Here is a 288,358-nt window from a genome sequence, read left to right on the forward strand (position 1 = left end):
TACAGTTTACATTTATTATTATTATTATTATTATTATTATTATTATTATTATTTTCAGGCAAACAGCATAGTATTTAAATAATCATGTATTTTACAAAGCATTCTCCCCAATACTTCTAGTACCCACTTGGCACTGTACTTATTTACTGCAATATTACTGACTGTATTCCTTATGCTACACTCTACATTCCCATGACTAATTTGTGCTTCTTAATTCCTGCACCTTTCCCCCACACATAGATATGGAAAGAAATAGCTTCGGGAATTGGTTCATACCATTTTAAGGGCTGGCAAGTCCAAAATCTGCAGGAGAGGCCAGCAGGCTGGATACTCAAGCAAGAGTTCTACTTTACAGTCTTAAGAGAGAATTCCTTCACCTCAGGAAAACCTGTTTTTCCTTTTGAGGCCATTAACTGATTGGATGAGGCCCACTAACTTTATGGAGGATAATCTACTTTATTTAGAGTCTACTCATTGTAAATGTTAAGCACATTTACAAAATATTTTCACAGGACCATCTAGACTAGTGATTGACTAGACACCTGAGCACAGAGTCTAGCCAAGTAGACACATAAAAATTGAACCTTACACCAAGGTTTCAACTTAAATCCCCCATTTTGTAAAGTAAGATGTTGTCATTCCTCTACTTAAAATTGTCTGGGTTTGCTATAGCTCTCAGCTTCAATTCCTAGTTCTCTACCATGATTGAAAAGCCTAGCCTGATACTTCCCTGTTCTTATCTCCTGCCGCCTTGTTGGTCAGTATTCTACATTCCGTTTTTCTTTCAATACCTGAGTCACACAAACTCCTCTCCTACCTCAAAGCCCTTGCATGTGTTCTTCCCTTACCGTGGAGTGTCTTCACTCTAAATCTTTCTTTTGCTAACTCATTCTGGAATTCAGGTCTCAGTCTACAAGTTCTCTCCTCAGAAAAGCCCTCATTGATCATTCTTCATAAAATGACTCCCTTTAACTTTCAGTCACATCATGGGCTTGTCTCCTTCATCACTCTATCACTGTGTGTGATCTCCCTACTAACTTGTTTGTAACTAAGTCAGTGATTCTCCATTAATGGAAAGTTTGCCCCGCAAGGGGACATATGGCAATGTCTGGAAATATTTTTTTTACAGACACAATATTTATTTTTAATGGATTGTTTCTAGAGCAGTTTTCAGTCCACAACAGAACTGAGCAGAAAGCTCAGAGATTACCCACATACCTGGTGCTGCCCCACGTGCATGGCCTGTCCCAGTATCAACATCTGCCGCCAGAGCAATATGGTTTTTACAAATGATGAACCTACATTGACACATCCTCATCACCCAAAGTCCATAGTTTATATTAGGGTTCATTATTGGTATTGTACATTCTGTGGGTTTAGACAAATGTGTAATGACGTGTATCCACCATTATAGTATCATACAAAACAGTTTCACTGCCCTAAAAAGCCCTTGTGGCCCACATAGTCATCACTCCCTATAACCTTGGCAACCACTGAACATTTCACTGTTTCCAAGACTTTTTCCTCTTTTAGAATGTCATACAGTTGTAATCATAAAGTATGTAGTCTTTTTAGGTTGGCTTCTTTCACTTGGTAATAAGCATTTAGGATTCTCCCACATCTTTTAATGACCTGACAGCTCATTTTTTTAGCATTAAATAACATTCCATTGTCTGGATGAACCATAATTTATCCATTTACCTACTGAAATACACCTTGGTTACTTTTAAGTTTTGGCAATTATAAATAAAGCTGCTATAAATAACCATGTGCAGGGTATTGGGTGGACATAAGTTCTCAACCCCCTTAGGTAAATACCAAGGGACATGAATACTGGATCATATGGTAAGAGTATATTTAGTTTTGTAAGAAACTGCCAAACTGTCTTTCAAAGTGACTGCACCATTTTGCCTTCCCACCAGCAATGAATGACAGTTCCTGTTGCTTCACATCCTTGCCAGTATTTGGTGTTGTCATAGTTTTGGACTTTGGTCATTCTGATAGAGCCAAAAATATTTTCTGAACATACAGATGTGAACAGTGAAAGAAGAAATGAAATCTATTATCAACTAATATGGGAAAGACTGAGGCGAAGTGGGTTTTGTGGCAAAGATCAGGAGTTCAATCTCGGACATGTTGATTTAAAAGTCTTTATTAGACATCCAAGTAGTGATGTCAAGTAGGCATTTGCCATAACAAATATCTGGGACTATGCTCGTGGGAGCCCTCAGCATGTAAAGAGTGAAGATATGAGACCAGATAAGATCAACAAGGGTGTGAGTATGAATAGAGAACACAGCCAAGGGCTGAGCCCTAGGGCACCCCAACAAGAAGAGGTTGGAAGAAGAGCAGGAGTCAACAAAGGAAAAGAAGAGGAAACAATCAGGAGGGTAGAAGTTAGAAACAAGAGAGTGTGGAGTCCTATAAAGGAAGAATATGGGAATGGAATGATCCATAATATCGAATGCTGCTCAGACATCAGGTCAAAAGACGTCCAAGAATTGACTATTACATTTAGAAATGTGGAGACCCCTGGTGACATTGACAGAGGAGTTTCGGTGGGTTTGCAGGTTGGATGAGTTAGAGAAGGACCTGGAGGAGAGAAGTAGAACCCTACAAGTAATAATAACTGAAAAAGTTTTGCTGCAAAGGGGAGGGAACAAATGGAGGCATATATAGGAGAGAAGGTAAAGAGAAGGCTTTTATTAGGCAAGAGGGATTACAGAATAACCCGGTAGATGGGGGAACCCAGTAGATGATGAGAGACTTGCCAGAGTAGATCACAGCAGATGAAATATAGTATGGAAGAAAGGTTGTCTTTACAAAGGAGTTTGGCCAGTTTAGCTCTGGTGAAGGGCAGTAACAGCATGCAGAATGTGCTGTCGGTAACCCTAGAAATGCTCCCTGTGACACTGTGGAAGGTCTGGCTGCCTTTGCAGGGCCAGAGCAGGCAGAGAAGTAAATGTTGTGGAACTTGTCCTTCGGTAACTTCAAATGCTTCTTTGTTAATGTGTTCACTGATCTTTTCTGTAAGTGGCCTTTTTCTTCATGAGAAGACAAAGGACACAGAGGTTTCCACCTTGACTCCGCATATACCTCAGTGGCATTTGAAGCATAGGATCCTGTCTGTGTTTAGCTTCTAAACTCTTTCTATTCTATTTCCATGTCCCCAAGTGCCTGCCCTTTGTCTTTATCTCAGATTTTGGTCCTTTTCCGGACACTACTGAATCCATGACAATTATACCAATTCTATCCCATGAAAATTTCTTGAGTACCCACTATATGCTGAGCACAACATATAGTGCTAGGAATCTGGCTTTCTTTGCTCTGTCATCCATGGCTTAATGATTACTCAGAGAGTAGGACTAATAGGAAACATGGATTTTTGTGAGCCCCATGAATACAGTAGAAGCAATTATAATCCATCAGGCATACTGAATGCCTCCTATGCGTTCAGGCACTATGGTCAATGCCAGAAATGCCATAGGCAGCAAAACAGTCCCTTTATTTTGTGACTGTGCCAATTTCCTTGCTGTTCTTATTCTAAGGAAAAGTCTTTGCAAACTTCAGAATGGTCTTAAATGGTCTGAAAATCTTCAAGGGAAGATTAGGAAGGACTTGTTTCCCTCTAAAAATGAAAATAGACTAATTGGCCTGGATGGGATTAGCAGAAATAAGCCAAGAGATTCCAGTAAATATATGACTGAAGAGTTTGTGTAAGCTCCAAACCCAAAAGTCTCTTTCAGAATTATCTAAAGAAGTCAGGGAAAGAATATGATTTTAACTATGAAAGCTGGAGCCCTATCAATTAACCCTGTTTGGGCAAAAGTGGTAACAGGGGAGATGGTCTGGATATAATAATATAGATTAGAAATTTGTTAGTGTTAATCTAATACTGTCAACTGAAGCAGAGATTGAAAGTCACTTAGAGAGGTATAAGCCACTGGGAGACAAAGATGATTTCTTTTCCTGATTCATATGAGGTTTTCTTAAAACTATCTCACTTCATGTACATAAGAAATCTTCTGATTGATATTTTGATTTTGCTATCAGAAATTGGGATCTGGATTCCAGACAAGTTCTTAAATTGGAAGTCTTATTTATATATCTATCATTTGTAAATATGATTAATGTAAGTCAGTTCAAATAAGCTGAATGATCAGCCCTAACTGGTGTAGCTCAGTGGGATGATCATCCTTCCACAAACCAAAAGGTCACTGGTTAGATTCCCAGTTGGGGCACAGGCCTGCATTGCAGGACACATTGCAGGTTGGGGGTATGTACATGGTGACCAATTGATGTTTCTCTTGCACATTGATGTTTCTTTCCTTCTCTTTCTCCATACCTTTCCCTCTCTCTAAAAATAAATTTTAAAAAATGTTTTTGAAAAGCTGAGTGATCAATGTAGGAAAGATCCTAGAAGATGGTAATATCTAGACATTGTCATTTTCCAGAGTCTGGTCCTTAGATTTAAAAGAACTGGTGTGGAGGACCTCTGGTCAAGATGGCAGCATAGGTAGATGTGGCTTGCCTCTTTGCACAACCACATCAAAATTACAGCTAAAATGTAGACACCTATCACTCAGAACTGTCAGAAAGCGAGCTGAATGGAAGCCTGACAACTACGGAATTAAAGAAACCACATCCATCCAGACTGGTAGGAGGGGCACAGATGTGGAATAGGCTGGTCCCATACCCAGGTGTGGTGGATAAAAATTTGGGAGGGATATCTTGGGAGTGAGAAGTCCAAGACCCACACCAGGTTCCCCAGCCCAGGATTCCAGTGCCAGGAAAATAAGTCTCCACAAATTCTGGCTGCAAAAAGCAGTGGGGATTGAGTCAGTGGAAGAAACTTCTGGAGCCCTAAGCAGTTCCTCTTAAAGAACTCACACATGGACTCACCTTCCTCTGAGTTCCAGTGCTGGGGTAGCAACATGAAAGGCACTAGGGGTACCCAGGGAGAAACTGAAGTCCTGCATCATGGCAAGCAGAGACCATTGTCCCTTTGTTAAACCCTCCCTACACAGAGATGGTAGGCTGGTGCCATATCTAAGACTCCATCAACCTGGCTAACAGTGTTTGACCTGCATTGGAGATCCCCAGAGACTCTGTCCCACCCAACTTATGTGCCCACCCACACTACTTTTCCATATGAATGGCTGGTCTTGGTGCACGCTTCACTACATCCTATATCCTATCAAACAAGCAACAGCTGGCTTCAGTGAGACCCAAGCCAGGCACTAGCAGAAGCCAGATTAGAATCACAGCTTCACTTTACATGAAAATAAGCCCCAGCACAAGAAGCAACCATCTCAGATTACTTTATAGCTTAAGCAGGGTGCCCTGGGCAAAATGCAGGTAGGGACAGAACTTGGACTGCACCACCTTGGAAATCTTCAAGGTCAGAGCACCCAGTGGACAGCTATGACCACAGCAGAACACCACCACTCTGCCCCCACACATCTGGAAGGTGGAGGTTGATGGTCAGTGGCCACAGCCAATCCTTGCAACTGACTAGCCAGGGTAAATCCCTCCCATTGGCCTGCCAACAGCAATCAAGGCTCAACTAAAAGAGGAAGGTGTACTCAGCCCACACAAAGAACATACCCTGGGTAATCATTTTGGGTGGTAGTGGAGGCTGTGACACTGGACCCTACAGGACACTCCTTACATTAGGCAACACTACCAAGACACAGAGCCAAAGCATCTCTACCTAACACAAAGAAACAAACAAAACGAGGAGACTAAGAAACATGGCCCAAATGAAAGAAGAGATCAAAAGTCCAGAAAAAGAACTGAACAAAATGGAGATGCAATCTCCAAAGCAATCTATCAGATGCAGAGTTCAAAACACTGGTTATAAGGATACTCAATGCACTAATTGAAATAAAAAACAATTTACAGGGAAGCAACAGCAGAGTGGATGAAGCCGAGAATCAAATCAATGATTTGGAACATAAGGAAGCAAAAACAACTATACAAAACTGGAAGAAGAAGAAAAAAGAATCCAAAATAATGATAGTATAGGCAGCCTCTGGGACAATTTCAAGAGGTCCAACATTCACATCATAGGAGTGCCAGAAGAAGAAGAAGAAATAGAGCAAGAAATTGGAACTATATTTGGAAAAATAATGAAAGAAAACTTCCCTAATTTGGTAAAGAAAATAGACGCTCAAGTCCAGGAAGCACAGAGAATCCCAGACAAGATGAATGCAAAAAGGCCCAGTCTAAGACATATCATAATCAAAATGCCAAATGTTAGATATAAGGAGAGAATCTTAAAAGCAGCAAGAGAAAAGAAGTTAGTTACCAGGTGATTGACAGATGGGAGGGGAGTGGGGGAGAAAGAATGAAGAGGTGAGGTGATTAAGAAGTACAAATAGGTAGTAACATGATAGCCATAGGGATATAAAATACAGTGTAGGACATAGAGTAGCCAAAGAATTTATACACATAACTGCTGGACATGAACAATGGCAGAGGAATTGCCTGAGGGAGTGCAGGGTCCTGAGTGACAGGGGCAAAGGAGGAAAAGACAGGACAACTGTAATAGCATAATCAATAAAATTTAATTAAAAAATATAAAAGAGCTGAAGTGGTTTAAAAAAACAACTAGATTTTGAAGCTAAAGACCAGAACCTGGGAAAGAGAGACAGTGCCTACTATTACTACCCCAGGGACACTTTTGAGAAATTGTTTGGCTCCATTTCTATGATATTTCTGTGTCTTGGCTAATTGCAAGAAGCCCTAAAACAAATTATTTGAAAGTGTTTACTAGTAAGGATAGGCCATGACTGAAATTTACTTCCTTTTTAGCCTCTTAAATATTGTAGAGTACCATAAAGCTTCTCACCCTAGAACCTACATGTAGAGTGCAACTCCTGGATTTTATGCTAGTTGATTTTTGTGACATCTTTTTTGCAATCACCTTTCTCCTTAAAGGATTGGCTTTTCATATCTTTAAATTTGCAATCAGAAAACTGAATCTACTTCTATAGAGCTCAAGTCAGAGTTATCTGTGTTGATTTGGAAAAGTTCTGAACTATGTTTTTCTTGCATCCTCCTGACCCTACTGGAAATCTGTTATGTAAAGGCACTGTTTGTATTAGAAACAACTACTTCGATATCTCTGACTTAGAATGAAGCTCTTTAATGGGTTATAGTCCTCCCTTGGGTGCCAAAAATGAATTATTTAAGGGTCATTTTGGGGGACACTGACTCCAAATAGAAGGGTTATCCGAAATGTCTTCCACATTTCAATGGTGAAGTAAATTGACTACAACATAAGAGCAAGGTCACAGCAGACTGTGGATTCTATATTTCACAGATGTGATGTCTAAGCAATGACTGATGGAGTTTACCAACAATGAGCTTTTAAAAAATGTTCTGGTTTTTACTCATGGTAAAAAAGAACACTTAACAAAGTTTATCATCTCATCCATTTTTAAGTCTACAGTTTAGTAGTGTTAAGTTTATTCACATTTTTGTGCAAGTGATCTCCAGAGCTTTTTCATCTTGCAAATTTCACATTTTCGTGCAAGTGGTGTCCAGAGCTTTTTCATCTTGCAAATTTGAAACTGTGTTTCCATTGAAGAACACCTCATTTCCCCTTCCCATAGCCCCCAGCAGCCTCTGTTCTACTTTATACCTCTATGAAATAAATTGATTACTTTAGATACCCTAATGAGAAAAATCATACAACCTTTGTCCGTTGTGACTGGCTAGCAATATGTTTTTTAATGATAACACCAATTCCAAGCACAAGTTTCTCAACTGGGTATTCCTTCAATTGAGAAGGAGCAGAGGACTTTATTTTATCATCATAGTGACAGATAATATGTACTTCAGTGTGCCGGTCAATGTACTAAGAGCTTCATAATTGGGATCTCAGTTGGTTCTCACAACAGTTCCTAGAGGGAGATGCTATGACTAGCTCTGTGTTTCAGATGAGGAAACAGAATTAGAGAGATTAGGTAACTAGACCAATATTGCACATTGTCAAGGAATGCACAGCCTTGACCATGGGACGTCGGACAAATATGACCCTGGGCTAATCCCACCAGAGCATGGAAGTGCTGAAATTCGAAAGAAACTGACCAACTTTGTGGAACAGTGCCTGGTAAACAGAACAGACACTGTGTCATTTTAAAAAACCAACAGCATAAATTAAATTGGAACTGAAGTTTGTGTCACAGTTGGTTCTTTACAAAACAAATGAAATACAAGCTGAGAAAATGTAAAAACCTAACAATTTACTCTCTTTCTGAACAGGCCACCTGTGGGTCTCAGTTCACTGATACTTAGAGCACCACAAGTGGTTACACAATGGGTCTCCATGTGTGTTGCTACCGAGCTAACTCAGGCATTCATGGGAAAATAAAACATAAATACATGTTATAAATTCTATTAAAAATATGTAACTTCATCAAAAGAGAAATGACCACATTGAACTCATTAGAAATGATGAAAACATCATTTTTTTCATATTCCTAAGCAGTTGGTTCTTGTCTAAATGATTAACTGGATGTTAATTCATCATGAACAAATAATCCGTCGAGCTTACCTTTCATAAGTAGTCACATGCAGTTTCCCCTACAAAAACACAGCATCAAACCTTTACATGGGATGAGACTCCTTTCATGTTTCAGGACTCCTGCATATGAACTATGCCATGTATATGAAGTTTGGCTTAAGAAAGTTCAAGTGAATATTCAATGACTCAAACTAAACACAATAAAGTGACTCCAGAATGAAATATAGTTCTTTTGTCATCACAAAATAAGCTGGTTTCAAGGGGGAAATGTGAACAATGAAAGAAAGACAAGAAAATTAAAATAATTTAAAAACCAAAAAGAAAATTGTAAGTCTCTCAGTTTATATATGAAAGAAAATTATTAGAGGTTTCCCATATTTGATAACAATACTAAAAATTTACATGACACTATTCATACTAGTTTTAAAGATGTAGGAAACTTTTTAATCTATCAATTTAAAAAAAAAGTGCTTTGATCAATCGGGATAGGAAAGATTGGATTATCTTTTTTTCTTTAGAAAACAATATTTAAAGAATCGTGGGCAACCCTGGCTGGCGTAGCTCAGTGGATTGAGTGTGGGCCTGCAAACCAGAGTATCGCGGTTCGATTCCCAGTCAGGGCACATGCCTGGGTTGCAGGCCAGTTCCCAGCAGGGGACTCACGAGAGGCAACCACACATTGATGTTTCCCACTCTTTCTCCTTCCCTTCCCCTCTCTCTAAAAATAAATAAATAAAATATTTTTATAAAAAAAGAATCGTGGGCATATTAAAAGCTAATACAATCCCCAAAAAGTAGGAGAAAAGTGTTACAGTGTGTGCCAAACAGTTAATAAAAATCTTATACTTTCCTTCCATTTTATGATTTTTCTAATATTTATCAGCTTTATCTCATTCTAAACAAACTTCTCATTTATTTTGCACTCACACTTTACACTCATATTTTACATTACTAAGTTAATGAAAGTTCTGATTTAGTTCAGGTTGACCCCACAAAACTTGAATACAACCTCTGTATTATGCTTAGAGAATTCTTGTTGACTATAAACATGATTTCTTTTCTTCTTTTTATAGACAAAGATACTAGTAGTTTATTTTTTACAAAGGAGATGCTATTAACAACATGGCTCAATAAAAAATGAGTGTGTGCCACCTTTAGAGAGTTAAATACAATTTATTTTTTATATTCAAAATCTTTAATTGGACTGGAATTTATTTTCAGTTATGGTATGGATTGGAAAATTTCCCTTTTTTCTTCAGAATGGTTAGTCAATTATTTCAATGACATTTAAAAATAACATCTATATTTCCTATTGCTAACAAAGGTCACTTTAGCACATATTAAATCCTTGAGTATGCTTGAAATCCTAGAATTTTTATTCTGTTCACTGTTTATGTATTTCAGCTTCACTGTTTTAATGATCAATTTTTGATAATATATTTCAAAGACTATGAGAGAAAATCTCACTTTTTTCTTCGTTTTCAGAACTTTCTTATTTATTGTAGTTTTTCTACTTGAACTTAGAAATCACTCAATCATGTATTATAAAAAGAAGTCCACTAAAATTCTGACAAATTTGAAATTAATTACGCAAAAACTGATATCTTTATAATATTGAGTCTTTTTATCAGACAGCTTCCTTCTTATGTAGAATTTTCCTTGTGGATCTTGTCTGTTTCTAATTAAGTATATGTCTGGGTCATATATTCTTGTTGTTGCTGTTGCAAAGGGCTCTATGCTTGGTAACGGTCAGAAAACTGTTGTAAAAATAATATGACTTTGTGTTTTGTAAATGGCCATTTTACTGAATTTTGTTTAAGAATTTTTCAGCTGCAAGCATTGATATCATTGATACTCTATTTCATCTGAATTATAATTTATTTAGCATTGCTCATTATATTGGCTTAGAGTTCATCACAAAATAGTTGTTAGTGGTTAATATCAGTGATCTATGACTCCTGAAGGCATGCCTCTGAAAGAGGCAGAAGAGCACATCCAGGCATTGTGTACCTATCTGTGTATCTATTTGCATATGTGTGAATAAATATATATGAATATATGTAATGTTGAAGAAGCATTCTTTCTAGTTTCCTTAAATAACTTGTCAAAGATGGATGCTGAGCTAAACTAGGTACATTTGGAAGACCACTACTGATATGATCATTTTACTTTTTATCATTCATATCTTTTACATTATTACATTTCTTGCTAAATCATCTTGATTCCAAGAATAAAACCTACTATAGTTATAATTTGTTGTTCTTTTGAGACATTTGGATTTGGGCTGTTTCACTTATTTTCTTTTTTATTGCATTTATTTGAGTGACCCCACACCTGGCGGTTAGCAACAGGGGAGTGGGAGGAGAAGGGGGGAGAAGGTACAGAAAATAAGTAGCATGGATGGTAGGTAGAAAATAGATGGGGGGAGGGCAAGAATAGTATGGGAAATATAGAATCCAAAGAACTCGAGACACATGGTCATAAACTAAAGGGGGGGAATGGTAGAGGTGGGGGGTGTAGGTGGAGGGGAATGAAGGGGGGAATAGAGCAACCATAATGGTATAATCAATAAAATAAAAATTAAAAAAAAGAATTTAGCCCTGGGTGGTGTAGCTCAGTGGATTGAGTGCGAGCCTGAGAACCAGAGTATCGCGGTTCGATTCCCAGTCAGGGCATATGCCTGGGCTGCAGGCCAGTTCCCAGCAGGGGACACATGAGAGGCAACCATACATTGATGTTTCTCTCCCTCTCTCCTTCCCTTCTCCTCGAAAGATAAATAAATTTAAAAAAAAAAGAATGTATTTGAGTGACATTGGTTAATAAAATTATGTAGGTTTCAGAGATAAAATTCTATAATGCATCATCTGTATATTGTATTTTATGTTCACCACCAAGTATCTTTCCATCATTTATCCCCCTATATCCTCTTTTACCTCTCCCAGGGCCCCTTTCCCTTTGGCAATCACCATACTGTTGTCTGTGTGTACAACTTTGTTCTTTCTGTTTGTTTGTTTGTTTGTTTGTTTGTTTTAATACTTTCACACAGCCTTGCAACCCTTCCCCCCTCTGACAGCTGTCAGTCTCTTTATCTGTGAGTCTGTTTCTATTCTGTTAGTTTATTTTGTTCATTAGATTCCACATATTAATGAAATCTTATGGTATTTATCTGTCTGTGACTGGCTTACTTCACTTAGCATAATGCTCTCCAGGTCTATCCATGCTGTCACAAATGATTAGATTTCCTTCTTTTTTACAGTTGAGTAGTATTCCATTGCATAAATGTATCACAGCTCTTTTGTCCACTCATATACTGATAGACACTTAGGCTACTTACAAATCTTGGCTATTGTAAAGAATGTTGCAACAAATGTAGAAGTACATATATTCTTTCAAATTAGCATTTTGGGTGTCTTCAGATATATTCCTAGAAGTGAAAATACTGGGTCATAAGGCAGTTCCATTTTTAATTTATTTAAGGTAACTCCATACTGCTGTCTTCAGTGAATGCACTAATTTGCATTTCCACCAACAGTGCATTAGGATTCTCTTTTCTCCACATCCTCACCAGCATATGTTGTTTGTTGATTTATTGATGATGGCCATTCTGGCAGGTGTGCATCAATATCTCGTTGTGGTTTTATTTTGCATTTCTCTGATGATTGGTGGCATTGAGCATCTTTTCATATGTCTATTGGCCATCTGTATATCCCTTTTGGATAAGTGTCTATTCAGGTCCTTTGTTTATTTTTTAATTGGATTGTTTGGGGGTTTTTTGGTATTTAGTTTTATTTTTTATAACTTTTGCTATTAACCCCCTATCAAATGTATCACTGTCAAATATGTTTTCCCATCCAGTGAGTTGTTCATTCATTTTGTTGATGGTTTTCTTTGCTGTGAATAACCTTTTTAGGTTGATATAATCCCATTTGTTTAATTTTTTCTTTTGTTTACCTTGCCTGATAAGATATATCAGAAATAAATATTGCCATGAGAAATGTCCAAGATTTTACTGCCTATGTTTTCTTCTAGTCTTTTTATGGTTTTGAGTCTAACACATAAGTCTTTAATTCATTTTGAGTTTATTCTTGAGGTGTAAGGTTGTCTAGTTTCATATGTTGCATGTATCGATTCAATTTTCCCAACACCACTTATTGAAGGGACTGTTTTTACTTCATCATATGTTGTCACTTTCTTTGTCAAATATTAAGTAACCATAAAGGTGTGGATTTATTTCTGGGCTCTCTATTCTGTTCACTGACCTATGTGTCTGTTTTTATGCCAATACCATGCTGCTTTGATCACTGTAGCCTTGTAACACAGTTCGATATCAGGTAGCATGATTTCTTTAACTTTGTTCTTTTTTTTTCTCAAGACCACTGTGGCCATTGGGGGCCTCGTGTGGTTCCATATACATTTTTGGAATTTTTTTCTAGCTCTGTTAAATACGCCATTGATGTTTTGATAGAAATTGCACTGAATCTACAGAATACTTTAGGTAGCATAAATATTTTAATGATGTTAACTCTTCCTATCCAGGAACATGGTATATGCTTCCACTTATTTGTTCCTTCAATTTCTTTCTTCAATGTCTTATAATTTTCAAGTACATGTCTTTTACATCCTTGCTTAAATTTATGTCTAGGTATTTTTTAAGCAATTATGAATATAATTGTTTTCTTCGTTTCCCTTTCTCTTAGTTCATTACTGGTATACAAAAGTGCAACTTATTTCTGGTTATATATTTTGTATCCTGCTACTGTACTGAATTTATTTATCAGTTCTAGCAGTTTTTTGGTGGAATCTCTAGGATTCTCTATATACAGGAGTATATCATCTGCCAATTACAGTTTTACTTCTTTGTTTCCCATTTGTTGCCTTTTATTTCTTCTCCTTCTCTAACAGCTGAGACTAGTACTTCTAGTACTATGTTGAATAAGAGTGGTGAAAGTAAATATCACTCACTTGTTCCTTATCTTAAGAGAAATTCTTATATTTTTTGTCCATGGTGTATACATGATGTTGGCTGTATATTTTCATATGATCTTTATTATGTAAGGTATGGTCCCTCTATTCTTACTTTGTTGAAAGTTTTTATCATAAATGTGTGCTGGATTTTATCAAGTGCTTTTTCTACATCTATTGATACAATCATTTGGTTTTTATCTTTCATTTTGTTCATATGGTATATCACACCACATTTCTGACTGGTTCTTTTTCATGGTTTCTATGTCATTTTTCATGCTTTTGAGAATTTCTATAACCATTACTTTGAACTCTGTCTCTGGTAAATTGCTTCCCTTCATTTTATTCAACTTTTTTTCCTGGGGTTTCCCCTGTTCTCTCATTTGGAGAATCTTTTTTCTCTCTCCATTTTGGTCTTCTCCTCATGTTTGTTTCTGTGTGTTGCATAGATCTGATATGACTCAGTTTTCATGGGGTGTCCTTATGTGGTAGGTGTCCTGTGGGTCCAGTGGTGCAGTCCTTGTGATCGCCTGAGCTGGGTTCTCGAGGAACGTTCCATGTGTGTGTTATGTGGGCCCTCCTGTTGTAACCGAGTATTGGTTGCTTTTAGGCTGTTTGTGCATGAGAGCAACCCTCAGGCTGGCTAACTGTGAGGCTCAACCACGGCATGTGAGCTGCTGTGCAGGTGCTGATTCCATGAGGCTGAATTCACCTCTGCAAAATTTGGTGCCTGCCAAGATCTCTCTTTGGATATGTTACTTGTGAAGATTTTTTGGATCCTGTTCTGATGTTGTCTGAGGCTGGCCACTGAGTGTGTTAGTTCTGGGTTTATTTGGAGGAACTCTGGTGCACACCAATGTCAGATGCTGCCTGTAACTGGCTCTGGACTATGTGCTTATAGCTACAAATGATCCACAATTTGTGGCTGCCTCTGCTAGATATGCGTGCACATGGGAAGGACCAAGCTGAACACCAAGCCCATTTTTTATTAGCACCAGGTCCTGTCCCAGGTCAGCAAAAGTCCCAAGGCAATCCTGAGAATCACCTCTGCCTGCCACCACCTGTCAGCTGCATGTTAAGCTCAGTCACTGAAAGAACATCTGGAAGTACTCAACTTATATGCAGTAGGTTCACAGTGAGTCAGTCACCAGGTAGGGTAGAGCGATGCAGGTTCAGACTCGGTTCCAGTGTTGAATATGAGGCCACTCAGTAAACATGTCCCCGTATACCAACTCTAGCTGCCCTTCGCTGGGTAGTCCCATACCTTTGTGTTTTGGTGGTGTCTCAGGGATTCATCATGGTGAAACTAGAAGGCCGGAACAGACCAAGATTTGGCTGTGTGAAGTGAGAGCTCTGTTCCACTCAGGCATGCAAAGGAAAAGTAGCTCCTACCTTAGAACCACACAGTGCTGTGTTCCCAGATTTTGCCCAAAGGAACTGAAACTCAGCAGGGCCAGGTTACTGGGAGTCTGGAGGATGGGACTAGTGTATCTCCTGGGAAAGGGAGGTGCCAGTCACGTTTCAAGGAAGGTAGCAGGGTGTGGATCCCACCCCAGATCCATACTACTCAGTCTGTCACAGATTCGCCCCTATCTCTGCACGGTAGAACCACTAGGAGTTGGATGCATAGGTCTTCCAGAAATTGAAGGGTGGGTGTGCTGAAAGCAAGGAGGTTTTACTGGGTCTCCACTGAGGGGAGAGCACCAGTCAAGTTTATGGAAAATTAGGGGGAATGACCCCTGCCCCAAAGCCACACAACTCAGTCATTAACACACCCTGTGTCTGCCCAGACCTCTACACCTGGGCCTAAGCAGCTGACTTTTCAGAAATGATGTAAGTTTCACAGGATGGGGCAAAAAGGGGGATCCAAGTTTGGGGCTATTTTATTCCCCCAAGCTGATACTGTAAGAAAGGGAGTGCTCCATCCAAGAAAGATGGCATCTGCAACATGAAAGAATGACTCAGCTCAGGGATTGTGGTGGTTGTCCCTTCAGCTCTATCCTCAGTACCATAAACCCAATTTTCATCACATAACTCTAGTCTGCTTGCCCACCCTCCACCAGAGCCCAGGGTGAGTGGTGGGGGAAGAAATTTTGTGTGTTGGCCCTTTAAGGGGCCACCTGTGTCTCTAGCAAACTCCTGTCTCTCCCTGACAAACAGAAACCACATTGCTTTTCAAAGCCATATATTATGTGGCTGCCTCTTTGCAGCTGTGGTGCTCTGTGCTGGGCAGCTGGTTTGGGGTTCAAGCCCCATGCTTCTTAGAGGAAACCTCCTGTAGTTAACATATCCTTCCAGAACTTCAGACACCACCCCTGGGAGGGAGGCCAGCCCTTTTCACAACTCTGACCACCTTATCAGTTTTGATGTGCCTTCCGTAAATCCTTGGTTATATGACTTCTCTTCAGCTCGTCTTCAGTCAATCATTCAGGTTGATTGTTCTATAATTTAGTGGTAATTCTACTTTGGACCTAGGAGTTGGTGAGTGTAGCTTCCACTTACTCTGCCGCCATCTTGGTTTTATCCTGAGATGGTATTTTATTTAGGAGATTTCTTTCTCCTCTATAATTATAAGAAAAATTTAGCTGTAGTATTATTTCATTGTGATAATTTTATGAGGTTTTGGTATAAGATTAAAATGAACTGGGAAGATTTCCATCTTTCTTTATTCTTTGGTGTGTTTTAAATTGCAAAAGAACTCTATAATTTCAGAGACTAAAATAACATCCATAAAATCATCTGAGTTTTGGCAAATGTGTGGGGATAATTATCATCTTTTTCAATTTTATTCTTGGTGGACCTTCTGTGTATTGAGCCAATTTTTGTTATTTACATATTCATTCCATGCTGACAATTTATTTCATCATGATATTCTAACTCAGTTGAATAAAGGTTTGTAGAGAAGTGGCTTCTAATTTTTTTCTTGCATTCTATGAATTAAAAATATTTGAGTAGGCACTCCAATTTACTTATTTAATAATTGTATACATTTATTACTATGCTTGTGAATTACATTTATTATAAACTAAACTTGGCAATAGAAAAATATGAAGGATAAGGTAAAAATGAAATAATCTATTTAAAAATATTTTTGGTTTTGTTTTTCTAGCTCCATAATGAAATAAGAAATCATTTTGCTCTTCTAAAATTTTCTCATTCTTACACAGCTTTATTGATATATAATTGGCAAAAAACATGTGTAAGTGTGAGGCATATAACATGTTGATTTGACACACATATATGCAAAATGATTAGCTAACACCTCCATCACTCTAATCACCATTTCTTTTTTGTGGTGAGAACTTTTCTCACTGCATGCACTAACATTTCCCCATTTCCCTACTTCACTTCCAAACCACTAGTATAAACAGTCAATATTTTAGTGAGCACCATGTGATTAAATAGGCTTTATTCTTTTTAAAAATCTTGGTTTAATACTTTGTGATACAGTGATATGAGGTGTTTTTATTTAAATTTTTTTATATTTCTTTAACATGCAACCCTAACTATAAAGATACCTCATAAATACACAAAACTATATTGGAAAAAAGAAATATAACATTGATAGGTTTCCTAATTCATTATACTTATTTGTTTTGTCCCATTCATTAATTATATACCACATCAGCGTAATATACCACATTAACAAAACCAAGAATAAAAATTATACAACCATCTCAATGCATGGAGAAAAAGCATTTGACAATATTCGATATTATTTTGCTATAAAAACTCTCAACAAAGTGAGTATAGAAGGGATACATCTCAATATAATAAAGACTACATATGGCAAACTGACAGCTACCATAATATTCAATGGTGAAAAGCAGAAAGTTTTTCTTTTAAGATCAGATATGAGACAAGGGTGTCCACTCTCACCACTTTTACTCAAAATAATATTGGATGTCCTAACCAATAGGACAGGGAGGGGTGCAGGTCTTTGTCTTGCCAGAGCAGATCCCCGGGGGAAAAATCTGGCATCACAAAGAATTCCTCAAAATCCTGTGAAACATGCTCTGCTAAGTGTTTTCATTCATATGTTAAGGGTTCGAGCAGGAAACCCTAAAAGTGTCTGCAAAACCCCCTTCCTGATAGACTCTGACTCAGACTAAGCCCTCTGATTTCTTTGAAATGTTATCTACTATTTGATCCTTGCCACCCTGTATTCCTGTGTATTACAACCCAATACAAGCCCCTGGAGGAAGGGGCTCGAGGTCCTTCCCCTTTGAGGGATCGGCCACCTCTCCTCCCCAAGTTGATCATGTCTTGTTTACTTTCATCCATGGTGGATGGGGGGGGCTTGCGGGAAAAGTCACCCCCACAATCTTTATCTTTAACTTTTGGCATTTTATTTATGTTGTGTCTTGGAGTAGTCATCTTTGCATCCATCTTATTTGGGACTCTCTGTGTTTTCTAGATTTAATGTCTGTTTCTTTCACCAAATTAGGAAAGTTTTCTTTCATTATTTTTTCAAATATATTTCCAATTTCTTACTCTTTCTTTTCTCCTTCTGATACCCTGATGAGGCTACAGTTGAAATGCTTAAAGTTGTCCCAGAGGCGACTTAACACTATCCTCATTTTGGGGGGTTCTTTTTTTCTTCTTGTTATTCAGATTGGTTGTTTTTTGCTTGCTTATGTTCCAAATCATTAGTTTGATTTTCAGCTTCATCCACTCTACTGTTGTTTCCCTGTAAATTGTTCTTTATTTCAATTAGTGTGTCTTTCATCTCTGACTGGATGTTTTTTATGCTGTTGAGGTCCTCACTAAGTTCCCTGAGCATCCTTATAACCATTTAAATATGTTTTGAACTCTACATCTGATAGATTCCTTATCTCCATTTTATTTAGTTATTTTTCTGGAGTTTTGATGTGTTCTTTCATTAGAGCCATGTTTCTTTATCTCTTAATTTTGTTTGTTTCTATGTATTAGATAAAGCTGCTATGACTCCCCATCTTGGTAGCATGGTCTAATGTAGTAGGTATCCTGTAAGGTGCAATGGTACCTCTTTTCTTATCACCAAAGCTGGGTACTTCAGGTGCACTTTCCATGTGGGCTGAGTACATTCTCCTCTTGTATTTGAGCCTTGATTGCTTTTGGCAGGTCAATGGGACTGATTTACCCAAGTCAGTCAGCTGCAAAGACTGGCTATGACCATTGTCCACCAACCTCCACATTCCTTGTATGACCAGCTGTGCAGGGGTAGGGTGGTGGTGCTCTGACATGCTCTGTAGTTGTCCACTGAGTGTGCTGGCTCTGGGATTTCCCAGGTGGTGCAGGCCAAGGTCAGCCCCCACCTGTATTCTGGCTGGGGCTATCCTGCATAAGCTACAAAAACAACCTGAGATGACTACTAGATGACTTGTGCTGGACTTGGAAATTCCCAGATGAAGCCAAATGGTGAATCTAGGCTAGCTGCTGCTAGTGCTGGGCTGAGGGCCTCTTAGCAAGGGGCACAGGGGCTAGGGGCTCACTGAAGCCATCTATTGCTTGTTTGTTAGGACTTACAAAGTTGTGAATCATGAGCTTAAACCAGCCATTCATATGGAAAAGTCACGGTTAACAGTTTGGGTGGGCACATATGTTCAGTGGGATGGAGTCTCTGGGAATCTCCAGGATGAGGCACACAGGTTGATGAAGTCTCAGATATGGCACCAGCCTGTCAGTAATGTGGCTCTGTGAGGCAGGGCTCAGAAAGGGACAATGGCCTCTGCTGACCTTGATGACAGACGCTTCAGATCCTCCCTCTGCGCCACTGGTTGCTTTCAAGCTGCTACCCCAAGTGCTGCAGATTGGAGAGAGTGAATCTGAGTAAGTCCGTATGTGGGTTCTACAACAACTGCTCGGGACTCCAGGAGTTCCTTTCACTGACTCAATCCCCATTGGTTTTTTTTTTTTCTGCCAGAAGTTATGGGAATTTATCTTTATGGCCTTGGAAACCTGGGCTGGGGAGCTTCATGTGGGACTTGGGCTCCTCATTCCTGGGATATCTCCCCTAAATTTTTATCCACCACACATGAATGTAGCACCAGCCCATTCCATGTATGTGCCCCTGCTACCAGTCTTGATGGATGTAGTTTCTTTAATTCCTAGTTGTCAGACTTCCATTCAACTCAATTTCTGATGGTTCTGAGTTATGGTTATTCTATATTTTTGTTGTAATTTTGATGTGGTTGTTCAAGGAGGCAAGCCATGTTTACCTATGCTGCCATCATAACTGGAAATCCAAAGTGAACTTTCATGTTATACTGTTCAACAACATAAATGTCCATCTCTATGAACAAGGTTTATTCCAGTGAACCTTGACTGGAGGCTTCCCAGCAAGTGCTGCCAATGTCTGCAGAAAATTCACAGAGCATGGGTGAGAGGAAATCTGCTTCTCTGCTGTGGTGTCTGCAAGGCCACTTAATGCCCTATGGGAAGGGATGAAGCCTTTTTCCCCTCTTCCCCTTACCGTCAAAATGTATCTCCACCAAGGTAGTCTAAAATGCTTCAGTACTTGTAGAAGACAGCTGTTCTTTTCTTCTGTAGCTCTAGCTGAGCTCAGCTGTTGATCGAGCAGTTTGGCATAAACTTCAGAGGGTGAAGCATTTCCCCTATTGTATGTCTTGTACCTCAGTATCTAATGCTTCTGTATGTAAGTTAAGGGCTTAGATATGGTTTAAATTGTTTGTCCTTATAAGGAACAAAAAATGATAATAATAAAATAAAAATAAAATTAAAAAATAGAAATGTAAACAAATAAAAATAAAGTAAAACTTAAATCACACTTTATTCAATGGTATCCTAATCTCATAATTATTTGTTACCTACCACTATCTATTTTTTAAAATGTATGAGTCATAGCTTACTTAAAAATGGAAAATCATACTCGATCCTTGTTTTTCTTTGGATTTATAGTTCTATTCTGCTTTAATACCCCTCCCCCAGAACATTTTTTAAATATATGTTTATTTTTTGAAACTCTATGTTAATCACCATTGTTTACTGCAATAAAAATATGCATATAATTGAAGGTTTAATTTTGTAATTACCTGTGCATATAAGACTCTAAATGTTAATTGCCTCTTGGATAGAGCTATCATTACAATTGTTAGTAGTACATAATTGGTCAAACAATGTAACTGTATTACACATTTCTATAAATAATCATACATTTTTAATCACTTGGAAAAAGCTTTTAATGATATTTAATGAGATCAGGCTATTTTTATACATCCGTGGATAAATACTGCTTGTGGTTTGAATGAGACAGACTTACATCAATGTACTCACCTATTTCATGATTCCAGATGTAAGCCCTGAGAAGCCTTGTTCATATTAACAGGCAAGAATTGCTATAGGCAATGCTGTTCAGTTTGTTTAACACATCTGTATCATATGCCAAAAAGTTACCCACTGATGAAATTACTTTTAATAATCTATCTTTTGATAATTCTAATTCATTCTTCAATTTTGTTGAAAGCAGAGAATGAATATTTTACCTAGTCATTTGAGTTTACTCACTTAGGCTTTATTGAGACCTACTTAATGATTATTATGTGATTCAGCCTTTGCTGCACAACCAAGATCTCAGTGGTATATAACAAAAAGCAGTTATTTCTCTCGTTGGCAAGTATATAGGCCAACTGAGGCAACCCTGATTCAGGTTGCAGACCAATTGTGGTATGTTCCACGTATTTCCTTCTGATGCACAGAACGAGGCTCAGTGGGCATGTTTTCCTTAGGTCAGTGATCAGAAGTACACATCTCTTCCTGAAGTCTAGGCTCAGAGTTGGCACACTACCCCTCTGCTCACGTTCCATTGGCCAAATAACGTCAGATGACCCAAGTCCGATTTGGGTGAGGTGGGATAAATATTCTTATGGATATATGGGGTGGAAAAGGAAACGTTTGCTGACAAATAATTTAATCTGCCACACCTACTGGCAGTTCTTTTCTTGTTGTTTGTTTTTATTTGGGGTTTAATTTTTCCTTAGTGGTAACTTGTTCAAAACAATATATTAAAAAGTTTTGGTAGATTAAGTAAAGGATGAAGGAGGCTTCTGAGATGCCATTACTATTCTATTTTTACCCAGGTGGTGAATACACAGGTGAGTTTGCTGGGTGATAATTCATTGAAATATATGTTCATGATCTATGCACTTTTGTGTGTGCATGGTATACTTCAAATAAAAGCTGTTTTTAAATAAGGAGTTAAAAAATAAATTCTTTTTTTATTTCAAAATCTTATTCTAGTGTCACATTTTTGTAAGAGTCCTTTTTAAAACTTATTGCAAGCTTTAAATATATATTTATTAATGTTGTTAGAGTTATAGATTTAGAGCATTTAATTTTTTGGACGGTGTCTGCTATGAAACCTTATTAGCAAAGCCATTCCTTATTTTCAAATCTATCAAATAAATCAGATTAACTTTGTGTCAAAAAAATTCCTTTTTTCATTTCAAAAAAATGCTAAAATCTATTTCAAGGAATGTCATTTTTAAAAAGACTACAAAATAAGCCCTGGCTGGTGTAGCTCAGTGGATTGAGCGCGGGCCTGTGAACCAGACAATTGCGGTTCGATTCCCAGTCAGGGCACATGCCTGGGTTGCAGGCCGGTTCCCTGCAGGCCAGTTCCCAGTAGGGGACATACAAAAGGCAACTGTACATTGATGTTTCTCTCCCTCTCTCCTTCCCTTCCCCTCTAAAGATAAATAAATTTTTTAAAAAAGACTACAAAATAAATTATAGGATGCAGTTTGTAAATAAGTTGACTAAAAGTTATTAGGTTAAAATTGTGCAGACTCAATATAATGAATTTATTTGTTTTATTTTTAAAAGCAAGAATAAATCTATATACTGTTTTTATCTTAATTTCTAACAATGCAATCTGATATATAGCTAAAATGATGTTATTATGAAGAGAGGACTATAATAAAAACTTTCTATTTATTAAATATTGTGTACATACATGTATTGGACTTTGACACTTAGTTTTGTGGAATAATTAACTGAAAATCAAAAATCAAAAATAGCTTTATTAATTTTTTTCACAGGAGCCAACCTTTTATAAATTTCGTGAAAGGTTTTATATACTACTAAAAATTTAATTATTCCAACAACTATCCTAACAATGTAAAATTTTAATGAGGCAAAAAAAAGTAGTTTAAAAGATGTATAACTATTTTTAATACATGATTTGATAAAACAAGTTTTAACCAACAGTTAAACAATGTACACTAAATCTAAAAAGAAAAGATTTCATATAACTTGAAAAATTTGGACCCCGGTTACTTTTAAAGCAAATAGTACCACTATTGTGTACTTATTCTTTAAATATGCTTTTCCTTCCACTCAATGACTTACCCTAGGGATGAGTGTTGAGAGTAGCTGAAGGAAATTGCTTACATTTATTTATTTATTTAAAATATTTATTTATTTTTAGAGAGAGGGAAAGGGAAGGAGAGAGGGAGAGAAACATGAATGTGTGGTTGCCTCTCATGTGTCCCCTACTGGGGATTTGGCCTGCAACCCAGGCATGTGCCCTGACTGGGAATCGAACCAGTGACCCTTTGCTTCACAGGCACGTGCTCAATCCACTGAGCTACACCAACCAGGGTGGAAATTGCTTACATTTAAATAAATGAAAGAAAAAGTAAAAGTCATTTTTAGCATGAATATGTCTTACCAACGTCCCTTTGCTTTGCCCACGTTAAACACTCCCTAAGAGAGCAAGGCACTTTGACAATCCTCTTGAGAAGTAAGAGGGGAGGTGTTCAAGAAAATGTCATCACTCCCCTCCCCCTGAGAAGTCAGATTTCAGAGCCATCTACCAGAAGCAAAAGACTACTGGTTCTAACACACTGACTGTACCTTTAAAAATAAATATGCATGAAAGAGGGAAAGACTAGAAGCCCTGTAGGCTTTCATTGACCCAGGAGCTAATCATAAAAGGAAGCTTCCCAGAAAAATAGTAATTTCAGAAATACACTGGTTTGGTGACCTGGAAACTCCTTTCATTTGGGGGCCATAGAGCACTATGGTAAAATTCAGGAGGGGTGAAGGTACATCTCTCATGATAGCCTTAATGGCGTTCACTGAAACTGTCAAGGCTCTCTATTTTCTGTGCTCCTGGTAAGCTCACCTAAATCAACCAACTGGTTCTGGCCACTGTGTTGTAAAGGGGGGTAATGTGTGTCCTTTCTAGGCTGGAGCATTAAGTTCTTTATTCCTTCTGACACCTTCTAGCCAGTGACTACCTGCATGGCAGAGTAAGAACATGATCCAAAGACCCAAACCTTCCCTGGTTGAATGGGCAGTATAAATGAGATATAAACATCTGTGTTTTAAACCCCTGAAATTCTAGGTGGCTTTCCCCCCAAAGTATCCTGACCAATTCAATTTCTTTTGTAAAGCGGGACAAGGCTATTTTGAACAGAGAAATTAAATAAAAGAGAGAGAGACCACATTATGCTAGAAAAGCATAGAATATCACACTTTTGTTCTGCATATTGAGTCTTTTAAAGTAGTCACATTTTTAAAAAACTCTATTTAGCCCAGTAGGAAAGTTTCAAAAAATAATTATTTTAAATACTTTGCCAAAAACTAACTGGGGAATATCTGTGAAAAACAAAAGATATTTGTAACCATTCCTCATCTCATTGTAGAAAATTATATTCAGTTATTTTAAATAATCTAGTCTGAATGTCATTTATCTAAGTATTTATTAATAAATACATTTCAATAAACTGAAAGTGAAGAACCAAAAGCAACAATGCCAACATTCACATCATGAAATTCTCAACTCCCCCCACCTGCCAAGGAGACATGGGCCTGATATACGGATTGAGTAAGGGTCCACTGTAAAATATTAGCTTCAGTATTAGGAAAGTCTATTTTCAATTTTTTTACATAAAAACACAAAAATAGATTTTCCAATATATATTTTTCGACCACTGTGGAGCACTCCTCAGGATGCATCCATATCACTTGTAGAAAACTGAGAGCAAGTGTTCACTCCTACATTTTAATTAAATCTCTTTTTAACTTGTGATTAAATGTTCTTTATCATTACTAATTTTAAGTATTTTAGGTTTGTTATTGTTTTTCTTAATTTATCCTGTTGATATGTATCAATTTTATTGGGCTATTTAAGATATTGTCTCATATTGATCAATTTTCTATTATCCTGATTTATTATTATATTTTATATTTAAAATTATTTCCTATTTCTTTCAAAGTATATTTTATTAATTATGTTATTTCAGTCATCCAAATTTTTCTGGCTTTGCCCCCTTTCACCTAGTACCTCCCATTCCCTTCAGCAATCCCCTCTCAGTTCATTCCCATGGGTCATGCATATAAATTCTTTACTTTATCCATTTCCTATACTCTTCTTAACATCCCCCGCCTATTCTGTACCTACCAATTTGTATATCTTAATCCCTGCACCTTTTTTCACATTCTCCTCCTTCCCCCTTCCAGCTGATAACCCTTCAAGTGATCTCCATATCTATGATTCTGTTCCTGTTCTGATTGCTTGCTTCATTTGTTTTTTCAATTGAATTAGATTCATGTTAATAGTTGCTGTCCTTTTACTGTTCGTAGTTTTTGATCTTCTATTTCTTACATAAGTTCCTTTAATATTTCACATAATAATGGCTTGGTGATGGTGAACTCCTTTAGTTTTACCTTGTCTGGGGAGCACTTTATCTGCCCTTCCATTCTAAATGAGAGCTTTGCTGGACAGAGTAATCTAGGTTTAGGTCCTTGCTTTTTATCACTTTGAATAGTTCTTGCCAGTCCCTTCTAGCTTTCACAGTTTCTTTTGAGAAATCAGCTAACAGTCATATAGAAATCCCTTTGTAGGTAAATCTCTGCTTTTCTCTTGCTGCTTTTAAGAGTCTCTCTTTATCTTTAACCTTTGGCATTTTAGTTATGATGTGTCTTGGTGTGGTCCTCTTTAGATCCACCTTTTTGGGGGACGTTTTGTGCTCTCTGGACTTTGTTCCTTCACCAAATTAGGGAAGTTTTCTTTCATTATTTTTTCAAGTAAGATTTAATTTCTTGCTCTTCCTTCTCATCTTCTGTCATCCCTATGATTCGGAAACTGGTATGTTTGGAGATGTCCCAGAGGCTCCTTATACTGTCCTTGTTTTTTGTTAATTCTTTTTTTTTTTTTTGCTGTTCTAGTTAAATGCATATTTCTTCCTTATGTTCCAAATTGTTGAATTGAAACTCAGCATCATTTCTTCCATTGCTGGTGCCCTGTAGATTTTTCTTTATTTCCCTTAATGTAACCTTCAGTTTTGTCCAGGTTTTGTTTTGTTTTTAATGCTGTTGCCATGCTCAATAAGTTCTTTGAGCATCCTCATAACCAGTGTTTTACCTCCACATCTTTTAGATTAGTTATCTCCATTTAATATCTTTTTCTGTTTTTTTTTTCTGTCCTTGCATTTGGGCCATACTTATTTTTCTCCCCAATTTGGTAGCCTCCCTGTGTTTGTTTTTGTGTATTAGGTGGAGCTGCTTTGACTCCCTTTCTTAGTACCATGGCCTATTATAGAAAAGTCACTAGTAAATTGTGTGGGGCAGAGTATTAGGTAATTGCCAAGGCAGGACAGCCCACTTCACTGCTTGGTAGCTCTGTATGTGTGTGGGTGAGGGGTTGACTCAGGGAGGGGATAATGCTGCCACCACTTTCTTGAGTTTTTCCCAGCACTCACCCTGTTTCTAATCACTTCACTTACTCCTTCTACATAATTGGTACCCTTCCAGTAGCTTCCCTGGTGCTGAATCTCAAAGGGGGTGGTTCTGTGTAAGCTTTAAGTCTGTGCATGCCTTTTAAGAGGAGTCTTCTAGAAATCCAGCAGTTTCTTCCACCACCCCAACACCCACTGGTTTTTATAGCCAGAAGTTATGGGGATTTATCTCCCTGGAGCCCTGGAGTAGCCCTGGAGACCTGGGCTACTGTGTGGTCTAGCCTGGGTATGGGATCCTTCACTCCTGAGGTATCTCTCCCAATATTTATCCACCACACATGAATGTGGGACTACCTGTTCTGCTGCCTCTCCAAACTACACTGCATCTCCATGCCTCTCTGCTGGTCTCCTCATCTCTACTCTTCCTTCCCATCTAGATGAATGTAGCTTCTTCAAATCCTTGGCTGTTGGACTTCTGTACAACTCACTTTTCTGATGTTTTGGGTGTTGTTTTAATGCCTGGTTGTAATTTTTTCTGTAGCTGTGTGAGGAGGTAAAGTGTGTTTACCTATGTCTCCATCTTGACTGGAAGTCAAATATTTCTAATAATCTCTGTATGTACCTGTTATGCAAGAATATTTAGCATATAAAAGTTTGTGACTTTTAAAAAGTTTTATTATATCAGTATAAAATAATCTGTTTGCATCCAACCTTATGCTTATTATCTTAAGTTAATATTTATAAAATAGTTTTATTGAGAAATAATTATACAATATAAAATTAATCCATTTTAAGTGTACGAAAATTACTTTTAGTACATTTAAAGAGTGGTATAATCACCACCAAATTCTAACTTTTAAATACTTAAATCATTCTAAAAATAAAGCTCATGCCATCATCCCTCATCCCCATCAGCAGATTTAAGCAACAGTGAATGTAGTTTTGTCTCTAATAACTTGCCCTTTTTTGGACATTTTGTATAAATGGGACCATACAATATGTATGCTTCTTTCACTGAATAAAATATATTTGAAGTTTACTCATATTGTAGCATTTATCAGTACTTCATGCCTTTTTTAAAATTTCCAAATAGTATTCCTTCAATTGGTCTTTACCTGGCATATATTTACCCGTTTTCTTATTTTTACCCTCAATGAATTATTATGTTTTAGGGTCATGTAAAGAGTAAAATATTAAATTTTGTCTTTCATCTAATTTGAGAATGGGATTTTTTTTAGATTGTAGTTTAATCCATTTACCTTTTTATTTTAATGCTTATAAGTTTCCACTTGTTTCTGTCATCTTGCTTTCTTTTTTAACTTAATCTTTTTTGTATTTTTTACATTACCTTTTAGTCCCCATATACTCCCCTACCACCAGCAACCACCACATTATTGTCCATGTCCATAAGTCCTTTTTCTTTTTTGCTCAATACCTCTACCCCTTAAGCTCCCCACTCACTAGCTGCCATCTTGTTTTCTGCTTTCTGCTTTCTATCTGATATTTACTTTTTAAATTTTTCCAGAGTTGTCCTGTCAAACAACTTTATTTTCTTACTATATATTTGTAAAGCATGTGATCTACTTCAAGTCAATCAGTAGTTTCTTTAAAGATGAATTTATATTTTATTATGTGTATAAGTAAGATTGGCCTGTAAATTAATTTTCTTTCTTTCTTTCTCTCTCTCTCTCTCTTTCTTTCCTTCTTTCTTTCATTATTTGAATCAAGGTTGTTTTGGCCTCCTAAAATGAGGAAAAATTTTTTTCTATTCTTTTTAAGTGGTAAAAACTTGAGTTATTTTTTTCTTAAAAGATTGGGTATTTTCTTTATGGGAAGGTTTGTAACTATGGAGTAAATTTCTTTAATAGAAAAAAGACTTCACAGATGTTCTTTATCTTCTTGCGTCTTTCAAGTTTTCTGAAGAAATTTATCTATTTCATCTGCATTTTCAAAAGTATTAGGACAATATTTTTCTTAATGTTCTCATGATCATTGTCATTTTTCAGGATTAAATTATTATTTTCTTCTCTTTACCTCTGATGTTGTTTATTCCACTTTCTCTCTTTTGTTATTTTTTTAAATGTTTTAATTTTATTTTTTAGTACTATTTATCTCCTAACACACCCCTTCTCCCTGCAATCATCACTGTTCTCTGTGTTCATGAGTCCTTGTTCCTTTTTGCTCTGATCCTTCCACTCCCTAACTCCACCCCATATAGCTGTCTATCTGCTCTCCATCTATGAGTCTGTCTCTATTTTGCTTGTTAGTTCAGTTAGTTCATTAAATTCCACATATGAGTGAAATTGTATGGTATTTGTCTTTCTCTGACTGGCTTATTTCAATTAGCATAATGTTCTCTAGGTCCATCCATACTGTCACAAAGGGTAAAATTTTCTTATTTTTTATGACCAAGTAGTATTATTTCTTTTATTCTTAATAAAAAAAAAAACTTTTAGCTTTGCTGGTTTTCTTTATAGTGTTTGTTCTATAATTTGTATCTGTTCTTTCATTTATTTTACTCCCTTTAATTATTTTTAGCAAAAAATATTGATTCAATATTAAAAGCATCTAAAAATAAAGGCCCACAGACATTGGAGAATAAACAATACATTTTTTAAAAGTGATTACCCTGGAAACTCTAGGGATAGGGTCAAGGGATGGGGTGAAAGAGTTGCACTGAGAAGATAAGGATAGGGAGGGACAGAAACACTTCTGTGGAAACTCCACGGGGCCTATGGAGTCCTGGGATCATGGGGTGAACTGCTTGCTGTGCACTCCCCACTTCCACCTCCTGGCTCTCCCTAAATCAGGCCAGCTCGGTGTGAGTTCATCTCTTGCAGTGCATCCCCATTTAGGAGGCTCAGAGGAGGGCAGGCCTTTATCCAGCAATTTGAAACTTTGGGTTTCTACAGTGACTTGTGGGATTTAGGCCATTAGTGAATAGTAATGAAATCCTGAAAGTGAGAGATAACAATTGGTCTGGTATCACATTGAATATACTGGGATACAAAGGCTTTTATTTACCTTTGGGACAAGATTCAACCTCAATCTGGTTTTGGAAGAAAGATTTATGTTCCCTCATTATTTGTTTGCAATTAAATATCCTGGTACATGTTGACAGACTGAGGGATATCAATAATTTGGGGTAGCCTGGCCATATGGACCTACATCAACAAGAACAGATTCTTATTTTTCTACCAAAAGCTAAACAAGAGCTTGCTTAAGGAGAGTTTCTTTAAATGACAGATTTTCCAACCCTAGAATCAAGACAGTCAACAGAACCAACAAAAAGTCGACAGAGTGTTGTCTTCACTGGAGAAAGGAAAGATTAGGAATCTGGCCCATCATTGTGTTTGCAGTTACAAAAAATGTTCTCCAAGGCCACTGTGACTTTATGATTGCCCTAATTCATCCCCTTTTCTTATTTTTTCAGTTTAGCTTAATGTTCCTTTTTCTAACATCTTTTGGTAGATATTTAGTTCACTAATTTCAGCCTTTCCTCACTTCTAGTTAATGTATTTAAAGCCATAAACATCTTTCTAGCATATAGCATTAACTGTGTCCCACTAGTTTAACACATTGTATTTTTTGCTTATAAAAATTTTTATTTTTCAATTACAGTTGATGTATAATATTATATTACTTTCAGAACACAACCCAGTGATTAGACATTTATGTAACCTATGAAGTGATCACCCTGATAAATCTAGTACCCATCTGATACCACACACAATTTTTAGAATATTATTGACTATATTCCCTATGTTGTACTTTCCATCCCCATGACTATTCTGTAACAAGCATTTTATACTTCTTAATTCCTTCACTTTTTCACTCATCTCCCAATACCCCTCCCATCTGGCAACTGTCAAAATGTTCTCTGTATCTCTTGTTCGTTTATTTTTGTTTTTCAGATTCCCCATATAATTGAAATCATATGGTATTGTCTTTCTCTCCCTTATTTCACTCAGTACAATACTTTCTAGGTCCATCCATGGTGTTGCAGATGGCAAGATTTTATTCTTTTTCCTTTTTTTGAGTTTTCAATATTTGCCTTTATTTTTTTGAATTTTTTAATATATTTTATTACTTATGCCATTACAGTTGTTCTATTTCCCCCCTTCATTCCTCACCACCCTGCACACCTCCTCCCCCACCGTTCCCCCCCTTTAGTTTATGACCATGTGTCTCAAGTTCTTTAGATTCTATATTTCCATACTATTCTTGCCCTCCCCCCTGTCTATTTTCTACCTACCATCTATGTTACTTATTTTCTGTACCTTCTCCCCCCTTCTCCTTCTCCCACTCCCTTGTTGCTAACCCTACATATGATCTTCATTTCTATGGTTCACTCCTGATCTAGCTGTCCTCTTAATTTGCTTTTGTTTTAGGTGTGGTTGTTACTAACTGTGAGTTTGCTGTCCTTTCACTGTTCATCTTTTTTATCTTCTTTTTCTTAGGTAAGTCCCTTTAAAATTTCATATAATAAGGGCTTGGTGATGATGAACTCCTTGAATTTGATCTTATCTGAGAAGCACTTTATCTGCCCTTCCATTCTAAATGAAAGCTTTGCTGGATAGAGCAATCTTGGATGTAGGTCCTCCTTGCCTTTCATGACTTGGAATACTTCTTTCCAGCCCCTTCTTGCCTGTAAGGTCTCTTTTGAGAAATCCAATGACAGTCTGATGGGAACTCCTGTGTAGGTGACTGTCCCCTTATCTCTTGCTGCTTCTAGGATTCTCTCCTTCATTTGAATCTTGGCTAATGTAATGATGATGTGCCTTGGTGTGTTCCTTCTTGGGTCCAACTTCTTCGGGACTCTCTGAGCTTCCTGGATTTCCTGAAAGTCTATTTCCTTTGCCAGAATGGGGAAATTCTCCTTTATTATTTGTTCAAATAAGCTTTCCACTGGTGGCTGTTTCTCTTCCCCTTCTGGTACCCCTATAATTCAGATGTTGGAATGTTTAAAGATGACCTGAAGGTTCCTAAGCCTCTCCTCCTTTTTTTTGAATTCTTGTTTCTTCATCCTTTTCTGTTTGGTCATTTTCTTCCTTCTTCTGGTCCACTCCTTTGATTTGAGTTCCAGTTTTCTTTCCATTACTATTGGTTTCCTGTGCATTTCCATTCATTTCAATTAGTTTAGCCTTCATATGTTCCTCTAATTTGTAACTAAAATCAACCAGTTCTGTGAGCATCCTGATCACCAGTGTTTTGAACTATGCATCTGAAAGTTTGGCTGTTTCTTCATCGCTTAGATTTATCAGCTCTGGGGCTCTGAGTTGTTCTTGAGCCATGTTTTGATCTGTTCGTGCCTGTTATGTATGAGCAGGTGAGCCTTAGTTATTCACCAGGGCGGGGCTACCCAGGATGCTGGTTTGTGACGCTGTATATGGGGGCAGGGTCAGAGAGGGACAATGGCAGTTCCCTCTGCCACTTCCTGCCGCTGGGGTCTGCATAGTCTTTCTCACTGCTAGCTCCTTCGCTGGTTTATCTGCACGCAAATGTGTGACCTCAGTCAGCCCTCATTGGATCCAACACCTTGCGCCCTCAGTGGGCCCGCCCCCTTCCCACACCTGGGATCCACTTACGGCTGCTGGCGCACCTGGGTCACGCTCCCGGGTTGGTCCAGTGGATCTTTCCTGCTGGACCCCGCTCTGCTGCTGGCTTTGCCCCTCTTACGGGTTTGGCTGAAGGGTTCGTTGTTGTCAGAATTCCGTGTGGTTCAATTTTCTGTGGTTTGGCTGCTAAAACTTTGCTAAAACTTTGTTGTTTTTAAACTTGGTTGTGTGAGAAGGTAGTGCTTCCACCTACGCCTCCATCTTGGAGGAAGTTCTTTTTTTTAATGGCTGAGTAATATTCCATGTTACTCACCATTTCTTTTTTACCATTCATCCATTGATGGACACTTAGGTTGCTTCTATATCTTGGCCTTTGTAAATATTGCTGCAATGAACATATGGGTGCATATGTCTTTTCTGATCTGAAGTGAGTCTCTTGTAGACAACATATGTATGGGTCTTGTTTTGTTAATTATTAAGTCACTGTATGTCTTTTGATTGAAGTATGTAACCATTTGCATTTAAAGTAATTGCTGATAGATGTGTATTATTGACATTTTATTATTCATATTTTTATGTTTTTTCCCCTTCTTCTTAAAGAAGACTCTTTAACATTTTTTTGTAATACTGGTTTGATTGAGATAAACTTTTTTAGCTTTTTCTTGTCTGGGAAGCACTTTACATATCCTTCAAATCCAAATGATAGCTTTGTTGGGTAGATTAATTTTGGTTATAGGTCCTTGCTTTTCACCACTCTAAATATTTTGTGCCATCTTTTTCTGTTCTGCAAAGTTTCTGTTGAGAAAAAGCTGACAGTCTTGTGAGAACTCCCTTGTAGGTAACTAACTGCTTTTCTCTTGATACTTTTAAAATTTTCTCTTTTTCTTTAATCTTTGGTATTTTAATTATGATGTGTTTTGGTGTGGGCCTCTTTGGGTTCATCTTGTTTGGGATTCTCTGTGCTTCTTGGACTTACATGTCTGTTTCCTTCACCAGGTTAGGAAATTTTTCTGTAATTTTTTTCAAATAAGTTTTTAATTTCTTGCTCTTTCTTTTCCCCTTCCAGCATCCTCATGATGCAAATGTTAATATTTTTGAAGTTGTCCATGGGGTGCCTTACACTATTCTCATTTTTTCAGGTTTTTTTTTTTAGCTTTTCTGATGGGGATGTTTTCTGATTTCTTATCTTCCAAATTGCTGTTTTAACTCTCTGATTCATCTACCCTACTGTTGACATCCTGTAATGTATTCAGCATTTTAGTTATTGTGTTCTTCATTTCTGACTGGTCCTCTTTATGTTTTTTATTTCCATTTTTATCTTTTTGTTGAAGTTCTCACTAAGTTCATCTACCAGCCCCCTAAGTTCATTGAGCATGCTTATAACCAGTGTTTTGACTCTGCATCTATTAGATTGCTTGTCTTGACTTTATTTAGTTCTTTATATGGAACTTCCTTCTGTTCCTTCATTTGTAATATACTCCTTTGTCCCCTCATTTTCCCCATCTCTCTGTGTTTGTTTCTTTATATTAGGTAAATCTACTATGTGTCTCAGTCTTGGTGGAGTAGCCATACGTAGTAGGTACCCTGTAGGGTCTAGTGGTACAGCCTCCCCAGTCACCTGAGCTGGGTTCTCCAGGGTCATCCCACCCTTTTGAGGGCTATGTGCACCCTCCTGTTGTAGTTGAGACTCAATTGCTATTGGTATATCAATGGGAGTGGCTTACCCCAGGCTGATAGGCTGTCAGGACTGACCACCACTACAGCTGAGAGCTGCTATGCAGAGGCTGACCCCACAGAGAATAACTCACTTTAGAGGGGTTCTGGTGCCTGATGAGTTTGCTCCTTGAATGTGTTGCTTGTGGAGGTGATTAGGCTGGGCTCTGTCATGTTCTGAGCCTGACCACCAGGTGCATTGACTCTGAAGCCTCCAGAGAGGCACAGGTCAGGATTAGCTAACACCTGTGCCTTTCCTGGTGCCAATCGGCAGGAGCTACAGAACAATCAGCAGTTGGCTACTACTCGTGCTTGGAGGTGCTCAGGAGAGGCCATGCTGTGAATCAGAACCAGCTACCCAGTACCAAGTCTGTGGCTACTGAGCAAGAGGTATGGGACATGTGGAGGTCAAATGCTGCTTGGTTGGAGTTTGTGAACCTTTGAGAGATTTTGAGAAAGATCAGAGCATGAACCAAGACAAACTGAAAAAGCCAGTAGAAACAGCCTGGCTAGGTCTGAAAATTACGTGGAGCAGGGCCTCCGGAAATAACCAGGGATGGACGAACAGTGTGAGCTAGGTTGATGGAGACTCAGATATGGTTTCCACCTGCTTGCTCTGTGGGAGAAGAGCTGAGCAAAGGAACAATGGCCTCTGGCAGCACTTCTTCCTAGGAGAAAACTGCTCCTTCAACTCTCACTCCAAAGCCAGACAATTCAGTTCTTCTTATATATCCCTGGCATGCTTTTCTAGCTACTGCCCCAGCATGAGATCTCAGATCAAATGAGTCTGAATGTCTGTGCAGGCCCTTCAATAGGAATGCCTGGGACTCCAAAAGCCCTCTGTCTCACTCAGCTATAATTCCCACTGGTTTACACAGCCAGACTTCTCCTCCTGACACTGGAACCCTAGGCTAGTGGCCTGGTAGGAGATTGGACTCTGCTCCTCAGGGGGACTTCTGCAACTGAGATATTCTCCAGATGTTTATACAAAATATGTGGATGTGGGACCAGCCCATTTAGTATTTCTGCCCCTTCTACCAGTCTCAATGTGTCTTCTCTCTTATATTCTTCATTTTAGGACCTCTGTTCAGCTGTATTTCAGGCAGTTCTGAATGATGCTTGTATTATAGTTTAGTTGTAATTTTGATGTGGTTGTGAGAGGATGCGTGTACTCAATTTACCTATATCTCTATCTTGACCCTCCATGTCTGAAAGGATGTATTCTATTAACTTTCTAATTTTCATTGTGATATCTTCTTTGATCCATGTAGATTTGTATTTCTTAATTTCTTAGTTTCCAAACACAGGTTTTTTTCTATTTATCTTATTGGGTTGTGGTACCATTTAATTGCACTGAGTCAGAAAAAAATCACTTATTTCATTATGATTTCAAACTACTATATTTTCTAGTTTTGCTAATGTTCTACATGCATTTGAAATGAATGTGTGTCCTATAATCCTTTGATTCAGTGTTTCATATGTGTTCACCAGAGCAAATTTTTTAATTATATACTACAAATTTTCTATATTCATGCTCGTTTTGTCAGATATTGAGAAACATGCTAAAATTTTTTAGTATGATGGAAAATTAAGATTTGCCTTTTTCTTATAGTTTTGCTAATTATGTTTTACTGATTTCAGAGCAATATTTACAGATATGTTTAAATTTTTTGTGTTTTCTTTGTTAATTAAAATTTTATCATTATAGTGTACCATTTTATCTCTGGTAAAGAGATTAGATTTTATCTTAAAGTCTCATTTGACTGATATAAATCTAGGGACACTAGCTTTTGGGTTTGGCAGTTTCTGTGGTAACCCTTTTTCTATTATCTTATCTTCAACCATTATATGCCCTTAAGATTTTTAATTGTTTTATTTAAGCAGCTGAGTGTTACATTTTATTCAGTCTAACATCTTTATCTTTTAATTGGATCACAGTCCATCTCCATTTGATGTAATTATTAATACATTCTTTTAAATCTACCATGCTTATTACTTTTTCTTTTCTATTTACTTGATGCTTTTACCCTCTACCTTTTAACTTTCTTTTGGATTGATTATTTTTATTCTTTGATTTATTCTCTATTAGTTTGGAAGCAATACCCTCATTGATTAGTCTTTTAGTGATAAGCCTAGAAATTAGAGCAGGCATTCCTGACATTTCCAAGTCTAGTGCCAATTTGTGATTTTTGTTTTCTTTCAGGAAAATATAAAAACATTAGAACACTTTAATTCTATTTTTCCCTTTTTATTACTATCTGCTCTTATTTTAATAGATGTGATGAACTCTCACACTATTTTAAAAATACAGATCAAAAAGTTTTAAATAGCTTTTTATTTCATGTAGTAAACAAAGAAGTTAGTAAAGAGGAGACATTTAACGTATTGTTTCAAGGTCACCCCAATTTCTTTTTAAGACAAATTCCCCTTTTTAAGACAAATTCCCCTTTTTAAGACAAAAGGACAATTTTTAAAAAAGGAGAATCTTTCAAACCATTATCCATTGTACTGTAGGCACCTTAATGCTGACTTATTCCTACAATGCAATCCAGCAGAAAAGTTTGTGAACAGTTCGAAGGCACTTGTTTAGTAAGTTTTACTGAATGCCCTGATATTTGTAAGTAGTTTTAGGACATGTAAAACTAATCATAATAAATTCCATATAGAGGCTTTCTTCAAGGAAAAAGCAGACTAGTAATGAATGAGGCAAGTATTTTAGTGATATTAATACATCCTCAAAAGTGATGGGTACCATCTGAAAGTGTGAATTCCCAGCGAATTCAGTGGAAAGTAGGATCAGTCAATGTTTCATCAAATTTGTTTAAGAATGGACTCTGATAAGGGGTGGAAGAAGATGGAAGCTATTTCAGCACCGGGACATCAGCCCAGAAACAAAAAAGAGAACTTTTAGTAAGGGTCAATAGATCTTGCATTTGGAAGACAACATGAAGATGGATAGAACACCAAGTAGGAAGTGGATGACTAGCTGTGTGACCCAAGAAAGTCACGAAGTCTTGGTCTCCATTTCCTCACATTTGAAATCCAGCTGCTACAGTTGATGATCTTTAAGTTCCCTGCCAGTTCTAAAGTACTGCAGGGCTGGGAACAACATACTGTAGTATTTTAAATCATTAAAGTGAGTTGTAGTTATAATTTCATTTTTAGAGTCTATTGATAGTCATATCCTTGATTTATTTTAACATCAAGTCCTTGTTTGAAAAATTCAATAGCTAATTATAACACTAAAACTATGAGAAAATATGATTTGCTTTACAATAATATATTTTGACAGGAGCTCTAGGAAGGCCTGTGGTAAACAAACTGAAACATTGTGCATTAGTAATGTGTACAGTAGAAATTTGGAAAATATGATAGAGGAAACAATTTTGTTATATATTATATATAATGTATACATATATAATATATATACATATATATGACATAAGGAAGCTGTACTTTTAAATAGAAAAATTAAGGACTTCTTTAAAAACCAAAATACCTTAAGTATAAAAATAAAAGAGATTACAAAAAGAGGAATGAAAAAATACAATTTTATTGAAATTTGATCATGCTAAAAAAGGAAGCTTCAGAGCTTGTTAATCATCTTTAGCCTTACCTGAATAAGAATAAAATCAGAAAGAAGTGAAACTTTAAAATTAGACTGAGTATGAACTGAGGCCCATTTGCATGCATAATGATTTAATAGTCTACTTTGACTGCAGTGGTCTATAAAATCATAAAAATATATTAGTCCCTATTTTTAGTACACATAATCTTTAAAAATTATTTTCATGTAAGTAACACTGCAATGAACATACGGATGCATATATTCATCTGATTAGTGTTTTGAGAGTCTTAGGATATATTTCCAAAAGTGAGATCCCTGAGTCAAAAGCAGTTCCTTTTTTAATTTTTGAGGAACCTCCATACTGTTTTCCATAGTGGCTGCACCAGTCTGCATTCCCACCAATAGCACACTAGGGTCCCCTTTTCTTTACATCCACACCAGCACATGCTTGTTGATTTATTGATGGTAGCCATTCTGACAGGCATGAGGGAATATCTCTTTGTGGTTTTAATTTGTATCTTTCTGATGATTAATGACATAACAGTGTTATTTACAATAGCCAAGGTCTGGAAACATCCCAAGTGCCCATCAGTAGATGAATGGATTAAAAAAAGCTGGTACATTTACACAATGGAATACTATGTGGCCATAAAAAGAAGGAACTTTTACCTTTTGCAACAGCATAGATAGACCTGGAGATTATTATGCTAAGTAAAATAAACCAGTCACAGAAAGGCAAATACCATATGATCTCGCTTATATGTGGAATCCATAATAATTAAGAAAATAAAATGACAAACAAAATAGAAACAGAGACATGAAAACATGGAACGCTCTGAGAGCTGCCTGAGGGGAGAGGGGACTGAAAGAGAGAAGGGGAAGGGATTAGCATAACCCAAGCTTACAGACAACCAGTGTGGAGATGGCCAGAGGGAAGAGGGGGGCGGGGAGGAGAGAGGCAAAGGGAGGGAAAATGGGCACATCTGTAATAGTGTGAATAATAAAAATAAATAAAAAGTATTTTGATGATAATTTTGATACCTCTAAAGGCCCAATTTAGATCTGAATTTAAATTTAAGTGCAAAATTTTTATGGTTTATTTAAAGTAATGGTCATCACCAAGATTTTCTCTAGAGACTGTCTCTAGGTGTATAAAATATTACTAAATTCAAATGTAAAGTGGAATAGGTAATAAATTTTACCTCTTCTCTAACTTCCTTCTGAGCCTTCTTTCAATAGACTGGGAACTCTGTTTTTAAAAAATCTCAAGTCAAAGTGTTGTCATTTTACATAAAAATGTTTGCTGTTGATTTTTTCTTACCCATAACTTGTAAGAGAACAAAAGATCTCTGACAGCAGACAAAGGGTAAAAGTAATAAAAAATCTCTAATATTCAAAAATTCTGTGCTGGAAAAAAATGAGTTGATCAACATGTATTAGGTTAGAGAATAAATTCCTAGGCTAGATAACCTAGCATTTTATTCAGACACAAGTAAAATATTACACAAAGGAGCTGGACTCATTTTTTTTAAAGTTAGACATGCAGTTTTCCTATCCTAAAGCATATTTGTGTCTGCTGGCAGACAAGTACAGGTAATTGCCTCCAGGTGTTTGCCTGCAGGAAGTCATTGAAATTCAGTGCTAGTAACGGCAGTTTCCTCAGCAGCAAAAACTAACCTGCAGGAACCTCGCAGGCACAGGTATATATTTTAGAATAGTAATACCAGCCAGCTGAAAAGCCATAGACCCAGAAGGCCCAGCTTAACAAAAAACACATTAAGTAAAACAAGAACCAGGACATATTTTAAACTATTAACACAAATTTAAGATTAAAAAATTATTCGATTTTTTAAAAAGTTTTAAAAGTTGTTTCCTTTTCTTGAATTCTTACTTGTTTATGGTAGCTACCTAGCAGATTTCTTCCCTCTTCTCTCTTATGGAAGCTCATATTAAAAATATTTATTATTAAAAATATTTGAATTTTTTCTACTGTAAATAGATACCCTGGGATATTTTATTAAAGATGGCAGCAAATTACCTCATTAGCATTTAGCCAATTTTCTTCACTCAAATGATAATAATTTTTTTGAAAGTTACAAACCTATGAAGACAAAATAATCAAGAGTGGAGACAACAGTAACAAAAATATGGAATCTGAGAACAGATCTGAGAAAGCTAAATTTTAAGCCAGCTATGAGAAAAGCTGAGAAATAGCCTGGCATTTGGGGAAATTTTTCAAATAAAGATCCATGAATGGACATCATCAGATATGTCTGGAAGTTCTGCTATAAGTATGGTTGTTTAGAAGGAGCTGCACCTGCAAATTTCCTCCCCTCTTCCACGTCATGGGTCAGCTGTGCACCACATCAAATGACTGGAGAGAATCATTTACTGGAGACAGACACACCAAGGAGACAGTACTGAAAACCGGGATTGAGCTCACATACTGAGTGCTAGGATTCCCAGTATCTCTTGCTCTTTCGAGGTCTGGAAAGCCGTTGGGGACACACACACACATCTAGGCAGGCGATGGGGTGTCTTCTCTTACGCTGGGAAGTTTGACTAGCCTAAGAAGAAAGATTTGGAAAGACGGAGACTAAGGGCTCCACAAAGAAAAGCAAAACCAGGTCTCCTCCATACAGTGGTGTCCCAGGCTAATAAAAACTAGCCACGCACTCATCTAATCCGTTTTCAGTGTGCATTCCTAGTGAGAGTAGCCAGACAAAGGGTCACCAGGATCTGATTCTAATAGAAGAGAGACTGAAACAAATAATCAAGGGAAAGGCAGTGAGAGTAAACAAAGACTCTGAAGGAGAATAAAACTTTAAAAATCTATTATTAATATAATATGAAATTACATATACAAGACAAGACTACTATTTTTTAAAGGAATGTTTTGGGTAAAAGAGTCCTTAGAAATTAAAAATAGAATTATGGTAATGAAAAATTCAGTGGAAGAGTTGGCAGATAAATTAGAAGGAATCTTCCAAAAGTGGAGTAAAAATGGAAACTAGAGTATGAAAGATAAGAAGAACAGGGGGCATGTCAAAGTGGTCCAACTTCTGTATGGTACGAGTTCCACAAAGAGAGAGCTGAGAAAATGGAGAAGAGAAAATCACCAACAAAACAATTCAGTACTTCCCCCATAAAGGAGCACAAGTTTTTAGATTAAAAAAAAAAAAATCAGCACCAGAGATAATAATAAACCTGCTCCAAGAGACATCATTGTAAAATGTTAGAACTCTGAGGATAAAGAGAATAGAAAGATATAAAATATAGTATTTCTAAGCAAGAATCAACATTCAGAATGGCATGAAATTTCTCATGCTGGAGAAATTAGTAATGCTGGAAGCTAGAAGACAATGAATTAATGCCTTAAAAATTCTGAGGAAATGTTATTTTTATCCCAGAATTTTTATCCAAACAAACTATAAATTAGTGTAAAGACAAATTAAAGATATTTTTAGATGTTCTAAGTCTAAACATTTTTTGTTTTCCCTGAACTCTTTCTTAGGTAAGCCCTGGAAAATGGGCACCACCCAAATAAGGAAGTAAACTAAAACGAAGGCAGAAGATCCAAGAAATGGTGTACCACTTGAGGGATAGGAGAGGCAATCCCAGTGGTGATGATATGAAGGATCCACAGAAACAGTGATATGGCAGGTCTAGAGGGTGACTCTTTAAACTATAAGTCAAAAAGCTCTAGGAGAGAGCTATTCAATAAGACCAAATTAATATTATACTGAGTGAGTTTGAATGGATTAAGATGGTGTTTACCCATCTCACATTTCATTAGTAAGTACATGGAAAGCCAAGCGAATATATTAATTAGGCAATTATTTTCACCATGGAAATGAAGGTAAGGAAAACACATTGTAACATATGGTTTATCTGTGAAAGGGGATTATAATAATACAGGTGGCCAAATACATGGACACCCAAGGGGTGGGCACTGTAACTGCACTGCGGCAAAGAGGGTGTGGTGAAGAAAGAAAGGGAAAGCCTCACATTTCAGAGTAAAAAGTCAGTAGACAATATCTACATTGAAGAGTAAAGATTTACAACATGCTCATGTTATTTTTAGTTACAACTGTAAATATTAAAGAATTGCCTAAAGGAATTAAGAATATTTGTGTCTAAGGAGTGGGGAAAAATAATAATGGTGACAATAGAAAGTACCTTTTTTTTCATAACATGTGTAATGAGTTTCTGACTCTTTAAACTTAAATTCAAAATTGTACATTAATTTTAAAAAGAGAGAAAGTTCAGGATAAAAAGTGTACTTCTAAAATCCTTCAGCAAATCATTTCAAGAAATGTGGCTAAGGTGAATCACTTATCTAACAAAAATCATAGATCTTTCTGTACTTCATTTATTCATATTATCATATGTTAAGTGAATATTTGTTAAATGACTATTTTTGGCAAGGTGCCATGCAAGATACCATGGAAAATGTAAACAGAAAGAAATACAATATGATTTTCTTCCTAACGTTGCTTGCAAACAAATAGGAAAGATATGCAAAACGTGTTTTTACATGTTTATGTGAATCAATGATTAATGTGGAGGTGAAGGAACTAACTACACATGACAACATGAAAGAAACAGGATCAGGACTTCCTATGTGTGGCAATCTGGGCATCAAAGGAAGAAGTACACCAGCTAGTACTAATATGAGCAAAACCATAAAAAAAGCAAATGTTTCAGCAAGTCTGATGGTCACAAATCCCTCAATATAATGGAGGACAAAGAATGACAATGTTAACTTGAAGAGAACAGAGATTTTGCATGCTTTATTTATCACTGAATTCTAAACACCTAGAGCACTGCCTGACACATAGTAGGTAGTAAACACTTGCTTAACGGATGGCTTAGTAAGACTGGAAAAATAAATCAGGAGTTGGTAACAGAAGGCCTTGATATCATGTTAAGAAATTTAGAGTTTAGATTATACGTAATAAAACATTGGAGGAGAAGATTGTCATGGTTCTACTTTTCATGGTTAGATTCAAGATAAACTGGAAATAAGAGATGTTAGGTTAGGTAGGAAAAATGAAGAATAAGGTCTGAATCATATCTATTAGCCACTAAAGTAGAAAGAAAGAAAAAAAGAACAGTTAGACCAGTAATTATAGAAGCTAGCCCTGATATTCTGGAAACGAACTAAGTTTGAGGTCAGAATATCTGAGATTAAATCCTGTTTCTTAATGAACTTTAGTTTCCTCATTAGTAAAATTGGGAATTTTTAAAAATCCATCATTTGTTGTCTAAAAAGTATCAGGTAAATTTCAGGTATATATAAATACCTTAAGGGCGTATGAATAAATTGATATAATGACAAAAGAAGAAAACACGAGTGGAGACATAAAATACAGCTATGAATGAAGCTAAAAGTCCACTGTGATACACAAAATTATGTGAAAGCATGTTTTGAATTGCAAAGAGCTATATAATAGGTATAGTTAACTTGCACCATTTCTGATTTAGTGAAAGCTTGAAAGATATTACCAGAGAATGAGAAGAAAGGGCACTATGTGGATACAGAGGCAAAGAGCATAGACTAAACATTTAAGACGTTAGGAGCTCAAGAGAAAACGAGAAACAGGATAGTCACAGTGTTGAGAAAATGAGTCTAAGGAAAGCTTTTTTTTGAATCTAGGAGGTACCAGAACAGATTTGTAGCAGTGGAAGAGTCTGTGGAGTCAGAGAGATACATAACAATGAGAGGGGACACCAATGAGCTTAGACCCCGAAGAGGTCAAAGGAAGCACAGTCCTGGGAAGCAAATTTGCCTGAGGTGCATAGATCCCACTTCCTCTGGAGGAGGAGGAAGGTAGAAGAACAGAGGAAGGTAGAGTACCAACAGAACTGAGGAGTATTGGGGTTAATGGACTACTCATTCTCCACAAGCTAGTAAAGGGCTTCTGCTCAAAGCTGGGTAAGTGAGTGGGTGAGGGGAGGACCTAGGAGTCTCAGAGGAGCTGACAATTCCCAGTCATTAGAGGGCAGAGATATGGACCCAACTGGGAGAAGGACCAACACCTGTAAATGTAACCGAGCTTGTTGAGACCAAAGAAACATACTGCTGTTACAGTTTATATAACATGTTATGCTTTTTGGACAGTTTTTTAAAGAATTTATCTCACTAGTCTTTGTAAGCTATCATTATATAACAGCATAAAAAAATTGAAGCTGAGAAAGAAATAACTTACCCAAGATGACAGGGCAAGTAAATTCTTATCTCACATTATAAAAGTTTTAATCATGTGTGGTCGTAGTGGGAAGAAAGCATTCTGTTTACATTATGAAATAGGTATTTTTTTTCTTGGATAGTTCCATGATCAGCAAGAAAAGTTGAAAACTTCGCAAGGCTGAGAGAAAGTCAAGACTGCCCTAAATATTATTTTGGTCAGTATCATACAAAGTGTTTATAGTGAATGAACAGAATTGTCTAATAATAGTGTAGAAAAATTTTTTTGAAACAGACTATACTAATACCTATCAGGTTGGATTTCATGTTTGCACAGAAATCTTATTGTCATCTTTTCTATTTTGGAATGTTTTCATGGTTAATCATATCTTGAGGACAGAACATGTTGAAAGCAGGGGTGTTGAATGTTAACTTACTCATAATTAAAACATCACAATTTAAATTGGAGTAAAGGAAAGTTGTTTAGAGTAAAATGCTTAAGTTTAGAAATATTTGTGAACAAAATAAGGAATATTTCTCTTAGCGGACAAGAGGCCTTTCAGGATCACAGATGAGAGTAAAACGTGACAGACTGGATAAAGTAACAAGATAGAGAAAAGTAACGTGCTCCATTTTTAAAGACATTACAGGATAAACTATACCGAGAAGGCAACAATTTTATAAAGGATATATAAATGAATTAATTAGAACCCATAGCTTATTAAAAAATCAAGATTTTATTTTTTAAAACAGTTTTAGGTTTACCAGAGAACTCTTTCTCCTTCCACTGTCATTTCTGTTTATTAGCATCTTGTATTAGTGTGGTATATTTGATACAACACTATTGATAAATTAGTATTAATTAAAGTCTCTTGTTTACTTTGGAGTTTACCCCTTGAGTTGTACAGTTCTATGGAACCCATAGCTTTTTAAAATAAATCTTCACCCACGGATATGTTTTTATTAATTTTAGAGAGAGAGGAAGGGCAGGGGAGAGAGAGGGAGAGAGAGACCAATGTGAGAGAGAAACATTGGTCAGTTGCCTCCTGTGCATGCCCTGACCATGGATCAAACTTGAAATCTAGTTCTGAGCACCGACCAGGATTGAACCTGTAACCTTTCTGGTGCACAAAACACTGTTCCAACCAATTGAGCTACATGACCAGGACTGAAACCCATAGCTTTTTAATCTATCATTTTCAGTCGTACCACCTAGGAAATAGTTTTGATTTATTAATATCTAAATTGAGAAAAACTTTCAAAGGATTAAATTAACATTTAATTTTGAATTTGTACTACTGTTTCTAGATAGGTGATTTTTAGCCAAGATTTCGAAGTGATCATAAAAAGATTATTTTTTGCATTTTTATACTGCCTTTTGAAAAATTTACAACCAGTATTCTCTAATCACATCTCAATAGTACCTAAGAGAAGTAACATATTTTAAAATTTAAATTTTTACTGAAATTTAGTAATTTAAACCAAATGCATGAAGATTTGGGAAAATTATCATATAATTTTTGTAGGTATAACAAAATAATATAGTACAGAAGAAAGGGGCAAAATGCATAGATTAACTTTGTTTTCAAATCAACATTTTACAGTGAATGCAATTATGTCTAGCATATTATCTCAGATTGAAAAGATTCTAAAATGTATAATCTAAGTACTATAACTAAAGGTTGTTAAAAGTTTATTTATATCAAAATAATATATGATTTTTACAATGCCATCTAAAACAGATCATTATGAAAAAGGAAAGAATGAAGGAGTTCATAGTAAGAGAATGGATTAAAGAAAGTCTAAAAAAGATGAATTCTGTGATTAAAGTTTATATTGTCACAAAGTACCTGCTTAGAAATTCACAATCTTTGAAGTAGTACTAACACAATTACCCCAAAATAGACTTTAGTGAGCTAGTTCAACACAGTGACATCACAGGTAGAAATTAAAACTCAGTGAAGTGTCAATGTTACTGATAAAAGATACCACTTACCTACGTTTCTCACACATACACCAACAATACTGGATACATCTAGTCTATGGATCTCATTTCCCTGAAAGGATGGTTCATGGCTAACATCCAAAGTTGGTTATCAATTACTTAATTACAAAGATTATGGGAGGGCTATGTAGAATGATAAAATAGAGTTATCTGTTCTATAAATCATTTAGAACAGAAGATAGAAACCTAGAAAAAGTAAAACAAACCAATAGGACTTAAAAGCTGGTGGCATGATTAACTACCTAACTGAGAGTATTTTATATGAGCCTGTTGAACCATTTCATGGGTGGTCACAGAAAAGGGACAATTCAGTGAGATCTAAGAGAATAGGTAGGGTATGAATGAGCAGAGAGGAGAAAGGCAGGCAACCCACCCAAGACAGCAATTGGAAATATGGAGGAAGGAAGCACCCAGCTTACTGCAGAAACAGTTAGTGGAACCATTTAGTTGAAATGAAAACTTTACTCAGGGAAGCAGCTGACAATACATAATGCTGGCAATGTGCACTTGGATCACATTGTGGTTGGAAAGCAGCTAGGGAATATGGACTTCATCTTGTACTTAGAGGGAAGCTGCTTGGTCTCTGCAGTAAGGGAGCTACATGATCAAAGAGTTATTTTTAGGAGATAATTAGGATGGTGTGCCTGATTAAGAGAAGCTAGGAATGTTTGGACTCTAGCCCTATTTTTTTTTTAAGTCGATGCCTTGGTGGACAACTGCTTTCTTTCCCCAGACACCCTGTAATGTTAATATTGGCAACACTGGAGCAACACTGGATTAAACTGTTGAGCAGCTTTTTATTAAATGTGATATAGGGTGTATTTGTTTTTCATCTGTAGCAAACTTTGAACAGAATGAAGAAAAAAATTTTAAATGGATCGTATCAGGCCTGTACATCTGAGGGTAGTAACAGTGAAATTGGAAATCTTCTAAATGTGGGGAAGGAATCAGGGAGTCAGTGTTGTCGAAACAGACGTGGAGGTGTTGGTTAAGAGAAAATCGAGGAATTAGAAAAATGTGCTTGAGAGTGATGTCAAAATCCTGGGCTATGGGTGGGATGTAAAGAGCTAATTCTGATTTTAATTAGAGAACATATAATCAAGAGGCCAGATGTCAGGGCAGTATAAACTAGAAGAAAAAGAGAGATTGTATAGTATTTTCCACCCAAAGAATTCAATGCACTTGTATATATTAACAGAAGAAGTAATTGAATTGAATTTAAGAGGACAGAGATCCAATTCATAGACATCATAGAATCTAAAAGTAATATAGTCCCGAGTTTAAGAATACCTATTCACTTCAAATTCAGATGCAAAGAAGAGAAAGAAAATAGAGCCGAGAATGTCAAGTACTTACAAGTAGGGAAAGAAATGCTTCCTTAGAAAGGTATCCAATTACTATGTGAAGAAAGAAGGGAGGAGATAATGAAGAGCCCTGGAAGAATAAAATAGAGAAGACATTCTACATAGTGGAAGGATAAAGATAATGAGCTGTTTAGTTAGGTACTTGTTGGAAGTAGATACATTCAAATTACTTAATAAGCACTCACTGCTCTTCTGTAAAGCATCCCAGGAAGCAGATTAAAATTATCACTCCATTTTATAGACCAGGATACTGTAAAGTGTCCCTTAGTACTTTAATTTTAGGTTGCTAATCAACAATGTATCTGAAATATAAGTTGGTCATGATAAGAAACATGACTATCTTTTTTCCAGGATCTGTAGTTTAACCTAGAAGGATGATTCCTTGACTTACCTGCTACACAACTGGCCAATATTTGATGATGCCATCTCAATATTACCATGTATCTTAGGTTAGCAGAAAAATCAAGCAAGCCTCAGGGAAATCTTAGTAGCACAAAATCCATGCTATTCAGTCAGCTGCTAATAGTTCTGCAGCACCCAGAATCACTTATATAATTATTGGCCACATGGTCTTTTCTGGCTTTTTTTTTTTTTAATTTGTGAGAACAGACACAAATGAAATATTTTCTTGTGATATTGCAGAATGACAACTTGGCCTTCTAAAACTATGAATCACAGACCATTGACCTAAAGTAACCGATGTTTGGAAAACTTTTAAAAATAATAACTTGTCTGAGACAAGACTTTTTTCTAAGTAAAAAAGATTTCTTAAGAAATCTCACTAGAAATTTGAGTGAAAAAAATTGTGTGAATTTGTCTTAATGGTATCAAAATGGATACAAGTTCATCTGTTGCTCAAAATACTTACCAGGAATCTTTATTCAGATGTAAAAAAAAAAAATCATAGAAAATCCAGAAGCTAACCACCTACTTTGCCAAAATTAGACTTCAGAATAATAGGAAAGTATGCTTTTAGAATAAGACAAATAGCAGAAGAGCTACTATTAGAGAAATGTCTGATTTACCTTTCTGGAAATCTTTTTATGTTGTTCTAAAGGGGTGAACTATGGAACTTTCTGGAAGAACATGGTTATGAAACTGTTTTGTGATCAGAGCACAGGAGGGAGGGACTGTTTTGACTCTCTTGTTACTATGTGAGGGATGGAATTTTGCAACCAGAAGGTTCCACAACAGTTGGGAATGACAGTTGTATGAGTAGCAAGCAGAAGACAAATGTGTGTGTCCTGTTACTCCTGCTCTAAGCACTACATACCACGACTGTGCCAAGATTCCTGCTTGCATCAGTATTTCTTGTAATTAACAAACCTCTTATGCATTATCCACTAACAGCAAAAAAAAATTCTTACAATATTATCTACACTGTCTTTAGGTTAGACAGCCATCTGGCTAGCTGATATTCACTGCATACACATGGCCTTATTTAGGTGCCTTATTATAACACTTGCTCCATTTCCAATCACCTACTATAAATCAAGTCCCCCATCTTGTAGAAATTAAAATAGCTAAAACTTAAAAAAAAGTTTACCAGGAGCTATTATCGTCCTATTTTTTTTAGTGGCTTACTTTTGTCTTTTATTCCCTTGCTTACTCTTGTGTATTAACATCACCTTTGTTTTCCTTAGCCTCTATAAAGTCCATTCTATCTGTTGCTCTTTCTCCAACTTGGCTCTCTTGAATTTTGATTCCACATTCTTATCCTCCTTTATATTAACACCCATACACATTTTGGCATAATAAGAACTACCATGAAAAGAAGATACTGTTGTAGACGATCGGCGGGTAAATACAGACTCTCGGAGTCCGGAACCGAATTGATAAAAATTTTAATGGCCAAAGATTTTCCTGCACAGGAGCGAACTTCCCCAACTGTGACCGGAGTCACGTAGCTACTCAGAGCTACAAAATGGAAGTCGCGCCTGGCTTACAGACTACTGGGTATTTATATTTTCTAGCAAGCAAGCAAGCAAAGGCACATAGAAGCAGAGGTGGCGGTTAGCTATTGACTTATTTAAAAACGGCGAGGGTCCCTGATTGGTGGGTGGTGCTGCTGGCAGGCACTTTCTGGCGGACCGGGTTAGTTACCTTATTTGGCTAGAATTTTAAACCCAATTGTTCCCGGATGTTTGTTCATTACCCTGTTCCAGGAACTGCAGATTTAGGGTTGGGTAATGCCCTAACTGTAACTTTCCTAGCTGGGTATAACAATACCAATAAACTCAAAATCATAAATTAAACCATGAGCTTTTAGAAATAGAACATTAAACCAAAATAGTATAGAATACTACTGCATTGAATTTAGGGAAGAACAAATGATGGGTTTATGAACTGTTTACCAGAAGCAATTAAGCTGCAAAATTTCATTCACTAAGCAGGCATCTAGAGAAAACTTTTTAGAGCTCAACTACATATTTAAAAAGCCAGGAGCTGGTGAGTTTGGGACCTGGTAAGGTTGGTGGTAATGGCAACATTAGTGTAGGAGGTAGACCTTGGGAGTCAAGATGCATTTGGAGACAGAAGGCACTTGTGAAGCTGGTGGGTGGAGTTGTGGGATCAGCAGTTTATTGAAAGGAAGGAAGTGCTGTTTCTCACCAATGCTTTAGAAGGGAAACTCGAAGTGCTTTAATGTTTTGTAGACTCACGCCTGTCCTGTAACATGATCTACACACCTAGTGTATACCTGTGACGATGCTAAAATTTCATAATTTATAGACGTACCCCCCATTAAAACGAAAACATGCCAGGGATTTTATATGTAATATTTTAACCTGATATCAGGTTCTGCGGGATAGGTTGTCAGGTGGAAATTAAATCTCAAAATCTCAAAGAGGAGAAAGAAACTTGAAGAAAACCACTGTGTGCTTCATAGCAGTATTTAAGCCCCACCCACTCACCTAGATCCTAGACTGCTACCAACCAATGAGAGCATGAAGGAAATCTTGGACTCGCAGGTAGGCAGAGTGGTCTAGAGGCCCAGGACCTGGTGTTGAGGGGCCGGGTGAGGCCTTGTATGGTTGTCCCTTGGATACATTACTTAATCTCTCTAAGTCTCACTTGTTTTTCAGTAATGTAGATAGTAACAGTATCATAGCAGCAGGTTAAGGTGTTTGTTCAAAGAAACTTTATTTTAAGATATTTCATATTTACAGAAAGTTTGCAAAGATTGGAGAGAGTGCTCACCCAGTTTTTCCCTTTGTTAACATCTTACATTAGCATGATACATTTGTCCAAAATAAGAAACTGCCATTGGTACATTACTATTCAGTAAACTCCAGACTTTATTTGGATGTCAGCAAGTGTTTCCACTAACATCCCCTCTGTTCCAGGATCCCATCCAGGGCACCATGTTATATTTAGTTAGCAGGTTTCCTCAGCCTCCAGAGACTTACACATATTTCAAAATTGAAAAGGTAATAAATGTGAAAGCATACTTAGTAGAGTGTGGAAATGCAATAAGGAATTGGCAAACACACATACACATACATATTTATAGCTATGTGACAGGCACTGTTCTAAGTGCTTTAGAAATACCTTTACATCTAATCGCCATAATAATTCTATGCAGATTCCAATTACACCCACTTTCCAGGTGAGTAAACTGAGGCACAGGAAGGTCAAATAAATTGCCTACTATTATGCTTTTGACAGAGCTGGGCTTCAATCCAGGGTTTCTGGCTGCTAAGTACATATTGTTTTCGCTGCCATCTTTTCCCTTAATTTTGTACACATACACACCTACCTTCCCTTCTCTTTCAACATAAAATGCTTAAGCCACAAAACCTCAATTAAAACTATAGCAGAGAAGAATTTTTTTTTTTTAATTTAGGAATGCAGATTAAGAGCAAACAAAGAGCAAACAATGGAGTTGCTGCTGGTTGAGAGTCAAGGGAGGAGTTAGAAGGAACAGGATTTGGGAGCAGGAAGAAGGTGGAGGGGATTGACTGGGAGTTCTCCAGTACGGCTCTGCCAGGAGCCAGCTCGGTGGCATTGTGCATACCCATGACCACTTCATATTTTAGTTTCCTAGTCCATAAAATAAGCAGTTCCCTTTTAACTATATGATATAACATTAAGTCCAGAAATTAAACATTCCAAGTTGTTTAAATGAAAATGCAAAAGTAAGAAAACACTGAAGTTGGCACGAAAGCCCTAGTGACTAAGCTGAAGGACAAGCAGGACTCAGTCTACAACAAAACTATTAGTTTAGGGCCATTTTGAGAGCATGGGTCCTGGGCATGAAAATGCAGAATCTGAAGGTAACTAGTAGGACTGCACTCAGTCTTAAGGAAGTTATGGAGGGTTCACTAGGGAACAGATCCAGCTCCCTTTACTCACAACTTTGGTATTTTACTGGAAGACTGAGAGATAATAGACAAGCAAGATGAAAAGGTAATCTCAGAATGTTCCATGTTATAAAGGAAAGTACTAGAGTGATGAGACAGAGAGCGTGGGGTGATACGCACACTTTTGAAAGCACAGTTAATTTACATGTGTTCAGATTGTGACTCTACTGGGGAGAACAAAACCCTTAAACCCTCTGGCAATCAATAAAATGGTTTATTTATAATGAAGTAAAGGCGCAGAAACCAAAACAGCTTTCCACAGTAGGTTTGATAACTGTTTTGCAAGAAATGTTCAAAGGTAGAATACACGATGGTGTTTTAAGAGTTATTTAGGAGTAATTCTCCCTGGAAGTAAGAGAGACTAGAATGGGGTCTTTTTGGCCCTCTGGAGCAATGATAAAATCAAATTAAGCCTGCCCCAGCAGTGTTTCGCTTGGATAGAGGAGATTGTACTCTACTGTAGAGCTTTCCAATTTTTTATTATGTGGTAGCATTATTAAAATATTAATGATAGCTATAATAGTAGCTCACATTCATTGAGCAGTCAGTCAATTCCAGGCATTTTCAACTCGTATGTCACTCAGTCCTCTCTTCTCCCCTACGAGGAATGGACTGAGGTATAAAGAGGCGGGGGCAACCTTTCCCACAGCCACCTCTGCACTCTCTGACTGAAACCCAGGTATGTCTGAGCTCAAAGCCCATGTTCACTTACTTCACCTTTAAGCGCCCGACAAGCCTCTCTTGTAGGCTGGTATTAGTTCACTCTGCATTTTCCTGTGAAAATACTCTTGTCTGCGATGGACTAAATTGTGTCCCACGCTGCCTTCCATGTTCATTTGTTGAAGCCTACCCTCCATGTGACTGCATTTTGGAAATGGGGTCTTTAGGAGGTAATTAAGGTCAATGAAATCATAAGGGTGGGGCCCTCATTCCATAGGATTAGTGTCTAAGAAGAGAAACCCAGAGAACTCACTTGCTGTCCGTGTGGGCACACTAAAGGAAAGACCATGTGAAGACATAGTGAGGAAGTGGCTGGCCAGCTGCAAGCCAGAAAGAGTGTTCTCACCAGAAACCGAATCAGTGAACTTTGATCTTGGATTTCCAGCTTCCAGATCTGTGAGGAAATACTACTCTACTGTTTAGTCACCTAGTCTGTGGCACTTTGTCATGATAGCCTGAGCCGAATAATATGGTGCATTACATTGTTGGACTAACACTGTGTCTTTGATTGTTGGACTAACGCACTGTCTCAGATTGCTACACTTGTTTGTTTTTCTACAGTGTTAGATCATGGATAAGGTTGGATTGTTTTAGTTGAACACTGTTGCCTCTTTCTAATGTTCCCCAGTATGCTGCTTGTGGGCATTGCTTATGTAATGGGAGCTGCAAGTATTGTTTCTATCAGTCTTTCAGCTCTTTAAGAGGAAGTTCACCAAATAATACTTATTAAACAATATTATTAGTTGGCATTGAACTAGTGCCTTTAAATGAAGTTAGGAAAAAAAACAACAACCAGTTTCCTTAGATGGTGTATGCTGTAAGGTTAGTAATATCAACATTGGCATAAATGTGAATTAAACTATCTTTCTTCAACCTCAAGTATCACACCATCCCAACTTTCCTATTTTTATCACACAATCTACCAACTTCTCAAACTTGAAACTATGGACTTTTTTTTTCAATCCTTTTTCTTCTTTGTTCCACAGATATGGAACATTAGAGAGTTATTGCAATATTTTCATAAAATATAATCTTTAAGTTTTGAGCATCTCTGTATTTTTTTTTTTTTTGGATTCCAATTATGGATCTACTGTTTACTGCAGCCCTGTAGCTGCAGGCAGACTATTTAGCATTTCTAAGCTTCTCTTTCATCTATAGTATGGGTTTATTGTTGGGATTATGTGTTTGTATACGAAAGGCTGGCAAGTCATAAAATTTCAATAGCCATCAATTACTACCACTACCACTACTGCTATTATTATTACATCTGGTGAAACCAGTGCTACTAATGCTACAAGGATGGGTCCTAAATCCATCAGTGACAATAATTTTCCTTTAAAAGCCCATTCTAAATCAACAGGTCTCCAAATGACTGCTAACGATAGGCATATCTTAGGGACATTGCAGGTGTGGTTCCAGACCACCTCAGTAAAGTGAATATTGCAATAAAACAAGTCACACCAATTGTTTGGTTTCCAGTGCATATAAGAGTTATATTTATACTATATTGTAGTCTACTAAGTGTGCAATAGCATTATGTCTAAAACAAGGTACATATCTTAATTAAAAAATACGTTGCCACTAAAAAATGCTAACCACAGTCTGAGCCTTCACAAGGCTTGTGATCTTTTTGCTCGTAGAGAGTCTTGCCTCAGTGCTGATGCAAATGCAAAATCTGCAGAGTGTGATACGGAAAAGTATGCTTATATTTGCAGTACCACATTTTAATTCCTTCCTTAATTCCATGTTAATTTCTTGCTTTTCCTTGGTTGCCTGTTGCCTGCCCATTCTGTCTTCCGGGCTAGAGAATCTACCCTTCCTGTTTCCTAGGACAGTACAGGTGTATGTCTCTCATCTGAAAATAGTTAGTAATAGTTTCCCTTTTTCTTTCAAAAGTGTCTAGCTTGGATGCTACATTTACATGGTTACCCTACTTTTTTCACATTTGTTCTGACTTTCCACTCTAGCCAGAGGAACCATCAAACACAGTTTATTTGTTCTCACAGTCAAGCTATTTCCCTTGTCTGGAATGATGTGCTCATAGTTTGCCAAATCATGAACTTTCCTTCAAAATCCTGCTCAGAACTCGACCTCAGGATAAAACTTTCTCTCTTAATCCTGCCCTCCACCCAATCCAGAGAAATTTCAGCAATCATGTAAATAACTCTGTATAACTTTGTCTCTGTTTATAAGCTTCTTGTGTCTTTTTTTCCCCCTCTAGGTACTTTTCCATGTGCTTATACTGTCTCCACTAACTTGTAAACTCCCAGAGGGCAAGGTCTGACTGAGCACAGGCTGGTGTTGGCCAGAAGTGGATGAACAGTTCAGGCTGAATGGTAGACTGTGCCATCGTCTTGATTACTGATCTGCTTAAAAAAAAAAAATCCTTTGTTAGTGCTTTGTTTGTAATGGTCCTGAGAGCTGCTAATCTAATGTTAAAAAATGTATCTGGTTTCTGCTAATGTCTAGTTAGCTAAGACAAAATCAACAGTTACAAGCTTTCCATAATGAGAGGGGGAGGGTGCTGGATAGTCTGACCTATAGGAATGAAAGGCGTGTTATGCAGTTTATCTCCTTCCGAGGTATATTCTTGTCTAGTCAAGGCCACAGGTATACGGAGGGAAATAACATTTACTTTCAAAACTGAGATCTAAAAACCAAACAAAGCCTCAGAAAACATACAGTACTACCTGTTCTAAGTTCGTGCTGACAGTGGAGGGAAGTGACTCTCCAGCATTACTGCTAGATACGTGGCTTGTTCATTTCAGTTCAGGTAACAAAGGGAAGGCAAGGCCAAATGCTCCTTTAGCCCAGCGGGGCTAAGAAGTGGGGATCCTTTACCATGACCACCTGCTTCCTTCTCTTCGAACCAGCATAAAAAGTGTCAAATATATGTACATCGTACTCGGCTCAGAGCCCACGGTCTAAACCCACGGAGGCGGTGCAGTAGATAACATCAAAGCCCGAGGCAGGGGCCAGAAAAGGAGGGGGGGGAGGGGGGCAAAAGGCGCCGCGGGAACCAAGCACCTCCCCCTAGCATTTCCTCTCACGCCCACTTCCAACCTAGGAGGCTTTTGGTTTCTGCTTTTGTTGTTTTTAAAATTAAAAGTTAAACCCAGGAAGCTTTGGATGAGACTTTTGCGTTGCAGTTCGGGTAAGTTTTCTCTGGGTTCTTTTGTTCGGCGCCTGGCTTGGGGAGAGCCCGGGCGTCCGGTGGAGCTGGCAGGGTGCGCGGGGACTGTTCTGTCGCAGGGTCGCCTGGAGGAGGAGGAGGAGGGGACTCGGCCGGTGGACAGGAAAGCCCAACGGCAGAGGGCGGAGGGCGGAGGGGAGGGACGGGCAGCGGCGTGACTCGGCGACCGCCGGGAGGAACCTCCGGGATCTCCGCGTGGCGGTGGCGCTGCCGGGCCGCGCAGAGGGCGGAGGGCCGAGGCCGCGGGGCCGCGCCAGGGGGGAGCCCGATCTGGCCGCCGGGCGGTCGCGTGGGAGCCTGTGCTGGGGAAGTGCGGGCAGCGCGGGTGGCGCGGAGCCTGGTGGACGTGACAGCAAAGCGGAGTCCCGCGACAAAGCCTGGGGGTGCAGTTCAGTCCTCTCAAAGTTGCTCCGCAAGGACAATGTGGTAGAACCCTAGTGACACTGCCCTCACTTGCACCCCAATCCCGGAGGGGGCTCCAAAGGAGTTCACTTGCCCGGTAGGAATGCAGCGAGAGAGAAGTGGGTCCCTAGGCGCCCCTACCCCCCCCACCCCCGCTTTAATTTTGCAGAGTACGATTACCTCCCCCATTTGTTCCAGAATTTTTGACAGTTTTAACTACTGTTTACCACTTATATTTATCTTCAGTTTTTTTTGGCATATTCTGTTTATAAGATACAGTTTGAGAAAGTACTTAAATATGCCACATAACAAGCCGAAACTACTCTGTAGTTTAGCTGGCTTTCCTTACATATTCTGAAAACTAGGAAGTTAGAATCGTAGGCAGAATTAGGAAAAATAATTGCATTTAGAAAATCAGTTCAAAAATAGAAAATAGGTAATTGTTCGGCATTGTATACATTTCAAAGAGCATTTTAATATTGATTTATTGCCCAATAAAGTTAAAATGTGAGTAGTCTAAAAAAACCTCTTTAACAAACTGAAATAACAAAATTGCATGTTTATTAGGAAGTTCACAGCAATGCCAAATTCCTTGTAAACACTGAGTTTACAATGTGTATTTGTTATGTTTAACAATTACTGGGTTAAAATTGTATTCATTCAGTTAGCATTTTTGACTTAACAAGTGACACAAAGTAGAATGAATAATTATGGAGCTATCTTCATCTTTATCCTCTGGCAGATTAGGTACACTTTCACTTGTAAATGAATGTTTATTTTTTTTTTAATTTAAATACCTGGTTAGGAAGTTACATTACATGCTGTTTGTGACAGCAATCCATTAGATGCATTTTCATTTTATAAGATATGATTATATCACATGGAAAATAAAAAATTTCATTATTGCAAGGTTGGACCCATATTATGCTAACCATCATTTAATATTTAGGCAGTTGTTGGATGATCTTTGCTCTTAGGACCAAAGTTAGTTTTTAAGAGGCATGTTCCCACGTTTACATGACATTATATATTTTGTGGTACAAGCTCCATTATCGTGTACACCATTTTTAATCCTATTGTGTTGAACTTTTCTTAGCTTAAAAAAGCTAGAGATAGTATTTCCTCAGATAATTTTTACTTTACTTATTATTTTCTTCAGCCTAAGAAAAATCTTATAAAAGTTTATTCGAGCCAAACTGACAGTTGCGGGAAACAAAATCTCAACAGACTGAGAACATGCTCTTTAGGATGCCAGTTTTGCAGCTGATTCTATCCATTACAACCAAAGGAAGAGACGTAGGGACGGCTACAAGGAACTCATTGGTGTTGGATTAGGGAGGAGGGAGAAAACAAAATGGGGAAATCTCTGGAATTGGATAAAAAGGCAAATTGAGAGGCACACACTTCTTTGACATTGCTGGGTATGGGATAGTTAATAATTAATATTTACAGCTTACAGAGATATTTCTCGGGGGAGTGTCAGGGGCGGACCCCAGCAGGAAAAACCTGGACGTCTTTATAGAAGCCCCAGGGAACAAAACGATTCAAGTTTGCACAGATGGCCAGTGTGGTGGGTGTACGATCTTTGGCATTTTTATTCCTTAAAAGGGGAAAACAGTTTGGTTTAATCTGAGAAATCTTTCTGCATCAGAATTTTTGTTTTACTTTATTACTCTTACGTTCAGCGTGGCTCCTAAAACAGTTCCTTTTGCGTGCTTCTTTAGGTGCATATGTGGAATTTCTGAGCCCCAAACTTCTAACGTTCTTTAGGTCTATCTCCAAAAACCTTCGCTCGATTCCAAGGTCCAGCCTCTCTGGATTTTTTTCCCCCGTAGATTTCCACAACTTGCTTCCTCTATTGCTTTCTAGCAGCTGGGCTCCAACTCTGGTTTCTGGCACTTACTCCGTCTTCCCTCTTTTTCTTTCCCCATGCGTCCCTGGAGCAGCTCGACTGTCCAGCCCAGCACTCTGCTTTCTGGACTCAAACACCCCTCTCCTTCCTGTCCCAGGCTGTCAGGTGGACAGGCAAGGGTTAAGTGCGCTCGCCGCCTGGGCTCTGGGAACCACCAGAAGGGTTTGGAGCGGCCTCTGGAATAACCTGGGCTTTCCTCACTCTTTTAATAGAACATCCGCCACCAAAAAAAGTGGTTTCAGTTCAGGGTTAATAATAAGTCCCCTTCCACCCTCCAAACCAACAACCCGTCCCCCCCAACCCGTTGTTTTTTAAAGTTGTTTTTCAAAGTTAATGAGTTTCGAGTTTCACAATGACTTTCCCCTTCCCTCAACGCGTTGCTGAGGAAACCCCCTTGGGGTGCCCCCCTCCCCTGTCCTCACCCCCATTCGCCGGGCGGGGGGCGGGGCTGGGAGACCCCATGACGTCACCGGCCCGGCCCACATCCTGCTTTAGAAAGTGAAGGGAAGGTAAAGGGAAACTACTGCCCCGCCCGTCCCCGCCCCTCCGTTAGAACCAACCGGCCCCAACTGCGAGACCGGCTAGGCCTTCCCGGACCGCGTGACCGGCCAGACCCGCCCCTCCGCTCCTGCGCCCCTGCCCGGCGCCAGCCCCGAAGCCCCCGCGACCCCGGACTCCCGCCCCTTGTGTCGCCAGCCCGGCCCCTCCCCCCTCGGCGAGCAGCAGCCTCTGCCCGCCCCCCCTTCTTGTCCCCGTGGCGCCCGGTGGGGCGGAGCCGCGGGCCGGCGGCGACCGGGTGAGACGCGTTCTCGGCCCGCCCCGCCGGGGAGACCCGGGGTTCCGGGCTCGCGGTGGAGCCCGGAGCAGGGCGGCCACCCTACCCCTCTCCCACGGCTGGGCTGGCGGCCGTGCCCGTCCCGCCGGCCCCGCGCCCGGGGTGACCTCCGCCCTTACCCCCGCGGAGCCACCGCCTCAGTCCGCAGGAGGGGACGCCCCCTCCTCCGACAGCCTGTCGCAGCCCGAGGCCTCCCCGCTCCCGCCCCCGGGGATCCCCTGCTGCCCCGCCCACCCGCGGGAAAGCCTCGGACCTTCGCCCTCCCTCCCCCGCGCCGCCCGGCCGCGCTCCTCCCGTCGCCCCTAAAGACGCTAAATGTGCCCTACTCTGTCCCGGGGAGAGGTAAAACCCGCACCCGCCTTCCTCGCCCCCGTCCCACGGTCCCGGGGGGCCGCCCGCCCCGTCTCGCCGCGGTGCGCGCTCCGGCCTCGCCGCCCGGCCCCCCCTGCCCGACGCTTCTCCCGGGCGGTGGTCCTGGCGCGGCCGGGGCGTCAGCGGGGCCGCAGTCTCACCGCCCAGCGCCTGCGGCCCCCGCCCGCGCTCTCCGAGCTCCCCCCCCCAACCCCGGCCGGCTCCCCTGTTTAATATTTCAGTGCTGGGTGTTGTGAGTGCCAGTCGCCGGCCTTTAGTGTGGCTGCTGCTGGGGCGGCGGTGGCGGCGGGGAGGGGGGGGAACGGAGTCCGGGGCCAGGAGCAGCCGCAGGAGGAGGTTATGTTTGTGTTTGGGGTTGTCAAGTGAAGGAAGGCTCCCTGGCGCCGCCGCCCGCGCGGGGGTCGTGGAGATTCCGAGCTGCGGCGCCGCCATCAACAGCGCAGCTCCTGGGCCGGCTGCAGACGCAGCCGCTCCGCCGGGCGTCCTGGCAGCAGGGCGTCCTGGCAGCAGGTTCGGCGCGGGCTCCGCGGCAGAGGCGCTGCAGCGGGGAGGGCGGCGGGTGCAGTGGGGTGGGCAGGAGCACATCCCCCTCCGCGGGCGGGGGGCGTGCGGGAGCGCGTGTGTGTATGCGTGTGTGTGCAACCGCCGACCTTGCAGAGGGGGATGGCTGCGTGCTGGAGACGCTTGCCACTTCTGGGCGCCCTCGCTGCTCGCGAGCGGCCCGAGCTGAGGTCCAGCGAGCTGAGCAGGTACGGAGGGACCCAGCCGTTCCAGCCGCAGACGCATTTTGCAAGAGGGTGGGGGGTGAGGGAGACCAGGCCTCGGCTTCCCAACCTCACGGCTTTGTGGCTTGCTTTTCCTTTCGTTCTTTGCTCTAAGTGCCTGTTTACTCCCAACCACCTGGGTAGTTTCTTTCCGGGTTGGGAGTACGCGCCTGCAGCAGTTGAGAAGAGGGCGGTGGGTTTAGGCGCCGCCGGTCGGATTAGGCTCCCTTTGGGGTCAGACTGGGAAAGGAGTTGCTGCTGGAGGGGAGGGGGCGCTGGTGGAGCTGGCAGCGAGGAGGAGTCTCAGGGTGGCCGTGCTGGCCTCCTCTCATCGTCCTCCTGCTCTCTCCATCCACTCCAGGCGCCTTCCAGAGCTGCCACTTCCATCCCCCTACCCCTCCTCCTGGCGTTGGAAGTGCTTTGTTCAGTGCAGCGTTGCAGAGGGGTTTTCCCAGGCTCCGCCCTCCACATTCATTCATGGTTTTTCTCCTTGCAACTGCCTTTACGCTTTTTGATCGAGTCATGTTTTTGCTCCATGTGCTATTTATTTCTTTCCTATAGAGGAATGATTTATCACTGGTCCTGGTCGCTACAGTGCTGCAGAGTCTTTGAAAATATCCACTCCGCCCTTCACCAGGATTTAAACATGAGATGGACAGCTAGGGACAGTGGGTAGGCAGTGAATGGGGTAGCAGAAAGCGGTTACTGATTGGGAATTTGCATATTTTATATTTTATGCTCCTGATCTTATGGGAATCACGTGACTGTTACAGTCGGAGTTCATGCTTTAAAAACTTCCAAATGTCGTGACCATTTAAAAGCTTTAAGTTTAACAAGGAACGTATTTAAACGTGCAATTTATTTGGTCGTTATGTTTCTAAATTTTCTGTCCAATCAGAAGCGTCATGAATTGTATGGTGGATGTCATTACTGCAGGGAGTTGAGGAACCATATCTTTTATAGATCATTTAGCACAGTGCTAGGTGAAATAGATACATAGTATTGAAGCATCATATTTCATATTCTCCATGCCTGAAGAAACTGCAAATATTTTTTGTCAGTACTCACATGTAGCCCTATCAGAGATAAGTTACTGAAGTTAATTGTAGCCTTCTATTATGTTATAGTGAAACCATAAATTTCTAAAACCATATCCTGGGATATTAAATGTAGTCTTTCTCATATAGGCTTTCTTAATGAAAATTAATATTTGAATATTTTTGTGTGTCAGGCAGGGCATAATGTTTAGTCTTTACACCCTATGGAGTGAATACTATTTCCTAGTTTTACAGCTGGGAAGTCTTATCTTTGGGGAGGTTAAGTACCTTGAAAAAAACACAGTAAAGGGTAAATCCTGGCTTTGAACCTAGTCTGGTTTGACACCAAAATATATAGTCATGAGTTGTGCTACACAGCCTTTTTAATAAAACCCCAACAATAGATGTTATTTTCACTGTGGGGAAATAAGCACTGAGAGCAACCAAGTCACCTGGTGCCGCCTTCCTTAGTTGCTGATCATGGATGCGTTAGTTCACCTTTCACTGGCTTAATTTTCTTATCTATGAAAAGGATAAATGATAGCTACCTTACCAGTTAAGTAATGTGCAGAAAGCATGTCGGCACACAGTAGGTGTTCAGTCAGTATTATCTTATTCCTCTTACAGTACCAGATACAACAGAAGTTTTAAGCAAAGCATTCCTACTCCATTTTTTTGGTGTTTTATTTTAGTGATTAAACATTTTGTGTTTAACATCACAATACTCAGCTTTGCTTATTAGCCACACTGCAGGAAGTTAAAACTAAAATTTTTAGGACCATGCAAGAGGAGGCTAAGGTAGCTGATTTGGGGAGAGAGGTGATTGTTTTTAGATTATTTCTCTCTTGTATATTGTCATGTTTTTGCTCCATGTGGTATTTATTTCTTTCCTGTAAAGGAAAGATTATTTTTAAAATGTCTAAGTCAGAACAGGCTAGCTTATGCTGTCATAACAAATAACCCCAAACTTCAGTGATTTGAAACAACAAAGATCTCTCTCTTGTTTATGCCACCTGATCATGTTGGGTTAGTGGGAGTCAGCTCTGTGATGTCAGATGCACTGTCTAGAAGAGGTGACTGTTCCATGGCAGAGGGAAAGGAGCTCTGGAGGACGTTGCTTCTACAACTGAGTGCTTCAGTCTGGAAGCGACACGTGTCTCTTCCATTCACAAGTCATTAGCCAGAACAGGTCACACATTTTAGCTAAACACAGGGTGGCAGGAAGTATAGTCCTACCATGAGCCTAGAAGGGAGAACTGGAATAATGGGGAGCATTCACTACAGCAACTACATGTTAACTGCATTAACTCAGTGAAATAAGATGAATGAGACATGATCCCTGTCTCCAAAGACTTTATAAATGGGCAGACATGTTCCACATACAGTATGTTCCTTTTATAGCCTGATGCTGTTCTTCAGTTGTATCTGGTAATGTTACTGTAAAACACAATTCAATGATTTTTTCACTCTTTTGATAAATGTAAAGTGTTTTTTCTTTTTTTGTAATCTTTTATTTTATTGATTATGCCATTACAGTTGTTCTATTCCCCCCCCTTCATTTCCCTCCACCCTGCACCCCCTCCCCCACATTCCTCCACTGTAGTTTATGACCATGTGTCTCAAGTTTTTTAGATTCTATATTTCCCATACTATTCTTGCCCCCCTATCTATTTTCTACCTACCGTCTATGCTACTTATTTTCTGTACCTTCTCCCCCCTTCTCCTCCTCCCACTCCCCTGTTGCTAACCCTCCACATGATATTCATTTCTATGTTTCCACTCCTGATCTAGCTGTCCTTTTAGTTTGCTTTCGTTTTAGGTGTGGTTCTTAATAACTGTGAGTTTGCTCTCTTTTCGCTGTTCATATTTTTTATCTTCTTTTTCTTAGGTAAGTCCCTTTAACATTTCATATAATAAGGGCTTGGTGATGAACTCCTTGAACTTGACCTTATCTGAGAAGCACTTTATCTGTCCTTCCATTCTAAATGAAAGCTTTGCTGGATAGAGCAATCTTGGTTGTAGGTCTTTGGATTTCATGACTTGGAATACCTCTTTCCAGCCCCTTCTTGCCTGTAAGGTTTCTTTTGAGAAATCCAGTGACAGTCTGATGGGCACTCCTTTGTAGGTGACTGTCCCCTTAGCTCTTGCTGCTTCTAGGATTCTCTCCTTCATTTGAATCTTGGCTAATGTAATGATGATGTGCCTTGGTATGTTCCTTCTTGGGTCCAACTTCTTTGGGACTCTCTGAGCTTCCTGATTTCCTGGAAGTCTTTGCCAGATTGGGGAAATTCTCCTTTATTTTTTGTTCAAATAAGTTTTCCACTGGTGGCTGTTCTTTCCTCCTTCTGGTACCCCTATAATTTGGATGTTGGAGCGTTTAAAGATGTCCTGGAGGTTCCTAAGTCTCTCCTCATTTTTTTTGAATTCTTGTTTCTTCATATTTTTCTGTTTGGTCATTTTTTTCTTCCTTCTGGTCCACTCCCTTGATTTGAGTCCCAATTTCCTTTTCATCACTATTGGTTTCCTGTGCAATTCCCTTCATTTCATTTAGTTTAGCCTTCAAGCATTCCTCTAATTTGTGACTAAAATCAACCAGTTCTGTGAGCATCCTGATGACCAGTGTTTTGAACTGTGCATCTGAAAGTTTTGTTATTTCTTCATCACTTAGAGTTATGGACTCTGGGGCTTTGAGATCTTCTTGAGCCATTTTTGCTCTGTTTGCACCCGTTAAGTATGAGGAGTGGAGCCTTAGGTGTTCACCAGGGCGGGGCCACCCAGGTCGCTGTGTTGTGACACTGTATGTGGGGGCGGGGTCAGAGCAGGGAAATAGCAGCCCCCTCTGCTGCCTGTCGCCGCTGGTGCCTGCTCTGTCCCGTCTTACCGCCCACTCCCTCGATGGTCTATCTGCGCAGGAATGCGCCACCACAGTCAACCCGCCACCCTGCGCCCTCGCTGGGTCTGCTGGTCGCTCACTGGGTCGCTCACTGGGTCACTCACTGGGTCTGCCCATTGCAACCCCACGCCTGGGATCTGTGCGCCGGAGTCCGTCTGACCAAGGTTTCTTGTGCAACCCAGTTCTGCCAGCTGCTGGCTTCGCCCCTCTTGCCAGTCAGGCTGAAGAATTCGTTGTTATCAGACTTCTGAAAAGTTCAATTTTCTGTGTTCTGGCTGTGTTTTCTGTTGCTAATATTTTGTTGTCTCTAAGCTTCGTTGTGTGAGAAAGCGTGGTGTGTCCACCTATGCCTCCATCTTGGCGGAAGTCTGGTTTTTTTTTTTTTTTTTTCTGCTTTCTTAATGAGAAAGCCCAGATTTTGGTAAAATTACATGTCCTGTGTTTAGTTAAAAGTTAGTAAATAATCTTTTGCAGCAGTCTCCAGCATGGTTACCTCCCTTGTGGAGTTTAGATCAGTGTTGGATTAAGCCATTACCTTGAAGTGTCTTTTTTCTTTGATGGTAGTCAAATGTGATTTTTATTTATTTTTCTTTTTCAGCACATGGATTAATTGATGGACTTTAAGTTTATGGAGCTGCCTTTTTGTGACCTGCTCTTCCTACAGTTTCTAAGAAGAAAAAGGGGCCCCTGAATCAAAGAAGATGCCTCGAACCAAACAGATTCATCCCAGAAATCTAAGAGGTGAGACTGTGTTAAAGAAAAGTCAGGTTGATGGTAAATCTTATAATAAGGTATCTGTTTGGTGACAGGAGTGGCAGCTTATTAGATGCTGACCTTGTTCCAAGGTGTGCTCCAGGGATGCTGGTTCCATTTTCCTTGTTTACTTCCACTTGCCCTGCACAATTCTTGTCTCTTAGGAGATGCTTAATAAATACTTGTTGAATGAATTAATTGAATTTAACAAAATTTCAGTGCCTTCTTAACCATTAGATCTTGGTATTAAAGTCTTGGATTTACTCCGTCTTAACAGGAACCAAATTTGGATTAAGGAATTTGAAATGAATGGTTGGATATTCTTTGCCAACTGGATCACTGTGGATTTTTTACCCCTCCCGCATACCACTTTCGAGATTTGTTTTTGTACTGCTCTATACATTAGAGTAACAAGAAGTGAAGACAGTCGTAGTTGACACTAACTCAGACCACTATTCGCAGAACTTGGAATTAAACTGACCTATTTTTTATGGGGAAGCAATTGGTCAAAAATATGTATATAGTATACATTTTATACAAAGACACAAAAATGAGTGCTTCTCCTTACCTGTGAAGAAATATTTTAATATTAGAAAAGTAAGAGTATTTTAGCTTGTTTTTAAAGAAGATTTATATTCAAATATGTTTTATCAGCTGGGAATAGCAATTATCTATTATATTTAATTTCAATGGGTAAGAGTGTAGCAGCATTAAGCAATGAACTCTTAAAGTAAATAATTCCAAATTGAGTGAAGTGTCTTATGAAATATTTACTATTATAGAAAGAAAATTCTCAAGCACATGCAAGGTACAAAAAAAATGATAAAATCAGACAGATTAATTGAAAATGTTCCTTGATGAAATAAATTAGGCCAGTCACCATAAAGTGATCATTGAAAATGTGGTCAGTTCTGTGGTCTGCTTGAATCTGGGAATAGTGTCCTAGCTGAAAGAGTACCAGAGCTCTCTGGGCTGCCTCGGCCTAAGTTCAAATTGATGGATTATAGTACCAGTGTTTAATGAGGTAAGGATTTATACAGAGAACATTAAGAGTTGTGTGTTGAAGTCTGATTTTTCATTCATATGAAATTGTCCAGGTTTTTGCCTATTTCCCTTAGTAGAATCTGAGCTCCAGAAAGTAGGGAATTTTCCTCATTCATGACTGTAGGCAGACCCTCCACACCCACAGATGCCAGCTGAAGGGTTCATTTGGAGACCTGGGGCCAACTTTTTAATTTACCTGCCCAGAGACAGTGCCCTGTTCCAGTATATGCAAAGGTACCCTGGGGGCCAGTGAGTGCTCTGGCCCAGCACAGCTCCTGGCAGCTAATGGGAGCCTAGATATTTGTTGAAGAAATTTGAAGGAATGAGTACATGATTGATTGGGTGTATTACTTTTTAGGTTGTAGGTATCACTGTATTTTTCAGACCATAAGATGCACCTAGGTTTTAGATGAGGAAAATAGGAAAAAAATTTTTGAAGCAAAAAATGTGGTAAAATATTTAATAACATAAATAACATAGTGTTTCACCGATGTAAAATGTAAACAGAACTCAACAACAGCATTAACAACCATTATTCCTCCCAAATGGTGGGGGGTGTATCTTATAGTCCGAAAATATGGGTAAATTTTTTTTATATTTAACATACATATAGTTGACCCTGAACAACTTCAATTTGAGTAGTGCAGGTCCACTTATTTGCAGAGGATTTTTTTCAATAAATACAGTAAATTTTCTCAGGATTTTCTTAACATTTCTTTTCTGTAGCTTGCATTATTATAAGAATACAGTATGTAGTACATGTAACATACAAAATATGTTCATCGACTGTTCATGTTATCAGTAAGGCTTCTGTCAACAGTAGGCTATCATTGGTTAAGTTTTTGTGGAGTCAAAAATTATTCGTGGAGTTTGTACTTAGGGGTGGTGGTACCCTTAACCTCTGCTTTATTCTGTGGTCAACTGTACTTTATAATTTAAATTACATGACTGTCCTGAGAAATGCATATTTTTAGACTGTAGACTCTTTTGTGTATCAAATAAGTGTGCAACTCAACATATTTGTGGAACACCTTCATGTACCACTGTTTTAGGTGGGAGGGGTACAATGGTAATCAGACACGGACTCTGAAGGGCCTGTGGAAGGAATCTAGAGGGGATGGGTAGCCATGTCACTGTGCTGCTGCAGGGAGTGAACACAGGTGTGGCCCAAAGATGGGGGATCCCATTTTGTCCTGACTGTGGGTGGCCAGTGTGGAGTGGGGCAGGATGGTGATTTAGGGAAGGAAGAGTATCATCTGAACTGGGTTCTTAAGGCTGAAAATTATCCATGAAGCTGACAAGGCCGGTTGAGTGCATTTCATCCTAGGGTAGAAGCCATGACATAATTTGGGAAATCCAAGCTACTCTAAGTTATTCTCCATTACGACTAGTGCATAAAAAGTTTTATTCAGGGGAGAAAGGAAGGAGGAAGAGAGGTAGGAGGTTGGTGTGGAAGAATTAGAAGTCAGGTTGTGAAGGTCCATCCAATTGGAGCCTAAGTTTAGTATGTGCAGTTAAGAGTTTTAAGAGTAAAATAAACTTGCTTGTTTTCTGAAATTATAATGTTTTTAAAGTTTTCTGAGAGAACTTGAAATGAATTGGATCCCAGCCCTTTATCAAGAGTTTAGAAAGTTGCTCGGCTAAGGCCATTATGAATTCTCAGCCCACTGGATGTTGGGGGAAGGGATGAAGACTGGAGAAGAGAAGAGCAGAGGGGGAAAAACTCAGAGAAGTTAAAGCTTCTTTGGCAGAAGCAACGCCCACACAGAGTCAGGAAACAGTGGACATGGAACTGGGGGAAGGAGAGACTTTCCAGAATGAAGATATTCAAAGAAGAGATCAAAGTAGATTAGCACAAGACAATCTACTAAAACCATGTTGGAGGGACCTGCAGCCTCTCCAGGCTCAGGGCCAGGGTCACCCTGACTTGCGGGTGGAAGGACTTCATGGAAGAGGTGGTATCTGAGCCAGGTAGTTAGCTTACTCAGCAGAGAAGAATGATGGAAAACTGTTTCAGTTAGAAAAACAGAAAACAAAGGCAAGAAATGCAAAGGTGTGATACTAAAAATTTCTGCTCCCTTCTAAAGATGGGTTTCAGGACTTTCTCCCTACATAGTTCAGTGGTTAAAGCAAGGGGAACATTAGCTACTAAATTGAATTTTTCAGCATTTATTTTCTATCTCACTGTGACAGTTGGAATACCATGTTTGTTTTGCTTTACTTGTGACCCACTGCTGTGGCTTGCAGAAGACCTAGCTCATAAAGTTAGCTACGAAACAGGGAGAGGGAAACCAGAGCATCAGAAAGGGAGTCAGTCACAGCCCAGCTTGCTGTGCTGAGTGCATTGCTCACACTGCTTGTGCTGTCGCTCCGGGAGTTCACTTAGCACATGGCCTCTTTTTTAGGCTTCCTTGGAAAATAGTCTGTGACGTATTTGTCTTGTGTTTGTTAATTAGGTCAATAATAGAAGATTTATACTTAAAAAAAAAAACTCAGGTTATATGTTTATTGTGCTTCAGTGGTAGTTTCAGTTCTTAAAATATATTTTTTCTTTGACTTATTCTTAGCTGGGTTTGATAAAGTCCTGTAGACATGCAAAGGCACGGATAAACAATGTAACTTTCTGGAATATGAATTGTACTTCAGGAAGAATATGTATATGTGCGTATTCACATATGAAAGCATTATGCAAGTAAAAGGTATAGTATAGGCATCTATCATGGAGGAGCATAGAGAGTGTGCATGGATTTAAAATTCCACGTGCCCAGACTATGCTCCCATAGGGAGATGGAGTTTGTACTTCTGATGTTAGAGGTTCTTCAGTGGAAAAGTATGAGAAGAACTGCTATGTTAAGGGCGAGCATGAATTTGGGACATAAATGAAACAGAGTTAAACTCGATGGGTAATCTGTTCAGTTTGTAGGAGTGTGGTTTGTGAATTTTAGTGTCTTTACCCTTGGCCGTATATAAACCAGACAGAACCTTTGTCTTCGGTGATGCAGGTGGGTAGAGTTTAACACTTACATATCCTTTGTGAGGGTGAATAAGAATTTCAGAAGAGCATGAGACAAGCACTTGGTGTTCAGAAGAAAGACTTTGTGTGTTGTCCTAGGTCTCCCGGGCACTCTGTGGCAAACTCCAGGGGTGGAGAAAGCCAGTGTGTGGTTGTGATGAATTGTTCCAGCAGGGTCAGCGCTGCCCTCCCTAGCAGTCATTCCTTACTGATTATCTCTCCACTGCTTTCCAGGTCTTTGTGTGTACTCTTTAACAGAATGGAAGAGCTGGGCACTTGCAGGGGCTCCATGTCAGCCCCCTGAAGATGTAGGGCTGTGTCTGTGCTGTGCCAGTTATCACTGCAAATGCGTTTCAAAGCTTTGGGGGGAAAGAAAGAAAATAGATGTTAACCCGTATTAGTTGAACTTGGGCCTAGGGTTTCAAAGACTTACTGACTTTAAGGTTGGAAATCGGTATAGAAAGTACTAAGTATTAACCTTTTGAAAAACATATTTTGAGAATTTAATATAGTTGTTTTTCATTTTTATTGGGTGAGTGCATTCAGCTCTGAACACACTGCAAAAAATTTTAAAAAGACCTTATTTCCTCCCCCTGAGAGACAGTTTTGTTACAATGCGTGAACTTAGAAGGGTGATCAAGAGCATAGCCCGGATCCACACAAGGGGTTTCTGGGAACCCATTGCCTTACAAGATAAAGTCTGAGGTCCTGATTCTGGCTAAGACATACTTTCCACAGTTTGGCCTTCATGTTCTCCAGTCTGATGAAAAGTCATTGCCATTTCAGGAGCTCAGCATGCAAATCCAGCATTTCTGTGCTTTCTCGTCTTTCTGGAAAGTCTCTTTTCCATCTTTCCATTTCCACTCCATTTTCTTACTCTGTGTGGGAGTTGTCTTTGCCAAAGGTTTTGCCTCTTCTCTGAGTTTTTCCCCCTTTTGCTATTCTCTTTTCCTTTCATTCCCTCCCCCAGTGCAGAGTGGGCCTCCATTGCTTGTGTCTGTGGGTGCCTCTCACTCTTCTTTTGATATTGATTGTATCATAATTATTCTCCTACAGGTCTGTCATCTTATCTGGATATAAATTATATGTCTAAAGAGCCTGTTTTAGTCATCTGTGCTCAACAAAACAATATTTATGTTAGCTCTGTAGCAAACTGGAGGGGTAAAGATGCTTGATCTTCATGAAATTTGCTTACATTTGGAAACTTGAGCAAATGCTTCTTCCAATAATTGGTGGCCTCTGATTGATAAACCTGTTATAATGCAAAATTTTAACCGAACAGATAAACTAAGTACAGTAAGTCCTCACTTGATACCCTCAGAAGGTTGTGCACCTTTAAGCAAGACTGCACATAATGAAACTGATTGTACCATGGGCTAATTGGTATAAACAAGAGTTAGGTTCCTGTAGCATCTGAAGAAAGTCGTAATGAAACAACTTTGAACCAAATAAGGCTATTTGAGGATATGCTGTAGTTATTATTAACTTTGTTTTATGTGAGATTTTGCTATCAGATTCCTAGAGTTTACCTTTTCAGTACGTTAATATAGTAATCGTCAGATGTTTGGCTTCTGGCTGCTAGAGACTAGCTGTGTGGCCTTACACAAGCCGGATTGCTGATTTCCTTGTCTGTAAACTAAAGATAATACTTGAAGATTAGAAAACAGGGCAAGTATAAGCATTTGGTGCAAAGCCTGACTCTCAAGTAAACATTCAATACAGAGCTGTCACTTTCTATAAAAAACTGGCTTACGTCAAATTCTGGGGTTTGCATATGCTTTGCAAACAGGACACAGGGGATACCTATATATCGATAAAATATTTACCTGCATTTTCATCCTGCATAAAGTGCTCATGCATTGATTACTGCTGTGTCTTTTCTTTTCCTGATTACTCAAGGATTGGGATTTGGAAGAGCAGTCAGTGCAGAAAATTATTTGGGAAGGAAAACTGACCCACTGTTCCCTTCTTGATTTGTCCACCTGAACTCATTCATTCAAACCTTGCTTCATTTTTTGACAACATTAAATGAAGTTAAACATAATATTCTGTCTATATCTACTTCTGGAAAGTGATTGAGAGGTCTTTTTTATTATCATTGAACTGTTTTTAAAAATCTCTATGTCCCAGTCATGTGGTGTTGAAACGAAGTGCTCTAGTCATCACTGTTCTTTTTTTCCTAAGTATATTTTATTGACTGTGCTGTTTCAGTTGTCCTATTTTTTCCTCCTGTTTATCCCCTCTGTCCTGTACCTCCATTGCCTCCAGCATCCCTCCCCCCACTTAGTTCATGTCCATGGGTCATACGTATAAGTTCTTTGGCTTCTCCATTTCCTATACTATTCTTAACCTCCCCCTATTTTGTACCTACCAGTTGTGTTTCTTATTTCCTGTACCTTTTCCCCCATTCTCCCCCTTCCTCCTCCCCACTGAGAGGAATGTTGTTCTTTAGGTTCTGAGATGGTACCTTCTGTCAATTCCCAACTGCCCTCCTCTGTGAAGACCAGAGAAACCCAACTGGGTTTTCAAAATTAATCTGATTAATAAAAATATCTTTACTTGCTATCAATGTAGGGCCCACTCCAGTGATTATTTTATAAAACTATCTGTAATTAATGAAATTTTTTGTTTTTTTTTGTTATGTGGGATTTTCTTACTGCGTTTGTGAGTAAAGAAGGTTTAATTTTGATGATTTTCAGATAGAATTCCAGCTGTTTATGCATTATTTTTTACATTTGAATGTTAGGTCTGCAGTTTTAAGCTCACAGCCTTGACGTTTGAGAAATCAGAAGTGTAGAGAGAAGAACCTTATGACTTATTAAAAAAATTGTACACAACTGTAGGTAGAAAGGAAATAAGTGATGACTTAAAAATGGTTTTGATGACGTAGGTAAAAAAGTAGTTTGAAGTTATTAGGAGCTATCACGTAAGTAGCTGATATTATTCAGTTTGACTAGGGTAAAAATAGAAAAAATTGAATATAGCAGACCTCCTGGGTTTGTTTTTTTTCACATAATTATTTTTCAGCTTATGTCGAGAGCTTATTTGATACTTTTTGAATGCTTATTAACCAAACTTCTTGGTCAAGAATGCTTTTTTCTTTCTAATAGCAAATATAAAATGTAATAATACAATTAATTAGAGCACTGATTTTATTTTAGAACATCGTGTTCTGATGAGGTATAATTTTATCTCATCGTGGAGTAGAAAAAAAGCATAATGTGCATAAAACCTCTCATCATATACATGTAATTTTTAAGCCCTGAATTTAGAACATAATGTAATTTGAACAGGGTTAAAGTTGATTCTTATGTTATTTGTAAAAACATTTTATGAATAAAGTAAGTGCCATAGTTTTTTCATTCACATATTTAATCTGTTAAAACATTTTAACAGTATTCTTTTGCATATCAATAATCTGCCGATTACAGATGATGCTCAGATGTTCTTATAAAGCACTTGGTGTTTGTAATACTGTTAGCCATTATTCTGTATTCACTATAGCACAGAAACTGTTAATCAAATCGGCTCCTTTCTTTTAATATCCAAGTTGGTCATTCAGAAGGAAGGTCTTGACCATTAGGTTTAAGCTTATACATAGTGCAGCATTGCATTAATGTTGACTTTTTCTTCAATTTTAAAACGAAAAGTTTTCAGAAGGTTCTTAGAAATTTTCCATGATGAATTTTATTTTAGAAAATATTCTAAGGCTGTGCAGCCATGCAGATATATTTTAAAAAGATAAAATAATAACAACGTAGTTGGCTACAATGTAATTAGAATAGCAGTCACTAAGTGTGAAACTGCTTTCTTGTTGGAAAGCTTGATTTTTATGGCACTTATGTGTCTACATACATAAAATACTCCTGGGTGCCTATATGATTAGAGTATGAATTTACTGAAATATACTTATTTTGCATTTTGAAGTGTGCTTATATGTGCTTATCTTCCAGCTCTTTCAGATTGGCCCTTGAAAAAGATGAGACCATCATACACATGCTCAATAGTTACAGTATTCAAACAAACATAGATTAAACATAAAATGGCAGCAGGGTTTGATATTTTAAATAAAAATGAACTGAACTGATACACAGGTAGTTAAACAACACCAGTGTACCAGAGAGCTTTCTCTTATTGTAGTGCCTCTCCCGGAGAATCAACCAGATTTTAAAGCTTGGAGGACAGACCTTAGAGGTCATTGAGTTCATTTTACAGATGAGAAAGTTAGCCAGAGATGTTTAGGTGAATCGACTTTGGGCAACTTATTTGTATCTTGTTTGAGATGGTGTTTATGGAGTAGTCTTTAAAATTTTATTTTTAATCATACTGCTTTTCATAGTATGGTTTCTTGTGGGCTGATTGCAAGAGGAAGGTTGTGTTGCATTATTTTTATGGTGATGAAAAGAGCTAAACTGTTCACAGGTGTGTGTTGTAGGTAATATGCAAAGTGAGGTGTTTTTGTTTTTGCATGCTTGCTCATTTAATCCTAAAAACCATGTGAGGTAGGAACTGTTACTGACCCGATTTTTTTAGACATGGGCGTGAGGGACCAGGAGGTTCCTGTCTGTCTGGAGTTCCACAGCTGGGCATCTCGAGTATCTTTGCATTTAACTCTCAGGCTTATACTTGTTGACATCACTAGTAGAAAGAACCACTCTGATTCCTAAGTGCCTGGAAATGCTTTCCATCCCAGTTGTAAAATAAAGCTTGTCAAGCATAGCGCATACAACCTGAGATTACTCAGGAGGTCAGAATTTGAAGGACTACCACCCCCCCCCTCTGCCCCCCGGCCCTGCCATGTTCTTAACTGTTGGAAATCCATTTCAGATGTGTATGTATGCATTACTCTAGGATTTGTGATTGCAGACCATTGACGGAATTTCCAAGCTTTTTAAAAGAGAAAAGTTAGTTGTTCCACCGTGTTTGCTTACACGGTTTACATAGTACTATGTAGTTTAAAGTAGAGAAGTTTTGTATAAAGTGGAAAATGGCAGTATTTAAATGGGAACCTCAGCATAACCATTGAAACTTTGAACATAAGGATTTCAGAACTATTTTTGGGAAAACTGATATAAAAACATTAAAATTCTAAATAAAAGCGAGGATGGGTGGGGTACAGGGCTGTGGTGGGGTGAAAATGGAGACAGCTGTACTTGAACAACAATAAAATTTTTTTAAAGTTCTAAATAAAATATAGAAGGAAATATTTTATAATTTTCCTCATACAGTAAGTACAGAAGAATATAGAAAAAGTACTATTTTAGATATATGTGGACTCTTGCAGATTTCAGATGTAGAAAAAGGACAAATGTACCACTTTTAAGGGATCAGGGTTAGGATATTTTATGTCTCCCATTTTAATTCTGTGAACAATGAACGTGCTAGTGTATATACTGAAAAATAAAACCTCATACCTGCCTCCTAAGAGTTTTTATGTCTCCAAACTCATGAAAAAGATACATGTGCAATATTAAGCAACAAATACATACTTTCATATTAATATAGTTAATGCAGTATGGATTTCTCAAAGGGAAAATGAGCAAAACAAATCTGGGTAGTATAAAAGCAGTCAGAAAGTACATAGAGTTATTAATGTTTTCTCAGTGAAAACCTGTATGAGACACAGTTTTGAGATGGATTTTTAAGGAAAGGATAGATTGGCAGAGAAGATAAGTTGTTCTGAGACTTTGGCAGAAGAAAGAATGGGGGATGGGGATGATGTAGAAGTGGTTATTGGTCTGCTTTGCTTGATTAGAGTGGATTTCTCAATGACCTTGAGACTGAGGAAGAAGAGGAAAGAAAACTTAATGTTTTATATGTAGATGTTTTATTTATGACAGTTATTAAATTACCAAGTCGAATTCTTTTATACTGAGCTGAGTATATCCAGAAGATATGGTAGGGGCTAGGGACTATGTTATAATAATTTGAAATTAAAAACCAACCTTCTCAGGGAGGACTTTCAGAGCAGTGGAACTACTCTGATACTCTAGTGGGGGGTAGGTGCCATCATCCATTTGTCCAAACCCATAGAACGTACATAACCAGGAGTGAACCATACTGGAAACTGTGGACTTTGGGTGATAATAACATTTCGATGTATGTTCATCACTTGTTACCAGGGTACCACTCTGGTGGGAGATGTTGATAGTGCGGGAGGCCATTCATATGTGGGGGGAGGAGAGGTGTGAGAAATCTCTGTACATTCCTCTCAGTTGTGCTGTGAACCTAAAACCAATCCCCAAAGGTAAGTATAATAAAAAAACAGTAATACCTCTATGTTGAGTTGGTATGTTTTGTTGACATCTAAGAAATATGATGGTAGGTTGAAAGAATGAGGCAGTCTCTGTTCTCTTTTTTTTTTAAGTTCAGAAAATCATCTATGCATATGAATAAAGCAGCGCAGTAGGACCATATAACCTTGAGCACATAACTGGAATTAAGTTTCTTGTTGAGAACAAGGCGTGGGAGTGGCCAGGGGTTGGGGCAGGGTTATGTTGATCTGTGATTTCCTTTTCAACTTTCATAGCTATTATTCTGGGCAAGGTCAGGAAACTACAGTGTACTGGTTGAATCCAGTCTTCCTCATCTTTGTAAAAACCAATGTATTGGAATGCAGCCATGCCCATCATTTACACGTTGTCTCTGCCTGCTTCTATGCCACGTGCTGTAAAGGCGGAGCTGAGTAGGCGCCAGTGGCTCGCAAAGCCTAGAATACTAACTTTCTCACTCTTTACTGAAAGTTTGCTGGCCTCTGTCTAGGCATGGAGGAAAACGAACTGGGATATTTATTTAGAAACGCCTCTATGTTTGTGAATAAGGAAGAGCGTTACATCTTTTCTGTAGAGAATAGAATACTGTAGGAATGAATTATAAGGGAACCTAGAGCTACTGCTTTTGTATTCGGGGGTCTCCTGCCCACCATGCATGACAAGGGAATTCACATTTGTTTGGGAAGCCCACTCTTTGCTTGTGGTTCTCAGGTGAAGCGAGAGACTTAGAGGATGAGTTGGTTTCTCCAGAAAAATGCACTTGTTCTTGATGTTCTGATTCCAGGGTTGTGGGTCCCCACCCGAAGGCCTACGTTGTCAGGCAGCTTGCTGTTTAAGATAGAATACTGTCCTTTTTCTAATTGTGTTGTCTCCTTTAGTCACCTCTACATTGAACTCCAGTGGGAGAAAAATAGTATAAGCAATGATTGACAGTGCTGTACACAAAACATCTTGTGAAGGATTGTTCTGCAGAAAAATGGAGCTGTCTTTGAGAGGAGTGCCTTCCGGAAAATGCTCCCTGAGAGGCAGCCCTGCTACTGTGAGTGGGCTGCTGAGAACGGGCCCAAGAAGGGGGTAGGTCCCCTGAGTGATAACTGCCATTAACACATTCGGCATTATCGTTTGTACTTAGGTGTATGAGAATGTGATTAAATCTCTGGTATGTCTGAATTCTCAGTACTCCCCACAATACTTTGTTTAATCTCCAAGTAATTCTTTATTGCTTGTGGTTTTGGGGTAGTGTGATGAAAGGAGGAAGAAGTGATATTTTCATGTCCTAGTTTTGTTTTACTTTGTTTTTCCTTAAGTTTAAATACTCCGATGTTAAGAATAGGCTTGATTGAGTTTATGGTAACTGAGTATTTCGACAAATACTTTTGAGAGTAATGTTAGTTCTCTACAGACACAGCGAAACATTAGTCTCCTTATTTTCATATGTGCCAGGGTTAGCATGGCTCAAAAGTGGCATGAAAATCTGTAACCGTTAACATCTGTCATTTGTCAGTGAAAGGAAGAGCCTGTAGTGGTCATGAGGTGAGGTGAAAACGAAGGGCCACTTCGGCTGCATCTCTCAGACGCCTCTGTTTGGACCTCCGTGCGCCCTACTGTGATGCGTTGGACACGTGGAGTTAACAGCTCTGCCCCTGTCTTCTAGGAAATTTATAGTTGAAGACATAAAAATCATAATGGCTTACACATGGAAGTCCAGGCAGCTGTGCTAACATTTGATGAGTGAACATAGAAGTACGGTAATCGTCCGTAGTTAACATATTTAAAGGTGTGTGTGTGTGTGTGTGTGTGTGTGACTGCATGGGAAAAGGGTTAAGTGTATTACTTGACCTTCTCTATGTTGAAATGTTATTTTTTTGATGAATGAATGCCGTGTAAATGATGTATTAATATGCTTGCAGCATTCATACGAGCATCTTAGATGACATAGAGTTTGCATTAAGTTTGTATTTGATGCTAAGCTCTTTCCTGAAGGAGTGGAATGCTTTTTTAAGTCTTCAGACAGTAGTTTATTATCTCAGTCAAACCACTGCATAATACTTTTTTTCTTACAGCTTTGTTAAAGGTATAATTTACATGCAGTAAAATTCATCCATTACAAGTGGACAGTTCAATGATACTTGTTAAAGTTACAGTGTTGTGCATTCTTTAACACAGTCCAGTTTCAGAATATGCCCATTATCCCCAGAGTTTTCCTGAGCTTGTTAGTGGTCAATCATTAGCTCTCACCGCTGGCCCGAGGCAACTGCTGGTCTGCTTGCTGGCTCTTTACATTTGCCTCTTTTGGACACTTGATGTAATGGGATCTGTAGTCTTTTATGTCTGCTGCTTTCATTCAGTTAGCATAGTGTTTGAGATTCATCTCTACTGTAGCATGTATCAGGATTTTTGTTATCTTTTATTGCTAAGTAATATTCTCTTGTATGACTGTATCACATCTGGTTTATCTATTCACCAATTGATGGATATCTGGATGGTTTTTGTGTTTGGGTTATTATGAATAATGTTGTAGATCACCATGTCCAAGGCTGCAGTGAACTGGAGAGTTCCTAAATGTCATTAGGTCAGACTGGTTGTTCACGTCCATTTTGCCTGATATGAGATTCCAGCTGTCTCAGGGTTGCTGTTTGCATGGCGTATCTTTCCCGACCCTTCTACTTGAAAGCTACGGTTTGCCTCCTATGGACAGCATGTTGTTGAAATAGGTCTTTTATCCAGTCTGACAGTTTGTCTTTTCAGTAGGGTGTTTATTCCTTTCACATTAATGTAATTATTGTTATTGTTGGATCTGTGTCTGCCATTTTGTTATTTTCATTTTAAATTAAAAAAATGGATTTTTATTACACATATTGGGGTGACATCGGTTAATAAGATCCTATAGGTTTCAAGTGTACATTTCTCTGACGCATGTTCTGCATATTGTGTTGTGAGCCCATCACCTAAAGGCAAGTCATCATTCATCACCATCCATTCGTCCCCCTTGATCTGTTACTGTCTCCCTGCCGTCTTCATGTGGCTGTGAGTTTCAGTTTTATTTTCCACCTGTGAGCGAAATCATGATTTTTAGCTATTTTGACTGACTTCACTTAGCATAATATTCTCAAGGCCCATCCGTGCTGTCACAAATGGCAGCATTTCTTCTTTTCTTATGGCTGAGGACTATTCCGTGGTCCATGGGTACCACATCTTCTGTATCCAGTCCTTCACTGAAGGACTCTCTGGTTGTCTCCATGTCTTGGCCACCGTGAATAACATTGCGTTGAACATAGGGGTGCATTATTTTTTGTGAATGAATGTTTTTAAACTATCCAGTAGATACCTAGAAGAGGGATTACTGAGTCATATGGTAACTTTATTCTTAATCTTTTGAGGAACTGCCATACTGTTTTTCATAGTGGCTGTACTGGTTACACTCTGTCACCTCTCCAGCACTTACTACCTGTCTTGTTGGTAGTAGCCTATCTCACAGGTAGGAGGCGGGATCTCATTGTAGCTTTGATAATGCATTTCCCTGTTAGCTAGTGAAGTCAACCATCTTTTTCATACATCTGTTGGCTGTTTGTCTTTGAGCAGTTTGAATACTATGTATTTGGGGGTGAATTTTTTGTATTACCTTTTTTGGGTTTTGTCGAACTTCCCAGATATGGAGATTAGTCGTTTTGCTTTTTGTCAAGTTTGGGAAATTGTAGGCCCTTATTTTGGAAACGTTTTTGCCACTTCATTCTTTTCTCCCATTACGAATACGTTGCTGTGCTTGAGGTTGTTTCACAGCTCTCTGAGGCTCTGTTCATTTTTCGTGGATCTTTTTCTCCCCTCTGTTCCTGAGATTGCTTAAATTCTGTTGAGCTGTCATCAACTATACTGATTTCTTTCTTGTGCTAGCTCACATTTGCTGTTGAATCCCTCTAGTAATTTTAAGTTTGCTTTCTTGTACTTCTCAACTCCAGAATTTCCATTTGGTTCTCTTTTTTTATAATTTGTATCTCTTTATCGAGATGCTTTATGTGTTGAGTTATCATTGTCATACTTTCTTTTAATGCTTTAAACGTGGTTTCTTTCAGTTCTTTAAATTTACATATTCACATGATAGCTACTTTGAAGTCTTAACCTGTTAAATCTAACATTTGCAGACACTCCAGACAGTTTCTGTTGACTGCCTTGTCCCCTTATTTTGGGTCACATTTTCTTGTTTCTGTTCATGACTCCCAAGTTTTTGTTGATATTTTACATTAAAATAATTCTGGATTCTTATTCTTGTTGCTTCTGAGTTGTTATTTTTGTTTTTATTTTGTTTAACAATTTGCCTGGAATAAACCCGTGAAGGCTGTCTCTCCCATATTGCATGGCTGCTGATATCTGTAATAAAATTAGGTATTTGTTTGTATGTTTTCTTTCTGCTTTTAAGCTTTGCTTCTTAGGGGTTACCCTTGAGGAAGCATAGTTTTGTGTTCCAGCAAAGTTAATCAGAGGTTGACCTCAAAAATCACTTAATCTTCCACTTTCTGCTGATACAGCTGTGTGGGTCTGGGGGTCACCTTCAAATTTCAGGCATTGTTCATGTCTGCTGTGGCTTTGACCTTCAGCTGGACACCCTTGCATCTTTGTGTGTGTGTGAGGTGTGATTTTTGTTAGCAAGGCATGTGTAGCTGGTATGATCCCACTCTGGTGTCTGTGATGCATGTGCACAATCTCTGGCCAACCTGGGATGTCTGTAGAAAGTTTATCAGGGGCACTGTGGTTGCCTCACCTCCCACATATAAGAACTCCCTGTTAAAACTTGGCTAGTTACCTGGTTTCTTGCTTGACCCTAACAAGACTTCAGGTCAGGTTAGCAGAGCCTGAACCCTTGGTGTTTTCTTGCTGATGGAATTGCCATGTTAAGCGACAGGCTCCATTTCTAGTGAGCCTGGCCAGGCAGTGGCCCTGAAGCCATTGGCTTTCTTAGCTCACCTGTCTCAGTTGAACTATTGCTCTGATGGAGTTGGTGTCAAGGGGTTGGAAACAGTCTCAAGCAGAAATGCCTTAGGTTTGTGTTGTGCTGATCTTGAAGTTCAGTGCTTTTCATGGAGAAACACATCTCAGTTTGTATATGGCTTTGGTTGATTTCCAGAGTGCTGAATTGCTGTTTTTTTTTTTGTCTAGCTTTTTAAGTTGTGTTTTAGGGAGATTTGTCAACCTCTTCTTGTTGTCATTGCTACATTTTCTCCAAAGGTGTTCTGGGCATCCTTGGGTGGCAGGTACTGTCTTGAGCCCTGAGAACATCAAGTCGCACCATATATTTCGACAAGCTTCTTACTTAGAACTGCTCATAGAAACCCATTATTTTGGCTGAAAATCTGGTTAGTTACTGTTTAAAAGATACAAAGTGAAATACATGATTGTGCTTTTTTAGGATATACTGCAGCCATTATTGATATTTTAAATCCATACTACTCATACAACTGTTAGTCCACCGATAACTTTTACATGTAAGCTTCTATCACCGAGAGTATAGTATAGTTGGGTGGTAGTGGGGGTGTGGAAAGGAGGGCTTTGGAGTTTGGTGTTGTGGAATTGTGATTGACTCTTGATTCTCCAACTGCCCAGAGCTTTCATTTTCAGAAGGTTATTTAATCCTGTGAGTCTTGTTTTCCTCACCTTAAATTGTGGATGATATCTACTTGATGACTTCCTGTGAAGAGTAAATACAACATAGTTACAATATCTGGCATGTAGCAGGCATTCAGTGAATGCTAGAGTACCCACTTAACAGGTTGTGGTTGGGAATATAATTTGGTAATTTTTTCTTTATCAGATTCTCTACTTCTTTATTTACCTAGCTCTACTTTTAAGTTTTCTCTTGCTTTAATAGAATAATATTGTTATTTTTTATAGTAATTGACACATATACTGTGTTTTTGTCAGTACCATTTGGTTCAATGTTCTTTCTAGATAAATGATCCCAATATTTCCTAGTGATTTCTTTTCTAAAGTCTAAATTTTATGTGCTTATAAGTGACAATGAAACTTTTTATGGCCATTTTATGGTGAATGAGCTCATATTTACAGCAGGTTCTAGAATAAAGTCATTTTGTTACAACATTGATAAGATGCTGTAGGGACTTAATTCCTGTTTATATCAATTAGCCTATGGTAACATTGGTTTTGTTGTTTATTTGAACCCATTGAAAACTTTAAGTAAGAATTTACTGTGTCTAAGACTGTCTTATGGGAAGGCCTGTGAAGTGAAAGAAGGTAGCTCATTGTATGGACAATTCACCTCATAATTGGGAAGGGTCAAAACAAGGTCTCTAGTGGAGATAGATACTTAAAAAAACACTGTTTAAATCTGTATAAAGGCTTGTCTCTGAGGAGAGAGCACTGGAGTAGGTTAGATTTTGTGGCTACAGCAAGCTCAAATTGTGTCAGATAGTTTTGATCATCTGCCACAGTGTTGCTTGCAAAAGAGATAAAGACTTTTATAGCACATTTTTTTGATCTTGCTGGACCAGAGCTCACTCTTTTCAACCTTTCAGAAGCTCTGTCTCATGATATTTATTGATTGGCCTCATCTAAGGATGTTTCCATTGGTATTTTTTTTTAGAGAGAGACAGAAGGGACAGGGGAGGAGGGAGGGAAACATCGATGTGAGAGAGAAACGTGGATTGATGTCCTCCTGTACGTGCCCCAACCAGGGATTGAACCCACAACCCAGATATGTGCCCAGACTGACAGTCCAGTGCACGGAACAGTGCTCCAGCTGAGCCATGTGGCCAGGGCTGTCTCCTGATGTTTAAGTTAATGTGGAGGAACCGTTAACTTTGGTTCCACTTCAGGTTTTAATGCCATTTTTGGTTTTAGAGAGGATAGGATTGGACTGTGGCACATCCAGATCCTCTTGATAACCATACTTTTATGTGAGTTTTAGAACTGAGAAGTTAACAATCGCTCTTACCATTTTACCTTTAGCAGGTACCTTATGCCAGAATATTTTATAACGCTTTTTATTTAATTTTTAAAAGTTAAATTTCTAGACACTGCCTCTGCTTTCGGGAAGCCTTTAATGTTTTCTCAAGAATGTGTTTGTTGTAGATACTGTGTTTATGAAGAGTAATTCTTGAAAATAAAGTACTTGATAGCTGTAAATGTCACAGGATGGACATTGCAGAATGTAGGCGTGCGGGGAGACCAGGGTGCAGAGTCCCTGCGCTGTGAGGGGCGGTCAGGAAGCCGCGGGTTGCGTGGGCGACGAGGCTGCGCAGGCGTTTTGTCCTCACCTGGCACTTGGAGTCGCGGCCCTGTGCTGTCTGGGACGGTGTCTGATCTAACAGCTCATACGTACCCTGACAGACATGGTACAGCCACTGTTCCATGGCGAAACAATGGATTTTATAAACATTAAATGGCCTTTTAGCACCTGTATTTGTTGCAATAATGAGGTGTGGGGTTATAATATGAATGTTATTTCTATGAAAACAAGAGATACAAGTGTGTCTCTTGAGATGGGTCTATGGCAGGTTTATAAAAAGGATTACTTCCCCCCCTCCTTAGGCTTTCAAAACCATATTTTTGGCAGTGGTACCTATGATACATTTTTAAGAAGAGTTTTATTAAATAAAGTCAGGGTTTAGACTTTTTGTTTGGGGTAGATTGGGTATTTTTTCTTGTATGCTCAGGAAAACCATGCAAGGCCTGGTTTGACTTCTGTGGAGGATGCCAGAGGGACTCTGGCAGAAACGCCAGCCCCCAAGGCCCTGCTGTTCACTAGGAGAGGTGAGACAGGCTCCTGACAACGACACGTGCACAGGCAGAAGTGCCATGGGGCGGCTGGAGCTGCCGGGGAGACGGGGCAGTAGTGCTTTCTGGTTCACGGGGAAGCTACCCCAACCCCCAGGCATTCTGTCTGCTTTTTCCGAGTCCCCATTTTAGTGCCTAAAACCTACACACACACACACACGCACGCACGCACAATTTCTGATTTCCTTTCATTATGGGAGCCTGAAAGAGATGAATTCAGTGGTGAGAGACTTGGCTAAGGAGAGTAGTTTGGACATTTTGTGTGATTTCTCTGCTTGAGGATTGAGCCGGGCTCCATGTGGCATCTGACCTGACCTGTCACTGGAAAAGCCCTGTAAGTGCAGGATTTCAGCAAAAATATCCTGAAAAAACTCATTAGTTAGCTCAGGGGCTGGATATACTAGATTTGGGAAAAATACCGTTTGTGTGAACCAAGACCTTGCTACCAAATGTGTGAAGAACTACTGACACCTCATGGATGTTGGTGTTATTATTTTTAGCTGTGTGAGATGTGGAAGCCTGCGCGCCAGCGTTCGTCTGTGTGTGAGTACATTCGGTTCTGTGGTCTTGGCACAGGCTGGCCTGTGTGTTGGACCATGACAGTGAAAGCCGTTCTTCACATTTCCACGTTATTTGAAGGATAAAGTTGGAGTGTATACCGTTGAATAGCTAGATTTTTCCAATACTCTTCACATTTGTTGTATAGAATGCTGCCAGTAGGACTCACTGAAGGTGAAGACAAGATAGCATTTAAATAATTCATTATCCTTTTCAAATTTATATACATCATTGTTTTAGGAAAAATTATCATGCTTTTCTATTCTTGTTTAATGAAATAATAATAACAGTTCAGAGAGGTGGAGTGTCAGGACCCACTGACAGGTAAATCTAAATAAGTCTAATTGTAGTGAAAAATTGCATATAGTTGATTTTACTTTTCATGTAGACTTTGTTTTATGGTCTTGTTTGAATATCAGCAGAGTCGGTTGTTTCCAGAATCTATTTCTAATGTGAATCTTATTTTTTAACATTTATAATTTTGTAATTATTCTTATACATACTTAAAACATACACACATAGATAGGGAAGGAACATTTAAAAACAGTGTTGGGTCCTGGCTGATGTAGCTCAGTTGCTTGGATGCTGTTCCATGAAATAGAAGGTTGAGAGTTCGATTCCTAGCCAGGGCACATGCCTAGGTTGCGGTTTGGTTCCTGGTCAAGGCACATACAAAAGGCATCTGATCGGTGTTCCTCTGTCACGTCCAGGTTTCTTTCTCTCTGTCTTTTTTCCCTTCTGTTCCCCTCTCTCTCTCAAAAAAAAAAAAAAAAAAAAAGAATTGAAAATAATGTTGGGATTAACTGAGCAGGTGTTTGGGGGGTAAAGCACTGAAATTTTACCCTACAAATCAAACTAAATTTTAAAGAGTAGTAGGTATATAGAAAAATCAAAATATAGGAAAAAAGTAGAAAATATACAAGAACATTCAGACCCCTGGAGAGATTATACTCTCAGGTTTAGAGAATTAGAATGCAGATGTAAAAAGGTGTCTCAGAGCTGATAGACAAAGTTAATATTTAAAAAGTAGCTTATTCTGCCCCGGCTGGTGTAGCTCAGTGGATTGAGCGCGGGTCTGCGAGCTAAGGGATCGCAGTTCAATTCCCAGTCAGGGCACATGCCTGGGTTGCAGGCCAGTTTCCAGTGGGGGACACACGAGAGGCAACCATACATTGATATTTCTCTCCCTCTCTCCTTCCATTCTCCTCTAAAGATAAATGAACAAAATCTTTTTTAAAAAGTAGCTTATTGTAATATGTAAGAAGAAATAAAAGAAATTCTAAATGATCAAATAATATGTTGAAATACTGCTGTCAGTAATAAAATGGGAACAGTGTGGAGATAATTTTTATTTACCAAATGCATTTGAGACTTATTTAATACCCAGTTCTCCTGAGGTTGTGTGGAACAGACGTAGTCATTTGTTGTTGATGACGTGGTGGAGCTTTACACCTGAGTATTAAACCATTTAAATAAACCTCTTTATTTTATTTCTTGAAGCTTATCCCAAAGAAATTATCAGAAGCAAAATAATATTTTCTCAGAGATATTTTAGTGTTATCTTTAATAGTAAAATAGTGGAAGTGACTTGAATGCTCTTTAAATTAGAATAGTAAATTGATCCTCTGTACCAACAAACTTTTAAAATGGTAGTTTTTGAGATCCTGTAGAAACATGAAAAATGATTGCTGAATGTAAATACGGAGTAGTGTACAATATACTCTTATATGGTCTTTGTAGAAATGCTTTTGTTAGGGGGGCAGCGATATGGGAATTTTATTTCAGACATTGACTGAGTGTTGTTAAGTGACTCTTTAGTTTAACTCGTCAGTCTGTGTTCTGGACGCTGCTCGGAGCCTGGGGTGCAGAGCTTCTTAGGTGGCTCTGTGTGATGGTGCCATTGGACACTTCAGTGGCTAACACCATGTTAGAAGAGTGGCTCTCCAGAGAAGGGGGTGTGTGAGCCGGATCCTGGAGAATGATGAGGAGTTGGCTGGATCATCTGGGAAGATCATCTGAGCAGGGTCGCCAGCGTGCATAAAGGCGTGATGTGTGAGTTGTGGGGGGATGTGTGTTGTTTTCAAGCACCTTCTCTTTTCCAGGGCTAATTGAACAGTGAGGAGTGGTGTAGGGCACACAGTGGGTTCGGTGGGTGTGCGTGTCATTGGAAGGATGGAAAAAGACTGCCTCATTTTCATCTCACTCAGCTTTTCTTCTTCCAGAGTAATCTAAATACTATTTGTCTGGTTAGTTGTGCTCCATTCTCATAGTTGTTGAACATTTCTGGGTGTTCAACAAGTATGAAGTGCACAGAATCAAAACATACTTGTCTGTGTAAATTTCTTTGTGTATATGCTATTGTGGTCATTCATATATTAATTAGTGATGATATTCTTGAGACTGTATGTGAATCATTGGCAGAAATTAAATTTTCTGACTCCTGACACATGAAACTATAGTCCTTTCTGCATTTTATTGTTGAGCTGTAGGTTGTGGCTGAATATAAACATGCAGGGTAGGATGAAAATAGGTTTATAGTAGTGAGTATGTGAAACACAGAGTTTATACTTATATTATTATTTGTTAGTTATTGTATTATTTTCCATACAAACAACTATAAACCTACTTTTACCCCACCCTGTATGTTTAGATAATATAGTTTTATGTGGTTGGAAAACAAATTTTATTGGGTATTAATGGAAAGTATTCTGTGTATGTAATAGGTTGTAGTAGTGAGTGTTATGTTTTCTTTTAATTCTTCAACATTATAAAATGTAAATGATAAATTCTACCATTTACTGCTTTGGTTTAAAGCATTCTGTACAGGAACAATTAAGGAGCATGGAATATCTCTTAGGACATTAATGCATGCAGAGTCATTATGGTTTAATGTTTCTATCTATCGATGATTTAAGGCAAATAGCAGTAGGTCATACATGCTATATTAGATGCTGTTTAATGCTTTCATAAAGAAGCACAGATACCACAATTTCTCCAAAGTATTTTTAATGTTTGAGAACTGTATGTTGGTGTAATTCGTTTTTTTATCCTATGTGTTTTAGACATTTAAAAGCACTCTTTGAAGAGGTCCGTAGGTTATACTAGATTGCAGAGGCATGTGTAGCATATACAACAAGTTAAGAGCCCCATCCCCCAAACCACAAAGCCAGGAAAGGAACAGCCCAGGATGAACTTTAGAAATGGACAGAGTTTTGAAGTTTACTCTACTTATGGATGAGGGATTTAACTTCTGAGCTTCGTTGTCTGTCTTATAAAATGAGTGCGATACATCCATCACTGGTTTGCAAAAGGATTAAAACAGTTGCTATGTTTAATGTACTTAGCAGGGTAATTGGCATATAGAATAAATGTTGTTACCCTTGGGTCATAACTCTCACCAGAAACCAGCTGTGTGTCCTTGGGCAAATTATTTATCATTTTTTGCTCTTTCTCATGTTTTTATCTGAGTAAAAGGATCTAGACTTGGTTATTTCTATTTCAATTAAAAAATTCTGAGATTATTTTAAAAATAATCTCAGGGTTGTGCCCTGGCCAGGTGGCCCAGTTGGTTGAAGTGTCGCCCGTGTACCAACAGGTCGTAGATTTGATTCCTCGTCCGGGGTTGTACCTCATTGTCTCAGTTGTGTGTTTGATCCCAGGTTGGGGTGTGTATGGGAGGCAACCGATTGATGTTTGTCTCTTTCATCGATACGTCTGTCTCTCCCTCTTCCCCACCTTCAGAGCAATGCAGATACCCTTGGGGAAGGATTAAGAAAAAGCAAAAAGAAAATTAAGGTTTTCTTTTTCAAATTGCAATGCTCAGTCAGGTGTGCTGAGGGAACACTGAGGTACTTGTCTTCATGTGGCCACTGCCACAGGGAAGGAGGCCCAGACCTCTATTTTGTTGGTTAGAGACACGCATCTATCGACAGGCATTGTCCTTTGTTTCTATGACATCTAGTTGTTCCTACCACTTTTCTTTCATGAAATGTTTGCCGGTCACCTTTGTTAGAAACTATACCCGTTGCCTCAAACACCAGCTAGAGCCATATGGAAGCCACCCCGGGAAACGAGCCTCTTTGGGTTGGCTTGTAGGAATCCTGCTTCAATTCTAATAACAATGTTCTTGAATTTGCCTGCCTCTTATCTTCACTTCAGTATCTCTTTAAATCTCATTTGATCCATTGGCTCGAGGTTGCTAAGAAGGCCGCAGGATTGGTTGATTGAGGATGGGAGGCTCATAAAGTGGAAATTCGTGATTGCAGAGAACAGAATTATACTGTAACTCAGAGAAGTAATTCATTGGAAGGATACCGGATGGCTCACATTATGGCCAACACAGGTGTACATCTGTTTTTGAGACAGGTAGGGAGCTGTGTGTGCAGCCAGAACCCGCAGGAGGTCATGGTAGGGAACACTCCTGGCTCTCAGGCAGCGTATGGTGGGAGCACCAACCCTTCAAATGCCCTGCTGCAGTACAGTGTGCATGAGTGTGCATGAGTGCGCAGTGTTTGCCTGACCACACCCTGTGGCCAGATGTCAGGGAGGGCCAGCATCTGGCTTTGTGGCCCCAGGGAGAGGAAGGAGGGCCTGGCTGTCCACCAGTACTCACCCAGTGGTGGGTGTTCCAGCTGTGGAGTAAGGATTCAGATTCTGGGCAGCCAAGAGGAAGTACAAACAAAAGGAAAGATGACTGTTTTCTATTGCTGGTTCTAGGAGTTGCTTGAAGTACTCACTCTTTTCTTGCTTGAGTGTGCACCTGCTGTTGAGTGTGCGTTCACGAGCCTGCTTCTGGAGAGGAGGGGCCCAGGCCCTTCCTCAGCATCCTCAAAGGGTTTTTGGTCCAAGAGGACCTGTGAAAATGCTCTGTAGTAAAGAGGTTTAACTGTGTTTGAATCTTTGCTTTTCCACCAGGTGGTGCAAATCTTTTATAATGTTCACAGAAGATAATCCTCTTAAAAGATAAGAAACATTTAAAATGAAATCACTTTTTCTTTTAAGAATTTAGTTCTACCACACAGCAAAGGATCATTGATCTTATTCTTGCCTCATTTGTCTTTCATAAAGAAATATTTGGATTTATATAACTTGTTAAATGTTGACTGTTGATTTAAATTATCTGTGAATTTTTGAGATTATACCACAGTATTTTGTTTTGTTCTTTCTAGAAGGAAGCTATGGCAACTGGGAAAAAAGTAGTATTAATATGCTTAGCATACTGATCATTTCATGTTCTCTATGAAGCAAGAAGTGTTGAATTTTTTTAAAAAGATTTTATTTATTTATCTATAGAGGGGAAGGGAAGGAGAGAAGGAGAGAAATCAATGTATGGTTGCCTCTTGTGTGTCCCCTGCTGGGAACTGGCCTGAAACCCAGGCATGTGCCCTGACTGGGAATTGAACCACGATCCCCTTAGCTCGCAGGCCCTCGCTCATTCCACTGAGCTACACTACCCAGGGCGCGTTGAATTTTTATAACCTTTTTCCGGGTACAGAAAACTTGTGTGAACTGAATTTTTGAGGATAAAAGTGAATCATAGCAGATGTGTGAGACGTTTTATAACTGCCTCCTAATGCGGCCCAAGTGAGAAGTGGGATTGTAGTCAGAGAAGATTGCTGAGTGGAACAGAGGCCCCCTTGACTAGATTTTCCTGGGTGTGAGGTAGTAAAACATAGCTTTGGGGCCTTGTAAGCTAAGTATAAATATTTCATTGCCAGCATAAAGGTAAAAAAGGGTGAAATTTGAGTTTGAATAAGTTTAGAATTATCTTAGAAACTTGGAAGTTTTAAAATTTGGACGTGTTTTGAATATTTTGGGGAAAAGTACTTGAATACATTTGCTAAATTTAAACATGATATGCACACACTACTAGCAGTGTTACTCAAAATATATATTGTTAGATTCGTTTTTAACGATTTAGAGGTAGTTTAACATTTGAATTTGATTATTTAATAGTTTGAGTGTTTATACCAGTGGTTAGCTAGTAACAGTTTAAATTTATACTAACAACAGTTAAACTATTCCAAGCCAGATAGATAGCCTCAGGGCCCATGCTGTGTGTCTAGAGTTTAGTTAAGAACTTATTAAATTAGATCTTTTTTATACTACTTGTAACTCTTTAGGTATGAACTAAATTAATATATTGAAAACTTTTTTCATTATCATCTCATTCAGAAGAAAAATTGAATTTACCATTAATTAATTTAAAATTGAATTTCTACCTGATGAGAAGAATGAAATACTAAGGGATAAGATTTAATTGAGTAGGGCTAAGATTTCAGAGGCCACATGGTAATAACTGTTAAGGTATTTTTTGTTCCCTCAAGAACCAGTTTTCTCCTCCTTCCAGGCAGTATTGCTGGGTAGAAAAAGCATGATCTAAGCTATATTGAACTTACCACCATTTCTTCATTTGTGGCATGTCCGTAATTAAAGTCGTTGTGTGTGCTTTGCTTCCAGGGGCATTGCAAGTGAGTCATCTATACGATGCGTTTGTCTTAAGGACTAGAAAGTAAATGTGCTTTTCAACTCCACCTTACTGATTGACTTTGAACCCAGAGGATGGGATTGAGGATATTAGATTTCCTGCCTCACAACTAAAGCTGCCCCTAAACAGTTTAATTGTTGGAGAAATTTTCTCAGTTTAGATAGAAATGAATGAATTCTGTTATTCTCATAACATTTCCCTTGTACCTTCTTTGAACTTGTGTTTAGAAAGAGAAGGAAAGCAGAATTGTGTTTCTGTTTATTTTGTGATAAAGTATATGTTTTACTGGAGAATAAATCATGTAAACAATTAAAAGGTTATACTTGCAGTTGTACGAAAAAAAGTAGAATATTGAAATGAATTATATAGTTCAGTTTTCTTAGTTTGTATATAACAAACACAACTCTAGCCAAAGACTTAGAAAACATACAACAGCTAAATAAGAGCAGACAAGTGTCTCAGATCTGGATGTTTTGACCTGGAAAGGGTGGTAGAGTGGGCCAACCTTCTTCAGAGGCAGAAAAGGGAATCTGATTTTATTTATTCCCAGAACAGGTCTGATTGACTAGGCAGCGAGCGGGTCTGTAGATCGATCTGCCTATCTGGTTTCCCGCCTTTGAGCTGTTACCAGTTTACTGGATCTCCTGCATCTTTCCATTTTTAGAAATAATTGCACAGAGATAGAGGTTTGCTAATTTTTTACCAGAATGATGGCATATTATATACATTACACTCTAGCTTGCTTTTTTCTATTCAATAGATTGATGTGGATGTCCTTCAGTTCAGCACATATAGATATTAATTCACAGTTTAATTGTATAATCTAAAATGTGAATTTATCTAATTCTATTTTTTGATAGAACAAATACCTTGATTTTGTTTTTATTTTTGCCATTACAAACTACTGCAGATTCCCCAAATTGTAATTACTAAGCCAGAGCACATCCACGGCTTTAGATTTTAGTAGAAACTACTAGATTTCTGGATGAAAAGTTTGTAGCAGCACCTCCTTTATCTTTTTCTCTTTATCCTCACTATCATTGCATTTCGTGTATAGCTGACGATAAGGGTAAAAAACTGTGACTTGTCAACATGTTTATTAGTTGTTTCCCTTTCATCTTTTGTGTTACCTCTTTGTATCCTTTACTTGATTTCTCTTAGATTGGTCCTTTTTTAACTAGTAGTTAAAAAACTTTCAGTGGCATATCAAATAATGTTTGTGTTATGGTTGATGCCTCGAATTCAGTATAATGCCATGTTTCTTGTATTTAGACCTTTAACCTATTTATACTTTTTTTTGTATATATTGTGAGGTAATGAATCTCCTTTTCCCCCTATGAATAAAGTCAGTCTGCCAGGATTGTTTATTAAATGAAGAATCTTTTTCTCACAGAATTGTCATATAGTGACTTCCCCCATATTTTGGACCCCTCACCTGGTCTACTAATTTATTTATTCCTGTGGCAATCCCATACTGTTTTTGCGACAGTAGCTTTTTCATGAGTTTAAAGTTCCAAAAGGGTAAATTAGGCTTCATTATCATTTTTTAAAACAAATAACACTTCTTAATATTTGCTTTAAAGATCCTAAATTTTGATTCTAAATTCTATTTTTACCTATTTTCTTTCCTTAAGAACTTGTTAATTAACTAGGCCTCTCCTGTGCTATCTGTAGGCCTGTGAGTGTTCAGGCAACAGCAGGAGTGTGTCTGGGAGAAGTTTGCTTCAGGATTACGCGCAGAAGAGATTCCTGTTGAATCAAACACTAGTATTTTCTTGCTGGATTATTACGGGACTTCTAGAATTATTAGTTAGAGACTGTCCCAGGCTTTGTGGGATTTCTAACAAATCCGATGTCTTTCCTGTAAATGTCAGTGGCACTTCAGTCAATATGACAAACAAAAACTCCCCGGTCTTGCTTCAGAGTTATCTAGGGGGGTGGATTTGGGGGGGGCCGTGGAGGAGTATGGAAAGTTGCTGAAGATGGGTGAGAACAAAAATACACTTACACCTTTTCCTCAATGTTTATATTTGGAATTTTGCATGATAGAAAGATTATGTGTGTGAGTTTCATGCCCCACACATCAAAATGATACATTGTCGGGTAGGCCTGTCCCTGCCGAGACCACTAATTTAGCACCCTAAATGGTAGCCAGGGAAAATGGGTTTCTGACTTCCTGAATAAGAATTCTAAATGAACTTGCCTTCCACAAAGAACATTGTTATAATGAATAATTGGACTCTGTATTAATATTTTGTTAGTTGGAGGGCAAATTTATGGACTTTTTAAATGACTCAGTTAACACACTAACCAACCTGTATACTTTTTCTAACAGAAAATATATTCTTGTTTCTAAACCAAAAAAATTCAGTTGAACTTTAGAACTGTAGCTTTTTAATTAGGGATTAAGGGCAGGCACCAGAACCTACCTCTGGAAGCTTTAGGGCCCATTCCACCCCACCCCTGCCTCTTCACCTCATTAGCTCCCCCTAACCACATGTCTCTGATCACATCTCTGATTACAGCCCTGTGCTTGCCATGCAGGTGTAGTTTGTAGTTAAGTGTCTCAGCAGCCTCCCCCTTCCTTCCCAAGCAGACTGGCCCTACATACTTCCTAGACAGTCATTCTGGAGTCTCCACTGTGTTGCGTACCTGTAATCGTCTGTAGAGCTAAGTCGAATTTGCTTTGTGAGAGAGTTCATGTTTACTCTCTGGCTGCAAGGCTTCTGTTACTATTTAACTGAGTTGTTGAGAACGCTAGACTAATGAAATCACCAGGATGATGAAACATTGTGTGGCTCTTCGCTTTCTTTCATTACATTCCTCTGTCTTCCTAACCCTGGTCATCTGCTGGGCACTTTTATATATGCTATTGCTCAGAAGTCAGATTGGGTGAACATGTATGTGGATGCAAATAAATCCATCATCTACTTCAAGGAGGCAGCTCAGCCCCTGGTCCATGGAGGGTCCCAATAATTGTTTGGTAGATAGAGGACAGCTTTGCTCTACAGTAGAAGTGGCTCCTGATATGTTAGAATAATCTGAAAGAAAGGTGTGTCTGTTTGGCATGTTAAGGGAGATTTATTTGGTTTGTATACTTCCTTTAACATGTCATGAGTTAGGCACATTTTTCAAGGTGCGGTCACGTTGGAAAGGTGGCCCAGGGCCTCTGTGCTACCAACTCCAGCAGAATGTGTGAATGGGTCACTTGGGATTGTGCAGTAGGTACAGCCTTGTTGTATCTATTAGTAAATTCATGGTGAGTTGCTGCTTGCTAATCAAGCCTACCCATGTATGTGAAGAGACCAGTGTTAGTTGTGAATTGACCTACCTTGTCTTGGAGAGTGTTAGCAGTGGTATTCATAGTGTGTAAACACCCTTTTTATAACAGATCTCAAACTCAACAGTTAAAATGCATTATAATTTTAACAATGTATGCCTTTTTATAACATCTATAGTGGTACATAAATGCCTAATGAGAACTTGTTTGTAACATGTACAAATATCAGAAAGCCATGCTTTACAATGGTTTTTCTAAATTCTGCCAATTTGAAACCCACCAGTTAATTTATTTTTAATACTTGAAGCTTCTTTTTATAAATGAATGTAATTTTCAAAAGAATGTTAAGTGTCTTTTGTGAACATTGACCAAAGAGATGAAACACATATAATTTAAATTACCCAGATTTCACCAGGAGGATTTAATGATTTAAGTCATATAGAAACTAGAAAAATTTTACCTTGTCTGTTCTGAATCTCTGAACTACCTTTGTAGATTTTTATGGGCTTTCAGAATGGGTTCAACAATTTTTAAAATATGTTTGCAAGCACTTTGATATTCTAAGCTTAAATGGTAGTTTCAAAATTAGCCATATGGTAATAGTATCTTGTATATGTTATTAAGGATAATGGCCAGCGTTTATTGAGTTCTTACTATATGTTTGTGAACCTGTCCTAACTCACTACTGCATTTAATCTTCAAAACCCAAACAAAACAAAGCAGAAAACCAAAAACCTGTGCTGTGTTGCTACTTGCATTGTTCCCATTTCAGGGAAGAGGGAAACCAAGGCATATGTGAGCAAGGAACCAGAAGCCCCACAGGCACTGGGGGCAGAGCGGACACTGGCCATAGCATTCCGGTGTGTCTTAGCCAGAGTCTTATATCTCATCTTACTGCTGCCCTGCCATTAAGTTCATACTATGCTATTCAAATACTTCTCACAGTAGTGTATAAATGACATAAAATGACATAATTTATAAATAATGTAATTCTGAATGCCTATGAGATATGTATGTTAAATTTGTTAAGTTTGGAGACATGCTCTTGTAAAATATAACTCACGTACAGTGATGTACCAGGACACAAAGAAACTGCTGTTTTAAATGACTAGAGGCACTTTGCCAAGATCACTGTCAAAGGAATCAGGAAGTTGAACAGTTGGCCACCTGGTGAGGCAGTGTTTTTTGAGGGAATCCTTGGGAAAGTGAAGGGGGAGGATTGTATTGAGTGCTTACTTTGTATCTGGTACTGTGCTAGGTGCTGTCCCATGTGTTGCCACATCTTAATGCTCACAGTACATCTTTTTTTTGCTATCTCGTACTAGATTGCTATTGCAGCATCTGGCCTTTCTCTCACTCTGCTTTTGAGGTGGCACTGTCTGAAGATGGTGTTTACTTACTTTTGTTTTCATCCTTAAGTTTATGAAACTTTAGGTCATTCCATGCTGGCCACCTTACTCCAATTGATATACCAAGTAGGAAGCATTTTTTAAATTCCTGTTCTTTTTATTGTAAGAAGTGTGACCTTCAGTCATGGAAAACCTCTGAATTTCCTCAGTAAGCCATCCAGGAAAGACTTTCAGACCCCTGTTATGGGTGCATTGCACTTTTTAATTCAGAATAGTGCTTCCTTGTTTTTTTTTAATCTTAGTACTTGAGCAGTTTGGCATGGTTTGGGGATGTGGCTAGAGAGCCTCTTGAGTTTATAAGTGAACTCCATGCTCGACTCCTCATGTTTCCCTCAAGGGAACATGATATATCTGGAACCTCTTTTTCTTACCACCTTTTTTGCCCATGAATTTTAAAGGCTTTTTCAAGGTTTTTAATTTATTTGTTCCCCTGAAAAAGTCACAGATGCTAGCTAGGTACATTGGGGTCCACTGGTGAGAGCAGGCGGGCTCTGCAGAGCACGTGCCCAGCTGTGAAAAGGCACCTCCGTGCTGCCTGAAAACAGCATAGTACGGAGGATCAGAGTCTCAATTTGTCTACTCCTTCGAATAAGGGAGTGAAACTTTGCTTTAATAAAGCATTATGATAACAATTTTCTGCACTCTGTCACCCAGAAGTGAAATGATCATTTAGTATTTAGAAGAGATGGCTTTGATTTTTAATGCTCCCATCTCTTTATAAACATCCTTGCCCTTCCATCTGAATATGCTCCCTATCCTTCCCCAAATTTGTACCATTTAATTGTATTTTATGTTTTTATCGAATTTATTGGGATCACCTGGGTTAATAAAACCATAGAGGTTTCAAGTGTACAACTCAGTAGAGCATCTGCGCACTGCATCTCCAAGCAGAGCCTCTTTCCGGCCCCACCCACACCCCTTCTTTTCCTCTGGCTGTCGCCATACTGGTGTGTAGGTGTATGTGTCTGTCATATATGTATTTGCTTAGTCCCTTCAACTTTTTCACCCAGCCCCCCAAACTCCCTCCTGCCGGACTTCCGCGAGTCTGCTATGTGTATCTGTATTTCTGCTTCTATTCTGCTCGTTAAAATCTTTTGTTATTATATCCCATGTATGTGAGGCCATACGGTATTTTTCTGACTGGCATATGTCATTTAAATAACTTACAGGTCCATACATGCTGTAGTAAAAGGTGAAATTTCTTTTTTGTAGCTGAGTAGTATTCCCTTGTATAGCTGTATCACAGCTTTTTTATCTACTCATCTACTGACAGCACTTGGGCTGTTTTCAGATATTGGCTGTTGTAAATAATGCGGTGAACATAGGGGTGCATACATTCTTTTAGATTAGTGTTTTAGATTTCTTTTGATCTATTCCCAGAAGTGGGATTGCTGGGTCAAAAGGCAGTTTTATTTTTAATTTTTTGAGGAAACTCCATACTGTTTTCCACAGTGGCTACACCAGTCTGCAGTCCCACCCAACAGTGCACTATAGTTCCCTTTTCTCCACATCCTCGCCAATGTTTGTTGTTTGTTGATTTGCTGATGAGAGCCAGTCTGACTGACATGAGATGGTATTTATTAAAACCTATATGCTTTTAATTTGCATTTTTCATGATTAGTGATGTTGAACATGTTTTTTTAAACATTTAAAAAAATTTTAATTGTTGTTCAAGTACAGTTTTCTGCCTTTTATTCCCATCCCAGCCCACTGAACATTTTTTCATGTCTGTTGGCCATCACTATGTCCCTTTGGAGAAGTGTCTATTCAGGGTCTTTGCTTATTTTTTAATTGGGTTGTTTGTCTTCTTTTTGTTGAGTTGTATACGTTCTTTATATATTTTTGAAATTAACCCCTTATCAGATGTATCATTGCCAAATATGTTCTCTCAAGTCAGTGCATTGCCTTTTTCATTTTGTTGATGGTTTCCTTTGCTGCACAAAAGTTTTTTATTTTGATGTAGTCTCATTTGTTTATTCTTTATTTTGTTTCCCTTGCTCCAAGGAGATGTATCATCAAAAATATTGCTACAAGAGATGTCTGAGATTTTACTGCCTCTCTTTTTTTTTCAGGATTTTTATGGCTTCTGATTTGCACTTAAGTCTTTTATTCATCTTGAGTTTATTCTTGTGTATGGTGTAAGTTAGTGGTCTAGTTTCTTTCTTTCTTTCTCCTTTTTTTTTTTTGCATGTACCTGTTCAGTTTTTCCAATACCATTTATTGAAGAGGCTGTCTTTACTTGTACATTGTATGTTTTTCATATCCTTTGTCAAATATTGACTATAAATGCATGGGTTTATTTATGGGCTCACTATTCTGTTCCATTGATCTATATGCCTATTTTTTAACAGTAGTGACAGGCTGATTTTATCACAATGCTTTGTAGTATAGTTTGATATCAGGTAGTATGATTCCTTCAAATTTTCTTAAGATTGCTGAGGCTATTTGAGGTCTCTTATGGTTCTATGTAAATTTGTGGAATATTTGTTCTCGGTCTTTGAAATACACCATTGGTGTTTTAATAGGGATTGTGTTGAATGTATAGATTGCTTTGGGTAGTGTGGACATTTTAATGATGTTAATTCTTCCTCTCCATGAATACAATATATGTGTTCACTTATTTATATCTTCCTCAATTTCTTTCTTAAGTATCCTATAATTTTCTAAGTACAGCTCTTTTACTTCTTCAGTTAAATTTATTCCCAGGTACATTATTGTTATTTTTTCTGTACTAGTAAATGGGATTGTTTTCTTAATTTCTCTTTCTGATGGTGACATTTCCACAGATTTCTGAATATTAATATTTTTCCCTGATAATTTTGGCAAATTCATTTATCAGCTCTAGTAGTTTTTTTGGTGGAGTCTTCAGGGTTTTCTATATACATTATCATGTCATCTGCAAAAAATGACAGTTTTACTTGCACTTTTCCAACTTGGTTGCCTTTTATGTCTTCTTCTTGCCTGATTGATGTGACTAGAACTTTACTGTGTTGAATAAGAGTACTGAAAGTGGACATTCCTGTATTGTTTCTGATCTTTTGCCTGTTGAATATGATGCTGGCTGTGGGTTTGTCATCTATGGCCTTTATTATGTTGAGGTATGATCCCTGTATTCCCACTTTGGTGAGATCTTTCACCAAAAGTGAGTGTTGGATTTTATCGAATGCTTTTTTTTTGCATTTATTGACATGATCATGTGGCTCTTATCATTCATTTTGTTTATGTGATATATTTGTTGATTTGCAAATATTGTACCGGCCTTGCATCCCTGGAGTAAATCCTGCTCGATCACAGTGTATGATTTTTTTAATGTATTGCTAGATTCAGTTTGCTAATATTTCATTGAGGATTTTTAAGTCTATATTCATGAGGAATAGTGGTCTGTAATTGTTTTTCTTTGTTATTGTCTTTATCTGACTTTGGAATTAAGATAATTATGGCCTTATAAAATGAGTTTGGAAGTGTTCCCTCCCCTGGAATTTTGGAAAAAGTTTAAGAAGGATAGGTGTTAGTTTTTCATGTAATGTTTGGTATTATTTGACTATGAAGCCATCCAGTCCAGGACTTCTGTTTGCTGGTAGTTTTTTGATTACTGCATCAATTTTGTTAGTCATTGTAATTGATCTATTCAGATTTTCCGATCCTTCATGATTCAGTTTTGGAAGAGTATATGTTTCTAGGAATTTGTCAATTTTACCCAGGTTTTGTAATTGGTTGGCATATTTGCTGATAATATTTTATTACAATCCTCTGTATTTCTGTGGTGTCAGTTGTTAGTACTCCTCCTTCATTTCTGATTTTGTTTATTTGGGTCCTCTCTCTTTTTCCTGGAAGAGTTTAGTTAAAGGTTTGTCGATCTTGTTTATGTTTTTAAAGAATAAGCTCTTGGTTTCATTGATCTTTTGTATTGTATTTTTAGTCTCTATGTCATTTATTTTCTCTCTAATCTTATTATTCCCTTCCTTCTATTTACTCTGGACTTTGTTTTTGTTTTTTTGTTTTTTGTTTTTTAGTTCTTCAGGTATAGGGTTAGATTGTTCAACAGAAGTTTGTTTCTTTTTGAGATAGGCCTGTGATGCTGTGCATTTCCCTCTTAGGACTTTTTTGCTGTGTCCCATAGATTCAAGGTTGTTGTGCGTTCATTTTAATTTGTCTCCAGATAGCTTTTGATTTCTTCCTTGATCTCATTGTGAACCCACTCATTATTTAATAACATGTTATTTAGCCTCCACATGTTTGTGTGCTTTTTAGTTTCTTCTTGTGATTGATTTCTAGTTTTATCTGTCATGGTCACAGAAGATGCTTGATATGATTTCAGTCTTCTTAAATTTACTGAGACTTGTTTTGGATCCTAACATGTGGTCTATCCTAGAAAATGCTCCATGTGCTCTTGAAAAGAATGTATATTCTGCTGCTTTGGGGGAAAATGTTCCAAATGTATCAGTTAAATTAATCTGTTCTAGTGTGTCATTGAAAGCTCTGCTCCCTTGTTGACTTTTTTTTCTGGAAGACCTGTCCTTTTTTGTCAGTGTGGTGTTAAAATCCCTTACTATGACTATTACTGTCAGTCTCTTTATGTCCACTTGGATTTGTTTTATATGTTTAGGTGCTCCTATGTTGGGTGTATAAATGTTTACAAGGATTATATTCTCTTGTTGGATTGCTCCCTTTATCATTATGTAGTATCCTTTTTCTTTTTTATAGCCTTTGTTTTAAAGTCTATTTTGTGTGATATAAGTATTGCCAGCCCAGCCTTTTGTTTGTTTGTTTGTTTGTTTTCATTTGCAAGGGATATTTTTTCCATCCCTTCACTTTCAGGTATATTTTGTGCCAGGTGGATCTCTTGTAGGCAGCATATGTATGGGTAATGTTTTCTTTTCCATTCAGTTACCATATGTCTTTGGATTGGAGCATTTAGTCCATTTACATTTGAGGTTAGTATCGGTAGGTACTTATTCCTTGCCATTTTTTCTTTATACCTATGTTCCTCTCTCTCTTCCTTTCTTCCTTTGAAGCAGGCCTTTTAACATTTCATGCAATACTATTTTGGTGGTAATGAGCTCCTTTATTTAGTTATTTATTTACTTGTCTGGGAAGCTCTTTATTTCACCTTTAATTTTAAATGATAGCCTTGCTGGATAGGGTAGTCTTGGTTGTACGTCTTTGCTTTTCATCACTTTGAATATTTCATGACAGTCCCTTTTGGCTGAAGTGTTTCTGTTGAGAAATCAGCAGATAGCCTAATGAGCACTCCCTTGTAGGTAGCTCTCTTTTTCTTGCTGCTTTAAGATTTCCTCTTTGTCTTTAGCCTCTGTCATTTTAATTATAATATGGCTTGGTGTGGCATTCTTTGGGATTGGGACTCTGAGTTTTCTAAACTTGTGTGACTTTTTCCTTCAACAGCTTAGGGAAGTTGAGCCATTATTTCTCCAAACAGGTTCTCTATCCCTTGCTCCTTTCTTCTTTTTTTCTGGTATTCCTATGATGCAGGTGTTGTTACTCTTGGTGTCCCACAGGTCCCTTAGACTAATTTTTTAACTCTCTTGTTATTTTTGGGTGCTTGCATTTATCTTGTCCTCTAAATAGCTTATTTGATTCTCTGCTTTATCTAACCTGCCGTTGATTCCTTCCAGTGTATTCTTCATTTCAGATAGTTTGTTCTTCATTTCTGACTAGTTCTTTTTTATGGTTTCTATGGTTTTTTAATGCTTATTATCTCATTGTTAAGTTTTTACTGAGGGCATCTATTCCTCCCCTAAGGTCCTTGAGCATCCTTATAACCATTGTTTTAAACTCTGTATCTGGTATCTTGGCTGTTTTGTTCTTTCATTTGGGACATTTTTTTTTTTGTCTCCCCATTTTTCTGCCTTTTTCGGGTTTGTCTCTGTGTATTAGGTAGATTTGCTCTGACTCACAAGGTTGTTATGAGGCCTTTCTGATGTAGGTGCTTTGTGGGTCTTAGTGGTGCAGTCTCCTAGATCACCTTAGATAGATGCTCTAGAAATGAGTCTTATGTGGGTTATTTGCCCCCTCCTGTTGTAGTTGAGTCTTGAATGCTGCTGGCCCATTTGTGGGTAGAGTTAACCCTCAGACTGACTGGCTATAATATAAAATAGACCTCATTCACCGTGTATGAGTCACTGTGCAAGGGCTGCCCTCTGATTCAGAGTTATTTGCAGCAGTGTGTGATGCTTGCCGCAGTACCCCTTTGGCTGTGTCCTTTGTGTGGCTAGTTGGGTCAAGCTCTGGTGTGGTTTGAAGCCTGCTACTAGTTGTGTTGGCTCTGGGCCCACTTGGCTGATGTTTGGTGCAAGTTGATGTCAGACGTTTTGTATAACCAGCCTTGGGCTATCTGTCTGGAGCTACCACGCTAGTCACTGTTTGTGGCTGTTTTATGGGCCTCGGTGTGTGGGGGAGGGGGCCAGACTGTTGTCAGGAATTAGTGCCTTGCAGCTCTGAGCTGAGGGAGACCAATGAAAAAGGTTCATGGCCCCCTGAGGTCGGCTACTCTGCCACCTTTTGAGGTTGCCTGGACTTTTTTCAGAGTCTTATGAAGAAAAACTATATTACGGGCCCAAGCTGGTCATGCCCCACCGGCCTTTTCACATGACACAAGCTTGATAGGCAGAATGACCAGATTGGGTGGATGGAACTTGTGATTTTCTACTTGGGAGCAGGGTAATCAGGCACTACATGAGGATAATGAGGCCCCTACTCCAGAGCCATGCCACTCAGTCTCTGCCAGAGTCTCCAACTCCAGGTTCCCCAAGGAGGAGTGCACCAACAGGTTCATGTTCTGTGCAGCCAGCTGTCCCCACTGCAGGAGCAAGCTCATCATGGTAGGGCTACCCAGGTTCGGGCAAACAGATTGAGAAAGTCTTCTGTTGGGGGTGGCACTGGCTGGGCGGTGGGAGGTGGGGAAAGCTGCACTTTGCCCCTTAGCCCTGTAGCACTGCTGGCACAAGCCCTGGACTGGTGCCTCTGAGGGAGATTCACTCCCAGTGTCACAACCCTGAGCAGCATTCCCTTCCCCCTGTGGAAATTAACTCAGCAGGATGGGACCAGTGAGACTTGAATAACAAATCAAAGCAGCCTTTCTTTGGGGATGGCACTGGCTCACGGAAGGGGAACAAGCCTTTGTGCCTCCGCTTAGCTCCTCAGTTGCATTTGTAGAGGAGTAGCACTTTGAAGGTCCCACATCTGAGAAGCATTGTGTCCCCCAGAACTGATCTCAGCAGGATGGGGCCACCAGGAGTTGGAAAAAGTCTTCCATGAGGAGTGGTGCTGCTGAGCCGTGGGAGGGAGGAAGGATTGGCCTCTGTTCCAAAGCCACACATTGCAATGACTCTCTTGAGTGTCTGCCTATAGTTTTTCCAGAAAAAGAGCACACCACATGGCCCTGTTGGGTGCAGCCAGCAGTCCTTTCTGCTGGATGTGAGCTGGGCAGGGCGGTATTGCCAGTATTTGCAGGACCGGGTTAGTTCACGCCCCAAGCTGGTGCTGTAATAGGAGTGCCCAGCCCTGGGAGATGGCACCTGTGGCCAGTGTGGGATATTAATTCAGGACCAGGATCTCCAGGCTCTTTCTCCAGAGCCACACCAACCAGATCTTCTCTTTATCACTCTCATATGCCCTGAGTTGCTTTCCCTCTCTACCAGAGCCCTGGGTGAGTGGATGCCTGAGATCAAGTTGGTGTGCCTTGGCCCTTTAGGAGAGCACCTGGGATCCTAGCAGACTCTCTCCTCTTCTCAGTGGACAGAACCCCTGCTAATTTTCATTGCCAGATGTAATGCAGGCTGCTCTTCCTGGACCTGGTGCTCTGTGTCGGGGGTCCTGTTGTGGAGTTGAGACCCCATGATCCTCGGGGGATTTGCAGCAGAGATACCCATATCCCTCCAGCTTTTTAGCCTCTGCCCATGGATGCCAGCACTAGCTCCTCCACCTCTGCATCTTCATCCTTTTCACCAGAGTCTGTAGTTTCTTCCACACATCTTTGGACATAATAGTCCTGTTCAGGTGCCCTTCATTTACTCATTCCGGTTGATTGCTTTATAATTTACCTGTAAATTGCTAAATTTACAGGAGGAGGTGTGTGTAGCTTTCCCCTACTCTGTAGCAATCTTGGATTCCCAAATTGTTACCTTTTTAAAAAAGTAATCAAGATGTTACTTTGGATTGGCAGGATCCTTTAAAACATGCATTGTGAGTATTGTTAATAGTACCAGTATACCACTCTGTATTTAAAAATTCAATATAAAGGTCCAAAATAGAATGTTTATTTTTCAAAATATCTTTCTAGATGAGTTGAAGAACTCCAGAGGTCAAAACCAGATTTTTTTTTTCTTTTTTAATATTATTTAAGTGGAAATGCTCTCAGTGTTTGCGAAAATGGCACACAAGCTTGTTTCTCAGGTCCTGGCCTTTGAGCAAAGTAGTGAAGCTGTTCTTCTTGCTTGGAAACATTTTTGTTATTTTCTCGTCACTCGTCTGCTCAATTCAAACCAAAATCAATCTTTGGTGTTGTTTATGTGACGGATCCACTGAGCACACTAGCTGTTCACAGCATTTTAGTAAGAATGTCAGCAAGAGAAAATAGTAGAATAGCTATTCACGGAGTATCCAAAATTTTGTATTCTAACAGATAGCCATTTCCTGGTTATCCAAAGCAGAAGTGGGAATATTAAAAACAGTGTGTTGCCAGGGGGAGTGGGTGGCAGGGTGATTCTCCCAAACCATTTATGGTGTTTTTATCATGGGGTTTAGGTGATCAGGTAATGAGAGTAACATGCTAGCTCTTTGAAACATGATAACATGTAGGAATATTGGCGTATGGAAGTTTGGGGTGGATGGTATTTCTTGTGGCATTACTCATCCATGTCGAAGGTGAGGTGGTTTGGGCACACGTTCCTCATCACCAGCAGCCCCCCATCAGAGATATTCTCTTCGTGCCTTTCTCTGTTTCTCGGTCGCTAAGAGTCACCTGATGGGTGAGGCATCACTCTGGGAAAGAAGAGCCCATGGCGTTTGACCTTGGCAGTTAGCTCGTAGGGCGACGGAGCTCCATTCCTGTGTTCAGTGGAGTGTGTAAGGCTCTGCACAGACCTTCATGCTAGTTGCTTTCCCTGAAACAGTTGCTTCTCTTTAAATGACTATATAATATCAAAAAATCTAACAAGTGCTTTTTGACATACAGGGTGGGGCAAAGATACAGTTGTTTGTATGAGAGTAAACTCTGTTTCCTGTACTCACAACTGTAAACCTACTTTTGCCCCACCTTTATGCACTTGACTCAGTTCTCTGTTCACAAATTAACAAAAGTGGTGAAAGAAGATTTTTTTCCTGCTTCCTCAGATAATAAATACCACTTATGTGTATTATGATTTTCAGGTGATTTGAGATTTTTTAAAATTGCATTCATGGATATCCAACTAATAATATATATTTTCCTGGTAAGTTTAAGTAGTTTTACTGAATAAGGTTCCTTTGTTTTTAGCGTGCCTTATTTGGGACTTCAACAAATTTTATTATGTAATGAAGGAACATTTCTTCTGTGAAATTTTGCTTTTTTTTTTTTAGATGTAACTGTTAATGATGAGAGAACATCTGGAATTTGATAAGCTAGTCTGTAGCATTAAGATGAGGATGAACAGTCAGGTATTCCTGGGAGGTATTTTTGACTGGGGTGAGGGTTGGTGGGGGTCATGGGCCCTCATGAATGGTCCAGGTCAGTAGGTCAGTACACATTCAGTGTCTCTGTCCCTGTTGCTCCTGAGAAAATCGTAGTTTCCTGCCAATCAACTTGGCCTGTGTTTCTCACTTGTAACCCGTCCTTGCACTGACAACTGCTCTCTGCCTTAAGCACAGGGGCTCCTACTCCACCAGCCCCAGGGGGAGCAGCCCTGCCTTTAGGGGAGCCACTGTCAGGTTTATCGTCTTATTTTTCCCACTTACTGTGGCCGGGTGGAGCCACGTACTTCATCTGAACAGACCTCGTGTTTCTTGAACAGACCTGGGTTTCTTCATTTTTTTTTCTACTCTTAATGCTTTTCTTCAGTGAGCTGTGCTCTCGCTCTTGGTTGCCACCAGTCGAAACGCTCCTTTGATGGAGCCCAGATGTACCGGAGGTACAGAAGTCTCTGGGAACCACAGTCTTTGCTGCTGGGTTGGCCATTGTGTTAAGGCCTACCAGTAATCTGTGTGCATGGACTCACATACACTAACACGTGTATATTTAGGACAAAAATTAGGACGACAGGTTTTTCACTAAACCTCTTTGATCTCGTATCTCCTTTCACAATGAGAAACCTTATTCCCAGCGATTGCCGCCATGATAGGGTCACTTATTTGCTGTATCCCACGATAGACAGCAGTTTCAGAATAATCACATCAGCACTACCATCAACGTTTGTGTATTTTCTTTTGTTCTTAGAGTATTTACCACTAGGGATATGCAGTTCAGGTATCATGATCAATGTCACTCATTCCTCTCTGTATGGTTATTGCTACCATTCAGTACATATTGAAGTTCATTTGTCACGTTTTATTTTTTACTTTTAGGGATGGTTTTAAATTTTTATTTTGTAATTACAGAAAATATTTACATGGTTCCAAAGTATAATCTAGAAAACAAGGTATTGTGATAGAATTCCAGCTTCTGTGTCTGTCACCCCCCCTTCAGTAAGTAACCTTTTAAAATTGCCATGGATTTTTTCTTGTTTTGTCTTTACTGTGGGTGTACATGTGCGTATGTGTGTAAACATACATGTTACATAATTTATGGCTGAATATAAAAATACAAGTATATGTAGATTTATACGGACTTATACTGTATATTTCTAAAGGAAAGGAAACTAGTTAATTATACTTTACATATTAACATGCAGACTGTAATTATTTTTCTTCTCTCTGCTGTGGGGGAGGGAGGTTGTGGGGAGGACTGTGCATGAGTGGGTATTCTAAATTTGCCCTGTTTGAAGGATTGAAGTTTTTGTTTGTTATTGTTATTTTTCATCCTTCACGACTCTTGCTCAGTGTGCTCCTTCTTTGCTTTTGGTTAGCTTCTCTGTCCGTAATTACATTTGCTCATGATTATGCTTCAGCAGTCTTGGGAGAGAACCTCTGTGGCTTTCTGAAAAATTGTTCTTTTATATGAACTTGCCCAGATGAGTTATAGGAGGAACTGTCCTCTCTGGTTTCAAAATGAGTTTGAACACCATGTAGGGGGACTTTCCAAATGAGTAAAGCATGCTATGGCGTGTGGTTAGCCAGTAAAAATCTGAGAGACTGCAACAGCTGTTGCTAACGTGTGAACCATGCCTTGAGTTAGAAGCGGTACGGTGTTTGGAAACTTCCAGTTGTACACAGCTCTAAATAAAGACATAAATGTCTTCTGATGGTAAGAAAACCATGGTATATCCATTCAGATTATGAATATATTAATTCTTTACCTTTAGATTATGTCTTATCTAACAAGGGAGCACATGTAACTAATGAAATATAGCTTACCAGAAACACCCAAAGTAGGCAAAATGTATATTTAAAGGGCTGCCTATTGATAATATCAGTTGTTTCCATGATTTAAAAGTGGACGCCAAAATGGTTAGGAAAAGTTACCTTTTGAGAACTTGTAACAGATGTTTAGTCCGTAATATCTTAGAGCTGAGGGGTAGGGATCTCATCAGCATAGTTTTTAAATAGTTTGATTTTCATAACTGTAAAAGCTATATAGTTCCTGTAATTGGACTAAGTGCCTATTACACCTTGTGGCTATAATTTCCCCCTGCATCAGAAGCCTTTCCGTGCAGGTGTATAGGTGCTGTAATTCACATAATCATTTTAGAGGAACTCTAAAAGGGTATATGTCCAGACTGTGTGGTGTTGTAGAATACAACTTTGCGGGAAATATGATATACAATTATTATAAATGTTTCCTATGTGCTAGTTCTTTCATATGTTGGGATACTCTTTGGCATGTCCAGCCAAATTTTACTTTCTTGTCTTTAGACGTTGAGATGCCCTGATGGCAATTTATGGTTTCTTTAAAGGGAGAGTGGTGTTTTCTTCTGGTCAGGTTAGAAGATAAAGTTTAATAAGAATAAAAAAAATGAGAGAAACAATGTAGAAATGTGCCATAAGCTCTGAAAAAAATGAGTATCATAGGAAAACATTCTTTATGCTAACTTAACTCAAATGTTTGCGTATAACAGAAAACATAAATAGATACCTGCAAGTCTTAGGAGCAAGACCAACAGAAAAATCCCAAGGCCCTGGGGAGAGTTCTCAGACTGAGTAGCCCAGTTGGCTCCCATGTCTCGACTGAAACCAAAGTGGTGGTGGTAGGGGATGCTGTGTGTAGGCTTACGTACTGCCTTAGCTGGGGCATATTTGGAGGGAAAAGGAAATGCCAGTTTTCCTTTCCCAACCTTATCAAATGCAAACAAAACAGGGCAACATAAAAACATATGAACCCATTAAACATTTAGAACCCAAGCAATGAATAATTTGAATAATTTTTAATTTGAATGTCTCATTATGTGACCTAAAACCTGTATACTCTAACCACAGGCCTCAGGACCCTGGATGCTTTTCATAGTCCTGAATCCTTCAGGATCTTGCCTCTGCCTGTTTTATGAGGGGGGATCCCCAAAAGCCAGGAATTTGCTTATTAAAAATTTGTGTATTTATTCTTACATGTTTAAACTTCAGTCACCTTCAAAGTTCTCTCCATTTGACGCAGTACACCTACTGAGACTTTTTCTCCACTGCTCAGAATAGTTTTTGAATGCGTCAGTTTTAATGTGTTTTAAGTGCTTCTGCCATTTCTTTGTTTTGCCTCTTTTACATGGGCTAAATGTTTCCCTTTGAGGACTTTTTTTAATTCAGGGAAAGAAAAAAAGTCACTGGAGTGAGATCAGATGAATAGGGAGGGTCAGGTATGAGGGTCATGCCAGTTTTGGTCAAAAACTGCTGAACACTCAGTGCTGTGCAGGCAGGTGTACTCGTAAATCACCCATCATGAAATGGGCAGACCTGTTGAAAGAGTCTTCAAAAAAAAATTCACTGAAGCCAAATGCAGCCTCTCACACAGTGCCAGCTGGTGAACTGATACAGATGGGTTCTCAGAGTATCCTTCTAACCGGGGAAGCATGTACTACAAGGACCCAAACTCCTGAAGATAATTCAGTTTTCTCTTTGGGGTAGAGTCCCCCTTCTACTCTTAGACTTAATAAAGGTTGAATAACCTGGCCTCATTTACTGAGCTGTTTCCAGCCTTTATGCGTTAACTGGAATTTCTTAACTCTGCTGTGGACCCTCACCTCCTCCTGAGCTTTACCTCTGGGAATGTTCCCTACCCTGGGCGGGACTGGTTGAGGGACAGCTTCCACCACCCCCAAGTGGTCCTCCATGAAAATGCCTCTTGTCTGTCGCTAAACCTTAGGATGCCTGCCATATTGGTGGTTATTTGGTAAATGTTTGCTGAATAATTAAATGAAAGTTTAACCTGCCCTTTTCATGGGACAATGAAATGTGTCCACATGACTGGGAGTATTTAAATTTTTTTACTGACCATTCTGTTCTATTGTTTTCTATGTAAGCACAACTGTTTTGGATTTTAATAGATTTTTCCTTGAGAATACATCTTTTGAAGCATGTTAAAGCCAGCACATTCATATTGGTCATCAACCAATGGTGGAAGCTTGCTCCATGCTGTTTCAGTTGGGCTTCTTAGTATTGATGACAATATACAGAATTTGATTTTTTGGTGCAGCTCATGGAGTACAACATACATTTTTAAATAAGACACTAAAATTTATCAGTTGTTACTAGTCACTTTCCTATGGATGGGGATTACTTCTCTTCAATCTCTCTAGCCATAAGAAGTATAAAGTAGCTATTGTATTTATTTAAAAAACACATTTAGGTAATGAAACTGTTCAAATAATTATAACAAAAACTAAGTCTAATGACACTTGAAGATTAATCTGTTCAAATTTTCCCTCCTGTAGGACTATTAATAGATTAATAGATAATTGACTATTTGGTTTAAAAAGTAAAAAAAAAAAACCCTTGCCTTTTCTCAGTAAATATGAACTTGCTAAGAAACAATGCATATGGAGTCCTGAGTGTGTTTTGTAATCATAACAGATGGCCTCTCTTTGTCTCTAAGAAAGCTGAATTACAGAACAGTTAATATCTCAGAGGGTTCTTAGCTCAGATACTAGGATGCTGAAATACAAAGGAGACTTCCTGAGATACTGGGTTGGTAATGCAACTCAGCAAATCATTTTGGGATTCTCAGTCACATTATGTAAATGGTCATACAGATGGATTTTTAACTCTAATTTTCCTAAGTTCCTTACCCATCCATTAAATGGTGGAAGGTATTCAAAAATGCAAAATGAGAAGAATGCACTACTGTTACTTTAAGAAGGAAATTAAGTGGGGGGGGGAGGGGGATGTTGTGACTGCTGACATTTGTGGCCTCTTTTCATTTGCGTAAGAGGTGGACTGCTTTTCTGTAGCTGCGGTTGCCATGGAGAGGTAGTGGGGGAGGACTCCTAGGACCGCAGCCTGTGAGAGCAATTCTGTCTTAGAGCTGTTCCAGAATATGACGGGAAGGGGCAGGGAGCTCAGGTGTGCCACGTCGGCACAGAGTATGGGGGCTGGCTGACCTGTCATGGCTGGTAACGTGACTTGTGCAGATACCCCTGGGTGTGACAGACATGTTTGTGGAAGTGCCTGTGGATTCTCTATGTGAAGTGAAAGGATTGTAATGTTGTATGTATTTCCACCCTTCATATGATTTCTTGATTCAAAGAGTCTGAACATATTAAACCAAATGTACACCCTTGTTAGCATAAGAAACTAACTTCAGTCAGCATGTTTGCATATTGATAAATGACATAAATAGCAAATCAAATAAATTATGGGAATAAAACACTCAGAAAAGCTAATATGGTAGATTAAACTGTAACCAAACATGAATGTGTTACTAACCTGGCATCATTAATATACGTATGTTATAGAGCGGTGTAGCTAGCTAATACAGGAAAAATGAAATAATGGAAGTTGTAAGAATTTTTCTACATAATAGGTAGAAGAAAATCAGTTGTGTGTTTTGTTGATAAATATGCTTGTATCTTAAGAGCTGAATTTTAGGAATTTTGTCATTGCTGTTAATATTTTTATAAGGAATGGTTTTATATCAAATATAAAATGGTTAATGAGTTTGTACTATGATCATTTTATGGCTTTTTTGTTTTCTTAACGTACATGGTAAATTGAATGATTATACTAGTCTTGTTTTCTCATGGATATCTTTGTGGACAATGCCTTTGTTTAAAAACAAATGTGATGATTAATTTTAACCTACACTCTAACCTACTGTTTAAAGTATTTCCAAGTAAATGGAAATTATGTTTCTCTTGAGGAAATCCTATAATGTGTACAGTTTACCAAATATAAAGAAACTTATTTGACCTCTCAGTTTTCTGGTAATATCTGAGTGAGAGCTTTTTCTTTATATCATTGTTTAGAATATTGTTTCATAGTATTAGAGTCAGAAGTGGTTTACATAGAGAATACATTGTAAGATTGGTACAGTCATTGATTACTTAATGCATATTACAGTCTTTTAAAGAATGATAACTAGTGGCCTAATTTAATCCATGAAAGAAACACCAAACCAAGTATTTCTCTAAATGCAGGTGGTGTTATGCCAAACCTAGACCTGGGGTCCTTCGTGGTGGTGTGTATAGCACCACTAATAACAGTATATAGCACTGCTGAAAAGCTTTGTAAAGTGTGCAGATTATTTCAAGTTAAACTAATTCAGAAATTACTCAGTATTTATTGCAGATTCTATGTAAAACTACTCTTTAGATGATAACCTTAGTGTACTAAAAACTTTTAGTTCTTTTTTGTTTGGAAGATTGTATATTAAGATGAACTTTCTTTACTTTTAAATATATGTAAAGGTATAAAATTTATAAATTATTAGGTGTAGATATTGATGAAATTGATATTTCATATTTTTTTCTGTTTTTAATTAATTGTAAGAAACCAAAATTAGTTTTCTGCACTGTTCATGCACATCAAAGGGCATGAGGTATAAATTATTTGTGTATTTTTTAGATAATAGGTAATTTTTACTGAGTGTCAATTACAAGATAACTACTTTTCTAAACATCTTCGCTTGCTGCCTTTTCTGAATCTCACATAACTTTGTGCATGAGGGTTGTTTTTTTACCCATGTTACAGATGAAGAAACTGAGAGCTTACCTTAGAAGGTAGCTTGTCCAATTTCATAAGAGATAAGAAGGGTTGGACCAGGACTTGAAGCTGTGGAGGTTTTAACCACTACACTTCACTATTTCTTGCATGTAAAAACTGTAATCTAGCATAGTGGGAAAAGCTTTCCTTTCAGGCACCCTGGGATGGAATCCCAGCCTTCCATGTCTTAGCTGAGGGACACAGCAGCAGTTGCGCCTTTCCATGCCTTAGTTTTTTCATAGGTAATTCATAGTAGTAGTTATTGCTAACGTGTACTGTTATTCATAATGTTAAACTATAAGATAGTAATCCAATCATATATTATTGCTCTGTTTGGAAATGATTAATAGAATTAAAAAAGAAGTAAAAGACATGATTTAAAGTATTAGTGAACTTCTTTTTAGATACCCACTCAAATATTTATTAATATACAGAAGGGTTTTTCAGTCTCAGTAGTAATGAGATTTTGACTGGATAATTTCTTGTTGTGGAAGCTGCCTTGTTGATATAGCGGCATCCCTGGCCTCTACCCACTAGATGCCAGCTGCAGCCTCTGCCCCTTGATTGTGACAACAAAACATGTCTTCAGACATTGCCAGATGCCCTTCAAAGGGCAAAATCACCTCTGACTAAAAATCACTACCACGTATATATATGGAGAGAGAGAGAAATGAAGTGAGTAAGCCTAATATAATTATAGAGTGTATTGAGGATGCTGTTGGAAGAGACCAAGATGCTCTAAGTGAGAATAATGCAAGGCAGCGGCAGGCTGGCTTTGGTGGCTGGTGTGGCTGCATGTGGAGTGTGGGTTAGACTGAAGGGAGTGGCATGAAAAGACGTGGAGGCCAGTGCAGAGGCTGTACTAGAAGTCTCAGTGAGATGTGAGGGCTCAGACCAGGTGGTGGCGGTGGACAGTTTGATGAGGTTTTTGGAGAGAGAATCAGAGGGCTCAGAGGTTACTAGAGTATTGGGCTCCAGACAACAAAGAATAAAGAACAGTGAAGGTTTGTGAAGTGTGTACTGGGCAGTCTGTTGGGCTGACTCACCAAATGAACCCTCTGTGTGCCAGCTTGGCCATGCGCAGGATTCACATGTGTTACTCCTCAGAGTTAGACATTACCAAATGTCTTAGCCCTTTGCGAGTATTGGAAATCGCAAGTCTTAAGTCTGAGACTGCCAAGTGACTACATGCTTATTGTGAAACTTGAATGACTTGCCTTGCTTTAGAGACTAGGTATGACCCTGGGAGATGAGAGATCTCTCATTTTGACAAGTGGCATTCCTTGGCACATACCATTGCTGCTTCCTGGGTGCCTGTCCTTACCTGTCCCTACCTGTGTTTCTGTCCTTGGCCCAGAGCTTTCTCCTCCATTGCCTTCACTGGCAAAGTAAATAATTCTTTGGACATCAAATAATTATCATGGTTTTTGAGTTAGAATTTTGAAGTTTACAGATTTCTTAAAGCAGTTCCTCCTTGTATTGGGTAGGGTATAAGACATACATTTAATAGGTTCAGGGTAAGGCCTGAACATTCCAAACTCTTGCTGGGGAACCAGATCGAGTTTTGTTCTGCAGCAAATAACCTCAACATTCGGTTTTCTGGGGCTACTTCAGTCATTTATCACAGGTATTACTTAATGATTTTTTGTTAATAATGGTGGGTAAAGTCTCTGAGAGCTGTAATCGAAATTTAAATGCTGGTATTGTAGATTGCAATGCCATTTACCTCAGCAATAATGATAAAAACGTTTTTCCCCTCAAAATTATGTTGTTGGAATTGTGTGTATCGTAGTATGTGTCCGTCAGCAATTTTTATCATAGTAAAATAGAAATTAATTTCTGAGCTGAACCGAGGCTGTGGATACCTAGGTCCAGCCTACATAGGGAGACAAAAAGAGAGAGATAGGAGGTAGGAGAGAGGGTGGGGGGAAGAGATAGCGGAGGGAGGGGAGAGAGAGAGGCATACCACCTTTCCTGAAAGCGTCATGGAGTTTTCCTTCAGTGTCGTCTCTCGCCTCCATGTCTTACTCCAGTTCTATTGATCAGTTATTGGTTGCTTTATTTTCCTCTAAGAAAAGGACCCTTTCAACTCAATTTTTCATTGTGAGCCATCTTCCCTGTGGGCCTTATTGAAGCAGGGGAGATGTTTTTAGTTTTCTTTATTCACTTTGACACATGTGAATTCAACCACATTTGAACACAGACTGTGCTGTGCTCTGGGGATTGGTTTCCTACCTTCAGGTAGCCCAAGCATATCAGAGATAGAAAGAGAGTTACACATGAAATACGTGAGACCACAAATAATAATGGGCAAATGGGATACAGTAAAATATCATTAAATAGGGCAAATGGGATACAGTAAAATACCATTAAATAGTATGGAATAGATATATTTCTGTGGGGTGTATAGGAAGGTGAGAAAAACTACTGCTTTTCTGGATTTATTAGAAGTTTCTGAGAGTTGGGGTTTAAGCTTAGTCATGAAAAATGGTGAGATACAGATGAATACTAAGTACCAGGGTAATCGAGCAACTATGATAGAGCTTGATCATCGAATTTATGATTATAGCAGGTAATCCTGCTATATATATATAAAGAGCATAAAATGAGCAACCCGACACACATGTACGTACACGCACACATACTTAATGCAAGAGAAACTGTTGATGCACACAATTGTAACCCTGTTTGAGGATCTGGAAGGAGCTTCGAGAGCATGTGATTTTCAAGCTCAAACATGAAAGATGAGGAATTGCTAGTTCACACAGGACCTTCTTTTGATGTATATAAATAACACAGAGAAGTAATGTAACATAGTAGTACAAAGCTCACATTTTGGAGATCTCCCTGGGTTCAAACCTGGCACTTCTTACTAGCTACAATTTTCTCCTTTGTACAATGGAGTTTGGGGGTGGGGTGGTCTCTTCCTCCTGTGTAGGTTGTTTTTTGTGAGGATCAGTGGACTTAGTATATATAAAGTCCTTAAAACAGGGCCAGGATGTAGTAATTATATTTTAGCTATTATGGATAGATTTTTTTTCACAAAAGGGTCTGAAAAAAGATGAGAGTTTCCCAGGCAAGTAAGTGTAAGGGGAGCGCTGGGAGGCCATTGAGAAGGAAGAACAGGAGTTTGAAGCAGTGGTGGGAGAAAGTGCGAGCGGGTGTTGCAGTGTCCCTAGAAGGCAGTGTGGTCCATTCCAGAGGGAGGTTTTCAAAAGGAGGAGTTCTACTGATGGGTTGGAACAGATAACTGCGGTTTCTCCATCAATTTTAAGTAATGTGTATGTCTGTTAATTCTGTTTTGCTGGTTTATTTAAAACATACATTTAGGGAGCTTAAGAAATAGTTAACTTTACTAGCTATTCAAAATAATTACATCATGGTTATCTCTCATATGCTACAATATTATAACTGAAAAGAGCTTTAAGCTTTCTTAAGTTCAGTTATATTTTAGTGTTTTCCACTAAGGTTTATTTGTCTAACTTGGTCTATATGATGCAATTATCTTCTAAAGCAAATGACAATAGCTGATAAATGACTAGAAAGCTATTGCATTTTTGGCTCGAGTTGATCATATCCGTATATATAAAGCCTAAGTACTGTTATTTTTGGCCAGAGACCTTGCAAATGTGGGAGTTAGCTAAATACTTCCTTTGTGGAAAAAAGCGACACCTGTTTTTAATTGTTATGATTGCTTAAAGCATGGGATTTTTTTTAGTGATTGGATTATAAAGATTTAGATTGGGAATTTTATGCTTTGTGATATTTATCAGAAATAAATATTTGTTCAGAACCATTTAAGTGTACAGAGGGCCCAATGTTATCATCTTCTGTGAGCTGTTATTACTAGATAACAGTGAAGACAAATTAATGGAGGACACATGTATATATACATATAATGAATGCCGTGGTAGGTATTTTTCAAACATGGTCATATATGCACACACATGCATGCACACACATATACCAGGTTGTATGGACTGCTGTTTGATTGTTTAGGAGAATGGCCTCAAACAGTAATGTGAGTGGTTCCCAAATAATTTATTTTCCTATAATATTATTCAATATAATTTAATCAGCAGATTTTATTGTGTGTGTTTTAAGTGTTTTTAGGGAATTTCTCTCTGAGTGTGTTGGCCAGTAATAAATAATAACTTTTAAGTTCATGATTGATTATTCATATTATGGATTACACAGTTGACCATCTATAAGTGTCTGTATCTCTTTAGCATTTTGTATTTGTAATGAACTAAATCATTCCATAGTTAATATTTTCTTCATTTAAAATGATAGCCTAGAACATTAGTACTAACTGGAAATAGTAGTTATATGCTATATATGTATACTTATTTCTATTTATCTTTGTGAAATTATACAAAATTTGGGAATTTTTCCGATGCGAGTTCTTGAATGGAAAGTTACTTTACTTAATATACATATACATTGTTTAAAAGATATAGTTAATTAAACTTTGGATTTTGGATTTTAAGGTATTTCTTGTAGTTATTAAATTTTTACTTTTCCCTGATTTTTTATTTTTCCCTGATTTTGGGTTTCTCTGATTTATTCATTATAGAATAGTTAGGATTTATGACATTCATCCAATGCTGATGCCAAGGTTATGGAGCAGCTTACCTGCTGTGTGTCCAGATTTGTGCTTGGGACTCAGTGGTGACTAGGACGTGCCTGGTCTCTGCCCTCCTGGGCTTGCTGGGCTCTTTTCACCAAACTGTTACTCAACGAACTACATCCTGAGATGACTACCATGGCAGGGGCGGTGTGAGGTGTTCAGTTTGCAGGAGTACATGTCCAGGGTCCTTAACTTACAGCCTTGGTGACAGAGTGTTAGGGGGTTTCATTTATTTTGACTGTAATTCCCCCAATCAAGATTGTATTAGTAGTTGATGACTAAAACTGTTAGACTTGGTCTGGTTATACCTTATTTCTCTCCCATTTACCACCTACTTAACAATTTTTGTATCCTTTTGCCTTTTGATTCTTTTTGGTGAAGGAGTTACCCTTTGGAAGGGAGGCACATTGGACTATTTTGAGGTGAAAAAACAGACTTCTTAATTGACCTCTGAGTAGTTCCACTAACACGTTGAAGTGGAAAAGTTAAAGGAAATGATTCATATAGAATGGTGTGTTGAATACTTACAATGGTATTATTGCTGATCAGTAAATGTTAAGGTACTCCCAATTTGGAAGAAGGAAGTGAGTATCAAATAATTTGAAGGCAGGAAATAATACAGAGATTAAGTGAGAATACTGAAAATAAGGATTTGAGTGTATACATATATGTTGATAAATGTATATGTATATACATACATATGTATGTATTTTTAAGCATATAAGTAAGCACTTACAAACTTGGGGAATTGAGGCAGTTTTCCTTTCTGATTGGCTACCCATATTTATGTATATATACATACATATATTTTAATGTGTACATATATATTTAAATGAGTAAGATGTCATCTTCAATATGAGTAATCCATACACTCAATTAAAAAGAAAACTAGTAAAGAAGTAGTTGGAATAAAAAGAAAAATTAGCATTTCATTTTTCCTGCCCTGCTTTTTATCCTCATACTTACAGGTAAGTACTCACATTTTTTTCCTTGTCTCTTTTTGCAGAAATGTTCATGCAGACATGACAAGGTTGTTTTGAATGTGCACACATCTACAAAATATTGAATTACACAATAGATACTGAGGTGAATTCTGTCTTTTAAATTAAATTTAAAATTCTCATACTCCAAAAAATCATTGCTCAAATCCTTACAGTTATAAGCTTAAATTGAAAGCAAGAGCCGTACAGTAGGAAAACATGTACTAGTGAACTGAGCACTGATAAAATTGGGCTCCATTCAAGTCTGTGGCATGATTTTAGGTTATCATTTGTTCCTTCCTACCTGTCCGGCAGTGTTTCTGTTAGTTTATTGCTGATTTATTATTTTCTCATAAGTATTATTTAGAGAATATGCATCTGAAATGGTAAGAGAGCAAAGTACTTTCACTTTTCTTGGGTGACCAAACATGATGAAACACAAACCAGAATTTATGAAAATAAATAAGAAGTCAAGAATCTTAATTCTAAATTTGTATGTTCAGCCTTGACCAGATTATAGTTTTCTGTTTCAGCTTCTGTGTAACATCTGTCCTGGAATAAGCCTCCATCGCCTCGGTTTCATGTTCCAAATTCATTATCATGTCTACAAATGGACTTCCTATTCCTGTTACATCATTCCTTATTAATTTGTTCATTTAGTGATTGATCAGTTGATTATTTAAAATTTTATTTATTTAATTTTAGAGGGGAAGAGAGGGAGAGAGAAACATCAATGTGTGGTTGCCACTCACACACCTATGTACTGGGGACCTGGCCCACAACCCAGGCATGTGCTCTGACTAGGAATGGATCCGGTGACCCTTTGCTTCACAGGCCAGCACTGAATCCACTGAGCCACACCAACCATGGTGATCAGTTGATCTCTAAACGTTAATAGAATGTTTACTCTGTCATATGTGTACATTGTACACGTGTGGATGGACAGTGGTGAAAGGAGTTCATTTGCCTCCATTAATGCATAGACCAGCACTGCCATCTACCCAGCCATCAGAACTTGAGGCCTCTGTGTCATTTAGACTCTGATTACTTTCTTGATATAGTAACTTTTGTACCACATTCTCCTCTCACCTGCATATTTGATTTTGTCATGCCACACCTCTTTCTGCTCCATATACTCTGTTTATTCCTACTTTTATCTTCATACTCTTCATTCACAGGAGTGTTTTCGCTTCCCTTAGAATTTATATAAACTGTCATACTTTGCCAGTATTTAATGGGATTAACTAATCAGTAATTTATTAAAAAAACATTAATAAAGCCAGTTAATTATTTAAAAATCATTTTTAAAAGAGAGGGTGTTTTCAGTTTTTCAGAACATTTTCTTAGCTGATAATGTGCTTGTTATTTGTAATGGTGCTCTAGAAAATATATCGGGGACAAATTAATTTAGTGTTTTTTAAAAATATAACTCAATCTATTATTTTGAAACTTATTTGAAGTAATATGAAATAACTTAAATGTACTAATATTCAGAGTTGTAGGAATTTATTATTTAGGGATGACCCTGAGCTCAGGGCATTTTTAGATGAATAAATATTTTGTCATATATTTCACTTGTCCATATATTATAGACCCTATAGTACGTTGTTGCTATTTTTGCTTTAAATGGTGAATTGTCTTAAAGAAATGAAGGAAAATACATTTTTTATTTGCTCTGCCTCTCTCCCTTTATTCCTTCTTCTGTCACTTTCTTCTTTCTCACAAAACAGGGCTTTGCAATTTTCTTTTTTTGAAAAGACCTGATTATAAATACTTTAGCCTCTGTAGCTAAAATACAATTTCCATCACATATTCTTCTTGTTGTTTTATTTTCCTTTTTAAACATTTAAAATAATGCATAGCCCTTACACAAACTGATTTGGGGCTGGATTTGGGTCATAACATGCTGGCCCTACTGTGGATACAGGCTTTCCTCTGCTCTCATTTCCCGTCAGTCTAACTCAGCACTTTTAGCACTGCTCACGTTATTGGTAACAAATTTTCTCGACTTTTATTTACTTGAATGTCTTTATTTGCTTTCATTTTTGACGGGTAACTTTGCTAGATAGAGAAACGTACTTTGGAATTTTCTTTTCCACACTTTAAAGGTCCATTGTCATCCACCCCCCACCCCTCTGTTGTACAGTTGTGACACACCTGTGTGATGTGTCACTTATAGTCATCCAACATGGGATTTGCTGAGCTTTTCGGATCTGTAGGTTGATGTTTTTAGTCAAATTTGGGTAAAAACTAGCCATTACTTCTTCAGCTATTCTTTCTTGGCAGTTTTCTCTCTCCTCTCCTGCTGGTACTTGAATTACATACATGTTAGATTACTTGACAGTGTTCTGCAGGTCATTGAAACTGTGTTCTTATTTACTCTTTTCTCTGTTTCAGTTTGTATAATTTGTATTAACTTGTGTTCAAGGTCAATGAGCTTTTCTTCCCCCAGTGTTTCATCTGTTATTAATACCATCCTGATAATTTTGACTACATGTATTGTATTTTTTTGTTCTGTTAACTGATTCAAACAGGAAAGACAGTGAAAAGGAACAATGAAATGTACGTCTTACCAGGTCTCCTTTCCTTAGTCATGACTGTAAACACCAATAGCAGCGACTTACGTATCTTTTCACACCCACACATTCAGTTTTTGTACTTCGATACAAATGGAAGTAAACTATATACATTGTTCTTCTTTTGTAATTTTGTTTTTTTTAAAAACCTTATATCTTGGAAAGTTTCCCAGTCTTCAAATTCTTACTCTCCCCCTGTTCAACAAAAGGAATCGAGAACACTGGCTTTCAAAACAAAACAAAACATAAAACCCACTGGCTGTCATATTTCTAGAAATAATTTTTTCATTCTTTTCATCTTTTCAGCATTGATATGTACAAAACTGAATCCTAGTGGTAGTTCAGAAATTACTTAATTTCCTCTTATTATGATTATTTTGGTGGGCAGTAGTGACCTTTATTGAATGACCACTGTGTGCTTGGCCATTAGGTACTTTGCTTCATTTACTAAAAGCACTGTTATATATCATTTTTTGCCTAATATTATTATTTGAACTATAACACTAATGATACATTCATGATACTTTGGTAAACTTAGTTTTTTTTTTTTTAAGTTTGGGCTCCTTTTGTTTTTTTTTAAACTTCCCATTGTGGACATTTCAAAATGATTACAAAATAGAATGGTGCAATAAACCTCTATTGGCCTGTCATTCACCTTAGTAATTACCCGCTAAAGCCTGTTTAATTTTTTTCATTTACCACTCTGGGCACTCCCCCCTTTCATAATATTTTAAAGGAGACTTCAGATATATAAATTTCATTAATATGTTTTCATTATACAAGCTCCAAAGTATAAGTAATATTTTTTCACATGATCAGCAATACTTTCATGAACAAAAAAGTCAGTTTCTTCATATGGTCCAATATTCTATCAGTGTTTAAATTTCCAGTTCTCTACAGTGTCATACTATTTAAACCTTTTGTTAACATCAGGACAAAAGGTTTATATATTTTATAGGCTTATGTCTTTTGTGTTCTGATCTGTAAGTATGATCTATGAGACTTTCCAAGTCTATCTTTGCAAATTATTTGTTAAAGAAATTTTTTTTGTTCTCTAGTGTTTTTTACTATAGTTCTGTTTTTAAATATTAAAACATAAAAGTTAGATTCCTTGAAAGATTGCTTTCAAGTTTCCAGATTTTCTTTTAGATATCATTAGATTATATTTGAACATGTATTTTTTTTGTTTAACATAGTTCTATATGGCTTTGTTTTATGAAAGTTACCAGTTAAATACATGTGTGCAGATTTGGAATATAGCATGGTCTTTGAAATAAAAAAAGACAAAATCAGATAAAATTAAAGATAACTAGTAGGATGCTCATACTATGCAATAGATAATGAGTTTATTGTGTCTGCTAAATTTGTGGTAGTGGCTTAAGAAGGAAAACAATCTTGTTTCTATTTGTGTTAGAATGTTGTCAACTGTTTAATGCCAAACAGAGAGAGGCTTATTCAGAGTCCTTGAGATGTGGCATAGGTGTCTTGAAATTTAAGTCTTTTTCCTAAAAGACATAATCTTGCTGAACCTTAATCTTAGTGAATTTTGCTGAAGGGATGCTGTGTATTAACTAGGGGACTAGGGTTTGATACATGGTAATCGAAACATCCAAGTTTATGAGAGTAAAGAGGGTGGAGGTTGGGTATCCCTGGGCAGAATGGGCCAGCACAATGGTGATATATTTAGAGGAAGGTACCTGGGAATATCACAAGTCACAGCTGTTTGCTGGGTCTCTGTTAGAAAATTGAAATATCAGAATATTATTTACCCCAAACTGGTATTTCAAGCACTTAGATCTAGAAAAATGTAGTTGCATTCTTTCCTTCCAGTCTTCTGTGCCTCTAAATAGTCTTCTTTTTACCCAAAAGGGGTTCAGATAGTTATTTCCAGCATTTTCCTCCTCTCACACTTGTAATCTTTGTCATCTTTTTTTTTCACTTCTTGAGGTATATATAGATTTGTATCTACAGTAGTTTTGAGATCACAGAACAGAACCAATGAAACAAATAGGAAGTATCAAGATATTATTTACCCCAGTCCATAGTACAGTCGTCACAGTTCCTGGCAAACTGTGAGCTTTGTCTCCTGATGATGAATGAATGGTGAATGAGCTTCCAGGAGATGAGGCTGTGCCAGAAAGAGCCCCTAGGCCATAGAAGGTGGCAGCATGCAGTTGGTCTGCTAGCAAAGTTCATTATGCTTTATTTCTATATTTTTGCCCTGGGTAAACTTTGTATTTAAGTCTTTGTGTGTGCATGTATGCACGTGTGCATTCATGTGTGTATGCACACACGAGGTGCACACATGTGTATATGTACATATGTGAATCTGTTACTGGGTTAGTGACATAAGTAAATCTGCTGTTTAGCCTTTCAGGATAAGAACACTCTGTTTTCATATTCCTTTCTCTCCCCACCATAGTTACTAAGACTACCTCCTTCCATGCACTACATCAGAAATCCACCAAATGGGGAAAGGAAACCAGCGTTGTCATCTCTAGTAATAATATCTAAACCACAATAGGCAAAGTATTTTAATATGATTGTTAGAAAACTATATTAATCTGTGCCAATTTTCAGTATCTTTTACAATGGTTCATTATGTTCAAATAGTTGTTTTCACTTTTTTTAAACATTGAATTTTCAGGTGGAAATTTATTTTCTAGTTTAGGACTTACATTAAAAATAAACAATAAATCTGTGTTTCGCTATTGCACTTATAACAATATATGCTTTGGCTTTGTTCTTTAGAAATACAATTTGATTGGGCATTCTTAGCCACCAAGTGCACATGGAGCTCTCCTTCCTTATCCTCCTTGGTACCCAGTAATTGGCAGCTCCTTTAATAAGGCAGACAGATAATGTCCCTGCTGCTGCCCCTATTATTTGATAAAAAGTTGCTTCCAGCAGATGACTGATAAGACTTTTTCCACTTTTTGCATTTTATATAATTTTGAATCTTGATCTGACAATATCTGTAATTTGGAGAACATTGATTTTTCACGTTTGGCTGTATGTTGGAATCACCTGGGAAACATTTTAAAATTCTGATTTAATGAGCATGGGGTTCAGCCTCAATATCAAGATGTTTAATGACTTTAATATTATGTGACTCAATATGCAGCAGAATTTTTTTTAACTGTTTGGGTGATATGTACAGGGTCATCAGACTAGGAGCTGGAAGAGCGGCACTAAGGGACTTGAAATTGGGCTGAGTTGCTTTGGCAGCTTTCTAAGGAAGGAGCTTTTCAACTTCAAGCTAAACCCCTTGGCTAGACTCCTTGTGGGCTCCCAAACAGTGTGAGGGCTTTGCTTTGGTTTTTACTTCTTAGGAAATATGTGCTCAACCATGAAAGTCCATGGTCTTCTTAGCAAGACCTTCCAGGGATAAAAAAGTGTAATTACCCCACTTTTAAAAGCACAGAATCTGAGCAGTGGTCTGGCAAGACACAGTTCTCAGCTCTACTGATCAAGGCTAAGTAACTCTGTAAAGTGACACCAGATGATATTAAAGGGACAAAAAATAATTTAAAAGCCTTAGATGGTTTGGTGTGACACATTCATTGTATTTTTATGTACATTTTGTTATTTTCTTGGTCGGTTTTGCTATCAAAGTGATTTTCTTAAGGCAGAAACATTGTGTTTAGTTGATGCATAATTTTAAAAGCATGTCAGAGCTTATATCTACTTTTCTCTTTGCACTATTTTCTCAGAAAATGCTTTCTGAAATGGATATATGAACAATTTTACAAGATTAGGCATTTTAAATTTTATTACGGCTTATTCTATTTCTAATCTTCTTTGCTACTTTTGACTTATTATCATACTAGGTTAGGAGATTTTTCATGTCTTTTATCTGTACCTTACTTCTTAACTTTTCCCATAGCCAGTCTGGATCTTTATACAACCCTTTAAACCTTTTATCGAAAATTGATTACAACCTCTAGACATATTTGTGGGGGGCCCTCAAACACTCAGCTCCCCTCCTCTATTCTTGGTACCTCTTCTCCTTTCTCAGTTCCTTCCTAGCTATTGCCCATCTTGTGTTTTGATTGACCACATGATGGATCATTCTAGCACCTCATCTCACTGAATTCTTTGTCCTTTCTTCTGGAACTATCCAAATATGGCATCCTTCTCCATTTCTTCATACTGGTTTGCCGAACTTTGTTAGAAAAGATAACACTGCTCTGCACATCGGAGCCACAAAAATTCATGGATTTCCACATTCACAGATCCCTGGTTGCCGCTCATCAATGCTTTTGTTTTTCCTTCAAGTGTGTCAGCTCCTCCATTCCCATCCATTACTTTGCCTAATTTCCACCAGTCTCTAAAACCTCTTAAACAAATACTAGACTCCTTTTTCTTTGTAGACAACCATGCTTCTTATCTCAATAATATTTAGATAATTGGCTAGAACTCCCTCAAACTCATTCATCCTTTCTATTAGCAGACTTCGCATCTGATCTGCCGTCCTCCTTTTCTTTCCTTAGGCCTCAGAGAATCACCTGCAGATTGCCCTATTCAAAACCAACCCTCCACCTAGACACTCAGTGTTGTCTTCTACTCTCTGCAGAACTTGCCCCTTCATATCTTGCACTGTTTCTCTCTTTTTATTGGTTCCTCTCTTCGAGTCTATAAACATCTTTGAAAAACACACCAAACCAAACATCCTGCCCTCAGCTATGTTTCTCTCTGATCCCCCACTTCTGTCTTATGGCTAATTTTGGGGGGGGATGCACATTAGAATAAATAACATGATTGATATGATGAAGTATATCTTTTTATATTCATCATTGAAGGTTTTTGTTTTGTTTTTTGCACTAGAGATATGATTTAATCAAATACATTTTGTACATTATTTAGGTTACCTTTTCTCTCTCCCTTGTCCTGTTTGCTGTTACAGCTGATAATAACATGCTTCCTGGTATTGAAATACCTTTGCATACTTATTTGACACCCTTCTTAGTCATGGCTTTCTTACCTTTGAATATAGTTCTTGATGAAGATCGTTGCATCCTGTTCACATGTGAGACTTGTGTGCAGTGTTGATTGTTCTGCCTCTTTGTTCACATTTTGATATAGGATTTTGCCAGCTTTATAAATGGCTCAGAACTCCTTTTGTGTTATCTTATGCTCTGTAATAGTTTAGGAAAGGCTTTGGTTATGAAGTTGGAAAGAATTTGATAAAATCGTCTGGGCCTGCAACCTTTACATCAGGTGATTATGTGTTCCTCTCTGGTAACTATGTCAACTTCATCCATGGTTGTCATTCTAGCTGAGTTTTTTTCTTCCTGGGCAAGTTGAGTGATTTTATGTTTTTCTAGAATTTTTAGTAATCACAGTTTTTAAATTCATTAGCACAGAGTTGAGTCGCTGATATTTTTCACTTTTTCAAGCAATATTTTTCAATTTTAAATATTACTAATCCAGACTATCAGTTTTGATATTACTGTACAGTGTCCTCTTAGCAAAGACTTAGGTCTAGAGGGATGTGCAAAATGTGTAACTTTAAGTTTAAAATGTGTTACTTATAATGGTAGATTTATTTAGCTGATTTAGTGGTGAGCACTAGGATAATATTCATTTAGAAGAGTATCTATAAAGGGTTATGGGTATTGGATGCAGTTTTAACATTACATCATTGTTGTATTTTTAGTCTTATTGAAATAGCTCTGGTAGTTAAAAGTAAGAGTAAGGAGCTTGTACTGATGTGTAATGAGGAGACGTAGGAGTTAGGCTTATTCAGCAGTAAAAATAGTACAGTCACATATGGTGATTTTTTCAATCAGATGGTCTCTTGGTAAATAGAGGAGCCTTTTACAGTTCATTTACAGGACATCCTTCATAGGATTTTATAATTAGCATTTCCACTTTGTGCTTTCGTGCCTAAGTACTGGGGGCGAGTGTTAGAGCGGAAGGGTCGGTCTATCAGAACAGCAAGAAGGAGGGATAAGCTCATAGAATTAAGGTAGAAATTATTATTTATTCCTTTAAAAAATTTATTTTCCAGTTACAGTTGAAATACAATATTGTATTTGTTTCAGGTATAGAACAGAGTGATTAGACATTTATATATCTAATGAAGTGATCACCCCAGTAGGTTAGTACCGTCCTGACATCATACACAGTAATGACAGTGTTATTGACTGTATTCCTTACGCTGTAATTTACATCCCCTGGACTATTTTGATAATGGCAATTTGTATGTAGTCACTTTCAAGATAGAAATAACTCAAATTGATAAATCAAATGGAGTAATATCTAGTCAAGTGCTTTCAGGGTACTTGTGCAATTTCCCAAATGTGTAGTAATCATTTATAATGTTAACAAGGATTCTTAAGTGAAACCACCCAATGCCAGTTTTCAGTGTGGTGCACAGGTATTTCTTTTTCAGAATAGATCAGTTTTCTGTCTGTCATGTGGCACGTTATTGTCAAGGTTTATATAATCAGTAAATTACTCAGGGCCATCATATGTCATTATTCCTGATGTTCAGGTGATGACAGAGAAGGGAGGGACAGGCTCTGAATGAGGGTGTTAAGAGGAGGTGTCCTGAAGGGGGAAGCTTGTTGGAAGGAGGTCACTAGAGAAGGGAAGGTGTGGGAGGGGCCTTCTGGGAAGAGTCTTAGGGATCCGACAGGCCCTGCGGTAGGTGTAACTAAAGCAGGAAAGAAGATGGGGGAGCAGGGAGGCAGAGAGGTTGTGGGATCACAAAGAACGTAGAATGCCACCCAGGGGAATTCGGGCTTTGTATTCACCATCAAATTGATATTAAAGTGATTGTTTGAGGTATACTATAATCTGTAAGCTCATCCAGGAGAGCTGTTGTTTTTTTTCATCTCTAGTTTCTTCTGTTGTACCTGACACAGGGTAGACATTCAGCGTAATGAAAACATACAGCTTTTGTGTTTTCCGCCTAACAGTTTGGTGGGTTGGTCCCCAAAGCTGTGATGTCTTGGATCCCAGGTCTTTCAAGGAGTGGTGTTAGTCATCGGAGATGGTGCAGGAGACTGCACATTCACCATACGGTGACAGTGAGCAGAGAACGTGTGCCTACTGACCATTAGAAGATTGATTCATTAAATAACATTATAAAAATCACCTGGTCTTCTCAGAACCTCAAAAGACAAATTGCGTCTTAAGGGCTCTAAGACAATTTCTTTTTTTATCTCAGTGGTCAGATTATGTTTCCGAAGTACTTTTTTCTTTATTTGTAATGATTTCGGGATGGTGAAAAAATATTTGCCAGTGTTTTGTACAAACAGAAACTTTTATGTATATAAGGCATTATACAAGATTGTTCATAGTCTTTACCATTAACAGATAGTTTCTGTGCTTTATTGGAGGAAAAAAACTGTAAAAAGGTATATACATTTCTAATAGTTGCCGAATCAAAATATAACCTATAATATTAGTACCCTCCTAGCCTGTCACTCTTTTAGATATGGGTCCCTCTGTCTCTTAGGCAAAATTATGGATCCATTCATGTGTTTCTGGGTCTTTTCCAGGTGACAGTCCCAAGTATATTTAGTAAAAATTGATTAACTAGAATACTAACATCTTAATTTAAAAACAGAGCTCATTACATTAAGAATGCTTTTAGGTTTACCAACATGGTGTGAGTGTCCATTTTGAACATGTATTTACTTTTATTTTTAAGCAACAGCAACAGAGGAACTATTTATTTGTAAATGTGTAGTTCTCTGAATTGTTGCCTGAGGTGACAGTGACATTGGGGAGAGCGTGATGGACGATGCGATGCGTCGGAGTCTGAGACCCCATCCTGCACAACCTGCCACCCCCTCCCCAGCCCCCTCTCAAGGCTTATGGTGAAGTCTGTTATTGCTGAGAAGTGTTACCTTTGGTTTGGTAATGGAATAGGGTAAAACAATGTAAAAAAAAAGAGATTTGTTGAGAACTGTTTGTTACATCAATGAGTTTCAGGCTGCAGGTTTACAGATCATTAGTGGGTTGTGAAATCAACGTAGCTGGGCAAGGCAGCATTTTTCATTTCTATCCTTATAGAAAGTCGAATGTGGGTAAGTTTATTTCTGATTGTATATGCACATATATAAGCATGTATAATTGGTTAAAGTGTAAAATATTTTTTGCTCTGGGTCATAATAAAAAATGGTAAATATTACTTTTAAAAATTAATAAATGCCTTGTGTAAACCAGTTAGAGGCACATAATAAGTGACTACTTAATCTGTAATTTTGAAAACCTTATATTTTAGCAGGAGAATCATAAAGCAGAGGTTAAATATAAACAGGACTTTTATTAAAATTGAAGCAAAGCTTATAATAATAGCTGTTTCTAAGCTCTCTACTTGGAGGCCATGCTGCCTGTAGAACTGGAGCTCCAGGTTAAAGAATTGAAGAGGAGCAGTGGAGAGAGACGTGAATCAGCTGTCTCTCGCAAGCCCCCTGCCCGGGACCGGCCTACTACCCCAGGCACATGCCCAGTCAGAGGAGCTAACCAGCGACCTTTTGGCTTGCATGCTGGTGCTCAGTTCACTGAGCCACACCAGCCAGGGCGAGAAAAAAGGCAACTTAATTGAAAAATTAAAAAATGAAGATTAGATTTTTATGATCAAATGATCATTAAATTCAGGTTATTTTTGGAAGAATTTGTTATATTAAAGCACAAACAGAAGGTGGCCAAACCTTCAATATACTAAATAAATAACAGCTATTCTTTAGATGTGTTTTTGTGAATTTTTGTTGCCTTGAGCCACAATTGATTCTATTGATAAAAACTTTATTACCTAATTCCAAACTATGTATACTTAAACTCTTAAACACAGTTATTACTACTATGACTATATATAACATATATTATGTGTCAAGTTTGGACAAGCTGTTGACATGGAAATAATAGTGATTTTCTCTTATGTTTCTCAAGGACTATGTATTTAACTTATGTGATGTGTTTATTTACATATTTAGTGTCTACAGTGTACTTCGTTTTATTTTAAAAAGTAGACCTTGTCCCTTTGTTACTTATTTTAATATAGATTTCATCCATGTATTTGCTATTTTTCTCTTTGAAGTAACATTACTATTGAATGCGGGATCCGCTTTCTGCATTTAATATGTATTTTTTAGTACTGTTTTCATTCTCACTCATTTCATGAGAAAAATAATGTGTAAATAAGAAAAATTATATTATTTCTAAAGACGTCACTATTCATAAATCTTTTTAAAAAACCCTTACCTAAGGGTATGTTTACTGATATTTTTGGAAGGGGAAAGAGAGACAGAGAGAGACATTGATTGCCTGCGTCCTGTGTGCTCCCTGACTGGGATCACATCACAACCTAGACATGTGCTGTCACCAGGAATTGAACCCACAACCATTTATGGGATGGTACTCTAACCAAGCCACCTGGCCAGAGCTCTGTTCATAAATCTTTTATTTAAATTATATTTTATTGTTTATGCTATTACAGTTGTCCCAAATTTCCCCCCTTTGTCTGCCTTTACCATTCCTTCTCACTCAGGCAATCCCTGACCATTGTCCATGTCCATGGGTCACGCATATATGTTCTTTGGCTACTCTGTTCCTTATACTCTACTTAACACCCCCACAACTATTCTGTAACATTACAATTTGTACTTAATACCTTCACTTTTTTCACCCAACTCCCTGACCACCCCCTCTAGTCTGGCAGTCATCAAAATGTTCTATCTATGATCCTGTTTCTGTCCTGCTTGTTTGTTTATTTTGTGTTTTAGATTCAGTTGTTAATAAGATACGTATTTATTGCCATTTTATTGTTTGTATTTTGGATCATCTTCTTAAAGAAGACCATTTAACATTTCATGTAATGCTGGTTTGGTGATGATGAATGAACTCCTTTAGATTTTCCTTTTCTGGGAAGCTTTTTATCTGTCCTTTGAGTCTGACTGATAAATTTGCTGAGTAGAATAATCTTGGTTGTAGTTTCTTGCTTTTCATCACATTGAATATTTCCTGCCTCCCCATTCTAGCCTGAAAAGTTTCTTTTGAGAAATCAATTGACAGTCTTATGGGGGCTCTGTTGTTGGTAACTAGATGCTTTTCTCTTGCTGCTTTTAAGATTCTCTCTTTATATTTAACCTTTGGCATTTTAATTATGATGTGTTTAGTATGGGCGTTTCTGGGTTCATGTTGTTTGAGACTCTGTGCTTCTTGGAATTAATTGTATGTCTATTTCCTTCACCACATTAGGGAAGTTTTCTTTGATCATTTTTTTTCAAATAGATTTCCAATTTCTTCTTTCTCTTCTCTTTCCAGCACCCCTATGATGCTAATATTTGAATGCTTAAAGTTATTCATGGGGCTGTGTACACTATCATCGTTTTGGATTCTTTTTTCTTCTTGATGTTCTGATTGGGTTTTTTTTTGCTTCCTTATGTTCCAAATCATTGATTTGATTCTCAGCTTCATCCACTCTAGTGTTGATTTCCTTTAAATTGTTCTTTATTTCAGTTAGTATGTCTTTTGTTTCTGACTGGATGTTTTTTATGCTGTCGAGGTCCTCACTAAGTTCCTTGAGCATCCTTATAACCAATGTTTTGAATGCTGCATATGATAGATTGCTTTTCTCTATTTTTAATTCTTATTCTGGAGTTTTGATCTGTTCATTCATTTGGGCCATGTTTCTTGGGCCATGCCATTTTGACAGCCTCCTTGTTTTTGTTTTTATGTATTAGGTAGAGGTACTATGTCTCACAGGCTTGATAGAGTGGCCTAATGTAGTAGGTGTTCTGTAGAGCCCAGTGGCACAGACTCCCCTATTATCCAATCTGGGTACTCAAGGTGTACCCACTGTGTGGGCTGTGTACACCCTCCTGTTGTAGTTGAGCCTTGATTACTGTTGGCATGTCCGAGGTCACCCAACACCTGTGTTCTGTCCAGGGTCACACAGCATTAGCTACAAAGCCATCTCAAGATAGCTATTACTTTGCTGGGCTTAGAGGTGTCCAGGTGAGGCCAGGGTCTGAACTGAAGCTGGCTACTGTTAGCGCCAGTCCTGGGACCACTTAACAAGAGGTACCAGGCTCACTGAAGCATGAGCCAAGACAAACCATTCCTATGGAAAAATCACTGGAAACAGCTTGGGTGGGCTTGAAAGTTCAGTGTGGCAGGACCTCCAAGAATCACCGGGGTGGAACAAACTGTGAGCCAAGTTGATGGAGTCTCAGATATGGTGCCTGCCTCTTAGGCCTTGTTGTGTGAGGGCTCAGAAAAGGAATAGTGACCTCTGCCAGCACTTCTATCTGGGAGAAAACTGCCTCTCAGCTCTTACCTGTATGCTGGACACTGATGCCTTTCAATCTGCTGCCTTTGAGCTGGAGCTCAGAAAGGAGTAAGTCCAAGGGAGTCTCTGTGTGGGTCCTTTTAAAAGAATTGCCTGGGACTCTAGTAGTTTGTGTTCCACAGCCTCAATCCCCACTGGTTTTTGCAGCCAGAAGTTATAGAGACTTATCTGATATCCTGGCACTGGAACTCAGGGCTGGGGAGCCTGGTGTGTGGCGGGACCCCTCAGTTTCAAGATAGCCTTTTTTGTTTTTTTCCCGTGGGACCAGTCCATTCCATCTCCACCCTTCCTACCAGTCTTGCTGTGGTTTCTTTAATTCCGTAGTTGTAGTGCTTTCATTCAGCTCAATTTCTGATGGCTCTGAATGATGGTGGTTCTATAGTTTTGTTGTAATTTTGACGTGGTTGTGTAAGGAGATGAGCCATGTTTGCCTATGTTGCCATCTTAACTGTAAGTTTCTATTTATAAATCTTATTTTGAATCTAATACTTAGGAGGAAGCAAGTAAGTCACCGCTGTGAGGAATGCATTTGTCAGGATGAAAATTGTAGTTATTTTTGACCTTCGCTGATATGTAGTGTCTAATATTTCAAGCTTGCTTGTTTTCTTTATTTGGCTCTGCCCCTCTGACTTGATTTGACACACTGGGTGGATCAGCATACAATTGAAAGAATTCTGATCAGTAATTCAGAGGTTCTCTGAATTTCTGGCTTTTTCAACGAGAATAATGGGGGAAGAGGCAGGTAGACCAAAGTTTAAAGGGCCTGTGTGGGATCTGTGCTTTTTATTTATTTGGGGAAGGATGTCATTTTGGGAATTACCATTTTCCTGGCTGGTAGTGGTATTAGGTTTATCATTGGAGATTGTTTTGGGGCTGATTGTGTATGCCAGAAGGTATACGTGACTAAAGTACCAATATTTTGAAAGCATTTAAACTATACTTCCGTGGACTATCTAAAATACTGTAAAATTATCGATATTGTATTTTAGTACAAAATAGTATCTTGGGTGTTTAATAACTTTTATAATTAGTATATAGACCACTGTATTTAAACTTGGAATTGGTCACTGTCATACTTGTCAAATATGTCTATCCTCATAAAATTTTAATTAATTGTTTCCAAAATAGAGCGTGATAATTTATAGAATCCAGTTACACCCAAAGCCTCAGATCAGAAAGCTGCAGGCCGTCACCCACAATACACTCCTTTTCCTGCGCCTTTCCTTCAGCAGCCCCCCCACCTCTCTGCTAGTTACTGCTTCTGGGTTACACCTCATCTTTCAAAACCTTATGCATATAAAACAGTTCTGTAGTCATTAGTTATTTTAAAGAATAGCAATAAACACTTATTCTCTTAGTTTTTATAGAGCAGGACTTCTGGGGTGGCATAGATGGGAGGTTTGGCTTGGAGTTTCTCATGATATAGTCACTAGTTATACAGAGTATCTCTTTAATGCAGTATAATTTCAAAAGGGAATATATCATTACTTTAATAGTTTATACATTTTGTTTGATAAATCATTCAACAAATATTTATTCCTGTGTATCAGGAACTGTTTATAGAAAGTATGTTTGTTTTACTGTAGTAGTATTTGTAAAAGTAATGAGCTGATTTATAAATTTTCTTTATTTTTCTTAGATAAAATTGAAGAAGCACAAAAAGAACTTAATGGGGCAGAAGTGTCAAAAAAAGGTAAATTAAAATCAACCCCAATTTAAACTTTATTCTTGCAGAGATTCCTCTACAGATGTAGCATTTACTAAATCAGTGGAAGCAAATGACACAATTAAAATTCACTTTAAATTAATTAATACCTAAAAATATATGGACTTTGCTTTATGAAGTGTTTTAGCTACATAGCCTACTTTATAATTGTTTCCCATGTGTTAATGTGTTGCTATATTGCTGATGGGAGTGTGGTGGTTGTAGGAGTGGAAGCACAGGCAGGAGTGGAGGCTGCTGCAGCTTCTTTGAAAGCCTTGTGTGTGAGACTGTCGCACCGCGATAAGAAAACCAGGAGACTGGGTGCTGATGGCCATGTGTCTGTATGTTCATGTGATGCACTGTATTTTTGAAATGACAAAAACCTAAGACAACTAAAATAACCTAAATGCTGGTCAGTGGAGGAGTAGTTGAAAAATAACAGTAAATTCATATGTTGGGATGTATTTCAATTGACTGATAATTTGTTGCTAAATGAGAAGAATGAAATTGCATTATAGCATGTAAAATTACAATTTTTTGTTCACTTGAAAGCACATGCACGCACGTGTGTGCACACACATCCTTATGTAGAACTTGATAAAGCTCAAAGGGATTTATGTACAGATACCTAAACAATGTTGTAAGGAAAGTGATAAATTTTTATTTGCATGTCTTTGTGTTCTTTTGCTAGTTACAGTTGGTATAATTTTGCTAGTTACTTTGCATTCTTTTTCTACTTCTGAAATATAAGAAGTTTAAAGGCAAAAATTGGTTTTCATGATAGAAAGCATACTAATTATTTGTCCAGGTTGTAGGAAAAAATACATTCAGTGTAGAAAGGTCTGTGGGGAGGGGAAGACAATGAGGGATATAGTTTACTCATTATCTGTTAATGAGTAAAATTGGTTAAGACAATATAAAGGTTTTTTCATGGCATTTATATTTCATGATTTTTAAAATTTGTTTCTGTTATATCTTCTAACTACAGTGGAATATTTTGACAGAGTAAATTAGGCATGTAGGATTTCAGTTGAAAGTCTTTCTCTTAAGTGTCTTTTAAATCTAGTTAAGTTCCTAACTGTTGGTTTTAGTGGGTATAATTTCTGCTTGTCCAGGTTCTCCTTGGACCAGGCTATGAAACCTCCAAGATTGTTTGGGGTTGGTATGAATAGTTAGGCTATGAGGTACAGCAACCTTAAAGACATGTGTCCTTCTTCTCCTCTGTCCTCTCCTCCCAGGCCTTTCTTCCAAAAAATCTATCAAAGGTCCCTATCATATATGACCCTTCAATGACATTCTTGTAGAAAAGCAAGTCTAGAAAGAGCCAAGATATCACCAAAGCCATGCTGTCCCTTTGAGAGGTTGACTAAAGATCCGTTCCCTGCATGGCTGTAAGTAGTAGCATTTAAGGTACTCAGGCTATGACAGATCTTAAACTTCGGTTTTTCAGAGTCAGCCTTTTTTCACATCTAGTAATGGTTTAGAGCTGCTTCAGGTAGCAAAATAAATGTGTGCTTGCCTTCCTTTTCCTTCTTTCTCACCCTGTGGCAAAGAGTTTTTGAGAACAGTGAACTAAATGCCTAATAGGAAGGAGGAAACAGAACAAAGGTTATAGAAAAAGAAAATGGATAATGAGGTTTAGAATAATCTAGTGGGCTTCATTTGGCAGGCTACACTTACATAAGATCTCGGATAAATACCAAATGAGCATTGTTCTGTGCAATTCACTGCTTAGAATTACTATTTGGCCTTCATTTTTACGTACATGTTCTAGGCAAATTGAAAATAAAATAGTTTTCCTTTTCAATATAATTAAGGAATATTTATCAGTTTGTGTTTAACAACATAAGATGAAAATTTTCAGTAATAATGTCAAGATTTCTCAAATCTTTGCTTGTAGAATGATTTTGTTAAAGGAAGTTTATTTCTTCCTTTGAAGAAATACTTAAAAATTTAAAGTTATTTGTTGTTTTTATTGATTAAAATGATTCATCTAGGAAGGATTGATTACTTTTTCACTATTTTCCCACATGCCTTTATTTCCCTCTGCAAGTCTGACTTTTTTTTATGCCTGGCTTTTTTTCTGCAGTGCCCACAGACAGCTCTAGGGCTTTGTCTCCATTGTGCACTGTGGTCCTTCACTTACTGAAGGTTTTCTCTCCCCTCTTCTCTTTTGGTGACCATTTGGTCAAGTAACTAATTTATCTTCAGAAGCACTTAACATAATGGTAGGCTCATGTTAAAACTTTTTTTCTCATTGATAGATTAAAATAGATGTCTTTCCTGTTTTCTAACATTTTAAGGAAAGATTAATCTGCTTGTAATATGGTATCAAAATAACTTCTTTTGCTCATTATACACCAACAGCATATGGAAGTGCACTAAATTATGTTAGTGTACTTTATTCTATTTTTCTGCTTATGAGTGAAAATCAGATGACTTTCATTTACGTATTTCTATTTTAATCAATTTGGGGGAAAATACAGCATGCAACAGCCATATAGTTCTCCATATTGTCATAATATTCTTCCATACAGTGCTATTTACTTGTCCTTAACATCCATTGTGCTTGACACTATTTCTAAAGTTTTGGTTCAGGCTTTAAGTAAGAGAGTAAATGTCACAGATGTACTAATAGGAGCATAAGTGGAAGATAAACCGGAAAGAAATAGATTTACTAGAACTTTCTGTCTCTTGAATAGGCTTTAATTTTAACACTTTGGTTTAAATTTTGTCATACAATCTTTGAAACATGAATTAATCTATGTAAGATATGAAACTGTAAAGCAAAGAATAGCGTGGTAATAACCTTTGATTCTAGCAATTGTCATGTTGCTAATACTGTTGCATAAACCTGTTGCCTGTCATGATTGCTGGCCACTGTCTGTGCTGTAGAGGTGTTCATTGTCCTCAACTTAGTGGTCATCATTTTAGTGCTTCTTAAATTACTTACGTATTCTTAAATAATATACTTTTTAGCTTTGGCTGAGTTTGAGCTTGAATAAAATTATGTAATTGTGACAGTTTTTTCGGTCAACATTGTTGCTAAGATTCGTGCAGGTTGTTGGTTGTATTGAATAGCTGTTTCCTTTCACTGCTGAATAATACTTCATTGAGCAAAACAGTTTGTTCCCCTGTTCTCTTGTTGATAGATTCGAGTTATTTCTGCCTTTTTGTTGTCACAAACAATGCAGCTGTGAATATTCTCATACCGTGGGAATGTAGATACTCAGCTTCATAATTTTATGCTAAATTATTTTCCAAAAACTTTTTTTGGAAACATTACATTCCCATCATCAGAGTCTAAGAAATCACTTTGTGCTCTTCAGTACTTGGTATTATCTGTCTTTTAAACTTTTTTCTAGTTGAAAGGGTATAAAATATTATTTTGTTTAGCTCTTGATTTATTTTTCCCCAAATGCTAATAATGTGAAACATGTCTTCACTTGCACTTCTTGAAATACTTACTGGTATCTTTTGTACCTTTAAAAGATCTTACTATATTTTTTACAGTAACCCTTTATCCACTTTATGTTTTAGTTGGGCTTAATTTAAAAATATATATATTTATTTATTTTTGGAGCAAGGGGAAAGGAAGGAGAAAGAGTGGGAGAGAAACATCAATGTGTGGTTGCCTCTCATGTGTCCCCTACTGGGGAACTGGCCAGCAACCCAGGCATGTGCCCTGACTGGGAATTGAACCAGCAACCCTTTGCTTCACAGGCCCGTGCTCAATCCACTGGGCTACACCAGCCAGCGCAGCTTAATATTTTTCTTTCTTTAAAGCACCTGTTTAGTAAAGAGAAGTTCTTGATTTTAAAATTGTCAATCTATCTTTTTCTTTTATGATTAGTGTTTTTTGTTGGCATTTTTTGTTTGTCTTAAGAAAGTCTTTCTTACCATAAGGTCTTACATATTTTTCCTGTTTTCTTCTAAAATCTTTCATATTCACATTAAAAATTAATCTGGAGTTGATTTTTAAAAATATGTGAGTGAGGGTTCCAGTATCTTTTTTTTATCAAATGGATAATCATTTGTTTCTGAAACATTTATTGAGTAGCCTCTCCCTTATCTCTGTTTCATATTAATTTTCTCTGAATGTGTGGGTTTGTGTCTTGCTCTCTACTCTGTTCTGTTTGTGCATGGGTGAATATCATATCATAGTGTGTTAATTACTATCCTTTTATTGTATAATACACAGCAAAACAAATTCTTACTATTATTCTTTTTCAGGAGTACTTTAACTCTAGTTTTTTCAGGAGTAGTCTAGTTTTTTCCTTATTCATTTAAATTTTAGAATCAGCTTTTTAAGAAACTTGTTGGAACTTTGTTTGAGATCACATTGAATTTGAAGCAAACTAACTATAGTCACAATTTTCAGGCTTCCTATTCATAAAGATAGCATATTTTTGATACTTGTATTTTCTTTATATCTCACAATTTTTTCATATGTGTCTTAGTTTATTGGATTTAATTCTTGGGCCTTTATTTGTTGACGTTATTGATTGTATGAATGTGTGTGTGTGTGTGTGAGAGAGAGAGAGAGAGAGAGAGAACGCATTTTCTAGCTCTTACTGAATAGAAACGCACATATTTTTGTATATTCATCTTATGTCCAACAGCCTGGCTAAACCCATCCATTCTGAAAATTTGTCTGTAGATGCCTTAGAAGTTTCTTGTAAACAGTCATGTCAACTAGGAGTAATGAAAGCTTCATTTCTTTCTTTTACAATTATTGTTTCTGTTATTTTCCTTGTTTTATGTAGTTGGTTCCAATGGAATGCCAACAAAATGGTAGTGTTGGCATCCTTGACTTGTTCCTGATTTTAAGGGAATTTTTCTAATATTTTACCATTAAAATACATATTTGAAAATGTTTTTATGGGAGGCGGGTTCAAGATTTTTTGTTTAATAGTTTAAAAGGTTATTTCTATTTTTATGAGATTTTAGAATATCTTAATGGTCTCCTTTTAAAATCAAATTTTTTTCATATATAAAGACAATCTTATGGTCTTTCTTTTATTCTAATGTTTAAACCTCACTTGCATTTTTTAATACAACCAATTTAGTCTTGATGTTTAATCTTTTTAAACATGTTGCTACATTTGATTTGTTGTTATGTGTTGAATTCTGTATTCCTATTCAAGAGATACTGGTCTGTAATTTTACTTGCCTGATTTGTGTTGAGTTATCTGAGAACTGTGTCCTCCCGATTTCCATGGAAGTGTTTAAAATTGAAATGATATAGACATGTCGATTTTGACTTTTGAGAGGGGTTGAGGGAGATTTTTAAGTACAAAGTCAATGTATTTAATGATATGGAACTATTCAAACTTCTTTTTCTGTCTTCAGCCAAATAGTAAATTATATTTTTCTTATATTTTATCCATTTTATTAACTATTTGTATTTGTCGGCAGAAAGTCATTCATGCTGTTCTCTTACTCTGCCTCCATTGTTGTCGGATCTATAGTTACAGCTTCATCTTTCACCATTAACGTTCATTTGTGTTTTTCCTCTCTTGATTACTTTTGCAAGAGGTTTGTTTCACTCCCTTTTTATTATACCAACTTCTGATGTACTTGATACTCTCTTGTATAATCCATTTCAGTTTTGTTAAATTTTGTTCTTATCTTTCTTTGTTTTTTCTTTGGTTTTATTTTGTTACCAAATTTTATAAATTGGAAACAGAGCTTATTCATTTTTAAGCCTTTATTCTTTTCTATTGGAATCACTTAAAGCTATAATTTCTTCCTAACTATTGCTTTAGTTCTGATACACATTGTTTCATACTGGCTACTCATACATTTCTATGCTGGTTTCTTCTTTAACCATCTTGGTAAACTGTTTTCCCTACATGGTTGGGGCTTTTATTTTTGTTTTGGTTACTGATTATTTTTACTTAATTGCATTGTTATATTGTTTTTAAAACCATTTTGTAATTTTAAATTAATTTTCTTTGGTTCTGAATACTGTGTAAAAAATATCTCAAGAAATGTTCTACAAAAGATTCTTAGTTTTATGTTGGGAATAGAGAATCTAGCATTTTCAGGGAAATTCACTATTTTACAAAGGTTAAAAAGCTGAAGTTAAAAGTGTTAAATAACATTTCCCCGGGGGATGCAATCAGAAAGTGACCCAAGTGCTGCCATGGCCCCGTCTTGGGCTGTGCTGTTGCAGTGCAGCACTGCACTGTTGGTGCATCATGACTGGGTGAGAGCCATGGTCCAGTGATGGTTGAATCTGTAATGCAGTTAAGTTAGTCCTGTTCTGAATTACCATTACAGTGACAAGATTATGATAACAGTCACCTTCTTTAACAAGGTTGTGATGATTCAGGAGAGAATAGGATTCAGACAGTGGGTTTGGAGAAAGGTGGAGATTTTAGGTCAGGTTGCATTGGGATTTTTCACACTATTCCCTCTCAAACAGCAAAATCCTGCACTCTCCCCCATAATACCAGTAGTTTCCTTTCAGTAGCTGTGATATTACTCTGACATCAGATACTCCAGCCACCAGAAAGTTTTTATTTAAAAGACAATTTCTGTTAGTAATTTATTTCACCATGTATTTGAGAGTAATAGGTCCTAAATATAAGTAGATTATATGGCCTAAGAAAGACAGTAAGGAATCTGTACTGCTGAAATAACTCAGTGATATTCAGAATTGCCACAAAGAGTCAGATGACAAGTAGGATTTTTGTTAACATAAGCATAATTGATGCCCTGGAATCATTCTCCTGTAACTGGGGAAGCTTGAGGGAAGTTAGGTTCCTATGTAGAACTAGACTGGCAATTCAGAAGTGAGAGTGACAGACTAATGGGGAGCAGAAAACTAGATCATGAACTCCAATTGGTGTGTAAATAAGCAAGCTAGAATTTGTTTACCTGTTTTCCTTTAAATTTCATATAGGGTATTAAAAACAAATAAAGCCGGCCCTGGCTGGCGTAGCTCAGTGGATTGAGTGCAGAACTGCGAACCAAGGGATCTCGGTTCGATTCCCAGTCAGGGCACATGCCTGGGTTGCAGGCCAGTTCCCAGCAGGGGACACATGAGAGGCAACCATACATTGATGTTTGTCTCCCTCTCTCCTTCCCTTCTCCTCTAAAGATAAATAAATAAAATTTAAAAAAATGAAGCTGATTTGGAATAATATTTTATGTTAATAAAGTTATGCTTTAATACCAATGATATTCTCTTCCTTAAGAATTCTGCCAAGCATACTTAAGAAAATACAAGAGCATGCTCTTATAATTAGGGGTGATGAAGTCCTTCCTAAAGTGAGACTAAAGTTAAGGTAACATGATACAATAGGTGGAGTGATGTTTTTATTAAATTAAAATAAAGGATATTAATATAATATAAAATGTTTTAAAACATCCTGGTAGAAAGTATGTGCAGAAGAAAACCTGACTGGATTATTTAAAATGCATTAAATTTAGAAGGACATTAACAATTTAAAAAATGAAGGCTTACCTTGGTATAGCCACATAAAAATGTTCATAAATTCTTAATATTAAATGCTCTAGAAAAGTCGTAGTTTTTTTGTAAAGTTGTCACTTCATTCCTTTACTCACTAAATTTTTATTATGCATTAGCCATTCTTTTTAGCCCTGACAAATAAAAGCTTAAACTCAGTTTTTGTCCAAGTTATCATAAAATCTGAATTGGTAGAATCAAAATTCATGAGTTTTTTTTATAGACCAGCAGCAGCCTTGACAAATTTCCCTTGGGAACAGAGCAGCAGTGTCTGTTGTTTATAAAAGAAAGTCATCTCCTTCTAATATCACTTGGAATTTCAATTTTAAATATTCACTCTTGTGAAGTGTTCTATTGGTGTAATAGACAATGCTAGTCGCTTTGATTACAGGGAACTTAGTATTGTTTTCATTGTTGTGCCATGTGTATGAGTTAGAGGTGTCATGCATCAGCCCTGTCAGTATTCTGAGATTTAAGAATACCAAATCTCAAGAGACTACTGCCTTTCAGATAGTCTGTGACAGCTTTATAGAAGATGATTTACATAATTATAAATAAACAAAGCATTTTTAGTACATTAATGTCTTTAAATATTCTGTCCTCATGGTATTTAAATGCAAAACACAAAAACATTGCTTCCTACAAAATATGAGAGGTTAAAATTCTTAGTATTTTCTAACAGTGTTACTGATTACTGTTCATTCATTGAGTAATCATTTATTAAATCATAGATGTAAATAGCCCTCAAGATTTTATTTTTATATGATTTGTCCTATAAAATCTTGAGAGCTTTTTAAAGGATTGCATCCTTTGTACTTTCATAGCATATTCCATTGTCTTCAAAATGCTAGTGACTGGGAGGTCCGCACTGATTTCATGCACCATTTACAAAGGGAGACTGTCACTGCCAGTGAATTCATGACACAGTGCTCTTGCAATCGATTAGGAGATGCATCCTGATTTTAGGGAGATTAAAATGTTCAAAACACATTTTTTTTTGAGATTCTGTGAAGTATGTATTCATGTCCAGTGCTTTCATTTTTTGACAAGGGAGATGAAGTAGTTTTCAGGTAGCAATGTGTGGATTTGAGTGGCTTTGAAGACTGTCCTTAAGAAGTGTGAAAAACAAAGCAGTGGGTCTTATTCTGTGGGTTCACTTGGGGATTCAAGGGACCAGGGAAAGAAAACAGGTTATCTTCAACTTAATTCTCTTCACTTTTGAGATAACTGATCTCATGCGTTTGCCTTGGTATTTTTTATATAAATAAGTGACTTCAAAGGATAAAGTGTTTTGCTGTTGATTTACTTGGGCTTTTCTCCAGTTTTGCTGCTATAATCTATATGCATGACAAAAGGGAAAAAAGGCAAAAGATTAAAAGAAAAGGAGACAAACTGAGATATGTATTGCCTTATACGTAGAGACTCATTATTTTTCACTTTTGGTCACATCAGAGATGACAGTAGATGTGTTGTATGAAATTGAGGAATGTGATTCTAGGGAAGAAAGAATAGAAAATAAAAGCAAGGGGAGGCAGAATAAATTGAAGATAGATGAACAACAGGGAGGAATTCTAGAAAATACATTTTAAAAAATATAAAAGCCAACAGTCATGAAAATAACAAAGTACCATTTTCACTGAAATGTATTATTTGGTTAAACCATTTTACTATTCAGAGTGTGTTTTGTTGGCCTAAGCATTATGTAAGAAGAATATCAAATTTTGTAAGACAATTCAGAGTTTTGTTCTCACCATCAACCATGGGATATACAATTAACTGTTTCATTCAAGAAAAGATTTGGAAGCAGCAAATGAGATTCTGTGATGAGTGCAGAATGGTAGGAGGAGGACTGGAGAAGATTTAAATGAGAACAAATGTATGTGGTAACATTTATACATACTCTGATGTTTAGTTAGTGGGAAAATAGATTTGACCAGACTGTGTAACAGATTATATTGGGAGTACAGCACATTGCATGGAATTGTGACCAGGTATGTTGATAGTGGTGTGTTTATTTCTGGAGACCTACCACTTAGCATGCACTTAGCCACATAGAAACTGTTGAACAAAATCTTTTAATGGCTTCCTGTGGCTTTCACTATGAAAACGAAGCTCCACAATAGCGCCTGTGAGACCTCATTTCACTAAGCTCCTCTCCTCACCCTCTCACCCCTGCCACACAGGTCTCACGATTCCTCCAATTCAGTTTGTCCACTGTCCTATCCTGTACCCTCTAAGAGTTTCTGGTGCTCTAGACAGTAGGCACTTGGAAAATATTTATTGAATTAATAAAGATGGATGGGTAGATGATTATGGGGAAGGACAGAAATTATTTTATATATAGCAGACAGGACTTTTCAATAATATGTACTATTTTATTTTTCAAGTATGTTTAAATAGATATTTTTATTTCTGCTCTCACCTAGATTGCATATCTGAAGTTTTTTCATTATATTCAATTATCTGTATAATTTTTAATTGTATATATCTGTGGTAATATTTGCAAACATTTATGTAAGTCTCTCTGACAAAAATAAAAGCTTAAGCCCTGGCCGGTGTGGCTCAGTGGATTGAGTGCTGGTCTGCACTCAAGGGTCACTGGTTCATTCCCAGTCGGGGCACATGCCTGGGTTGTGGACCAGGTCCCCAGTAGGGGAAGCATGAGAGACAACCACACATCGATGTTTCTCTCCTTCCTTTCTCCTCTCTCTAAAAATAAATAAATAAAATGTTTAAAATAAATAGATAAAAGCTGCATTCTTTCACCTTTAATAGAGAGACTATGAATAGCTACTAAAAATGAGTTTTTTCTTTTGATTTTATCTGAGCACTAAGATTAAGATGATTGGTATAATTTAATAGAATAATATCTTAATTAACCCATAGGAAAAATCAACGTTCTGAAGAACAAAGAAACTTTCTTAGAAAAACTACCAAGTATTTTGGAATCTTTCTAATGAAAGTGAAGCAAAAAGATATAAATTTGAATAATCATCACGGCAGAGAAATATGACTTGTATGCTGTAAACTTACTGTTTGAATTCAAGTCTGAATCAGCCTTCCACCATGTGATCTTCTTAAACCTGCAAAAATGCATCAGAATAATTGGTTTTATTATAAATGTCTGGTTTTTTGTTAGCAATATTCAGATTTTTACCTTTTGTTTCTCCAACAGACTTTTTTTTTTTTTTTACAAATCATAATATAAGACATTAGGACAGGTTATAAAAATTAAAAATATACTTACTTCATAATTCCTCATCTCAATTGTTGCCTTTTTTTTTTTTTTTAAACTGTCTTTGCTAACCTGGGTAGAACATAGCCACAGGGGATCTGTCTGGAAATACAAGGTTGTTCTTATCACTGTGAGATGCTTTTTAGAAGTAAATCAAAAGTACTTGTCAGAGGGTAAATGAGAGGGTTAACATAACAAATGCAATAAAGTATATACTTGCTGTTCTTCTCCTAGTGAGCCCTTTAAAAGACGTAAGGTATGTACAGTAATAATTATAACACTGTATTGTTGGGGTGTGATATTTGTAGTTGCAGTATGTATGATACAACAACAAAAAAAAGAAAATGAAGCAATATAGGTATAATATTTCATGTCTCACTGGTATTAAAGTATAAATCTGTTGTAGATAATTTAAAATATAAGGTAAACACTAGAGCACTACAGAGGAAATAACTGAAAATTAGTGAAAAAATCATTAAAGAAATTAAAATGCTATATTAGAAACTATTGTCTTGTAAAATAAAATAGTAAAGGAGAACTGTGGGGAACAAAAAGACAAAATATATTGAAAACAAAAAGATAAATGGCATAGATAAATTCAGCTCTGTCAATAATGTTACATATGAATGGATTAAAAAATTCAATCAAAAGACAAAGGTTATCAAACTGTATTAAAAAAAGATCCAGCTATATACTGGCTACCCTAAGTCACACTTTTTTTATGGCATTTTAAAAGTTGTTTTTCAAGTACAGTTTTGTCTTTTCCCCTTATCCCTTTCCACCATCCTAGCCCTCCCTGCCTCTCTACCTAGTTTTCACCCCTCCTTGTTGTCCATATACCCTTTTATAATTGTTCCTGTAAACCCTTTACCCTTTTCCCCCTTTATCACCTCTCCTCTCCTTTATAATCATTCTCAGCCTGTTCTCAATTTCAGTGTATTTGGATATACTTTGCTTGCTTGTTCATTTTGTTGATTAGGTTCCTGTTGATGGTGAGATCACATGGTATTTTGATTTCAAAACACTATTAGATTGAAAGTAAAAAGATGGAAAATGGAATATTGTGCAAACAAGCATAAAAGCTGATATAGCTATGCTAATATCAGACAAAAGATACTTTAAAATAAAAAAATGTTACTAGAGATAAACAGGACATTTTCCAGTTAAACAAGAGTCAGTTTATGAGGAAGTTGTAACAATTATAAACATATATGCACCTAACAACAGAGTCCCAATAATACCTTATTTTCGATGGTAGATGGAACAACGAGGCAGAAGATCAACAAACAAATAAGACTTTACAAATAAACCAATGAAACCTAACAGGTATCTATGGAACATTTTGCCAATAACAGCAAGAAAACCCATTTTTCTCCAGTGCACACGAAATAGTCTCCATAAAAAGCCACAACCTAGTGCATAGAACAATTTCTCAGTACATTTAAGAAGACTTAAAAAATACAGAATTTTTCTCTGGCCACAATGTAATAAAGGGGAAAAAGGGGGAGGGATTTGGAGGAACAAATAGGAAGGACACAGGGACGAGAACTAAGGGGGGTGGAAATGGGAGGGAGGTGGGGAGCAAGGGGCGGGGGAGGCTGGGATGGGAGAAATAGACAAAAAAAACTGTACTTGAAAAATAACTAAATAAAATTAATAAAAAAAAGTTAGAAATCAATAACAAATGTTGTACTTACCTGAAAAAGTTCTTCTGGTATTGTGTAATCAATCCCCCAGAGGAGGAGAAAACTTATGTATGAAACTTTCATGGACAGATGATTCAGACTTGCAAATCAAGTGGACTATGAACATTACTATAAAGGAATTCTACTTTAGATCTTCTGTGTATGAGGAAACAGTGAGAAGGCACCGTGAAAATGCTTTCTTTGAAACAAAAATACATTTTTCTATAATAATTTTTAAAAGATTATAGTTCCTTCAAAAGAACAAAAAGTTGTTCAAATACATTTCCTTAAGTAATCAAGAGAGAAAGGGACCATTTGAAAACAGAGAAATATATTTGGAGCTGTCTTGTTTCCTTTCTTTCTTTAAAAAATATATTTTTTTGAGGTTATTGGGCTGACATCGGATAATAAAATTATATAGGATTCGAGTGTAAAATCTATAGTACATCATCAGAATATTGTATTGTGTGTTCCCCACCCAAAGTCAAGTCTCCGTGTATCATCATTTATCCCCTTTTTATTCTCTTCCAATGCCTCTCCCCTTTTCCCTCTGATAACCACCATACTGTTGTCTGTGGCTATGCGGTTATTTGGGATTGTTTTTTCTTAATCCCTTCACCTTTTTCAGCCTTTCTTTTGAATAAGGTAGAGTCAGACCATTTATTTTTTATTATTCTTATTTTTAAAACTGTATTTTATAGATTATGCTATTACAGTGGTCACAATTTTCCCCCTTTGCCCTCCTCTACTCAGTGCCCCTATTCCTTCAGGCAGTCCCCATACCACTGTTCATGTCCATGGGTCATGTGTAGGTTCTTTGGCTACTCCATTTCCTACACCGTACTTTACAGTCCCATGGCTATTTTGTAACTACCTTTTTCCACTTCTTAATTTCCTCACCTCTTCACCCATTTTCCCATGTTCCCTCTCACCTGGCAACCATCAAAACATTCTCTGTATCTAAGATTCTGCCTGTTCTTGTTTGCTTAGTCTGTTTTTTAGATTCATTTGTTAATAGATATGTATGTATTGCCATTTTATTGTTCATAGTTCTAATCTTTTTCTTAAATAAGCCACTTTAACATTTCATATATAAATGGCTTGGTGAGAATGAACTCCTTTTGTTTTTTCTCGTCTGGCAAACACTTTATCTGCCATTTGATTATAAGTGATAGTTTTTCTCAGTAGAGCAATCTTGGCTATAGGTCTCTTCTTTTCATTACTTTGAATATTTCTTGCCAATCCCTTCTAGCCTGCAAAGTTTGTTTTGAGAAATCAGCTGACAGTCTTATGGGAATCCCCCTGTAAGTAACTTACTGCTTTTCTCTTGCTGCTTTTAAGATATTCTTTTTTTATGTTTAATCTTTGGCATTTTAATTATGTTGTGTCTTCCAGTGGGCCTGTTTACATCCATCTTGTTTGGGACTCTATGTGCTTCCTGGACTTACATGTATATTTTATTCACCAAATTAGAGAACTTTTTTTCATTATTTTTTCAAATAGATTTCCAATTTCTTGCTCTTTCTCTTCTCGTTCATGCACCCCTATGATGTGAATGCTGGAGTACTTGAAGTTATTCCAGAGGCTGCTTACACTATCCTCATTTGGGGGGGGGGGCTCTTTTTTCTTCTAGTTCTGATTGGTTGTTTTGTGCTTCTTCATGTTCTAAATCATTGATTTAATTTGATTTGATTCTTGGCTTCATCCACTCTGCTGTTGTTTCCCTGTAAATTGTTCTTTATTTCAATTAGCGTATCCGTCATTTCTGACTAGATCTTATTTATGCTATTGAGGTCCTCACTAAGTTCCATAAGCATCCTTATAGCCAGTGTTTTGAACTCTGCATCCGATAGATTGCTTATCTCCACTATGTTTAGTTCTTCTTCTGGGATCCTTTTAAACAAGAAACAGCCAGCTTTAGTGTGACCCCAGTCCCTGTACCTCTCGTTAAGTGGTCCCAGGCCAGGGACTAGCATCAACCAGCCAAGATCCATACATAGGTTGGCTTTGCCTGGAAATCTCCAAGCCCAGCACAAGAACAACCATCTCAGATTGCTTTATAGCTCAGGCAGGGTAGACTCAGGCAAAACACAGGTGGGGTCTGACCTTGGCCTGAGCCACCTGGGAAACCCTAGAGCCTGCACACCCAGTGGATATCTACAGACCACGATGGAGCACTGTCACCCTGTCTCTGCACAGCTGATCCTCCACGGAGGGTGAAGGTTGGTGGTCATTGATTACAGCCAGTCTTTGCAGCTGACTGGCCTTGGTATGTCCCTCCCATTGATCTGCCAGCAGCAGTCAAGGCTCAACTACAAGAGCCTACACAAAGGGCACACCTCGAGTACCCAGCTTGGGTGATGGGGAAGGCTGTGCTACTGGACCTTACAGGACACCTACTACATTAGGCCACACTACCAAGACACAGAGTCATGGCAGCTCTGCCCCAAACACACAAACGAAATAAACACAGGGAGGCTGCCAAAATGAGGCAACAAAGAAACATGATCCAAATGAGTCAGAGCATTTTAGCAGCTTAAACTTTTAGCAGTAAAATTCACTTGTGATTCAGTGTCATTACTTGTCATTTCTTAAGGATATACTTCTGAAAGAGATTAAACATTATTTTGTTTTTTATGTTAATTTCATATTCTTATTTTAATAGTGTTCAGTTTATTGTAAATTGCAACTCTTATTTTATATTCTGATACATAGAATATATCTGAATGCTAGCTCTTATAAATTTTCTACAAAACATCAAATGTTTATGATTTTTTATTAGAAGAGTATTAAAAATTTAGTTTCACTGAAGCTTAAGTACAAATTACTCAGTTTTTAATATTATAGAAATTAAATGCTGAAAGCTGGTTTAGCTATTTTGTTCTAGTATTATTGTAATTTTACGTAATTAAAACTTTCAAAAATAAGTGGGTCTTATTTTACTTTAAATATTTTAAATTTGATTTATTTCTTATTTTATATTTGTTTAGGTTTTTTTCTATTTCTACATTCTTCTTATTCCTCTGAAATCATATGTTGAATGCTTAACAAATTTTTATATATAAAATGCTCTAGATTTTTTATATATAAAATGTTTACATTTGCCTTTGAATGATTTATTATGCACATATTTTAGTACTTTGTTTATATCTGCTAGATTTTGATCTGTTATAAATAAGCAGTCATTAAATAAGTAGCTCTTTGTCGGTTTTTTTAATTTGCTAATTGATCTCAATCTGCTTTTGCATGAAGTACTTCATACACATTTGTATGAGAATAATACCTGTGCATGATGAATTTAGATAAGATATAGTAAGATTTTCTGGTGCTATACTCTACTCCAATCCCATAGTGTTTTAAAAAACTCGGAAACTATGTAAAAAAGTTTATTAAGGTGTAAAGTTTGTAAGGTGTAGTATGTCTTTATTCTACTATGTTTCTTTTTTGTTTGCTGACTTTAGCTACATGATAGCCTGTTAGTGGTGAATTCTAATTCTCTCCACAACCCCATAGTTATTTTCTTACTTCTGTTTCTTTTGAACAGAATTTTTAAATGTACTTTGTTACCTATTATGTCATAAAAATTTAATGTTGTATCTTGTCTTTTTAAAACTAAACGATTTTTGGTCTTTGGACTGCAAATTCCACTTCTGTTCTGCTTTTCCCTTCAGGCTAAGGCTCTGTTAGGACCACTGCTGAGTTCTGATGGCTTTTTAGTTTATTCTTCCATTAGGAATAGTGATAAAACTGTTGAACCTAATTTGATCATGCTAGGTCATGCTTAACTTATATTTCACTTAAGTATCCCAAGAACTGCTCTGATCTTATGCTTGGTATACCTTTAATGAGGCATGGTGATGTTCTCAGAGGTTGCTGTTGCACTAGGTACTGGCTCCAGGCTCTTAGGGCTCTTCATCATAGCATTTGTTCTCTCTCTTATGGCCTATCCATTTACCCTGCTTTTGACTTTCATGCTTTCATTATCATGTATTTGAATTCTATACACTTGGTTATTTTTCATACAGTTGCTATTCATTTTGATTTTTCTACATATTAAGTACTTCTTTTGCTCATCATTTCATCTTACATCTCTAGTTCCCCATCTGGGATTATTTTATTTTACTTGAAGAATAGTCTTTAGTTTTCCATTAGAGCAAGTCTGTTGCAACAAATAATTTCAAGTGTCATGTATTAAAAAGGATATTTCTTTTGCTGAGTATAGAAGCATAGAATCTAGTTTGGCAATTTATTTTCTTGAGCATGTTGTTGAGATGTCAATTTAAGTCTAATTACTCATTTGAATGTAATCTTTTTTATTATGAATATATTTTTCTGATACTTTTATGATTTTTGGTCCTGTTTCTGACTGGCAGTTTCACAGTGATAAGTGTTTTCTTTGGATCTTGTTTATGGTTGATAGTACTCTTGATCTGTAGATTCATGTATTATTTTAGAATTTTGTAGACTTTATGCCCCCCCCCCTTTTTTTTTTACCTCCTTGCCTTCTGAGCTTCTAATTCCAACCCATTGCCATTTACCTTCTTTGTTTTAGAACGTTGCTTCTGGAGTTTGCATCCTGTTGTCTCCTAGTATTTTAGTCTATGTTTTTCTTTTTAACTTATCACTCAGTTCATTATCATCTTCAGCTGTTCTAATCTGAACGTAAATACTTGCAGTGAGTTCTAAATTTTTTTAGTTTTGTAATTTATTTTTGTCTTTTCAAATATGCTATCTCTCTTGTATGCTTTCCAGTTCTCTGGGCTCTTCAGTATGCTTGTCTTTGAACAAAATAGCACATTTAAATTAAACTCTTTGTTTATTAATTCATTGAACCGTTCAATCTGTAATGTTGGTTCTTTCATATTGAATTTGTTTCTCAGGTGCCTGGTTATCTTTGAATATCTATTTGAAAAATTATCAAAATGGTTGAAGCTTAAATTGATGATACCTTCCTCCAGAGAAGATTTTAATTTGTTCTGCCAGATCCCAGGAGAACCACCAATCCAATATCAACTTCTCCAGTTTAGGAGTTTGTGATTTTTCAGCCGCTGGATGTGAGTTGCATTTCATGCAGTTCAGCTACTCCATCCAAGTTCTACATCCAGTTCTCTTCCACTCCTGGGATGCAGCCCATCAGGCACTCAACTGATATCATGTAGGTTTTCATATGGACCCTCTGCATGGCATGCTCTGAATTCGATCAGTTGTAGCCTCAGCTCCTTTAAATTGTCAGAACCACTGCTCAGCCTTTTAGCTTCTCCTTCTGGATAGGCAAACTTTCCCTGAACCAAGGAGCCCCAGAAGCCAGTCTCACAGTTTTAGACTTCTGTCCTCTCTTGTATTTTGGCCCAGTGTCTTCCACTGTCTTCTTAATGTTTCCGTGCCTACAAGGTGGTAATATTTGTATTTTGTTTATTGTTATCCTCAGAGGAGAACTGTTTGAAATACTTGATTCTCCTCTTCTTGAAGAAGTCCTTTATAGAAGTTCTTTAGATAGTAAGAATATCAGCCCTTTGCCTGCCTTATATGTTGTAGTACTTTAATATTTGTCATTGCCTTTTTAAATTAAAGAGGTCTATATATACTCAGAAAGCTTAATTTTTATACATTCAGATGGTTTTTATTTTGCTTTTTGTTGTTGTTGTTTAGGAAATATTTCCATTCTCAAGATTAGTTAAATATTAATGTTTTCCTACTTCTTTCTTTGGTTTTATTACTTATATTGAATCATCAAACTTATTTTTATACTCATGGTATTTGCTGAAGATCTATTGGATTGGCCAAAAAATTCATTTTGTCTTTTTCCATAAGATGGCTCTAGTAGCCCTTAGTTGTCTTTAACTTCATCTGACACAATTTTGTTAGGTTTTATTGTGACAGCTGTCATATTGGCATGCATTTAAAAAAATTAAAATTCGTGAATTTTTGTGTAGTCATTTAAATACTGAAGATGGAAGAAAATATGCAACATCTTTAGCCTATTTCAAGAAAGGTAAAAACACAAGTGAAATGCAAAAAAAATAAAAGATTTGTGCAGTGTATGAAGAAGGTGCTATGACTGAATGTGTCAGGAGTGGTTTATAAAGTTTCGAGCTGGAAATTTCTCACTGGATGATGCTTCACAGTCGGGCAGACCAGCTGGAGTTGATAGCGGTCAAATTGAGACTGAGAGCAATCAGTGTTCTACCACACAGGAGATGGCTGACATACTCAGATATCCAAATCAATGAAGTTATTGGTGAAAATGAAAAATGTGTCTTTTATTTTATAGAAGAAAACCATATGGACTTTTTGACCAACCCAAACCTTTAACTTTTTTGTACCACATGTGAAATCAGTATTGCATATTTTAAAACTATATCATCCTTTTACAAGATTTTGAAATATGCCACCTTTTCATATACTAGGTACATGTATATAATGGGGTATTCTGTTGATTTTTAGTTTAAACATCAATCTGGTCTTGAGAATCTGCTGTTTAATCATTTAATGTCTCTCCATGTCTTTATAGTTTTCTTCAGAATTTTATTGTCTAATTTAGAATACTTATTATCCCAAATGAAGATCGGAGTCATCAAATTGAAAAAAACAAATTTGTTTTGTTGCTTGAACTTATATAAAATTTAGAAATTTGAAAATAAATTGATATCTTCAGAATATTCATTGTCGGGAGCATACAGGTTTCTTCATTTTGTAAGCCTTGTTATCATATCTAGGAATTTTAATTCCCTGTATGTTTTGAGTATTTTGTGTTAAACTTAATTTTAGACATTTTTCTATTGCATTTTGTTGCTGTTACAAATAAAATGTGTTTCCATTATGTTTCTAACTATTTTGGGTATTAGTTAAAGTAGATTTTGAGTTATTTATCTTGGATTTGTATATTATCAGAATCCAAGCATACGTATATGCTGTTGCCATTTTTTAAATTTAATCTTTATTGTATTTTTCTGTTACCATTTAGTCCCTTTATATTCCCCTCCTCCCAGCAATCACCACACTGTTGCTCATTACCATCAGTTGTATTTCATTTTAAAGTTGCATTAGCTTGATCATCTAGAAAAGTGATACAAAATAGTGATTATTACAAGAATCCCTTCATTTTTCCTGTCTTCAGAGGAAATTTCTCTAGTGTTTGATTTTGAGTGTTGCATATCATTGCATGGCAAATATTTTTATCCTGGTTTCCTAGTTTGTTTTGATTTTTCTAATTTCCCTGTATCTTCCTCTTTGACCCCTATGCTATTTAGAAATACATGGTTTAATTTCCAAACATTTGGGATTTTTCAGACTTTTTTCTACTGTTTTTTTTTTCTTGTTTAATTTCATTGTATCAGAAATTTGGTAAGATATTTTAACATTTTCGAGCAGCAAACTTTGTTTTTAAATTTAAATAGTCATATGTTCCCAGAGGCTGACTATATTAGTTTTCTGTTGCTATGTAACAGTTACTATAAACTTAGTTTAAAAATGTTGTTTAATAGTTCTGTGGGGTCAGAAGCCTGACATGGTCTCACTGGGCTGTCATGGTGTTAGCAGGCTGTGTTCTCTCTGGAGAACACTGGGGAGAATCTGTTTCCTTGCTCGTGCAGGTTGTAGGCAGAGTTAAACTCCTCAGCGGCAGGGCCAAGTTCCTGGCTTGCTGTCATTTGAAGGCCATTCCCAACTTTTAGAGTCTACCTGCACACCTTGGATTAGGGCTCTCTTTGTCTACCTTTCAAAGCCAAGGTAAAGTCTCACACTTCAGAAGTCTTTATTGCCTCTTTTCTTGTTGATAGATTAAATTTAAAGGGGTCCTGTCATAATCTAGGATCATCTCCCCATTTTAATGTCCATAACACTATCACATGTACAAAGTCCCCTTTGCCACATGAGGTGATATTTCCTGGTTCTAGAGGATAGAGTGTGGACATTTTCAAGGGGATTATTTTGCCTTTCATACTATTATATGGAACAATACAGCCTTATACTGCATTATATTTTAAAGTGATAAAATTCTTGAAAAATTATTTTAAATTTCCTTTTATTATTATTGTTTTCAAGAGTTCTCTTAGCTTTTGTTTTTCTGAAAAGTCTTTGATTTGCCTTCATTTTTAGAAGTTATTATTTCTTGATATAAAATTCTGGGTTAGCATTTTATTTTTTCTTCCATTGTAGTATGAAACTGTTGCTCCATAGTTTCTGTTGAGAAGTCTGCTTTAATTTTTATTTTTGATTCTCAGTATGTAACATAGTTTTCGATTCCATAGGTACTTTCAGGGTTCTCTCTTTATGTTTGGTTTTCAGCAGTTTAAATATGTAGTTAGGTGGGTTTTTTTCTTCTTCTTATTCTTTTATATTGTATCCATTTGGAATTGTCTGAGCATTTTGGATCTGTAGTTTATGTGTTTATTTTTGGAAAATTCTTAGTCATTATTTTCTTCATGTATTCCTAATACTCTTGTTCTCCATTCCAATTATACATTAAACTATTTGGTATTATTCTGTGGCCTTTGGACGCACTCTTCTTTTTAAGTTGTTTTTTTTTTCTTAGTGGTTTTTTTTTCATAATTATTGCCTTATCTGTAAGCATTAATTTGTTAAATTTGTCGAATTTACTAATAAGCCTATCAAAGACTTCTTTATCTCAGTTATTTCATCTTTTATTTCTGTGGTTTTCATTTGTCCTGCTCTCTATTTACATTCCCTTGTCTGAATGTGTGTCAACCCTTTCCTCTGGGTTTTTAACATATTGGTAACAGTTATGTTAAATTCTCTGAAACTTTCAACTTCTGGATCATCTCGGAATCTAGTTCTTTTCATTGCTTTGTCTCTTGACAGTGGGTTGCTTTTTAATGCATGCCGTGTGTATGTGTCTTAAATTTTTATCGAATTTTGGATGTTGTGTGTTGTGTACAGCAGTAGATGCTGAGGTCAGTAGTTTTTAATGGCAGCAAAGGGTCATTGTTCCTTTGTCAGGTCATGAGGCTGGATGTTGAGGCAGTCTGTTGAGGAGTTGGGCTAGGTCTGGAATTTGTTACTGCTGTGTTTATCTTCAGTGTATCACACTGGCCTCTCATTCTTAGAGCAATGGCCTGCCATATCCTTATGCTTATAATGGGGCTGGGGACTTGGAGGATTTTCTTAGTGTTAGTGCTACATGCTCAGCTTTCAGCTGCCTGTGTCACCGGTGAGCGTAGAGATCTCCATCTTTCTGCCCCTCTCCTAGCAACCCAATTGCTTCTTTCTCTGTGCTGTGCTGGTAGTGGGACAGGTGAGGATGGCTTTGTTGTCCTGGTCTGGCCTCAGTCTCAAGCCGTTCCAGTGTTTCCTACACCTCACCCTTGGTAGCACACTTCTCATTTTATAGGTAGGGGTTGTGGTCCCAGGACAGTTTCCTACCTCCCTCCCCTGGGATAGAGAGTGTTTATCCTTTCTCGAGCCATAGTGGGTTTTACCCATGTCCTGTGGGTGCAACTCCTTTTTTCCCAGCAGCTGAAAGCTTAAGGCTTTTTGCTCCATACGAGAGAATAGTTCATGCAGGCCGTAGGATTTGTGCCTCTTCCACAGTGGCACCTGACTCCTCCTGCAAGCCTGCATGTAGCGGGTCACTTTCTTGGGTCTCCTGCCCTACCTCCTGCTGGAGGCCCACAGATAAGAGCCCCAGAGTGTGAACTTTCTCACACTTGAGGTCAAGCTAATCCATTCTCCAACAGTTCCACACAGTTTTAGCTGCTATTTTTTCATTCATTTGCAAGGCAGCCATGCCTTCCTCCACATCTTCAGCCCTGCTCGGCCCCAGTTGAGCCAGTCCACGTGTCCCTCTGTGGAGTTCAGGCTGTGGGGTTGCCCTGTGGTCATGGCTTTCTGGTAGGCTCAAGAAAAGTTTGATTTTTGTGATGTTTCTTGCCCTTTTTGTTATTAGGGTGCAGCAACAGTATTCTTAAATTTTTATATCCTGAAGCAGACTGACCTATCTTTATTTTTTAAAAATAAAGAATGGATGCTAAATTGTATTAAGTATTATTCACCCTTATTATAGGAGGTGGGTACACAGTGCAGTATACAGATCATGTGCCATAGTAATATACACTTGAAACCTGTATGACTCAATAAACCAAAGTCACCCCAATAAATTTAATAAATAAATGCTTGTGCGAATTTCTAATTTTTCCTGATGTGATGAATTATTAAGTTGCCTAATATTAAATTCATCCCTTATTTTCTTTTACTTGAAGAATCTTTTCACTAGCAAATATTTCTTCAACACTTTTTAAGGGCTGGATATATAGGGATGAATAATAAAGATAAGGTTTTATAGATATTATATCATAATATCAGAAGGTAGACAAAAGTATGTAAGTAGATAAATAGGGCATTTCAGTTTGCTATCAAAATTAAGAATGAAGTGAACAGGGTAAGTGGATAATAGAGAGGCAGCTATTTTAGGTAGTATGGAAAGAACCAGCCCAGGAGTAACATTGGTATGTTAGACTTAAAGGTCAAAATGATCCAGTCATTTAAAGAGTTGACAGTAGGGAGAGCTTTTTAAGACAGGCCAAGTACTAATTCCCAGGGACAGGAGAGACAGGTCTGTTGGAGGATCAGAAAGTTGACCCATGTGGCTGAAACTTGGTGAGTAAGGGGGAAGTGGAATGGGGAGAGTTTGGGAAGGTAGGCAGAGCCAGATGACCGTGCTGCCTTTGGCCAAGATAGATACTTGAATTACATTATATAAGGGAGGGGAAGAACTTGGAGATGAATCGTTTGGTACCTCTTAATTGCTAAGTGAAATTAGTTGTTCCCAAATGTATGTGGTCATTTCTTGATTATACCTCTGGTATAATTCTTTATTGCACATTAATTTGTCTTTTATTTTTAATCTCTTTTTCTCTGCTGACTTTTACTTCCTTTATAAGCACACTCCCCACCCCCCTCCATGCTGAAGAAACCTTCCTTTAACCTCTTCCCCTGATGCAGACATGTGTTTCTCCTTTCACAGCCAGATTCTTACCAAGTGGTCTGTATTGGCTAGTTCTTGTGTCATGGTGTACTTCATCACCGTGCGTGTGCTTTCGTAATAAGGATTTTAGCCCCAGGACCCAGCTGGCCACTGCTCTCTGAGTCGTCTTCCTAGTCTCAGTGACCATCAAACCCAGCACCCTCTCGTGTAGGCCTGTTTATGTGAATGTGATATTTAACACTGTTGGCCACATCTTCCATCTCTTAAGTCCATCAACCCTGACTCCCCAGGCACCTTACTATCGCATGTTTTGTCTTATCTTTCTTATTACCCCTTGTTTCTTTTCATTTTTGGTTCACCCTTAAATGTAGGGATTACCCAAGCCTCTGATGACAGATTTCTCTCTCTGCAGTATGGCTCGCCGTTTACGTGCTTTTGCCAAAACAGCTCTCACTGTGTTCTCTTCTCAGACCTGTACCTCTAGCCCAGACTTCTTTCTGGGGAAGAAGAATATGCAAGTGTATGTAACATATCATAACCTTCATATTGCTACGTAATCTTTGACTTTTTAAAGGATATATAGTGTTTTAAGTGGCTATACCATAATTAGCCTCACCATCTCTCTATCGAAAATTTCTAGTCCTGGATTGCAGTTACAATTTATAATTCTGCACATGTATACTAAGCTGAGATGGGAGAATGCAAAGTGAATTTTTTTCCCCAACTAGCTCATCCCTCCCAATAAAGGCTGGGAATTCTTTGGCAAATCTTTTTTGGGCTTTCTTGCTTTTAATCAGCCAAGAGACCTCCTGTCACTACCTGCGTTCAAGGTAGCATTTTAACTCTTGCCTGAGCTACTTGAAAGGCCTTCTAAATGGTCTCCCTGCCTCTAGTCAGGGAGACTAGCTGCCTGGCTCCCTTGACTCTCTGAGCCAGTATGCTCTCGGTCGTTAGAGAACAGGTAGTCCTTATGTCCCCAAAACCTAGAAGAGGTCCAGAGTCTTTCACATGATGTGTCTCTGAGTAAAGCTGAAAAAGAGACTCACCTCCAACCAAGGCAGGATTTTAAACATACTAGTAGGTAGTTTCCACTACCAACCTTGACAGTATTCTTTGTCACACTTAACTGGCAACTCATTTTCTCGTGAGCCAGGAAAGTCACTGAGGTTTTCATCTGTTATTCTCTAAAAGTAATTTTGGAAACCAGCTGAAGGAGCTATTCTAAAATCATTGGTCCTCTTCCCTAAAAAATGTAGGAGACCTAATAATGATTCGGCTTGTGCCTGGATACATGAAGTGCCAGTGCCTTAGAGAACCTGAGAACGTAGTTCGCATTTCCCTCACCACTAACCTCCAGTCATGTGGCCCCTCTGATCTTTACACGCTGGTGTCAACTGCCAACCTGATGGAGAACTCTGGCTTTTGGTGTGAAGTCCAATGCATCTAAAGCTTCCAATATAGTTGGCAACACTGCCAGTTTTGGTTCCTCTCCTGGGTGTGATTTGTGTGTGTTAAATGAATTCCCATTTGTATTTCTGACATGTTGATGTCTCAGAGTTTCTGCTTGTCAGTCATTTCCAGTCACACAGTAACCAGAATATAATTTTCAGCAGTTGGTTGATTCCTTTTTTGAGGCTTTTCCACCTGCTTTCTTCCAATCTGACTGTATGTTCTTGTTGCATAAGGAAAAGGGGTTGTGTTTCTTCTGAGGGTTATGTGCACCAAGCATGTCCAACCATTGTATTGTTTTTTTTTTTAACGCCGCTGTGAAATCATAAGATGGTAAATAGAAAGCAGCGTCCATTCTGTAAGGCTGAGGGTGGTCCTGGGCACTGGCTGTTGGGGACATACTAAAGAGGCACCCTTCTTTAACTGTCTTCTACTTCCATGGCTTTTCTTTCTCTCTGCTTCCTCTAATTTATTTTTATTTTAGTCTACCATAACAACAAAGTGCCTTGAAAATTATTGAAAAGCTCAAGTGCTGATGGTAAATAGCTGTGTCCTCCAATCCTCCACCCCAACTGTATTTCTGCTTTGATACATTCTGGTCTATTCATTCTTTAAACTCTACAGCCTATGGCTACTCTATGCTGGATGTTGTAGATACAAACAGTCACAATGTTTGATAATTGTGCTATTTTCTTTAGATAAGGAACAGGGTGGGAGAAAAATAACCCCAGGCACTTTCTAATAGATTTAAAACTAATCAAGATTAGGGTGAGTTTAAAACAGTAATCAAGGTGAATCATTCTCTGAAAACCTAACGGTTTGCTACCCCGTATATAGGGCATTGGTTCCCAGGAGGATGCTTCTCTTTCTTAATTTCTAGCCAGCTGGTTTAGCTGCCCACTCTGTGCACTTCAGTACCAAATCTTGAGATTTTTTTTCAAGGAAGAAGACTGATGGTCAGTAGTGAGGTATGCAAGCTGCTTCAAGTCAACCTCTAGAATGATAGTTCCATATTCATCTGTGTGCCTGGTGTTCTTTCTCTCTCGCTCCTCCATGATCCTTTTATCTCCTAACAGTAACACCTATAAGTCCTTAAATTTACAGGCTGATTCAACATCAACATCCTGGGTCATCAACACCCATGATGTAATGGGCTTTATCCATTCAATGGGAGAGTGAACCCTCTTAAAAGAGACCCAACAAAATGTTAGAAGAATGAATAAATAAAACTTAGAAAAAGACAGTTAGGAATATATTCTCAGTCAAATGCCACCCCCTTGCCGTTCCCCATGACTTTGGGCATTTGAAAGCAGAGAGAACATGAAAAGACAAACCAAAAACTCTGCTTAATGCCATAGACCTTAATAAGATCATAAATATATTAAAACAGAAACTCAAACATAATATGAGACAATAAGATGAGATGAAATGGGAAATATGGATCTAAGGGAACAAAATGAGAACAAAACAACATCAGTCCAAAATGAACAATTTGAAACAATAAGGAACTTTAATGGCCAGGAAAATGAATTACTGACATTAAGGGAAAAGCTTTAAATGATTCTAGAGAAAGCAAAAGCAAAAAAGAAAATGATGAAAGCAATATAAATTGTAATGGGGATATAGCGTAAAGATAATTGGTGCTTATAAAGTAAGGAAGCCCCCCTGAAAAAAACTGACCAGAAAATATATTTGAAGATATAATAGTTTCCTGAAATATCTAAACTAATCTCCTTATAGAAAAGATTATGATGTTTTAGGGGGAAAATTTAAAGTTGTACATTGATTAACAACAAAGTGACTCCTAGTTATATTATAATGACTTCAAAAGTAAAACATTGGCAGACATACAGGCAGAAAAAAGGCAAGCCACCTCCAGGAGGGGAAGCTATGGGTCAGGCTGGCATAAGGCTTCTATATGAGCACCATTGCCAGAGGCACTGGAATGTACAAAATGTTGAAGGAAAGATTTGGGGAGTTAACACCAGGTGTTAAAATTCAAATAGAGAACTAGGAATAAACAACTATTCAAATAGTCATAAACTTTGACAAAAGATGAATTAATTTTCATCTGAAATCAACAAGATTCAAAAATTCAAAAAAATCTTTAAAATAGGGGTTTTTTGTTTGATTTTATTTTTTACATTGTTAATTATCGCCACTATTACCGATGGCCCCTTTGCCCACCTGCACCCAGCCCCCGCCCCCTCGCTCTGGCCCCCGCCACACTGTCGTCTGTGTCTCTGGGTTGTGCGTACATGTTGTTTGGCTAATCCCTTCACCTTGCATCCATCCCTGCCTCCCCTTAACTCCAGAGAAAATTTTAGGGAATAGTATCTCTAAAGAAACATGTATCTTGTTTCTTTTCGCTTCAGTTTTATTTGCATTTAAGTACAAAGAAAGATACATTTTAGTCTTTTTGTATCATAAGAACACAAGAGAACAATTCCTTTAAAACAATGTGTTTCTGGTGTTCTGACTCTGGGTTGAGTTTTGTGGTTTTTGGGGTGAGATTTTGGGTTTTTTTTTAATATATAAGAGATTGTTTAATTTTTTATAGATAAATTTATCTAAAAAAACCTTATTCAAAAATATGTAAAATATAATAAATAAACATATTTACCCCAACCAGGGCTCAGGATGGGCCTGGCGTGGGCAGATTTTTTCCCTGTGGCGTTTTTACTTGGACAGTCACCCACACTGGGGGCTGCTGCTCCTGACCAAGTGGTTTCCCTCCTCTGTTTTTGTCCTTATTTTAACAACCTAATTAAAATTTCGTTTTATTTTTATTGGCTTTCATTTTCATCACAACGCACCTCTAAGCTTTCTGGAAGTGAGGAAGGAGCTACTCCCCCTGGGTGATTATCATTTTTCCTTTTGCCCATTTTCTGATCTATTTATGAGAATAATAAAGTACATAATGACTTTGTTACTTTCATCTAGAAGAGAGAAAACAGCATTTCATAAATGAGCGGATTGAAAAATAAAAGATTTGTTCAACATCATTTCGTAGTGATAGCAAGAAAGCGGATGCATGTTTCCATACTCTTCGGCTTAAAACATTATAGTTATGAGACCCCACCCCTCCACCTTTTTCTTTCTGACCTTCTGATTATGGTGGGTAAATGTGTCTTTATCATATTAGTGTGTGATTTTTCATTAAACAAATATATGACAGCACATCAGTGCTCACAAGGGGACTGAAATATTTTTTATTTTGTGTAAATTTTGTCTTCAGTAAATGCAAAGCAGTTATTATGGTGTAGACATTTTGGTCTAATATGAATTTCAAATATGTACATTGCAACTGCTGTTTGTAAATGATGCAGAATTAAAGTATTTGGCTCTTCTACAAATAAGTAATATAAACTTGAATAATTTTTATGTGCCCAGGGATTCAACAAATGAAAACAAACTAAATTATGGCAAGTAATAATTGCTCAAAATGTAATAATTGCTGGAGATTGTGGGTTGTTGATACTGTTTAAATGATGATATATTTCCAGTACAGCCAGAAACAGAAATGGTTTCATCTCTTTTGCAATAAGCTCCATCTTCCTCCCTCCCTACCTTCCTCCTACCTACCTGTCATTAATGACAAAGAAACAGCCATTGAATATTTGTTCAGTTAAATTAGTAACTTCTTTTTAATTGAGGAACATTACAGCATCATGACTTTTTAATTTGATTGGTGAAGAGCCACAAATAAGCGGCTTATTTTACTTTCATATTTTTCTGTTCACTAATATAATTGCTAATAAAGCAGCACTTCATGTTTCTCTTAGCTAATATGATTTTCTTGAGATATCAGGTATGTTTGTTATAAAAATCATTATGTAGTAGTCTGTTTTCTTACAAGAATATCAGCATCGCATAGTTTGAATAATAATGTTATTTAGAAACTTGCTAAGAAGTTTGCCTGAAAAGATACTGAAATAACAAGATAGTTAAATACTCCACATTGTAAAGTTGACTTTCCTTATTTGTGGGACAGCTCTCTCAGACTGTTATAGACAGAGTCCACAGCTGTGAGAATGAAAGGGGAGGATAATTTACTTTTGGAAGATCTGGTCCCAAGATCTTGGTGAGTGGAGGTGTCCAGAGAATAGCACAGCATTATAGAACTGTACACTAAGGTCTCGTGTGATTGTTTTAACAGGTTTTGATTGGCAACATTCTTAATGTTAGAATGCAGTTTTATACAGTAGGCTGGCATTAAAGTACCTTGTTCAATTGTCATAACACCCTCATGATAATAATCTCAATTGAAAAAAGTTATAGTTGGTATATGTATCATTTTGCCAATTGCTTTTCTTCTTTTAACAGAAATCTTGGAGGCTGGTATTAAAGGAACTTCAGAATCACTTAAAGGTGTGAAGCGAAAAAAGATTGTAGCCGAGAATCACCTGAAAAAAATACCAAAATCCCCACTGAGAAATCCTCTTCAGGCAAAACATAAACACAATACAGAAGACTCATCTTTTGCTGTTCTTCAGAGTACTGCAGATTCTCACAAGAAGCAGAATCACAACCCTATAAAAAATGGGAAGCCATTTACCAAACAGAATGGAGAAACTCCTGGGATAATTGCTGAGGCCTCTAAGTCTGAAGAATCTGTCTCCCCAAAGAAGCCCTCATTTCTGCAGCATCCATCTGAACTGCGTAGATGGAGATCAGAAGGCTCTGACCCCACCAAGTTAAATTTCCTAGATGGACAATGTGAATCTAGTTCTTTGTCAAGTAAAACCAGGACTGACCATAGTGAATGTATCTCCTCTAATTGTACTCCTACTTCCTCCTCATATACAAACACCGCATTTGATGTCTTACTGAAAGCAATGGAGCCAGAACTGAGCACTTTGTCACAAAAGGGCTCATCTTGTACAGTTAAGATAGAAAAACTAAGACCAAACAAAACTGTACAATCCCCCTCTCAATTAAAAAACAGCTCAATAGATGCCCCAAATCAGACTTCACAAGAATTTGTTTCTGAATCACAGTCTTCTTGTACCTCATACACAGTTCATGTGTCTGCTGCTCAGAAGAATGAGCAGGCATCACTTCAGTCAATTTCTCATTCATATAATCAACATGAACACTTTGTTTCTAAATCTAACCAACAAAATCAACAGCTTCCAGTGTGTTCAGGTTTCACAAGATCACTGACAAGCCTGCACAATCAAGAGAACCCCAAACTTGAACAAGTATATCATATAGCAGTGACATCATCTATAGGTCTAACTTCACCTTCCAGTAGAACTCAGGTTACTCCTCAAAACCAGCAAATGGATTCTGCTTCACCTATGTCAGTAAGTCCAGCCCAGTCCACACAGTCACCTCCCACCCCAGTTTATAATTCAACTACTGTTGCCTCTGTTGTGAATCACAGTGTAGAACAAATGTGCAATCTTCTTCTGAAAGATCAGAAGCCAAAAAAACAAGGAAAATATATTTGTGAGTATTGCAATAGAGCTTGTGCAAAGCCCAGTGTGCTTCTAAAGCATATCCGCTCCCACACTGGAGAGCGACCCTATCCCTGTGTGACCTGTGGATTTTCATTTAAGACTAAAAGTAATCTATATAAGCACAAAAAATCCCACGCACATACTATCAAACTGGGACTTGTCTTGCAGCCAGAGGCTGGTGGTTTGTTCTTATCACACGAGTCCCCCAAAGCACTTAGTATCCATTCAGACGTAGAAGACAGTGGGGAGAGCGACGACGAGAGTGCTGCCGATGAGAGACAGAATGACCCAGGCTCCGTGGACCTGCGGCCTGTGCAGATAATGAAGATGATGCCAAGTTCTGAAGCTTTACCAAAATCAAGTTCCATTTCAAGCAATACAGGTCATGTGGTAGGTGATGTTTCACTACAGGACAAGTCTTCAGAACCACAAGCTGTGACCGAGTTACCAAAAGTTGTAGTCCACCCTGTCAATGTGTCATCCCCGTTAAGAGTTGACAGCCCAAAGTTTACAGATTCGAAGCCTGAACTCTCTAGTGCACAGAGACAGAGGGACCTTCAGGTTACCAGTGTACTGTCACATTCGGCCTGGACATCCTCCCTGGACACTGATGAAAAGTCCTGTCGGAAAGGGGACATGAGTCAACCAGACACAAAACAAGAATCTCCCACGGGCACAGTACATGCCCAGCTACAAAGGCAGCAGGCGACCGATTTCTCCCAGGAGCAGCAAGGGAAGCTTCTGAGTCCTCGAAGTTTAGGAAGTACAGATTCTGGTTACTTTTCACGTTCTGAAAGTGCTGATCAGACAGGGAGCCCACCAACTCCTTTTGCCAGAACGTTACCCACTGTGGAACAAGACTCAAATAAGAATAATGGGCCCTCTGCACCTCGTATCAGTACACCAGCACCTTCTACGTTGCCATCAGGTGAAAAAGCATTGCTTCTAGCAGGTCAGATGCGCCCACCTTTGGCAACAAAAACACTTGAAGAACGGATATCAAAGCTTATCTCAGACAATGAAGCCTTGGTAGATGACAAGCAACTGGATAGTGTAAAGCCACGGAGAACTTCTCTTTCACGGCGAGGAAGTATTGATTCCCCCAAATCATACATATTTAAGGATTCTTTCCAGTTTGATTTAAAACCAATGGGACGGAGAACAAGTTCAAGCTCTGATATACCAAAGTCCCCTTTTACCCCTACTGAGAAGTCGAAGCAAGTGTTTCTTCTGTCTGTACCTTCCCTTGACTGTTTACCTATCACGAGAAGTAATTCTGTGCCTACTACAGGTTATTCAGCAGTACCTGCAAACATAATACCTCCCACTCATCCACTGAGAGGAAGTCAGTCATTTGATGACAAAATTGGCGCTTTCTATGATGATGTCTTTGTATCAGGACCTAACACTTCTGTGCCCCCAAGTGGACATCCCCGTACCCTTGTCAGACAGACAGCAGTAGAAGACTCTTCAACAAGTGAAATGCATGTCCTCGGTACCGGACAGTCCTTGGATGAGAGCTATCAAGGATGCAATGCTATGAGTGAAACTGTAGCAGCAAGGAACAAGTCACTGGCACCAGGCTCACATTTAGAGAAAAAGAAATCTCATCAAGGGCGAGGGACAATGTTTGAGTGTGAAACTTGTAGAAACAGGTATAGGAAGCTGGAAAATTTTGAAAACCATAAGAAATTTTACTGTTCAGAGTTACACGGACCAAAAACAAAGGTAGCTGTGAGAGAACCTGAACACAGCCCGGTGCCCAGCAGCACACAGCCTCAGATTCTGCACTACAGAGTTGCCGCTTCCTCGGGGGTCTGGGAACAGACACCCCAGATAAGAAAACGGAGGAAAATGAAAAGTGTTGGAGATGACGACGAAGTTCAGCAAAATGAAAGTGAAGCTTCTCCGAAAAGCTCTGAAGGCCACCTGGTGCGGAATACTGTGGGCTGTTCCTCCAGTTTGCCTAAACGTAATATTGTCATACCAAGTGACCAGCAGCATCGCAACATACAGTTGCAAAACTCCCAAATGCAACCTGTTGCCAGAGGCCCTGACCAGCTCATGGATCCAAAGCTGTCTACCATCACGGAACAACAGATAAGTTCAGTTGCCCGAGACAAGATAGAGTTGAAGAGGCACGGGACCGGAATCTCAGTCATCCAGCATACAAACTCACTGAGCAGACCCACTTCACTCGACAAGCTTGAGTCTTTTGAAAGAAGTTCTCCACTTTCTCTCCATGAGCTAAGTAGAACAGCGAAGCTTGGGTCCCTGAAAGTGATGGGAATTTCCCAAGAGGAAGGCAGCCCTTCTCAGAACGTGTCTCGTCCTCAACAGCCTGCACTATCTGATGCTCTTAGAGCAGAACTTCAGGAAGGTTCAAGAAAGATTTCAAGTGAACGGCATGTGTTAGGACAGGCCTCAAGACTTGTTCGGCAGCACAACATCCAAGTTCCAGAAATTCTGGTCACAGAAGAGCCAGATCGGGACCTTGGAACCCAAGTACCTGATCAGGAAAAATCAGAGAAATTTAGTTGGCCTCAGCGTAGTGAAACATTGTCAAAATTGCCAACGGAGAAACTACCACCTAAAAAGAAGAGGCTCCGTCTTGCCGAGATAGAGCATTCCTCAACCGAGTCAAGTTTTGATTCCACTCTCTCTAGGAGTCTAAGTAAGGATAGCAGTTTATCAAGTTTCTCAGCTTCGTTAGATGTAGAGGACGTTTCTAAAACTGAGGCTTCCCCCCAAATCACTCTTCTCAACAAAACAGAGTTTCTCATGATCCCAGCTGGCTCTAATACACCTAACATGCCTGGAACTCAGCGGGAAATGAGGCGTGCTGCCTCAGAACAGATTAACTGCATGCAAACATCCATGGAGGTCTCTGATTTCAGAAGTAAATCATTTGACTGTGGAAGCATAACTCCACCTCAGACAATGCCACTTGTGGACTTGCCTCCGACATCTCCTTCTGGCACGGGAGTGACTGGACACGTGCCTCTTTTAGAAAGAAGGAGAGGCCCACTGATACGGCAGATTTCTTTAAACATAGCCCCAGACAGTCATCTGTCTCCTGGGAACCCATCATCTTTCCAAGCTATTGCTCTTCCTGGCGTGAATGCAGTGCCATTTCAGGGGCCTCCGCTCACTAGTACATTCTTAGCTGAGTTTCCTGCAAATACTGTGCACTCCCAGACTCAAGTTAAGGATCTGCAAACAGAAACTTCAAATTCCAACTCTACCAACATCTTTCCTGTTCAACAGCTTTTTGGTATTAATTTGTTAAATCAAATCCATGCACCCCTTAGCCACCAGAGCACACAGATACCTCTGCAGGTGTCTACACAGAGTGTCAAACCAAATGGAAATCCCAGTGTATGTGTCTCTTCCACAAGTGATTGCTTTGCTCCCAAGTACCAACTGCAGTGTCAGGTTTTCACTTCAGGCCAGTCTTGCTCTTCTAATCCTGTACATTCTTTGCCAAAGCAAGTTCTTTCAGATCCAGTTGGGGCCGACCATTGTATGTCTTCATTAGCATTACCAACCAAATTAGTAGGTGCCATTTCTAATTCCTGTGCTCTGCCACCACTGAAGCTTGGGCCACTCGATGGTCAAGTGCAAAAGGTGCCGACGTCGTTTACACTGCCCGCTCACCTGCAGAATAATGTTCCAGGGTACTGCTTTGCCACTGTCACACCTCTGCCGCAAATCCTTGTGACCCAAGATCTATCCAGTCAGCCCATTTGCCAGGCTGGTAGTAGTGTGGTGCCAGTCAGCGAAGAACAAAGTTCCCTGCCAAAATTGCAAAAAGTTCACCAGAATGCTTTGCCAAACTCGGAGGAAGTGCTTGTTTGTGAAAATGCTTTTTCAGAGATGGGCCAAAATTCTTCTCTGGCAGATTCCTTGCCTGGAACTCAGAAAATGTCTGTTGTTAGACTTTCCCCACAACAAGAATCTTCAGCTTCAAGTAAAAGGATGCTTTCCCCAGCAAATAGTTTAGACATTGCCATGGAAAAACATCAAAAGCGAGCTAAAGATGAAAATGGAGCTGTTTGTGCAGCAGATACTAGACCATTTGAACCACCGAGTTCAAGAGCTAATGAAGTTAATAAGCAGAAGAAACCTGTTTTGGTGAGGCAGGTTTGTACCACGGAGCCCCTTGAAGGTGTGACATTGGGACAGGATATTTTTTCTCCACCTGAAATTACTAGTGAGGCTGTTAACTTGACAGATGTTGTACCAGCTAATCATTTATCATCGGGTCAATCTAAGTCTACAGTTGTAGAACCTATAAAGGAGTTGCAAGAATATGAAAACATCAAGTCATCTCTATCACTAACTCTTACAGTTAGAAATTCACCTCTTCCTTCAGAAAATACCCACATTTCTTCTTTGGAATGTGTAGACAATAACCAAGAAAGGAAGTCTCCAGAGGTTAGAAATCAAGGTGACAAAGTGAACATCCAAGAACAAAGTCCACCTACAACGACTGCTCTTTCAGTGCTGGATGCCGGAGACACACAGCAGCTGTCTTTCCCCAGCCTGAAGACTGCAACCAGCTTCACGTGGTGTTACCTGTTCAGACAGAAAACATTGCATTTGCCTCAGAATGACCAGAAAACTTCAGCCTATACTGACTGGACAGTAAGCTCCAGTAATCCAAATCCACTTGGTTTGCCTACAAAAGTTGCTCTTTCTCTCCTTAATTCAAAACAGAAAACTGGAAAATCACTGTATTGTCAAGCAATAACCACTCGGTCCAAATCAGATTTGTTGGTCTATTCAAGCAAGTGGAAAAGCAACTTAAGCAAGGTATTTGAAATATTATTTATCTACAAAATTAGTTCATGTAAATGAGTTTTAACATGTCTCAATGCCTTTAAATACGTTAATTAGAATGATAAATTGTGCTTTATGAGTGTATAGTGATTCGAAAAAAAGGATGATAAATGTACCCTGGGAGTTCCACTGATAAGGGATACCTAGACCCTGTGTATCCTGAAACATTTTGAAAATGATAACTTGCCCTAAGCATTTTTCCCCTCAGCTGCATATTTAAGTCTTTACTTAATGGTGCAATTATCATGATCTTGCTTTCATCTTTCTCTCATATGAGTGTTTGTATTGTAAAGTGAAAGGAGACTATGCTTTGTCCTGACTAATGCTAGAGAACAGAGGTGAATAATCAGTGATTGTTCCTTGATTGTTGTATATCATTTTGAAATATAAGTCATTCTGTAGTTCTGAAAATCATCTTAGTGGTAGAAAGGATTCCCAAAATAACTAACTCATACATTTGATGATTATGTTGATCTGGTCGAGATTTATAGAGTAAGGTAGAATCAGTCATAAATTAGAGTTATAGGCTTTATAAAAATGGGAAAAAGTCATTTAAGTGGTGAAGTAAGGAAGGCAAGAAGGAGGGAAGAATTGAAGGAAGGGAGAGAGGAAGGGAGGAAAGATGGGTAGATAACAGTATTATATTGGATTCTGAACATTCAGAGTACTTGCCCTCTGCAGGTTCATGGGCACATAGTACAGGTTCATAAACACACACACACACTTCTCAATAGGAAAATATCACAGTTCAGTATTATAATAGAAGTATATACACTTTTAAAAGAAGGAAGTCTAACATTGCCAGTAGGTTGAGGTATGGATACAGGGAAGATATTCCAAAAGTTTTGACTTACAGCTGAGTCCTTTTTTTTTTTTTTAATCTTCTCCTGAGGACATGTTTATTGATTTTAGAGAGAGAGGAAGCAAGGGAGAGAGAGGGAGAGAAACATTGATGTGAGAGGGAAACATTGATTTGTTGCCTCTTGGACATGCCAGGATGGTGGAGCAAATCCACAACCTAGTTATGTGTCCTGACCAGGAATCCATCCATGACCCTTTGGTTTATGGGACAGTGCTTCAACCAACCGAGCTACCACTTGACCGGAGCTTTGGGTGAATGTTAAAAAAAAAAAAAAAAAAAGTAGAGTTTTTTTTCAGGCGAACAGGAATGAGAAATTTTACTAGTCTGATGAATGACATGGGAGTAAGAAAGAACTTGGTTCATTCAAAGAACCCTATGGAGTTTGTCATGACTAGAAGGTGTTTTAAGTTCAGAGTTGGAAGTGTAGGTAAAAACCAAATATGCATGGTAGTGGAGAGCTGTTGATACTTTCTTAGTGAAGGAGGGTGAGTTTAATGTTTAAATGCTCAGACCCTGCTCTGAATCTACTAAATGAGAATCTTAGAAGATGAGACTTGCCCACGAGAATTTAAACAGAGCTTCATGTGTATTCCTGAAGTGCCTTTGAAAAGCGGCTTCTCTTTACTATTAAGTGACTGGGTGGAAATGTCTCTGGAAATGTACATATCTAGATTTGTAACTAGGAGACAGCTCCAGGAAGGCGTGGAGAGTTTTCAGTGCATAAGTGTAATTAATGAGACTGCCCAGGGGAAGGGAAAAGAAGAGACAGGGACTTAGAATGGTCCTGGGAGTCACAACTATGTAAAGGGTTGAACGGATGAAGAAAGTCCACGTAAGGCACTGAAAGAGATTGTTAATAGAGGAAGAAGGAGAGCTAGGAGAAAGTGGTGTCACACAGATCAAGGACAAGGTATTTCAAGGAAAGTCGTTCTAGCAAGTTGACTTCTGGAGAGGTCAAATAAAGATAAAGATTAGCATGGCATTTGGACTCAACAATTTTAATACCACTGGAGACTTGAGTCAGATGGGCATATATCTATGGTTTGTCTTCTACAAGCACCTAAACTAGATATATGAATCAGGAGTTTTCTTATCTTTCCATAATCCGTCTCAAGTCTTCCTAGCTTACTGACATACTATTTATTAATATACTCCCTAGGATGACCAAATCTTTCTAGTCATTAAAAATTCAGCCTAAATATCAGCTCTCATTTTGGTCTTTGTAATTAATATCAGTTAAGTAGTATCAGCTCTCTTCAGCTGCCACACTTTGTGTAAACTCTGCTCCGATACTTTACGATACTACTTTTGTAGTATCACTAAAATGTGACAAACTTTTGTATCTTTCGATACTACTTTTGTAGTATCACTAAAATGTGACAAACTTTTGTATCTTTCTCTTCCACTGCACCAACACAGTCCATTAGAAGTTTCGGATGATGGACATATTCTATATGTGTGCTAGTGACTACTGTAACAGGCTGTGTAGATGAGAGTCTGAGTTCTGTGAGCATGGAGACTGTATTTTCTTCAGTTTTATATGTCCATTACCTAGAACATAGCAGAGCCCCAGTAAATATGTGGGGAGTAAACAAATGAATCAATCAATGAATAAATAAAATATTTTAAAGTGGTAGAGTAGAGGAAAATCCATTTACCACAACACCAGGCAACTTCTACATTGAGGAAACTAATTATAAACTGATTTCTGAGGATGAATGTTAATTCACAACCCAAATGTTAATGTACAAGTATTTATAATTCACAATGGAAAAGAACAGGAAAATGCTGAAGTAAAAGGATTTCTAAGAGAAGCAAGGCATCAACAACATATAATACCATGGAGTGGTCAAGCATATAAGGACTAAGGAAATGATAGGGATTTTAACATTTAGGTCTTTGGTAACTGATTGAATAGGAACCAAATTTGATAGTGAGAAAGCAAAAGATAAGTGAGAATTTGGAATTGAAAAGAAGGTAAGAGGAACAAGTATAAAGGACACAGGGACAATAACTAAGGGGGGTAGAAATGGGAGGGAGGTGGGGAGCACGGGGCGGGGTGGGCTGGGATGGGAGTAATAGACAGATAACTGTACTTGAAAAATAACTAAATAAAATAAAATAAATTAAAAAAAATAAAAAGCAAAGAAGGTAAGAAATAGGATTACTTGTAAAGTTATGAAGTCAAGGAAAGGTGAGTGTGTATATATTGCAAGTGGTGGGGAAACCTGATGTGTTTGCCAGGAAAAGAAAAGGAGTCGGTGGCATTTTTACCTGTTGGGGTCAGTGTCGTTACCTCCTCATACTGCCTTCTTGAGAAACTCAGGCAGGCAGCTTGTCTTCATTTCTGGCTTTGTGAGGACAGTGGCTTCCCAGGGTCCTCTTTTTTCAGCCACAGAGGCCCTCCGTCCAAGATGCACACACCCTCTTATTATCAGTTACTATTATTAAGTCACCTTGGCACAATATCTGTCTGCATGGTGATATAATTTTTAAAGAAGGTTTATAACAAAGAGGCCCTTGATTAGAAAGCTTGTGCCTTATGTTGGAGTTGGCCAGGAGGCTAGAATTTCAGCCTCGGCTGTTAACACTTGACTTTGAACAAGTGACTTAATGCTGAGAGTGTCTTTCCTCACTGGGAGATAATCCTCTTGTGCAGCCTGCCTCTTGGAGTTAAGTGAGAGTCGAATGGGCTGAGTGACAAAACTTGTGGATGGTGCAGTTGTGTAAAAGTCGTAAGTGGTGTTACCATAATGCTTCTCTAGAAGAACACACACTGTTATCATTGTGAGTTCATTGCCTTCTTCTGGAGATTTAATTACTGTCAAGCCAAAAGCTAAATTTGACCTGACCTATGTGTGTACCTCACAGTTCTCAGTATTCAGAAACTTTTGAGAAGATACAGAGAGGAAACAGAATTATGGTTTAAAGTGATGGGAGAAGGGGAGAATAAAATATTGGCAAATAGGGTTTATGCTTTAATGTAACAACAGCTCATTGAACTTGAAGGGGATTTAGTCATGTTTCCTGGGAGAATGACATATTATTATTTCAAAAGGAGTAACTAGTTCTTTGCCATCTCCAAAGAATAAGCTCTTTAACAAGTACACTTAAATTGTAGTATGAGTAGTAGATTAGATATAAGAAATAGTCTATTAAAAAAAAGTTCCTATTAAATTCATGGAGTACCAGGGTGGGAGGTTGTAAAGCCCTCATTTGGAGTAGTCAGTGGGCTATGGTGGCATTTTAAATAGCATAAGATTTATCAGTTTGCTGTGGTTTAGACAGATATATGAAAGGTAAAGGAGAAAAAGCAAATGACCTTCAACCTGTTGCTTTCTCGAAATGTATTTCATGAAGTTGACTCTGTGCACTGTATCTTGCCATGTTTTATTTTCCAAGTGAAACCTTAGCATGTTTGTGTTTTCAGTTTTATTAAATTAGTTTCTCTTTTTTTTTCCTTTCAGAGAGCATTAGGTAATCAAAAGTCCACAGTAGTTGAATTCAGCCATAAAGATGCCTCTGAAATTAACAGTGAGCAAGATAAAGAGAATTCCTTAATCAAAAGTGAACCAAGAAGAATTAAAATATTTGATGGAGGGCAAGTACAAATTTTACTTCTAAATGTACATTTAAATTTTCTTTTTAAATGTACATTTGCTTTCATGTGAATGAAGACTTATCAGTGTCAGTTTTATGTAAATATTGCAAGGTATCTCAGCTTATTAACAGAATCTTCATGGCAAAATAATATATTCGGTATTATGTTAAGTAATTCCATTTTGTTCAAGAAAATGATAACTATTTAGGAAGTAGAGGTCTTAGGAGGCAATTAAGAACATAGTTTTCAGCATGAACCTTGGAGTTCACACTGATTTACAGGAAGCAATGACTTGGAAAACCTGCTATAAGAGAGATTAAGTCATTACCTGTTTGATGTGTTTGTGTATTTGGTTATGAGAAAACCAAAATGTAAAAGCCAATTGTAATGATCCTGAAACTCAGAAATAACAGTTGTTGTGATTTAATTTAACGAGAAAGAAAACTTTTAAACCCAGTGATTTATAAGAGGAAATATTTTAAAATTAAACCTAGTATTAAATAAGTTTGTTTGATTAGAATTAGCTATTAGAATGTCAAGTATTCATGTAAAAAGCTGGAATATTCTGTTACTTGTACATGCATAAAATTTATATTGATTCAGTCTAAAAATTGTGCCTTGTTTTATTTTTTAGGTTGAATTTTAATTATCAATATTTTATCAAAGGCATAGTATCCAATTTTCCTATTCATGTTTCTTTCTTTAAATTAGATATAAATCAAATGAAGAGTATGTGTATGTCCGAGGCAGGGGAAGAGGAAAGTACATTTGTGAAGAATGTGGAATACGTTGTAAGAAACCTAGTATGTTAAAGAAACACATACGAACCCATACAGATGTCCGCCCCTACCACTGCACTTACTGTAACTTCTCCTTTAAGACGAAAGGTATGAGATGACATCGCTTCATGGTCCTTTTTATATGCATTGAGTTAGTAGCTCTAGACCCAAGCATACATATTCTGTGACCAACAATGCAGTAGCTAAAATAGACTAATACAAATTACATCTTATCAACATTGTAGACTTTTTTCCTTTATGTTTCTGGACCTCTTGGTGAAAAAAAGTTGTTTATTACATGCTTTTAGAATATGAGTATATAATAAATATAACATTTTAAAAGGAGCAATTGGCCTTTTAAAATATTATTCCCTAATTACAGTCACATAATATGATGACTAACACATTTTAAAAAATACTTAATTTGGGGCCAAAGAAGAAAAAGAAATTTTCATGATTACTTAGGTGTTAAACAGCTGAAAAAAAATTAAAATAATAACTGCAGTAAACTGATGATTACATTCACACTTTATTATCTGATTTTAGATATGCAGCCATTTTTTTACTTTTCATGATTTTTTTTACCCAAATTCAATTGAGTTTCAGCTTCAAAAATTTTCTAACTTTTGTACTATTTAATGTTTGTAGAACTTAGATCTACTCATTAAAATTATATTTTGTACTGTTTTTATATTCTTTATGCAGGGTGGGACAGAAGTAGGTTAACAATTGTGAGTACATGGAATAATGAATTTATTCTTGTATTATTATTTATTAACTATTGTGTTATTTTTCCATATAAACAACTGCAAACCTACTTTTGCCCCCTCCTGTATGTTACTTAAATTGTAAGCCTTTATTATAGTTATGGTGATTTTACCTTCCACAAATTTTCTGTAGCATATAATGAATACACTACTATAAGATGTTTACTTTCTTCATTAGGTCCCTTGTTCATGAATCATTCATTATATGAAAATTTGTTACTTGAAATTTTAGTATCATATAACACCCTTTAAAAAGTAAGAATCTTTCTAAAACAATGCAACGTAATTATAAAGTCTGTCAAAATACTTAATTGATAGTTTTTTACAGAAGTACTGGGTTTTTTTTTGAGTAAACATTTGCTTTTTTTGGTTTTTTTGCAGCTTTTGTCTTAAAGGTTCATCAAATCTTTAGCAAGATTTACTGTGTTTTGTGCCTAGTATTTATTGGTACTTAAAGAGAATTAAAATACGTAACATCTAAGTGGCTTCAAAGTAGTTCTCCTTAAATGCCAATAGTATCTGAAAGAAGGATGATTTTTTTAAAAACTGTTCTTCAGATAACCTGGAATATTTTCTAAAAATTTTAAGAAATCACGAAGAGTTGGGAGAAACAGTAATTCTGTACTTTTTTTATTGTGCTGTAGAACCTCCTTCTGGCAGTGGAGGGTAGATTTCAGGACAATTTTCCTGGTCTTGTGTGAAGGCCTTGATAGGATAAAGTACTTCGATCTTTCAACCCAACTTACTGCTTTTTTTTTTTTTTTTCTGCTGATTTTAATTTTACAATTGAGAAACATCTATTAATTTCTACTTTGAGACCAGAACACCAGTAGTAGGCTGATATAACCAATAAAAGGTTACTGAGTACAAAATGATGTTACCAAATGAAGAGGATCAAGGTATAATAGGAAGTGGGTATTTCTCAATAGAAGGAGGGAAAGGAATCAGGATATTAAAAATATATATATGTTCATAAAATAAGGGGCAAGAAAGGAAGAAAACTTAGATGTGGGAAACCAAATGAGACTACAGAAATTTTTTGTCAAATAACAATCACCAAGTATTAGTGAAATAACTCAAAACAACTTTGTTTAAAATCTTAGGTGTTTATTAACTAGTGGACGGAGCATGAGGCCCCCTGCAAAGTGATCATTGTGTGTTAGCAGTTTTCCGGTCTTTCGTGTCTCTAATATGCCTCCTATCTGAATTTACATTAAACTTTCTGTTTTGTCAGATAATTCATAGGAATTATGTGATCAGAATGATTTGAAGAAAGCTACCCTAGCTAAGGTGACTGGTAAAGAAAATACTAGAAATTCAGTATTTCCCTAATTTTGACATGACAGTTCTCTTTTTTATGGTCTTCCCTTGTAGCAGTCTACCTTTCATATATATACAAAAAAATAAGTATCTCTTTTATAAAAAGAGATTCCATAGTACCTTTTAAAGGTTTACTTGGAATAATATAGGAATACCTTTATATAGGAATAATACAGACTTGTTTTATAGTTGGCTGTAGATTTTAAGCCCTACTCTCATTTACTTTGTTTTCCTAACCAATTCAACTCTACTTCTTATTGAATGTGTCTGCTTATATTAAGTGAAAGTAGGAGTGATATAATGGCATGATATATGTATGTAATATATGTACACATACTTGTACACACACACACAAGGATAGCAAAATACTATCAAGGGAATGAGCTGTAGTGCTAGAAATTGATGCTTCTTGTGGTAATGCTTATAAATCTGTACTTCAGCATTTGTTCTCTTAGTTTATTTTATGAGTACATTTTCAAAATAATTGTTTTCACTCTTCTGCTTTAAAGGTCAGTCAACAGGAAATACACAGTGAGCTTGCATCTCTGTAGCATTTAGTGCCGTTTATATCATAGAAAGCTAGATAGAATCTATTTGTAGCTATAGGAACACAGAAACAAAATCCCTCTTGCTTTTCCAGAGGATTTAGATTAAGGTTTATTAAATCTGTTGAAAATTTTATCTATTAAATGAATGTACAAAGTTTATAGCAATGCTAGGGGATATTTGCATTTTAATATGCATATCTAAATGCAAATTGTATATTTTAAATTATTTAAGAGGTTGGTTAATAGTAATAGCTCAGGTTATGAGAAAATTTGCTTATTGAAAAACTTATATTCCCAAATATGCCTAGTTGCAATTATACAGTAACTTTTTTGAAAGGAAAATAGCGTTCTGTGGCTATCTATTTTGGGAACAAAAGCATTTTGAAAGAAAATTATTAATGTATCTTGTATTTAGGTAATACTGTTATTAGACTAGAAAGTGTTCTGACTTATAAATGGAAATTTCAGCCAATTAACATGGCCAAACTATTTGTTGTTACTTTAAAATGTAAAAACTAAAGCACACAGAAAAGTAGAGATTTGTATAATAAACATTGGTACACCCATCATTTTAAAATTATTATTATTTTGCCATGTTTGCTTTGTGTTTTATTATGTTTTTTTTTTGAAGTATACTGTAAGTAATTGTCAGACATGGCCAAGCTATTTAAGCCAAGTGTTATCTCTAGAGTCATAGTGGTCAGGTTTGATGAAACCTAGGCATTTTTTGTCCTGGTTGCCTTCTTACATTTGAACCCCTGAAGCACTAAGTTATGGGATGCTGTGCGTACTATCTAGTGCAAGAATTGGTTTGAACAAATGCAACCAGGTCCATGGACTTGGTACCTATTTAGTGGAATTGAGGCTCTATAAATACAGCAACTTTGCAGGCCCTTCCACAACCATAAGCCCATCATCTAGGCCAATAATTCAGGCATTTTTAGCTCTTTTAAAGACTTATTCTCAAATAAGTCTTTTGCCCTGCTCACCAAACTCAGTATTTAGACTTTTTTTTCTCATAGTATACGGTTTCTCATGTTGTCAGTTTTGTGTGTGTGTGGCATTCTGCTTGAAAGCCCCAGAAGAATCCAAGCTCTTGCCCTGCATTGACAATCACCTGGGACAGGCATGCCCAGTGGTTCCCACTTACCCGGTAGTACGAGTCGGGTCCATCCACCAGCTGCCAGAGGAAGCACGCCTTTAGAGATACTACTGTGAGACTTCTAGACAATGTGAAGTGAAAGTAATGCAGGAAATCTGTTCTTATGTTCCAAACACACAGAATTACCATTTATAATGTAACAATAACTAAATACAGTGTTTAGTAGTCAGGCTTGAAATTTAAAAGGCTAATTCCTAGGTACCAAAATAAAAGAAGAAACTCGAAGATAGCTTGATGAACAGATACTTTTAAAAAAGCCTATAGGGACATCAAAGCCATCTAGATAATACGCAGAAATACTTGGGGTGTTAATGCTAATGCTGAAATGGAGTCAAGGCCTCTGAAATAAGCCTGGCTCTCCTGTCCTGAGAATTTAGGGGGAAAGCCACCTGCTAAAACTTGAAACCCTGTACCTATGCCATGTAAAGAACAAAACAAAACAAAACCTGGTCCAGAATCAGTGGTATGAAACCACTAATGTCCCAGGAAGAAGCAATTAGAAAACTGACCCAAAGTAGAGGAGTCAGATTTGAAAAAGAGAAACTATTAACTAATAAATAACAAGGTTTCTGCAAGATATAGATACCAGTATTTTCTTTTGTCCAAATTTTAGTCATTAGGATTGTTTGACTACAACCTGTACTTTCACTTGAAATAGGATTGGAATTTGCCAGTGTTGACAAATGCGATAGCAAAATAATACTATGTAAGCTTAGTAAACATTCTTTTCCCTTAAGGAAATCTGACAAAACACATGAAGTCCAAGACACATAGCAAGAAATGTGTGGATTTAGGCGTCTCAGTAGGTTTAATAGATGAACAAGATACAGAAGAATCAGGTAAGGCTTTATTCCATATTTTCCATAAATGCTGTTTACAATGTACTATTTTTTGCATCCATATTCTTCTTTTCTTTCCACTGATACTGCTTAGTTTCTATTTTCATTACCTCTTGATTATACTATGCTGTGGACTCCTCAGTTCGCTCATCTCTAATTTGTCTTCCTTCCTATCCATCTGTCCTGCTGATGTCAGAATGATCTTCCTGAAGCACGTGTCCGATCATGCTGCCCCTCTGCTCCAAGTCTTCGTTGGTTTCTGTTTGCCTACCAGATAAAGTGTGAGCCACTTGGCCTTACAGCCTCAGAGTCCTTTGTAATCTCTGGTTCCTAACCTACTTCTTGACTTTTATTTATCATTTTCTTTTACCTCTCCTAATGCTTGAATTTCCTGCTTACATGACATTGATCCAGCTTTCTACTTATGTAGCCCTCCCTGAAACTCCCACCCTCAGTCCCCATGCAAACCTGGCTCCCAGTCTGCATTGGTCGAAGTCTTACTTTCCTGCAAAATCGACTCATATCCACTGCTGTCATGAAGCCTTCTCTGATTTTCCCTTCCCACACTACTTGCAGGAAACAGTTTTTCCTTCCTCTGAACTGCTATAGTATTTTAGTTTTCCAAACGAAATTATTGAATCCCTTTCTGCCTTATTTTGTGATGGTTTACATGCTTATCTCACCTCCCCACTGAACGTCTTGAGCAGGTCATGAGCAGAACTGGTGACTGAGTAATGCTTGCTTCACCCACAGCCTGTATTAGAGTGCCTTGAACCTAGCAGCTACTCCGGAAATATTTGTGGGATAAAGCATTTGCTTGCTCCCCAAAATGTTTGTTATTTTGAAAAAGTTAACCAGTTGTTTTCTTAACAGTGTTAACAAATAAAAGTATTTATTTTCAATCAGTTTAAACCCGTTAAGGAAATGTAAACTTGTTAGGGAAACATAAACCTGTTAAGGAAAATAGAGTTATCTTTTTTTAAAACTCTCTTTAAAACCTAAGACTTGTCAACAAAAAAGTTGAAGAAATAAATTGTCCTACTGCTTTTTTTAAAAAGCCCTAAACATTTACCTCCTTGCTTGTTTTGTTTAATATGCATTAGTTTGATGTACAGAAAATTTCCAAAGACAAACAGGTCAAAACAACATTGAAAATATAGGTTAAAAAACCAAATACATCTAATTCTTCCTGACAACCAGTAACACTAAATTAATCAGCCTGACTTTCTAAACATGCTAGGAAAGTGACTCACAACTTTAGTGGTGCAGCTGAGGTGGTTTATTACTGTAAGCACAGGACAGGATGCCTTCAACCCTTTCGGGGAACTGACAGATTCTGAATAGAAAAAAAATAACCACAACAAATTTAGGAAATAAGCCGCTTTTTAATGGTTTGCATACAAATTGATGTTTTGATACATACTGAAGATGACAGAATTAGGATTTAAAAATACATACCCCATTAATGTGTAGCTTTTTGTCCTAGGGTCATATTAATAAAAGCCAATACTTTTCAGTTCTATTGAAATATAACTGACATACATCACTATATAAGATTAAGGTGTATAGCACAGTGGTATGAATTATATGTATATTGTGAAATAATCACCAGAGTAAGTTTAGTTAGCATTCATTGTCTCATATAGATACAATAAAAGAGAAGGAAAAATGAAAAACATATTTCCCTTATGATGAGAACGCTCTTAACTTTTGTGTATGAGAGGGACCACCCCAAAAACCCAGAATTTACTTATAAAAAATTTATATTTATTCTTACATGTATAAACGCTGGTCACCTTCAGAATACTCTCATTTGATGCAGCACATCTATCAGGACGTTTTTTCCACTGCTCAAAACAGGTTTTGAATGTGTTGATTTTGATGTGTTTAATGTGCTGCTTCTGCCATTTTTTGTTTCACCTCTTCCACATTAGCAAAATATTTTCCTTTGAAGACTTTTTTCATCCAGGGAAACAAAAACAATGTCATCCAGGGCAAGACCAGGTGAATAGGGAGGGTCGGGTATGAGAGTCATTCTGTTTTTGGTCAAAACTGCTGGACACTCAGAGCTGTGCGGGCAGGTGTGCTCCTAAATCACCCATCATGAAATGCGCAAACCTGTTGCAAGAGTCTTAAAAAAATACTCACTGAAGCTGAATGCAGCTCTCATACAGCGCCAGCTGGTGAACTGATTCAGATGGGTCCCTAGAACACTCACCTAGCAGAGGAAGCCTGCCCTCCAAAAGATAATTCTGGTCTTGGGGGGTCCCCCCTCTTACACCATATAGCCCTATTAACTATTGTCAGTGTGCTATACATTACATCCCTGGTACTTACTTTGTAATTGGAACTTTGTACCTTTTGACCACCTTTCTTCAATTCCTTCTTTCTCACCCCCCACCTTGGGTAACCACTAATCTGATCTCCCTTTCTATGGGTTTGGTTTTTTGGGTTTTGTTTTTTTTTTTTACATTTCACATATATAAACTAATTTTTTAATTGTTAGGAATTTAATTTTTTGTCAGTGTCTTTGTTAAATTCTGTGTCCATGTCTTTTTATGTTGAGCAAGTAGAAGTAAAAAGCTAGGAAAAAAGCTAGGAAAAAGCTAGAGTAACAGTTTTAGCAAGTGTATTTATTACCCATGGGCTAGAAAGGCATAAAGAAGAGGTTGCAATATGAAATACTGATATCTGAAACATACGGAAATGTGAGGTATTATTATAATAATACATATTCTTACATATTTTATTTCTTCAAGAAGAGGAATCCTATAAAAATTAAAGTATCTGTAGAATGCACTAACTTGTTAAGGAAGGCAGTACTTATATCCCAAATTTGCATAAGAGAATTAAGTATGGTTTCCATTAATTATCATTTATTGTTTAGATTGGTTGGCTTACTGATGCACTTACATTTCTTTCCATTCATGTTTGTGTTTCTCATCTCATTCCAAAAGCATCTGATGTATGTCTTTCGATTATAACTCGAATATACAGCCTAATTTTCTCTTCAGATTAGATCTTCTGATAAAACTAGATAGTTTTACATGTTTTTCTCACAGTTTGATTTTTTAATTACTGTATTTATAGGTAGTATACTCAAAGTTTTTTCACAGTTTTTATAAAATAGTAAATTATAGCACGTAAGTGGATTTTGCCGAGTGCTGTGTAATGCTAGGGGTCTAGTAATTTATTAATATGCCAACAAAATATATCCTACTTTTGCTTTAGTATAGACTTGGGATAAGTTATAAATGTAGTAAGCATTTGCTGTTTTAAACAGATTGTCTTATGTTCCTTTTGTGCTTTTAAAAATAATTTTAGTTTTTTTAAACACAAAAAGTTACAGAGTTTTGTTACATGCACGCACATCTTCACACCAGAATTGGTTGTACAGTGTGGGCAAAAGTAGCTTTATGGTTGTGAGTGTGTAAAGCAGAGAGTTGATGCTCACATTACTATTCATTTCATTTGTATTATTTTCCATACAAACAATGGTAGACCTACTTTTGCCCTACCCTGTAAATATTTTCTCACATTTGCCTCAAAATCTATTTCATAAATTCAATGTTTGTTTGAAAAAAACAAGCTAAGTAATTACACATTAGGTGCAGTTTTCCTTACCCATCATTTCCAGTGGCTCCCCTACAGGGGCAAACACTGCAGTTAAGGTTTTTCCTTTCAATCCCTGTAATGTGTGTGTAGATACATATACATGGTTAGTATATAGTTTTGTGTATGTTTGTTTTTAAATTTACATAAACTTTATCACCTTGTGCGTAGACACCTAGAACATTAATTTTGCTTTATAATTTTAAATTGTTCTCCAGGAGAGACATTTCATTTCTGCATATCCTAAACTATATCTAATATTGCAAGAATTTAAACTTTTGGCCAATTTCATCAATTGATAGTTTGCTGTCTTTGTGTGCGTTTTCTTGATTACCATCGTGATGTCGAGTCTTATGCTTTAAAAAGTTTCATTCCAGTAAACTGATGATCGTTAAAGATGGGGTTTTGCTTTGCAATTCATCAGATGTCCAAGTGTTGGAGGGGAGAGACCTTAAGACGGGAATATGGCACTGTGTGTCTGGGGGGTACTCAGTTTTCTAGTCTAGTGCTAGCCCAGAATATGCCGGCAATTCTTCATCAGTCCCCTTTGCTGACTTCATCTCCCCAGCCTGTAAATGGCTGTGGTCTGCAGTCTCCTTTCTGTCTGTACTCACTCTCTAGGAAATCTCACCCAGTCTTTTGACTTTAAATGCCATCTATATTCCTGGTAATTCCCATATTCACTCCAACTTTACATGTCCATCTGCCTATACACCATCTCCACTTTTCTAATAGGTATTTGAAGTTCGATGTGGCCCAACTTCTGATTTACTTCTTACCTTTAAGAAGCACACTTTTCTTATAGCCCTCCCCTATCCTTCCCGCTGCTAGACCAAAATTTTTGAAGTCATTCTTGATGCCCTTATTTTGCCTCTAATCCACTAGATTACCTTTCTGCTCTTCCTTTGAAATGGATTCACAATTCAGCCACTTTTAACTACCTTTGCCATTCGACCCTGGTCAAAGCCACCATGCCATCATCTCTGCAGAATCGCTTGTGGTGGCCCCTGAGAGATTTCTGTGGTTCAACCTCTCCCCCTTTACAGACTGTTTCAACACAGCAGCCACAGCGATTTTCTTTAAAAAATCATGGCATTCCTTTGTTTAAAGCCCTCCAGCGGTTTCCTGTCTCCTTCAGATCACTGATCTACTATATACTTTCTGGGCTCTCCAGCCCACTTACCCTTCCTCGTTACCATCTCTCTGAAACCCTTCTACTCCTGCCTCCCGTGCTCACCCAGCTGCAACCACACTGAACACACACCCAGCAGGCCCCCCATCTGGCCTTTGCACTCATTTCCTGTCTTTGGAATGCCCTCTGCTGGATGCTGCAGGACTTATCTCGGCATGTCCTTCAGATATCTCCACAGTGAGGACTTCTGAACTTATTCAAAACAAAAAAAGCACCTCAGTCTCTTACAGCTGCTGCCAGCGTTGCTTAGGCCCCTCTTTTGCTTTATATTTTCTTAAAGCAGCAAGTGCCCCCAGAGGTGAGGACAGAGGTGTCACTGTGTTTACTGCTCTGTCTCCAGCTCCTTAGGATTGCACTTCACAAGTAGTAGATATAATTAGTAAATGATTGAATGGATGACTGGGAACAAATGACCTATAACCTGGCAGGAAATAATTCAAGATTATTTTTAGAATTTGATATATTAGTTACCCATTAACTTCCTTTACTAAAATCAGTTGGTAGCTATAATGTAATATTTAATGCCTTAAATTACAGTGTTTACATAACATAGTCAAGGCCATTATAGGTATTATTGAAGTGGCGAAGGCATTTGTTTGGTAATTTCTCATTTTTGATCAATGACTCAGGAAACTAGAAGATAATTTATCTGACTATTCCATTTTCGCATCTTTAGTAATGACCACTCCAGATTGATAAAAACCTGTTTGTTTTTTCAGAAGTTCCAGAGAAGAAGAGTTTATTCCCTTTTTGATTCCTTCCTTTATCCATTTAGCACTTCAGCACTGTTCAGTAGATGCAGTCTCTGCCCCTAGGAGCTCCTTGCCCCAGCTGTGAGGTTGGAGTGTGCCCGAACTTGGCAGGGTTCACTTCCAAAGGCTGGGTTCAGGGAAGAAGCAGTGATGGCCCAGTTGGTTGCAGAAGGATCACTAGGTATATTCCAGAAGAAAGGGAAGGAAGTCACTCATTCATACATTACTTTATTTCAAAACGTATCAGTGACAGGATAGGGTAAGGGAAGGCAGGCGTTCTGGACTGAGGGAGTTGTGTGAGCAGAAGTCCAAAGATTCGACAAGAGGAATAGAGTGTTCAAGGGTAAAGGGTACCGGAGGAGAACATTGGAGAGGGCGCACCCTGGGATGGTGGTTGGTGAACAGGTCATCCTCTGTGAGGGTTTTAGCATGGGAAGCAGTCAACTGCACTCACTTATCCTTAGATATAATGTCTCTGCTGTGGCAGTTTATACCTTTTTGATGTTTGGACACTTGAAAACCATTTTCTCATAGATATGATTTTCTAATATTTGTAATCTTGTAAACATTCAATAATATACAGTGTTCCTTTTACTAAGAAAGTCTGATTTTTTTGTATCATTTAAAGCCATTGCCTTTTTTAGGCCCATATGTTTCTGACATTTAATCCAGGTTATTCTCTCTAATGTTCTTGAAACAAGGAAACAAATGATAATATTTGACCCTGGAATTTTTATTACTGCCATTTTTTGTTTTTTCTCCTCCTTCTGTTTTATTTTGTAGTGGGACTTTAGACAGTAATAGCTAAAAGAAGCATGATTTCATTAAGTTTCATTCAGCAACAACAATAATAAATAATACCACAGAGAAAAAATCTTTTTCTGGAAGGGTGTTTTTGCAAGCAAAGTACATCCCTCTTTCTCCACCAGATGGAGTTTACACGTTTGGGCAGAAAGTCTGGTCTGACTTTTCCCTCATGGCATCCAGCTTGTGTTTATATGTATAAATGTGTGATGACTAATTTAGAAATTTCACTCTTCATTAATTAAATTAGCGGCATTATTTTCCTTGGAATTAATGTCTGCTCTGGTCCAGCATCACTCTGGTATAGAATTTTCTTCATAGAATAAACTATCATAAAAGATAAAGACTCGATTTGTTTCTACTTTAATATTTCTATGTTTTAAAACATTGCCTTTATCAACTACATAAAGATGTTAGGATTAGCAACATGTTAAGATGTGTTTGATTTTACTATCAATGTCGTTTTCCAAGAAAAAACACAAATTATTAGATACAAGTAGTAAAGTGGCTTGACTTAAAAAAATTAGAAGGGAGAATAAGTATTCTCAAGCGCTACAGTTTTGAGTTTCGAAGTGTATATCCACTAGTAGAACAGAGTTCTGGGGTACAGAGGCTGGTCTGCGGCAGGTGACGTCATGTGCCGAGGTCTCTTCCCTGCTCCTCCTCGTCCAGTGCAGGTTCCCTGCCTCCCTGGTCACACCGCGTGAGCTCACCCCCTTGACGGTCAGGTTACTCTTGAGACTTCAGCTGCCCCGTGAGATCCTTTGTCCATATTGAAATGCCTGCCTGGCAGTGTCATCTCCATTTTCTTAGCCCAATAAATGAAAATGAAAATTGTGCGATGTCGTGCCTTCTGACACATGGCTTAGCTGTTATGCTTACCAAATGCTTTTGTGGCATCCTGGGGTCATAATGTCATTTCTCGTATTCTTAACCTCACAAATCCGATGTTAAGCCTGCCTCCTGGTATACTCCAAGAAAATAACTAGGATTCCATTTGTTGCATGACTACAATAGAAGTTCAGGAAAATGCTAAGGTGCCACGGCAGTGGTCGCAGTTTGCTAGCTCGCATTCCAGAGGTGGTGATTACAGTGGCTTTTCAGGTGCCTTCCATCAGGCCGCCACAGCTGCACAGAGTAAGGCATATGTGGTCCAGCTATATGAAAGGGGGGCATCTGAAGTAACCGAGAAAAAACTATCAAAGGAGTATTTTTTATCACCAAGGTTTCTGTAAACAGTTGAAATTTACCCTTTAATTATGCTAGTAGATTACAGATTCCAAATAAATGGTACGGTGTTTAAAGAAGAATAAGCCAAATTTAGGAGCCACTTGTCTTTCAGGAAACCAGTACTGTAAAACATCAAGTCTTAATATGAAAATTTGTGACTTTGTCTTCAGTACATACTGAATAAAGTACCTAAGTAGTTTTGATAGCCACACTTCACATTTCATATTTAAAAATGTGAGAGTAATTGCAGTGGTAGAGTTCTACAGTGTCCTAAAAAGAACTGTTAGATTCGCCACACTTCTATGAGTCACACATACTTAGCCAACTAACAGGACATACAAGAACTTGGAACATTACTCAGGTCTTGGTTATCTCAGACATCTGGGAGATGGGATAATTCTTTTCAAAGAAAAAATAACCACTAAGGTATTGTTTGGGAGACAGGGTTCTTAATCTAGTCCACAGCACCCAGAAATCTAAGGACAGTGTTTCAAGGTTTATAGGACAAATTTTGGGACTCAGTCATTTAATGGATCTTTTCTATGGCACACACATAATCATCACCGAGAAATTTTATCTCTGAGCTTTAATCTATTCAACAAAATTTGTTAAATGCTCACAATAGGCCAGAGAGCAGTGCTACAAAGTATTCCATCATGATGTTTATTTTGTGAATACCATTGCCATTTGGTAATGTCTTGGTAGGCTTATGGCTTTGTGGGCAAAGTCTGTCTTTTTATGCTGTATTTGTTTTTAGTTATAACTTTATGTCTGCCTTATTTTATTTTCGCCAGAGATTTTCTCCAGATTTATTTTTATTTAACTTCAGTACCACTTTTCCTGGCATTATCTTCAATCTTCATTTTCTAAACATCCTAAACTCATTCTCCACTGTGCCAACCACACAATATCCAGAATGTCATTCATCAGCATAATGTTCAGGTTCCCTGGCTGATACAGACTGCTTATTAAAGCTCAGTGTGCAAATGGTGTGACAAAGGACCAAAGACCCAGAAGACCCTTGACCTTTTTAATTGTTCATTACCCTTAGCAACAGCAGCCTGTATGGCTATTATTTGTTCCTTGAGCAGATGAGTTTTTGTTCTAGTTTTCAAATGGTTTAAATTTGGAAATGTTGGGAAATGTTTATTTTGAATTAAGTGGAGGGAATTATACATTTTTCTAAACCAGCCATTAAAGTTTGTACATTTGGCATTTGAAAGAAGTTTCCATTTAGTTTAAAACCAGCAACTCAGGCTGTAATTATAGTATGTGCTTATGAAACTCTTGCAGCCCAGCTGCACATGCTCTGTGTTCTTGCCATGCACGATTATGTAGTCTCGGGAACTCTTCCTGTTTCTTGGTAAATTAGCAAATATTTCTACTTTTTCATTTTTTTGTGTCAATAATCATGCTTCTGGCTGTTTGCTTTTCATACCTTGATTCAAAGAGTGTTTTTGTCAACAGAATGCTGGACTTCAATACTAGGAATGTTAATATGGGCTCTCAGTTGCCAAACTGAGAGAACTACCTTTCAAGAAAAATTCCCATTCACATTATGAAACAATAACAGGCCTTAGGAGTTAAAGTATTAATATCACTAATGAATGGCACATATATGATATAGCCTTGTGGTTTACTTCCCAAAGTGAACAAACATTAAACTCTATTCCATTATTCTTTAAAAAGCATTACTGTAGCAGTTGCATGCTTTAAAAAATTATTGTCCTCAGGTTGTTTTTGTTTTGTCTGAATTTCAAAGTAACATTTCTAGACATGACAAAAACAAAAACAGACTACAACAAAAGAATGTTGGGTCGCTGACCTGTCATGGAGCCTTTCTCTGGTGCAGTCTCTGTGGAGCTGGCTTTTCCAGCAGGTGTCACTGTTTGGCAGCTGCAGGAGGGCGGGGTGAGGAGCAATTCATCCAGCTGATTCTTAAAAAGATACTTTTGCTGTACTCTTTGGAAAGTTGTTCTGCCTGAGTTTATCAAAACATTTACTTTTGAAAAACAGGATTGCTGCATTGTGTTCCTCTTTTTCCCCCCCTCACAAATTTAAATTCACAAACATTAAGGAATTCTCCACTTACATAAAATTTTATTGAGTATTGGAAGAATTTATTTATTGTGAATGGGGAATGTGTCTAGGGGGGGTTGTAAATTAAATAGAACTTTTAAGGCCATTTATTAATGAATCTCTGAGGCAGGTATACTGGGTTCCTTGTGCCTGGGGGTACACAGGGCGAGCCCCAGCTTTGTCCTCTTGGAGCATTACAGTCTGTTGTACAAGCCAAGGGAAGAACAGCTGTAACGTAACGGGGGAAAGTCTGTATATCTTATTGGATTAATGACAGGACTCCTAAATTTATAAAAACCTTGGTTCTAAATTCTAACTTTGATGCCTCCTAGTCTTATATAAGTTTCTTAACTTCTTTGTGTAAGTTTGATCTCAACTCTGTGACAGGGTGGTTGCTAAGTTAAAACATGAAATAGAATGTAGATGTTGGCCAACTTTGCTGTAAAGGACCTGGCTGGAAATACTGTCAGCCTTGGGGCCACGCAGCCTCTGTCGTAGCCACTGCGCTTTGCTGTTGTGGTGTGAAAGCTGCTGTGGACAACATACGAAGAAATGAGTCTGGCTGCGTCCATTCACATTGTTTACAGGACGGGGCAGGGAGCCACATGAGTCCAGCAGCTGCATTTCATGTGCTCTGCTATTCATAACCAAATGACTATATGACACTTTGAATGTCTGTACCTGTAAACATCCAACTCATGCATATTTATAAGCTACCGTACTGACTATAATTCATTCTACAGTTGTATTTTAAAATACGGTATTTGAACATGGAATGTTTAGTGCAGGTTGAGGAGACAGGCAGAGCTGGTTTTGAGACTTGGCACTGACATTTGAGCCGTGGGCTTGACACTTTAAAACAATTTACTGTGTTTTTAACTTTTAAACAATTATTGCCTGAGAGTAAGTCAAGTCCTTAATTATGTTTTGGTTATGATCAAATAGTATGGGTCTGTATGTACTGCTAAGCCAGTCTGTATATACTCTAGCCATCAGTCTAAGGTCCTCTCAGAGTCTAGGTGGCTGGTGGTGAAATAGAGTCATGCAGTCCTTATTATACCAGTGAATGACAAATGCAAAAATAAATGCAAGGTACACGGTTTTAGATGGTGAAAGTTTTAACCATGTAGATTGGTTAGGGTATACTTTGGGAAAAATTCCTGTGCTTTTAAATTTACCAATGGAAATGTTGGAATTGGTCTCAAGAATTAAGTTTCCTGTAAAACAATAGGAAAGAAAAATTGCTTATCAGAAGGAGACTACGTAGTCTCAGTAAAAGAGCAGAGGGGAAGTGGGCGCTGTGCAAGCTTATCTCAGTGACGCAGCCTGTTGGTGTCAATAGAGTAAAATACAGACCTCGGTGCATTGACAGATAGTTTTTTATGGTATTTTTAAAGAGGTTATTTCAGTCTTACAGAAAACTTGCAAAACTAGTATAGAAAATTCCTGTTACATCCTTCACCCAGCTTCCCATTATGTTAGCATTCTTACATAACCATTGAATATTTGTCAACAGTAAGAAATTAACCTCAACTGAGCTTCCTAACTACAGTACAGAACTTACCAGGTTCCACTCATTTTTCCACTCATATCTTTTCTGTCCCAGGATGCCGTTCCAGGATCCCATGTTGCACTTGGTTGCCCTGGTTCCTTAGGCTCCTCCAATGTGTCCCTCAGTCTTTCTTGCCCTTTATGACCTTGACACTTTTAGTGAGGACTGTCGTTATTTTGTGGAATGTTTTTCAGTTTGGGTTTTTTGATACATGCTCATGACTGGATTGCGGTTGTGCTTCAGTAGGAAAGAGTGATAGGATGATGTGCTTGTTTTTAGCACACATCAGGGGCTACATTATGTCAGTGCACATTACTGGTCATGTTAACCCTCATTGCTCGACTAAGGTGTTGTCTGCCAGTACTCTACTCTAAATGTACTTGTGTTGCTCTTATAAACATTAAATACTCGTGGGAGATACTTGAGACTAGGCAGACATCCTGTTTATTCACTGATGGATCTTGCCTGTGGTGACTGTGGCTGTGGTGTTCGAAATTATTCATTGGAATTTTCTGTGAAGTACAGTTTCTCCATTTGTGCACCATCTGTTTATTCATTCATATCAGTGTGGACTCAACATGTGTATTTTATCATGGGTTACACTCCAATACTGTCCTTATTGATTGTGTAGCTCATGTTCTCATTGTCCATTGAGAGTTCTTCGAGGGCTGTTCCTGATCTATTTCAACGTGGCCCCATTTTTTTAAAGCTGCTCTAAATAAATGAGAACATGAGTCCATACTGACCATCCCAGTTCCATTCAGCAACACAGTGTTTATTGCAGCCTTCTCTATTTCCTCATTTTTCTTTTCACCTACAAGGAGAAGCCTGATTCTTCTTGTAGGTGATTCTCATCTACAGTGGGCTCACATGCTTGTTCAACTCTAGTATTTCTATAAACTAGTTTCAGAAATCCTAACCCACCTGTGAATGCACTGTAATTACAGTACAGTGTTTGTGTGTAGCTACTTTTGTCTTCAGCCTTCACAGTATCTAGTCAGAACCCCTTGCTAAGCATATGTAGGTCAGGATCTTTCTTCCCATCCCTTCAGTGTGGTGTTATGGGTCATTTGTATTTCGGTTAGAGTCATCTTTCACGGCTTGCTTTTCATTTTAGATTCCCCCCACATCCTCATCGATTATGTTTTTTTTTTGTTTACATATGTGGGGGTGACTTTCCTCACAAGTCCCCCCCCCCCCCGTGTGCCACAGATAAGAGTAATCATGGTTGAGACATGATGTGATCTGCTTGGGGAGGAGAGGAGGCCATATTCCCAGAGGAAAAAGGCCATGAGCAGTGGCCAGTTTCTCAGGGGAAAAAGGCCAGCAGCTGCCAGTTTCTCCAAGGAGAAAAAGGCCTCAAGCCCCCTCCTCCAGGGCCTTTTGTTGGGTTCTAATACACAGGAATACAGGGTGGCAAGGATCAAACAGTAGATGACATTTCAAAGAAGTCTGAGGGCTTAGTGTGAGCCAGAGTCTGTCAGGAACAGAGTTTTAGAGTTTCCTGATCGAACCCTTAACATATGAATGAAAGCACTCTTAGCAGAGCAGATTTCACAGGTTTTTCAGGAAGTCTTCTTGGTGCCAGATTTTCCCCTGAACACACTCTAGCAAGGCAAGCAACTGCACCCCTCCTCATCAGGTATTCAGACTTAAGGGGATTAGAGCCAGGAAGTGGTCTCCTAGAGAACATGGGGACTCGGGCTTTATCAAAGCCGCTCGGAGGGGGGTGGAGGGGGCGAGAGTTCATTGCTCCCTCTTTGTCTATGACCCCCCAGTCCTTCCATGAAGGCCTCCCAAGTGATCGTGTCTGGCCTAGGTTGCCCCTCCTCTGAGGGGTCTTACCTGTCAAGGACTTCCGACCATGCTTTGGGGGCAGGGAGGAAACTGAGGCAGCATTTGCTACCAGAGACAAGCTTTGTCTCCTGCGGTTTGAATTCCAGGGTTCATCACTCTCTCATCCTTAGTCACAGGGGGTAGAGTTACAATTCCTAGAACCAGGCAGAGCGGTCTACAACATACATACAATAAAATACTCTTTATGGCGTATAGTTCTGTAGTTGTTGACAAATGCATAGAATTATATGTTCACTCACACAGTTCCATGCAAACAGTTCCCTTCACCCCCTCAAATTCCCATGCCAACTCCTCTATAGAAACGGCTCCCCCACCTAACATCCCCTAGCTATCACTGGTCTCTTGTTCTCCCCATTATTTTGCCTTTTCCAGAGTGTCATATGAAAGGAGTTATACAATAAGTAACTTTGGGGGTCTGGCCTCTTTAACTTAGCAGAGTGCATGTAAGATTCATCCATGTTGTTGTGTGAATCAGTAATTCATTTCTTTCTATTGCTGAGTAGCATTCCACTGTATTGATGTACCATAATTTGCTATCCCCTGACCAAGTGTAAAGACATATGGGTGGTTTCCAGGTTTTGGCAATGTAAGTTTCCGTTTCTCTGGGTCTGGACACTAGGAGTGGAATCTCTGGGTTGTATGGTTAGTACACATTTAGTTTTGTAAGAAAGCTGTGAAACTGTTTCCCAAAGTGACTACATCTTTTACATTCCCGTCAGCAATGTATGAGATTCTAATTGTTGTGCAACCTTACCAGTACATTTAAAAATATATTGTGATAGGTGTGCAGTGGTATTTCATTGTGGTTTTAATTCCATTTGTCTCCTGAATGATGATGCTGAGCATCTATTAATGTGTTGTTTGTCTTCCATGAGGCTTCTTCAAGAAGTGGGGTTTTTTTCCTCAGAAATTTTGGCCATCTTTTAAAGTAGGTTGCTTTCTTACTGTTCAATTTTGATAGTTTTTTTCATATATTGTAGATATAATCCCTTTGTCAGAAAAGTGATTTGCAGATGTTTTTTCAGTCATTTGCATGTCTTATTGTTGTCTTTTGCAGTGTTTTCCTCAGAGCAAATTTTTTAAATATTAAAAAAGCTCAGTTTATCAGTTTTTTTCTTGAATTGATTGTGCTTTTGGTGTCATATGTAAAAATCTTTGTCTAATCCAAGGTCACACAGATTCCTACAGCTTTTAAAAAGTCATATAGTTTTATACATTGGGTTGGCCAAAAAGTTCATTTGGATTTTCCTGTAAGATGGTTCTAGTAGTGCTTAGTTGTCTTTAATTTCATTTGAAACAATTTTAACAATTTTGTATTGTGACAGCTGTCATATCAGTGTGCATTAAAAAAACATCAAAATTGGTGAAATTTTGTGTAGCCATTTTAATACTGAAGATGGAAGAAAATATGCACCATTTTTGGCATATTATGCTTTATTACTTCAAGAAAGGTAAAAACACAACTGAAATGCAAAAAAAAAAAAAAAGATTGTGCAGTGTATGGAGAAGGTGCTATGACTGATCAAATGTTTCAAAAGTGGTTTGCAAAGTTTCCTGCTGGAGATTTCTCACTGGACAGTGCTCCCTGGTTGGATAGACCAGTTAGAAGTTGATAGTAATCAAATCAAGACATTAATTGAGAAAAATTTACTTTATACCATGTGACAGATAGCTGATGTACTCAAATATCCAAATCAATAAAGTTACTGGTGAAAATCAGAAACGTGTCTTCTATTTTATAGAAAAGAATAAATGGACTTTTTGGACAAACAAATAGTACATTTAGGTCTATACTCTATTTTGAGTATTTGAGTATTAGATGTAAAGTATGTATCAATGTTCAGTTTTTGGTATTTGGATGTCCATTGGTTTGAGTACCATTTGCTGGAAGGATTATTCTTTCTTCATGGAGTTGTCTTTGTCAGAATTTTATCTCACTGCATTTGTGTGGGTTTTCACCTCTGGCCTCTGACTTCTGATCTGCTGCCCCCGTCTGACCGTCCTCTAGGACCAGACTGTCTCTAGTGTGCGTCCTTCAACTTGGCTCCTTCTTCAAGTTGTTTCAGCTGTTTTAGTTTCTTTTCTTTTTTTTTTCATAGAAATTTTAGACTTGGAGTATGAATATGTGCAAAATTCTTGTGAGGTTTTTTAATGAAATTGTATCTATAGATCAAAGTGGGGAGAAATGCTATCTTAATATTGAGACTTCCAGTCTATGAATATGTCCCTTTGTTCATTTCCCATCTTTGATTTCTTTAACCAGTGTTTTGTAATTTTCAGCATGCAGATCCTACACTTTAAAAAATGTATACCTAATATTTCATTCTTTTGGTTTTATTATAAGTAATACTACATTTTAATTTTGAATTTCAGTTCATTGGTAGAACATAGTTTTTCATAGATTTCCTTATTTTCCTTTTAATGTTTGTAGGAACTTTATTGATATGTCCTCTCTTTCTTGCCTAATGGTGGTAATTTATATTTTCTTGGCCCATATTACCAAGGGTTTATCAATTTTATTGATTCCCCCCAGGTCCAGCTTTTGTTTTAATTGAATTTCTCTACTTTTCTTTTGTCAGTTTTATTATTTCTGTTTTTGTCTTTATTATTTCCTTCCCTCTTTGTGCTTTTGGGCTTATTTTTTCTGAATTCTAAAGGCGATAACTTAGATTATTTACTTGAGGCTTTTCATATTTTCCAATAAAGCATTTATTACAATAAATTTCGCTTCATGCCACAAATTCTGACTGTTACATTTCATCCAGTTCAAAATATTTCTAACTTTTCTTTGAGATTTTCTCTTTGACCCACAATTATTTAGAAATATGTTAGTTAATTCTGAAATCTTTGGGGATTTCTCAGATGTCTTCTAATTATTAATTTCTAGCTTAATTCTGTTCTCATCCAAAAGCATTCTCTATGTGATTTCTATCCATTTAAATATGTTGAGGTTTGTTTTGTAGCTCAGAATCTGATAAGGTATGGGTGAATGTTCCACATTCATGTATAAGGAGAGTGTATTCTGCTGTGGGCGGGGGAGGCATTCTTTAAATGCGAGTTAGTGTTGATCATGTTTTCCAGGTTTTCTATGTTCTTACTGGTTTTCTAAATACTTATTTCATCAATTACTGAGAGTAGATTGCTGAAGTTTTCACCTGTGATGGTGTATTTATTACTTTTTTTTTTTCAGTTTTAGTCTTATTTACTTTGAACTACTCATTTGCAAGTGAGTAATTGGTACTCATTTGCAACTGTTAAATGTTCATAGAGTTAACCCCTTTGCCATTAATTATATAATGTCCCTATTGATCTGTGATGATATTTCTTGCTCTGAAGTCTACTTTGTCTGGTATTAGTATAGGTTTCTCTCCCCCCCACCCCCAACTACATTTTAGTTAATGATTTAGGGACTGAAGATCTTTCTCCATACTTCACTTTCAATCTATTGAATGTTGTTGGGCTGTTGTCACTTTTTTTATTTGACAATCCGAGGGAAAATGAGGGATCAGTGTCCCTGACTAAAGAGTCAGGTGTCGCATGTTTTAAAAATTCTTTCAGCACACGGGTTGGAAATCGCCGTGTTAGACCATTCCTTTTAATGTTCATGCAGTTGGATTGGAAGTTACCATTTTATCTCGTTGGCTACTTTTTATTTGTTTCTTCTGTTGTTTTCTTTTTATGTCTTAATTGAGCATTTTTATTCTGTTTTATCGTCTACATTGACTTGTTATTTATACCTTTTAAAAGTTTTAGTTGTGTACTTTCACATAATGTTACATTGTTTTACATGTATGTGAAGACTTTATAAGGGTATATTTGCAATTCCTTTTTATCCTGTGTGCTATAGTTGTATTGTCTTTTACATTTGCACATGTGCTGTAAACACACAGTGCATTGTTACTATTTTGCCATGAAAATTCATTTAGGTTTTAGAGCAAGCATTTTACATTTTTACAAAATAATTTTGCCTTGATTTATTCTATTTCATTTTTTTTGAAGAAAATTTTATTAATATATTTTATCGATTATGGCATTACAGTTGTCCCATTTCTCCCCTTTCATTCCCCTCCACCCTGCACATCCCTTCACTCCTCACTCCCCCCTTTAGTTCATGTCCATGTGTCAGAAGTTCTTTAGCTTCTACATTTCCCACACTACTCTTGCCCTTCCCCTGTCTGTTTTCTCCCCACCATCTGTGCTACTTTTTTAATTTTTAATTTTTTTGATGTACTGTTTTTTTTATTTTATTGATTATGCCATTACAGTTGTTCTGTTTCCCCCTTCATTCCCCTCCACCCTGCACACCCCTTCCCCACCATTCCCCCCCTTTAGTTCATGAGCAAGTGTCTCAAGTTCTTTAGATTCTATATTTCCCCTACTATTCTTACCCTCCCCCTATCTATTTTCTACCTACCGTCTGTGCTACTTATTTTCTGTACCTTCTCCCCCCTTCTCCTTCTCCCACTCCCCTGTTGCTAACCCTCCATGTGATCTTCATGTCTATGGTTCCGCTCCTGATCTAGCTGTCCTCTTAGTTTGCTTTTGTTTTAGGTGTGGTTCTTAATAACTGTGAGTTTGCTCTCCTTTCACTGTTCATATTTTTTATCTTCTTTTTCTTAGGTAAGTCCCTTTAACATTTCATATAATAAGGGCTTGGTGATGATGAACTCCTTGAATTTGATCTTATCTGAGAAGCACTGTATCTGTCCTTCCATTCTAAATGAAAGCTTTGCTGGATAGAGCAATCTTGGTTGTAGGTCTTTGGTTTTCATGACTTGGAATATCTCTTTCCAGCCCCTTCTTGCCTGTAAGGTCTCTTTTGAGAAATCCACTGACAGTCTGATGGGAACTCCTTTCTAGGTGACTATCCCCTTATCTCTTGCTGCTTCTAGGATTCTCTCCTTCATTTTAATCTTGGCTAATGTAATTATGACGTGCCGTGGTGTGTTCCTTCTTGGGTCCAACTTCTTTGGGACTCTCTGAACTTCCTTGATTTTCTGGAAGTCTATTTCCTTTGCCAGAATGGGGAAGTTCTCCTTTATTATTTGTTCAAATAAGGTTTCCACTCATGGCTGTTCCTCTTCCCTTTCTGGTACCCCTATAATTCGGATGTTGGAGCATTTAAAGATATCCTGGAGGTTCCTTAGCCTCTCCTCATTTTTTTTGAATTCTTGTTTCTTCATAGTTTTCTGTTTGGTCATTTTTTTCTCCCTTCTGGTCCACTCCCTTGATTTGAGTCCCAGTTTCCTTTCCATCACTATTGGTTTCCTATGCATTTCCCTTCATTTCACTTAGTGTAGCCTTCATTTTTTCATCTAATTTGCAATCCAAATCAACCAGTTCTGTGAGCATCCTGATCACCAGCGTTTTGAACTGTGCCTCTGATAGGCTGGCAATTTCTTGTTCACTTAGATTTATAGGCTCTGGGGCTCTGAGTTCTTCTTGAGCCATAATGTTTTGCTCTGTTCGCACCTGTTACATTTGGGGAGAGGTGCCTTGGGTGTTCACCAGGGCGGGGCCACCCAGGTCGCTGGTTTGTGATACTGTATGTGGGGGTGGGGTCAGAGAGGGAGTAATGGCGGTTCCCTGTGCTCCTTCCCGCTGCTGGGTCTGCCCCGTCTGTCTCACTGCTTGCTCCTCGCTGGTTTATCTGTGCGCAAATGTGTGACCACGGTCAGCCAGTGCCTTTTGCCTTCACTGGGTCTGCCCATCGCTACCCCACACCTGGGATTCACCCTGGGCTGCCTGGGTCCGGGGATCTTTTTTGCCTGACCTGCTCCGCTGGCTCTGACCCTCTTACCAGTTTGGCTGAAGGGCTCATTGTTATTAGACTCCGTTTATTCAATTTTCTGTGGTTTGGCTGCATTTATTGTTGCTAAAACTTTGTTGTTTTTAGATTTGGTTGTGCAAGACGGCAAAGTGTTTCCACCTGTGCCTCCATCTTGGCGTACTGTATTTCTGATGCTCTTCACTTTTTTTCTGTGGATCCACGTTTCCATTTGCTACCGTATTTTTTCTGCCTAAAGAGCTTTCTTTAACATTATAGTCTAGTAGCTCAGCTGGCAGTGAATCAGTCCTGTTTTTGTTTCTCTAAAAGAATCTGTATTTTCTTCCATCTTGGAAAATTATTTTCAGTGGGGATAGAATTCTGAGTTTGACAGTTTTCTTGTTACTGTGCTCTTCATTGGTAAAATTTTATTTTATTCTTTTTTGTAGTTTCCATTTCTTATCTCAAATTCCCATTTCATATTGTATCTTGTCCACCTTTCCCATTGGCATGTTGAACATATTAATTATAATTATTTTAAACTCTCTAGCAGTTGTAACATGTTTTATATTGACTGATTCTGACTGCTTTGTCTCTTCTGAGTATTTTTTTTCTCACCTGTGTCCCTTATAATCTTTGTTGAAAGCTTGACATCATATACAAGGTAGTGCGGACGAATGTAAACAGTTTTTATGCCTGGCAGTGGGCATGCCTCTCCTGCTAAGCCTGTGCTGTGGCAGTTTTTCTAGTTAGAGTTGGACTGGTCTTGAGAGATTTCCTGTTGCTATGGTTCCCTTAGCACACCAGAAGCTTCCAATTCCTGTAGAGATACTTTGTGTTTGCGGTAGAGGATGAATTACAAGACCAATGCTTGGTCAGTTCCAGTTCTAGGTCTTCCCTTTGTGTAGTGCCTCACAGAGGGTCGCTCTACACATTCTTGTTCTGCTGCCTCTCTTTTGGCAGTATTTTGTTACCAGTCGCTTAAAGCTCTTTAGCTTTGCAACAGGGGGGTGAAGAGATTGTATGCCGCCATTGCTGTTCTGATCCAGCCTCAGTCTTCTAAATGTTTCTGGGCTGTGGCACTTCGTTCTCCCCTCCTCCAGCTGTTGTGGTGGACTCACCTGGTAATCTGTTCCTCCTCACGAAGTAGAGTTGTACTTTTTCTAATATTCATTTCCTTTCCTCCTCTAGCGAATTTCCATCTATGTCCTAAGGACAACCATGTGTATTGCTTTTCCCAGTACAGGATACAGTTTTTCTTCTGTAGTGCAGAGAGAGGAGATGGACCCAGTGGAATTCCTTGCCCCTCCTACATGGCTGCTGCCGCTCTTCTCCCAGCTCTGGACCACAGTGGACACTTGAGTGCTCTGTTCTCTTAGTGCTTGGGTGGGGTTCATAGCACAGAGCCTTGTAAGAGAGGTTAACATTAGAGGATATACACAGTCTTGCCGGCCCACACTTCGCTCTGACCAGTCCTTCAACTATTTAGCAGATTTGTGTTGCCCAGTGTCCTGTCGCATCTACCCCAATGACGTAAGCGGTGTCTTCACTTTTCCTGCATACACTGTCTCTGCTTAGAGTTTGGGCTGTTGGGTTACCTGGGACCTGATCTCTGTAGTGGGTTTGGGGAAAGTCATAAATTTAAAGTTAGGCCCTCCCTAATTAGACTTTGTAGCAGGTTGGTCCTTAATGAAACCAGCCCTTTCTTGATTCCCTGTTCTATCAGTCACCCGCTTTCTGTTTTCATTTCCCACTTTCCCCTTTAAAAGAAAAAGTGACTCTAAAAATGTATCTGATCTGCCACTAATGTGGCAAGTTCAACACAACTTGGGAATGGCTTTCTAATTTGAGCATTTCAAACATCAGAGTACAGGATAAGGAATCAGGACTTTTACCCAGAAATCACCCATTCTGTTTTTAGTATATTCACCTGATAGGACTCAGTTAATCAGTATTATTTCTTTATTATTTTACAACAAAACTGTAGAACCCTTAAAACAAAAAGCTTTTGAAATCACATATTAAAGGAACCCAAATGTGTGTATTTTAATTGGGAGATTTTTAACTATAAAAGTAACACATACTTGAGATAAACAACATAAAAGTTGTAGCATGTCCCACCCTAGAAATAACAATTTGCAATGTTGGTAGTTATGCATCTGAAACTTTTCTGTAAGAGTTTATCTTTGTCATGTAGAAGAAGTGGTAAGTTAGATGAATACACAGACCATTTGGGAAAGCCAGGAAATATACAGATTACCTGTTTCTTTATTTACATTTTTTTTTCTCTTCAAAAACATACATGTAAATGCAGACTGTATCACAGCTAAGCTGACATAGTCTGGTATCTGCTTCACTACAGCTCAGTGAGAAAGAAATGTGGTAGATGTTTTGTATTCTTTCCTAATTTAACTTTTTAAAGTTTTATTTTCTAAGGGAAAGAGCCTCTACTTTTGCAAAATGTCGAATAGGTAAGGTTTATGAGCTTATTAGCATTTCGAGACTTCCCTGGACCATCTTGAATGTTCCTTATTAGACACCGTCTCACACAAGATTATGAGGCTGATAGGAATAACTTTTAGTTAATGTTCCCTTCTTGTGAGGAGTGGGTTGAATCATCACAGCAAAAAAAAAAAAATTATGGGAAAATTTAGCACCTAAGTGAAAAGAAAAAAGTAGAAGGAGGCTTAAATATAAGAGAATATTACTACTTGGAGGACAATGCAAATATGTCTTAAAATACTATTCAAGTATTAAGGGAAACTATTTGGTTTATAAATATGAAATGCTGTTAGGTTTTTTTTTAATTCAATAAAAAGTAAATAAAAAGAAGTGGATATAAAAAAGGAGCTCAAGAAAATAATTTCATCGAAATCTGTTAAACTTTTTAATGTAGTTCAGTATTCTTTGGGGGATTTCACAAGTATACTGTTTGAGGCCTTTGTTTCCGATGTTTTTGTGCCAACCCTCCACCTCTCTGCTCTTTGGCAGTTCATTCCACGTTCTGCATCCCCAGCAAAGCTCCACCTGGCCATGCCGCTCTCTGTTAGTGCCTCACTTCTCCGATTCCTGCTGGGCTGAGGGACTCATTCTTCTCCACATCTTTCTCCTCCACTAAAATTGCAGGCTTTAGAGTCCGTGGGTAGAGTCCTTGTCTTTTACACTCTTCGCAATACTGCCAAACTTGAAAAAAAAGTTAAAAGATTGTGTTTGTCCAGTTGCAAAACATTCTATAACATACCTTCTTGGTTGTTTTTATTAGATGATAGACAAAGATTCAGTTTTGAGCGGTCTGGGTATGATGTGGAAGAATCTGATGGCCCAGACGAGGATGATATTGAAAACGAAGATGATGATGAAGACAGCCAGGCGGAATCAGTTCTGTCAGCAGCTCCCTCCGTTACAGCCAGCCCACAACATCTTCCTTCTAGAAGTAGCCTTCAGGACCCTGTGAGTGCTGACGAGGACCTCAGGATTACCGATTGCTTTTCTGGGATCCACACGGACCCGATGGACGTTCTGCCTAGAGCATTGCCCACCAAGATGACTGTACTTAGTACAGTGCAGTCAGACCACAGTAGGAAGGCAGAGCCCCCAGTGAGGACCGTGCCACATGCTGCAAAAGATGAAGATGAATTAGCTGTTCCTGTAGATTGTTCTAGGTCACCCGAAACTGCTCGTAGGTCTCCATGGCATCAAATGTCTGTAGACTACCCTGATTCAGAAGAAGCTCTGAGAACTTCCGTGTCAGGAAAGGCTATTGCTTTAACACAGGTAAATGGTTTGTTGTTTTCTTTTGTTTATGTATGGGGAACTTAATGGCTTAAGAAAATAATGCACTTAATTTATTCATTTATGGCTAAGTCAGTTTGTTTCAGATTGGTTTTGGGTTTTTTTGTTTGTTTTATTTAAGGGCAAAAGATACTTATTTTCATCAGGTTCTTATTAGGTATTATAACCAGAGTTCACATATTGTATTGTAAATCTTTGAAAGAACCAAATGGATCTATTAACACATACTCATTTATTATTATTTCCTTTCTTTTAACATCTTAAATGATAAATATGTATGTCCCTATTGAGAATGTGAATTTTGGACATATTTATCCCAGTACTACTCCAACTTGTTTTTCCACTGGCATTGATTGAACAATGGATTTGCGCTCCATTATCCAAAGAGTTTGCACTTGTCTCTGTTGGCAAAACAGCTACCAGTTTCTATGGCAAAGTTAATATGACCCAAAAAAACACATCAAGAAGTTCACTTTGCTTGAATGGTCAAATTGCAGTGGCAGGTTGGGAAAACTTCCAGCCCAAAAACTACCTCAGGGCTAGACCCAGGCCTTGGAAAGTCACCCTCAGGGCGTTGTGAGTAATTCTCGGCATTTACCCCTGGTGGCTGGTGAGGAATAGTTAATTCTGTGAGGAGTACATTTTTCTGTCACTGACAGTTCTCTGTCCTTAGTACACATTGACGATGGCACTTGGATTGATTTCTTAATGTGGCAGATTTCGGTTTACTAGGTAATACTGGAGAAAAGTAAAAAGACTATGAAAGCTTCGATTTCTGTAGACTCTCCTAAATTAATGTAACTAAATCACATTAACATTTAAATTAAACTATATTAATATTTACATTGAATTGTGATATAAATTAGCATAGCTCTATAATACGAATATCAAGAAAAGGCTAATATTTAAATGATAATCTTGGGTGGATGAGAGGACGAGGAAGATTTATTACTACTAATAAGTTTCATTATTTTCCTGTTGGTTACCTGTACTCTGAGCTTCTTTGTCTCAAAGTCTCTCACACACCTGCCAGTGCCTGGAAATCTGGTTTTCAGTAGACATTTCATAAACTTATAAATGGGTAAAAGACTGAACAAATGAATAATTACAGACCTTTTTATTAATGACAACTCTTTATTTAATAAATGAATGATTTCCCAGTTAATTTTTTCCTGAGTTGATGCTTATTTCAACTAATATCTCAATTTCTCCATGATTCCTCATCTTTAAAATAGGGTGGAGCTGGTGGTGCCAGCAATAAAAACAGCAACAAAAGCTGAATGTAATTATGGCCACATCCCAGGACTAATTTCAGTATGAATGAGATAATATCCAGGAAATTTGAAAAATGCAAAGTACTATACAAAAATGTACTGCTGTTATTTGTACTAGAAAATAAAAGGATTTAAAGTGCAATAGAGTTTTTCTATTGGAAATTTATTTTTTAATCAAAATAGAAATTTTAGCAAAGTCATACTTTTATAAAATAAAATATGTGTCCTTTCACCTCCCTAGGAAGAATAGCATTTTAGCTCAGGACTAAGAAAGCTCTGCCCTGAAAGGATTCTTCTGTCTTCTCTTTTAGAACCCACCCTTTGGGAGATCTCCCACTGCAGCCGAGCGCACCCCTCAGACAGGGGCGGCAGTTCCTTCAGTGACCTCACTGCAGCCTGACACCCAGGAGCAGAAGCAGCAAATCACTCTCCTGCCGACTCCAGGCCTGCCTTCTCCCCAGACTCATTTGTTTAGCCACCTTCCTTTGCATTCTCAACAGCAGTCAAGGACACCTTATAATATGGTTCCAGTTGGGGGAATCCATGTGGTACCTGCTGGACTCACATATTCTACATTTGTACCCATTCAAGCTGGGCCAATGCAACTTACAATTCCGGCCGTCAATGTAATTCAAAGAACTGTGAGCACTCCTGGAGATACGATCACAGAAGTTTCTGGCACTACAAATCCCATGGGAGTGGCTGAATTAAGCAGTGTCGTGCCATGTATTCCCATTGGCCAAATCCACATGCCAGGCCTTCAGAATCTCAGTGCACCTGGCTTGCAGTCACTTCCGTCCCTGAGCATGGAAACTGTCAATATCTTAGGCCTCACCAATACAAACGTTTCCCCACAGGTACACCCACCAGGGCTGGCTCTCAATGCTGTGGGACTGCAGGTGTTGACTGCAAACCCTTCTTCACAGGGCAGTACCAACGCTCAGGCACACATCCCCGGCCTCCAGATCTTGAACATCGCATTGCCTACTTTAATTCCCTCAGTTAGTCAAGTAACCGTGGATGTACCAGGAGCTCCCGAAGTACCAGATTCCCAAAACAGAGCACGTGAGGCACACCCCAAGCCAACTTCTGTAACCAGTGGGCAGCAGGGCAGCAGGACCACGTCTCCTCAGGGGTCACCTCAAGCACAGCAGGAAAATGCAAAAAACGTGCTGGATCCACCTGCCCCTACAAGAGGCCACGCGAGACTTGATGGCTGTAGTAAAATGGACACAGGGAAGGCTGCCTCAATCAATCATGTGAAGCCCAAGCATGAACTCCCTTCAATTCAGGGCAAACCAGCATCCAGGTCAGAATCTCTACTGAAGGCGCATCCAAAAGATTTCCCAGAGCTGTCAGGCCAGCAGACTCTCCTGACAGACAGGCAGGTGCCCCGGCCCAAGGCCCTGCCCCACAGGCAGGCCACTGCGCAGTTTAGTGACGTGAGTAGTGACGATGATGAGGACAGGCTTGTGATAGCAACCTAGTGTTTTTTTCTTTTCAAAACAACCTAGGGGGTTTGTTTTTGTTTTTTGTTTTGTTTTTTATATAACACTTAAAGGTTTCTTTGAAAACTTTCCTTCCCTTAAAGCACATTTTTCTGACATAAACTCATGACTAATCTTTGTGCAATCATGAATTTTTGACCAATAATTGTTTTGTGTCAGCTCCAGCCATTTTTGTACATGTTGTATAGACAATTGTGCCTTTTAGGAGTTTTATGTTTAGAAACTGTACAGATTGTTGAATATCTATATATATATATATATATAAAATATATATTATATATATGAAACCAGGTAGTTATTTGTGTTTGGTAAGAAAAACTCGTCAAATAAATCAACTGATTAAATTATATGTTGCACTGTTAAGTATAAATTTTTATGGCTGTGGGGCAGAGTATCTGTGTATAAATTAGTATGTAAACTCCATATTTATTGTATTCATATTAGTCTTTGAAACTGCGTCTGTCCTGTGTAAGACAGTAACTTTACACTTCAGACAGATTTTCTGTTATGAAATGTTTCAGTAAAATATTGTTTACTGACTTTACTTACATTGCTTTGGTTGTGCCTTCTTTATTATCATCTAGGGATCAGTCATCTGCATTTGGAAAATAGCCCTAGGTTACATTCTTTCCACACTCAACCACTATCCATGTTCTTGAGAAAGTGGGGGTGGGGGGCATCAGTGGTGTTACCACCATGGGAAACTCACTAAAATTCAGACAGCTGGGAAACCTATTTTTCTTATTTGTGATGAGCAATTCAATAACAATTAACTTACTAGAAAGATAAGCCAGGCGGTGAAAGACAAATACCATATGATCCCACCTATAAGTGGAACCTAATCAACAAAACAAGCAAGCAAAATACAACAGGAGATAATGAAATAGAGGACAAACTGACAGTAACCAGAAGGGAGGGGGAGAGAGATAATGGGAGAAAGTAAGAGAAGAGTCATCAAGGAACATGTATAAAGGACACAGGGACAAAGCCAAGGCAGGTGTGATCAAGGATGGAAGGTGGGGATGGCTGGGGGGGGGGGGGGTGGTGAGGGGAAAATGGAAACAACTGTACTTGAACAACTAAAAAAAAGGAAAAAAAGATTCGGTATTTTAAGAACAGTTAAAGTATTTATAGCATATAGTCTGAAGTCTTCTGGGCAAAGTTCCTAGATGTTGGTATGATGATTTCTGGTAAGTGTACAGGCAGTTACAAAACTTCTAAGTTATTTATATGACTGTCTTTAGTAAAGATCCTTCCTGTCTTGGGAGGCCTAACCTTACTCATTCAGAAAAATTGGGAAGGGAACCCATAATAACCACTGTAGTGATTTGCATTATTACCTAAGCATTACAGATGCTAGATTTGTGAGAAAACACTTTAAATATTGGTACTGAAGTATCTAGCACATTATTAAATCAATGTATTCACATTTCTTAAAATAGACTTCATGAAAATTTCAGGGATGGGAATTTGGTGAAATGAGAGCATGGGGACCCAGTGATTCCACCTCTGGAAATATATTCAAAGAAACCCCAAACACTAAATCATAAGAATATGTGCACTCCTGTGTTCACTGCAGTGTTATTTACAGAAGCCAAGGTGTGGAGACAGTGCAGGTGTCCATTAATATATGAGTGGATAAAAATGTTGTAATCCACATATGTAATGGAGTATTACTCGATCATAAAAAGTGAAATTGTACTACTTGTGACAGCATGGATTCACCTAGAGCAGTGGTTTTCAACCTTTTTCATTTCATGGTACACCAAACTCCTAAAATTCTGCAGCACACACAAAATACATTTTTTGCCAATCTGACCAAAAATAGGTCATTCTGATTCATTCACACCGAACAACTATTACTGTGTTGTCTATTATTATTATTTTTTATTTGACAGTCTAAAAGAAAAGACGTTTCTTGCCCCTTGCTAAATAGTCAGGTATTACATACTTAAAAAGTTTTTTTCCCACGGACATGGGCTTTTATTTGGGGACTGTTGAGGGAAGAGGGAGGAGCTAGAACTAGTAGGTATATGGTGGGAGGGGCTTCTCAACTTGCTTGTTAATTGAGTGTATGTTGCCTGGAGATTAGGATGGGTGAGAACAGCTGTAGAAGTGAGAGGAGAGTAAAAGGGAAGGTCGTAGATAGAATGGACACTTGCTAGGGAAGACAGCCAGGACCAGGATATGAGGACTGGGCACTGAGAGGGAAGGTGCTGTTCATGTACTGAGACTCAGTCAAGGTCACTGGTTGATACACTCTCTGCCGTGTCCCATCTTCTGGCCCAGATGCCTGCCCTACTAGCTCCCTTAACATCCTTTGGAGATGTTAGGTAGTAGCTAATAATGAGTGGCTGAGGGGAAATAAAGCAGGGCCCTCGCTATTACAATCTAACAAGGAATGTAAAATGGGCTAAAAACAAAAGGGAGACATGTCTCACCAAATGAACTCATCAGTTCAGAGCCCAGTTTGATAAGATTGCCAATTGTTTCAAAGATCACAAGCAAAGAAAGATAGGGCAGGGGAGGGGAGCCCTTGAGACTGCTAGGAAAGGGAGCCTCTGTAACAATCTCACTAACTAGACAGAAAGCCTTTACTAAGAAAGCAAGCCTTTGTATTAATCCCAAGGTCTAGAAGCAGGAGAAGGAGGGGTATCTGGAAGCAGGCTAAGGTATATAACTCCTGAACCCCAATAGTGAGGGCACTCAGATTAGCTGAGGGCCCATTTATAGCTTTTTGCTTTTTGTTCCTTAAATAATTTTTGTTATTTCTATCAAAAGTGTCTCTCACTTGAATTTGTCTCTTATGAGCAAGACAAGAACTGAGGCGGGAGAGAGTCCCCTGACACTGGTCTTCCCTGGTAACGGAGAGGAGGGGAATGAGGATGTGGGGTGGTGGCACCTCAGGTATTTGGCCTAGGAGAATTGCTCACTCAGCCTGCCCTGAAGTCTTAGCTAGAGTTGGAAGTTCAGGAAGCCAGTATGCAGGCAGGGGAGCAATTGTGCCCTTCATCACCCCTCCTGACACTCTGCCCCTCCCCATTCCCTTATATGAGGTTGCAACTCTTGGCTGATAATTACGTATCTCACCTTCATTCCTGTCCCTCACCGTGGCCCCCCATCTGACTGTCCTGCCAGCTCAGTGGATCATTGCAGTCCCTGGTGTGAGTTGGTATGGCATAGCTGCCTATGGCCATAGCCAAGGAAGGCCACTGTTCCACAGCGAAGACATCCCTGACACTGCACTCAGAGGACTGGGAGGAGCACTTCACAAAGAACATGGCCCCACATGCTTGACCAGGACAGTGCACTGCTCATGTGTAACAGGGATAAGTCGCTGCTTAGACAGCTCCCTCAGTGTGGCCAGGTCATCCACATGTCTAGTTTATAGGCAACTAGCACAACCTTGGCATTGGGACAAAACTCTAAAGTCTCCCCTCAAAACTTCTTGAAACTTTCTTGTCAGCTAATGTAGAAGCTGATGAACTCAGTGTCTGAATCAGGATAGGCCAGGGGCCTCACCTTATCATAGTAAGAGGAACCCGAAGTGTCCCACATGTTGAGCTTAAGATGCTGCTTGTGTAGTCAAAGCTCATGGTGTAGTTCTCCAACACGGTGAGCACATGACCCCCTGTGCAGGTGGGGAAGGCATCCTTGGCAAACACCTGCAGCAGTGCCTTCTTGCCGCGCTCCATGTCCCCTACCATGGGGATCTTGCAGCATCCACTGTGCCCCTCCATGGTCCTGGCTAAGCACCTCCTCCCAGCGTCCCTCCTGGGCCTCCTGCCTGTTTTCCTGCTGCTGCTCAGCTGGCATCTCACAGCCCCACTGAGACTGCACCTGGGGCTGGGTTCCCCCTTCGTGTCCCTCAGCCCCTTAAAAATTTTTAGGGCACACTGGTGTGCTGTGTCACCCTGGTTGAAAATCACTGACCTGGAGGGTAATACGCTCAGTGAAATAAGTCAGACAGAAAGACAAATATCATACGGTTTCACTTATGTATGGAATTAAAGAGCAAAATAAACAAAACAGACTCATAGATACAGGGAAGAGACTGATGGTTGCCAGAGGGCAGGGGCGTTAGGGGCTGGGTGAAGGCATTAAGGAGTGCAAATCGTTAGCGCTGGAGTAGTCACAGATGTAAAGCACAGCACAGGGAATAGAGTCAATAATATTGTAGTAACTGTGGTGCCAGGTGAGTACTGGAAATATCGGGGGAAACACTTTGTAAAGTACACCACTGTCTAATCACTATGCTATATGCCCGAAACTAATTCAATATAATACTGAGTGTGAACAAACTGAAAAATAAAATTAATTTTAAATAATAAATACTATTTTTTTAAGATGAAAGCAAGAGAACATAAGGGAAGCACTGTGAGGAGTTTGGAGACCAGCTCCCAGCCAGCCCCATTTTCTCATTCACAAATTCGGGGAAAGACCCTGCCCAGCCCACTGGCCCTCCAGCCCCAATCTAAATTACAATCTCTCGGCCTTGCCCGGCACCAGCAGACTCAGATGAAGCTGCCACACTTTCCACACATGCCTTCATTTACACGTACACTTTCCCACAGATTCAGTAACAACATTCTCAAAAATAACACAACTGCATCATATATGCCAAGGTAGATTTAAAAGAGAATTCTGAAAACCTCTATTATAGACATCGCACTGTTCTATCAATACAGTTGTTGAAACTGAGTTCTATTGTCTGTCAAGTTTCTCAAAATTAGTAACTTTCAACTTTGTGTCATGCCTTTTTATTATACTTTTATGACTTTTAAAAATTATACTGTAAATTTTTAAAGCAGTATAATAAGCATATTCTTATTCTATAGTCATATTTTAAATATATATGATTTCTAATTCAAAAGTAGTGTTCAGAATTTCAGCACTGAGATTGTCCTAGTTTTTATAGATAAAATTTTCTTAATTTGAAGAATTCCTGTTTCACCAAATACTAAATGTTGTGATATGCCAGGATGCTCCCTTAAAAATTTCATAATGCTGTAATATGCCTTGTAACTTTCCTGTACCCTTGAGTTTTTGAGATTCATCGCATTATACATATGCCTTTAATATCACTGACTTTAATGCTTTAATGCGGTTTTCAAGTATTTTACTAGCATTTGAAATATGCAGCTAAATAAGAAATATTACCAAAGTTTGTGACATTTTATTTTGAAATATTTACATAACCAAAATATAAGGAAATAATTTTGAATTGTTTCTCCAAAATAGTCTTTTCCCAAGGAGCACTATTATTTTCAACCACAGATGACTTATAAACAATGTAATCCATGGAGCTGGGGGGACTACACTTGACTTTTATCTGCCATACTGTCGTGAATGGGAAGTAGAGTGCGATGCTACAGCAAATCTCTTTGATAAGGTTTTTGCAAAACATAGAAAAAGCATATGTGAAATAATGGCAGTATCTTCTCGTATGAATTCACTGCAATGTCACCATCAAAAGTGTTGGAAGTTGCTCAAGGACCAGCGGTCGTTTTCCCAGTTTCACAACCTTAGCGTCTCCGTTCTGTGAACATTTGTTGTAAGTTCACGTGAATGAGTGGCACTCAGCCAGTGACTCATCTTCATTCCCTAGACTTCGGGCTGCAATGACCACTGTTTCTTTCAGAATGATAATTAACTGATTACTGTAGGTGTTCCGTTCCTCTTTCTTTCATAATGCAAATGTGATTTTTCTTCTATGTAAACAGTATAACAATTTTCTCAATAGTTCATCTCTAACCTGAATATTCCATGATGGGGCTTAACAAGGATTATGAAGTGTAATCATTACTTTTGTCAAGAGACTGGTAAGATAGTTAACACTTCGTTCTTGATGCATGCTGCAGTCAAAATATAGCATCAATGCTCTGCTTAACTTTTCTTTTTTTTAACATTACATTTTGAGATCAAGTTTAAGTAAAACCAAAAACTGACTTTCATTAGAGTGATTTTGTTTCAGAAACAATCTATAAATTCTAAACACAGGATATTAAATCTTTTTACAATAAGAATCTTCTCCCACACTGACTTCCCATGACTTTGGAGACTATTTAACATTCAATGAATATAGTTGAATGACACTAACTCTCTGCTGTCATTACCAGAAAACAAAATGAAGAGAACAAATTTAAGACAAGAATGGCAAAATACTCTTTTCCACACATAGTATAATCTGAAAATCATGAGCCTCTTAATTACCTATATCGGGATCATCCAGAACTCTGCACACGCAAGGCTCTGTGTGAGGCACAGTAACATAAGAGTTAAAGCAGAGACGTGACCTTCCCTGACGTGCTGCCTGTTCTCTGAATCAAGGGTGGACCTGAAGAAGGCACTCAGCCATCCAAGATCCATTAATGGTTTAAGTACCAACCACCTCCAATACACTACGCAAGATACAAAGGAATTTAGAAGGCCCACATTTCCCCTGAAGGAGCATGTCTGCTTAAGACTTCTGCCATAAAAACTAGAGAATAGTACTAAACTACATGCTAGACTATAAATGTTTCAAGAGTTAAGAAAGTTATTGTCTTAGGTAATAAAGGACAATTTGTGTACATTGAGAATTGCTGTATTTTAAATTTTCAATCAGGAATGTAAAGCTCTTTATAATTCAAGTGTAATCGACATATAATATTATGTTAGTTTCAGATGTACAACATAGCCATTTGACATTTATATACCTTACAAAGTGATCACCACAAGAAGTCTAGTAATCATCTCTCACCATACAAAGTAATGCAATATTGACTATTCCCTGTGCTGTACTTTACATCCCTGTGACTTAATTATGTTATAAATTGTACCTCTTAATTCCCTTTACCTTTTTGCCCATTCTTCCACCACCCAACCCTTTGGACACCATCAGGGTTTTTTTTCTGTACCTATAAGTCTGTTTGTTCATTTGTTTAACTTTTTAGATTTTGCTGTATTTTGAAGGAGGCATGAAATTTGGGATTTATAATAGAGACAATGCTAAGCAGTACAACCAAAATAGAGTGATGGAGACTGAGATAAATGTTATTTAGAATTATTTCAGGGAATGAATCTAGATGTAAATTTAATGCAAATTAAGTGGTGTCTACCCTCTAGGTACTTATGTTCTAGTAGAAGACTAAGGTCAACAAGATCCAAATGTGTTATGAGGCATGGAAATAGTACAACCAAGAGTGTTAATAGTGCAAATAAAGGAGCGTTGATCAGGGAGTGCTTTGTGGAGTTTTCATGTGGCACTTAGGCTTGGCGGACCTTACAAACAAAAGGGGTGACTCAAGGGAGGTGGAGGGGAACCAACATTTACTCCTGTTGTGTGTCATTTATAACCTCACGTGCTCCTCAGGGCAATTATCGTTCTCCCATTTTATGGACAAAGAGGTGCATCTCAACATTTTGAATCCTCATCATGCGAGTGCAGCTGCTGGTATCTGAACCCAGGACTGTACGGTGCAACAGCATTAAAATTAAGGAAGGGGGCCCTGGCTGGTGTAGCTCAGTGGATTGAGCGCGGGCCTGCGAACCACACCATCGCGGTTCGATTCCCAGTCAGGGCACATGCCTGGGTTGCAGGCCAGTTCCCTGCAGGGGACGCACAAAAAGCAACCATATATTGATGTCATTCTCCCTCTCTCCTTCCCCCCTTCCCCTCTAAAGATAAATAAATAAAAATCTTTAAAAAAAATTAAGGAAGGCACATAGAAGCACAAAGAAATATTGTGACTAAGGGAATAAACAACATTTTGGGGATTTAGCAAGATTCTGACAAAGCCATGATAACATTATGGAGAATAAGAGATAGACTGAAAGATGATTAGAACTGTGTAGGTTCTTCACATGAAAAGGCACGCAGGGGGTTAGAGTCAGGCAGGAAAAAAAGCGTCATTTCTTCTTATTTTTAAAATCCTTACCTGAGGATAGGTTTACTGATTTTAGAGAGAGAAGAAGGGAGAAAAGGAGAGAGAGAGAAACATCCGTAGGTTGCCTCCCGTACATGCCCCACCAAGGATCTGACGGAAACCTAGGCAGCTATGTGCCCTGACCAGGGATCCAACTCAGGAACCTTCGGCTGGTTTACGAGACCACATTCCAACTGACCCAGCAACCCAGACAGGCTGGAGTGTCATTTTCTAACGTGCCAATAATCTGAGGGAGGGACGTGGTGGTGGCAGTGAGAGGGCAACTAAAGTGAGAAGGAGAGGGAAGTAGTGCAGGGAGCATGGAAGGCAAATACAAGTTATCCTTTGCCAAGCTGGCCACGGTATCTTTTCTTTTTAATTGGCGGACTCAGTAAAACCATAGGAGACACTTACGGATGAGCCAAATAGGTGAGGATCGGCACCCAAGATTCGACCAACCCTTGAGATGAGCTGGACATGAGACAAAATTTAACAGGGAAACAACACGTTTGATGCTTTGGCACCTGTGCCGAAAGATTAATTATTAAAAATGTAACAGTTTCCTTTCCACACAGTTCAGCATGTGCCATCCTCACCCCTGCCCCCCAAAACATCATCTCAACGTCTTGGGGATCTTGGAAATACGTTATTCTGATCCAGGTAAAAGATGGCTGTGCTCTATTCCTTCACGAGCAAAGCATCATTGGTGTATCCTTTATAAATGGACCTTAAGCTTGAACAAAACAGAGACAAATGAGGACATTTCGAGGCCATGGGGCCCTGGAGGCCAAGCCTGGAGAAGCGCCGCTGTGAGAGGACCATCTGGGAGGCCAGTCTACGACGGGTCCTCAGGACTCGGAGAAGCACTTGAGGAGGCAGCGCCACCGCAGCCCAGACAGTAGGGTATCATCATAACAAAGGGTACTAGTTAAGTTATCTTTCCAGTAGCAGTGGGGATTACAAAAAGTGAAAGGCAGATATTGTCAAAAACTTTGTCTCCCCCATTAAATTTTTTGTGTAAAACCAGGATTCATGTCACAGCAAGCAGCTGGTAGGAATTCAGGCGCAGAAACTGAAACTCAGATTTGCATAAGTAGCCAGATACAAACATGGAGAAACATTTATCTTTAAGGAAGACTGCAAGATTAAAAACTATGGCATTATTCACACAGGTCCTTGAGGATGTAAGAGGATTGCCCAGAGGAGGACTTGCTGAACGGCTGCTCTGCCTTCCACCGCCTTCTGAAGAGCCGCGCTTTGGTTGCCCGGTGCTGGGCGCAGCTGTGCTCTGGGAGGGACAGGCGGGTGCGCAGCCTCAGACGCCAGCAGTGATCCACCCGCCTTCCAACACTGGGGAGCAGGACCGGGCAGATGTTTCTTTCCAAGGCATGAATCAAGTTGTTCTTATTTTGCTGTTTGGGCTTTTATAAATTAAAAAGTGCCTATGACAAATAACAAAAGTTTTCTTGTTACTTTGCTTCTGTTCTCTCAGAACTTCGGGCTATCTCATTCTATAATGCCTGAGGGTTATATTAGGAATTAAAGTTTTATTCCAGCACACTGTAGAATTATTTTTCTGAGGCACTGGATTTCAGAAGAGGTGGGAACTACATGTTGGGGTGATGACAGAAGAAGGAGAGTTAAGAATCTAGGTAGGCTTTCAATTTTATTTCCCCATCACCCAGGCCATGTAGCTAATTCTGAGAAGATGTAACTGATTTAGGAATTAAAATGAACCCTCAGATTAGCTATGAAAATTTCCTGGTTTAAAAGGATGTGCTGTAATATTTTTCAAAACTAGGTAAATTTTCTTACTTTAACTAACAAGGTATTCATACAAATATAAGTTTTGAGATTATAGAAAGGTCATGCCCAATTGATACAATAATAGAATATTTTGTGAACAAATCACATTATATATAATGTAGTATATCTAATTTTAACAATTAAAACAAATACTGTATGATGTTATCCCCATTTCATGGTTAAAAAACTGTTTCAAGATCACAAAACTAATTAAGTAGTGAGGTTGGACCTTAAAACTAGGTCTGTTTTTTGCAATGTACCTAGCTGCTTTTCAATGATTCATGGTAATTGTATTGTATTGTATTCATTTCCATGTGAAAGTCTACTTAGTGTTCATAAAATACCCCATTTAAATTCCTACTGAGTTGAGTATGTCTAGTGCCATGCATATCTGGATAGATAATAGATTTTACAACTTTTTTTCCTATGATCTACTGCATAATTGATAGCAGCCATGAAAAGATTTAGTGAGGAAATATTTAATTTAAATAGCAGGAGGTAAAATGGCAATCTAAAGTGACAATTCTGATCAAGCATAAAATGTAAATTTCCAAAGTACATTAGGCTCCACTTATTAATCATTATTCAGAAAAATGTCTTTGTTTCACATCCTACGATGATGAAAGTTAGATCAAAAAAACACGAGCTCACATTGCTTTGCGTATAGATAGACATGGTGTGCGCACAGCACATGATAACACCATAAACTGTTTGGATACTTTCAGAAATATTTCCAAAAACAAACAGAGCAATTTTTCATTACTTTTGGTAGAAAAAATTATTTAAACATATTTTTCCTACAAGAGGGGCATCAAATTATACTGCTCTTTTTTTTTTACTGTGTGCATTTAAATATAATGTAAAAAGCAAAGATAGGAATTTAGGAGGAAACTAAGACATTTATAAATTATTTTTAAAAAGCAGTAAGAGAGAAATATCACTGACCTATTTAGTAAATGCTGTCATATGTCAGAATAAAACAGGTATAGAATTTAACTCCTTTTTTCCTTCAAATTCTTACTTTTGGTTTCTGGAATAAAAAAGTAAATGATTAGATACCTTTTATGATGCCCATATGTTTGTGGGTTTTAAAAAGATGTAAAGATTAATAGACATGTTGTTGGTTTTGCTTGAGACATCTTGCATTGATTCGTGTTCAATGACTCGAAAGCCAATATATTTAGTTATTTACCAATGAATGTTGCCAAGTGGGATCTAAAGAAACTATGGTAGGTGAGAGACAACAGGACTGCATTCCTGGAGGTCAGTCATGGGAAGAAAAGCCTTTGAGTTCAGTCAATTAGCCAGGCGTGCTTAGTTTTCTTTGCTAATAACAAGCCTTATTTTTGTCCAGAAGGGTCAAATCTTAAGATTGGTTTTGATTCAGCAGTTGTATCCTTTGATATTTTGTACTTTATTATTTTGTAACATCTTTATACATTATACATTGAGATATTTTCTGTTACTTTGGCATTCAGTTCATTAAAATCAATCCCTAGAAGTAGTTTACAATTTCATTTAAGAGTCTGCTTATATATAACTAACCATGTACAGTCATAATAATTATTTATTGAAAGATTCAGTTTCATTAAAAGTATATTAATATATTAACTATTTTGATAGTTTAACTTGCAACATTTCATGGCCTAAAAGGAGCTCCAACCTTTTGACTTTATAATGTTGATTATAAGAAACTGAATTTCAAAAAACTAATCTATTAGAATAAAAAATAAAATTTAAAACTTGTGTTATATTAATTTCAGAACCATATCATTTAATAACTTCTTTTGTTGATTGCTATTAAGTTAAATACTTAATAAAAGAAATTTTTCTTTGTCTCAGCCTCTTTGGAAAGAGTTGCAAAATATTCAGTACATAGTATGTCAGTCCCCTTTGATGCTTAAGCAACGCTGAATGCCTTCAGGTCAATGCGCTGAAGCTCCTTTAAATGGAGATAAAGATCAGAACTGACACAGGGACCCCAGGGGCCTGTCCTGGAAAATGTTTTGTTTGTTTTGTTTCTTGTAACTAACAAATTCCTGTGCACTCTTTGTTGTCATTTTTCTAAATCCTTCAAAAAAGCAGGATTTGGAAGACAAAACAGATTCAGGTGTCAAAACATTTGAAGTTTTTGCTATAGGTAGAGTCATATATTCTTTAGAATTTCAGCTGAAATGGATAAAATAAATAAAGTCTGTTTCATGACAGACTTTCACTATTGTCTCGTATAGATACAGCTTGTTACTGTTTTTATTGCTGCTATTAAAATATCTTTGCAGCATGTAGAATAAGAGCTAGATGTATTTATAAATGGTATGTACTGCAATGAAAATGATTTGTATATAAATGACTTGTAAAACCTGCACATTTCATTAATTCAGTTCAGATTTAAGGGCCATTGGATCTGTTGGCTGGAGTGTGAAAAGTTCAGTCTCTGCTCAAGGCTTATTCCTACTTCTGTCAGTCTGCTCACAGACCACAGACATATGGGGGGGGATGTAGACAAAATGGATTCGCAAAAAATATCTCACGGTTCATAATCTACACATTGCAGCAATATTATTAGTATAGATAGTACTGTAGTTCCATAGTTAACTATTTGTCAAATCAAAATATAACCTTAATTCTTGGCTCTTATTTTTAAATATTACATAGGCAAACAACATATTGAATATTGAAACAGGTATTTTAAGAACAGATTATCTAAACTCAAATCCCAGGTCAACAATTTATCAGGTAATTGTCAAAATATCTATTTTCCAAGCATCGATTTTCTCATCCTTCATTTAGGACAAAGGTAAGTATCCAACTTAGAGGTTTTAGGGGAAGATTAAAGCAGAGAGTATGTAAAGTTAACAATTGCTAGTGCATATTAATATCTGAATAAATATTAGCCCTGATTATCAGAGTTTTCCAATGATATTTAAATGTTTTACAATAGGACAAATTGTCATAAAACAAATAATTATGATGCAAGACCAGGTCAGATCTTTGTTGTGACTATGTGAAAAGCCTTTACACCCTTGTTAAAATGCAAGGCTGTGCTTAAAAATGTTTTCTACTGTTTTGCTTTGCAGGAAAACAAGACAAAATAGAAGTAAAATGAATAAACCAAGCAGGTCGCCTCCAATAGCTTACACAAACTCTTCTGTCTAAAAGCTTGAAAAAGTAAAAATGTTCCTGTCTTGTCAACTGGCAAAAAAAAGTGTGTGCATGTGTGTGTGTGTAGATCAGGACCAACAACATGGTGTTAGTCCAGTCAAGAAAGTAAAGTATATAAACCAAAGTGGAGTCACTCATGTCAACCAAAATGGCTATCAGTCAGCCATGACACTTTGGTTCAAGAAGGAAACTACCTAAGTCAGAGCAGACACATCTGGCAAAGAGACCCACCTAAGGTATCTGCACATGTGGCTAGAACAGCCATATCTGCAGAGTGAGTCCATCCATAAATAGGCTCCTGGGGAAATTCCCCACTTGCCATCATGGGTGCCAAGACGCTTATCAAGAGATCCAGAAAGGTGGAGTACACCACTCTCAAGGTATAACTGAGACAGGCTCCAGACCATTGCTGAAGCAGCCGAGCTCCACACACCAGGGTGCTGCTCCACACCACGCTGATCTCCCTTGGTATCAGCTGCCGGAGGCTCTGCTGTGCTGCACACCTGGCTGCAGAGATGCTTGCTTGCAAAACGCTGATGGCTGCCTTGCCTGCTGTGCTGTCTCCCGGACCTGCAGACTTAGACTCTGGGAATCCATTCGTTACTCCCCATTGGCTGCTCTGTGTGTGCATGTTATATTCCTCTTAAATTGTTAGAGGGTTAGTGAATAGGATATTTATGCATTTTAACGTTCTACTTTGAGCGACCCTGCATTCAATAAAAGCTAAGTAAATAGCTCATGTGATTCTTGTCCATTCCTTGGTGCCAGGTTGCTCAGTAGGCAGCTAGCCAAGCAGTTGCCTGGTTGACTTATAGGAAAGACTGTATGGCAAACACGCAATATAGGTATCTGCAGATGACAATGCACACTCCAAAGGGGAGGTGCACATTTCCCAGGCTGTCTTGTGGTTGCCTTTACTGTTGGTGGAGTGTAGCAGAAATGGGCACAGGGCGTTTTCATTACAGCTGAGTGAGTACTTTACAGATGACAGGCATGCTCAGAGATCAGTGTGAGATAATGATTAAACCCTCTGGAGCGCCGAGCAGGGAACCCAAGTCAGCAGAAAGCTGCTGGTGCCTGTCAGCATTTCTAGCTGTGCTAGAATTGGAGCTCCTTTTCTTCTTCTTGTTTTTAATCTTTTAAACATTATTTTCTTTTTATTTATACCTGTTATAATGCTTGCTCTTTTTATTTAACCATCTACTATCTGGCTTGTCAATTTTAAATGGTATCCTTTGTCACCTACCTATTATCTATTCAAAAATCAATAATCTCAATCTACTTTCCTCTTTCTGTCTCTTCTCCATCACTTATTTTTAGTATCATCCTTTATAGTCTGTCAGATTATACAACATATTCTGTTTTCTACCTTCCTATGACCTCACTCTTGTTTTAGTCTCAGTTCTACAGTTTAATATATTAAATACTTAGCATCAGTTCTTTTGAAGCTTCTCTAGTTATCCCTTTGGTTTGATGAAATGCATACTCTCATATAGTTCTCAGAGAATTAACCTTTGTACAGCATTCCTGAGTCCTTTCATGCCAAAAGCTATATAGACTTGGCACTTAAAAGATAATTTAGCTGCACCTAAAATTCTTGGTTTATACCTTATTTTCTTGAATTTTTTAAGAGTAAAGCCAGCATCCAGATCCCATGAAGTATTTAAAATCATTGGCTGCTGAATTATTTTAACAATATCTAGATTTGTTTTTAGTTTATAAAACATATAGAGGACAACTTGGTTTATTTTTGGACCTTAGTATTAGTTTTTTAAGATATTATTTATTCATTTATTTTTAGAGAGATGGGAAGGGACGGAGAAAGAGAGGAAGAGATACATCAATGCATGGTTGCCTCTCATGTGTGCCCCCCACGTGGGGCCTAAAACCATGCTTTGACACTTTATAATCTTTCTTTCTTTTTAATTACACATTATTGATAAAAACATTTTATTAGTGAATTTTTCTGGGGGGGGAGAAATAACCTGAATGTTGTTAATTTTGTTAAAATAATACTTTGTGAGTACTAATGTGCTTTCTTTTTTTATCTTTTTATTAATTTTTTTATTGTTGTTCAAGTACAATTGTCTCCATTTCTCCCCATCACTCCACCTACCAGCTATCCCCACCTCCCATCCTTGATCCTACCTGCCTTCGATGTTGTCCATGTGTCCTTTATACTTGTTAGTGAAAAACCCTCCCCCTTTTCTTCCCATTATTTCCTCCCACCTCCCCTCTGGTTACCATCACTTTGTTCTTAATTTCAATGTTTCTGGTTATATTTTACTTGCTTGTTTGTTTTGTTGATTAGGATCCACTTATAGGAGAAATCATATGGTATTTGTCTTTCACCACCTGGCTTATTTCACTTAGCATAAGGCTCTCCAGTTTCATCCATGCTGTTGCAAAAGGTAGGAGCTCCTTCTTTCTTTCTGCTGTGTAGTATTCCATTGTATAAATGTACCATAGTTTTTTGATCCATTCATTTACTGATGGGCACCTCAGTTGCTTCCAGCACTTGGCTATTGTAAATTGTGCTGCTATGAACATTGGGGTGCATAGGTTCTTTTGGACTGATGTTTCAGGGTTCTTAGGATATAATCCTAGCAGTGGAATTGCTGGGTCAAAAGGTAGATCCATTTTTAGTTTTCTGAGGAAATCCCATACTGTTTTATATGGTGGCTGTGCCAGTCTGCATTCCCACCAATAGTGCACTAAGAGTTCCCTTTTCTCCACATCTTCTCCAACACTTGTTTGTCGATTTGTTTGTGATGGCCATTCTCATCAGAGTGAAGTGGCATCTCATTGTGGTTTTAATTTGCATGTCTCTGGTGGCTAGTGATGCTGAGCACCTTTTCATATGTCTTTGTGCCCTTTATATGTCCTTTTTGGAGAAGTGTCTATTCGAGTCCTTTGCCCATTTCTTACTTGGGTTGTTTGTTTTCCTGGATTGGAGTTATGTGAGTTCTTTATATATTTTGGAGATTAAACCCTTACCTGAGGCATCATTGGAAAATATGTTTTCCCATATGGTTTATTTTCTTTTCATTTTAATGCTGTTTTCTTTAGCCATGCAGAAGCTTTTTAATTTGATGAGATCCCATTCGTTTATTCTTTCCTTTATGTCCCTTCCTCTAGGGGACATATCAGTGAAAACATTGCTGCATGGAATATCTGAGGTTTTCTCGCCTATGTTCTCTTCTAGGACTTTTACTGAGTCATGACTTATAGTTAAGTCTTTTATCCACCTTGAATTTATTTTTGTGTATGGTGGGAGTTGGTGATCAAGTTCCATTTTTTTTTTTGCATGTAGCTGTCCAGATTTCCCAACATCATTTGTTGAAGAGGCTATTTTTACTCCATTTTATACTTCTGCCCCTTTGTTGAATATTAATTGCCCATAGAGACTTGGATTTATTCCTGGGTTCTCTATTTTGTTCCATTGGTCTGTGTGACTGTTCTTATGCTACTATCGGGCTGTTTTGATTACAGTAGCCTTGTAATATAGTTTGATATCAGGCATTGTGAACCCTCTTACTTCATTCTTCTTTCTCAAAATTGCTGTGGTTATTTGGGGTCATTCATGATTCCATGTAAATTTTTGAAATGTTTGTTCTATATCTGTGAAATATGCCATTGTTACTTTAAGAGGAATTGCATTGAATCTATAAATTGCTTTGGGTAGTATGGCCATTTTGCTTATGTTAATCCTCCAATCCATGAATGTGGTAGCTGCTTCTATTTGTTTGTGTCTTTCATAATTTCTTCCTTCAGTATTGTGTATTTTTCTGAGTACAGGTCTTTTACCTTCTTGGTTAGGTTTATCCCTAGGTAATTTATTTTTCTTGTTGCTATATCAAATGGGATTTTTTTCCTGATTTCTGTTTCTAACATTTCATTGTTGGTATACAAAAATGCCTTTGGTTTCTGAATATTGACTTTGTATCCCACTGTTTTGCCAAATTCACGTATTAGGTCAAGCAGTTTTTTTGGTGGGGTCTATAGAATTTTCTATGTACACTATCATGTCATCTGCAAACAATGATACTTTTGCTTCCTCCTTTCCAATTTGGATGGTTTTTATTTTTTTTCTTCTCTGATTGCTATGGCTAGGACTTTCAATACTGTGTTGAATAGAAGTGGTAAAAGCAGACATCTTTGTCTTATTCCTGATATAAGTGGGGAAGCTTTAAGTTTTTGCTCATTGAATATGATGTTAACTGTAGGTCTCTCATATATAACCTTTATTATGTTGAGGAATGCTCCCTCTATTCTCACTTTGCTGAATGTTTTTATCATAAATGGGTGCTATACTTTATCAAATGCTTCTTCCACATCTACTGATATGATCATGTGATTTTTGTCTTTCCTTTTGTTTATATGATGTACTATGTTTATTGATTTGTGAATGTTGTACCATCCTTGCATCCCCAGGATGAATCCCACTTGATCATAGTATATGATCTTTTTAATGTATTGCCGGATGCTGTCTGCCAGTATTTTGTTCAGGATTTTTGTGTCTATGTTCATCAGTGATATTGACCTATAGTTTGTAGCTGCTTTTCGTTGCCTGGCAAATTGAAGATTACTCTCAGTTGGGACAGATAGTTAAGCAGGGATTAAGCATATTTGATTAGTCAGAGAAAGTTTGGTGGTTCAATTCTAGGTAATTTTATTTTTAAAGTATTGTATATGTTTTTAAGAATTATGAAATTTTGATGTCAAAAGCAACTCAAGATAATGCATCCAATCTCCTTATTTAATAAATGGGAAAAATGATAAGTAAAAAAGGGAAATAAATTTTTTTAAGAAAAATACAATGTGGCCACATTCATACTGGCTGCAGCACAGGCTCTGGAGACAGTCAGTGCCTAAGATCATATTCTTTCTCTTCCTAAACTCGGGAAAGTCATTGAACTTTCCTGTACCTTAATTTTTTATCTATAAAATGAATATGATAATAATAACAACCTTAGAAGTCATTGTGAGGAATCAATGTAGTGTGTTTAGTAAAGGGCTTACTTTGTCTGAAATAAGCATTCAATCAAAGTTACCCATTATTATTATTATTATTATTATTGTTGTTATTATTATAGTTATGATGTTATTTCAAGGAAATCAAAGTTTGGAACCAGAAGACAATGGCTGACAGCTATATATCCCTTTGTACTCTGACAATTTCATTCTAAACCTCGAATGAGCTAGCAAAATGATAAGAATTGTTATGATGAGAATTGTTTTTGCTTTTAATTTGTATGTCTCCAAGGTCAGTATCTGAGTATTTGAGATAATGAAAAGCTAAAATTTATGTTTGCAATGTTAAATATTTTAAAAGAATTCTATTATTTATAAAAATTGTTTCGAAGGATATGTAGGGTTTATGTTTTTGTGACTTTAATATAAAATGGTTAATATAACATTTCGAAGTATAACTAAAAAAGGAAAGTTATAAATTTACCAGGAAAAATATGATAACACTTTTATTATGTTGAGATAGGGAAGGGCTTTTAGGTAAGAAACAAAAAATAAAAATTATGAAGAGTCATGCATTTAAGTTCATCAAAATGCAAAACTAGTTCTATACACAAACATTAAAATATCAAAAAAAACCCCAACTTATGGGGAAAAGGGACTTTTCTTATATAACTAACAGAGGATTCTCATCCAAACAACATATTTAAAATATTTCACCAGTCAATAATAAAAAGTCAAAAGACCCAGTAGAGAAATGTTCTAAAGGTAAAAATAAAACATTCATAGTAAAAAAAAACAAATGGTCAAAAACATATGAAAAATGTATACTGTCAAGTCTGGGTGGTGTGCTCAGTGGGTTGATCTCTAGCCTGCCATCCAAAGGGTCACTGGTTCAATTCTTGGTCAGGGCACATGCTTGGGCTGCAGGCCACATACTTGGTTGGGGGTGTGCGAGAAGCAACTGATCAGTGTTTGTCTGACATGTCAATGTGTCTCTCCTCCTTCTCCCTCCTTTCCCCTCTCTAAAAAATAATAATAATAAAAATAAATAAATAAATAAATAATAAAATATATACCTTCAATAGAAATTTTTAAATGGAAATTAAAATGAGATAAGAAGTTGGGTGGTGGAAGAGGATATAGGAGAGACAGACAGTGATAGAAGGGGACTTGACTTGGGCTGGTAAACACAATACAATATACAGACGATATATTATAGAAGTGAAACATATATAATTTTATTAACCAATATATAATTTTATTAACTGGAAACATATAACTTTATTAACCAATATCACCCCAATATATTTAATTTTAAAATGGTATGTTTTTTTCTAATCACCTCTAGTGTGGGTAGAGCCGTGAAAGCAGCAGAATTTTCAGACCCAGTTGACAGAGTCTGAGTTGATGGAGATATTGGAAAGGATGATTTCACAATATTCATTAGAATGACAAATGTGTGGTCTATGCCCCACTTCTCCATATCAACTGAAGAACAACATGTGCCAAAGTGACAAGAATGAAAAATTAATTATGTGATATTTTTCAATACTGAACAATTGTAGACAGCCTAAAAGTCCTTCAGTGGAGTAATGCATATTCCTACTCTGTAATTTACGTATGTATAAAAAGAAAAGCATTAGATAAATGGATAGAGCCCTAAGACATATCTTGAAGTAAACATAGAAAAATTCATATTGAATATAATAGATATACTTCAGAACAAACAATCCTAAAATTGTTATGGAACCACATAAGACCCCAAATAGCCAAAACAATCTTGAGAAAGAACAAATCCAGAGCCATCAAACTCACTGATTTCAAACTCTCTTACAAATCTGTAGTAATGAAAACAGCATGATGTTAGCATGAAAGAACACACAGATCAATGAAACGGAGCACAGAACACAGAATTAAACACATGTATATATGGTCAACTAATTTACAATAAAGAAGCCAAGAACATACAAGAGGAAATAGATAGTCTTTCTAGTTAATGGTGTTGAGAAGCCTGGCCAGCCACATACAAGAGAAGGAAACTGGTCCACTATCTTATACCATACACAAAAATTAACTCAAAATGGATTAAAGACTTGAATATAAAACCTGAAATAATAAAACTCTTAGAAGAAAACAGGCACTAAACTTCTTGACATAGATCTTGGCTCTGACTTTTTAAATCTGATACCCAAAGGGAAAGCAAAAATGAACAAGGCAGACTACATCAAGCTTATAAGCTTCTGCATTGTGAAATAAAGCAACAAAAATAAAAAGGCAACCTACTGAATTGCAGAAAATATTTGAAAATCCTGCATCTCATAAGGGGTTAATATTCAAAATATATTAAGCCCCATACAACCCATACAACTCAGTAGCAAACATACAATTTGATTACAGATGGACAGAAATCTAAACAGATATTTTTCCACAGAAGACATACAGATGGCCAACATGTACATGAAAAGTTGCTGAACATCATTGATCATCTGGGAAATGCAAATCAAAACCACAAGATAGCACCTCACCCCTGTTAGAACAGCTGTTATCAAAAAGAGGAGAAATAAGTGTCGGTAAGAATGTGGAAAAAAGGGAACCCTTGTGCACATTTGATGGAAATGCAAATTGGTGTGGCCACTGTAGGAAACAGTATAGAAGTTCCTCAAAAAAATTAAAAATAAAAGTACTATATGATCTGGCAATTTTACTTCTGGGCATTTATCTGAAACAAAAGAAATAAATACTAACTGGAAAAGATATATATGTGTATATGTATATAGCTCTGGCTGGTGTGGCTCAGTGGATTGAGCACTGGCCTGTGAACCAAAGGGTTGCTGGTTTGATTCCCGGTCAGGGCACGTGCGTGGGGTGCAGGCCAGGTCCCAAGTGTGGGCATGCAAGAGGCAACCACACACTAACGTTTCTCTCCCTCTCTTTCTTCCTCCCTTCCTCTTTCTGTAAAAATAAATAAAATCTTCAATATATATATCTCCCAATGTTCACTGCCTCACTATTTACAATAGCCAGGATATGGATATAACCTAAGTGCCCACCAATGGATGAATGGATAAAGAAATTGATGTATACATATGGATGGTATTATTCATCCATAAATATAAATAAAATTTTACTATTTGCATGCGTGTACATTGAGGATATTATTTTAAGTAAAATAAGTCAGATAGAAAAACAAATACAATATTTCTCTCATATGTAGAACTGAAAACAAAACAAAATAAAACAAAAAAGAAAAAAGCTTATAGATACAGGAAACAGGTTTGTGGCTGCCAGAGATAGGGGCTTGCAGGTGGGAAAAATGGTGAAGGGGATCAAAAGGTTAAAAATAAATTAAATAAATGAATATATAAGTAAAGTTTTAAGATGTTTCACAAATTTAAAAACTCAAATGATTAAGCAACAGGTATAGTTTATATTAAAATATAGATGTAAACAGAGTATAGATTTTTGCAGTAATCTATCTTTTTATGTCAAAGCATAGGAAAAGGTGTGGAAAGACACATACAATGCATACCACTCGATGTCACTGAAGGGGAGCTGAGGACTGTGGGAAAGGTGTTGAGGGTGGTTGGGGTTTAAGGGGCCAAGAAATAATACACTTGTATTTACCCAAGTTGAGAACAAATTAATATATAGACAGGGACAAAAATGTTAGGTGGTTTAGATTCACAACCAAATGGCCTTACTGCGGTCTTACTCCCCACCTTCCATCACTCTTACCTCCCCTGCAGGTCCCTCTCCACACCAGTGTAAGCCTTGGGTCACTTCATAAGCAGGGGAGTTTAGTTCTGCATAACATCACGTTGGTCAGAGCCAGAGAGGACAGTGAAGGGACTGATATCTCAATTTCATAATCTGTCAATAGATTGGCTCCACTTCACTTAAAAATATGGTCCACCATATTTTTAACTCATCCACCAATTAGGCAGCATAGTTCTCTCCTGCATCCTCAGGAGAAGCGAGGAGGAAAGGGGTGCAGCAGGAGGAGCACAAGGCCGAGACCGCCCTTGTTATTGCTGCTTTTATTGTTACTATTACCAGGTTCTGTGAGGATGATGTGTTTCCCCTAACAAAATTGCGGACAAGCAAAATTTTAATGTTTTAAAAATAAAAGGAAATGTATTCTTGTAACTCAAGTGAATAAAACCAACAATTAAACAGAAATCGACACTAGATGTTAGGCTTTTCTCCAAGCAACAGGTACTTATACTTATAAGTAATGTTTTAGTGCTTTCAAAATGGAAAGTATATTCATATTGTATTCATATAATAACATTAAATTAAAAATGGAAAACAAAATGGGAGGCTAAATAGCTATACAACAAATTTTCTTTAAAAAGACTAAAAATTATTTCTATGCAATTTAACAGAATTTCAATAAGTTTTCATCAGTGTTAATATACATTGAAGGTATTGAAATAATACCTTCGTTTGTGAAATAATAAAAATAAGTATTAAAATTTTGTGAAATAATAAAAATAATAATTATTAAAATGTATAAACACTCATGTGTCAGGTAGTCCAGTATGTACTTTACATGCTTGGTTTTGTTTTGTTTTTCAATTTAATTCTTTTATTAGCACTATGGGGTCAGCACTCCTTTATCTTAACAGCAATCAGTTAAGACAACTCAAGCTTAGACTAGATAAAGGTCCCAGGAGATTTGAGCCCATTTCAACTACATATTTATCTCCCTTGTTCTGCATGCGTGTGCTTTCCTGATGTCCAGGCGATCACTGAATAATCTGAATACATGCACTTTAAATTAAAATAAATTTAGTTGTTTTCTTGGCCTATACATTTGCAGTGATTCACAAACTTAAATATTTACTGAGAGAAAAGACTCCTTTATTCTTATAAACTATAATTATAGCATTCAATATTTTTAGAGGAAAAATGTATCTGTTTACGGTAGGTAGTTAATAATCACCTACAGATTTGCTCTAATTGTCAGCTTTTCCAAAATTACTATTGTTTTCTAAATTTCTTAAGAAGTAATTATAAATAGATGTTTTGGTATGAAAAACAAGAGAGATACTCAGTGTTTCCTGTGTTTCACAAACACTGTATAATTTCCAGTCATCACAGTTTCCCCTTTGTTGATGGGAAATAGTGTTAGGCCATACTGCACTTAAGTCTGTGCTGGAAGCCTCCACACATTCTTTTGCTTGTGGATTAAATCAGATCTTTCACTGTAATGTTGAAAATCTACACAAAAGATTAACATGCAAATATATAAACATATCTTTGTTTTTATTTGCAGCAAAGGATTGTTTTATTATAAATGCTGTTTAGCACTGAATAAGCTTGAGAGGACATATCAAATACTGGTACAAACAAAACATGATTTTGTGAGGGTGTATATCACTAGATCTCATTGATGGCAGCTTGGTCAGATTCATGGGCGAATGAAGACATGTCCAGGTATGAGCTGATTCTCAGAATATGCAGACTACTTTATACTTCTGATTGTACATGTGTTTGGTTTGGCTTGTGAACGTTATGTAATCTGTTTTTCCAGAAAATAACTGAGGTCATCTGAAAGAAAAGTATTTGGGGACTTCCAGTAGATTCTCAAGCCAACAGAAATCTATCCAAATGCTGAAGCATTGATCACTTCCTAATGTCAATTTGTGAAAATGTGAATATTGTTCTCAATGCCATCTTGCTACTGCATGTGCAAAGGTGAGAGCTTTTATTTGTCAAAGTGCAGATTTGGTTCTTCTTGTGAAATACGAAAGCTACCATCTTGATGACTCACCTTAAATTCCCTTTTCTCTTTAAATAAAATGATAATATATTTTGAGGTACACATAAAGAAAGCTACATTTTTTATCTGCCAGAAAGACTGAAGTTACGATCAGACGCAGATATAGAAACTATGAAATACCTCATGTCTCTTCTCCCCAAACTTCATTCCCCAGATACCCAGATCCAATCATTCTGTAGTTTATTTATAGCTCCTAAAATCTGGAGATTAGATTGTCTCACCTAGGACCCAAAGCTCAAGGGCTTCCTGTGTTAACACTAGGGAACAAAGTTATCACACAAAACAAAGGCAATTTAAAATGCCGATTAAACAGATATTTAGAAATCTATTTTAGGAGCTTGTCATGTAGAGAAGTCAGAGAGAAAACAATTCACACATAATATCAGTACCATCCCCCCTCATTTTGTTCTTTAAAATTTTCATTTCATTCAAACGAAACAAAACAATTAGAACAAAAACACAGGTACATGAAAAATCATACTCAGAAATTGCCTCCTCATGCCACAGTGGTATGAAGCTAACAAGTTAAGAGCAATGAATGCACCAGTCACAAAACCAGAGGATTATTGGCAACTCTTGAGAGGTTTGTTGTTCTTCTAACTAGTAGCAAAAGTTTTGATCATGTGTCAGCTAATGTGAAAACAGGTATTTTCACAGATTTGTCAAATAAATTTCTCACTTTAATTCAGGGCTGAGGAAAATGCCTGTTTCTTCAGAGGGAAAAGATGGGTAGTAGATCGAGTCCTAGACCAGGGGCCACAGAGTATGTGGATTTTCCCTCCAATTCTACCGCCTTCCTTCTTTGTGACTCAGTGTCTTTGATCTTCCATTTTTTAATGCCGGCCACACTTGCCTCAAAAGAGCCTTGTGAGAAAGATGCAATGAAAAGATACTAATGACCTAATACAATAAATAGTACTGTACAAGTAGGTATCATTATTGAGGTCAGAATTTCCTTGTGATTACTAATGAACACAGAAGGAGATCTAACTTTTAAAAGTGAAGATGCAAGAATAAGTAGCATAGACGGTAAGTAGAAAATAGACGGGGGCAGGGCAAGAATAGTATGGGAAATATAGAATCTAAAGAACTTGTGACACATGGACATAAACTAAAGGGGGGAAATGGTAGGGGAGGGGTGTGCAGGGTGGAGGGGAATGAAGAGGGTGGGAAATGGGACAACTGTAATGGCATAATCAATAAAATATTCTTTTTAAAGTGAAGATGTGAAGACAATGCCAGAGACCAAACTACAATGTATTATTGGGGGAAGACTGTGTCACAAGACATTTAAAGAGAGAATATTTATGTATTAGAAAGACAATGTACATTCAACTAGAATGGCTAAGAGAGATGGTTTTTAGAAAATTCCAGGAAAACAAAAGAAACGTTAAAAGCATACCAACTCTAGTTTAAGTCATTTTAAAAAGCTGGAAAACTTGAGAATGAATGAATTCATGACCATGGTAAAGCAAAGCTGTTGTTTTTACTGGTTTTAATTTTTCTGTAGTATTAATCAGATGCTTTAAACACTCAGAAGGTGAGCTGAGGGAGAGTGGGGGAGGGAGAGAGACACTGAAAGGTTATGCCTCATGTGGAGCACACTGGCTTCAGCATCCTTTTGTGTCTCGTAACTATTCTGTGCAAAGGTCTGGGTTGCAGGCTGCATTAACGGAGTTCTCGGAAAATGTGCTCTATAGTGATTTTTCTGATACAAGCCCTTACTTTTTAGATGAGGATGACTGAGATAACTAAGCTTTAATCACTCAGTTTAATCTTGCCCTGCTTGGACTAGAATGCAGATTTCCTGGTTCCTGATCTTCTTTCTGCCTTTCACCATTTTTCACATTTATAAGATATGATCCTTTAATTATTAGACAGTTTTTAAACTCATTTTTGGATACTATCCAGCTACCACCATTCAAAAATATATTGTAATACATATTTCTTCTATATGGACATGAATCAAAATTAATTATATCTTGATAGTTTGTAATATTCCTTGAGATTAGAGTTACAAACAAAAGGGGACAGAATCTATTCTTATATTTTTCCATGTGAAGTAAAAAATGTTTAAAATATAAATTGCTAACAAAATAAATTTAAAATAATTTTAGATTATTAAACTCAATATTACTTGAACAAAGTATAGCAGCAGGGATTTTAGACTAAATCACATTATTAATATTAATAGATAGAGATAAACAGATACATAATCTTTTGGAGAAGTATGAGGTGTTGTTACAATTTAAAAGGGGACTGTTAGAATCCTTCTGCTAGGTAACTTTCAGTTGGGGAATGCTTATCAATGGTATCAAACTGCCTTTCTTTTGGACTTCAAGAGACCATAGGCTGAATGTTTTCATGAAAGATCTTAATTTTGGATCCCTCAAAGCCTTTATTGAGGCTTTATTGAGAATGCAGATAATATATTAGTCTCTACTACATAGGCTGCTCTAGAATTTTCTAGAATGTTAGCTACAAGATTTAGATACTAATCCTTGTAATAACATTTATCACAAATATAACATTTTTTATCACAACTTACATGTATAGTATCAATCTGTATAAATACAGCTTCAAACAAACTTCTCTTCGTTCCACTGTTCCAGAGCTGTGCACGAAGTATGTCATGATCTGTATTCATTGTCATCTGTAATTGTGGCATTCACAAACAACCCCACTATCGCAGACTATGCTTACATTTTAATTTCAGTATGGTCAGAATAATGAAGCTATTGATGGCTTTTTCTATTTTCCCCTTTAATAGCTTCTTAAATTTGAACGGCAGCCCTTTTATGCATCAATCTGTTCTCAGAGATGGAATTTTTACTAGCATGAGTTTTCAGTTTCTTTGAAGCAGTTAAAATAGAAAAAGGTCATTTCATATTTGTAAGTTTAAATTCCCTAACTATAAATACAAAACTGGGATCCAAGATGGCAGAGGACTAAGTGGAAGCTACACTGATGTCCTCCCAGGACCAATCTGGAATTACAACTAAATTGTGGAGAAATCATCCAGAATAACCAACTGAACACTACCTGCAGAAAAACCTTATAACCGCAGACAGACAGAAGGAACCACTTTACCACAATGTCACTGGTAGGAAATACAGAGGAGATGAGGGCTGCCTGGGCTTCCACGGACAGCAGCTGAAGTGCCAGAGGAATATTTCAGCAGTTTGAGGGTTCTGCCTGGGACTCGTGGGGTCGAAGGCCCAAGCTGGGCTCCTTAGCCCACAGCACCAGAACCAGAAAACAACCCAGATAACATCCAGCTCTGAAAAACAGCACTTTTTCCGTCTGCCAGGGGGAGATGGCTGGGAATGAAGGGAGCATCTTAAGTGGCCAGTGCACAAAATTTCATTTGCAGCCACGTACCCTGGGTGCCAGTAAAGGGAGAGCAGAGTAGACTAGAGATGCTTGAAGAGAGTCTGGGGTTGGTGGCTCTAGGGAGAAAAATGAGGGAACAGCTTCCAGGATCTCTGTGCTGAGTCATTCCCCATACTGCAGAAGACAATACTCTCCGAGCTCTCTTCTTTGAATGACATTAGCCTGAGGGGAAGTAATACCCTCAAATACAGGAATTCCTCTGTTCCACACTGTGGTGCTTCAGCCAGGCTGCTGATTATAGCTTGATGAGATTAACAACTGATCTGTTGACAGCTGATTCGTTTAACAGCTAAGGTGGAAAATACAAAGCAGTCAAAATGGGAAGAAAAGAAACAGACCTCAAATAAAAGAACAAGTGAATTTTCCAGAAGAACTTGATTGAATGGAAGCAAGTAATTTATCAGATAGAAAGGTTAGGCCCTGGCTGGTGTAGCTCAGTGGATTGAGTGCGGACCTGTGAACCAGACAATTGCGGTTCGATTCCCAGTCAGGGCACATACTGGGGTTGCAGGCCAGTTCCCTGCAGGCCAGTTCCCAGCAGGGGGATGCACGAAAGGCAACCGTACATTGATGTTTTTCTCCCTCTCTCCTTCCCTATCCCTCTAAAGATAAAGAAATAAAATCTTTTTTAAAAAAAGAAAGGTTAGAGTAATGATTATAAGGACACTCAACAGCATGAAAAAAGACATAGAAAACATAAAAAAGGACCAGTCAGAAATAAAGAATGCAATATCTGAAGTAAATAATACACTGGAAAGAATAAACAGTGGGTTAGATGAAGCAGATGATAGAACTGGTGTTTTGGAAGACAAGGTAGAAGGAAACAACTAAGCAGAACAGCAAAAGGAAAAAAGAATTTAAAAAAATGAGGAGAGCTTAAGAAACATCTTGGACAACATGAAGCATACCAACATCTGCATCATGGGAATACCAGAAGGAGAAGAGAGCAAGCAAGGGATCAAGAACCTATTTGAAGAAATAATGACCCCAAATTTCCCTAATCTGGTGAAGGAAAACGTCACACATCAGGAAGTTCAGAGAGTTCCAAACAGGTTGGACCCAAAGAGGCCTATGCTGAGACACATCATAATTAAAATGACAAGGCTTAAAGACAAGGAAAGAATCCTAAAAGCTGCAAGAAAAAAGCAGGGAGTGACCTACAAGGGAGCACCAATTAAACTGGAATATGATTACTCAACAGAAACATTTCAGGCCAGAAGGGAATGATGTGAAGTATTCAAGGTGAGAAAAGCAATGACCTACCACCAGGGCTACTTTACTCAGCAAGGCATTTAAAATTGAAGAAGAAATAAAGAGCTTTCCATACAAGCTAAAGGAGTTTGTTAACACCAAACTAGTATTACAGCAAAAGTTAAGGGGCTTGCTTTAAAAGGAAGAAAAAAAAGAGAAAGAAAAAAAGCAGAAAAGTAGTCTAACAATAAAATGTCACTACATTTGTATCTATCAATAATCACCTTAAATGTAAGTGGCTTAAATGCTCTGATCAAAAGATAGAAGGTTAGAGTAGATTAGAAAACAAGACTCATATATATACATGCTGCCTCCAAAACACTATTCTCAGATCAAAAAATACACACAGACTAAAAGTAAAGGGATGAAAAAATATATTTCACACAAATGGACATGAAAAAAAGCTGGGTAGCATTACATATATTTGACAAAACAGACTTTAAAACCAAGGCTATAGTAAGAAACAAAGCAGGACACTACATAATGATAAAGGGAACAATCCAACAGGAGAATATAACCTCAGTAAACATTTACACACCCAACGCAAGATCACCTAAATATGTGAAACAAATCTTGATGGACATAAAGGGAGAAATCAACAGAAATATAGTCATAGTCAAGGATTTTAACACCCTACTGACTTCAACAGATAGAGATACCAGGCAGAAAAAATCAACAAGGAGATAACAGCTTTAAATGACACACTAGATCAAATGAATTTAATTGATCTAGTGTGTCATTTAATTGATTTTCAGAGCATTTTACCCCAAAGAGCAGTACATGGAGCATTTTCTAGGGTAGACCACACATTACTATGCACAACAAGTCTCAATACATTTAAGAAGATTGAACTCATATCAAGCATCTTCTCTGACCACAATGCTATGAAACTAGAACTGAATGACAAGAAGAACACTGAAAAACACACAAAGACTTGGAGGCTAAATAACATGTTACTAAACTATGAATGGGTTAATAACAAGATCAAGGAAGAAATCAAAAGACAGCTTGAAACGAATGAAGAAGAGGGCACAACAATCCAAAATCTGTGGGACACTGAGAAAGCAGTCCTAAGAGGAAAATTCATAGCATTATAGGCCTATCTCAAAAAAGAAGAAAAAGCTCAAACAAGTGATCTAACTTCACAATTAAAGGAACTTGAAAAAGAACAACAAACAAAGCCCAAAGTGAGTGGAAGGAAGGAGATATAAAGATTAGAGCAGAAATAATTGAAATAGAGTCTAAAAAAAAGATACAAAAGATCAATGAATCCAAGAGCTGGTTCTTTGAAAAGATAAACAAGACTGGCAAAGCCTTAACCAGACACATCAAGAAAAAAGAAAGAGGACCCAAATAAATAAAATCAGAAAGGAAAGACGAGAAATAACAACTGGCACCAAAGAAATGCAAAGGATTTTAAGAAAATATTATGGACAGCTATATGTCGATAAACTGGACAACCTGGATGAAATGGATACATTCTTAGAGACATACAATCTTCCAAAAATAAATCACGAAGAATCAGAGAATCTGGATAGATAGATTACACATAATAAAATTAAAGCAGTAATAAAAAATCCAAGCAAATAAAAGCCCTGGACCAGATGACTTCACAGGTGAATTTTACCAAACATTCCGAGAAGAACTAACACCTCTCCTTCTCAAACTATTTCATAAAATACAAGAGAAGGGAAGGCTCCCAAACTCATCTTATGAGGCCAGCATTACTCCAATGCCAAAACCAGATAAAGACACTACAAAGAAAGAAAATTACAGGCCAATATCTCTGACAAGCTTAGACACTAAAATCTCATCAAAATATTAGCAAACCAAGTACAGCAATGCATCAAAAAGGTCATACACCATGATCAAGTGGGATTTATTCTAGGAATGCAAGATTGGCACAACATTTGCAAATCAACAAATATGACTCACCACATAAACACAATGAAGGACAAAAACCACATGAGCATATCAATAGATACGGAGAACGCTTTTGATAAAATCCAGTACCCATTTATGATCAAAACTCTGAGCAAAGTGGGAATAGACAGAACGTACCTAAATATAATAAAGGCCATACATAATAAACCCACTGTCAGCATCATACTCAATGGGCAAACACTACAAGCATTCTCCTTAAAATCAAGAACAAGATGGGAATGTTTGCTTTCACCTCTATTTAACATAGTACTGGAAGTCCTAGCCACAGCAATCAGACAATTAGAAGAAGTAAAAAGTATCAAAATTGGAAAGTAAGAAGTAAAACTGTAATTATTGCAGATGACATGATATTGTACATAGAGAAACCTAAAGATTCAACAAAAAAACTACTAATAACCTGATAAAAGAATTCAGCAAAGTAGCAGGATGCAAAATTAATATTCAGAAATCAGTTGCATTTTTGTATGCCAATAACTAACAGAAAGAGAAATTAAGAAAACCATCTCATTCACAATTGCTTAAAAAAGAATAAAGTACCTAAGAATAAACATAACCAAGGAGGTAAAAGACCTGTACTCGGTAAATTATAAGATGCTGAGGAAAGAAATAGAAGAAGATACAAATAAGTGGAAGCATATACAGTGTTCATGGATAGGAAGATTAACATCACTGAAATGTCCATACTACCCAAAGCAATCTATAGATTCAATGCAATTCCTATCAAAATTCAAATGATGTATTTTACAGAACTAGAACAAATATTTCAAAAATTTATATGGAACCACAAAAGGCCCCACACAGCAACAGCAATCCTGAGAAAGGAGAACAGAGTTGGAGGAATCACACTACCTAATATCAAAGTATACTATAAAGCCATTGTAATCAAAACAGTATGGAACTGGCATAAAAACATGGACCAATGTAACAGAATAGAGAGCCCAGAAATAAACTCACACCTTTATAGTCAATTAACACAATGGGCTAAAGATAGTTTATTCAAAAATAGTATGGAAAAATTGGACAGATATGTACTAAAAAAATGAAACTAGACCACCTTACACCACACAGAAAAATAAATTCAAAGTGGATCAGACACTTAAATATTAGAGCCAAAACCATAAAAATCCTAGAAGAAAACATAGGCAGCAAAACCTCAGACATTGTTTGTAGCAATATTTTTTCAGATATATCTCCCCAGGCAAGGGAAACAAAAGAAAAAATACAAAAATGGGACTACATCAAACAAAAAAGGTTTTGCACAGCAACAGAAACCATCAACAAAGTAAAAAGACAATCCACAGAATGGGAGAACATATTCACAGATACATCTGATAAGGGGTTAATATCCAAATTTTATAAATAACTTTCAAAACTCAACACTAAAAACCCCCCCAACCCAATTAAAAAATGGGCAAAGGACCTGAATAGACACTTCTCCCAAGAGGGCATATAAATGGCCAATAGACATGTGAAAAGATGCTCACCGTCATCAGAGAAATGCAAATTAAAACCATAGTGAGATATCATCTCACACTGGTCAGAATGGCCATTATCAATAAATCAACAACCAACAAGTGCTGGCAATGATGTGGAGAAAGAGAAACCTTTTTGCACCGTTGATGGCAAAGCAGACTGGTAAGACCACTGTGGAAAGCAGTATGGCGATACATCAAAAAATTAAAAATGGATCAGCCTTTTGAACCAGCAATACCATTTCTGGGAATATATCTGAAGGAACCCAAAACACTAATTCTTATGAACATAAGCACCCCTATGTTCACTGCAGCATTATTTATAATCACCAAGATATGGAAACAGCCCAAGTGTTCCTTAGTAGATGAGTGGATAAAACAACTATGGGACATTTACACAATGGAATACTACTTGGCCATAAAAAAGAAGAAATTTTTACCCTTTAAAACATTATAGATAAACCTGGAAAACATCATGCTAAGTGAAATAAGCCAGTCAGAGAAAGACAAATACCATGTGATTTCACTCATATGTAGAATCTAATGAATAAAATGAGCTAACAAGGAAAATGGGGACAGACTCACAGATAAAGAGCTGGATGATGATAAAGAGCTAGTTGTGGGGGAGGTTAGGGGATGGAGAAATTGACCAAAAAGGAAAAAGGACTCATGAATATGGACAACAGTGTGGAGATTGCTGAGGGGAGGGTTGTATAAGGGGACTAAATGGTAATGGAAAAATACAATAAATATTAAATCAGAAAAAATAATTACTTAAAAAATTTGGAACAAAAAATCAGAAACAAAAATTTTACTGAACAGGATGAACAGCAGATTGGAAAATACAGGAAGCTGTAACAGTAAATTTAATTCAGAAAATCTATATTAAACACAGAGAAACAAGATTTCTTAATAAGTAAGTGACCATCGAATGGTAGACATATGTGTAACCAGAGAGCTACAGCATAGTGTTTCATTTTCGTGGTTTTCCATTGCACACAAAGTGAAAGTCAAACTTCTCTCCAGATGTCCACGTCCTTGTTGAACTGGCTTTTCCCCCATTTCTTCAATCACATCCTGCTTCATTGTCCTCCTCACACTGAAGTTTCCAGCTACGCTGAGCTACTTTCAGTTCTTTGAACAAAGGCAAAGTGTCTGCTTTTTTTTGCCTGCAACTCCTTTCTGTAGCTTCCTGCCTTTCTTCCCGCATTCTCTCAGCTCTGGTGGTCACTTATTCAGAACCATCCACTTGGAAGCAGGGTCTATATTTTAGTAGTCATTCTTTTGTGGCAACTAATTTTTTCTACTTATACTTAGCACATAGTAGGTTGGTTTTGGCGGGTTTTCTTTTTTAATCTCTGTGTTGGCTTATTCAGGGTCTTCCTACACCCCTCCTCAGGACTGTCAGCTCCTGGAGGCAGCATTTCAATTTTATTTTCTGGTCAAATCCTGATAGTGCCTGGCACATCCAACTTGGTTGGAATGCATACATCTCTTGAATAAATTAATTTATGTATGGAAATTAAAAGTTTTATAACAAGTTAGAATAAACGTCTTACTGATTGCTGTATTAGTGTACAAATATGGTTTCCTATAGCAGTAAATTAAGTAAGAGGCCAGCCGATATAGGCAAGATGTGGAGTACCCACACTTATTTGGGAGGTGGTTATTTCATCTACATCAATTTGTTGAAACACCTTGCGCTGTTGTCCAATCAAAAAAGAAAAAAAATGTGTACATAAGCTGACACTCAAAATTTGATTATTTTGCCAAGATCCAACACACGGTGTAGTTACAGAGCTAAATTTTATTGGTAGTGCATACCAATGTAAAATGGTATACTGCTTTTTATAGTTTAAATTGCTTTCATAAACATTATCTCATCTCATCCTCATCATAAACACACAGTAGAGATCATTTTGGTCCGTACTTTCGTAAAATCATAAAATTTTAACTGAGAAAACTTACAGTGTCATTTAAATGTACTTCTGCTACTCATTTTTATAGATAAGAAAGCTGAGGCCAAGAAGCATTGTAAAGTTGGGGTTAGGACTCAGAGCTCATTAGAATCAAGATTCAGGTCCTTTTTTGGGCAATTGGAAATGCCTGAATATGCTTCTGTAACAACGTAACACCCTACTAATGACTTTTAAAATGTATGACTTTATTTATTTAAATAAATTGTAAAAGATTTTTCTGAAAACATGAATCACACAGCAATGAAAAGATCATTTTCATCCCACTACTGAAAAAGAACCACTGTTTTATTTTTGTATGTTATGTTTTAGCATCTTTCTTTGACTTGCATGTTTCATAGTATTGTATACGTATATTATTTCATTCTATGCTTTTCACTTAAATGTTATTCTTGTACATTTATTCCTGACAGTTTTACATAATCACAATTTTCATACATATTTAATATGTTGCCTAATAGTTGCCTAACTAATAGTGTACATTAGTTATCCCATCCCCCATTTTGGATATTGAGGTTGTTTTAACTTTTTTGATCTTATGCATAATTCTGAAGTAGACATTGCATGTGAAGATTATGATCAATATCTCTGATGATTTCTGTAGACAAATTCCCTGCAGGATGATTATAGGATCAAATGGAATGAATAATTTCAACATAACTGACCCACATAGTCAAAGGATTTGCCTTAAAGGATGTGACAATATCACTAATAGTATGTGAGAAACAGTTTGCAAGGTTTCCTTCTCACAAGGTGTTATCATTTAAAAGCAAATCATTAATGGAATAGGCAAAATAGCTCCCAATTGTTCTTTCATTTTATATTTATTTGCTTATTAATAAGATCAAACATTTTCTAATCTCTTTGTTTACCTGATATCTTTTACAGCGAAACTAATCTACTATTTTTTTGTTTTCATGACAAGCTAAGACACTGAAGATGAAAAACAATGGAGAGCGGAGGTGAGGAAAACAGAGGCAGAAACAATTAGTGACACCTACTAGAGTGATGATTATTTCAAACGATATTACCAGATACATTAATGTGGAAGTTATGAGAAAGAAGAAGCAAAAGTTACAAGACTTGAGCTCATAATATAGTAAAGATTACTTCCAAGTGACTCAGTTTTAGAACTTAAGGCACTTTTATCCTTTGTCAAAGTTTTTATAAACTAAATGCATTAAGTGAAAGAATTGATTAATACTAAAAGAAAGTAATGATTAGTATGAATAGCTCCCGCCCAACTGTGCTGGGCAACCTGGTGGTCAGTAGGGGCAGGGGCATATCAAATGGTTGAAATGGGGCTTTTCTGAATTAAGATGTGCTGTAACTACAAAACACACACCCAATTATGAGAATCTAACACACACAAAAAAATAGATGTAAAACATTTTGTTAATTTTTTATTGATTACATCTTCAAATGCTAATGTTTTGGATATATTAGGTTAAATAAAACATACTATTAAATTAATTTTACCTGTTTTATTTTATTTTACTTTTTAAAATGTGACCTCCAGGAAATTTATAATTGCATATATGTCTAGTTGGCCAGTACAGGTCTAAAAAATTGTGATCTCAGATTTTAGGAAGGCTGTCACAAATTCCAGTGCTTTGGCCAGAGACATAGAAGAGTATATGATTCAAGAGGGAAAGGGAGATAAAATGCACCATGTAATTACATTTAATAAAGAGAATGATGGTGCAGCAACTGATGTGGCCAGCCAGAAAGGCTCTGAGCTTAGAAATTTATTCATAAGCTCAGATTTTAAGGGACTTACTGGGGAAAAAAGAGCACATAACCAGCTACTCTCAGGGCTCTTATATAGAATGAGCTAGAACAAGCCAAAGCGGCTTTGAAAACTATTGTTCGGAATGCAAATAAGAGCAAAGGAGGACAATACTACATAGAAAGGCTGGGAAACTATGACTATATGAAAGAGAGAGAGGATAGAATTCTGCAACTTCTATTTTGCTTCCCTCTATTAAAAAAAATGATCTTCAGTCTGGAAATTAGAGACAAGATCTCAAGAGAAAAATGAACTCAAGATTAAAAAGGAAACACTTGAAAGTATCCAGGTGTTAAAAATAAGTGTTTGTCTGTAACTGCAGACAGATTTTATTTTGGGGTAATGAAATCATATGGTTTTTGGCAATTGACTTGTTCCAAATTGGAACTCATTTAGTTACTAGATTATCAGTTCTATGAGAGCATGGACTTGATCTCCGTTATTCACTGATGTACCCACAGTGCCTGAAGTATTGCCTATCATATAGTAAGTGCTCAATGAGTATATGCGGAATAAATGAACAGGGAACATAGTAATTGCCAAATAATAATGAAAAAATATCCAGATCTTCAAAATAAGGAAAACGAGGATTCTGAATTGTATAGATACCTAGGCATTGTGCAAACAAAGTATCAATAGTTGAAACCTGACCGGTGTGGCTTAGTTGGTTGGGTGTCCTCCCGCAAAGCAAAAGTTCACCAGTTTGATTCCCAGTCAGGACACATGCCTGGGTTGTACGTTCAGTCCCAGATCAGACATGTAGCAGAGGCAACTGATTGAAGTTTCTCTCTCACGTCAATGTTCCTCTCCCTCCTTTTCTCCCTCCCTTCCCCTCTCTCTAAAAATAATTTTTTAAAAAGTAAAAAAAAAATGTTAATAGTTGGAAAACATTGTAGTGAATTAATTTAAAAAATTCATGATGGTCCAGGATTCTTCTAGAATATTACACCTAGTTTCATCTATAACACCATTAATTGATGTTACACACATTTGGCAGATAAGGCAAGTGAGACTCAAAGAACTTAAACTCAAAGAAGTTTTGTTAGAGTTTATATAGCTGGTAAGCAGAATAGTTGGCAAACAAAATACATCTATTGACTCTCAAGTCATTAGTTTCATTCTACTAATTGTCTTTGGAAAGGGAAACGATTACTCTGAACCGGCATATTTACGATAAGAATGATAGTGCTAAACTCTCCTAATTCCCTTTTTAACCAAAGTGCTAAATTTGTTCATGCCATAGCTAACTAGTTTATACACTTTTTTAAAAAGCAGTGAAATACTCCAAATCTGAATATATAAAGAAGTTTCTAGTAGAATTTTCTAGCCATTCTGGGTGAAACAGAGGTTCAGAGACCAATCCAAATGGCCATCCATTCACCTTTGTAGAATATTGTGATCCGGTGCTATAAAGAAAGTATAATCAGATTTCAGCTGGTCATCTGATAAGGTTGTTTTAAATAAGTAGTCTTGCAACTTTGTACAATCTGACCAATTAGTAGTATGTGGAACCACTGGCCCCAAGTAGTATAAATTAATGAACTGATGTGGAACTTGAACGACAACATGAGGCATAGAGCTTATATTTTATGTTTAAAAATGTGGCCAGTGAGCCCTGGCTGGTGTGGCTCAGTGGATTGAGTGTCAGCCTGCAAACGAAAGGATCACTGGTTCGATTCACAATTAATGCACATGCCTGGGTTGTGGGCCAGCTCCCTGGTAGGGGGCAGAGACAATCACACATTGATGTGTCTCTCCTTTTCTTTCTCCCTAAAAATACATAAATAAAATCTTTTCTAAAAATGTGGCCAATGACATTCCCATTTTTAGCTGATCACACAATTTTATACCAATTCCTACACTTGGACAATCAGCATAAACACTCCCATGTACTCATATCCTCTTTTTTCTTCTTCCTCTAGTAGAACAAGAATGATCCCAATGGAATTCTTAAGAAAGGTGCACTGTATTTAGACATCTAATCCATTTACCTTTATGTGCGCGCTGTCATTTAGTCCTCAAGAAAGGATCAAGAGAATCTTACTCTCCTCATTCCTATCATTACTCCAGAAAAAAAATTGGATGTGGGCAAGCATTCTCCTTGGTAAACATTCAAGTTCTCCTCTCCAGCTGCAGAGTCCTGTTCTCTCTATGCAACAACTTTAGAATGTCTCCCCTGCCCTGTTTTTCTTCGTGTTAATGGGAACTGACATTAGAGTGACTTTGGAGTTAGTTGCTGTCACATGGACACAGCTCCTCGCTCCAAATCATTCCTTTCTCTCCTTCCACCCCCCATCATCAGTTGCCACCTCAATCGCCCTTTCCATTTCTGACACATTGCACTAGTGGAACTACACAAGGAATCTTTATTCCATCAGTGACACAATCCTTCTCCTAGGCTCCTGGTAAAAGTAGCATCACTCTTTTAGTTAATCTCAATCTGTCCAAGAGTCACTGTCCATTTATTTCATTCAATTAGATTTATTTAGCTAGGAACTGACAAGAAAATCAGTTGTATTTTTTAAGTAAGGTTTATTGAACAGTTATTCCATGCCAGTAACTGAGCTAAGAATGAGGAATATATATATATAATATATTCTTCATGTATATATTCTTCATATATATATATATATATGAGGACAAATTCTTTGCCCTCAAAAACTGTTAAGTTTAGAAAGATGGAAGTAATCTACTTCAATTCAGAGTAATAGATGCAAAATGCTAGTAGAAGTGTGTATGTGATGCTGTGAGCACTCAAACAATATCTAAATCGCCCTGGTGAGGGTGTTACACAAGGTGAAACTTTAAGAATAAGGACAAGTTAACTGCAAATAAAGAAGAGGTTTCAGGCCCTACATCAGAATGAATAAAGCCACGATGGCCTGGTAAGAAGACACTTTAGAAACTGATTGCCTCGGGGAAAGTATAGATCAGCAGGGCTGTGGGCACACCAGGTGGGAAAGGTAGGTGGGCTGTGGATCATAAAACATTTTATACTTTTCTTCTTCTTAAACATTTTTCTTTAAATTGTCACCCAATGATATATTTATTGACTTTAGGGAGAGAAAGCAAGAGAGAGAGAACATTGCCCTGAGAGAGAAACATTGACCAGTTGCCTCCCATAGTACCCCCACCGGGCATCGAACCCACAACGTAAGTGTGTCTCTGACTGGGGATTGAACCTGCAACCTTTTGATGCACAGGACGATGTTCCAGTCAACTGAACCATGCAGCCAGGGCTAGACTTTTTTCTTAATGCCGTGGGGAACCAAGGAAGTGTTTTAAGATGGGGTATGAAAGAGTCTAATCTGCATTTTTGAGAGATTAATTCCAGCAGCCATGGAGGATTAAAGCAGCAGGAAAAAGACAACAGGAAGGAAGAACCATTGAGGGGTTAGGTAGTAATATGAACAAAAAGTGGTGAAGGTCTGAATTAGGATCTTGAAAAGAAGATGCATTTGCAAGTAATTTAATATGATAAAGTTGAAAGAACTCCATGAAAATGTGTACATGGTGTTGAGGAAGGTGGAGGAGGTACAAGGGAATGTGAGTTTTCTTCTTGGGCAAGTTGGGTAGACAAGGATATCAAATACAGCAGATGCATGAAGGGTAGGTTTGGGGAAGGATAGTGGCTTCAGTGTTGGAAATGTTGAGTTTGAGATGTTTGTCCTAGGGGACCTGCAGCTCCAGAAGAGTGGGCTAGGATAGAGGTTGGGTTGCAGATGGATGTAGTCAGTTTGTATATCATGACTGAAATTGGGGTTTTGGTGAAGTGCCTCGGGAACATGTAGAGCAACACCGGCAGAGAACTGAGAATGGGCCAGAGGGAAACTTTCATGGTTGGTCTTCGTTGTTTTTTTTTGTTAATATGGAGACTCTTGAAGAGATTTTGTTTTGCTGAGGAAAAACAGCCAAAGGAGAAAGTTCAAAGATACAAAAGAGAGCAGGAAACATTCATTCATTTCAACAAATATTTATGAAGGCTTTTTAGGAATCTGGGGATAAAAGATTCCTGCCTTTTTGCAGCTTACATTTCAGTGGTGACAAGAGAGAGTCAGCAAGAAGTAAGTGTGTTAGAAGGTGACGAGTACCACAGAGAAAAATGAAGCTGCTTAAGGAGGCCAGGGCGCTAGTGGAGAGTTTAAGTGTGTGATTTAAACAGTGATTAAGGAGGAATCTTGAGGGGGTGACAAAAACTTAAAGGAGATAAAAGAGTCATGCAGACATCTGAGGGAAACATGTTCTAGACAGACGAATCATAACAGCAAATAACCAGTGCCTCAGGGAATATTAAGGAGTATGGCTACAGCAGATATGGCCAGGTTGAGGGGTGGTGGATTAGACTGGAGAGGGACCGATCTCATAGAGATTTCTAGGCTCCTGTAAAGAGCATAGCTTTTTCTCTGACTGAGATGGGAATCCACTGGAGAGTTGTGGGCCCAGAAGGAATAAGACCTGAGAGATGTTAAAGCATCACTATGACAACTGAGTTGAGGGCAGACTGTTGAAGGCTATATTAGCCAATATTCTCCAGAGAACCATTCGGGATGTGTGTGTGTGCACGTGCTCATGCAGTTGTGCATTTGTGGAGATTGGCCAGTCCAAAACAGGGTTGGCCAAGTAGACTGTGGAAGAGCTGAAGTCTGACAGTCTGAGTGTGAGACTTGTCTGCTCATCTTCAGAGGAGGCCAGTCTTGTTTGTAAGGCCTTCAACTGATTGGGTGAGGCCAACCTGCATTGTGGTAACTTCAGGAAACTTTAGTTTGTGGAGGTAAAAAAAAACAACTAAACAACTTTTATGTATATCCAATAAGAGAAGTTACTTTTTAAAAAGTATTTTCTCATTGCTCTTTTCTAAGATGTTTTTTATTAACCTTTTATGGGTTTGTTTCATGCCCATGTAATACTACATGGGCATGAAATAATACTAACAACAAGCTTTTGCTGATGTGGAGAATAAAAGGAAATGGGGAAAAAATCCAAATGTGTTCTACCAGAAATGGTTCTCTTTACACTTAAGAAATTATTTTTTGTGATTCAATGATTTGAAAAAACACTGATCTAAATCAGTATTTTCTACTATTGCCTAGGAGTAAACATAGATTCAAACAACTTTAAATACTACAGGGAACAGTTTTTATTTTCTACTGTTTTTTATCATAAAGATTTTTTTATTACTTTGAAAGATTTATTTTATTTCATAATTTGAAGTACATTCTTTATTTTAATTCTATGTTTTTGTTAACAGAAAATTATTGACATTTTAGGTATTAATTATCTCCCAAAATTTAATTAAGACATTTCTGGATCACGCTTCCCTTCATACATCTTCCCTTTCTCTTCAAACCTTTTGTGTCGGTGGAGTGTGTTGCAGGTAAATGTTGGCTGAAGAAACAAAAGAGTTTGTGCATAGCCAGAATGTGCAAATACATTGTAATGTTAAATTTAAAAATATGTTCCAAAAGAAGTAAATGCATTCTACTCTGCAACCTTCATCAAATAAAACGGATGCTGAATCTCTGTCCTGCCTTGATCCTTCCTCTATAGTGTGGACTTTGTGTTAAATATCAGAAAATTCAGTTACTAGAATCTTATCCAGAAATCAGAAATCTCTCCTCCTTTCATTTTCTGAAAATGAAATAATCATGGGGCACTCTTTCAAATCTACACAGTGAATATAACTGCAGAATATACATTTGTGAACTCTGGCCCCAAGGAGTTGTCTTTCTAAATTTTCAGTAAAGATATATGTTTTCTTTCTCTTTTTTTTTATCCTCACCTGAAGACTTTTTTTCATTGATTTTTTTTAGAGATAAATGAAGGGAGTGAGAAAAAGAGAGAGAAAGAAATGTTGATGTGAGAGAGAAACATCAATTGGTTGCCTCTCAGAAGCTCTCCTACCTGGGATGGAACCCGAAAGCCAGGTGTATGCCCTGACCAGGAAATGAACCTGCAACCCCTTGGTTTAGGGGATGACACTTCAATTAACTGAGCCACCTGACCATGGCAAAGGGAATACATTTTGGAATGTCAAATGCATAGTGATGTCAGACATCGTTAATGGCAGCACATTTCTGCATTTTGTGGTCACACACCCAAAGGATCTCTTCCAAGAGATCTCTCCATCTTGCCTTTGGTTTGGGTGGAGAACGGTCTGACAGATGAAACTTTGTCTGTGAAAGCACCAGTGGCAGCTGGAAATAACCTTATATAGTAGCAGTGCTTCATACTCCCCTGCTAGGAAGATCAGTATGGAATGTGGTAACTATTAAGGCTGACAAAGACATTCCACAGGAAGATGCTGGGGTCAGGCTGAGGAAAGATCACTGTAGCACACTTACCCATAAACACTAGCTGTTGTTTCAGACCAATGAAGAATGGCAGGCGGTAGGGTTTTCATTAGTCATAGACATTATGGCCTGGGTTAGGCCTATATTTTAAATATTTGGAATTGTAAGCCAAAATGCACTTCCCCTGAAGTGAGTTTGCCTCTGCTAGTCTTTCGGCATAGCAGTTTATTTCTATAGGACCTAGGCATACAGAGTCACAGCAAACTATTGTTTCCTTTGCTGAGAACAGTGGGAAATAGGAAATCCCTTCAGAAAATAATATATCCAGACCTTTGCAAACCAATAAGAAAATGCATTGGCAAGAGGCTGAGAAATTTTCCTTGTCATTGAGGACAGAAAATCCTTCTGGAGGTGACTGCATGTCTAAGAAGTTTCAGTGCTGATCTTGGCACAACTGTGTGGCTTAGAGAAGTGGTATTCAGGGCTTCAGAGAAAATCCTTTCTTTTCATAAGAAAGAAACAAAGAACGCAGTCACTCAGAGCACTCTTCCCTGCAGACAACCAGACCAACACATGCACCGTGTACCACGGGGCAGCGCCTCATGGGTCCAGCCTTGTTTTTCATCTGTCACCAAAGCTGTAGCAAGCGTACTATTCAACACAGGTAGTTGTTCAAATGTCCTTTCTTCCCTTTCTTTCTTCTTTGCTGTCCTTCACCAGCTCTAGCCCTCTCTGTTCATTCCTTCCTCTTTTCTTCTCCTCATGCTCCTTCTTCCTCAACCCTCAGGCACTGAGTCCTCTCACCTGCCTGAGTGCCCTCAGACACTGTGCCCAAGAACAAGGCAGAAAAGCCTGATACATGGTGAAGTTCAGCAGCAACGCATCCTCCTGAATACTAAGAAAAAATCCGCTGACCAAAATCTTTGATTCTCAACCCAATTCTCTACCACTTTCAAAAAATTTTGGTTTCTGCATTAAAAATTGCAATTATTACTTATTAAACATGATCAGGCTTTGTAGTGTTACCTAATTCATTGATTCATTTGTCTATTCACAAATATTATTGAGTATGTGTCTTCTGGTAAACACTGGGATTACAGCATCAAACAAACAAGCACAGACTCTACTCTCATGAAGGTCAGGGAGAGAAGCAGTAAGCAAACAAAGATAAAACATGTATTAGATTAGGTGATAACGAGTGACATAAAGAAAAACAAAACAGCATAAGGTGCATAGGAAGTGGCCAAATACAGAGATGGGAGGCTTTTGCACAAAGGACTGGAGCAAATCCTTTGGAAACTGTAATGGGAAAAGCATTACAGCCAGAGGGAACAGCAAAGGCAAAGACCGAGTCAGAATGTCTGAGTGTTCAAGAACTGCAGTTCAGCTGGAGCAGAAGGAATGAGGGGGAGACTAGGAGATGAGGTCATACAGCAGGCAGGGTTGAGATCTCGGACAGCCTGTAGACCAGAGTTAGCACCTTAGCTTTCCTCTGAGTCAGATGAGAAGCCAGTAAAATATTTTGATATAAGGTAAACAGGACATGATATATTGCATGGAATGTGAAGGCCTGGTGGACTATTTTTGATAAGCAGAACTGGCGCTGCTGGTGAAGCCCTTCGCTCTTGGGCCGAGCTGCTTCTTGGTAGTTGTATGACTGAAGGTAAGTTGCTTACCTCTGCATGCCTTCTATCTGACCACTGTATCTACCTCCTAGGGTTGTTATAGGGATTATATAAGTTAATATTTGTAAACTACACATTTATTAAATGTATAAAGTAAGTATCTTTTTAAAGGATCATTGCTAAAAATAATTTTAAAGTAGATATTATCTATCTTTCATCAATTAATACAAGTAACTTCCCTAAGACCACAACTTGTAGATGACAAGGTCAGGATTTATACCTAGGTCTGCACGACCCTGAGGGCCACCTATTACCATACAACATGGTACCTGCCTTTTTTCTTCAGCAACCTCAGCTGCTACAAACATCATTAATGGGTTAGCAACACTAGGTGTTATGGATTGAATTCCCCATGCCCAGTTTCTGTGTTGAAGTCCTAGCCCCCTAGTACCTTAGAATATACTTGTATTTGGAGATGCAGTCTTTACAAATATAATCAAGTTAAAATAAAGTTATTAGGGTATTCTCAGAAAGAGAGAAATTTGGACACAGAGACACATGAAAAGGGAGAATGCCATGTAGACATTAGAGTTACACAGCCACAAGGCACGGGTCTACCAGAGCTGGCAGAGAGACCTGGGACAGATTCTGCCCTTGCACCTGTAGGACAGTGAAGCCCCAGCCACACCTTGATCTTGGCCTTCTAGCCTTCAGAAATGTGAGACAATACATTTCTGTTGTTTAAAGCACTCAGCTTATGGTACTTTGTTATGGAAGCCCCAGAAAACTTACATGCTGTGTTTAAGTTATCTATAACATTTTATACAAATGAGTCCTTGCCAAAGTTTCTAGTAAAGGCACAGACTTAGCTAAGAGCCCACAGTTCCCTGTAACTTCATTGTTGTCCAAACATTGCCCAAGAGGTGAATGAAAAGCCGTAGCAAATCAGTTACAATGGAAGGTAATTGCAAGCAGGAGTGATCACCTAGGTCTCTGATGTGTGTTAATTTCCCCCTGCAATTAACCTGCCAACTCCTCCTGTTAATAAACCTAGTGAGTTGCCAACATTGATCAAGAAAAGTGAGGAAATTAGATCCCATGGAAAAATGTCACATCAAAGTACCAGAAGCATTTTTCAAAATCTGTTCTAATTCTGCTGACTTGTTAAGCAAGACAAATCATTCCTGATGAGTCGAGATTGCTGGCACCTGGATAGTCTGGGGCAGCACCTCATTTTAATTGCTCATTGTGTGGTTTCCTTGCAGCCTGAGATCTTAATTCCAGCAAACAATTTCTGTAACATGCACAGTGAAAGTAAGGTGCCTGCTGAGGATGATTACACCACACTGACCTCTCTTCGAAAAGACACTGCAGGGACCAGGTCTTCATTTTTTAAACATTTGTGCCGAGCAGTGGTACATGAATGATTCATCAAGTATAATTTTTATTATTGCACAATATTTTCCCTCAAACTTGATCTCTTCACGTAGATTATCTATAATTTTATGTTAATAATAAACTAAGAATTTCCACTAAATTACTACAGTTTGCACACTGTTCTAGAAATGGTTGGTACACTGCCCTGTAACTATCATGAAACAGCCTCTGAAGCGACTGGGACCACCAACTGAACGTCTGATCCATTGTCTGGTAATTTCATCACTTTGCAATCAAGAATCTAAATTTAAGGACCAGAGGTGTGGAAGGCTACAGACCTTGAATTGAAATCAGCTCTGTCACCCACTAGCTGTTGGTCCAGTTATGGAACCTCTCTGGGCTTCTGTTTCTTCTAATGTAAAATACAGATGACAATAGCTCTGTAAGGATTTTTCTGAAAATTAAATGAAATAGTATATGTAGAGTGCCTGACACTGAACAAGTACTTTTCAAATGGTAGCTAGTATAGTTATTACCTACTGCAAACTTCTATTAATTGATTAACATTTTTGGAAATATCTTATTATTTGGGGAGACATTCCCCCCAAATAATAATAATAATAATAATATTTTTTCTTTTTGAGAAGCCATCATTGATTATAAAAGGAAAGTCCATAATAATTATTTAAATAAATGCTTCATTAATATTCATATCTCTCTAGGAGAACACATAGTAGTAATTAATTTTGCTAATTCTTTGATTTATACATTTTATTAACTCAGATGTGTGCTTTGCAGCACCAAACATCCCTCCATCTTTTGAGCAATTTCCCAGAAAAATAGAATAAGGAAGGTACTGACAACAACAAACATTTCTATAGTGACAGTAACTAATTTCGATTATAGACAGTTACTCTTTCAATCCTCCTAAGTCATCCTAAGAATTAGGCACATCTGTCTTCATTTTCCAGATGAGGTAACCAAGGCAGAAAGAGCTTAGGTAACCTGCTCAAGGTCATGCACAGCTGGTAAGTGGCAAAACACCAGAGCACAGAGGAGCTTTGTAGGCTATAAAAATATGTTCATCTTTTATCACATGGCTAGAATATAATGAAATATGGGCAAAAATTTCAAAAAATGATTTACATACTTAGTGCTTTTTCCTTTTAGATTATTTTGACTTGCCTTGAGACACTGAATGTGTGGGATGAAGGTAGGGGTCAGGATTTTTCTAATTAAGAAAACAGTACAGACAGGAGAAAAAGATAACAAAAAGTTTTGTAAACCCAGGCATCGTGGTCAAGAGCAGAACTTTTAGGTAGGCGTAAAGTCTGCCTATGTCATTCAGTTGGGCCAAAGGCTCATCCTAAACTGAAGAGAAGGAAGGTCTCCTAAGAATGAAGTGATTCAGACTAAGCTTGTTCTGGAGCATAAGCTCTGGGCTCCATTAACAGGACAAAACAACCCTTCAGCTTGAACTGTTAACCAGTGAGCGCTCCTGGGCCCCACCGAGAATGAGAGAGCGTGGAAGCATCAGGTTGGAGACGCCTGACCTTTGTTTTCCGTGCAGAAGAAAAATGCTTACCAAGTACTTTGCCCATCTGCTGAACTTATGGCTGTAAATTTAGAACTTTTTTTTTCCTGAGAACTAGCCTTAAAAATAGAGAAATTAGGAAACTTTCAAGCAGCTGTTTTCCCTTATGACTACATTCGTCTTCTTCTCTCAGCAGTTGTCTCCATGCTTTCCTACCTTTCTATGGAGGCTATCAATGGCTTCATTTTATATAGCCAACTCATAATCCCAAACTGTTCCTATGGTGAACCTTTGGGACATTCCCTAACCTGGTGCTGGATTCCATAAATGCAAAGGGAGGCAATGGGATTATCTGACACTAGAATCCCATGACCAATCTTAGAAGTAGAAAGGAAACCTTGTCTTTGTAAGGGGCTTTCCACAGTATGTGTGACCACAAAGGAAATTACTGCGGGTGTTATGGACTGTTCAGTGAATTGTGTTCTTCCCTCCAGATTCATAAGTTGAAGTCCAAACCCCTAGCACCTTAGAATGTGATTGCATGTGAAGACAAGGCCTTCGAAGAGGTGATTAAGGTTAAATGAGATCATTAAGTGGGCCCCAACTCAATAGGAAGGGGTTAGAACACAGACACACACATAGGGAAGACCATGTGAGGACACCAGGAGGACATGGCCATCTGTGAGCCAAGATGAAACCAGCTCTGCTGATGAGTCCTCAGAAGAAACCAACCTTGCTGATACCTTGGTCTCAGGCTTCTACCCTCCAGGACTGTGAGGAAATACATTTCTGTTGTACAAGCCATCCAATCTGTGGTTTCTTGTTATGCAGCCCCAGCAATCTAGTACTGTGGGTGTTGGGTCTAGTACTATAACCACTTCATTCACAGAAGGAGGCCCTTCTACTTGCTGTGTTTCCTGTGCTTAGCTACCTGGGCCTCCTCATTGCTCCTTGCATATGCTCTCCCCACTGCATGGAACACACTTTCCCAGATAGATTTCTTGATCCTTCCCTTGCTTCCTCGAAGGCTTGGTCCAGCCTGACCTTCTCAGCGCGGCCTTCTCTGGCCACGTTACTCAAATCACAACTCAACTGCCTCCTACCCTCCCTCAATACTCTTTATTCTTCTTTATTGCTTGATTTTTCTCTATAGTGCTTATCACCTCCAATCATCCTATATAATATACTTATTTAATTGGTTCTCCTTTAGAATGTAAGCTCCATGAAGGAAGAGAGTTTGTCTATTTTATTCACTGACATATGCCCAGCACTGAAGCTGTGCGCAGCATGAATTGAGTAGGAGATACTCCAGAAATATTTGTTGAATGAATGTATAAACAGTACTAACCATCAACATACATTGAGCAATGTGTGCCAAATACTAAGTCCTTTACATGTGGTGATTCATTAAACATGTATATATATATTTAATATCTTGAATCTGATATAACATAAACTGCCTCTTGCATATAATCAAAATATTCCTGTGTGGTAAAAAAGATTGACATTTTCCTCTTTATTGCATATTGTGGAAATGTGAGAAATAGGCTAAGGAATTCTTTCAAACTTGAAGAGTTGGTGATAAAGGGAAACCTTGATTCTAGACAAAGAAAGATTTGTCTTTTCAAAGGCGATGATGATAAACGGGACCTGGTGTTTGCCAGATTCCAGTAACTGAGCATGCGTTCTGTGTGCAATGGGGTCTGACCCAGGGGTCCAGAGGGCAAAGGGCCAACATAGTCTGCCGAGTAGAAAATGCACAGACAAAATAAAAAGACAGAATTAAAAAGTATAAAATTGTGCCACAGTATAAAATTGTTACCTTTATTACTATAGCTCTCAAAATAGGGAACATCCTTTGATTCGCTTACATAATTATAAAGCAAATATCTTTAAAACACTAAATTTCAATCTCTGTTGTTTTTACGCTTTGTGGTTCTTATTTCAGCATATTTAGAGTAGTTTATTGGTACTAAGGTCAATTATAGTGTAGAAAACATCAATACCATTGTTGGATTTTTAAAAAGAAACAAATATAAGTTGAAAGTGTAACAAGTGAGGCAGTGCTGCCTCTACTCACGGACCTTGTCATCTGGAGAACAGTGTGGTGGTTACAACCCCTGGGAACAAAACTGAATAACTTAAAGGGGAAATAATATGACTTTGCTAGTTAAACACAACCATCAGGAAAATTAATCAAATATGATTTAACTAAAACCTCACTATATATTCAGACTAAGATCCTTGTCAGTCCTTCTTGAGAAACAAAAGAAATATCTCCCTAATTTGAATACAGTTTCCCTGGAGTTGACCTTTTTAAAGACGTTTTCCTTTTATGGTGTTAAAAATATTGTTTTTCTTCCGCTGTTTAGAAGTCCTAAGAGCCTTAATGCCTGGCAAATAAATGCTTCGTATACAAGTTCTATTTGCCTTTATATATAGGAGAGAGGATTTCCTGAAGTGTCTGAAGGTTATAATAATAAACCATCTGATTCACCCAAGGGAAAGTACTTAGACTGTCTCCAAGGGTCTGCGCTTTTCTTTGTTAAAAGAATACATTGTATCATTTTCCTTCACCATACTGCAGCAGTTATGTGTATATTAAACAAGTAATTATGAATGAATCTATATATATTTATATAAACATATTCATATATGTATATTATATTCAAGTATAATGCCTGTTTTCTTAAAAGTGATGCATTTTCATCATAAAGTCAAAGAATGCAGAAAAGTACAAAAGAAGTAATAACTCACATGTAATAACCCCCCAAAGGGAAAAATCAGCAGTGGCACTTGGTGGACCTCATTCTGCCTCTCCTTCTCTAGCCTCTACAGCAGATTGACATGCCTTCCGGAGTCCAGTGGAACCTCGCTGACTGAGATGGGCTGGGTTTAAGAAAACTCACTCAACCCCTGTCATCCTTGGGATTTTCCACACGGATGTTAAAAAATATTTCTCTGCTTTAAGAAAAGTCAAAGCGCAAGTGAAATGATGAAAAGGAGCCAAAGCTCTCCCCATTGCCAGGGGTGCGAGAGGAGTGGTGGGAACTAGTGCAAACTGGAGAGGGACGCCCCAGGCCGCGGGTACAGGTGTCTCTCAGGTGGAGCAGATTGTCCTCAAGTGGAAATGTGGCCCCAGTGTTGTCAGACCTTCTGATTTGTTACAAGATGTGAGATTTGTGTTTGTACTTGAAACCTTCTAATTTTCTCCAAATGGCTTGCAAACATTGTGCAGACTAAATGAAATATGAAATGTAACCTGCTGGCTGATATTTGTTATACAAATAGTTGGATGCATAGGTAGATCTGTGGAAAAGTAACCAGCATATAAATAATTACTTGAAAATAAAATAATCCTATAGATGCTGTTTATTTGTTAAAACTACAATTTTATTTAAACTTGGCAGAAGAAAAATAAACTGATATTAAACTGTTGACCTTCATCAAACATTTCTTTACCAACAAAAATGTCTCTAAACTTAAGAAAACGAAAGAACATGAAGAACAGAGAGAAATAAAATGATACAGAGAAAAAAATTGTGGTACATATACACAATGGAATTCTATGCAGCAGAGAGAAAGAAGGAGCTACTACCCTTTACAACAACATGGATGGAACTGGAAAGCATTATGCTGAGTGAAATAGGCCAGGCATTGAAGGACAAATACCATATGATCTCACCTCTGACAGGAAGCTAAAGAATAAAACAAACAAGCAAACAGAATAAAAACAAAGACACTGAAATGGAGAACAAGTGGGCAGCGACCATAGCAGAGAGGGAAGGGAATTTAAGGGGAAAAAGGGGGAGGGATTTTGAGAAACAAGTATGAAAGACACAGGGATGAGGCCTGAGGGGGGGAAATGGGAGGGAGGGGGGAGACGGGGCAGGGAGGGTGGGATGGGAGAAAAGATAAAAAAAATGTACTTGAAAAATAACTAAACAAAATTTATTAAAAAAAAAGAAAACGATTATAAAATCATAAAGAGATTGGATACTTGATAACTGTAATTTAACCATGTGCTTTAGTTTTAGACTCCATGGATTAGCTTCCTACTTTTGGAAAATTTGAGCTCCTTAGGTATTTTCTCTTGCTTTGCCTCAAGACTACCTTGTCACCCTTAGTTCACTTTTCTCAAAATTGTAGAATGTTATAATTATCTTCTTTCCTTAGTGCTTCCTCTGGGAACAGAGGTGTCCTTTACTTAAAAGCCATGACATTTCAGAACCTTCGTTTCTGTCCCTGGCCACAACTTTTTAATGTGTGTGGCCTAATAGTATGTTCTATCCTCATTGGTTTTCTGCTGAAGAATTTTTGCCTTTTTAAAAACTAGTTTTTAGTCCTGGCTGGTGTAGCTCAGTGGATTGAGCGCAGCCTGTCAAGCAAAGGATTGCGGTTCCATTCCCAGTTGGAGGCCAGTGCCCAGCACGGGATGCATGAGAGGCAACCATACGTTGATATTCCTCTCCTTGTCTCCTTCCCCTCCCCTCTAAAGATAAATAAATTAAAAAATCTAAAAAAACAAATAAAAACTAGTTTTTATTTAAGAGGTATCAGAAAAAGTGATTTCTGTGACCTATGTCATTTCACCATATTTATGTGAAAGTCTTCTCAAATAAATTTTTAATTTATTTTCTTTCTTTTTTTGAGATCGATAATATTTTAATGCAATTTTAAAATCTTTTAAAAGTTGACATTTACATTGAGATCATTGTAAATTCACATGCAGTTGCAAGAACTAACTGGAGCCCTGACTGGTGTGACTCAGTGGACTGAGCACCGGGTGCTGGTTGGATTCCCAGCCAGGGCACTTGCAGGCCAGGTCCCCAGCAGGGGGTGAACAAGAGGCAACCACACACTGATGTTTCTCTCCCATTCTTTCTCTCTCCCTTCCCCTATTAAATAAAAATTTAAAGTAAAATATAGTTAACAACTCTGACTTGCTCATTTGGTTAGATTATCATCCTGATAAGCCAAGGTTTTGGGTTTGATCTCCAGTCAGGGCACATACAAGAATCAGTCAATAAATGCATAAATAAGTAAACAACAAATCAATGTCTGTCTGTCTGCCTCTCTCCCTGCCTCCCTCTAGTTAGAGAAAGACAAATATCATATCATTTCCCTCATGTGTGGAATCCAATGAACAAACAGAACTAACAAGCAACATAGAGATAGACTCATAGATAGAGAGCAGGCTGATAGCTCTGGAGGAGTGGTTGTGGGGGTGGAAGGATTGAGCAAAAAACAAAACACATGGACATGGTCAACCGTGTGGTGATTTAGGGGTGTGGAGGGTGGGTAGAGGTGGAAGGGGGCATAAAGGGGACAAATGGTGATGAAAAAGATGATAAAAATAAACTATTAAAAATGAAATGAATAAAAAATTAAAATATAGTTAATATTAGCCTCAGGTATACAACTTAGTGATTCAACATTTATGTACCTAACAAAATGGTCACCATGATAAGTCTAGCACCCATTTGATACCACACAGTTATTATACTTTTTACTATATTCCATACGCTGTACATTATATCCTTGTGACTTATTTATTGTCTGAAAATGTGTACCTGTTATTCCCCTTCACCTTTTCTACCCTTCCTCTGACCCCTTTTTCTCTGGTAACCACCAGTTTGTTCTCTGCATCTATGAATCTGTTTCTGTTTTGTTTTCTTTGTATCATCTGTTTTGATTTTTAGACTTCATACATAAGTGAAATTAGATCATAATTGTCCTTCTCTGACTAACTTATTTCACTTAGCATAATATCTGCTAGGTCTAATCACATCGATCACGTTGTTGCAAAATGCAAGAATTCATTCTTTTTTTATGGCTGAGTAATATTCCATTGTATCTATATACCACTTCTTCTTTATCTGTTCATCTACCAATAAATACTTGGCTTGCTTCCATATTCTGGCTATTGTAAATAATGCTACAATGAACATAGGAGTGTATGTACCTTCTCAAATCAGTGTTTTTATTTTCTTCAGATAAATGCCCAGTAGAATTTTTAGATTGTATGGTAATTCTAATTTTTAATTTTTTGAGTAACCACTAAATTATTTCTCTCCAAAAGTGCACAGAGTTCCCTTTTTTTAACAACTTTGCCAAAAGTTACTATTTGTTGTCTTTTTGGTAATAGCTGATCCAATATGTGTGAGGTGATATTTTGTGGTTTTGTTTTTCATGTCCCTGAATGTTAGTGATATTGAGCATCTTTTCATATATCTATTGGGCATCTGTATGTCTCCTTTGGAGAAATGTCTATTTGGGTCCTCTGCTCATTTTTTAATTGTTTTTTTTTAATTTATTATTTTTAAAGATTTTATTTATTTCTCTTTAGAGGGGAGGGGAAGGAGACAAGGAGAGAAATATCAGTGTATGGTTGCCTCTTGTGTGTCCCCTGCTGGGCACTGGCCTGCAACCCAGGCATGTGCCCTGAATGGGAATGGAACCGCGATCCTTTGCTTGACAGGCCTGCGCTCAATCCACTGAGCTACACCAGCCAGGGCTAATTGTTTTTTTTAAAAATATTAAGTTGTATGATATTTATACATTTTAGATATTAACCCATTATTAGATGTATTATTTGAAAATATATTCTCAGATTCAGTAGGTTGTCTTTTTGTTCTGCTGATTTTCTTTACTGTGCAAAAGCTTTTTATTTTGATGTAATGACATTTGTTTATTTTTGTTTTGTTGCTCTTGCCCCAGGAAGATATATATATATAAAAATACTTCTAACACTGATGTGAGTTTACCACCTGTTTTCTTTTTGGAGTTTTAGGGTGTCTGGTCTTACATTTAACTCCTGGATTCATTTGAGTTTATTTTTGTATATGGTGTAACAAAGTGGCGTAGTTTCATATTTTGCATGTATATATTCAATTTTTCCAACACCATTTATTGAAGAGACTATCTTTTCCACATTGTATATTTTTGCCTCCTTTGCCATAGTTTAATTGACTATATGTGCATGGGTCAATTTTGGGCTCTCTATTCTGTACTATTGATCTATGTCAACACTTTTGTAACTGTGTGTTGAAGAATTTTTAAAATGTGCAATATATTTTATTTCAGGGGCACTGACTTCTTTTCCCTTAGATTGCTGGATAAAAAAATGACAATAGACAACACAACAATCGCCTATTCATACCTATTTTTTGCCATATCAGCAAAAAATATATCTTTTGGTGTGCCACAGAATTTTAGTAATTAGTTTATGTGTGCCGTGATATGAAAAAGGTAAGAAATCACTGATCTATGTGTCTGTTTCTGTGCCGATATTATGCGGTTTTGGTTACTATAATTTCAAAGCAGTATAAATTTACCAAAAAATGTTACATAAAATTGAGTTATATAAAATATCATGATTCATAAATTCTCAGGTATTTACACAGGTATATCATTAATTTAGAAGTCACACACTACCCTATATCATGAGACTATATTTATATGTTTGAGGTAGCCACATATATATTAATCTCTTGCATTATTCAATGATAGCATTTCAGTTGGATTTTTGAAATATATATTTTTTAATCTAAAAGAGATCTGATAGATCAGTTGATTCTTTCATCTTAAAGATAATGCCGCTGAAGACTACAGAGATCAATTTGGAAAGCTTTTAAGTTTTCCATCTCTGGTGTTTGGAGTAGTGCCTTCTGTGATCACAGATAGATCAAACTCAACAAGTTGTGCGCTGCCTGAAGCAATAGTATTGAGAAGCTGATGGTGGTTGGCGAAGAAGCTTTTCACATGCACAAAGCAATCCCTTCCTACTGCTTCAAAAGCACACGACCTGTGCTTGCCTGTGCGTTAGGTGCTGGGTTTCCTGTTAGATAAAAATGTATGCTTCCAGATTTGGCAATGAGACATGAGTAGTGGAATAAGGCTTCAGAAAAAGATGCTTCTTTCGGCTGAAAACTACCTGATGAGAAGAATTTTCAGGTTTTAAAATTTAATTGCCACTTGTTCACGACTTTGGATAAAAATTACATTTATCTCCCTCTGAGTGTTTTCTTTTGGTATAAAGTGACTTTTAAAGTATCATTTTACAGACCTTCTCCCTTCCCCCACTCGACCATGCTCTTGTGGGTTCTTTTCCTGTAAGTGCGACAGCTGTGGTCAGCACAAATAATGCAGCAGAGTCACTTGTCATTGTATCCCTCCCTCTTGATTCAAGATACTTTCATTTGGCAATTAAAATTGTAGACATGAACATGCAGATGATGGTTAGCCATAGAATCATGCACATATGTAACTGTTTCCTTTGTGGAAGTAAAATTACTTAGGACTTTTTTTTTTATCAAGGACACAATGGTCTATATAAGGTAGGGGTGTGTGTGTGTGTGTTCAACAGAACAATGTCCAACATACCATTGATACTTTACATGGGTAAAAACGAATTCTAGGCATGGAATAAAGTGGATTATCGATACTTTATTTATTTTGGGAAGCTCAGTTACCTGGAGGAAACATTTGTAAACTTATTATATTAAAGAAATAATGCTGTACCTCTAGCCTGATTACTCATACCCTGTAACATCCACATCAATTCTCCATAAACAATGCTGGCTTCTCAGTTCCTTGACCCCTTCATCTTCAATAATCAGTTGCCGTACCACACCTGGGCTGTCTATTCTCAATGTCATACTTTAGGCCTCGCAGCATCAGTCATTGCATTACCTCAAATACCCAGTTGCCACTGTCCCCTTCCCCGCTTACCACCTCCAGATTTTCTAACCTACATTTCCTAATATGCTCACTCCAACAATTTTTTGAGTCCCTAAAGACTGCTGATCTAGCCGTGGATGGTGCTGCTCATGTGGTCGGGTGTCATCCCGCAAACTGAAAGGTTGCTAGTTGGGTTCCCGGTTGGGCACATGCCTGGGGTGCGGGTTTGGTCCCCGGCTGAGGTGCATACAGAGGGCAGTAGATCGCTGTTTCTCTCTCACGTCAATGTTTCTCTCCCTCTCGTTCTCCCTCCCTCCCCCGTCCCTACGATAAAAAAATTAAAAAATAGTTTTAAACACGGTTAATCTATTGGCCTTCTGTTATTTGTTTTAATTTAGGTAAAAAGATGTGTTTCAAAGTGGGAACAGTTGTACTACTTTACTTTTTACTTTTATTTCATTATTATTATTTTAAAATATGTCATAAAACATTTCGTACCAAAAATATAAAGATAATGCAATACTCATTCATTCCTACCATCCACCTAAAGATATAAAACATTACCAATAGCACTGAACCCCATTATGTTGTCTTCTCAAGTGCAACCCCTGCTTAAACACTGTATGGATTTTGTACCTATCCTCTCCATTCATGTCTTTATTCTTTCATTTGTATACCTCCACATATACTATGATTTAGTTCTGCATGCTTTTAAATTTCAGGTTACCGTTACCATAATGATTGTATTACTTAACAGCTTCTGGTTTTTTTCCTTGACATTATGTGAGAGCAATCCTTGCTGGCCCACCGCTCTGGTGCGTCATTTCACTGTCATGTTATTCTGTGATGTGAATTTGCTGTGGTTACTTACAACATGTTCTTGTTGATAGACATTCAGTTTTTCAGTTTGTTTGTTTTTCTATTTTACGTGCTGCTACCATGAACATTTTTGTACATGTTTCCTCACGCACAGGCCTATGTGTTTCCTCTGGGAGAAATGGCCATGCCAGAGGGCGTACCCATCTTCATATTTTCCGGTGACATCCAGTTCCTTCCAGTGCACCTTTCACTTCCCATTAAACAGCTCATGTTCTTCTTTCTTTTCTTACCCAGTTCAGATTTCCTGACCCATTACTAAAATTAGTCCCTTCCATATGTTGTGGCAAGACTGCCTTTTCTTCCTTTTGTTATTCCCCCTAACAAAACCCCATTCTTGGCTTAATCCAGTTATTATTCTTTTCTTCTCCCTGAGCTGAACCTAACCCTGCTGAGGGATCCACTTCACCTGTGTGACTACACGACCCCTGAGCACCCTCAATGCTACCAGGCTATCCAACTTCATTTCCCCAGTCAGTTCCCCTCCCGGACCACTCTCTCACTACTTTCACTTCTAACTTCCCTCTTCGCTCTCAAACAATGAACTTTCTGTTTTTCCTTTCATAATATAAAACAATCAGAAGAGAACTTTAGCATTTTCCTACCTCCCAGTTAATCAGCCTACCTGCCCACCGCCAAAACAAACGACCTGTCCTTGGTCCTGTCTAAAGCCACCTCTCTTCTGAGGCACTGCATCCCTTCTCTCTGACCTAACTAATGGCTTTTCTACTCTAATTTTCTCTATTCCTCCCACACCATTGTTCTCCCTCCTTCCCTTTTTGCTGGGCCTTTCTCATTAGCATACAGACCTGCTATAATATTTTCTGTCTTAAAAGAGAAATTTCTCATGTTCCTGTCTCCCATCTCCTCAATTATCTGCTTTGCGTTATAGTGAACTCCTCAGGAGTTATATAAACTGATCCTCCACTTTTTCACTCCCATCTCTTTGACCCACTCAATGAAACCACAATTGTCAAGCCACAAATAATCTCCTTGTTACTAAATCTAATAATGGTCAGCTCTGGTTCTTATCAAGCTTCTGGCAATAATTAAACCAGCAGTCTCTTCAAGTTGGCAGAGGCAGGTTCTTTGTTGCTGATTCAGGTCTAAAATGTGGATTTTGGAGTCAGTCCTGCTAGTTCAGTCTAGAATATGTAGCTCTACTTGACTTCACTTGGCTTTCAAGACATTCTCCTGATTGGTCAGTCCCTCACCGTAGCTTCTTCCAAGCCTCTGGATCCTCTTTTCCTTTTGTGCTCTGAATATTTATGCACCACTGAGTTCAGACCTCTCTTCTTCCATATTTATGATCAGCCTCCTACAAGATCTCATTAAGTTATTGCTTTGAACAGGATTGAGATGCTGCTAACTCCCAATAGTATATCTACAATCCCCTTTAGCTGACACAGATTCTGGATTGTGTTTGTCCCAAGTCCACTTCTCTAGTCTTACCTTTGTCCACAAATAGAACTATTTTTAACTCAGTTCCCCAGACCACATAATAGGAGCCATACTTGAGTCCTCATTTCCTCTCATATCCCATTAACAAATTTGTTAGCATGTCTTGTCATCCAAAATTTTAAAATACCTCCTAAATATGACCCATTTTCAGGACCTTTCCCACTACCATTCTAGTTCAAGCCATTATCTCTCACCCAAGCTACTGAAGTAGCCTCCTCAATGTCTCTCTGCCTCCACCCTTGACCCTATAGTATGTTTAAGGAACATCAGAATGATGTTTTATTTTTCCTTTCTTCTTTAAAAAATACTTATTGAGGTATAACTTACATTTACTGAGGTGTTCAAATCTTAAACATTCAATTCAATTTTGACATGTGTATATTTTTACCCATGAAAGGACCCCCTGTATGAGGATATGAGCCGCCTCACCTCAGTCGATACCCCCCAAATATAACAACTCATGCAACGTCTATTATGATAGATTAGTTTTGCTCTTTGAACGTCATATGAATGGAGAAATATTGAGTGTACCCTTTCCTGCTTGTCCTGTTTCATCCTTACATCAGGTCAGTTGCATGTAAGCTGTGCCTTATTATTTTTCCTTGTTGTGTTATTGCATTGTAAGAATATATCATCATTCATTTATCACTTCTACAGTTGATGAACATTTGGGTTGTTACCAATTTGGGGCTATTATTATTCAATATGTTATAAATACCCTTGTGCCTGTTTTTTGATGGACATAGATAGGCTGTTTTGTTTTTTTAGATATATGCACAGTAGTGGAACGACTTGGTCAAAAGTATGTGTGACCAGCTTTAGTAGTAAGATGATTTTCCAAAATGGCTTTACCAACACACACTCCCATGTAAGGTGTGAAAGTTCTAGTTCTTTCACAACCTCACCAACACTGCAGTTTCCATCATTCATTAGAATCACAGTAATCTTTTTCAAACAAAAATCTTAGCACATCTTTTCTTCTTCTGGTGAAAATTCCCAGTGGCTCCTCATCACACTCAGAGCCTGGCTCGTTGCCCAGACCTTACTCTTTGTCTCCCCTGCCTGCTTGTTCCCCGTCTGCTCAGCCAGTTGCCTCAGGGCATTCCTTCTCCATTCTGTTTTCCCTGCTGTGCCTTCCCCCAGATATTTCAGTCCCTTGCTCCCTCATTTTCTCTTTATTCCTGAGTATCTCCTTCTTAGAGAGATCGCTGTCTTCTTCTACCCTCTCATCATTCTCCATCTGTTTACTTGGCCTCATTTTTCTTCACAACATTTATAAGCTCCCGACATTACATCACATACTTGTTTGTTTGCTCATTTTTGGTCTCCCTCACAAGAACATACTCTCCGTGAGAGCAGTGACACTGTCTTTCTTGATCTTCACTATATACTCAGTGTTCAGGGCCTAGCAGAGTGTCTGGTACTTAGCAGGCACTCAGCTGTATGATAAGGGGGATTTTCCTATCCAAAAGTATCCTTTTTACCAGCAATTTCATTCCATCACTTAACACTTATAGTCATGAACCTGTTATTTTTCTCTTTTTTCTTCTATCCATATCGATCTTCCTTTTCACTCATTTCTCTTATAGCTTCTCTTTCCTTCCTCTTCCCGCCATTTCATTATTCTTACCAGCCTTCAGAATCACAGAGGGGTGGAGCATGATTTCAATGCTGAAGCTCTAAATTGCATTGCAGCAGCTGGGGGAGAGAGCAGGGGAATTAACATTTACTTTTTAACATTAAAGACATATTATGGTACTCTACAATTTATCTTTAGTTTACCTGAAGAGCTTCATAGAAATTCTCCATTCTGTTCATCTATCCCTCCATCTCCCCCCTTATCTCTACACCTTCCACTAGAAATTTCACAACAAGTCTCTGGAGTGGAGTTGAGCATTCCACTTAACAATAAGCCCCTCTTGCAGTTGGTGCCACAGAACTACACTGTCAGTCGCAGGGACAGCTGTAAACCTTGATCTCCCAGATGGAGAGCAGCTGGAGTGGGAATTTGGTACAGGGAGTTGGGAATACATTAAGCAAAGTCTGTGACGAGAACAAAAGAGGCAGATGACTATTCACCTCTTCATCATAGTGGGCAAGAATGCAGCATTCTGGATTTGTCATTGCCTTGGAGCCGGGGCTGGGGGCGGAGGAGCATTAGCATATTTCCAAAGAGCACAAGAAAGAAATAAAAACTAACACATATGTGGGGGTGAGCCTGTCTGTCCCTTATCTTATGCAAACAACACCTGGAAAATATGACTTGGTACCCCACCCATGAGGAAGAGAGAAATTTGGAACTGTTCTGAGATGTTGAGAGGATAGAGCTCAATGAGGTCAAAAATGCTGCTCCTAGCCTGAAAAAGAGAAAAAAAGATTCATCTTTAATAACACCTCACTGCAACCGGTACAGTCATCCAGGTAGAATCTTCTCATACTCTCACCCTGCTGGATGAGAGGGAAAAGGACATTTGGCACAGACCAGTGTGTGCACATGGTCAAACGGCAATCCAGGAAGGCCGAGGGAGGTCATGTGTAAGGCCCCAGGTAGACACAGGGCTGCACTGAAGTGTAGCCCTGCCCAGTCCCGTGTCTATTGCCCAGGCACAGCGTATTACAAGCTGTATCACTGGTGTGCATTGCACTATTAATATGTTCATGTTCATAGACTTTGTTTATGAGCAAAGTATGTAAGTAGCACAATAACACAGGAAAATGACTGATTTATACAAGGGTGGATTTATTTTAGCCATCCCATTCTATGTCTTAGGGAGTTTCTGGTGTTCTCCAGCCAGAAGTCTGGGCTAACATCACTCTTGCTCCTAGTCAGCTCTTACCCTGAAATGCTCATTCTCTGTGAATGACATGACTATGTGTGGAGTGTTACTCTCATAATAAAATATAACACCTCCCTATCAAGAACTGCTCCTCTCTTCCCCTTGCTTGGCAGAGGTTGCTTCCCACTGTAGAACCTGAAAATGTCAGATAATTATTTTCTTGTATATTTTGAAGCTCAGCAGAGTCATGATACTCAATCCCAGCCAAAAAACAGGAATGTTTCAGAAAAATATCTTCTTTTTCCTAATTTCTAGGGAGATGTTTCTCCTTGGAAGAAGCATGAGATGCTTCTTCCTTCCTTGGAAGAAGCATGAGATGCCTGGAATGGCAGCAGCTGTCTTGTGACCATGTAGGAACAGCCTCAGAGATCATAAAGATGCTGATCCAGATCCTGGCCATCACCAGGCAAGGAACTGATCTTGGAATTGCCTCTTTCTAGGCTTCTTGTTAGTTGAATATGTGAACTTAACTAAGCCCCCATTTGTCAGATATTTTGTTCCTTGAAGTAGAGAGCATTAACAGTAAATGACAACATGTTTGTTATGAATTGTATTCATGAAATGCATAATCACAACTCCCCTTTATGGATCCCTCAGGGCTTCCCATTATGTGCAGAATAAAGTACAAAGTCCTCACCTTGGCCCACAGCCCCTGCACAATCAGCCCCTTAACCCCACCAAGTACTCTCAGGCTTTACTTTATGTTTCCTATCCAAGGTTTCTTTCTTTATCTTCTTGTTTGCTGTCATTGTCAAATTCCTACCTCAGGGCCTTTGCACACACTGCCTAAATCCTATTCCTTCCTCAACATTCAACTTTAAAGGCAGCTCTCTCAAACAGCCTTCTCTATTACCCAATCTAAAGCAGATCTCTAAACTATTCCCTATGACAACTCTCTGCTCTTTTCCTTTGTGACTATGGCTAACTGGGTGGGCTTTCTCAGCATGCATTCTGGTCTCCTTCCAAAAGTCAGGGACTAAGACTAAAACCGCCTTTGCCAGTCTCCCTTGGAGCTGAGTTCTAGAAGTGATAGATTTTCTGCTTATCAGACATACATGTGGGAGGTGGTTTTAACATGTTGTTGCACGAACAGAAACAGGTGAACAGAAGTTTATTTGGCTGACTGTGGTCCAGGCAGAGGACACGTAATTCTCAGCCTTGACAAAGACAGTAGCTCCCTTGGTGGCCCAGTTCTGCAATATGGGATACCGAGTCTGGAATGTTTGCGTCCAGTCTGCTTCTTTAGGCCTCTTTAAAACATGGAGCTAGCTGTATCTCTAAATTCATCCTTCTCTGCTTAAATTGTTTACCACTGTAAACAATTACAATCCTGTTGTCTGTAATTAAGAACCCTGACCCATTAAAAATACTCACTACAATTTGTAATTATATATTTAGTATTACATTTTCTTATTACCTGGTATCTCCTACTAACCTCTATGCTCTGAACCCTCACACAGGGTCTAGTATAAGTTTAGAGCTGAAATTAGTTACTGAGTTAATAAATAAGTAAATGACTAAAAACAGACATTGCATATGAAGGATTAGAAAGATAAAGTACTGAAGTTGTATCTTTATCTATACTTCATATCTAGTGATATGTAAGAAGCCAGAAGCCAACACTGACAATGAATTTCCAACTTGCTTGTTGGAGGTGCTGAAGAATGTGAACTCTTTTATGACACGGGATAGTCATCTGACCACAGTAATTTTGTTTAAGAAACAAAAAATTTCTTAAAAAATGTCATTTTCCCCAGGGAGATTTTCCCGATCCTTTTCTGTCCCTCCCAAGACAGCAAGTCACATTCTGAGACGCTCAGTGCCTTGGAGTTCTCTGTTAAGTATGCAGCCTCCAGCTCTCTCTTGGCAGTTCCCTGAGTAGACACTGGCAGGGCCCCTGAGCTGTTAGAGCTGCGAGGGCATGAACCCATGTCCGGCTGGGCTAATCACTGTTTCCCATGCCTAACACAGTGCCTTACCCACGATCAGCATTCTCTAAGTAAATGGAGTGTGCTGCATGCTATTTAAGCCTGCATTTTTGAGGAATTTCATAAAGGACTACAATTATTGTTATATTTGCACTAATTGGATATCTCTTTCTATGTCTTATTTGCATATGTGCATAGTTATGAATTGTTCATGAAATGCATAATTATAAGTGCATAATCTCTGTCTGATCGCGTAAAAATATATTTTCTATGGGCTGTAGCCTACTTTCACTGCAGTGGGCTCTTTTCTATTGCGATTTTCCCCCTCAGCTAGTGACAACAACACATCAGTGTGTCTCTTGCTCTCATTGCCCTCCCTCTATGTAGCTGGGCTTACTCTCCGAGCCCTTTCTCTATGTGATATTTCCCACTAAAGGCTCACACCTCTGAAGTTACCGTTGTTTGAAGTTGTTCCTGGCTTACTGACTCTCAGCAAATATTAGAGAGGAGGGTGTCGGGACTGAGAAGACTGGAGGAAAAGAGGATAAACCACACACCTCAGAAAAGCCCTCCAGAACGACCATCTCCCCAGGAAGCAAGACAAAATAGAGGCTTGTGTTTCTTCACTGTTCCTACTTACAAATTTGTGTTGGTGAAGTAAGGGTGCTTTTGCCATGTTTGCTAGTGCTTAATTCTGTTCTGTTTATTGATCTGTAAGTTACATAACTAGGTATAGATTTTACTGTTTTAATACAATATAATTTACAGTATATGTCATGTGATACACAGTTGACTCATTCGGTGAGTAGATCATTTATAGAAATAAATAATGTATTCTCTCTTTTTTTTCTATCACTTCTCTGATGTCTATAATTGGCACCAATGTCCAAAGTCATTACTGACTCCAACAGAGCCCAGGAGCAGACAGAGTATTACATCCTCATTCTATGCCACCAATAGTTGAGGTTGCCTAGTCCTGAAATGCTCTTCTTTGTGACCCAGAGCTGAGGACCCCACATCTGCTCATGTCTTCCCACTACACCCATTTTCTTGTGTATGACTCCCAACACAGACACACAAACCCCACCTGTCCCTAAGCGTTCATGCTCTTTAAGGGTCTGGTAATCTAGAGGGTGCTGTCAGTAGCCTGAGGGCACAACACAGGCCTGCAAGGCCACAGGAGTGAAGGTCAAATTCAGACACAAAGTTAGGGACACAGAACAGGATGGATGGCATAGAGACCCTGAGCCCCAGAACCCTGAGTGTCTGAGACCTAGGGAAGAAGGAAGGTGAAGGATGGTGGTGAGGAACTAACCCTGTTGTTCTATCGTGTGTTCATCGCTGGACTTTCAAACATCCAAATCAGCTTTATCTTGGAATAGCTAAACCAAGTTTGCCTTCAGGACCCCAGGAGTCCTAATTTTTATCGCTTTATTATTGGTAGTATTCAAGTCAGGCAAACGACTCTATGTAGCCTGTGTAAGTTTTGTCACATAATGATAACATAGATACTTAAGAGCATAAAATTCACTCAGTGGCGGGCCTTGTATCTTGGTTCCCCCTAACTTCCCACAATCACCTGACATTCCTGTTATAGAACACCCAAGCTTTCACGCTAGACATTGGAAAGAAGGCTAGAATGCAGCCACCAGGGAGCGATGACACATTGGTACGATGAGCTTCGGGCAAAGCATGAACAGTGACAATGCAGTGTTTCTGTAGCAGGGTGAGAAAGGGGAGGACCCTCAGGAGAAAGAGGTGTAGGAGGGTCATGCCTGCTCAGGGGGAGGAAACAAGGGGGGCTCAGGTATTCTGAAAACAAGTGCTAGAGCTTTGCAAGACTTTCTCCACACTTGTGCCGCTTATTTCTCAGAGACACATGAAAACCGACAGAGGTACTCCAGATCCTGCATTGTCACCACAAGTCGGCAAATGCAGAGCCTTAGAAAACTGTTTCCAAAGTGATAATATTTATATTGATAATGTTTACTGAGTGCATATCAAGTGTTTTGTACTTAATTCTGGGGCTACCACTCTGAGAAAAGCTGAGAATTAGAGCTCAAGCTCCATCTAGTCTAGTAGGAAGATGGACAAGAAATCAGGCTATTTACCCTCTGCGACAGCATGGATGGACCTGGAGAACCTTATGCTGAGTGAAATAAGCTGCTTGGTGAAAGACAAATATCACATGATATCACTTATATGTGGAATCTAATGAACAAAATAAACTGATGAACAAATAGAAATAGAGGCATGGATACAGGGAACAGACTGACAACTCTCAGAAGAAAGAGGAGTGGGGGGTGGGGGATTCAGTGAAAGAAGATGAAGGGATTAACTAAAGAACATATATGCATGACACACAGACACAGACAACACGATGGTGGTGGCCAGAGGGAAAGGGGAGGGGGCGAAAGTGGGGAGAAGGAAAGGGAGGGAAAATGGAACATCTGTAATAGTGTAAACAATAAAGTAAAAAAGAAAAAGGAAATCGGTCGATTACCATACAGTCTGGAAACTCTGTTCCTATACTCTCTTTAAAATTAAAATCAAACACTTATCTTGTTTGGTGATTGGTTTAACAGCTACTTCTTCAGCTATATTGATAACTTCAACAGCCAGGACTGTGTGTCATCTTGCTGACTGCTCTACACTGGTGCATCACCCTGGCCAGCATTTAATAAATAATTGCTAAATACAGGAGTGAGTAAATGAAGGAAAACTGCAAGAGGAGCAAGTGTGGAGGGCTGAGAGACCACTTACTCTATCCTGGTGGTCAGAGATGCTTTGGGAAAGAAGTGATACGTAAGCCGAAACCTGCAGGGGAAACGGTGTTTTTCAGGTAAAGACAGGGCAACCCCTTTACAGGTCTGGAGGCAAGACCATGTGGCACATCCCCAGGGAACTGGGTACTGCATGCTCCAAGCTCGGAGATGCTGCTGTCCACAGGCCTTTGTGCAAATTAGGAAACAGGATTGCATGCCCTCGATAAGCCAATCAATTAGAAAAGGCACGCTCATTCCAGGATGACTGAGTCTCTCCAGTGTGCAGTGTTTCTCTCCTGCCCAAAAGTCACCTGCACAGCCAAGCCGGGCAGCCCTGGGGTGGGGGCGGGGGGAGAAGCCAAGGGATGAGCTAGATCTGTAAACAGGGATGGAGGCACAAACAGCTTTTTGGATCTCTGAGAAGTTTGAACTTCATTCTATGGGCAATAATGAACTGAAATTTTAACCTGGAAATTTAACCTCTGACCGAAGTTTATGCAACACACACTGCTTCTGCATGGGTGAGAGGTCAGCTGCGATAGGGCATGTGCCCCGGTGGATCCTACAGTGGAGCTGTGAGAGAATGGGCTGGAGGAAGAGGCAGGGGGAGCAGAACACCACTTGAACCAGGTAGAGAAGAATCTTCTAAAGAGCCCTGTGAGGCAGACTTGGTCATCTCAGTTGTACAGATGAGAAAACTGAAGTTAAGGGAGGTTAAATAACTTACCCAAGAGCACGCAGTTTCAAACTCATACCTGGGTAATTTTATATCCCGCACCCTTGCACCACAGAGAGAAGAGAAAAATGCTGAATAATATGCCCTTACATAAAACTAGAACCTGAACATAAAAAAGACAAATCCCTGATTCATACACACATACAAACACACTCTACTTCCTCATCTCTATCTGCCCACCTGCCACTCCCAAATGCACACACTAGGAAAATCAAACCTCGACTTCCAGGAAGTGCCGTGTGGAAAATACTGGTCAGAATATGGCCAATGGCCTAATTCTAATCCATACATGGGCTTACGCATATTTATGAAACTGTTGGGAGTATTGATATTGAGGTTAAAAATAAAGCAAATTTGTCTGTATTTGCTCCTCTTCAGGAAGTGAAGGGGGCCTATTGCAGATAGTAGGGAAAAAGGGTGAGAGGAAAGAGCTGGGCATTTTGTGAACACTCATGGGGACATGATTTGTGAGAGGTGCAGTATGAGGAATAGTAGCTAACTGATCTAAGGTAGAGCAATGTAAGTCCTTGCCTCTCCAGCAATCTCTGCAGCTCTCCTAATGTAAAAATAGTTTGCCAGAAATACGCAAGCTTTGCCACCATCTATATGTAATTATATCTTAATTAAAAAGAGATTTATAGCTAGACAACAATTCATGATGAAATTAAACAGCCCAGAGGCTGTTGTGAACTTGTAGGCACCACACCTTGGCCTTCTCGCCCCCACAGCAGTACAGATTTCTTGCAGGGTGGTGATTGAACACCAGCATGGCTAACCCCGGCAGGGGTGCCGGGGCTTCTGTGCGCTGTGTTCTTTGCTTGGCATTTTAATTTTAAAGACCAATCATCCATCAAAACTCCAATTTAATGAATCAAAAGCCAAATCCAGAGTTAATGGGCACAGATGACATCACTGATTTAAAGGAATGAAACAAATTGGGAAAACGGACGGAAAAATCATGTAGTAGATTCCATTCAATCATCCACTTCTGTCTATGTGTTCCCCTCCACATTGGCTGCTCATGTTTGACTAGGAAAAAAATTACTAGAACTAAACTATAATTTGACATCAAGATTCTTTCAGGGTCCTTCTCTGAGCAGAAGCAAAATGAAAATACTTCAGTGGTGGTATTTCATTAGACAACCATTGCAAAAGAAAACACAGTTATCTGTGAGGTTGGAGGCGAAAGCTATAAATTTAATTCATTAAACAGAAGGGAAATGGGTGAAATTTAAAGGCACTAAAACCTCGACTGTGTTTTCTTAGAATAATAATCTTATCTGATTTATTTCTTTAGTTTTTACTCAGAGATATTACTCAAAATGCATACCAATAATAATTTCTTTTTGGTGGGCTTTATCACTTGTATAAATCTGATGTGTTCAATGATGAATTTGAACAAAAACAAGTTTCACAAAAGATCCATAGACTTAAAACCATTAAACACTCATTCACATTTGGATTAAATAAAAGAAAGGGTAAAATGTTGACATTTTTCTCCAAGGAATAAGTTCTCCAAATTTTTATATAATCTTTTGAAATGTAACATCTCATATATAATTATGTAAATTATGATTATAAATATATCTGAACTTCTAGTAATCGGAATAGAGTCCCCAACAATAACATATATCTGTCAGGATTACCAAGTGGGAAGTCAGTTCAAGTTTTAGTAATTGAGTTTATGTTTTTCAGCAGACAATACAATGTCCAGAAGGCAATAAACAAGGGTCATATGACTCCCAAACAACACGACCAGAGTGCTGCTCATAACACTCGAAGAAGCTGAGTCAGACACTGGGAGAAGGACCAGCGCAGCGCTCCCCCCCAGGTGAGCTCGTTTGTGGAGCGTGGCGATCTCGTCTCGTGTGTTCCTTGCTGTCAAGCTCATCTTTCATCGCCTCTGCCTTCTGCCAAATGTTCTTGTTTCCATTATTAGAAGGAAAACGTTTATGGATTTCTTAATTAAAATAAAATTCAGTGTATTAAAATGAGGTTGATCCTAATTGATGCTAATTGATTCTTTCACTTAAAACATTAACAGACTAAAGGAAAATGCTGTAAGATATGAACTAGCGGTAGATAATTGGCTGTAGCTGTCGTGACTTGTTTATCGGCCTTTTAGTTATTTTATAATGAAAGGTTGTTGGGTGCAGGCTTAAGAACAATAAGAAAATCAACAGAATGTTCTTAGAGTGACTGCTGGCAAACTTTCTTCTATTTTTCTCTGTTCTCATTAGCAGAAAGGGGGGCAGGTCACTTTCAGAAGGATTAAAAGGTCAAAGAACCTGGTGAAGGGAAGTCAATACAAGCCTTTAAAAAGCTGTTATGGAAAGGTCGGCTAGAAAAGAATCTTAGAGTTAATCCTTTGACTGGATCCAAAGAAAACCCTTTACCTGTTTTTCCTTTTTTCTCTTTGCAGCAGCCATTTACCACAAGAACACTCTCACATTGCCTTCACATCCTAGCCCAAGTTTACAGGACTGAGTTGTCTCTCCAGCTCTCTCCCTTTTTCTCAGAACCTACTCGGTCTCTAGCCCTTCCTCCCTCTGTCCTCTTCCTGCCTTTCTCTGGCCTCTTACTGCCTTTGCTCAGTTTTATCTGGCTCCCTTAAGCCCTCCTAGCCTTCATGATGACCCACATCTTAGCTGACACAGATCCCTTCTGAGGGAACAATGAGACTAATTGATAGAAAACTAGCGTCAGACAAGACCTGAAGGTCATCTGCTCTACTTGTCTTCTTTGCCCATCTTCTTCTAGGAGACAAAATTTATGAAATTGCTGAAAGTCACACAGCCAGGTAGTGACTAGACCGGGACCAGGACTCAGGACCACAAATTGTACATTACTCATCAATAGTGGCTGCAAATTGGTTGCAAAGTCCTCTAGACCAGCGGTCTTCAACTTTTCTGGCATCAAGGACCAGTTTCGTGTAGACAATTTTTCCACGGAAGGGGGGATGGCAATGCGAGCAATGGGGAGCGGGATGAAGCTGCTCACTCACCTCCTAATATGAGGCTACGTTCCTAACAGGCCAAGGACCAGTATTGGTTGGTTACCCAGAGGTGGGGGAACCCCTGCTTTAGATAGTCTGAGACGTTCTGCTAATCTGGGTAGTTAACCCAATAGGCAAGATTGCTGCTATTGATGTGATGCTGTCTCAATGAGACCCAATGGCATGCATGTGGGTGACCTGAACTTTAAGAGGGGTGGGCATTGGCTTTACACTCAGAGCCCCATGATCTGTACTCATGGCCCAGGCTTCAGTCACTGCACTATCAGGGGGAAGTGGACTTGTTGCCACCTGAGGGCAGTTGTCACAAGAACATCCTCCTTCTCCTCCCCGTCACTGCCCTCTGTGAACCATTGCTCACTAGGAGACTGAATAACAGAAACAGGGAGAAATCACACAGTGAGTGTTTAAGTTTCACAGGAGTTTACATAATGCTATAGAGAAAAAGGAACCAAACAGTGGTTTCACTTTTGCTGTGGCTCTCTGCACCTCCTTCCCAGCTGGACAGCGGAAGAGCCAAGAGGACCGGATGCTTCCTATGTGGCCCGTGCTCCTTGGTCACTAGTTACAGAGGTCAGGAGCCCATCTGGATATTTGCATTACGGTTCAGAAGTTGGCACTTGATAATGATGTTGAATGCCCTTTGCTATTCACTTTTTTGGTTGGAAAAGCCTTCTAAAATCAAACTTAAGAATAAAGCACCACCTTGTGGTCTGACGCTTTTATTAAAGTGGCAAAATGTGAGAGCTCAGGCTGGAAATGCTCCCTCAGCTGGTGGCAGAGAAGCCGTGATCTGAAACCTGGCTCCGGAGTGGCTGACTGCAGGCCAGAAACCCCAGTGTCTTCCTGACGCTTCTTCAGGTTCTCAGGTCAGTTACCAACAGTGTCACCTTTTATGGAGTGAGTCTTGTGTTTTTGACACAATCCTATTCACATGTAGCGGCCAATTAAATCCTTTCAAAACCACAAGGTCTCACTATTTCGACTCTGTAAGCTAGGAACTGAGGCTGAGGTCACCTGGTAGTCCGACCACATGTAAGTAAAGAGTTTGGGTTGGAAGCCAAGCCCTTATGAAGCAAAGTCTCTGCTCTTAACCACTGTTCTGCTGATTCCCGAGACAAAGGCCAAGGCCAGGGTCATGTCCAGTTCTAAGTGATGGTGGCTCTGGGCTCAAAACCAAATCAAAAGCAGCTAGAATCTTACCTGACGTTCAATCAGGGTGCTGGAAGTAACTCATTCTTCAAGGTCGACCTGGTTAGGAAGGCGTGTATCCAGAGGTGGGCACTGCACTGGCACGCATCCACCTTCTGATGGCCAGGGGTGAGGAAGTCATTGTGACTTTTGAGAGTGGGCCAGAAGGCAACTGAGCAAGTGATCAGAACCTAAACCATTTCATGAAGAAACAAAGCCAAGAAGAGGTATCTGACAAATAGTGCTTTCCTGAGCAATCATATTTTATCTTTTTAAAAAAATGAATTATTTTATTATATAGTTTGCTTTAAAGGGAGGGTTGGAGAACCTGTCTGGCTGATATGTGAGGTAGGTAGTAGTAATGTGAGTGAAATACTCTTAGTAAAAAGGCCTTGCCCGGTTTGTCCCAGACACACTGTGAGTCTGCTTGGACTAGTCACTTTTTTTTGTGTCCGGGTCTCAGTTTTCTCATTTGTAGAATAGACGGTCGAACTTCACTAGAACTAGAAGTTTCTATGATAGTGTACAATGCAAGTACAATGCAAGTATATATTCGTGGAATATATGAGTCAGAAACCTCAGTTTTCTCTATTTCCTTAGAAAGTCTGTCCTCCCCTGCTTCCTTCCTATTCTCCACTGAATCTGCTGCTAATTTTGGTAACGCGGTGACTTTATAAAGACAATGATGGGGGAATATGTTCTTTTCTGAGTTTCCAAAATAGATCAGTTCGAATAGTCCATGACCTTCTAGCCCCTTTCCATCCACTAAAAAGAAATACAAAAGTGTTTCAGAGTACGATACGAAGAGGAAGCAGTGCTGGGGATTTTCCAGTCTTGGATGGCTGGCGTTATACAAGTCTCTAAGACTGTTGGTTTCAAACTCTCTCCCATTCCGCTTCCTTCCTGTGCTCTCACTGGCAAGGTCTCACTCCAGATCGCTACTTATTGAGCCTTCTTGTAACAGATGATCTATGCCAGAGTAGACTCTAGATCGGAACTGTCCAACAGAACTTTCTAAAATGATGAAAATGTTATCTGTGCTCTGAAATGTGGTCGTTAGTAGTCACGGGTAACTACTGAACATTTGAAATGTGACTAGCAAGACTGATTGGCTAAATTTCTAATTCTACTTAATTTTCATTGACTTAAATTTTAAATTAGGTCACCACATGTGACACAGTATTATATGGACAGTACAGTTCCATAACATTGTTATAACACAGATTTCTGTTGCAGATGTTGTGGTTTCTCTATGATATCAAACATATTTCATAACAGAGCTATCCCTAATACTAGCTTTATCAGGAGACTTGTAATAGGAACCTAATCAACAAAACAAACAAGCAAGCAAAATATAACCAAAGACACTGAAATACAGAACAGGCTGGCAGTGAGCAGAGGGGAAAGGGGAAGGAATTTCGGGGAAAAAGGGGAAGGGTTTGCAGGAACTAGTATAAAAGACACATGGACAAAAACTAAGGGGGATAGAAATGGGAGGGAGGCCGAGAGCTGGGTAGGTGGGCTGGGATGGGAGTAAAAGACAGAAAACTACTTGAACAACAATTAAAAAATTTTAAATTATTTAAAAAGGATACTTGTAAAAAATGTTTCTCTATGTTGTTTTTCTAAAAACCAGGATTTCACAAAAATAATGGTCTATCAATCATTGTGAATGTATTCTATCTTTAAAATAACTGATTTTTTTCTCAATTTCACACTAAGTGAAAGATAAAGATCCTTGTTTAATTGCATGGGAATAGAACTCATTCCTTGATAGCAAGTAGAAAGAAAATGTTTTCCCACTCTGTAGATTTTTGCAGTCAATAACAGAATAAATTTGAATGCAATCTTAGAATGTCTTCAGTTAATGAGTTTTTTTGATATTAAACATTTAATAATATAAGTAAATTTTGTACCTAAAAGTAGGACATTTTATCTGTGTGTTTTTTTCTATTTAACTTGGAGAATTAGATTTTTCTAAAAGCAACTAGTAAAATTGTAGTTGCTTATATAACACCTATCTTGAATGAGCTCAAGTCGCTTTCCAAGTACGTTTCTAATTAACGAGACCAGTATTTCTTAACTAGAGCAAAGATTCAACAACATTAATCCTGATTTATCTCAAAACAAATCCTTTCATCATCACAAACTATAAATAGGTTTCCAGGTAGGTGTTAGTACTGAGAAAGTGGTAACCTAGGCGAGAGGAGAAAATGAAAATGTCCTGTAAACAATTTTGACAAATGCACCAATGCTTGCATAAAAAGTACATCGATGTGTTTCAGAATTTGTGAAAGACATCAGCCAACAGGAGATTCAGACTTTCATCTGGAGTAAAGGAGTGACACCTTTAGTGTCTTTTCTCATCTGCTACATTGATGCAGGCACTCAGGGGGTCCAGGGACCCAGGGAGTTCAGGGATCCAAGGCGTCCTGGTATCCGAGGGTCTGTGACCCACTGTGGGTTCTTGGCTTCACTCAGGAAAGAATTCAAACACAAACTAGCATAGAATCTAAAGTGAAAGTGACCCTGGCTGGTGTGCCTCAGTGGATTGAGCACAGGCCTGCGAAACAAAGGGTTGCCTGTTCCATTCCCAGGCAGGGCACATGCCTGGGTTGCGGGCCCAGTCCCCAGTAGGGGGCGTGTGAGAGGCAACTGCATATTAACATTTCTCTCCCTCTCTTTCTCCTTCCTTTTCCCTTTCTCTCTAAAAATAAATAAATAAATAATCTTTAAAAAATAAAGTAAAAGTGAGTTTATTAGTGAAACACCGAGACAGAAAATGGGTTACTCCACAGACACAGCAGCCCCCATTTAGCAGAATTTGCTTCCTTTATTGAGGTTCATTTAATTGAGAATTGGGTATTCAACAAAGAGGAGGAACCAAGATTCAGGGTCTTCCTGGGAAAGTGGAGGAGATTTCCCAGAGGAGAACCCTTGGCCATTTTGTGTCCTTATGTGAATTTTCCGTTTCTGATCATGGCAGCAGGGGCACGTTGTTTACAATTAGCATATAGCCAAGTAGGGGGTTACCATTAGGTAAAATTAGTTGCCACATTGGATTGAGATGGTCTTTGCTGGTTTTAAACCATAAATCTGGTAGGGAGTGGCTTGTTAAATTCTTGACAGTTTCTGTAGCTTTTATTGATTGCAGTTGTCTTGCCACATACCCTATCTCAATGTGACTGAGGTTTTCAAACTGAGGACTTTTAATGGCCTACTGCTTTGTGTCGGTCCTTACTGTGTGATGGTAATATACAGATATCTTTAGTCTGGGGAATCAGAGCTCTATTTGAAGAATTCCTCATACCCTTTTGCCTTTGGTGCAGAAAAATAATCTCTACTCCAGAAGGTGACTTAAAACCCCAAAACTGCATTTCCTGAGAATGAGCATTTCTCATGTGTTCAAAGGCAAATAAACAGAAATCAACCTCAGGCCCTTAAAATAAGCTGGAGTGCTATATAAAAACAAATTAAGCCCATGTTTCTCTTTCTTCATAATTTGGTTTTCATAGGAGTTTGTAGTTGAGAGGATGTAGAGGTTCTATTGGGGTAGGAAGGCACGTTTATGCCATGACAAAACCAGTCCATATCTCGGTGAGGTCACTTCTCAAGGCCTGTGTCAGATGGCCCACGTAGAGAAAGTGGACACCCCAGCCCACTCCACTCCCACTCAAGTGACTGTAGCACCATAGGTCAGGGAATAGTCAGCCCCACAGGACTAGAGTCTGGTGCCCTAAACTCAGTGACACTGGAGCCATGAGGAAGTTGATCTGAGCATTTGTCAGAGAGCTAAGGACATGTATACAGAGAAAACTTTTTCCAGACTTAACCAATATAAACCTCAGACTGCTAAGTTTCCTCATCAGAGGAGAATAAACCTCCTAGAAACTGTGGTTGATGTAAACTGTGGTTGTTGTCAACCATGGTTAGAGCATGGACATCTAGCTCTTACAGGAAGAGAGACTGAGAATCTTTCATTGCAATCAGTTTGCAAACCTTGACCTGAGGATATCACCATTATAAGCAGAGAAGTGAAATCAAAGAGGAAAATGAAAGAACATAATGAGGCAGTTCCTTCACTTCTACCTGTCTAAAGGTTTCCCAAATACCCAGGGACCATGAATTAAAAGCCACATTAGAACCATATGCTATCATTTCTAGATTAATACGCACAGTGCTAAGGTCAGTTCTTTGAAAACTGCATGTGTCAACTGTGAGTGTAATCATTCCCAATTGATGTTCTAGTAGTTTATATAAAAGTCCAATTTTTAGAAACTTCTTCAGTACAAATTAGACTCATGGGAAGATCCTTGGTTTGATTATTATTCTGGCACCACGCCCTAGCACATGGCAGGCCTCAGTGAGTGTTAGCTGAGGAACCACAATCAGCTCTTGCTATTAAAATTATAGGACCAGAATAGGAAAATAAAGTAAGCAGCATCTCTTTCAGAATGTTGCCTCAATAGTGCTTGTTCCTCTCTTCAATCCCTATAGTAACTTTATTTCCCTAAACTCACCAACAATCATACATATAGATGTAGTAAGATTGCTGGTTACTCCCGAATGCTCATGTTCCCCCTCTTCCCTAGTAATGAAGCCTCTAAATGCTCGTGGAGCCATGGTCAGCTAGAATAAAAACCACGTGCTCTTGACACATCATTGCAGCTAGATGGGGCTGGGGACTAAGCTTTGGTTAGTAGACCCAAAGCATGTATACGGTTCCCAGGGTGTTTTGGGGGATAGGGACAGCCCTCTTTCTGCCTTTTTTCTCCTTCCTGCTGGCTTTAAGCCAGATATGATGGCTTAAGCTAGAAGAGCCAACTTAGACTGCAAAGTTGAAACTCTGTTGAAAAAGGGTGGGGGAAACCAAAGGAGCCTGAGTTGAGAGAGAGTATTTCTTACAAGAGGAACTCATTTGATTAAAATAGGCCAGAGGTCACTAAGTTTTGTACTGACAAAGGGGCCACAGCCTGGCCTATGAAATAATTGGCCATTACACCCTACAGTGGCTCCACCCCTCCAGCCAACACCAACAGCAAGACTGAAAGCTGTGCAGGCTTCAAGGATGGTATACACTTTCGAGTTTTGTGGGTAAGAAAACATTTCCCAAAAAGGAGAGCCAGGGCCCACAGATGACTGGGGGGAAGGGAGTCCTTCCCATGAAGCAGAATGAGGGTCTACCAGAAAACTGGACTTTTTTTTTTTTTGCTTAGAGGAATCTGATCACTTTTAGAAATAAGTTATCACTGTGTAATTCTTACTGCCCCCACCCCATTTTTTTTTCTGAATGAAAAAAAGTTTGCTGTTTGTCCTGCTCTTATTGTACTTCTGGGTGTGTTGTATCAGATAACTTAGATTTTTTTTTTTAGGTCCAGAGCATGAACAATCACACCCAGACCAGATAAAGACAGCGGGGCATTTTCTGAAAATCCTGAACTTAGGTGAATCTGATGGAACTTTGGGATGTTACTTTGCTCTGGAGGGAGGGGACTGAATGTGTTTTAAACATAAAATGTAACTTTACACAGAGATACTTGGATGGCCAGGAGACATAATTGTCATCTAACACTTGCTCTCTTTCTTCTTTAGTGAAAGAACTAAGAGCTATAAGTAGCAGTGGTATGTACAATATATAGGAAGTGTTACTAAAGGAGATAAAATGGCCTTATTCTGACTCCTTTTTGTGTGTGTCCCGCTGCCTGGAATTCAGATGTGATGGCCAGTGTCGGGTGCTGCTTTGTGCTGAGAATAATGGTGAAGTCATCAGTCCAGTGCTGGATCAGCTACATTCAGATGGGTGATTACACACATTTTCATCAAGTCCAAAGCCTCTTCAATTTGAGTTTTTAATCACTCTCAGTTAAAACTCATCCTGACTATTCTAGAAAAATATTTTCCCCATGGAACATTGAGACCATACATTTGTAGGCAGGTATCTTTAGAAATCGGGGTGGGAAAGATGGTTCAGGAAGAGAAGAAAGGAAGGCATTGGCACAGTAAGGTTTCTGCAGGCTAGTGATTATGTTATAAAAATTATTTGCAAGAACCTCATGGCCCTACATTTTTCCCATATGAGGTTTCTTACTGCTCTGTGGTAAGTGGTGCATCAATATAATTGCTCACCTGTTTTCTTTCTTCAGAAGCTTGATGTAGTTTACGACTGAAACCAGTTTTTTCTTCTCTTACTCATTTTACTAGGAGGGACTCACATGAGTAACACTTTTTTGAAGACTCAATCATTGTTTCCAGTCTCTTTTATTCCCCAGTAAAACTTTGCCTTAAGTAACTTTTGCAAAACTTTGGCAAACTTGCATATATTCCTGATACAAATTTTAACTTAAGAAACCAAAGAAAGTAAAGATGTGGTGGTGGGAATATCTCCTGAAACAACAAAGCGTGCTCTGTGTGGGCTGCACCCATCTTTACTATTTTCCCATATAAGGCATGAGAGAAGGAAGTTAAACCACAGCCCCATTAGGTAATAGACTATGCATTAATATAATTTATCTGGAATGAGGAAGGGAAAAATTGAGCTTTGAAACATTTTCCTCAATAGCATATTCCTCTCTTGCGACAAAGCTCTGCCTGGAACCACTCATCTATCCTATATCAAGGGTTTTCTCGACTCATTCAGGACATTGAGAGTGTTCCTGAATAGATAATGTAATTTTACAACAAGTCTCATCAGGCTGATTTCCAATCCAGGGAATGGAAATGGTCATGAAGGAGAGTGGTGAGGAGCTTTGACTTAACCGAGACCCAGACTCTCGTACTGGGTCTGCCACCAACTAATTGTGTGGATTGAGAGATGGTGTAGTAAGTGGTTAAGAAAGTGAACACTGAGGACAAATTGCCTTGGTTCTACTTCAGCTTCTGCTACTTCTTTACTGTGTAGTTTGAGCACATTATTTTACCTCTCAATGCCTCAGTCATTTCCTCTCTAAAATGGGGATTTATATGCACCTACCTCATAGGGTTGTTGGAAGAGATAGATGCAAATGAATGTGTTGTAAGGTGTATCCATGGCATGTGGCCCATTGTAAGTACTAAACTATAATTTATTTTTTAAGTGGATTAAGTAAGGTACTACTTAAATTTGAATCTCAGCCTTGCCACTCACCAGCTGGTTGACCCCGAATCTCTGTTTACCCTGCCAGCCTGTTATATCTCTATCTTTCTCTGGCTGTAAATAGTTTTACTGCACTGACTTGCAGTTTCTCTAGCTCTCTTCATAGCCTGTTCATAGTATTTCCTCTGGTTGGAATGGCATGTCATAACTACTATTACCAAACTTACCTCCTTGGGAAGGCTACTCTTGTCCACCCAGACTAGATTCAGTTCCTATTTTCTCTTTCAGAGTGCTCTGTACCTCCCTTCCATAGCACTTGTCATCATTGTAGTGAAGTGTTCATTCGTGTAGTTATCCCTGGCTTTGCTGAGAGGCCATGAGCTCTGAGAAGGGTGAAATAGAGCCTGTTTCTGCCAGTCCAATGTGTATACTGGCATCTGGCTCAGAGTGGACACTCAGTACCTGATGAATAAATATAAATAAATAAATAAAATGAGTGTGAGAAGAATTTTCTTTTCAGCTGGCTCTATAAACTGTGAGCTCCTTGAAGGCATATTTCATTTATCCTTGTATCTCAAGAGCCTAACACAGGACTAGCAATGCGCACGAACTCAATGTATATGTTATGTGAGTGAATTGTATGCTAATGATTCAAATCCAGTTCACTGAAATGCAATATTCTGGTTTGAAAATATACATTATTATTTCCTTAGAGAGGGTTTTGTTGAATATAATTTTATCTATGTAAATATTATCTTTTTCTTTCTTGATTAAGAAAGTATTTATTTACATGTGACAAAAATTTCTCTCTTGTGATTTTTGGAATATTTCATTACAAAAATATAAAACTTGCCCTGGCTGGTGTAGTTCAGTGGATTGAGCACCAGCCTGCAAGCCCAAAGGGTCCCCGATTCTATTCCCAGTCAGAGCACATGTCTAGGTTGTGGGCCAGGTCTCCAGTAGGGGGCTCTCAAGAGGCAACCACACACTGATGTTTCTCTCCTCTTTCTCCCTTTTACCCCCTCTCTCTAAAAACAAACAAACAAAAATATATATATATAAACTTGTAGACAGTGATTTTGATAGCTTTGATCTCAAATTCCCTTTATATCTTAAAAATTATTGAGGATCCCAAGAAGCTCTTGTTTACGTGGGTTATATTTAATATAAAAATAAAACAAGAATATCTGAAGTATCTATTTATTTTATTTAATTAATTTTATTTAGTTATTTTTTCTCTTTTTTAAAAAATTTTATTTAGTTATTTTTCAAGTACAGTTTTTTTGTTTATTTCTCCCATCCCAGCCTCCCCCACCCCTTGCTCCCCACCTCCCTCCCATTTCCACCCCCCTTAGTTCTTGTCCCTGTGTCCTTCCTATTTGTTCCTCCAAATCCCTTCCCCTTTTTCCCCTTAAATTCCCTTCCTTCTCCCCTCTGGTCACTGTCCCCTTGTTCTCTATTTCAGTGTCTTTGTGTTATATTTTGCTTGCTTGTTTGTTTTGTTGTTTAGCTTCCTGTTAAAGGTGAGATCATATGGTATTTGTCTTTCAGCACCTGGCCTATTTCACTCAGCATAATGCTTTCCAGTTCCATCCATGCTGTTGCAAAAGGTAGTAGCTCCTTCTTTCTCTCTGCAGCATAGAATTCCATTGTGTATATGTACCACAATTTTTTTGATCCATTCATTTACTGATGGGCACCTAGGTTGCTTCCAACTCTTGGCTATTGTAAATTGTGCTGCTATGAACATTGTGATGCATAGGTTCTTTGATATTGATTTTTTAGGATTCTTAGGATATAGTCCCAGCAGTGGAATTGCTGGGTCAAAAGGCAGGTCGATTTTTATTTTTCTGAGAAAATTCCATACTGTTTTCCATAATGGTTTTACCAGTCTGCAATCCCACCAACAGTGGACTAAGGACCCCTTTTCCCCACAACCTCTCCAACATTTGTTGTTTGTTGCTTTGTTTATGATAGCCATCCTGACTGGTGTAAAGTGGTATCTAATTGTGGTTTTAATTTGCATCTCTCTGATAGCTAGCAATATTGAGCATCTCTTCATGTGTCTCTGGATGTTCTGTATGTCCTCCTTGGAGAAGTGTTTGTTCAAGTCCTTTTCCCATTTTTTAATTGGGTTAGGTGTCTTGAAGTATCTGTTTAAAATGACAATGAGAAATAATATACTAATATAAAATAACCAACTTTTATGAAATTATAACTGAAAAGCATTTATTTTTTAAAAAGAACAATGATAAACTCAGTACACATTAGCAACAATAACTAATTTTAATGAAATTAATTATATTTTCCTTATACCCAAACATGATTTTGCAATGGAATGCATTTGTCATTTGGAAAATACTGACTCATTGAGTGAATACTTGACCTTCCAAATGTTGGGTATACAATATTTTAAAAATCACACTTCTTACTATCATGGAGATGTAAGTTTTTCAAATTTTTAAATTTTTCTTGAAGGCTCAAGTTTTATCTTCAGAAGCAAATAATGTCTGTCGTTTTCCTTCAAGTGATAAGTTTTCTTTACAATCTCAAGAAAAAGTCTCTTAAATAGCCACATTCAAATAACAATAGTTTGCTCTCAGTTGTCTTTCAAAGAAAAATGGTATCCCATGAGAAAATAAGGTATTTCTGCTCACGACTCAATTGTACATATGCTGATGCAGAGTGTTGAAGTGCTTTATGCATACTTCTTATTTTATCACATAGAATATTGAAAAGACATCTAGTCAAGGATTAAGATTAACTAAAATTAATAATTTTTTCTGTTTTTTTAAGGTCTGGTGAAGCAAAATTTCCTACCCCCTACTTGTGTCTCTGGTATGAGGATTATTTTAGGCTGATTATTTTTTAGCAACAGAAGACTTAGGAAGAACATTTGACCTCCCCTCTAACTGCCTAAAAGACTTTAGATAGAGGACCTGCTCCAGGAAGGGAGCTATCTTCATAGATAACTATGGTGTAATATGAGCTAGGTGAGGCAGACAGGGAGAAACCTAGCAAAGTCTGTGAAAATTCCTCTCTGTGTCTCATTGTTTCTGTATGGCCCAGCAAACATTTGTTTACCTAACATTAGACTCTTCATTCTTCTTGCAAATTGCCTTCCCCTTGAAATGCCAGGCTCCTCCCCACTTTCTTCCATTAGCCCCAAATGACATTTATACTTCACCTTGCCTGGCTGTCTTTGGAATCTTTCCTTTTTATGTGGATTCCCTGTATACACCAAATTAAACTTGATTTTCTCTTGTTAATATGTCTTATGCCAACTTAATTCTTTTTTTTACTAGCAAGTATTAAAATCTTTTATTTTTTATTAGTTTATTTTATTGTTTATGCTATTATAGTTCTTGTCGATTTTTCTCTATTTGCCTACCTCCACCCAGCCCCTCCCTCACCCCTCCCTCAGTCAGTCCCCATATATCATTGTCTGTGTCTGTGGGTGATGCATAAATGTTCTTTGGCTGATCCCTTCACCTTCTTTCATCCAGTCCCTCTGCTCTCCCCAGCAGCTGTCAGTCTGTTCTGTGTATCTATGCTTCTGTTTCTATATTGTTTGTTAGTTTGTTTTGTTCATTAGATTCTACACATAAGTGAAGATCATGTGGTATTTGTCTTTCACTGACTAGTTCATTTCACTTAGCATGATATCCCCCAGGACCCATTCATGCTGTCGCAAAAGGTAAGAGTTCCTTCTTTTTAATCGTTGTGTGGTACTCCATTGTGTAAATGTATCACAGCGTTTTTATCTACTCACCTACTGATGGGCACTTAGGCTGTTTCTAGATCTTGGTTATTGTAGACAATGCTGCTATAAACAGAGAGGTAATTATTTTTTTTTTGTATTGGTGTTTTGGGATTCTTAGGATATATTCCCAGAATTGTAGTCAAAAGGCAGTTCCATTTTTAATTTTTGAGACTATTCCACACTGTTTTCCACAGTGGCTGCTCCAGTTAGTTTGCATTCCCACAAGCAGTGCACTAGGGTTCCCTTTTCTCCACATCCTTGCCAAGGCTTGTTGTTTGTTAAGTCAATTTAATTCTTTTAAAGTATACAGGAGAACTTGGGTGGAGAAGAAAGTTTTGTTTCCCAACAGAGGAAATAAAACTGTTTCCCCCCTTTTTTCTCTGCAAGTATATTGTGATAAAGAACATAGAGACTGCCCTGGCTGGTGTGGCTCAGTAGGTTGAGCACCGGCCTGCAAACTGAAAAGTTGCTGGTTCAATAACTGGTTCAGGCACATGCCTGGGTTATGGTCCAGGTCCCCAGTTGGGGGGGGGGAGTCTCAATTGATGTTTCTCTCTCTTTCTCCCCACCTTCTCCTTTCTCTAAAAAATAAATAAAATCTTTAAAAAAATAATGCAGAGTCTGCTGGTATACTCTGGAACTTTTTCCTCCACTGGTAGCAGCTGTTTTACTCACTTTTGCTTTTGGACAATTAATATAAATGTCAACATAATGGAAGAGGCAAATTACAACTTAATATTATTATTTATTCTTAAAAATTATTAAGAATAATTATTACATCTTAATAATTATTTATTATCATAATAAATAATGGTACTGTTTCTTATTATTAAAACATTATTATTTATCAATATCATTATTAATAATAATCTTAATATTATTATTAAAATAGTTTTGATTTCATGAACCAAAAGAAGATCTTAGGGAATCCAGGGGGCAACAGACCATCTTTGAGAATTGCTATAATAGGGCATTGCATATTAAATTAAGACTCATTGACATCACATGGATGAAATTTAAAACATCGTAATCTTTAAATGAAGCCCTCTTCTGCATTCTCTGTCCCACCAGAAACAAATGAACCAAGAGCTAAATGTTACAAAAGTTTATGATGATTGGAGTTTAGATCAACCACAAGAGATAGCTGATCAATAATTATCTATGTAAAAAACAGTCTCAAAATGTCTTTTAAAAAATGTCTACCCCTGAAAAGATTTCTACCCCTATCTTTTATAAGTGTTCAGAATTTAAGAGAACGCAATAATAATAATGAATACAAAATCCTATTTGAATGCACTTCCAGCTTTTCTTCGTAAAGATTTATCAGGCATTATTTCATTTTAACTTTAAAATGTTGCTGTGATGTTGCTACACAGGTTCATAGCATCTTTATTTTACAGGTGAGGAATCTCAGAGTTGAGACTCATCCTTAGTCACAGAGGAAATTGGGAATAGAGCCAGAGAGCTCTCCTATTTCACAATTCAGTGTCTTTTCCTTTTTTACTGCCCTGAATCATCTGGTCCATCCAGGCTCAGCAAAGCAAATTTCACTTTAATAAAAAGAGAAGATTCCAATGAACTCTAGAGTTTGGAAATCCCCAAGGTTGCATTTGCAAAATAACTAAAACCCTGCAGGGAAAGTGTGACTCCCCAGAGCTTCTCCAGGTACCATTTCTGGTGGTAAATGAAAACTCATGGAAAGGAAGGAAGTCCCTCAGCCTGGGCTAAATCACTGGCTAAATTTGGAATCCCAGATTCAGAGAAACACCCTCAGCTGATGAAGGCTTCCACCCCTGATGTCCTGGAATTGCTAATTCTGAAAGTACAGATGTATTTTTTCCTTCCCTGTTGGAACCAGGGGGGAAACTTGGCTAAGGAGTCTATGGCCATCAACCTGTTGTGAGTGATTGGGGATATTACTTGGAGATTTAGAATGTGTTGATGGGGAAGAGGATGTGGTGGAGACCTGTGATGAGTGAAAGAGGAGGGGAATGTGAGCCTCTGTTTCTGGAGCAGAAGCAGTTTTAAAATGTCATGTTCCTATTTACTAGCCTGCTACAGGTAACAGAATCTTCTCAACATGTCACTGGTGAGTAATTGCCATAACAATGCTGTATTTATGTGACCCATATTTTACCTCCCAAAGGCAGAGGAAGATCCTTAAAGAAACACAAAGAACTCCAATTGTGTGTAGAGAAGAGCAACTGTTTTCCCTCCTCATCCCTGTCCTAAGGTCCTTTCCTCTTGAAAATACTCTTCTCCTTTTCTTGTTATTTGCATTGTGCCCTCTGCTCTTTATATCCTAGTACAGGATTTAAATGGAAGACAGAGGTGAAGTGTTTCTGAATGGAGCCTTCCTGACCCAAGCCACCTGGTGGGCAGACAGCCGCCGAGAGGCCTCCCACTGCACTGGTGGCTCAGGGTCAAAGAAGGATGACAAGAATTCACACCGCTGAGATGCAATCACTTCCTAATCATTTGAGAAGAGAACTTGCCTGGGTGGAAAAACCATTTTCTCAGACAACAATTTGCCTATGAGTTGCAATGGCATTGTTCTTCTGTGCCAAGAACATCAATCAGTTCAAAAGTCCCTGTCCTGTGAACTATGGGTGAGCTAGGGGCATGCACAAACAAGCAGAATGTGCAACCCTACTGTCTGGGGCTGGTGTAAACGTCAAGGCTGAGAAGTGCTTTTAACTGTTTATTCTGCCACTACCTGGTTTTCCTATTCCCCGGCCCACCCCTTTTATAGATGCTCATGACTCCTGGCCACGACTGCCCCCTGTCCCCTTGATCCTGCTGTTTCCAGTCATACTGTTCTTAGTTTAGAAGTATGAGTTCTTTGTGGTGAAAGGTGATATGAAACCTGGACAGGACTGGAAAGCAGCTTAAAAGAAAGAGTCCTAGACCCTGGGCCAGCAGACTTAGGCCCTGATTTACAGACATTTATTACCTTATACCAAACCACTAACTTCTCTCTGCCTCAGGTTCCCACCTAAAACTGAGGATAGTAGTGTTCTTTCTGCTTTACAAGATCCTCATACGAATCAATTGCTCATATGTAGCACTATTTGACACAGTATTTATTTACTTCAGTGCCTAGAACAGTTACTGTTGCATTGCAAGTGCTCAGTAAACATTTATTCAATAAACGACTGTATTTGGAAGTATTTTAAACTGTAAAAGCACTGTACAATTATTTTTATCATACTTCTTGTAAATGATTCTTGTAGTGGGCTGTGCTCCACGCCCTTCCCCCTGCGTGCATGCTGTATGCGAAGGCTGGGTCCTGCCACAGCTGGGGTAATGGGGGATCTTTTCCAGGCACCTGCTCACTGTCCATGATACCATCTCCTCTGTGGATCCGCCCCACTGCCCAGCAGATTGCACTTAGCTGGGAAAATGCTGTCTCCAGGGGTCAAATGTCCATCCCCAGAGGGCTGGTCCTATAAATTCATAATATGTTCTAATAAAACACAGAATGACACACAGATACTGGCATTGGGAATTTTATTGGTCTGGGAAGTTTCAAGGGTGTTCAAGATCAAACAAAGGACAAGAGTAAGTACCAGGATTATAGTAAAAGAATTTTAGAAGCATTCTTATGGGGAATTCCTATTTATACCCTTATTTTGGGGCTGAATTATGTTCCCCCGAGGACCACATGTTAAGTCCCTAAACCTCAATGCGATTGTGTTTGGAAATAGGACCCATAAGAAGGTAATTAAGGTTAAGTGTGATCATAAGGGTTGGGTCAAATTCCATAGGACTGATGTCCTTATAAGACGAGGAAGGGACCCAGATGCATGTATCTCTCACTATTTATCAGGCCCCTCTCTCCCCCTTCATGTACCACAGAGGAAAGGTAATGTGAGGACAATCAAGAAAGTGTTCGTCCACAAGTTAGGAAGGGAGCTCTCACCAGGAGCTAAGTTGGTTGATCTGAGACTTCCAGCTCCAGAACTATGACAAAATAAATTTCTGTTGTTTACACTACCAAGTCTATGATATTTTATTAAGGCAACCTGAGTAGACTAAGACAGATTAGTGTACAGGGAAGTGGGTGTTACTATAACAAATACCTAGAAGTCTGGACGTGGCTTTGGAACTGGGTAACAGGCAAGAGTGAGAAGAGTTTTAATTGCATTCGAGAAAAAGCTTAAACTGCCTTGAGGGGAATGCTGGAGAAATATGAACCTACAGGGCCATTCTGTTGAGAATCAGAGAGACACAAGGATCATGTTTTTAGAAAAGGAAAGAAAGTTGACTTTTGTTATAAAGTGTCAAAGAACTTGGCCACAGTCTGTTCTAGTGTTTTGTGGAAGGTAGAATTTATGAGTGATAAAATGGGATATTTAGCTAAAGAGATTTCTAAGCAAAGTTGAGGGAGTAGCTTAGTTGCTCCTCATCCCTTATAATAAAAAGCAAGAGGAGAGAATTAAGTTGAAGAAATTGTTAAGTAACACAAAACAAAACAAACAGAACTTGAAGATTTTGGAAAATTCTCAGCCTATCCATACTGCAAAAAATGAGAAATGCATTCTGAGGAAGACACTAACAGTGCCCCGACTCACTGGATAAGGAGATTAGTATGGGTGTGAACCACGGATTTGATCAACCATTTTAGCAGAAACGCAGGACAGAGGTGGGATCACACCACAGAGCACACTTCCGGCTGGGGCTAATGAAGAGAAGAAACAGAGGAGAGTGAAAGAAGGCCGTCAGACTTCTGGGATTCTGTAAGAGGGAACATCAGAGCTACGCAGCTGTAAACAGGCATCATCCTTCAGAAAGGGGAAGAATGACCCCAAAGGTGATTCAGAGATCATCGGGATTATTACTCCCACATAGGCTTACGGAGCAGGCTGGTTTCTCCTAGGTTTCCAAGGGCGGGGCCATCTCTTGGTATTAGCAGCCAGGCTGCCCCTGCCCAGAGCCTCAGGGGCAAGGTCACCACCCAGGCTAGGCCGTGGTGGCGAAACTCCTATCTTAGCAGGCCTGGAGTGAGATTCAAGCTAGGTTTTGAACTTTCTTGGGACCTGTCACTCGTTCTTACTTTTGGATTCCTCCATTTTGCAATGGGATTGTCACCAAAAAGAAAGTGGGCCGGGAGCAGGTTTGCCTAGGACTAGCTGGTTGGCTGTGAGTTTGAAACAAAAGATCTGGTTGGACCACTGGGGAGCAGTAGGAAGGGGCTGTAGGGGGAGTTTGCCCAGGCAATGGTTAACAGTCTGGGATGGGACTGGCTGAGAAGCTGATGCCTCCAGAGCACATGGCAATAAAACGAGTGCTGGCTCTCTAGCTCTTGGGCTCGCTTCTTTCTTGAGGATGCCTGGATGGTCATTCTGCAGCTGCCTGTGCTTTCCAGTGTGCAGCATTTTAGATGGGAAGAAACTCTGGGTGTAGCCTAGGGTCAGGTTGTCCTGGATCAGGTTGTCCCAGGATCAGGTTGTCCTGCAGCAAAGGGCGGCTGGGTTTTTCTTCTTCAGATGTTCTAGAGGGGATGATCCGTGAGGCAGAAGCCTGCCGCTCTTTCAAAATTGTGCAGCTTTTGTATCTTATGTTTTATTTTGTATACTAATCCTATGGAAATAAGATCACTAAAACTAGAGGGGGGAATGATAGGAGAACTCAGGCGTTAAAGAGTTTAGCCTTTATTGATAGGCTTAAGAAATTAAAGCTGTGACTAAAGAGTTAAACAGTTTAGCCTTCATTGATAGACTTAAGTGACTAATGCCTGTAGAAAGCTATTACTCCAAAACTGTAAGGCTTTTGAATAGAGATTCCTTTTCTTTATCACCAAACCACTGCCTCTGGAATTTCGCCTTGACGGTGGCAGCAGGCAGTAGGACCTCAACTGATGTTGGTAACAAGTTCTTGACCTTGTGCAGGGAAGGTTTCACAACATGATTTCAGGTGATTTTGTGAGTACATTCACTAAAGCTGGGCACAGGAGAAAAAAGGAAGGGCTTAGGATAGAAGAAGCAGCAGAAGGACAGAGACTAGGCTGATGTGCTTCTGTGTTGGCTCCCTAGAAGTGAGCCCTGGTGGGACTGCTGTCAGCTCACTTAAAATTCAGAGAAAGGGGGCCTTGGAGACAGGATGGGGTAGGGGGTAAGGCTGAGAGGAGCTGCCACTGCCCGTTGCTCCCCTGGTTGTGAGTCTCCTGGGAACCCTTAGAATTTAGGAGAGAAAAGTCAGGTTGCACGCCTGAAAGGGA

General features: G+C 38.2%; 1 protein-coding gene, 1 non-coding gene and 1 pseudogene across 5 annotated transcripts; 1 reads left to right on the plus strand and 2 right to left on the minus strand.

The window, feature by feature from the left end:
• Nucleotides 1–54,714: 54,714 nt before the first annotated feature.
• Nucleotides 54,715–202,073, plus strand: HIVEP1 (HIVEP zinc finger 1). 4 transcript variants are annotated; one of them, XM_053668207.1, is made up of 9 exons: nucleotides 54,715–54,811; nucleotides 63,664–63,806; nucleotides 131,072–131,125; nucleotides 160,252–166,205; nucleotides 170,562–170,695; nucleotides 171,407–171,582; nucleotides 176,009–176,110; nucleotides 198,218–198,729; nucleotides 200,333–202,073. In XM_053668207.1, exons 2-9 carry the CDS (start codon nucleotides 63,767–63,769, stop codon nucleotides 201,506–201,508), a joined length of 8,148 nt encoding a protein of 2,715 aa, XP_053524182.1. In that variant the 5' UTR covers nucleotides 54,715–54,811; nucleotides 63,664–63,766; the 3' UTR covers nucleotides 201,509–202,073. The 4 variants fall into 4 exon arrangements, with proteins under 4 accessions (XP_053524182.1, XP_053524187.1, XP_053524183.1 ...); XM_053668208.1 differs by lacking the exon at nucleotides 54,715–54,811 and adding an exon at nucleotides 57,933–58,341; XM_053668211.1 differs by lacking the exon at nucleotides 54,715–54,811 and adding an exon at nucleotides 58,717–58,881.
• LOC119054880 (small nucleolar RNA SNORA28) lies at nucleotides 80,474–80,595 on the minus strand. Its single transcript, XR_005083591.2, has one exon. It is a non-coding gene; the product is annotated as a small nucleolar RNA SNORA28 (small nucleolar RNA).
• A 2,561-nt stretch (nucleotides 202,074–204,634) lies between the features above and the next one.
• Nucleotides 204,635–205,269, minus strand: LOC119054844 (rho-related GTP-binding protein RhoN-like; annotated as a pseudogene).
• Nucleotides 205,270–288,358: the final 83,089 nt, after the last annotated feature.

This window comes from Artibeus jamaicensis, unplaced genomic scaffold (assembly GCF_021234435.1).
Source record: "Artibeus jamaicensis isolate MK-2021 breed Jamaican fruit bat unplaced genomic scaffold, CSHL_Jam_final contig_482, whole genome shotgun sequence".
In the NCBI taxonomy this organism is placed as follows: Eukaryota; Metazoa; Chordata; class Mammalia; order Chiroptera; family Phyllostomidae; genus Artibeus; species Artibeus jamaicensis.

Coding starts and splice junctions, on each gene's coding strand:
- HIVEP1 (XM_053668207.1), top strand. CDS start 63,767: ATGCCTCGAACCAAACAGATTCATCCCAGAAATCTAAGAG. Junction 170,696..171,406: donor ATTAAAATATTTGATGGAGG/GCAAGTACAAAT, acceptor TCTTTAAATTAG/ATATAAATCAAATGAAGAGT. Junction 171,583..176,008: donor CTTCTCCTTTAAGACGAAAG/GTATGAGATGAC, acceptor TTTTCCCTTAAG/GAAATCTGACAAAACACATG.